The 228,174-nt window shown below is 43.1% G+C and overlaps 7 protein-coding genes across 11 annotated transcripts; 4 read left to right on the forward strand and 3 right to left on the reverse strand.

Annotated features, from left to right (window-relative positions):
* The first annotated feature begins 8,974 nt into the window (after positions 1-8,974).
* LOC111833176 (phospholipid-transporting ATPase IA) lies at positions 8,975-136,598 on the forward strand. Of its 2 annotated transcripts, XM_023791154.2 has the most exons (37): positions 8,975-9,286; positions 32,623-32,737; positions 39,567-39,666; positions 52,239-52,337; positions 57,107-57,152; positions 57,576-57,616; positions 60,755-60,828; positions 63,017-63,086; positions 64,700-64,827; positions 66,089-66,200; positions 66,639-66,804; positions 69,408-69,535; positions 71,090-71,167; positions 71,896-71,984; positions 78,154-78,198; positions 80,405-80,474; positions 84,361-84,466; positions 88,596-88,678; positions 92,137-92,186; positions 93,113-93,182; positions 93,418-93,502; positions 94,900-95,039; positions 96,783-96,921; positions 98,572-98,636; positions 107,002-107,174; positions 109,138-109,321; positions 111,205-111,315; positions 115,137-115,211; positions 116,341-116,463; positions 122,099-122,177; positions 123,749-123,810; positions 123,996-124,052; positions 124,275-124,382; positions 128,361-128,449; positions 128,616-128,708; positions 132,140-132,231; positions 134,052-136,598. In XM_023791154.2, the coding sequence occupies exons 1-37, from the start codon at positions 9,241-9,243 to the stop codon at positions 134,147-134,149; spliced, it is 3,489 nt and encodes a 1,162-aa protein (XP_023646922.1). In that variant the 5' UTR covers positions 8,975-9,240; the 3' UTR covers positions 134,150-136,598. The 2 variants fall into 2 exon arrangements, with proteins under 2 accessions (XP_023646922.1, XP_023646923.1); XM_023791155.2 differs by lacking the exon at positions 78,154-78,198.
* Positions 136,599-136,835: 237 nt separating this feature from the next.
* LOC111833181 (protein shisa-3 homolog) lies at positions 136,836-140,973 on the reverse strand. Of its 2 annotated transcripts, XM_023791162.2 has the most exons (3): positions 140,538-140,599; positions 139,748-140,051; positions 136,836-138,091 (listed from the first exon to the last, which is right to left on the reverse strand). In XM_023791162.2, the coding sequence occupies exons 2-3, from the start codon at positions 140,016-140,018 to the stop codon at positions 137,625-137,627; spliced, it is 738 nt and encodes a 245-aa protein (XP_023646930.1). In that variant the 5' UTR covers positions 140,019-140,051; positions 140,538-140,599; the 3' UTR covers positions 136,836-137,624. The 2 variants fall into 2 exon arrangements, with proteins under 2 accessions (XP_023646930.1, XP_023646929.1); XM_023791161.2 differs by having other exon boundaries at positions 139,748-140,973.
* A 6,493-nt stretch (positions 140,974-147,466) lies between these two features.
* LOC111833167 (BEN domain-containing protein 4-like) lies at positions 147,467-171,448 on the forward strand. The gene is made up of 5 exons (XM_023791141.2): positions 147,467-147,868; positions 163,368-163,946; positions 164,668-164,762; positions 167,441-167,681; positions 168,820-171,448. The coding sequence occupies exons 1-5, from the start codon at positions 147,514-147,516 to the stop codon at positions 169,056-169,058; spliced, it is 1,509 nt and encodes a 502-aa protein (XP_023646909.1). The 5' UTR covers positions 147,467-147,513; the 3' UTR covers positions 169,059-171,448.
* A 237-nt stretch (positions 171,449-171,685) lies between these two features.
* On the forward strand, positions 171,686-175,177 carry pomk (protein O-mannose kinase). The gene is made up of 3 exons (XM_023791145.2): positions 171,686-171,824; positions 172,343-172,623; positions 174,232-175,177. Exons 2-3 carry the CDS (start codon positions 172,357-172,359, stop codon positions 175,003-175,005), a joined length of 1,041 nt encoding a protein of 346 aa, XP_023646913.2. The 5' UTR covers positions 171,686-171,824; positions 172,343-172,356; the 3' UTR covers positions 175,006-175,177.
* A 221-nt stretch (positions 175,178-175,398) lies between these two features.
* gsr (glutathione reductase) lies at positions 175,399-190,035 on the reverse strand. The gene is made up of 14 exons (XM_072707614.1): positions 189,897-190,035; positions 188,863-189,031; positions 187,618-187,644; positions 187,328-187,416; positions 187,025-187,094; positions 181,872-182,019; positions 181,650-181,704; positions 180,411-180,510; positions 179,992-180,078; positions 179,496-179,657; positions 178,519-178,630; positions 176,455-176,586; positions 176,040-176,173; positions 175,399-175,677 (listed from the first exon to the last, which is right to left on the reverse strand). Exons 1-14 carry the CDS (start codon positions 189,908-189,910, stop codon positions 175,528-175,530), a joined length of 1,449 nt encoding a protein of 482 aa, XP_072563715.1. The 5' UTR covers positions 189,911-190,035; the 3' UTR covers positions 175,399-175,527.
* wdr32 (WD repeat domain 32) lies at positions 189,687-203,892 on the forward strand. Of its 3 annotated transcripts, XM_023791142.2 has the most exons (8): positions 189,687-189,744; positions 190,200-190,771; positions 191,033-191,146; positions 192,528-192,725; positions 194,021-194,223; positions 196,917-197,006; positions 198,232-198,377; positions 200,755-203,892. In XM_023791142.2, the coding sequence occupies exons 2-8, from the start codon at positions 190,362-190,364 to the stop codon at positions 201,124-201,126; spliced, it is 1,533 nt and encodes a 510-aa protein (XP_023646910.1). In that variant the 5' UTR covers positions 189,687-189,744; positions 190,200-190,361; the 3' UTR covers positions 201,127-203,892. The 3 variants fall into 3 exon arrangements, with proteins under 3 accessions (XP_023646910.1, XP_072563713.1, XP_072563714.1); XM_072707612.1 differs by lacking the exon at positions 189,687-189,744 and having other exon boundaries at positions 190,040-190,771; XM_072707613.1 differs by lacking the exons at positions 189,687-189,744; positions 196,917-197,006 and having other exon boundaries at positions 190,124-190,771.
* Positions 203,893-205,066: 1,174 nt separating this feature from the next.
* Positions 205,067-219,759, reverse strand: LOC111833171 (metal cation symporter ZIP8). Its single transcript, XM_072707615.1, has 7 exons — positions 219,744-219,759; positions 217,272-217,441; positions 216,606-216,728; positions 216,001-216,165; positions 207,300-207,507; positions 206,631-206,815; positions 205,067-205,816 (listed from the first exon to the last, which is right to left on the reverse strand). The coding sequence occupies exons 2-7, from the start codon at positions 217,389-217,391 to the stop codon at positions 205,667-205,669; spliced, it is 951 nt and encodes a 316-aa protein (XP_072563716.1). The 5' UTR covers positions 217,392-217,441; positions 219,744-219,759; the 3' UTR covers positions 205,067-205,666.
* Positions 219,760-228,174: the final 8,415 nt, after the last annotated feature.

Here is a 228,174-nt window from a genome sequence, read left to right on the forward strand (position 1 = left end):
TCCTTTATTGTCCCTCATGGGGAAATTCTTTTTATGCCTCCCTCAACTTGGTCTTTGTAGAACAAGCTGTCTGTGAAGGGCAGTCACCGGTTGGGGCACCCAGGAAGCTGGGGGTTAAAGGCCTTGCTCAAGGACCTGCAGACATGCTGAGGCTGGGTTTGAACTGGCGACCATCTGATTACAAGCACACAAGCTTAGCCCACTGAGCCACACACTGCCCCATAGATTATATAGGTGTATATTTAATATCATATATAATATAATATATTTAATATATAATATAATATATTTTTGCAAACTGTCATTCCAAGTGTCTCCTGCTTCACCTTATTCTTGTGTGCTGCTGTCTTAGAAACTTTGAGCCTGGAAGCAACCTAATGCTCAGCACAGCCTCTCCCAGCAGAACCACATCATAGCTTAGTGATTAAACCAGGATTTAAAAATGCAGATTTGTTTAAAGTTGTAGAGTGGTCTCTTATTTTTTTCCATGGCTGTATTACTGGATGGCTAGAAGATCACTTCAGTGCTTCAGTTCCAAAAGCTCTCTCTGCTGCGGCACCACAGCCATTTCAGTTACCCATAAATCTTCACCTCCAGCTCAAGTCATTATTATTAATAGTAATATAGACATCTTGCCCTCCATGACGCAGACACACATGCAGGTGAGGGCCAGCTTGGCAGTGAAGGGCAGCCACCCGCAGTGGGGCCCATGGAGCTGAGGGTTAAGGGCCCTAGACATGTGACTGTTCTGCCAAAGCCAGGCTCCAACTAGCGACCCTCTCCTCCCAGGCAAAGATGCTCCAGATTTTACTTAATTAGGTAAATAACTTGATGAGGTATTGATTAGCCAAACAAGGTATGTTAGTGGTCTTGTCAACAAATACATGTGTGTAATGGATGGTTGCTGTAAATACCGGGGCTAAGTTTGAAAATGGCTAAGCTGACACTCTTTGATAGACATAGAATCATTGTTTTACTCCAACATGAAGATCAATTAAACATCCTTTTCTTTGACTGCTTAAGACCTTTGCATAGTACTGCATATGCCAAATAGCAACATACTGTAGGTGGCACGGTGGTTTAGCAGGTAATGTGTTAAACGTTGCTTCAAATATGTGTGTAGAGTTCGCATGTTTGTGTGTGTGTGTGTGTCTTTGTGTGTGTGTGAGCATGGTCCAGGTATACCTTACCTTGTGGAGACCAAATGTCCAGGGTATACCCCTACCTTGTGGAGACCAAATGTCCAGGGTATACCCCTACCTTGTTTCCTATACTGCCTGTGATAGACCACAGGCTCCCTGTCTAATATGCCTCTAAAGAAACAAATATGGGCATTCTGTCCACTAGAGGGCAGACATAACCTACAGAATTAATTGCTTATAGAACTTAAAGACTGCAAGACTGAAGACTGAAACCATGTTGAAAATGCCTGTCGACTAATTTCAGTAGTAAGCTAAACCGTATTTGGTATTGTATACTTTCTTACTGTATCAGACTATTTATAATACTTCCTACAAAAATGTATATTTATAGTGTTCCTGTAAAAGAGAAGGTATATCCTGATTTGTTCCTATTACTGAGACAGGCTCCAGACTCACTATAACCAATGTGTAAGTTTTGCAGAAAATGGATGGATGGATGGATGGATGGATATGTATAATACTATAATGTGTTAAGTTTATTCAGGTGAATAGTTCAGATTCCAAAAGTAAAACTCCAGACCAATATTTTGTTTCAACCAAGTAGTTGAGAACTCTATAATTTTAACTGTTTATATTCAACTGGTTGATTGAAACAAAATATTAGTCTGGACGTTTACTTTCTGGACCTAAACTATCCAGCTCTGTTGTGCCTGGGATACTGTAACAGTACATTGTTTGCTGTTGATTGTACTCTTACAACACTGATTGATTCAGAGCAAGTACATCTTAAACAATGTAAAAGAGAAAGACTTAGTGATACACTCAGAGGCAATGTCGTCAGAGTAAATACAGTGGCAACAAGAGCCTTTATTGGTCAAACGACTGGGCAAATCAGGGCAAAATGTCAAAAGAAAGGGTGTCCGCCCAGACAGCGTTAGTGCTAAGTCTCAAAACACAAAGTCAGAAGTCATAAAATATTAATGCCACTGTATTTAATGATGATAAGGATATACAGGGCTTTCAGTTCCAAACATCTTATGGCATCTTTTCACAGTTTCTGATTCTAGAGAATCTAGAGTTTATATGGTATGCAGGGATCTGTACATGTTGATTTAAGACGGGAAAACATAGAAATGCAGCTTAAGAGGCAGTGGTAAGATCCTTTGACTCAATGAAGCAAATTCCAAGGAGGATTTTTTGGAACTGGGCCTGTGTGGGTAAAATGCATAGGCAGACACACTGAATGAGCGCAGTGGCTATTCATTGTGGGCACGCGCTTTCATCGGCTGCTGTGATGGTGAGAAAATGCAAATAATCTCTGTTTCTTTAGCTCTCACCAACAGCCATTGCTGCATTGAACTGAGTTTCTCTGTGGACTTGAGGGTATCAAAACATAGGTCTGAACTACCCACGACTGACTCACTCACCAGTATAAATCCCTACTTGGTACAGAAATGCAAGGAGTTGAGATCAATAGACAATTTCCAATTGAAAGATCTGAATTTAATCTGAATAAAATTCAGTACGCTATTAGTACTGACTGCTTGACAAAAGTCAAAGCTGTTTGCATTTAGGTCGGAGTTCGCTCAGAGTTAATGATACCCTATGAAATGGATTTCTGAATATGTCTGGCTAACCATTGTGAAATCATATTGTCATGGAGACTACAAAGTGCACAGCAAAATACTATTAAAAATAGATGTTTTCAACTGGATATATTCAAACTTTCTAAAAGGTCCCTGATATGTTACCTCAGTTTTTTACATAAGGTCTCAAAATACAAGAAAAAAGTTTTCAAAAGGTGACAACAGAACCTTTATTTGTGCAATAAATTATTTAAACCCCACAAATTGAGAATGTCAATTAACTACATTATATATTGGAGAAAAATTATTGAGAGTCACATGGACTCATGAACACTTTATGTGGAAAATTGCCATTAGTTAAAAATATCTTTTGACACATTGTTTACTTGTCAGGTCATTGATATTTTTCGCTTATTGGGATATATGCATGAAAGGTGATCTTTTTTCTGCACACTGGTATTTTATGCATGGTATGGTATTTTATACCTTAAAAAGTAATGGATTTACAGAGATATGGTCACATCCATTCCAGATTCAGTTTCCTGGGTTACCTGCTGTAGCCTGCTTATCCTCCATGGTCACTCCTACCTCCTGGTGCATTTTCTCTATAATTGCTAGCACCTCCAGTCTATTTAAGGCTGTCTATTCAAGCTTACTCTGTTCAGTTTTTCTATCTATCTGGCTACCTATCCATCAGTTTTCCAGTCTAGAATGCAGCCACACTTCCTCATCTGTGTACCTCACGGTTAGCAGTGTCGGTCCACAGTGAGTACATGGACACCTGCTGTAGAACAGGCAAAAACTGACACCTGACACAGAGAATGTACATGTTTCGGGGCATATCTGTTCCTGTTAGTGTTTGCTTTCATTGTTTCAGTATCTAATTATTTCTTGTTTCATTGTTTCAGAATCTAATTATTTCTAATATTCCTGAATTATGTCACTGAGTCGTGACACATATTGGGCCATATCCTGATTATTCTGGTAACGCCTATGAGCACACAGACGCGTGACTGTGAAGCATGGAGAAAGGCACCGATTTCTGTACCCTGAGCCGTGTAAACACCCCCTCTATTTTAGGAACTGATGCTTCTGAGGCGTTGATGCCACTCCACACATGCAGAACAGGGGCCTGAGAATGGTAATTCCAGGGGTCCAGGAGCAGGGATGCCAGGGGCCCGGGAGTGGGGATGCCAGGGGCCCTGGAGTGGGATGCCAGGGGCCCAGGAGCGGGGATGCCAGGGTGCTGGGAGCGGGGATGCCAGGGGCCCGGGAGCGGGGATGCCAGGGTCCCGGGAGCAGGGATGCCAGGGGCCCAGGAGTGGGGATGCCAGGGGCCCTGGAGTGGGGATGCAAGGGGCCTGGGAGCAGGATGCCAGGGGCCCAGGAGTGGGGATGCCAGGGGCCGGGAGTGGGGATGCCAGGGGCCGGGAGTGGGGATGCCAGGGGCCCTGGAGTGGGATGCCAGGGGCCCAGGAGCGGGGATGCCAGGGTGCTGGGAGCGGGGATGCCAGGGGCCCGGGAGCGGGGATGCCAGGGTCCCGGGAGCAGGGTTGCCAGGGGCCCAGGAGTGGGGATGCCAGGGGCCGGGAGTGGGGATGCCAGGGGCCCGAGAGCAGGATGCCAGGGCCCCTTTCGGCTGCCTGTAGACTTTCTGCACTTCATGAAAGTAACGCAGTGGGACCAAAGCTTCCAGCAGTCAGTGGTGCATAAAGGTGACATTTAAACAGATGGGGTTTTGGCATGACTTTCGAACTGGAAGTTTTTCGCCCCTGCAGATGTCGATGATCTAACTTCAGCATTCAAACAAACCAGCAGTTTTATTATTATTTTATTAAATATCCCCCAAACTGAACTGCAGCAAGGCAAACGTAAACATATTAGGATGATGGTAGTATTCACGTAAACATGCTTGGTTAGTTGCAGTGGTCACTATCCTTATGCATCCCAGCCCTTCATTATTTTTGCTCACTTCCAACTACAGTCTGAATATATAATCTTCACTATGATTTGAATCTAGTTTGCTTAGGCAAAATGCAATGCAAACACAGAATGTCCGCAGAAGGAGATGTTTGTGAAGCAGCGGTTTATTGAATTTAAGCACATACTCTAGGGCTGGTCAGTGTATAGGCATTACTCAAATTTCATTAATATAGGCCTATTCCAGAAAGATCTGAATACTCTAGCAGCATGATAAATTATAACAATAAAACATGCTGATATTAAAAACAAAGATGCAATACGAAATTTAAGTGGTGTATTATGTTTAGGTATTGTTTGCCCATAAAATAGCTTCTCTTATCTCTTTGTAATACGATCCATGTTACCCATCTAAAACACCACTGTCATAATGAATAAAAAAATTATTGATAATTTTTTTTAAATTACTTTTGGAAAAAAAGAAAAAATAGAAACTGCAGTGCCACAAGACTTAGGGTGTGATTGAGATTCAATGGGTGATTCATTATTTAGACACAATTCTCAGTGAACATAAAAACAGCTACACAGAATCGGACCCAGGAAGCTTCTTCTGCCTGTTGCTAAGCAACCCTGCCATCCCCAGATTTAAAGCCCAGCAGTGGCATAAAAGAATGGTTGAAAAGAATGGAAATATTGGGAAAACACAAATTTCTATTGAACTAACACACACACACAGACAAAAATGTTGGCATTTTTTCCATTAATGTTCCTTGTACCTTGCCAATGACAAAATTTTTCAGAAATGGCTTCCTGTCACACTACAATGAATGCTGCCATTATGTCGTAACCCATGCAGAAGCTTCATACACTAGGTAGGGTGTAGCAACAGGACTGCACTCTCACAGCTACAGTGAAAATAGCTCATTTAGTTTAGCATGTCCAGCTGGTACCTCAGCAGATCAAGATTGGCCCTGTCCATCCCTAAAGGTGATAAATGCTTGTGTCATGCCAAAGTAGCATCCATATAGCGTACTTTACTGGGCTACTGAAAAAGTATTCAATGCTGACAGCTTCTTTAACATTATGGATGGTGGCAAGCATTTGTTTTTTTAATAAGTGCTTGTCCTAATGTTTTTGGACGTCAAAATGCAATTCAGAGGAAGGTTATCACAGTGGGTAATTGACATTTTTGTGTAGGGTTAAATATCTTAAATATATGCCTGCACCTCATCTCAATCTCAAAATTGTAATGTACACCAGCATTAAGATCTTTTTGGAAATATTCCTAAGAGCCACACTAATGCCTCTAAGCTACTTCTGTTCTCTACATATGACCCTTATTAAGGAAATTCGCAAGAACATTTTACACACTGCACTCATGCAGCTCACTCTTCGTACTGAAATCATTTTGTATTGTAATGTACCTTGTCACATGAGAAATTACAAATGGCACATTAGTGCATAATAAATATAGGCGGAGGGTAAGAGTAGTTTAGAGGACTGAGATTTGCTCACTCTGGACTGAATGATGCAATGCGACTCGGTTTTGAGGTTGGCAAAAATGAGACTGCAGTGATGGGACTGGTGATGTGACTCGCAGTGATGGGACCGGTGATGTGACCCGCAGCTGCGGATGTACAGTGAGCGGTACTCTTTGACACATCCCAGGTGTTCTCTGCTGCTGACAAAAGCAGAAGACCCCTCCCCCCCTATTGCCTATCTTTATTCATTTCCTTTCTTTCCTCTGAGGGCTAGACACAGACACTATAGTGAGTTCCTGCATTCTGGTGAGCAGCTATCTTGATGTACCTGATGCGAGCTATGGAATGAACTCATCACCTTATTGCTTATACCCCCACAAATCCACACCTGCTTCTGGCTCATAAACTTGACTCAGAACTAGGGACCTTGGCTTTTTTTCTTCAAATTTTCTTTAGTTTGTGCCTGAGAAATTTGCAAAACTGCACTGAACTCTGACATCTGTACACAAGTGAGCAATTGCCTAAACTCCATCAGTATGTGAACAAGGTTCACAGCCAGTTACAGACACTGTTTAAGAAGGAAAATTATTTGGTTCCCTTGTTTGTTTTGTGTTTTTCAAACTTCTTTCCAAAATACTGAGTGAGGCTTCTTGGAACCTGCATAATACCCCAGTGGCTGCTCTTTGAACCATATTACTACATTCTACTATCCCATGACAGGCAATTGGATCTTATCCATAACCTTCTCGAATATCATTTCTAAGTGTTTGACAAGTGCCAGCTACATCTGAATGCTATTTTTAAAATATACAGTCCCATTAAATCTGAATTTCCTGCCTATATTTCCCAAGTACACACTTTTGACATAGGAGTATGTATGTAACTAGATGGTGGTCAGTAGCTTACTCACATGCGAAAACCAAGCAGTACTCTTCAAATTTTGCTCTATGCCTTTTGAGTATGGACACCACACGATGTACGATACCAGAATATAAAGTAACATTAACAATTTCTTATTCTGTAATAAGAACATTTAAATATCTCAAACGTTTTTGCAGGTACATTGACTAATGCATGCATTGAATAAGGTTTATGGATTGTCTTTGGTCTCGTAAGCTGTCTCTATAACTGATTCAGTGCATAATCAATATTTTCTGTCTTTGAAATACAGTGAGAAACTACAGTAACATTTACTGGTAACTACTTGTCGGGACACAAATATTTTGTTATAACTCGGTTACTACTGAAGTACAACCCAGGAACAAATCATGAACTATAGGTGCTATTTAAGATGAGATAAAAGGTGGATCATGATTGATTAATAAAAACATATGAGATCGATATTTAACTTGTTATTCATTACTTGTTCCTTCAGTAGTTCCTTCAGTGGTTAGCAAAGTTTTACAGAATTATAGATACAGTAACAAGTGTAGTAACTGCTTGAGAAAAAAACATGCGTCACGATTCATTAATGATGAATTCACATGAGATCAGTATCTAAAACTTAGTTTGTGCATGGTTAATACATAATAGTACAATACTATATTTGTGCCCCGAAATGTAAAGTGTTACCGAACCGACTAATACAGACTGGTATATGAAAATACCCGCTATAATCTTTAAAGGAAATATTCTCCAAATCGAATTTACACATTGTTCCTCTTTATCAGAATCAGCTTTATTCGCCAAGTGTGCTGGGGCACACAAGGAATTTGCTTTCGGCCGCTTGAGACTCTTTAGTACACAGACAATAAATGACACTATACAAGAAATAAAATTTGAAATATAAACACATGGGTAACACCGTACAAGTATAGCCTATATATTTAGAGGCCGACCCAGAAAACCGTCGTGTTTGAAATAACGCATCTAAACTTAAGTTCCCCAGAGATAGAAATCAACGTGGATAAACTATTCAAATAGAATGAAATTCAGAATTGCTACTTTTCCAAAGGCACCTGTTGTTAATGAATCAGACTTCACAACAATTAAGTATATTTGCTCATGAGACGTTTTAATATAAGAAGTCGTCGTGTTTTCCTCTTGGTTTAAACTGTTTTAAGAAAAGAAAATCCACCTTGCAACTTAATTTATATCAGGGGAGCAGCTTAATTGTCTTTGAATATTTAATCAGTAGTCTGTAGGTTTCAGTCCAAACGTACTATGAAAAAATACCTTCGTATTATGCTTTATGGATTTAGATGGCATTGCAAGCTTAATTCACATTATTATAATTGACTCAGCAAATTCTGCCTTTAATGGCGTACGTGGTGGCGGCTTGTCTGAGAGCTCCTTCAGTTATTTTACCTTACTTTTTTTCAGGTCACCGTACTTTACAATAGTTTGAAAAAAGGCTTTGGGGACAAAAAGCAAGCGACAAAAAATCGTATAGTAATATGATCTCGGATCATGCAGTAAATGTCATGCTTTTATTATGTCCATAGAAGCTTTCCTGGAATAATTTATAAAATAAAATACATAAAACAGAATCTGAATCTTCGGGTTGTCGCTGATTTAAATAAAGAAACAACAACAATGGTGGTACAAAGCAAAGACCTCACGCCTCACGCAGGTAGTTCAAAATTAAAGGCAAAATGCGGGGAAACAGGAGCCTGTAACGTGCAGCCGCAACACGGGGTGCACAGCACAACTCGGTACTTACTCCCTCTGTTTTAGGGGCAAATTCACTACACTGCAATATTGTACGAAGGCATGTATTTAAATTCCTAATTTCTACCGTGGAGAACATAGACCCTAAGATTTTAGAGGCGCAGGCAGCCCCGGACGATCCCCGGCCTCACCCCCGTTTGGCCGCCGGCTGATGGTACAGGCTGAATTGTAAATAGGCACCGCCAGTAGGATTAGGAGCCCGGATCGCTGGGAGTCCTGCCCTGCTCTGTGGGCTCTGTTCAGCAGGTTCTGCAAGCCAGGCGATGTGACATCGGTTACAGCTATCCTATATATATATATTTCCTCCACCTCGGAAGACAAGCGCAGGCTGATTGCATGTGGGCTTGTTCTGGGACAGGGCGACGGCTGAAAAGAGCGAGAGGGGGATTTAGACAGTGCAACCGCCGCGGCTGACAGGTGCTCGCGTGGAGCGGCGTGGAGATGCCCATCCAAAGGACCGTGTCCGATCTCCGCTCCCGGGCGGAAGGTAAGGCTGCCGGCCGCCGCGTCGCTTTGCATGTGCATGACCAGCAAAGCTGTGCTTTGTTAAGGGCTGGAGCAACAAGCTGCGAGGGGGATCCCTTACTATGAACTTCAGATGCAGTATGGTCAACATGCAGCCTACTGCGCACTTGCTAATATTAACACGGACATAAAATCTTCTTTCTTTATTCATTGCTTATTTAGCATAAGCTGCACGTATGATGGATCCAGCTGAAATTTAGTCAAGGCTCATAACAAAGGGCTCGCTTTGGGTACGGATGGGGGTTGTTTCAGTGCATCAGTGTACCATATCCTTTAAGCTTGCTTAGTTATTAATGTGGGAGAGTCGTCTACTTTTTTTCCACACAATCATATATCTCTCATTAAATAACCATTCCTGGGATGATTTATCGCAGGTGTAGCGCTGGTCCCCCTCAGTCTGCGTCTCTTTTAAGATACTGCTCCGTTGTGAAATGAATATGTCGATGTAAAGATTATAGATTTGCGTCTTCTGTTGAAGGAATGTGCAAAAACAGTGTGTGTATCTATACATGTATGAATGTATGTGTGTGTGTGTGTGTGTGTGTGTGTGTGTGTATATATATTATATATATATATATATATATATATATATATATATATATATATATATATATATATATATATATATATATATATATATATATATAATATAATATAATACACACACATACATACATACATACATACATTGTAAACGTAATTGTAAACGTAGATCATTTGCACGGTGAGAATAAATTCCTAAATTATAGTCAAATTTTTATGACGCCACATGCGGCGTATTTTTTTGAAAAGGACTGGGGGAAAAAAAAATAAAACTTGTGACTGTCCATTAGGTTCTGTCGCATTCAGCAGAGTGATGAATGTGGTCTGCATGTCTTCAACGGCGTAACAGGTTGCACTGCAGGGCTGCCTTTCTGTCCTGCTGTGCGTGACTGTTTAATGTTGACATCTGCTTGCGATGCTGCCAGAGTGACTGTATTGACAGATGTGGCGTGGGGTTAGGGGCAGTTCTGTTATGTGATTTGACTGTGCTTGGGGCAGTAACAGACCTGTGTTCAGTTGCTGCATCTGTCCTCATAAGCACCTAAATTTTCCCATCTGTTGATATATGAGATATATCGGATACATTCTTTCTCCCCAAAGTCCCTTAACATTTTCTGTATTTTGTCTCACATTTTAAAACCTGAACATAGGCTGGACAATTAATCGGATTTTAATTCCAATCATGATTTTGGCTTCCAGTGATTACCAGAACAAAATGTTTGAGAGAAAATTATTATTGTGCCACATTTCATTTAAGCAAAGATGCTCCCATTTTGCCTTATGGTTTCCAACCACTTTTTGTTTCTTAGTTCAAGGAAATCCACTGAAAAAAGGCAAGTTTATTTTGAATGTTTAATGAATGTCAATGAAAGTCAGTGAGTAATCATGCTCCGTAATCGTGATCTCACGATTAATTTTTTTAAGAGATGCTTAATCACTTAAGGTTCTACTTTACTGTGGTAGGTCCATGTATGTCTGCTGACTTCTATTTGCATTTGTAATGATGTCCCATTTGCTTAACGGTTTAACTGGACTTTTCACCTCATTTGCATTGTTATGGCCTGTGGTTTACATTTTACATTTAAATTTATTTAGAAGATTCTTTTATCCATAGCAACATACAAATAAACCATACAGTATATCAGAAGCATAGAGCTGTCAGGAGCCAACTAGAGATAAATGCAAATAGCTTCCAGTGAGCCCCAGTTACAAGTGTAAGTAGTATCAGCAAAATCTGTACATTTCAAACATAATAAGCATCTAATAAGACAATTCAAATCAAACAAGTAGAACACTAAGAGCACTGAGGGGGCACCAGGAGCAGGTAGGGGGTCAGCTATGCTTTCTTAGCACCTCTGTGGTTTTGTGTTGTGTGCATCCCTTCCAGCTCTTCATCAGAGCTACCCAAAGGCTTATGGGAAATACAGGAACTGATCCAGTTTCTTGCAGCTGAGATTCTAGAGGTGGCTGTGGTCTTTACCAGAAAGTCTTGTTTGCCAGGGATATCGCACTACATTGAATTTCTCGTACTAGTTGCGTCATGCACTCTAGCCATGTTTTGGCTGTCCATTACTAGAAGGTCTGTTGTTTTCCATCGAGATTGTCTCAGAAGACAGTGTTAGGCTCCAGTGTTCAGCTGCTAAGAGCACTTGTAGATGCGTAGGCTCAGAGGGGTTCCTCTCTGCCTGTTTTTATCCTGGTACCAGTACTTCTTTCTCTAATTTTGGGGAAACTTCTGGAACAACCAGGAAGGTGGGTCAGGTTTAAGATTAATTCAGGTCAATGTACAGTGGCCTGTACTACGAAGCGGGGTTACTGGCTTATCGGGGTAACTTGTCGGATTTAAGGTACCACAGTTCAAATGGACTTCATATTCGTTCACTTACATTTCGCCCAGACTACCTTAAATCCGATAAGCCAGTAATCCTGCTTCGTAGTACAGGCCCCATGACTAGGTGGGTAAAAAGTATGCATTGGCCCCTCAATTAATGCCCAGTCAATAGTGTTTTGCAGTGGAAGAATGTAGCATATATAACTGTGTTTACCTTCGGGATTTACCAGGAATCTGTGCTGTGGAACCTGGATTGAGACTATGAGCGTAATTTAAGGCAGGCAAATTACAGCTGCTGTTATGTCCTATGCAACGAAAGAGAGAAACATGGATAGTTATAACGTATACTATTATTATTCAGTAGCTCATAGTGAATTAATTCTCACATCTGCTTCCCAAAATGTTATAGAATATAAGAGACTATAATAACCAAACATTTGCATGCTTTGTAGCAAAGGCCCTCAGTGACCATGGTATCACATCCTGTCTGCATAAATATTTTACTGCCCCCCCATTCATAAAGGTAGCTACCTTGAATTGGCCGGGTGTTTCTGTTTACCAAACTTGGGTCGCTGTCTGATTCTTGCTTTCATTTTTCACTTTCCCTTTCCTTCGGAGCAGCAACAGTGCTGCAGGCAGTCAATTTCTCCTGAATCCTGTTTGAATCTCTACTGATGCTGCTTTGGTTCATAACGCAGCCAGTGCACTGATGTTCACCCTACAGTGAGCTGTTGAGATCAGGATTTGCTGGAATTTTCACTGGGACTGTCCTATGTTGATGTGGAATTCACTGGTAGCTGTAGCTGCTTTGTCTGCTCACTGTCTTGGTCAGAGATGGATGCCTGTGAGATGCTCTTCTTACTCAGGCCTGTTATCTCTTTAGGACCCTTATGAAACTTTAATTAGTACCCAATGTGCAGAGATTCATTTAGGCATAAATACCCCACACCGCTGAGCCATTGCAGGCATGGGAATCAGCCATGTTGCAGTTGGCCTTCGTTAGAAGTGGAGCACTGACAGTCTGACACGTTTTCCATTTAAATGGTGACCTCATGCATTCTTTTGCTCATGTTTCAGTTCAGCACTCCCAGTCATTGTAACATATGGACATTGAATTAAATGGTTTAAGGTGCCTTCATTTAGTAGAAGTAATTAGGGCAAACAAATGAACGTTTTTGTTTTGCACACATCTGCTGCTTCTTGACGGTGCCCTCTACTGAGATTTTTACAGATAAATACCTAGAGATGTTAAACTCGGATTATGATGTAGTGGTTGTCTTAATTAAACCAAATTAATTAACGGTGTTTGAACTCTAAAAAAGGTTGCCCACTGCAGCAGTGGGAGCGTGATAAAGGTTCACTCGCGTAGCATCGCCACTTTAGAGCTCATCTTCTAGCGTGATCTGGCTAATGACATTTCCTCTCCACCCAGCTGCAGTATTAGTTTGCTGCTTTATCTCCTGGATCTCTGGCCATATTCTTGAGCTGGCCCTAGTCCTGTCCTGTCCATTCCCCTTCTGTCATATCCTATGTGCATGTATCCATTTGCTTGTTTATTGTAGTTGACATCATTTGGCAGCCACATTCTTTCACATTATTAAAAAGAAATGGTAAAAAACATTCTGGATTTCCAAGATATTTATTCTGTGCATGTATGATGCCATTTCAGTAACGGTAAGCATTGCGTGTATGATGCCATTTCAGTAACGGTAAGCATTGCGTGTATGATGCCATTTCAGTAACGGTAAGCATTGCGTGTATGATGCCATTTCAGTAACGGTAAGCATTGCGTGTATGATGCCATTTCAGTAACGGTAAGCATTGGAAATTGCTGTCGACAGGAGCCTTTTCATGCTCCTCGTTCAGTCATGCACTGGAGTTCAATATTGACGCTTGTGATTGGTTAGCAATCTGTTAGCTGGCTTGTGTGGCACTTGCATAAGCCCTGTACCTATAGCCCCATGGCTACATTTTACCATCTCAGTTTAGATTGGTTATGTACTAGGACTGCACAATTCTGGATAGAATAGGCCTATTAATAATTTTTTCATTATTATCAATCATTATTGGGACACCTGCCTTTACACACATGAATTTTAATGACATCCCATTCTTAATACATAGGCTTTAATATGGAGTTGGCCCACCCTTTGCAGCCATAACGGCTTCAACTCTTCTGGGAAGACAGTCCCTAAGGTTTAGGAGTGTGTTTATGGGAATTTTTGACCATTCTTCCAGGAGAGCATTTGTGAGGTCAGGCACTAATGTGGGACGAGAAGGCCCGGCTCGCAGTCTCTGCTTTAATTCATCCCAAAGGTGTTCTATCGGGTTGAGGTCAGGGCTCTGTGCAGGACAGTTAAGTTCCTCTACACCAGACTCGCTCATCCATGTCCTTATGGACCTTGCTTTGTGCACTGGTGTGCAGTCATGTTGGAACAGGAAGGGGCCATCCCCAAAAAGTTGGGAGCATGAAATTATCCAAAATCGCTTTGAATGCTGCAGCATTAAGAGTTCTTGGTTAGTTCCAACTAAATGGTCCAGCCCAACCACTGAAAAACAACCCCACACCATAGTCCCCCCTCCACCAAACTTTACACCTGGCACAGTGCAGTCAGGCAAATACTGTTCTCCTTGCAACTGCCAAACCCAGACTCGTCCATCAGATTCCCAGACAGAGAAGCGTGATTCGTCACTCCAGAGAACACGTCTCCACTGCTCTAGAGTCCAGCGGCACGTGCTTTACCCCACTGTATCCGAAGTTTTGCATTGTACTTGGTGTTGTACGGCTTGGATGCATCTGCTCGGCCATGGAAACCCATTCCATGAAGTTCTCTATGCACTGTTCTTGAGCTAATCTGAAGGCCACATGAAGTTTGGAGGTCTGTAGCTATTGACTCTGCAGACAGTTGGCGACTTCTGCACACTGTGCCTCAGCATGCGTTGTCCCAGCTCTGTGATTTTTACGTGACCTACCGCTTCGTGGCTGAGTTGCTGCTCTTCCCAATTGCTTCCACTTTGTTATAATACCTAACAGTTGACCGTGGAATATTTAGTAGTGAGGAAATTTCACGAATGTACTTATTGCACAGGTGGCATCCTATCACGGTACCATGCTTCAATTCACTGAGCTCCTGAGAGTGAAACATTTTTTCACAAATGTTCATAGAAGCAGTCTGCATGCCTATGTGCTTGACTTTATACACCTGTGGCTATGGAAGTGATTGGAACACCTGAATCCAATGATTTGGAGGGGTGTCCCAATACTTTTGGCAATATAGTGTATTTCACCCAATAATACTAATAAATAATCGAACAATATGATCAGAACTAAAATAGGACTGTCTTCTCCATGCTGCATTGCAGAAAGGGCGTGCTCCTGGTTTTTAACAAACAACTGAAAGAAATAGTAATTCAAAGTTTTTTTTGTTTTTTTTTTTGCACACATCTACTGCAGTCAAAGTCAAAGACAACTGTGGTTGTCTCTGAAAAATTTCCACTGCTGTAACGCAGTCGTGTCACATGTTAATACAGTTTATGGAGCGTTTGGTTTGATGCAACGGCTCTCCCTGCTACTGCAAACGCTTCAGAATCATTGTCATGTAAGAATGAGATCACGTAGAGTCGAGATCATGATTGGAAAATGATGAGTTGTGGAGCCCTAGTACATGCGCACCTGGCAGGCTTGTAGTAGGAGGATGGGTGGGTGGCCAGTTTGGGTCACCAGGCCTTGAGCTTATCCTGTTTGCCCCCTCTGTTGGCTCTCGGCCTACAGCCTCCATGTGCCCTGGACTCCTGCTTTGATATCTGCTTTGTGGGGTGATTTCAAGGAAATGGGATGGTGCCTGTGGCTCCTGATTTCGGCCAATCGCAGGTGTCAGCCAATCGCAGGTGTCAGCCAATCGCAGGTGTCAGCCAATCGCAGGTGTGTCTGCCTGCGAGAAGGTGGGACTGTCGTGAGAGCAGAGCGGAGATGCATTTTTGCTCTGGGATCTGCCTCTGACACGGTTTCCTGCGGCCACACTTAAGTGCTGTTCCTCAGTCCGTCCTCTCTCATCCTTCGGCTCCCTTCCATCTTTCTCGGGGGGGCCTCAGAAGACGGGGCTCCATAATTGCTGCTGTCCCCTGAGTCCGTGTCAGGGAAATCTGATAAGGCTGCCTGGTGCCTGAGGGGAAGTGGCGGTCACGCTAAACAAAATGGGTCATTATTCCTGCCGTGGGTGGGAATTACCCCCTCCTGTGACTCTCGGGGGTAGCAAGAATGCGTCAGCACACTGCCCTGTACACACACAGCCCCGAGGGTCTATCCTGCTTGGGTGCCTAGTGAGAAAGCCTTAATGCTACGCTAATGGATTACCAGGCTTCAAGTCACCAGAGAGTGATTTCATGCCTCTTATTTCTGTTACCGCCCCTGGCTATTTAGACACATATTTAGAGAAATGTAAAATGTATAGTTACTAGTCAAGCAGTTATTTTATAGTTGTGCTATTTGAATATGTCACAACCGACTTGTTTTCTGTAAATTTTAATGCAATGCTTAGCATATTGCCATAGCCATAGTTTTCTAAATAGAGTAAAGTTTGTGTTTTTACAGGCTTATTTTGGGCTAACCTTTGTGCAGAATATAAACTGTGTGCCTGTGTGCCTTTTTTGGCTGCAATGTCTGTTGTATATGTCAGTGACTCATAGAAACTGATTCATTTATGAATGTTTTATAGCTATCACCTTGTTCATCAATATATTTCCCAGAATGCACTGCAGCCTAGTACAAAGACGTGGACCTCCTTTAATGGATTTGGAAGTCCTTCATTATGGTTCATAACAAATCGTGTGTCATGTACTTATTTTCCTTTGTTTAACGTGTAACATTTTGGTTTGTCGGTCTACCAGCTGCTTATTCGGTATAGGGTCACTACAGGGGGGTCTGGTGCTTTGTCCTCACAAGGGAACACCCTTAATGGGAGATTATTTTTAAGAAATGCATATTAAATGTCACATTCAAATTAGAATTTCCATTTACATTTAAGGATTCAGTGTTGCAGGGACTGCAAACAAGCAAAAAAAAGAGCTACTGACTCATGAGGATACTGTTATACTGATTAAGATACTGATATGAAGATGCTGTTATTTAAATATCTGTCTGGTTCAAAATGTCATATTGAACGGTAACACTTGCACTTGTCTACTTAGGTTTAGAGTTTATATTTCTGTAGTGTATTTTATGCAAATTCTTTGTGCCTTTTGTTCTGTGTAAACTGGAGCCACATCGTATCATCTCTCTGTAAACTTGTATATAGCGGAGATGACAGAAGTTCACTTTGATAATGTAGCTTTTGCGTCTTGTGATATTATGTTAATATCTGCTGCAGAGTGAAGGGTGTGTCATTCTGACCAGTCCTTTATTATTTAATTTCTTATAGGTGTTTGGGGATTTTTAACTGCATAACAAACTAGCCTGTCATAAATCAAGTTAGTAATTTCACGCCCAGTCAGCTGGGAATAAAAGATGGTTCTTTATAATTAGCACTGACCCCTGACCTCTTTGTGGTTGCTACAGTGACTGTGGTACATGCATTTAATTGGCAGATCTAGGCAAATGGCTTGATGACAGGGATGATTAATGGGCTTGGTTGTGTTTTGTGTTACAAGACCTTCAATAGTGATACATTGAGTTATTGGTTCCAGCAGTAATTGATCATGTTAATGAATTTGGCTTTTATTTGAAAATGTTACGTGCATTTTCAAGACCTAGGCCTTTGAGTTGAGGTTTATGTGTGAGAGGAATGAGCGTGTGGATGATTAAGGTTAGGTTGCAGTCACGGGTCAGTAAGGTCGGTCTCTGATGAGAAGCGGACAGGTAATTTTCAAAATTATTTGTGGTATTTATAAACGGTGTCCTTTGCTCCATAAAGCTTGAGATGGAAGGGCAGGTTCAGGGTTCCAGTACCCGGGGTTCGTCCAAGCAGCCCAAAGAGGCTCCGCAGCCTTGGAGAAGCCAGATCTCCTTACACGTGCTCTCTGAAGCTTTAAGGCCTGCTCACATCTGAGTTCTAGTGGGCTTAATTCATTTTCTTTTTTTAATCTTAAGAGTTTTCATTGTAGGAACGTCTGTAATGATTGGCATATCAGTGTTTTTCAACTCAGGAACAGACAACAAGATCAGTGTATACTATGACAGCACGGTATTAGAACATTTTCAAGTATTGCAATGTGATTTTGTTAATAAATATTGGAATATTTATGAAAGAAAAAAAGGAGTTCAACATAAATTTCTCATGAATCCATCTAGGAGTGATTTAAACAGCAAGCATGAAAATGACTATTGTCTCGGAGAACACATACAGCGCTCATGCAGAAGCAGTGGAGGTAAACTTTAAACTGATTTTTAAACATATACTAGATAATCTTGAGAAGAATAATCATTAAAATTGCAAAACTAGGTTTTAAAATCGCAAAGCTAGATTTTTTTTTTAGCAAGACTTAAACTCCATACGCTATAATATCCGTATAATAGCCTGATCTTAATCTAGCTGACTAGCAATGTAAGAATTGGAAGCACATAACATGCGATGTTGGTATTAATATTGCCTATCCAGCCCTATAACATACTACAACCATTTTTTGAATAGAGCACAAAATACCCTGCTTTGCGTTTTGATGTCATTTTATGCCAGTGGAAAACTAACAACTTGAAGTACTGTATTTTGGTGCCTTCTTGAAGTACCAAAAGTACAGTACCTGGTGTGGTGGAAAAGCACCCTTTAGTTGAGCGGTGATTTGGACAGCTTTACAGCGCTGTACGTGCTGTATGTCCTCTGCTCTGTGCACCAGCTTCTTCTGTTACTTCCTGGTCAAACCCTGGGGTGAGGACTGTAGAGCATGTGCAGCGCGCCTATGCCAGTTCATGTCTGATTGGTCAGACTGTTTTGAGTTATGAGGGAAAAAGGGCTGCTTAGCAGAGTATAATAAGTAATGCAGGGCAAAGCCCCCTTGCAGCTTCCTGCGTTTGTGGGGACAGCATGTCTGCATGCAGCACTGACTGCAGAACAGTGTTGCCTGGATTTCTCAAATGATGTTTATTAATACAGAGAATGCAAAGAATGTTTTACGGAGGAGTGTTCTTGCTAACTTGCCTCCCGAGAACAAACTTGGGATGCAATGAATCATGGGATTGTTCTCATTGGCAAGGGTGCAACCGATGCATCCTGGATTTTTGGGGCGGGTCAAGAACAACATCCAGGGATTTTTTTTTTACTGTCCTGCATACTTCTGTTCTTTAGTATTGGCAGTGTACTTTGGCAATGAACGATGACATCAAATGGGAAATGCAAAAACAATTAAAAAATGCAAGAATGGTCAAGTACACATATCTATAAACATCCAATGCCTGTATTGCTCTGGGGTCCTCATGCACTCGTGGCCATCTTCAGCATGCCCGTACAGGACACCTACACATATACCTGCAGCTTCCAATTTATTTCTATTACAAGGTGCTAATGTCTGCTGTGTGACATATGTTGCCTTTTCATCTGAACATGTCTGGAACATTAGCATTAGCATGTCTGGAACATTTTAATCCTTGCATGTTATGTCTGATGTCTGAGGACCCCTGATTAGACATGTCATGACAACAACTTCTGTTGGACAATATATTGTCCCAGAAATAATTGTGATAAATGATTTTATTGGCATTTTAAGAGAATTCTATGCCAATGATATAATGATAGTATAATAGCATAATAATACAAGCACAATGAACTTTTAATTATTCAGACATTGGAATGTCAAAAAAATGTAAATATCCTATATAAATAAAACAATGAAAAAATAGATAAAGGTCATCTTTAATAACGGAGCCTGAAAGTCCATTATATAATTAAACATGTGCACAGGGGTATAGAGTCTCAGATTCATTCCTTTACAGACAATATAGTGGCAACCTAGTTTTGAGGAGGCTCCGCGCAGTAATGCAAACGGACATTGGTTGTTCATTGGCTTTGGGGAAAAAATAACAGGAAGTCAGAAATCGGACCAAAGATTGTGTATAAATACCTTTTCTACCCTCTATGTTCAGAATGATAGCAAAACTGGCTAGTGGATTTGAAGAATGGTTGAGACAGTCTGGAAATACCAGCATTCATATGACTCTTCACCACAGGATTATGACTCCCAGATGGCTACAAACTAAAACAAAATATGCCTGTACCGCAACACCGTACACCCATGTATGTTTTTGCTTCAGTGTTATCATTTTCAGATTTTTTTTAATATATTCTGTTTTATTTTCATGTGAAAATAGATGTGGGTGGTTTCATTAATTGTTATTTAAATGTAATTCTTTTTAGTGGTCACATTTTACTTTAGGGTTTATTAATTTTATTTCTAGGGATGGATGGAAAGTTGGGTTTTTCTGGCTACTACAAAATGTTGCAATGTGGTATTGTCTACCATTTCCATGGTTTACGTTTATTACATGAGGCCCAAAAATATTTAAATCATTACTGTAGCTAAATGATAGGGCTGTTCGATGTCACATCACGATTTATATTCCGCATACACAATAATCACCAGGGCTTTAGATAGCGGGTGTACACATTTGTCCAGACGCCGGCTTTTTTTTACTATAGAGTCATTTACTTTCATCTGCAATTGAGTAAGAAGTTTAGTAGTACACCTGAAGTATTGATTAGAGGCATATTGTGATGCTAAAAAGTTAGTATTCTGTATAAACTCAGTGTATTGTTGTGTTTGAGTGTCAGGCTTTAAACTGCAAAGCCTTAACTACAAAGTACCGCCAAGACACCAACATCTTTTTCCCTTGTCTATCCACAATATCTCCTCCTCTTTTCAAAGATGTCGTGGCTGCTGAGCTGCCCCTTTCTTCACCGCCACTTCAGTGCTTATCGCTTCTATGATTTACCAGATCAGTAGCATGTGGCGCGCTCCGCTAACCAAATTTAATAAATATACTCTGAATTTTATGCTACTTTTGTACTAATAATCTGCTTACCAAATTGTGGTAAACGTTTGTGTGGTACCAAAACCCAGCATCCAGACAAATGTTTATGCCCATTAAATAAAGCCCTGGTGATTCTTGTGCATGCAACATATGATTACGATTAAATAACGATCTGATATTGTGTAGCCCTACTAAATTGTATTTAAAAATGGTAATGGGAAGTATTTAACGTTTGTTTTTATTTTATCTCTATTGCTTTTGGGATCAATATTTATAGCTCTCGGTTAATGCTAGTTATTTTATTTTCGTATCTTATCAGTGTATGGAAACATTTTTGTGTACGATTATAACCCTACCTTGCATACTGTAAGTACATAGTGCATGGTTAATTTCAGTACAATTCTTATTTATTTTTATAATATTAATACTAGACTTCCTAAATGTAACTTTTAAGAGCAGCTTTGCCTAGTACGTTGGCTCTAGAAGTATGAATCTAAAGGACCGGGGGCAGTGTGGCAGCCGTCGTGGTGCACTCGCTTTGACGTGAAGTAGAACTCAGTCCTGAGCCACGTTTATGGCACAGAGAGCAGACTGGAGGGCAGAAGCATCACGACTGGCTAAAATGTTATGACTGGCTAAAACGTTACGACTGGCTAAAATGTTGGTGCCATTTATTCTTATGTAAACATAATTTGCCAATATTGAGGTCAGAAAAAATGATCGTGTGATAAGTCGATAATGTAATTATTGTGAGGGGCCTCTACCCCTGATAAAATGAGTAAAATTAAATCTTCCTGCCAATCTCACTCAGAGCTCCTCTTGGAGGGGAGAGCTGTTATGGCTGGTTTAGCTGCCATTTAAATAATGGGGACCCCCCCCTGTAATATTAATCCCACAAAAAAAGACCAGAAGATTTAAAGATTGCATTTAAAGATGTTCAGTTGGGCTTTATGCACTGCAGGTTCTCTGTGTGACAAATCTGTCTTAAGTCCCTTTTAGATTTGATACTGTGTTGTTTTTTGAATGTTTCTCTTGACGCCGACTTATGGGACTTCGTCATGAAGCATCCAATTAGAAATGCTTTTCTCATGGAGCAACAGGGGCCCCTATAAGCAGCTTTGATCCCGAAACCTTCTGGTCCTCCCTTAGTCCTTAAATACGGCAGAAAAACTCGAGGCATTAGGTGCAGCCCTTCAGGTTAGGCCTTTGTGCCTGAGATCAGAAGGTCGCCAGTTCAAAACCATTGGTCGATGGGGTAGAGTCATATCACCAGCAAGGCCCTTAACACCAAAATAGGTGACCTTGTCTCTTACTCGTATGTCGCTTTGGGTGTGAATATTTAAATCTTAGAATTTACTAAGGAGCATTCCACTAGATGGGACATCCTCGCAAGCCGCTGCTCTCTCCACCATGGCCGCGCAGGCCGCTGCTCTCTCCACCATGGCCGCGCAGGCCGCTGCTCTCTCCACCATGGCCGCGCAGGCCGCTGCTCTCTCCACCATGGCCGCGCAGGCCGCTGCTCTCTCCACCATGGCCGCGCAGGCCGCTGCTCTCTCCACCATGGCCGCGCAGGCCGCTGCTCTCTCCACCATGGCCGCGCAGGCCGCTGCTCTCTCCACCTGTTGCAGCACATGGCTGCTGACTTAGCAGTGATGGCACAGATGGCCGCAGAGGTAGCAAACTGCTGCCATTAATAATGCAAGTCTACCCTTCTAATTTTTTTTGTTGAGGGGTATAAATTAGTCAGAGCGTGCACTTGGCAGCACCAGTTAAGCCTGTTGTTTTTATGAGTTTCTTTGTTTTCTAATGGCCACTGATGTATTAACCCAGGAAAAAGTGATTTCACTGGAAGGCGGGTTCATTCAGCTTAGTGGCCGAGTATCTGTCGTTATTTTAGGGCAGTTTTTCTCAACCTGGTACTCAGGGACCCTCAGACAGTCCATGATTTTGCTCCCTCCCAGCTGTGGAGTGTTTGCCAGAGACTTGGGAGGGAGGGACCGTCTGGGGGTCCCCAAAGACTGGGTTGAGAAACGTTGCTCTACAATAACACGATGGATCAATGGGCGGCACTGCAGCCTTAAACCTTCCAGTTTGGGGGTTGCTTCATGCCCAGGCTCGTTTATGGACTTCAAATGTCTCCCTGCATTTGTATGCTTCCTCTGGGTCTCCTGCTGTCTGTCTGCAGTCCTGAAGCATGGAGTTAGGTGAAGTGATGTCTCTAAGGGTGCCTTTTCACTGCACCAGGTACCGTACTGTTGGTATGGTACTTTCAGTGCTTTCCCTTTTCCATTGTCTTCCGGTCGAGTACCAGTACCAGGGTCCGCGGTCATGGAAAACCTGGAAAAGTTTTGGAATTTTGAAATTTTTTTTCCAGGCCCTGGATAAGTTTTGTAATTCTTGGATAGAGAGGGAAAGTTTTGAAACTAGCCTTGTTCATTTTTGTTTCCCGCTTCGTTCCACAACGCACAGAAATGTACGAGCAGAAGTCAATAGTTAACTACCTTATACAAATACTGTTCTATCTACTTTAGTTTTACAAACTTGTGGGTTTTGGAAAATTTTCTTATGGTACTGGAAAAGTTTTGGAAAAGTCATGGAAATTTATTCTACCAGAATTGGGAGAACCCTGCAGTACCAAAAGTTTCACTACCTAAAGTGCCAAATCAGCTGGGGTACTTTTTTGGTACTTTGGGGTGGGACTTGCAAAAGCTTGGTTATACAAATAGGCTGCAGCTGAAACACAATACAAGCGCAAACTTGGAAAAACTCAGAAGACAATAATAGATAAAGTAAAAAAATAGTAATAATAATGGACGCATGGAGAAATGATGAGACCCAAGCTTAAATTGCAACCTAGTCAGAATAACAGATATAACAAAATCATGTGGGCATGACAAGAAGTAAAAAAAGTATTTTGTATAATATGCTAGGGCAGCATAGTATTGGAAAATTCTAGAATATCGTGATGTGATTTTGTTGTAATAAACATTGGGATATTTATAAAGCAAAAAAGGAGTTCAACATAAATTCCTCACAAACCCGTTTAGGCAATAACAAAAATTATTATGATTGTCTCTGAGAATGCACACAGCACTAATGCAAAAGTGGTAAACTTTTAAACTGATTTTTTTTTAACATAATTGCACATTGTCCAACCCTATAATATACTAGAGCCATTTTTTCAAATTCGGTACAAAATACCCCCTCGCGTTGTGATGTCATTCAGCGCCGGTACCAATTTTTATGCCACTGGGAAACCAGCACATTCAGCTGTACTTCTGATACTTTTGGTACTTCACAGAAGTACAGCATCTGTTGCAGTGGAAAAGCGTCCTAAATTGTGTGTGTGTGTGTGTGTGTGTGTGTGTGTGCGCGCTGCACCGAACCGGCTTTCCCTGCCTTGTCCTTTCTGAGATAGGCCGCTCTCCTGGATAAGCACAATAGATGGCTGGATATTTACGATGATGACATAAATATCTCCTAATGACAGAGAATTTATATAAAGATTACAGTCTTGTTCAGTTCAGCTGAGATATATGTGCACAGCATTACTTCCTGCACATCTAGGGACCTTGTAACCCATGAGGGCTGATGTAACCCCTGTGAGAAGCTCTCCCATTAGGAACTTGGGCACGGCTCATTCATCGTGTGGAGGGGGCCCAAACGGGCGCCATCCTCTCACTAGATGAATAAATAATATATATATACACACACACACACACACACACACACACACACACACACACACACACACACACACACACACACACAGTGGTGGGCACAGCTAACTGAAAAGTTAGCTTCAATAATCACTAGTCTGCTAACTCCTAAGTTTAATTTGATAATTAAACTGATAAACCACTACAAAATTTAATGGAAGCTAATGATAACTGCTAACCACTAACTTTTATTGTAAGAATTTAGCTTCATTTTGGTTTTGGGTTCTGAAACCCTTAAAAACATACTTGGAGATCTGAAATTCTAACACGTATAGCAATTTAGTTCTGCAGGACTTAAATTAAAGTGAATAAGCATATAACAGTTATTGTTGGAGGAGTCCTGTTCTGCAACTGGCCCATGCTGACATTTTGCCCTCCAGTGAAGCCGCTTGGGGACTACAAACATGGCGCCAATTAGGAACAGGAAAGGAGGGTCTCGGCTCTTTATTGGTCTATAGCTCTGTCAATCAGAACCTGCAAACTAAAGGAAAGGGGCCAAAGCAGGATTTCTTGCTTAGCTGGATAACGTGTCGTATTTAAGGTAGCCTGGGCTAAATGTAAGTGAACTAAGATAATATCCATTTGAACTAGGGTACCTGAAATCTGACAAATTATGTGACTATGCAAGAAATTTAGCCCAGATCATCTTAAATACCACAAATTATTGACCAATCATGTCTTGTGCTCACTACAGACTGGAACAAATGTGTGTTATTTTTAGGGTTTACAAACGTTTTTGACTGTAACACTTTACCTGAGAAACTGTTAGCCGATTTACAGTTAGTGGAACTAAATTTAACGGAAGCTGATTGGTCCGTTAAGGATTTTCAAAGTTAGCAGAAATGCTAATCCACTAATGAAAAAGTTATCTTCGCTAATTAGCTAATTAACCCTGCCCACTACTCTATATATGTGTGTGCATCAGGTGAGCAAGATGGGTGATGGAATATGCGAAGACTAACTAATTCCAGCAACTGTACTTCTGCAAAAAGCAAATAAAAAGCATTTTATTGCACATGAAACTGTAGAATTTTCTTTTTCCAAAAAGATACAGTAGTAGAATGTGTAATATTGTTCACTTTGTCCAGTAGAGGGGGTTTGGTTTGAGTGGTGTTGAGGATGTTAGCGATTGGCTAATAAAGGTGTTACAGGAAGTAGCAGGTGATTTTATTTATTCCTTTCCCTCTGGTGGCTTCCCTCAACCTCCTGACTGCCAAACCAGTACAGCACTTCCCAGGCACGCAGACTGGACTTGGCACAGTAAACTTGCATGACCTCCTCCCCTAGTCGTAGTATGACGACTGCGGGTCTTCAGCGATGGGATATTTTTAGCATGAATCGAGGTGGCCTCCATTGCATGCTGCAAAATCAAAGCACTGGAACAGTGCACCATTTTCATAAATTCCTGACCTGTAACTCAAGTTCTTGATCACGATACCAGGCCAGTTGGTCTACATGGTTAAATGGGATGCACTGTGTCACGAACTAAGAATGAAGAACAAGAGTGAAGTTAGAAGCCAGAGCTGTGTATATTCAAAATTCAAGATTGAAGAGGTTTGTCACATGTACAGTTATACATGTACAACATATATGTGTAATGCTGAATCGCATTGGTTTAACTAAATATATGTATATAGCACCCTTGGAGAACTTTTTGGAATTAAGGGCCTATCTTAAGGCCCTAATGGTAATATTATCACTTCACTGGCCTAAGGATTTAAACCAACCACCTTCTGACCACTGATACAGAGTCCTAATCCACAGAGGCATTTACTGTCCTGGGGCCTGTTTCACAAAGCAGGATTTCTTGCTTAGCTGGATAACTTGTCAGATTTAAGGTAGTCTGGGCCAAATGTAAGTGGATGAAAATAAAGTCTATTTAGCCCAGACTACCTTAAATCTGATAAGTTATCCGGTTAAGCAAGAAATCCTGCTTTGTGAAACAGGCCCCTTCTTTGTACTTGAGCTAACTTCAAAAGCAACAAAAATTTGAGGGACTACAATTGAGTCTGTAACTTTTTTTTTATGTAACAGTGCTTTTTTGGTTCTATTGTTTGGGCGATAGTGTAGCAGTCTCGTTTAGCTGGACTTATTTTTGTGTCAAAGTGCTTGCAGTGATTCATAATTCATGGGCATACAGGGGAGGAATTCAAAATTGAAAATAGTCATTGGCAGCTTACTTACTGATTAAGGTATTGTAATGCTGGGCAGTGCTTTTGACAAGGATTCTTAATCTGAAATGGTACTTTGGGTAAAAGTCTCAAATTGGGGAAGATCAACAAAGAAAGAAAGAAAGCTGATTTAAAATACTGAACGTGTAATAATGCATTCACCATCAAGAATTCAGATGGATGACTATTTAATTCCCTTTGTTACTTTAAAATCTATTATCTTCCTGGTCGTGTTTTTACGTTTTAAGCTTGTGTCAATGCAGCATTTTCCTTCAGTAATGACACCCTGTCTTGTGCCTAAACTATTATAAACTATATTCTCTATCAAAGATATTAGCTGCAGCTTATGTCAGGGACATTACGTTTATAATTGAGGTCATGCAAAGAAAATGGTTGCCCAGTTAGTATTTTGGGGTTTATTTTTTTAAAACACCTTTTGTAATTTGCTGGTTTGACTTGGGACTTGCATGCATGACTTTCGTTCTGTGACACTTTAGTCTGTTGAAATGATGACAATGCCTCCTACATCATTCTTTTGATTATATCTCATCCTGCTTGCTGACACTGATTTCCTTCCATGTTTTTAACAGGATGCCATGCTGCTAAGTGGAAATAATCACTTCCTGGAGTATTTTCTAATTCTGACGCATCACCACCTTAGGACTCTGCAACGGTAGAGTGATATATCACTGTGGGTGTTGTGTATCAATTTCTTTTAGTTACATTTTAGCCAATCGCTGAAAAAATATCACAATCAATTCCAATCGTTAATAGTTTGTATGTTTTTGTAGGTGTAGAATAAGAAAAATTGTGTACGTTTTGCATGTAACGTCATTGAGGAATTCTCTCTGGAGCATCTAGTAGTTATATACGTCAGATTTCAGTGCCAGAGTCAGTGTCAGATCATATATGCAAAGTCACTGCAGTGCCTCATGTATAATATTGCTGTAATATTAATATACTGATTGCTTCTCTGCCTGAGCTCTTGGCAACTGCTCATTTATTTCTCAAGGGTTTTTCTGTTTATTTCTTATTTAATTTATACATCGCCTGCATGAAATCCTGTTGTGTATTGGTATTTGGGATACAGGTAGTGCACCAGGAATAGAATAATTCCCTCTGCCCACCATCTCTGTAGTATTTTCTAGTACGTTAGTGTTTCTGTGATATAAAGGTCAGTATAGCCACCATGTTAATATCATGTGGCTCAGTGGCGCTTCGACCTGTAATCTGCAGTCTCAAAACCCCCTGACACAGCTCTAAGCCGTCTGAAATGGTTCCGACCAGACAGGATGCAGGGAACACCCCCCCCCCCCCCATTTTTGTGGTTTACCAGAGCAGTGGACCTTGTAGATTCACTTCCCTGTGTTTTTAACGTGAAAACATGCAGGGAGCCTTTTAGTCCTCTGATGTGAAGGGTGCTGTGCTGTGTGTCTGCAACAGTGATCATGATGTTAGCAAGGAGGCGTGTTTTCCCTGCGAAGCCTGACTGTCTGTCCCCCTCTCTCTCTCTCTCAGCGGAAAGAAGGAAGGGGAGTGTTGTCTATCTAGGTCTGTGAAACGACTCTGCAGACATGGGTATAATTTGACTGTCTGCTCTTAATTTGTCACTAACAGTAAAGCCAAATCCACTGAAAAACTGTGTTAGCCACACTACGGCTGTGCAGTGAGCAGCGGCCACCCAGCCGGGGTTGTGTCCTTCATGACATCGACACAGTGATGGCCAGTTGTGGGGCTTCCATAGGGCAGATGGTCATGTTCCACTGGGAAACCGGAATGAAATGGAACCTTGTGAACATGGAAATGTGACATCAAGGATCAAACAGTGCTCATTAAAGCTGGCTAGTTTTATCTTCGGAGGAGATGCTGCTCAGGGCTACAGGAATTAGCCTGTTTCATGTGTCTTTTTTTATTGGTTGCTCAAAACCTGCAGCTGGTGCATTTCACAAGGTGTGTGTGTGTGTGTGTGACCATCCTGAACTCAAAGTGACCCTCACCTTACCCCTATCTGACCTAGTGGCCCAGCCAAGTTGGAAAGGCATCAGGGACCTCAAACTGTCAGTCTTTGAATAGAAGGTGTATTTTTTGCTACTTGTTACGGACAGAATGCACTCATCACTTTCTATCATGTTACTCCGTGCCTCTTGCTGTTAAAGATATGTGCTCAGCGGGGCTGTTTACCGCCACTCAGACCACACATGTGCGTCTTTTGGCCGCAAACAGTCACTACACTTAGCAGGTGGAGGGCTGCGGAGTGAGCTTTTGTGTAGCGCCTCAAAAACAACAAGACCACCCCATATAAGGTCATTCTGCACCGTCGTTGACGAAAGCATGTGACATATGTGATGTATAGCGTGTCCAGTTTATTTCCTGATCCTGAATTTTTCCCTTTTAGAAATCTTTCCTGTGTTTCAGACTTTTCTAACACTTTCAGTGTCACACACATGATTTCTGATCAAAGAGCAGAGCGATGCGTGAGATTTGGCACATTCGCTGGAGTGCGGCCTATATCATGTGATCCTGCGTAAGTGATTTTATGCTGGTTTGGGTCCGTTTCAAAGATTGTTAAATATGTTGATTGCAATCCTCATTATGTAAGAACAGGCAAACAAGTTAATAGCATTAAATGGCTTGGTAATACTAATATATGAACAAACAAACAGATTGATGTGTTAAAAATGAGTTCTACTATCTTGGTGAATGAAAATCCTTACAGTGTTTATAAAGCATTTTAACATTTCAGCTTACATTTACATTTGGAAAAGTGCTCCCATCATAATGAGCGTTATCCGTTATCATCCTAGTCCAAGCTGACATGGAAAGTGCCTTGTCCCGTTGTCTCCCCTGCTATTCCTCAAGGTGCACTGCCTATATCCGGACCCGGCTAAGGATACGGCCCCTTCTTTGACCTCTGTTTCTGTTGAGGCGCCAGAAGATTGTATTGAGTCATGTTTCCAGTTTATCCTGATAGTGACAGTGACAGGGCCACGGTGTGGGAGAGTAACCTCCGTTCCGGGGGAATAAGGCCTCTGCTGAGTTGGTAATGGCTGATTTAAAAGAACAAAAGAAAAGCTACTGATACTAATGTAAAATAATAAAAGATAAAATAATACTAATGTATTTAACCATCCCATGTGTCATGCAGATATTATGCTGCTGAGGATGACTTGTTTTTTCGTAGGGGGGGACAAATGGGGTAATTGCTGTCACTAGCATGTTTTAAGTTTCTCATCCTGTAAGTTTCAGAAATCTGCGATGGGTGCGTCCAATCACAGAAAGTGGCAAGGTGTCAACCCTCCGTGGAGTGACTGTCACTAACGTCACCTGGTCCGTTGGGGGTGAATCCGCGGCACCTGCAGAACCTACGAGCACGGATTCTCCTGCACCTGCTGCTGCTTGGTTTTCTAGCTGTAACGTTGGCTGAGCCGAACAGATGAAAGTGTTCATTGAACTGGGCCGCAGTCTGAACTAATTTTGCTTAAAATCCACCTGCGAGCGGCCCGGCTTCAGCGGACGCAGTTGTCTGCCTATTTATTATTACTAAGCCTGGCCTTTAATCATTAATGACGGCCATCTTGTGTTCGCTTCTGAGGGCTGACTGATGATGAGAATCTCTGATGGGGGAAAAATGAAAAAGCTCGTAAGTAGTTCTTGCCATTGTTGTCGTGTAATTTTAGCGTTTCAGGTTCTTTGTGACACAGTGGACCAGCCTAGATCTGGGTCATGGGTCAGTACTTCTAATAATCCTATTGTAGCATAGCTGCGATCGGTTCGGGCTTGTAACTTATGGGCCCAGCTGAAGTATCTTTGACTAAGCCGCTTAACGGAAGCCATGCTGAGTGATGGGTTTCTTCAAATGCTAAAAAGATGTAGTGAAGTTGCATTCAAGCACGCCGCTAAAACTATAAAAATCAGCCTGTCCGCACCTGGTGTGGGCCGCCACCTTTATTTCAGTTCCTCGCGCAACAAGAGCAAATTATGGCGTAATCCGCTCGGATAAACCACATGCCAGGTCAGGCATGGATTTTATTGGGGAAGACAGAAAGGAAGAATTTAAGAAAGAATGAATGGCATAATAGAACAAGGGGGTAAAAATCAGGAAGCAGATTGGAGGAGGGCAGTAGTTGGGGATGTTGGGGGGGATGTGGCCCAGAGGCTTAGGGCTCTGCACCTCTGATTGGAAGGTTGCCAGTTCAAACCCTAAGTCAGCAAAGTGATTTCACCATTGAGTTCTTGAGCAAGACCCTTAACCACTAGTTGCTCCAGTCTGTCTGACCCTGTGATCCCCAAAAATAAAAAACAAATAAATAAATAAAGGTACATTGCTTTGGATAAAAACATATGCTAAATAAATACAATGTAAATGAGTGCAGGAAGCTTGACACTGACTGTGTTTCTGCAGTGTGTTCAGAACAGTGTGGTGATGTCCCAAAAGGTGTGCGTCTGCTGTAAGCACAGAACATTAATGATGTCACAGCTCTTTTGCGAAGTTTTCATGTCTTCGAAATGGGTCTTTTGAGGTCTGTTTTTGTTTTTTATTCATTCATCCTTGGCTAACATGGCTTGCCTTTTGACACTGCTGTGTGTGTTATTGGAATCGTACATGTCGGGGGGGGGGCGGGATCGCTATCCCCTGCAGGACTTTCAGGGTGTCATCTTAGGACTAAAGCCCAGTGGTTTCTCCGCCGCACTAGGGGAGGTCAGGCTGGCTGGGCCGCCTACTTTCTGCCTGCCTCCCCACCTCACCTGGGCCTGGGATATGTCGTCATGGTCCCCTATGATCCTCTTTAGGCAGCGATCCCGCCGGACTCGGCCTGCAGGGAGCTGTCTCTGTGGGGATAATCCCTGCCCTCGCAATCCCCTTTCTGCGGATCTGCGAATCCCCGGGGAGCTGGCATGGGATGGTGCTCCCTTCCCCCCCACCCCCCCGCTTACACCCTCCCCCCCACCGCCCCGCTTACACCCTCCCCCCCACCGCCCCGCTTACACCCTCCCCTCTGCCTAGCACTAAACAGACATCCTTATCGCTGTTATTCAGTCCGCTTTGGGCGACTGGAATGAATATGTGGCTTGTCTCTCTTATACCTGAATAGGAGCATGTATTTACTGTGGAGGGTGAGGGTGATGTGTGGCTCTATGCCTGTGATCTGAACATCGCCGGATCGAATCCCATCCTCAGCAGAATAGTCAGAGGTGGATAGTTTAGGTCCATAAAGTACAAATCCAGACCAGCATCTTGTTACTACCAACCAATTGTGACTCACTATGCTCAACTGGTTGGTTAAAACAAAATCTTGGTCTGGATTTTTACTTTCTGTACCTGAACTGTCCACCACTAAGAATACTCACCTTGCTATTTGGTCCTTAAGCTCCAAAAAAATGTTCTGGGGGGAGGGCTGCGTATAAATATGGCTGACTGCCTTCAGACCCCAAACTTCACCTGCATCAGTATGTGTACAGTATGTCTCAAAGGAGAGCAGGATGGGAGACATGAAGACCAAAGATCTTCTGTGTACCTGTACTTGTGCAAATGATTCATGATTTTAATTCATAAGTTTAGTCAACATCTTGGTCTTGAGTGTGGTTCCATTATGGAATTGAATCTGGTGCCATTTTTATTAGTGAAATGGAACCAGTTACGAACTGTATCCAGCTCGAACATGACAGCCATAATGTCACAAACGGGGTGAAGATGATACTAGCTTATTGTCAGGTGACGCTGTAGTGCATCCTGGGTTGACTGTAAATATCTCATTAAATGTTCACATGGAAACTTGAACTGCGTACCGGAGAGGAAAAAAGGCAGGAGGTAGATGCAGGGCGATGGGGGTGGTGTGCCTGAAATTTTAAATGTCACCAGTCACAGAAACCCAAGTCTGCCTCTGTAGTGTTGAATGCAGGGTGGCGAGAATGAAGGGCCGAGATTCCGCAAGCAGATGTTGTTGGTGGAAATTCTGAAGTTCTGTCCTGGCGACACCATTGTTTGGAAACCTATAGATGTAGCTGACAAAGTTTCATTATTTACTGTTGCGCCGTCAGCTGCTATCACTCTCCTCATTGTCCGTGTTCTTCATCCAGGCTATGAGAAGACAGAAGACGCTTCTGAGAAGACCTCTTTGGCTGACCAAGAGGACTCCAGGCTGATCTTCATTAACCAGCCGCAGCTCACCAAGTTCTGCAGCAACCGAGTCAGGTCAGCCTAGGGCCTTAGGCGTGATATTACCCAGTTAAAAGTGACCTGTGTGGCATAGTCACCGAAGACTGATGTAATTGACAACAGCATTCTGGGTTTTTATGTTGTCCCCTTTTTTGAAGAGAACTGCTACCCGTTTAGGTCAAGCCAGGGGGCAGAACTGTTTTGAAAGCAGAGTCCAGCAAATATGTCTGTGTTCATTAACTCTCCATGTCCCTTGTTCATATCTGCATCTTTGAATTGTTGGGTATTTCTGATGCGCATCGGACTGACACTCCCCCCCCCCCCCCCCCGACTCTACCTCCATTTATCCCCATTGACACACAGGTCCAAGTGGGATTTTTTCCCCCTCTCGTTCAAACAGCATTTTCTGTGTCGATACTGTGTCTGTCAAAGGTCTGTCCTTGCTTGAAGTCTACCCATGCCCCATCCATGCGTTGCACAAATTCACTTTGCCCCCCCCCCTGACAGAAGCAATTATCGGTATCAAACTTTAAACAAACTGAAAGATTTCAAATGAGGCTAGTGTAGTTTGATTTATGAAGATTTCCTGTAGCTGGTTATATGGTGGTGTATGATTTCCAGTTTTGATACCCAGTATGACAAATCATTCCACTAAATATGTCGTCTCTACCAGGGTTGGGGCAGTCCCATTTTCTGATTTGGATTGGAATTGATGAATGCATTCTGCAATGGCCCCTAGGTGATTTGCTGGAACAGCAGAGATAGCTTGATAGCTCAAGATGGCGGCACTACAGTAGATCCAGGCATCTTCCTACCTGTTCTGGCCCGATCGTGCTTTTACTTGCTTCTCTGTGCAGTACTATTTGTTTTTCTCACAACAAACACTTTAGCACTCATCACTTAGATCGACTGACGCTCGTAAAATGAGGATTTGCAGTCTACTCACCGAAAATAAACCATGAAACTCGAACCTTGTGCATTATGTTTCGAGGAGCAGGGCAGTTATTATCTATCTTGTTTGCCTCCGTTCCAGTGCCAGATCCTTCACCATTATTTGACACGCTATATTACCTTCCCATCATTACTCTCGGTTGATTTAGGCCTTTGGTAATGAAGGTTTTGTATAGAGTCAGTTAAACCGGTTTAAAACGTTGATGGTAATTGTGTCGTGCGCCCGAATCTAGTCTGTGGGTCCATGTCATTTGAGCTCTGTTTTAGTGGACGCTGTTTATTGCTTTGCGGTGTAAATAGCACTTCCAGGCAAACCCAGACAAGGTTTTGGGCTCATATCAGGCGTATTTAGAGTATGGACAATGCAAGCAGTTCATGAAACTGAACTGAATGCTATGTGTCAAAAGCAAAACCCCTTCTAGGAGATTAGCATGTACTGTTCATGTACTTTCAAATGCAATTCTTTTTTGAAAGCTATTTTCTTTTTCTATTCACATTTACAAGTAAAATGGGTTTTGTAAGCCGGTCAAAATGTAGCATTTTATTTAGTTTTTTCCTTGAACCTGAGAGACGCAGGTTGTTACCCCAGTGCTGTCGAGTGGCTGTAATTACACTACAATCATTTAAGTGCTAACACAGAAAGATGGGGCCCATCTGTGCTGCTATCATTCGAGTCGCACCCTGAGCGACGGCCTGACAGGAAGTGGAAAGCCTGTTCTGGTACGATCTGTCCTCTTGGGCAGCCTAAAAAACATCTGGGACAGTGAGGTTGTCACCTACCAGATTTTTTTGTCACTGAGGTCACATGCCACATGCTGTCATCATGCTAGCACTTTTATAATTTTGCAGCCATTGCACCATGTCTGATTTGATTAGTGGGGATATGTTTTCCGTAGAAAATTTACCTATACAATATAAGCCTTTACTTAGTCACAATGTATTGCATCCCTGTTGTCACATGACTGCTTTGCTCCCTCGCTATTGGCTGGCTATAGTTTTCTGAGGTCAGGTGATCAATATAGAATGATGTATGCACACAGGTCCCCAGATTCCTGCTGTCAGCTCGCTGGGTGACATTCAAAGCTCAGCTTTGACTTAATCCTTCACAGTAACAGGGAGGCTGTCAGTTGCCTGCATATAAAAGCGATTTGCTCCACCTAAAATATGCGCAGTGAAGATTTGTTTTGGCTTCTAGAGCAAGACGTGTTTACACCTAGGGGTTTAAATTATAGCCTTGTAAGGATCTCTGTGCAGCATGCTGATACAATGATAAAGCAGTTCAATTTGACATGGCACAACAAAGGACTCTATTTGTTTTCTGCTAAGATTTGCAACCATGCATTGGCAAACATTGATATGCGTCAATACACACCCTTGGCATGACACCATTATGAATCAATGTATTATTATCAGCAAATGAATTATTACAGATGTACAGTGCTCACAGACAAATTTTAGGAAGCTTGCTTAATTCAGTAAAAATATTGCAAATATTGATTTTATAACTTTTTAAGTTATAAATATAAAAATATTACTTTATTTGTGTACAATTTTATTTGTGAGTGTATGGCAAGAACAAAACTGATTTAGTCAAAAAAATATGACCGTAAAAAAAAGGAAAAGTCGAGTGTAGAAAATATATGTAGATGTGTTAAATGTTACTTTCCAGTGGACTTTCATTTTGGAACCAATAAATTTGCAACATTTTTACAGAATTATGCAAGCGTCCCAAGACTTTCTGTGAGTGCCATGTTTACAAGCTAGATCATGATCATTTAATTGAAAGGGGCCAAGTCCAATGACGTTTATTTGCTGTGTAAGACTGGTTAAGAGAACAGCATAGACGTACGGGTCAGTGCAAGAATCCAGCACGTTACCTTGTAGCTAGAGTGTAGGGTGCCGGCAGGAACCCTGCAGCAGTTGGGGTTAAGGGCTTTGCCCCAGGAACCAACAGTGATGGGATTACGACCCTTCACAGGATACAACCTTCTGGACACAAACATGGGTTCTTAACCTGCTGAGCTACACACCCTCTCACAGCACATTGTGTCTTAGCAGTGAGAACATGCAGTGATAAAAAGGACACTGTGGTCCTCCTGAAGAATACTTTGCTCACCATAAGTTTGTATATCTATGTCCGTACACTTTACTACAGTGTGCTTAATCGGAGTTAGCAGTGAAACTTCATACCCTCAGTACGTAACTTTTTGTGGAGCTGGTAAGTCTTAAAATGTAAGTTTATAATAGTTATGTTTGGGAAACGTTTTACAGTTAACCTGGCTCTGGCAAAACGATAATTTGGAAGCCATGAAATGGGGGCCACATATGGGTTCCAGGCATGAGGTTATGAATCGAGGCTAAGATTCATCTATTCACCATTTCTACTAATTGTGGCATCCTTCAGAGAATCACCAATATAGTACTGAGCTTCTAAGAAGCAGTATCAATTATGAATTTGATAAACATGTGTACATACATTGCTGTGGTACCAGTTCAGGTGCAAACAGTAAACAGGTCCAGATGAATTAGATCTTTTATCTGGCTTGTGAGTGTGACATTTATATGTTTTGAGAAAATAGGGTCAGCCAGTCCCTGCAGCAATTGGAGCCTAAGGGCCTTTCTCCAGGGCCCAATGGTGAAATTATTCTGCTGATGCTGAGATCTTTGGCAATCCAAGGTAAAGACGGCAGGGCTCAGGATAATGCAGGATGCTCCGGCCCGCCTATCAGGCCCAGTCCCTCCTCGCCCCCTGTGCCTCTCCCTCTCACATCACACTGAACGCTTACCTGTGGCCCCCCCGTGCTGCCACGTCTCGTTTCCAGCACGCTGCTGATGTCTCTGTGGTCGTGCCATCACGTAAAGTACATCTGAATAATGGAGGACCCTCCTATCATTCTAATTAAAGATGGGAAGTGATAACGGTGCCCCCTAGCTTTCATTAAGTGCGTCACGGCATAGACGCCGAGGGCTTGTGCAGTGGTGACCACATTAAGGGTTCGAATGACGAATGTGGGCCAGTAGGTCAGCAGGTATAAGTGGGCTGACTGGGAAATGTGGGACCCTGCATAAAGCTGATGTAAACACCCCCCACCCTCACGTGACACTGATGATGATCAACATCCATTAACATTGGTGCCCGACTGTACATCAATGCACAGTTTGCCTGCCTTCTGGAGGAGCAGTGAGTCATTCACTGTGTGTGCCTTTCAGCCAGCCAGGGATACCCCGGGGTGTGCCGTCCCAGCAGGGGACGTGGGGGAGGGATCGCCGCATGCTTGAGTGCTCCGCCGCTGAGTCTTAATGACCAATCCGTGTGTGTCTGTCTGTGTGGGTGTCTGCGTCTGTGTGTCAGAGGTGGAAATTTCAGGCCCAGAAAGTAAAAATCCAGTCCCAAGATTTCGCTTCAACCAAGCAACTGAGTACTCTGTGTCTGTGACTCTTTATGCTCAAATGGTTGGTTGAAACAAAATCTTGGACTGGATTTTTACTTACTGGACCTGAAATTTTGGGAAATGGTGGGTGTGTGTGGGGTCATGTTTACATTACATTTTGGGGACCACATGTCCCCACAATGCGATGATAACCTGTTATTTTGCCCTTGTGGGGTCATTATTTTGGTCCCCCTCTAAAAATGGCAGAAGTCTTAAGTATTTTATTTGGTTACTTATGATTAAGGTTAAGACTGGATACAGATTAAGGTTGTCATTGCTGGGATTACAGTTTTGTCCATAGAAATGAATGGATGGTCCCCACAAAGATCTGAGTACAGGTGCGTGCGTGTGCGTGTGCGTGTGCGTGTGCGTGTGCGTGTGCTCGTGGTCCAGGTATACCTTACCTTGTGGGACCAAATGTCCCCACAATATGATGAATACCTGTTTTTTTACCTTATGGGGACTAGTTTCCTGTATTTTGTTTGGTTACTTATGGTTATAGTTAGGGATGGGTAGGGATTAAGGTTGTCATAGTTAGCATTAGCATTTTTCCTATAGAAATGAATGAGCGGCCCCAAAAAAGATATGATTACACGACTGTAAGTGTGTGTGTGTGTGTGTGTGTGTCTCTCTGTGTCTTCAGATGAAATGGAGGGGCGTGCACATAGTGTTTGGTTGTTGCCCCCCCTTGGTGACGTATGTGTGTGCACACGCATGTGCTCCTTTGCCCGTCCCGCTGTGAATGTGTGCCGTGAGCCAGCCTCCCTTATCTCGCCCTTTGTTCCACGTGATCGCCCTGGGATCACTCTGGCCGGAGCGGATTGGGCAGGTGTTCAGCGTTAGTGGAGAGAGATGTACGTGTTATGTCTTTATAAGCCAGGCCATTATAAATCGAAGGCCACGGATGACAGCCGCTCCCCTCCCACTTCTACAGTACACTGCTCTCTGCCTCTCAGCTCTGCATTCTTATCATTTGTGACTGTAATCCTTTTTGTTCATCCACATATTTTTGTTATCTCCCACCCCCATAAATAGACTGAATGGGATCGTGAAACTGACAGTTTTCTTGGATCTTTCTTGATTCTTGGTTCTGATCTTATTGGACTGAGCCTTAGTTCTGGGGGTGACCACGTAGCTATGGATTCACCTTTTACCCTGTGGCCTCTATTTCTTAGCCAATCAAAGCCATTGGCCCAACCCGATATGTGACTGGAGCTGTCTGATCTGAAGTGATGGGTCCAATGCTTCATTATTTAGTAATAATGTGTTTAACAATCTGGGGCCTTTGTTACTTGATTTTGCACATGTGAGCCAGAACCGTGGCCAATCAAACTGCTGCATATCATTAGCCCCACCCCTTGATCAGTGAAGCAGCAGTGTGGAGATCAGATAGTGGGCGATAGTGAGAAATGATCTCATTACAGGCTGAATAAGCAGGACTTGGTGTCTCGGAGGGAAACTGACACAGACACAGATGCTGCTGACGTCTGCTTGCTTTCTCTTCTTTGATTCCAACATTGATAAGCCTTTTTTTCTATCTAAATACCGTGACTACACTACAAAAAATATTCCAAGTACAATTCACTCTGATAAAGTTATTTAAATAGTGATTTAAACCTTTCTGCAGGTAGGCTATAACAACGTCAATGTGCCCTTTATGGTGAAATATGTATTTTATGGATCGCAACATTTAAGCAATAAATAATTCATTATACACAGAATGCTGTTTATATTTGAGAAAGTTTTTTTGCACTTTCAGTTTCTGCTTTTTCAGTTCGCAATGCATTATGCTGTAATGTTAATGTCATGTTAAATAGGCTGCATATTTTTCCAGAGGAAGTGTGGGTACACGACGGCTTACCCCCTGCCATTGTAAGCAGCAGGTTTACAGTACTGTGCAAAAGTCTTAAACAGCCAAAGCAAATGATGTGTAAATGATCTTTATGTTAAACTATGCTATTATGCCTGTCAAAGTGTGTTAGCTTAGCCATCCCCAAATCTCTGCTGCAATCAAACCCTTATTTCCAGCAACCATGCAGTACACCCATGTATTTTTTGACTAGAGCACTATCACGTATCACATAGCTGATAAATATCTCATTGATTTTTTTAACTAATTAGATTGATTAATTAAGTAAGCTGGTGGTGAAATTGAATAAATGCATGGAACGGCAGAGGTGCCCCTGAGGAGAGGTGTGGGAGCTGAAGCCGTGTTCCTCCAGCCATCCAACTACATAGATATCAGTCACTTTTTGGAGAACAGAAGAAATTTTTACTAGTTTTTATTGTGTTACTCTTTCCTTGCCTGTGTTCTAATTTGTTTTTTTTGTTCTGAGCAACTGTCTACTTACTCTCCAGATAAACAGCTTTAAGCATTTCTTTTGTCTGCCGAAGACTTTTGCTCAGTACTGTATGTTCTGGGCTCTTAGACATGGACTCCTGTCGTATGTATGGGTCTAACAGATTGTCCCCTTCATTTCTAGCACGGCAAAATACAACGTGCTCACATTTTTGCCACGCTTCCTCTACTCCCAGTTCCGGAGGGCAGCCAACTCCTTCTTCCTCTTCATTGCGCTCCTGCAGGTAAGCGCGTACAGCCGGGTCGGCGGCATCCTGTCGTTTGAGGAGGCACTCTGACTGCTGGGCACAGTGGATTACCCACCAACTGCAGTAGCCTTCCTGTATATCTCAGCTGCTGTCATTCGCTGTTTGTGGAAAACTGGCACCATTCCGCTACCAGGTGACCCAGTAATAATAATACTGGAGTAATGTGGGAGGGATTAATCAGCTATGGCATCTCAGCTGCTTTCTACTGCAGAGTAACATTGCTGCAGTAGAAGGTACTGTGGTGATGCTGGTTGCTACCATTGATGTCATATTGGTCCTCCAGTTGGTGCATAGCTCAATAGAGGCCAAACCCACAGCAGAAAAGTTATTAAATTGGATAAGATTAATTGTGAAAAATATGAAAACACAAACAGTTCCTCAAAGCAGAGATGCGTTTCAACTTAAAGCGGTTTGTGGGGTCATTAGGGTGAATACCTTGAGGTCACATGGTCCCAATGGTAAGAATGTATCACAGGTTCAAGAAACGAACATCTTCTGAACCTTTAGCCCCCAAGACTCCACTCTCAACAAATCTGTATTTTCACTTTTATTAACAAAAATGGCTGTTTTAAATATATCCAAGAAATAAAAATATTTATATTAGTGCTGTCAAATGATTAAAATTTTTAATCAGATTAATCACAGGGTTCCTGTGGATTAATTTTGATTAATCATGAGTAAATATCATTCATTTTTAATCTATATTAATCACATTTAATTTTGCATGAGCAAACAGACTCAAGAAAAAAGGGAATATATATGCACTTAACATGTTTATTGAACATCTTGAACATGAGTCGGATGCATTCCATCTGCCACAGAAGTGCAATACCATGGACCCATATCAAAAAGCAAGATTTTTTGCTTAGTCGGACAACTTGTCGAATTTAAGGTACCTCAGTTTTAATGGTGTTTATCTTCGTTCGCTTACAATTAGCATGAACTACCGTAAATCCGACAAATAATCCAACTAATCATGAAGACCAATTCTAGCCCGGTTAATTGCCATTGTTAGCAATATCAGTTGATAACACATTACGTGCGGTGCTTTACATATAAAACTCCGCAGCAACACATCCACAGATAAGTTGGACGGTATAACGTGTGCGACCGATTTAATGAGCCACAAATGAGAAGTAGTGCTTAAACAGTATAAGACTACAACTTTCCCTTCTGTTGATAAAGGGCGCAGCCATCTTGGATTCTGAACTCGGGATCCTCTGTGCTGCTCTGAGATGTCCGAGAAACGGGAGCGCATGTAGTCACTTCCGGCTTCAAAACTCCGGAATCCGACTCGGAATACAAGTTCCGAGGGGAAATGGAACGCACTAAAACTACCCGAAATGGGTTGACAGAGACATTTCAGTGATTTTGAATCATTCTGCGCTGCAGATGGGTTAATTGCGTTAAAAATTTTAACCAGATTAATCATGATCATGGATTAATCCGCGTTAACCAGTTAATTTTGACAGCCCTAATTTATATACATTTAACCCTCTGGAGTCTGAGGCCTCTCAGCTACTTTTGAGGTAGTCTGACATGCCTCGGCAATTTTAAATATTTCACTTATCTACAAAACATTTATCCCAAGCATATACTTATCAAAAACCTATTGTCAGAGGTGCTGAGAAATTGTAAAAAAATCACATTATAAACGTTTCTAGCCATTCGAGCTCTGAGGCATTAAGGGGTAAGGTACACAGGTAAATTAGACAATGAAATTTCAAATGGTTTGATTACTAAAGTGTTGGAACTTTTAGAGTGACACTATATTTTTCAAGTCAGAGTCAGAGACCTACACAATGAACATTGATGAGATAGGTGTCACCACACCTGTAATAGCTTGCATACTGTCAATGGGCCATCAGTCTGGAATGTCACTGTCACTGCCCCCCATACTCATCAGCCTGGGATGTCACTGTCACTGCCCCCCATACTCATCAGCCTGGGATGTCACTGTCACTGCCCCCCACACCCATCAGCCTGGGATGTCACTGTCACTGCCCCCCACACCCATCAGCCTGGGATGTCACTGTCACTGCCCCCCACACCCATCAGCCTGGGATGTCACTGTCACTGCCCCCCACACCCATCAGTCTGGAAAGGTAGTGTGAACTTTAAGAGAAGAAGAGACAAGAGTAGCCTTTATACAGTTTCTAACATGCAACAGATTAAACGTTGATGAATATAAACTGCAATCACATGATATTACTGGAATAATACATGAATAATAGAACAATAAATTGTCAGTCCTGATCAGGATGCCAAGCTTCAAAACAGTCTTTGTCTGGTTGAAGACAAACGTGCACGTTGCATTCTTTGCACTTCCAAGGGGTTTTTGTATGTATAATAATAATTGTAGTGCCGGTAACATGGCTCCGCATAGCAGAGCCTATTAGCATGTCTGACATGCTTGCCTGCCGTGTACACAGCCTGTTTGTATTTGCCGTAAATTCTTTGGTTTAGATAAGTGTGTTTACCTGTGTGTGCCCCGATCTGTGCAGGTTACTCACGTGTTTCCGTGTTCTGTGTAAGTAGTGATCATGTGTGTACCATACAGTCCAGTGTCAGACCTTGTGTGTCTCCGCTATATGCGATGGGGATATGGTTATTTGTGTGCGGCCCCTTCATGAGCTATGATAAATATGCACGTCTAGTCACCAGACACAGAGGATGCCTCATAGACACATTATGGCGTCGTACCATGTTCAGCGATGCATCTCGGTTCTGCATTACCACAGATGACCGTTGCATAACTGGAAAAGAAATGGAACCTATAATCAAAGTAAAAATGGTAGATTACCTGGATTCAAATAACATTCTGAGGCATAGCCAACATTGATTTAGGAGAGGAAAGATCCTGTTTAACTAATTTACTTGAGCTCTTTGAGGAAGCTACAAGAGAAATTAATCACAAAAAGGCCTACGATGTGATCTACTTAGATTTCCAGAAGGCCTTTGATGTTGTCCCCCACAAATGGCTTGCTAAAGCTCAAAGCTGCAGGGATTTTAGGAACTGTAGCAGCTTGGATCGAAAACTGGTTAACAGACAGGAAGCAGTGAGTAGTTATTAGAGGCACAATGTCACGTGGGCCTGCATTCATAGTGGGGTACCGCAGGGTTCAATTTTAGGACCACTATTGTTCCTAATTTACATTAATTACATTGACACCAATACATACAGTAAACTGGTTAAATTTGCAGATGACACCAAGGTGGGTGGTGTATCAGATACTGATCTAGCAGCACAGAGGCTACAATGGGATCTTGATTTAATTAGTGACTGGGCTGAAACCTGGCGGATGAAATTTAACACAGATAAATGTAAGGTAATTCATGCAGGGAGCAGAAATATAAAGTACAGATATTTTATGGGTTCCACTGAAATAAAGATAGCTGATTACGAGAAAGATCTCGGTGTGTATGTTGATGCTTCCATGTCCCACTCTCGCCAGTGTGGGGAAGCAATAAAAAAGGCAAACAGAATGTTGGGTTATATCTCTAGGTATGTGAAGTTTAAGTCAAGGGAGGTGATGCTACGATTATATAATTCCTCGGTAAGACCCCACCTAGAATATTGTGTGCAGGTTTGGTCACCATACCTTAAGAAGGACATTGCTGCCTTGGAAAGGGTGCAACGTAGAGCTACGAGAATGATTCCTGGTCTTAGAGGAATGTCTTATGAGGAGAGGTTAGCTGAGCTGAATCTGTTCAGCCTTGAGCAAAGAAGACTAAGGGGGGACATGATCCAGGTCTATAAGATTCTAACGGGTCTGGATGCTGTTCAGCCAAATAGTTACTTTAATATTAGTTCAAATACAAGAAACCGTGGCCATAGGTGGAGATTTTAACACTCTGGGGTCGGCGAACCTGCCGGCGGGATCTGACAGAAATTTCGCCAAACCGTTTCAATAACTCTGCGAGTTTTTGTCATATACACATTTAAAGAACACCCTCAGAAACCTTGGACGGTCTACTTTTCAAATATATAGAGATAGAAACTAAATATATTTGTACAGCTTCGTGATACGAATAGAAAGAACAAGAGTGATTGACTTAAGCGTCTGCGTCTCGAAGCAGCTCTGATCGCCCACCGACAGTTAGTATTGGGTAAAGAAATATGTGAATATGCCCATTGTGTTTGAAATTACCCAGACATGTGCTCTTGTTTGTGTTTACACTGATGGGCTACAATATAGCACACGGATACGTCTCTACTGCTGAAGCTTTGCGCCAGTGTTGCCACTTTCAGCAGCGAATCTCATACCTGTGTTCATGGCTCAGTGGGCTAAGCCTGTATGCCTGTAATTATACGGTCGCCAGTTCATCCATCCATTTTCCAACCTGCTTATCCTACTGGGTCACGGGGGGGTCCGGAGCCTATCCCGGAAGCAATGGGCACGAGGCAGGGAACAATCCTGGACGGGGGGCCAGCCTATAGCAGGGCACACTCACACACCATTCACTCACACCTATGGGCAATTTAGTAACTCCAAATAGCCTCAGCATGTCTTAGGAAACCAGAGTGCCCAGAGGAAACCCCACGATGACACGGGGAGAACATGCAAACTCCATACACATGTAATTCAGGCATAGACTGGAACCCAGGTCCCAGAGGTGTGAGGCAACAGTGCTAACCACTGCACCACCATGTCGCCCCCGGTTGCCATTTCAAACCCAGCCTATTTAGAATGTGAATAGCGATCTTCAGCTGAGAGTGGTACTACACGCCCCCGATGCAGGTAAAACAAAGAAAGGTGACGCGGTTTGCTTTTTTGCCAATTTAACCTAATTTTAAAAACTTTAATACTTCCGACAATGGAAGTTTTGAAAAGAAGACAGATTATGGATTTAGTCAGTGTTTTTTTTCATGATTCTACATAATGATTTCAGTGACATATAAACTGAAATACACGAGAAAGATACGCGGTCGACGATGCCCTCGTCCCCAGAGCGTTAATAATAGTGAATTATTTTATTTCCGTTAACTCTGCATAGGCACTCATCATATTTATATGGTCACAATTTTTTATTTTTCATTCCATCTACCAATAAACTGTGAAAAGGATTTTATTGTTGCTACTTTTCTTGCGTTTCAAACTGCCTTTCCAAAGTGATGGGTGTGGGGTGCAGTGACATTCCAGACTGATGGGCCATTGACAGCATGCAAACTACTACAGGCGTGGGGACACCTATCCAATCAATATTCATTGTGCAGGACACTGACTTTGAGAAAAAGAGTGTCACTCTAAAGTTCTAACGCTTTAGTAATCAAACGACATACAATTTCAGAATGTCTCTTTCACCTATGTGTAACCAACCCCTGTGTCTATAAGCTTCAGAGCTCAAAAGTCTTACCTAGAAATGTCTATAATGTGATTTTTTACAATTTCTCAGCATGTCAGAAAATAGGTTTTTGAAAAGTATGTTTAAAGTTGATTTTAACAAAAAATATAATAACATTCTAAGTGGTCTCAGATTATTGGTGCTGAGTTTGTGCTGAATAAAAGCACATGTAACATCCATCCATCCATCCATTTACTTCCGCTTATCCGAGGTCGGGTCGCGGGGGCAGCAGTCTCAGCAGGGAAACCCAGACTTCCCTCTCCCCGGCCACTTCCTCCAGCTCCTCTGGGGGGATCCCGAGGCGTTCCCAGGCCAGCCGAGAGACATAGTCCCTCCAGCGTGTCCTGGGTCTTCCCCGGGACCTCCTCCCAGTGGGACATGCCTGGAACACCTCACCAGGGAGGCGTCCAGGAGGCATCCTAAGCAGATGCCCGAGCCACCTCATCTGGCTCCTCTCAATGCGGAGGAGCAGCGGCTCTACTCCGAGTCCCTCTCGAATGACCGAGCTCCTCCCCCTATCTCTAAGGGAGAGCCCAGCCACCCTGCGGAGGAAACTCATTTCGGCCGCTTGCACTCGCGATCTCGTTCTTTCGGTCACTACCCACAGCTCGTGACCATAGGTGAGGGTAGGAACGTAGATCGACTGGTAAATCGAGAGCTTTGCCTTTTGGCTCAGCTCCTTCTTCACCACGACAGACCGATGCAGCGCCCGCATCACTGCTGATGCCGCACCGATCCGCCTGTCGATCTCCCGCTCCATCCTTCCCTCACTCATGAACAAGACCCCGAGATACTCAAACTCCTCCACTTGGGGAAGGACCTCCTCCCCGACCTGGAGAGAGCACTCCACCCTTTTCCGGCTGAGGACCATGGTCTCGGATTTGGAGGTGCTGATTTTCATTCCAGCCGCTTCACACTCGGCTGAGGCCAACAGAACCACATCATCTGCAAAAAGCAGAGACCTAATCCTGAGGTCACCAAACCGGACACCCTCAACGCCCTGGCTGCACCTAGAAATTCTGTCCATAAAGGTTATGAGCAGAATCGGTGATAAAGGGCAGCTCTGGCGGAGTCCAACCCTCACCGGGAACGAGTCCGACTTACTGCCGGCAATGTGGACCAAGCTCTGACACCGATCGTACAGGGACCGAACAGCCCTTATAAGGCAGTCTGGCACCCCGTACTCCCGGAGCCCTCCCCACAGGACTCCCCGAGGGACGCGGTCGAATGCCTTCTCCAAGTCCACAAAGCACATGTAGACTGGTTGGGCAAACTCCCACGCACCCTCCAGGACCCTGCCGCGAGTATAGAGCTGGTCCACTGTTCCACGGCCAGGACAAAAACCACACTGCTCCTCCTGAATCCGAGGTTCGACTACACGACGGACCCTCCTCTCCAGCACCCCCGAATAGACCTTACCAGGGAGGCTGAGGAGTGTGATCCCCCTATAGTTGGAACACACCCTCCAGTCTCCCTTCTTAAAGATGGGGACCACCACCCCGGTCTGCCAATCCAGAGGCACCGCCCCCAATGTCCACGCAATGCCGCAGATGCGTGTCAATCAAGACAGCCCCGCAACATCCAGAGCCTTGAGGAACTCCGGGCGGATCTCATCCACCCCCGGGGCCCGGCCACCAAGGAGCTTTTTAACCACCTCAGCAACCTCTGCCCCAGAGATAGGTAAGTCCACCCCCAAGTCCCCAGACTCTGCTTCCTCATTGGAAGGCGTGTCGGTGGGATTGAGGAGGTCTTCGAAGTATTCCTTCCACCGACCCACAACGTCCCGAGCTGAGGTCAGCAGTGCACCATCCCCACCATAAACAGTGTTGATGCTGCACTGCTTTCCCGCCCTGAGACGCCGGATGGAGGACCAGAATCTCCTCGAAGCCGTCCGGAAGTCATTCTCCATGGCCTCGCCAAACTCCTCCCATACCCGAGTTTTTGCCTCAGCGACCGCCGAAGCCGCGTTCCGCTTAGCCTGCCGGTACTCATCAGCTGCTTCCGGAGTCCCACAGCCCAAAAAGGCCCGATAGGACTCCTTCTTCAGCTTGACGGCATCCCTCACCACCGGTGTCCACCAGCGGGTTCGGGGATTGCCGCCACGACAAGCACCGACCACCTTACGGCCACAGCTCCGGTCAGCCGCCTCCACAATGGAGGCGCGGAACATGGCCCATTCGGACTCGACGTCCCCCGCCTCCCCCGGAACATGGGAGAAGTTCTGCCGGAGGTAGGAGTTGAAACTCCCTCTGACTGGGGATTCCGCCAGACGTTCCCAACAGACCCTCACTATACGCTTGGGCCTGCCAGGCCTGGCCAGCCTCCTCTCCAACCAGCAGAGCCAACCCACCACCAGGTAGTGATCAGTTGACAGCTCCGCCCCTCTCTTCACCCGAGTGTCCAAGACATGTGGCCGCAAGTCCGATGACACGACTACAAGGTCGATCATTGAACTGCGGCCTAGGGTGTCCTGGTGCCAAGTGCACATATGAACACCCTTATGCCTGAACATGGTGTTCATTATGGACAATCCGTGACGAGCACAGAAGTCCAACAACAGAACATCACTCGGGTTCAAATCGGGGGGGGCGTTCCTCCCAATCAATGGACGGCCTGGCCAGCTTCCTCTCCAACCAGCAGAGCCAACCCACCACCAGGTAGTGATCAGTTGACAGCTCCGCCCCTCTCTTCACCCGAGTGTCCAAGACATGCGGCCGCAAGTCCGATGACACGACTACAAGGTCGATCATTGAACTGCGGCCTAGGGTGTCCTGGTGCCAAGTGCACATATGAACACCCTTATGCCTGAACATGGTGTTCATTATGGACAATCCGTGACGAGCACAGAAGTCCAACAACAGAACACCACTCGGGTTCAAATCGGGGGGGCCGTTCCTCCCAATCACCCCACTCCAGGTCTCACTGTCATTGCCCACGTGGGCATTGAAGTCCTCCAGCAGAACAAGAGAGTCCCGGGGGGGAGTGCTCTCCAACACCCCTTCCAAGGACTCCAAAAAGGGTGGGTATTCTGAACTGCCGTTTGGCGCATAAGCGCAAACAACAGTCAGGACCCGTCCCCCCACTCGAAGGCGAATGGAGGCTACCCTCTCGTCTACTGCGGTAAACCCCAATGTACAGGCGCCCAGCCAGGGAGCAATAAGTATGCCCACCCCAGCTCGGCGCCTCTCCCCGTGAGCAACTCCAGAGTGGAAGAGTCCAACCCCCTTCGAGGAGACTGGTTCCAGAGCCCAAGCCGTGCGTCGAGGCGAGCCCAACTATATCTAGTCGGAACCTCGCAGCCTCGCGCACCAACTCAGGCTCCTTCCCCACCAGAGAGGTGACATTCCATGTCCCTAGAGCTAGCTTTTGCAGCCGAGGATCGGACCGCCAAGGTCCCCGCCTTTGGCCACTGCCCAGCTCACAACGCACCCGACCCCTATGACCCCTCCTACAGGTGGTGAGCCCATTGGAGGAAGCACATGTAACACTTTGGGATAAATGTTTTTTTATTTTAGGTGAAATATTTTTAAATGTCAAAGCATGTCAGGCTACCCCGAAAGTGGCTGAGAGGCCTCAGACTCTAGAGGGTTCAACTGGATTTCAGGAAGCACTTCTTTACACAGCGTGTAGTTAGAATATGGAATAGTCTTCCTGCTAGTGTAGCGCAAGCTAAAACCCTGGGTTCCTTTAAATCAGAGCTAGATAAGATTTTAACAACTCTGAGCTATTAGTTAAGTTCTCCTCAAACGAGTTTGATGGGCCGAATGGCCTCCTCTCGTTTGTAAATTTCTTATGTTCTTAAGTGTGCGCGTATGACGGCAATGAGCGGAGAGGATCAATCCTGCTAATGTTGTGGAGAGACATGCCGGCATCATGGTGTGGGGAGCCATAGGGTATGACTTCAGGTCATCTCTGTTAGTGATTCTGGGGACCCTGACGGCACAGCGCTACGTTAGTGACGTCCTACGTCTGTGTGTCTTACCGCTACTGAGACAGCACCCTGGTACAATCTTTCAACAAGACAACATCCATCCACACACAGCACGTGTGGCTACGAACTGCCTGCGTCATGTTGAGGTCCTCCCATGGCCAGCCAGGTCCCCCGATCGTTCACCAATTGAACATGTGTGGGATCAGCTCAGACGCCAACTGAGACCCAGTGCCAATCTGCAGGATCTCAAGGGCCATTATAATTATAATCGTTGTGAAACAGTCACATGATTTTTCTCCACATGCAAATTAATTTCATTTCCACTTCTCTGTCTGGGTGCTCAACTTTTTTTGTCACTGAGTATATTTATAAAGACAAGTTTTTACAGTTGCGATAAAAATTCGAAAAAAAGTGACATTTTGTAATTTACAAAGTTACTGCTTAGGCAAATTCGCAGTTATCCATGAATTGAAGTGACGTATTTTTACCACATTACCTCAGTGAAAACTCTCTAACATCACAAAATAAAATGTTGCAGCTCCTCAGAACCCAGACGTGCTGTTGTTTATGGGTGTTTTCACGAGTTTATCATATCATTATCATATGAATAGCGCTATTTGGAAATGGGTGGGCGATCAGCGCTGCTCCGACACTCCGACACTGGAGTCAGTCGCTCTTGTTCTTTTTATTCTCCTTACAAAGCTCTAAAAATACATTTAGTTTCTACTAGGGGTGTAAATCACAGCTTTCCTCGCGATACGATACAATATCGATTCCTTAAGCCAACGGTTCGATTTTTTTTTTGATACCTCAGAAATTCCCTCAATATGATACGATACGATACGATACGATATGATACGATTCGATTCATTTCGATACTGGGGATAGTAGTCGAAATTATGAAATTTCACGCAATCCTTTACATTTCAATGAATTTAAAAAAGGCAAATATAATTATCATTTAATCATATTTTATTGGGAACTGTAAACAAAATCTAGTGTAGTCAAGTATGTCCCATAAATCAAGCAAAAAATAATAATAAGGTAAAAATAAAAACTTTGGATGGATGAGGATTAACATGGTGAATAACTTTTATTTTGAATAAAGTCTTCTCCAGATAAATACAAAAGTGTAACAAAAAGTATAAAAGTATGCCCATAACCCCCCCCCCCCCCCCCGGATTTCCGTCTGCCTGATCCAGATTCTTCGTTCCCTGCTCGCTCGCCCTATGCTGGGATACAACAATTACAAGTAAAATAAAGTGCAATAAAGTCAAATAAAAAACACTGCATGGACAGACATGTAGAATGAGGGAGATCAACAGACTGACAGACTGACTTCTGCAGTGAAACAAGTATGTCAGTGTTCTTCATTGAGAGTTTTTTTATTTTTTATTTTTTTAAAGGAAAAATTAAATGGTCAACGTGTTCAGGAGATTGTGTCCTCTGAGCATAGTGTCCTATGTCACCTGCCGTACTAAACACACGCTCTGAAGGTACGCTAGCTTGCGAGCTACTTATAAATGACCAAGTCAAAATGATCTACCTACTATAAAAATGCAAAACATATATTTATGTATAAAATATTGAGTATTCTTTAATATTTATTATTATTATTATAAATTTCCCTTTGGGATGAATAAAGTATTTTTGAATTGAACTGAGATTTTAGTTCCTTCACCTTTCTCTTTCTCAGCTCGCTTTTCGGAGGGAAGTTAATGTCGTAGTTTTTATGAAATCTGAAAATGCCGCTCCACATTTCCCTTCTTCGGAATAGCAACGGTAGACTGACAGATCAGGCAAACGCACTTCGAATATGACATGGTGGAAAAAAAACAGTCCTCCTCCCATTCCGTATGGAAGTGGCAGGTTTTTGACGACTTACTTGGTCCAGCTCCCCCATTCATTTTTATACCCTTTCTTAAGTTTAGTAGAAATAAATTGGAGGCTAACTAGGGGACTCGGTAGCTTGCAGCAGCTGGTGTGTTTGAACGCGTCATCCATCCTCTATTTTTTATTCCATACGATCTACACACACTACCTTTGCAATCGACCAGTAGGTTGCGATCGACATATTGGGCGTAGACCATGTATACGTCGGAGTGGATCATGAAAACAATACTGGAACAGGCGAGAAAATAAATACGCATGTTTCGATATTTATGCGGTCACATCGATGCATCGGATCGTTTGCTGTTGAATCGATAAATCGATACAAATCGAATGTATTGTTACACCCCTAGTTTCTACCAATATTTATATGAAAAGCAGACCATTCAAGGTTTCTGGGGGTGTTTTTTAAACGTTTCAATGACAAAAACTAGCAGAGTTTTCAAAATGGTTTTGCAAAATTTCTGTTTTATACTGTGGCATAGCCAATTCCAGAGGGTTAAATACATTAGAATTGGAAAATAGATATTTTTACTTAAAATTTGATAAATAGTAATGTATTCTTCAAAACTAAAACAGAAGGTTTAAAAGTATTTAATTAGTAATAAGTATTCAATTACTTCTTTAGTTTGTCTCTTTTGGATTACCATGTTGTTGTTTTTTTGGGAGAGATTGATCTTGCAGGCAACTCTGACAGAAAAAACGATACAGCACAAATGTGTAGGTTCAGGGGGCAATCAGGTGAACTCCCCAGGTATACACCTGAACACCAATCCCTCCATCATTCGAACTGTGGCGACTGCTTTACTCACAAAAACCCTTCAGACTGATCTTTTTTTCCCTCTGAAAAGTAGTTTGAGGAGCCATCACCTAGTCACATGCAAATATCTCAAGCATCCTGAAGAGAGCTGTGCACTGCTGAATCATAAACAGGATGACAGTCCGGATACATATGCAGCTTTTTCTTTCAGCAGCTGCGCACAGATTTGCATTTTCAGACTCTTAGGTTCTGCCGTGCAGCATGACCAATCATCCACACTCGCTTTCAAGGGGTGTCCCAGTGCGCAGAAGAGTGGTACCCTAACATAACATGATGTGTCCTGGGTGGAGTGGCCGTGAGATTTGATACTTCCTGCCCTCCTGGTGTGCTGTCAGCGGACACTTTGGTGATGAAGCCACACGTTTGTGTTGTCACAGACCATTGGCTATTTAATATCCAGGCCTCGCTGGATGCCCTGATGCAGTTGGCACTAACTGGAGGATTAGTGCACCATTCAGTGTAGACAGTCATTCAGTGCGGCTAACCACCAAGTATGGGGTAAGTCCCAAAGAGCCTGTGTTTTATAGCCTTGTACTGATGCTTTTTCGTCTTCCCTCATAGCAAATCCCAGATGTGTCCCCAACTGGCCGTTGGACCACCCTGGTGCCCCTCCTTTTCATACTAGTGGTGGCAGCCGTCAAGGAGGTCATTGAAGACCTGGTAAGGTGCAATCTACCTTTTTGTTGTCCAGAAGTGTTCTGGTAATGTATAGATGTGTTAGAGGTGGAGCCGGAAAAGCCCTTTTTGTCACATGCAACTGGAAGATGTTTTCCCAGCTCAGGTGTCATGTGTTTATTGATGTCTAGCATTACCCTTGGCCTAATCCAATCCAAGCTTACTTGATTTCAGGCTGCTCTTTAACTTGAGCTTTGCTTCTGCAGTGTCCAGCATCAGTCATCCTTGGGAAAGTCTTGCGATACAGAAAGTCGCTATAACACATGACCGGTTCTGTCAGTCTCGTGTCCCCAGCCAGTTTTTTGGTTTATTTGTGGAAGATGGATGAGTTGCATCGCCCCACCAAAAGTGCTTGTCCGTCATGCAAACTTGTAAGGCCGGTGTGACAGGCGGTGAGAAAACTGAGTGACAGATTTTCAGTCTGCCCAGAGTGTCAATGCAGGGGTCGTCATGTGAGAATGGAGCACGGGTTCAACGGGGAGCTTCTCAGCAGTGTACACGAAGCCAGTGGACCCAACAGCCATTGGTGGATGTGGTCACATGACTGCTGGAGGATAGGGACACAGCGACGCAAATTCAGATACACTCATACCACTTAGTAATGCTTATACTTTTTATTTGAACCAACAGGGGCTTCATCCAGTTTTGGTCAAAGTTTGTACAGTTCTATCATATGGTATCTTTGAATGTGATGTATGGCTCAGCAGATTAGGACTCTACCTGTGGTTGGAAGGTCGGCATTTTGAATCTCATAGTCGGCAGGACAGGTGCATCGCTGGGCCGTTGAGGAAGTCGCTCATCCCCCTGAAAATTTGTCTCACGCCAAACTTTATCACCTGTACATGTGTATGTGTATGTCTCAAAGGAGAGTAAGAGAAGATATGTCACAAGAAACATTCCAATGTGTACTAACCTCTTCACATTCATCAATCTGACATTTTCGCGAGTTGGTGGTTCAGTTACACAGGAATATTTGAGGAGCTTGTCGAAACATTACAGAAACTCACAGATGAAGCATAAGCCAAAGACAATACTGAAAATTATTTGAATTACATAAAATCATATAATATATAAATATTACTGATACATAGTATTTGTTAGTGTAAGTGTGTCCTTTCTTAGCTTGGGTACGCCATCCATTTCGGCAAGGAGCCACACTCACATTAGCTGTCTTTGTGACGTGGAATCTCGCATTTCTCGCAGTAACCTTTAGACTTTTCACTGCGTTTATTTTAATAATGAGTCTAAAATGTATTGCTTTCATTGCGTACAGTAGAACTTTCTACATACAGGCACATAATTTAAGTGGTTTGTATATTGTATAAAAAGGTCTAGATAAGAAATGACTAAGTAATTTAACATACAAAGTGTACTACAGTACAATCCTGTTCACAAACTTTTAGTAAATAGACTTGTGTTATCATTCGTGCTAGCCATTTGTTTTGAGTAGAGCTTAGGGACCAAGGTATTCACAAATTTTCAGATTAACCCATATACTTGTGCAAATGGCAAATACAGCATCATTTCATTTCAAAAGGATTATTGTTACCTAAATATAACTAGTATTAATATCCAAATACTTAAGGAGGGTTCCCACTTTTTATAATACTTACAAAACAAAAAAATCCTGCCTTCATAAGCTCAAGTCAAAAAGATGGATGAATATGGTGATAGACTCACATCTGTCCCCTCACTGCACTGAGGCAATGTGCTCTGCACATGCCAGGAGGAGAGTTTCTCATCTTTCAGGTTCTTTTGCGTTACTGCTGTCGCTCTTAAGCAGCGTCCTTCATCCACGAGGTTTGTGATTCGTTGCCGTGGTGAAGGTCAGCAGCAGGTCAGCGCGCACGTAAACACGCCATCCTGTCTGCTGGTGCCTGATGGGTTATGGCGGACATAGTGGTGCCGACTCGGTGTCTGGTAACCAGCACCATCAGGGCTACAGAAAGTACATCTAAGGTGGCTTCGGTTAATGGAAATCATAAGTAGACTCCATCGTCATTGAACAAGCCACTGATTTTTGCAGGTGGAAGCCTTTAATGCAGGTATCCTGAAACTCACTTATCTGTCCGTGTCCCATAGTGCTTTTACAGAAGGCATAGGCAAGCGAAGAGGTTTCAGGGAGTTTGCGATAACAAAGGATGTGCAATGCCTTGTGGGTCGGAAAAGAATGGATACGCGAGGTCAGTTAATCAGTATGATTCCCCCCGCCACTTCTCGCTCGTACAGAAGAGAGGGGGTTCATTTAACTTCCAGGCCTGGGAGAATAACATAATAGTTCTTGAAATTTCAGAAATCCTTACATCCCCCCCACCCCCTGCCTTGCAGAGAAGATGGGCCGCCACATGTTGCCAGCGTTTCATCACTGATACAGGGGGGGTTCACACTCTGCCAAGGAGTTTGGTGGCTGTGTGTGTTTTTACGCAATCTGAGGAGGGGACTGGGGTGGATGGGTGGGTTTCCGTGGCAACGTGTGACTAGAAGCAAGCAGGGAAGCTGCTGCTGGGATGGCATGTTGGCAGGGTTCCTCTTTACTGGGCCCAGTGTCTATGGACCGAAGGCCCAGGCCAGGTCCCTGCTGGGATGCCTCTCTGTCCCAGGCACCAGCTCCAGTGGCCCCAGTGCTCATTGCACTGATGGAAGAAATAAGGCTTCTGAACCCTTAGTGAGTCGGATTTCTTGTCAGATTCTTGGTGTGCCGTCCCTCGCTTGCCGGTTTAATTCACCTCCCTTTGGATAATTTATCATTTCCTGTTGAGTTAAACCGGACATTGATTGACGACCCACTGTAATCCTAGCTACAGCAGGTTATCACACCATGATTCTCCTCCTGTTTTCCCCCAGCTTTCACTTGTTATGATTAAGGCCTTTAGCAGCATGTTAGCCTTTCTGTCTCGGGCCCAGATAGCAGCACATTAGCCGCTCTGCTCCAAGCCCTGTTAGCAGCACGCTAGCAGCTCTGCCCCAAGCCCGGTTAGTGGCACGTTAGCCGCTCTGCCCCAAGCCCGGTTAGCGGCATGTTAGCGACTCTACCCCAAGCCCGGTTAGCGGCACGTTAGCCACTCTGCCACAAGCCCTGTTAGCAACATGTTAGCCACTCTGCTCCAAGCCCTGTTAGCGGCACATTTGCTGCTCTGTCCCAGGCAAGCTGTAAGAATGGCTCATATTGTCCGTGACCTGCAAGAGGGCACGGTGCCACTCCTGTGACTTGCTGCATAGGACTAGGGGTGTGGACACATCTCGATGGCATGGTACGTGCCTCTTATGAATTAGCTATGTAGCGTGGCCAGTCAACAGGCTGCACCCGAGGCAGACAAGCGGAGAGGCAGTCATATGCTCCCTGTACCGCAGGTGCGTGGCTATATTAAATGGAGATGAGAAACCTCGCTTGCTTGGTCATTAATTACTACTGCATTTTTAGCATCGCTTTCATTTTAATGCCCTTTATAAAAGTGTGTCTGTGTGTGTAAGCATACCACGTGTCCTCATTTGACGGCAGCGCCCCAAAACTGGGTATGAGCATTTGTAGTTTTTCATATCTGACTTTTTTAGACATGAATGAAGAATGGACTTTCAGTTTATTTCAGGTTGTTTGCAGAAGGTACAATGATTTTAGTGACCTTTTTCTTGTGCTGCATTTATATCGATTTTTTCCTGCTAGCATACACCATGCTGGTTTTTTATTTTCATTTTCTTTGGTGTGACTTCTGGTCCTGTTTTCTGATGGACTGTCCAGTTTATTGCACTGATTTCATGAAAGGAATAATAGTCTGTTTTTGTCTAACTTTGATAATAAGCCTGTCTCAGCTCACATTTTCAGTTTTTGCACATAAAAATGCTTGACCTTATCCACAGAAAGCAAAATGCAGTGGAGTTCCTTCTTTCCAAGCAGAGATATTGTTGGATCTACCTTTTCAGGGGCCCTAGACAGGGGGAATTTTGCGGATTGGAGGGGGGCAGCATCTACATCAGTAGACTTTACTGGGGCCCCTTCCTCCTGATCAGACCCTAGGTAGGTGCCTGGTTTACCCAGACCCCACCCTGGGTAGAGAAGACAAAATGTCTACATCAGATTCTCAGTTAAAACGTCACCCATTTGCTTAGTTCAGGTACTGCACACCCTTTAGTATTTTCTTACCGTATTTACTTGTTATTGAGTATTTTGCTTTACACTATATTTTACTGTAATCATATTAACTGGGCACCTCACTTTAATTTCCACAATTTCTGTCATTGATTGTGGGATTTTGTTCCGAACCTTTTGAAAAGTTTTTCAAGCTTTATTTTGGCACCTACTTTTTTTGTGGGCTTTTTTGAGATAATTGAGGGTGAAATTGACTAATATTTTTGTTTGAACTGAAATGAAAAATCTTTGAGTTTTTTTTAGTAGTAGGAGCAAGGCATAGGTTTGCAAAAGAGTAAGAATTGCATTTCTGGACAGAGAAACGGTAGGTTGAGTCTGAAATGGTTTGTGCCACTTTATACAGTTTCCTCCAGTGAATGTGCTTACCTGCTGGTAATTACTATACTTAATTACTTGTCTGTATTGTTTTTTTAAGCTTGCCTTGCCACCATCTGGCTTCTTTTTTGTACCCAACTTTTCCTCTGGCCGCCTTTCCAGTCTGGCTCGCATCCAGCTTGCGTACCAGTTTCTCACGCCAGTCGGGGTGTAGATCTCACACTGACTGGACATGCTTTGGCTGGGGAATGTGATTATTGTCGATTTTACATTAATGTTTTTTCTGTTTCCCCAGAAACGTCACAAGGCAGACAGTGTCGTGAACAAGAAGGAAACCCAAGGTAAAACTGCTCCGGTTCACATTTATGCACTGCGGGCAGGTGGCATGGTGGCTGGCACTGTTGCTTCCCACCTCGAAGACTATGAGAAGGATATAGCACCACTGTGCCATCCATGAATTGTATTTCTGAAGCTGACAATAAAAGATAGATTGATTTGGGCATTCAAAGTATGTTTACCTTAAGTGCCGTACCAGAGAGCAAAAAACCTTTCCTGCAATGTTCATGGTATTATATTTTATTATTTCTGTTGTTTTTTTTATTAATGTAAATGCTAACTAATTATAACTAATTGGCTAACCATGCTAATTATTATACATTTATATGACAGTGTGTTTTGTTAGCAATTAAGGGAAGTTAATCTTATAATCTAATTGTATGCATTTGGTAATGGGTGTTTTGTGCCCTTCTCTCTTCTTCCTGAAGTGCTAAGAAATGGAGCCTGGGAAATAGTACACTGGGAAAAGGTATGCAGTCAAGTTTACGCTTTTTTTGGGGGGGGTGGTGGGACTGGTGGGATATCCACCATAAATCCATCTGTAGGCCATTTCATAGCCATGCAGTAATGACATGCCTTTTCATAGGCAGTCAGTCCTCTCATGTCCGCATGAATACAGCAAAGATGAAGCAGGTGACCACAAGTGAAGCACTGCTTCACAAAAAAAGAAATGAAAGGAATTGTAATATTCATATCATATCACATGAAATGTGTTGTTAATGCCAATAATCCCAACAACCATGTGAAACTCAAAAAGTATGTAGATTGAAAAAATGTCTGACAGAGTATTGAGCAAAATAGCACCTTAGCTTGATAATAGGAACTTCAGTGAAGCAAGACGTGTTGTGCCTCTGTAAGCTAGTAGACTTCAATGTGTTTCTCATCATCTTCTGTTTGGTTTTCGATTGGATAGTTATGGAATTTGAAACATTCTTCAAACCCGCCCAGTGAAGCAGTGCTCCATCTAGTGATCTAGTAAAATGTTTAGGGCTATAGTGTCATGCATATTTTAATATTTACTATAATATTTATAGAAGTGGCGGGGTCAGCCTTGAGTTTGCTTCAGTAAGCAGCTGCCATTTGGCGTATTTATTTCTTGTTATTTTTTTATCCCACAATACGCCTTAAGGTCCCGCATATTTGAAATTCATTACATTACCCTCAACATGTCATGCAAACACGCGCACTCCCCATCCTGAGTCACCCCAAGGCACTTTACATGGATGTGTTGTGATGCTTTCCTGCATCATTTGTACAGAATAATACAAAAACAGGGAAAAGGGAAGGAAGAAAGATGACAATGGTGGAGAGGAACCAAAGACTCTCAAGTAGGGAGAGAAAAATCAGTGACAAAGTTCGCACTGTGGCTTCCTGTTGGTGATGTTGCAGGCATGAAATGATTAACCTTGCGAGTGATGCAGAAGCGTTAATTATGAGGTGCGAAGCCCGCTCTCGAGACACTGCCTATTCTTAGCCTGACAGCCCCGTCGAGCCTCGTAAGGGGGGCCGGACCTGACAAGGTGTTCGAGAGGGGTGTCTGCACAGACACTCATCACCGTAAGCTAAGCTGCGGCTAACAGCAGACAGCTGTTCATAGCTATTCATAGAGCTATGCAATTTAGTACCTTATTTGTGTCAAAATATTAGCATTTATTAATGTAAAATATAAATGTATATAATGATTCATACCAATTCTATGATAGACAGCTTTCCAGCCTTTTCACAGTAGTTTAAATAGATCCAGCATCAGCTATTTTTTAAGCTGTTCTGTGGCTGAAAAGCAGAATTAGATTTTTAACCTCACTAATACTGAGTGATCTCTGTGAGCTCTTGTTACAATTCTACTTGAATACGCAGCATTGTTTTTGATCTGTGGCTGTCCCCAGAATGTGTCTGGGACAAAGGTTTTACAGCTTATGATAAGAGCTGGACTGCTGGGTATTAGACTGTTGGTCTCGATAGCACATGAAGATCCCCACTGCTACTGGCCAATTTTCATTTCTCAGCCACGGGTCAGTAAAAAGGACCAATTCTGTGGTTTGATGTTCAGGATATACAGTGTGTGATTGCATGATGTCACCCTGTAATATTAATGCAGCTTTTTTTGTACAGTCATGCGCCGCGTGACAAGGTTTCAGTTAACAGTGGACCACATGTACGATGATGGTCCCATGAGATTAGAATGGAGGTGAACAATTTCTTTCACCTAGTGATGTCATAGCCATTACCCACGTGTTTGTGGTGATGCTGGTGTAAACAAACCTACTGCACTGCCAGGCATATAAACAACTATGCTACTGGTTTGTGTATTAATTATATCATACTTTTTATTGATATTTTAGAGTGAACTCTTTCTACTTACTATCTAGAACAGCTTACTGTAGCCTACCCTATACCATCGGGGTTTGTGTAAGTACACCCTGTGATATTCACACAGCAACACATTCCTCAGAATGTGTCCCCATCGTAGCATAGCACATGACTCTACATGTTTCAGTCGTCTAGCTCTAATGAAGCAAAACATTCCAGTTTCACAACAGAAATGCTCGTTTCGGGAACCCAGTCCTACTAACCAGTAACTAGCTTGCTTCTTTTGCAGGTTGTGGTGGGAGATTTAATTAGAGTTAATGGCAAGGAGTACATACCTGCTGACGCAATCCTGCTGTCGTCCAGGTAGACGGGGAGCTCCCGAGAGTGAGAGCCCCTTCCAAAAGAGTCAGGCTTTTATGGGCTCAAACACAGGCTGTATTACTGGCCTCTGGAGGTGGAAGCCGACATCCCTCTCCACCTTCCCACCAGCCTCCTGAGTGTGTGACAGGCCAAGCAGGGCAAAAATCCTTTCAGATACCTTTCTAAATTATTTGTATTTCCTAGAGCTTTGCAGAATTGACTCCAGTATTCGTTTTCTGACTCAATTTTGGAAATATCTGCAAAAACAAATATCTGTTTCTATAATAGACTTTATACCTGAGTGACTTTTGCATTCTCTGTCCTGTTACTTCATTGAAAGTGCAACGGCCTTAGAGCTAAAATGACTTTGGGAGGATGGTTTTGATAGGTGGTTTTATGATAGGTGGTTTTTCTCCTGATTTCTTTATTTCTGTTTTTAAAATCTGTAGTCCAGTCAGGTCATTTACTGTGGAAATGTCTTCTGCTACCTGACTAAAAGCCACATTTCGTCTCTGTCACAAACCTATCCTGTGGGAGCAGAACACTTAGAGATGCTCTGGTCTTCCTCTTATGAAATGGATTTCTAGTACTTGTAGTACATAAGGACCTTTATTTTTCTGTAGTTTTAAACATGACCGTTTGGTATGTTGGACATGTAGTAGAATGTGTTTTAAATGTTGGAAGAGGAGCCTTGCAGTCAAACACATGCTGAAGGCCGTAGCATTTACCCCTGTAGTATGTGAAGTTCATGACCTGACATGACTGGGTTTTGAAAACGGAGCCTTGATGTTTGCAGTGTTGTCTGTAGTTCACTTTCCTCAGTAGAATGAATTTCTGATTCTCTCTGTCATCTCATCTGCATGTTCTGTCTCTTTTCCTCAACCTTCCTTCTTCCACCCCTCCTCCTCTGCTCTGCTGGCGGTGCCTGGTGACATAGGTGACAGTTGGGGAGATAGTAAAGGCCACCAACGGGGACCATCTTCCGGCAGACCTCGTCATTCTCTCATCCAGGTCAGGAGCTCCACAGCTGGAGCAGTTTTTTTCTCATATGTTCACGAAAGCCAACTGGTCAACCTGAGGCGAGGCCGCCATTCATGGCAAAAAGATCTTATCATTTTACTTCAGCAGTATATGTTTTTGCACATCATGTTTACTTCTTTGGTAGTTAGTGTGAGAGAGCTGCTATTTTTTATGAATTTTCCACACAGGAAAAACAACGTCAGTTTTACTCACTTTTTAAAAACAAATCTAAAATGGATTTTAAAATGGGAATTTAATCTAAAATGAATGTTTTTTTCACAAGCAGTAAGCAGAGAAATACTCATATTTTGTACCACATAGCATCTTCACAGAAAGCACTGTCTGAGCTAGCATGGCTAATGGTGCCCATTCATAACGAGGGCTGTGTAGAATACAAAGAAGCCCTCGTGATTGCATCCTGAAAGATGAATGCGGGTATTTACAGGATCATTGTTTGATCCTCTTCGAAAAGGCTGCATTTCTTCAGCCTCCTTGTCAGTGCCAGGCACGGATAGTGTGTGCCCCTCACCGATGAGTCACGGGAGCCAGACCCCTACTTCGGTCTAACAGCGAGAAGATTTCTCATTGATGCTTGGGGCCAGAGGAGAAACAGGAGGAAACACAGACTGATGAAATGGATGAGAGGAAAACAAATGAGACCCAAAAGCAGTGCTAGGCCGGAGGCGACCCAGAGCTGTGGTTCGGTCACACAGAGCGACCCACCACATTACTAATAACTGGTTAACCCAGAACACACTGTGACGTCTCCTTATGATATAAAGATAGCAGAGGTCCTATTCCTTTCTATTCTGAATCACTGGATTATATAAAGATTATACCATTTATGCACGACACAAACACTGAAAAAATACTAATAGAAATATTAAAAAGACAGCAGTTGAACGAATAGAACTGGAATATAAATTTGGATTAGCAGACAGGTGGTAGTTAGCACGCCGGTTTTACGTTTCAAATGTTCCATCCATGAGATGCATCATTGGTCACAGGGGTAAATTGACATCATAAACCCTCTTCATGACTTTTTGGACTGTCCTGTTTGTCTTGGGCAGCTCCCTTTTGTAGGTCACCTTTATTGATGAGCATGTGCGCTGCTCTTATGTTCTGCTGCTCTTATGTTCTGCTGCTCTTATGTTCTGCTGCTCTTATGTTCTGCTGCTGTCATCCATGCTCGGCTTGTGCAGGGAAATGCGCTTCATTGGCTTGAGGGCAGTAGGCTGAGGTGCTGCAGGCTGTAACAGTCTTTGTATCAGTATGAGAAGGCTGCCACACACACACACACACACACACTCTCTCCCCCAGCCTCTCCAGGCTGTGCTGCACAACAGCTTGCCACCTATAGCACTGATATCATGCTCGTCAGCATTTCTGTGCATTTCCATTGTTAAGGACAGCTAAAAGGATCAGAAGCAGAAGTAGTGATGGTGTGACTCTGGTGTGACTGCACTCCAGAGTTAAGGTGGAACTTAAGATGGAGTGAACTGGCCAGAATTTGAACAATTGAATCACTGCAGATTCCATTGATGCTTAGTTGTCTTGGATTATGGTTGTTGGAACCGCAGTTAAGTTTTATAAAATGAATTGAAAGAGCTGAGTGTTAGGTTTACTTTTAGCTGTCCTTGTAGTATCACTATCCATCAACTTTCTTGAGAAGATCAAATTACTCAAGCCAAGTTAAGTATTTTAATTTTAAATTTTCAGTACACATTTTTAAATATTTGATTTCGACAGTAATGGTGGCGATGTTCTAAAGCCGTGGTTGTCAGATGGTGAAGCCTCAGGAGTCGCGTATTTCCTTGGTCATGAAATCACAACCCAAATTTAAGAATCACATAGAAATGGTGAAGTAAAAGTAAATGCAGCACAATGTCTTTGTGCACTGTTAAAAACATAAAACAAACAAAATAGTCCAACATGAGAAAAAAAATTCTAAATCATTTTATTTAACCACGCTACCCAATGGAAATGCTCCTGTTTTGCATCACAACCCACCAGGTGAGAAACAGTGTTCTGAAGTAGCTTTTTGGTGAAGATCTGAAGAGAGTTGATGTGATATCAGCTGCCTGAGTTATGCATGCACCTTTGTGTGTGTGTGTGTGGATGGGTATGTTCCCTACTCTGGTCCTAGTGTGGGGCTGCCTGACTGTCTTCTGATCCTCAGTGAGCCACAAGACATGTGCTACATTGAAACCTCCAACCTCGATGGAGAAACCAACCTTAAAATCAGGCAGGTGGGTCACTGTTTAATGCACAGTTATTTCCAGGTCCTGTTGTGTAACAAAAACAGCTGATGATTTGTAGTAGCTTAATGATACAGTGTGAGGTTTTTAATGGTGCTGGACCAGAACAACATCAGTAATAGTAAGGACATGCCTTTATTAGCAAGGGTATAACTTTGGGTTGAACACTGGGGGTGGGGTTTGAGGTCTCCCCCCATTTTGGGTGGTCCAGGGGGTTGTAATGGTCGGTTTTGATTACTGGGGGTATTACAACCCCCCATCCCCCACATCATTTATTTCCATGTTTATTAGTATTGGTTTTGTTAAGATGTACAGTGCAGTTCTGCACCATTTAGGAATTCTGGTGGAGAACGGGACAAATACATTGAAAAATTAGGATAAAGGTGAAATTTCAATTACCTCCAGCCCATCCAAGTCTTATATGGGCATAGTAAGGGATGCACTTAAGTAAATTACATTAAATGTAGTAAGTTAAGTAAATTAAATGGGGAAAAATGTCTTATTCATGTCAAGAGTCTGTTTCTGCTTATTTTAATCGATTTCATTAAGGGAGGAAAATGCCACATCAATCTATGACTGGAAGAATCATTGTTTGCATTTATTAGTAATTAAAAAACAATGGGCATTGGAAATTCAAACCTGGCCCCAATAATATTTTCCCTGATTGGAAACAAAATACTTAAAAATGTCTTTAGACCTGCTGTGGCTTGGGTCTTGGTTATAGTGCAAGGTGCACATCCAATTCAGAGAACAGTCCTGCGTGTGAGTGACTCTGGTCACTTGGGCTGGTAACCGGAGCTTTGTAGGGTCTCTGTACAATGGGCTCATTGATCCAAAGCACTTTACGAGATAATGGTGGACTCCAATGAGGCCGCCGCTTGAAAAAGCATCTGCTACCTTTGTTTTCTGGTACTATAGGCCGAGGCCACTCGCTATTGCAAATAAATCATGGCTTTCATGGTAGCACTTTACTTGAAGCTCTCATCTATAATGCACTATAGATGCCGTCATAATGGACTATAATGATCAGTATAAGAATTAATAAACCTTTACAGTGTCTTCTATTGACAGTCATAATGCATTACAGTGTTGATTATAATACTTCATAAGCTCTATAATGTACTATGGATACCTTCATAATGCACTATAATGATCAGTATAAGAATTAAGGATGCTTTGTACTGCATTATGAAGGCATCTGTAGTGCATTATAGATGGAAGCTCCATAAAACATTCATAATGCATAATAAACATGGCAATAATGTGTTATACCTTTTTATAAACATTGATAGCAGTTTTATAATGCTCTATGAATGCATAATAATGTGTTCATAGAATATTATAGATATGGCTTTCAAAGAAATTGTTACCACTTTAATTGTGACTTACTATTCCTTTTTTCTTTGTACTACTAAGTATTAATAAAGAATGCATAAGGATTTGAAAATATGCTGCAGTTTGATGCAAGAAAAGGCTGGATGCACGCCACCAGGCAAAACACAGAGTCTGATTTCCACGACCCGGTGAAGGACGTGGTCCAAGTTCTGTTTCTTGTTGGCGATGTGACATCTGTGATCACTGTTTTACATATCGGCTCTCCTCAGGGCCTGCATATTACGGCAGACATCAAAGACATTGCCAGCCTGACCCGGCTTACCGGCCGAATGGAGTGCGAGAGCCCCAACCGGCATCTCTATGACTTTGTGGGGAACATCCGGCTCGAGGGCTTCAGGTGAGCTGATGGTTTGGACTCCTCACTTAAGCCAAGCAAAATGTTTCGGTCTTTAGTTTGATTTATGGAGTTGTGGGCTAAGAAGTATAGACCATTGCTTAGGAATCTCAGTTGATGGGGTCTTGAATGAAAAACACTAGCGGTCTGTGTTAGTGCTGGCTTTGATGTCACGGACCTGGCCTGGTCGACCTGCATCCTCAGCATTCTACACTAGTGAGCAGGCTGAGTTGAGTTTCCCTGTTGAAGCTAATTTTATCACCCTTTGGGAGGTTTGCTTTTTCTAGAATCTTAAATGAATGTACCGCCGCTTCGTTTTTTCCTTTCTTGTTTACTTTTCTGACCTAATTAGACATGGAGTAGGTTTTCAGAGCTATGATTCATGCAGGCACCCTGGCATTTCATGCAACTTTATCTGTGCTTTTCACAAACGCTTGCTGATGACAGCGAAAGCGCTGCAGTTCTGGCCTTTGTCAGGGAGCAGTACAGTGCAGAACAGGGCAATCATTTCTGCATGCTTGTCTACCCTGCATTTTTGGCCGTGTGATTTTATTTGATGTCATTTTGTTGAACTATTAAGAATGTGTCGGCAAAATTTCCAGGCACAGGAGGGCCCATATTTCCCAGAAGGCATGTCAGATCTTCCAGACATGCTATGATCACCAGACCACGCACATTTCTGTAATCAAAAGGAAATTTGGAAGTGCATTGTTTGCCTTGCCTGTGTCCTGATATCTTTATTCAAAAGTCTGTTATGCTGCCTCACCCTTTCAAAATTGGTCACATTAACTGCTGAGTCCACTTCTGATTTGTCATTACATGGTAATCAAGCTAATGTGTTTCACTGGGAATTTGCTGAGTGAGATATAGCATGAAATATTCATATTGGTAAAGGACGTATCCCACCAGACTGAGACATAGAAGAGAGAGTCTGTGTGGACCTAGTGAGCGAGGCAAGCAGATGTGGAAAATACAGTAGAAATACTCCAGGCTTTACTGTAGTATTAACTCTCCCCCATACGCTTCTATCTGGTGTCTGTTGTAAGGTTGATAGTGGTACTCAAGTTGGTGGCATATTTCTGGTGTTTTATTGATGGTCCACAATTACTCGTTACAGTAATAATATTAATTAACACAGATTCATCCATGCACTGTAAATGTGAGGTATTAATGTGCTTGTAATGAGATGAGGATTCAGCACACTGGCTAGCTCCTCCAGTGCCTGGATCCGCAGGAGAAGGAGCTGTATGTATTCTGATTTCAGCACCGTGCCTCTGGGACCAGACCAAATTCTGCTGAGAGGGGCCCAGTTAAGGAACACGCAATGGGTGCATGGCATCGTGGTCTACACCGGCCATGACACCAAGCTCATGCAGGTAAGTCTCTCCTCCGCCGCAAATCAGGCCATAAGGAGGTCCTAGTACTGATCTGTCCCCAGGGAGATGCAGGCTGGTGAAAATAGTCTGGAGTAAACTGGAAGCCCGGGTGTATTTATGACTGTATTGAAATACAAATATTTTTGGTCCTTTGCAGCCTTTTGTTTTTTTTTCTGTCAGTGATGATAAAAATACCCAGTTTATAACTATTGAATTTTATACAATATGTAGCTGTAAGAACAGTTTTGTCTAGTGCGATGTACAAGTGTATTGTGCATTGTATTTTATTTTACACATTTAGAAAGGGTTAAACATCCAGATTCAATGAAGACCTTTTCCGTCACAGTAATCATTCCTCATTTGCATTCGACATTTGAGGTAGACAAAATTAAGCTAAATAATTAAAGATCCTTTTTCTCTCCTCCTTTTCCCTCCCAGAATTCCACCCGGCCTCCCCTAAAGCTGTCCAACGTGGAGCGTATCACCAACTTCCAGATCCTGGTGCTCTTCGGTTGCCTGCTGGCCATCTCTCTCATCTGCTCCATCGGACAGACCATCTGGAAGGGTAGCCATGGCAACGGCGTCTGGTACATGGACCTCAGCTGTAAGACCCGCCTCGCTCTGTCCCCGCGTCCTCTTCTCTCGCTTTCTGGTGGCTGCCTACTCATTTTCTGATCCCATTGTCGTTGTTGTGGCCTCTGTTTATGTTGCCGTGGTAACATTATTACATATTTAAACGCCACAAGCGATTGAACTTCTAGGGTGTCTGTGTTTTCCTAATGATATGTGCGACCTCGGTGAAATGGTTGACAAAACATCACTATCTTTTAAATTTTTTCTGCTAATGCTTTTGTCTGGCTTGTTTTTCTTTGTTGTATCTAACAGCTCCAGGTAACAACCATTTCAAAGCATCAGCCAACTGTGACCTGCCCCCCCCCTCCCTTTAACTAGCCCCCCATCTGCACCTCTGACTTGCTAAGCAAATGAAGGCACTTATTGGGTTGGCACACATTGTGAGGAGAGGAGAGCGAGGGAGGCACATCAGGACCGTTAAAAAGCCCCCCCCCCCCCCCCAGCTGTCATGCTGTTCTTCCTGTTTGTTCTCTAACATATTTCCCTCCTACACCTTGCTGATGGCTAAACTCTTTGCAAACCCCAGCCTAATGCCCTGCAGCCGCAAGCCAGCGCACGTGTCTCTCAGAGGGATGTGCTGCTGGTCTGTTGCCTCCCCAACAGATACTGACATTTCCTGAGTTTTTTTTTTTTTTTTTTTTTTTAATGCTAAGAATATACCCAGAATGAGCTGCATGAAATTCATCTTGCTGTTTGCCAGGGGTCAAGCAAATGAATTCAAAGCCAGACTGAGGCCTTTGACTCTGTTGACTATTTTTTTTTTATTATGTCGCGCTTATTTCGACTCTATGAGATCAATAGAGCTGGATTAGGAAGAGAAAAGATCTTTACAGTGCTGAAGCGATGTTTGCAAAACGTTTACCATCTCAAAATAGCCATTACCTTCCTCCCAGTCGGTCCGTAGTGGAGTGATATTCCGTGTCGGATTGATTGTGGCTTGTTTTCTGACCTACAACGTACACCTGGCATGCCTCTGCGGCCTCACGTACCACCCTGCAACAAATCCTCAGCGTCAGATGCAGGTCCGCAGCTTCCTGGGGTGCCACTAGCGCCCAGAAGTCACTTCAGCCAGACGGGGATGGAGTAGATTGCAGTGTTTCCCAATCCGATCCTCGGCTACCCGCAGACAGTCCATGTTTTTAGCAGATATGTGGGCAGAGAGCTGGGAGGGAACAAAAACACGGACCGTCTGTGGGTCCCCAAGGATCGGCTCGGGAAACACTGGATTAGAGTCATAAGTCAGCTCTTCATCTTCAGCGTGACTGTATCTTTAACAGGGGGCACTTTTATCGCACGTTTTCCCTTTGTGTTTTTATAGTGTTTTTCCCTGGCTGTGTGGTTATTTTATTAGTTTTGCAGATCACCTTGCGCAGGATGCTTGGATTGTTGGCTTGCCGTTAGGGGGTACTTAGAAACCCCAGCACTTCCGGAAGAAAAAGCAGGGATATGCAACCTCAGTTCAGTAGCTAACTTCCCAGGCATGGGGCCATTATGCTGGCGGGCATATCAGCACTGAGAATTAGTCACGATTCAAGAGAGGATGTGACAATTCAGATTTATGGTGAATGTGCATTAGCCAATACAGGAATGTTTATTTACGCCCTGTCGATATCCTCGTGCCCAGAGACCTTACGAATGGGATTCTTCCCCCATTCCTTTCAGACAACCTTTCATCATTCCCGTTGGCGTAGTTGGCAGCTCGCCCACTCCGACTGTGTACTGTGTGCCCACCGTCAGCGTACCACACGGTGTGGCACCAGTCTCTTAGCATTAGCCTAGCAAAGATTTCTTATGCGTTTTTTTTTCCTGTATTATTTTTGTTTTCTGAGGCTCTAGGGTGCAACGATGCTCTACCAGGGCAAAGAGGATTAAATCAACAACGTGTAAGAGGTTGAATCGTGCCTCAGACCAAATCTCCCACCAGTCTTGGCGACTTGCAACATTTTGGCAACGTTCTTGTGAAATTGCAACCATGAGTTTGTACCCTCTGCCGCACAGCATTGTGGGAACGTCAGGCCCCTCTGCCGCACAGCATTGTGGGAACATCGTGCCCCTCTGCCGCATAGCATTGTGGGAACATCGTGCACACTATAGGGTTCCAGCTGCTAGCGGCCCCCTGCCCTCTGGCTACCCGTTTCGTAGGTCTTCTCCTCCATTTCTTTGTAGTGTCTTTGAAATGTTCCATCGTCATGCTCTGTGTCATCTGTTCTTCCTTCTGCACCTTCACAATCTTGACCAGTTTAGTAATGGGAGGAGTTCTAGCCCTAGGCGCTCGGGGTTCAGCGATTTCACTCTGGGAGGAGTACTCAGGTAATTTAATTAACTCCAGTCTTTTCCATGCGGGCTTCTTGATGCAGTGAGATCCCGTTATTTATCACATTGGTCCCAGAGGGATTGGGGACTGTCGTTGGCATTTCCGCCTGCTGTGGCATTCACTGCATGAATTGGGATTGCCGTGTTCTTCCTGGTCCTGGTTCAGCACTGTGACAGTGGGTGTAGTTTGGGGCTTGTGGGAGATGGAAGTGTAGCTGCGTGAAGGTCATCCTCACCGCTGACGCTTCTCTTTCCATGCAGTCGGCGGTGCTGCCAACTTTGGCCTCAATTTCCTCACCTTCATCATCCTCTTCAACAACCTGATCCCCATCAGTTTGCTCGTCACCCTAGAAGTGATCAAGTTTATCCAGGCCTATTTCATCAACTGGGTGCGTAGACCGGCTTTGTACACTTGGTATGAACTGGATGCTGCACATTTACAAAGGCATTTAGACCACCAACACATCTGGCCTGTAACATAAAACCAGACTGAAAGTTGTCATTGTTGTGTTTTAATGGAATTGTGAAATTCAGAAATTTTCACAGATTTTTATAATTGCAGCCTTAGATATTGAAAACCCATATACCTCTTGTGTTTTTCCAAGAGAAGTACACTGATTAGTTTCCACTGCCAGATCAAATCACTAATGTAGCCGCACTACTCGCTGGTAAACATTAACATTTCAACATTTCTAATTGTGGTACAGCATTAAGCTGGATGAATAAGCTTAAATGAACCCATGGGGAATTCCTTGCTAATTTCTTTGTCATAACACAAATTACGTCTATCCGCATCTTTATGCACTCCTGACTGCGACGGGACGCTGTTTATCCGTGTCTCCCAATTACCCCAAAGAAGCCGCTCCTCTTGTTCAGTCCCAAGTGCATCGTGGGTAACTAATTGAATTGTGCTATTCTAGTTGCATATATGCACGTTGCAACGATTTATGCGTTGTCGAATCTGCTGGTGAAACAGCTCTGAGTCGCAGGAACTGCGAGCTTCCGTCCAAATCACAGAGTCAGGCCTATGACTCAGGGGAAAGAGGGGCAACAGCGGGATGGGGGGCCACTGCCAGTACCCACACCCCAGCTCCATCCCCAACCCCCCCCCCCACACACACACACACTGCGGAACATTCTGGAAATAGACTCCGCGCTGTCTGCCTGCAGGGACAAAGTGACTAGGCGGCAGCAAGAGACGTGACCAATGCGCCCACGCTGCATGTTGGAATAAAAATAGCCACGCCCCCCCCACCCCCACCACCACCTCAGGCCTCTCCGTGTCGTCCCCCCCCCCCCCCACACCTCTTGTCTCACGCCTGTCAGCAGCGTCATGCTCCTTTGTCGTATTCTTACCTCATTTACATCTAGATGCCTCTTTAACCTCACCTTCAGCTCAGCTGCATCAAAGATGTGTCCCGGAAAAGCTTATCTGCCCCCACCCCTCCACCCCCCGGCCAGATGGTTTTATTCAAAGTGATTCTCCGCTTAAACGGCTCGGTGTTTCGCCAAAGCTTGTTCATGCTGATGTGTTAGCGAATGCCTCGACAGAAAAGACCGCTTCTGATATCAGTCACGTTCCTCAACCTTCATATCCCCCCGCCCTGATCACCCTGTACTGTACATTACAGTGGGTGGGTAGCTAAGAACTTTACCTCTTGCCGTAAACTGCAGATAATGTGCTGTAACCATGCTGGACACAGTGATGCTTTCCATGAGTTTAATCAATCACTAGTGACCGTGCATCACTATATGCTTTGTAATGCACATTGGATTTTTGTCTCATATTACACAGACATCCGCTTGGTGTCACAAACCCTGTCTCACATCAATGTGTGTAATTTAGCCATTTTTTACACAGAAGGCAGAAAACACCCCTGTGTATGTTATAAGAGATTTAGACTTCAGTAATGGGTGTGCGTGTCTTGGTTTCTGGTCGGCAGGATATGGACATGCACTACGAAGTTACTGACACGCCCGCAATGGCTCGAACCTCCAACCTTAATGAAGAACTAGGGCAGGTAAGATGTTTTCCTTTTCATCAAGCAGTCACAGCGATTGCCTGCCACTTAGTCTCGCTGTTTTCTTTTATATTTCTGACTTAATTGTTGGGGGCACTAGCAGGAGTTGATGCCTAGAAGCCTTACTGCAGTGAGTGGTGAAAAAGCGCAGTAGCGGACGGGATTTCGTAATTGTTCTCGGGGGGGGGGGGGGGGGAGGATCCTGGACTCTTCTGCGCTGTGTTCCTTACTGCAGCTTGTAATGCAGACAGTTCCCAGGTTAAGGATGTCTGACTTATGGACAGCTTTTACTTACAGATGGACTGCCATAAAGCCTTATATAATGCAAATGTTAGTTAAATATAATGATTCGTAATAACAAACACACGCACTACTTTGTGACGCTCATGAAAAAATTGTGCAACTTTAGCGCTTCGTCAGTTCGGGGCACAGTACTGTACTGTATTTTTATTATTCATGGATTATTATTACTCTTATATACTGTATTATTATTGCTCAGATTTATCTACAAATTTGACTTAAATACAGAGTTGGGGAACGGATCTCGTGTGTAACTTGCGGACTGCCTGTCTCTTATGGAAAGTTTTGTGTTGCGTAACCCTTTAAGAATTCATCAACAATTGCCATGATTTTGCCTTTTGAGTAATCTCTTTTCCCAAAATTACAAAAACATTTTGGAAAGACGGGGAGTGATAAAGTCTGACAAAGCAGTGTTCTTTACCTTTCAGGTGAAATACATCTTCTCAGACAAAACTGGGACATTGACGTGCAACGTTATGCAGTTCAAGAAGTGCACTGTCGCGGGCATCGCCTATGGGTGAGCAGTACTACATACACGTGCACTTTCAATACTCTGTCTGTCTGTCTGTCGATTACAGCTGCACAATGTGCGATGTTAAAATCAACAATAAATGTCAGGCACATGCAATTGTCATCTTGCAAGGACTGTGATAGTCAGCTGGGTTGACCATCAATAAATTACACTAAAACATTTTTACTCGGTCACAGGAAACAACACTTACCAAGCTTTGCAATTTTAATGATTGTTCCCTTTCAAGATTATCTAGTATATGTTACAAAATCCGTCTAAAGTTTACTGCCGCTGATTTTGCACGAGCTCTGCATGTGCTATCCAGGCCAATCATAATCATTCTCGTCCTTGCTGTTGTAGAACGTGTGGCACATTTGTCAGAATTTTAAACACAAAATTGTTAAAGGAAGAGAAGAAAAGTCAACAAGAACTGGTCACTAAAAGTCATTCAGCATCTGTTGCAAGGAAATATTTTGGATTCCATATGGATAATACGTGCTGAACAAAAAGCAAGTGATTTGTCGGCACTGCTCACTGCAACACCAGTAACTTATGTGACAGACTGCTGTTTTAATATTTACTGCAAAATTTTGAAATATCACAATGTGAATTTTTTCCAGTATTGTGTCTGTCTATCTGTTTTCCTGTCTGTATGTCCATCTGTGTATCTGTCTGTCTGTCTATCTCCATCCCAGTCACCAGAGTAATTGTGCACACCCCATTAAGTCGTCCCCACAAGCTGGGTGGGGGGTGATATTTTGGTTTGCAAAATCGTGAGGAGCAGCAGTATAACCTATAGCATGTTCTTTGTTGTAATAGTGTAATGAATTTCCCCATATTGTTGCTGGTTGTCCTCTCCCTCTTTTTTTGTTTCTCCAGCTTCTCTAGACACTCTGATCTTTGCCTTCATAACATGCCCAGAATGAGCTTGCTTCAGTATCATTATTATTTGTGGTTGAATGGAACTTCAGGCATGACTTGATAAAGGATTCATTGTTTGTTTCTCCATGATTCCCACAGTATTCCTGAAAGTCTTCACCACTACCTAATGTGTCCTGTTTCTCCATCATCCTGCTTTCACACCCATCAAGAGTCACTGGGAATAATTATTTTGAACTATTTTTCTATTTCTATTTCTAATTTTTTTGACATATATCATCAGGGCTTTTAAAGATTTTTTCATAGGTCTTTATGTTTTTATATATGTTTAAATGTATTTTGTATAGACAGAATATAGATATAATATGCGTACAGGGTAATTTGAGATACTGTAAGGCCTCCAAATAAGAACCATTGTTGTAGATGTTTATATGAGCTTTTTGTTAATCTATCCCATTTGTATTGGAAACATTTCCTTATAAATTGAATGCTGGAGAAAGGAAGCATGGTTTATGATATATAAATGATCTCAATTAATATTGTATAGAGCAGAGGATATTGTGATAGCTAATATGTAGGGTGAGAAGATAATCCATGTATGTCATGGAAGATACTTTGAGCTACTTCAGGTTTTACAAGCTACTTTAAAACTGAAAGGATCCTGTGTTTGGCGAAACAGTTCAGTTCTTCTTGTGCTTTTACTGGTTTGTTTCCTTGATTGAAAGACTCATCCAGCAGTTTCACATTAACATTAGTGACACATGCATGATTACGTGAGACTGACCAATCAGCACCCAGCAAGAACTCAGTGCAATGAAATTCAGGTCCTTTTAATTGAAATGGTAGTTCACAAAACCTGTCCTAGCTCAGTGTCCTCCCTGACATGGATTATCTGATCACCTTATAATATTAAATAGTTGTATGTATAATTTCTGATAGTCGTCCCACCTGCACCGTCTCCTGGCCTCCCCCAGACCTGGGACAGCCACCCCAATTGCCCCCCCCGAGAAGGCAGGCCTGCTTGGACTGTTGTGGTTTTTCCTTCCCTGCCAAATCAGAAGTCAGAAGCCACTCGTGTCTATCCAAACTCAGTCTTTATTGCAACAATGAGGTTACAACCAAGGCTGGACACTTACAAGTGTGTCCAATACTGTTTTACACCAATTTTTATACAAGTACTTATCATTTAACAATATCTCGTCACTTGAGCATCATCATTCCTTCAACCATTCACAATCATTGTTTTCTCCCTTGATCCACGCCCCTCGATGTTTGTCCATCATTTCTTTTACTATTTGATCCCTCCGCCGAACATAATTGTGGCGCCACCATCTCTACTTGGTTTTTTAAAGATACTCAGCTGTGTACTTCTGGTGAACTCAGACAAATCCTGTCCCTTCGGTAGCAAACCTTGGCAGCCTCAGCTTGTTGCAGATTGTTTGATTAGAGGGTTGATAATATATTTGTCCTTCAACGTAGTGATAAGCTGCAACACTAATTAAGGGGGATACTCATGCAACCAGGGGTAACATAAAATAGCTAACAGAGACTTGGAGGCTAACATAAGGTGCAGATACATACTCAGTTGATTACATTGTGTTGATTACATTATGATGATTGATTACATTGTAATGATTACATAATGAGTATTTGGCATGCTTTTTGATAATATCATAGTGAGTATGCTCTACGTTGTATAGTGCTATATAATATTCCATAGGACATTACAGAATCTGTTGACTATCAGGAAAAACTGTCCGTGATCCTCAACGGTCATAAAATCCACCAGTCCTCATTCGGCAGCAAAATCTGACAGCAGGCTGATCGGTAATGCTTTTAGCGGAGTGTGGCTAACCAGCTCAGCAGGTTGTTGATAACACTGGCTGACATGTGGATCGCTGTCTCCATTTGAATCGCCCATCTGTCCTACCGCACCCTCAGTGATGCATTTTGTTCCATGAGCACTGGGACCTTCTGAGAAATGGCTCTAATTTAGTGTCATTGATCCTAATGGATGCTCCTGCTAACTGCACTTTACATCTTAATAAAAGAAAGAGCATCTCACTTTTTTGTTTCCTTATTAATATTGCAGTGTGAAGTATTTTTTTTTAGAACTGCCAATCGCAGTCGCACATTTTTTGTATTTGAAATTCCTCCTTTCTGCATTGTTTTTAAATATAGATTTTATTCAGTAATTCAGTGAATGGACCCCATTTTACCAGATGTTCAGTCTAGCTGCCGGCTCAGTGTACGTGTTCCTGAAAACAGCCCCTGCACTGTACACTGCCTTACAGACAGACACAAATACAGTAATTTGATACGCTATAGACAGAGCGGCTTGTGGACATTCCGGGACCATGTCGAATGGCCGGATGTCTGAACGGCCTCCTGTACCTCAGCCCAGACCACACACCATGGTTCCTGTTCCCAGATTCTTCCTTTCCCCAGACCCTAGACCTGTTTTGTTTCACTGTACTTCCCGTATGTTGTTCCTCTCTTCCGATTAGTTCAGCATTTCTCAACCAAGTCCTTAGAGACCCCCGGCAGTCCATGTTTTGCCTCCTCCCAGCTGCCAGCACACCTGAATCAAACAATGAAGACCAGCAGATACCTGGTACAGGTGAGCTGGGCGGGAGCAGAGGCGCCGGCTGCCCGGGGGGCCCCGAGGACTGGATTGAGAAATGCTGTGTTGCACTGAACTGGGGGCCAGTATGACATTATTGCAGCGGTTTCTCTGTCCTTGTCTGCGCTGTAGACGCGTTCGTCTGTTTTTGCTGGTGCTCTGCAGTCGCCGGGTGAGTCTTCATGTCGCCGGAATGAAGGAATCTGGAGCCCTGATATTTTAAACAGAGGCATGAACCCGATGCGAGTTCCACTGGGCCTTTAATAATAGGGGCCCGGAAGGAAAGCAGGGGGTGGCTGTAATTCCATAAGCCGCCTCATTTGCATGTATATTAATCGTCAAAAGGCTCAGCAATGCATCTATGTTGCCATACAGATTAGTGGCTGGTGTAGAGGAAGCAAAAGCCAGCGGAGCCGCTGCGAACGTGGACGTGCGGCGCTGTGCATGCAGAGGCATCTCGGTGGGCGGACAGGGGACGGTTTCGCCCTCAGGGATGCAGCTTGTGCTCATCACACGGAGGCGTCTGATAAGGGGGAGGTGATGCATTCGGTACCATTTTTATGGCTTTTTCAGGGGTCAGATGGGGACACACTCATGCTAGTTAACAGGAAGTTATCGTTACCGTTGTTGTTGGGTGTTAAACCGTAACCAAATAGAAATGATCTGTGCAGGAAAAGTGGTGTGACAGGGAGGTGCCTGTTTCTCTCTCTCTCTCTCTCTCGCTCTCTCTCTCTCTCTCTTCCTTGGGCTTCACCAGTTTGATCCTGTGTAGAAATGGTTTCAGACTGAGGTGACAACATACCCTTGCGGCATTCTTGAGTCTTGATTACCGTCACACTGTGTTCTTATGCTGGTGTTTGCGTATCCTGATGAGGATGTTTCTGCAGTACATCAGAATTAGTCTTTGTTCTCTTCATTCTCATACAGTATTTCAAATTCCCACGTTTTTTTTTATTTATTTTTAGTTTTGGGTCAGATTTGGCCTCTCCCCTAGATCTCTCTTTAAAGTGCTGTTTATTCTGACAGCTCTAATTCAGTGTAAGTCGGTAGCGTCACATGCTCGGATTTCCCCCCCTGCCGGCCTCCCCAAAGCCGTGTGGGTTTCATTAACACCACAATCAGACATCAGCCACACTGTGATGGCCTCATCCTTTCTGTTCCCTGAATGAAAACCCCAGAGCTTTGCTTGCACATGATCAGGGTCTTTCTCTGGTTTCTCCAGAGGCTCACTGGTCTTTATGGTTTGACAGGCTTCTGGATTTCTGAACAGCTGTAATTCACTGCCAAAAAATACTATTTCTTTAGGACTAAATATCTAGTGTATGCTATCTAACACTTCTCTTGAAACCAGCCAATAGAATCTTGAGAATCGATTCTCAAATTTCGATCTATAGATATTTAGTAGAAGCAGTCAGGGTTTTGAAAGAGGATAATTGTTTGAGATAATAGTCGGGCTTGTGGGTTGCCAAGTATTACCTGTAGAAATGCTCACACAGTGGAGGATGACTGAGTGTGTTACAGAGTGAGGACTTTACAGCCAGACCCATGGATGATTTATCATCAGATAACGATGCTTAAACATTTTCTGTTTGCACCTACTAGGGCTGCAAAGGCCCATGAGGATCAGCACTGCTTACCCTTCATGTCCATGGCAGAGGCTTTGCTATAAAGCACTGCATTGTGGGAAATGTGGGCCTGGATGCACATGCCCCTTTACTGTAAAGCACTGCATTGTGGGAAACGTAGGCCTGGATGCACATGCCCCTTTACTGTAAAGCACTGCATTTTGGGAAACGTGGGCCTGGATGCACATGCCCCTTTACTGTAAAGCACTGCATTGTGGGAACCGTGGGCCTGGATGCACATGCCCCTTTACTGTAAAGCACTGTATTGTGGGAAACGTGGGCCTGGATGCACATGCCCCTTTACTGTAAAGCACTGCATTATGGGAAACATGGGCCTGGATGTACATAGCTGGATCGCCTAGTGGACTTTACAGTCATTCTATTAATCATTTATTGTAGGGACCAAAAAATATATATACAGGTAGCTATAATTATAACCATTAATGGTTTAGCAACCTACAAGTCCCAAGTCAAATGAAATGCACTTTATATATTAAAATTATTAAATTTAATTAAACTCAGATCAGGTTTTCTGGATAGTCTTACTGTCAGCTTGATGTACGATGAGACCATCTTCTGTATCACCAAAAAGAGAATTTTCCAATGGTCAGCCCGGACCGTGCTTCACAGAACTACTCTCTCTACCTGCGTGTGAAAATCTCTCCCTCCCAGTCCCTCAGACTTTCTGTTCAGCTCTCTGTCCTAACATGGAGAAACATTGCTGTTGTTGCTGTTGTCCCTTGTGTGGTGGCCTCTTCTTGACCGTTGGCTGGCTGTACTCATCTCTCCCCATGTATTCTGTTCCACCAGCCCTAACCCTTGGTCTGATGTCTGCAGGCCATGTCCGCACTCTTTTCAAGAACCTTCTGTGTCTTTGCTAAACACACTTGTCCTCGTGTTCTGCTTGGAACTCAGATGAATTCTGTCATTAAAGTTCAACAGGAGAGTTCCGCAGTGGTTTGTCTCGTCGTACGAACACGCGCTTGCATGCTTTTGATTCCCCCCATCATCTTCTGTCCCCTCTCCCCCCTCTCTATGCTCCTGGAAGCCACCACTTTGACCCTGAAGATTACAGCTCCATGGATGATGACTGGTAAGGCCTCCCTGCCTGCTGTGCTTTCTGCCTCTTCTTCTCCGTGAGGCGTATTGGGGGGTCAGGGTGGTTTGTGGGCGACACCTTCCTATGCTCTCGCTCGTCCGCCTTAGAAGAAGCCGGTGCGTGATGGTTTCTGTCTGCATCCACTCTAAACTCAGCACAAGTTTCTTTATTGCTGGTGCGGATAAGAACTTCCCCGCATTCTGCCATCTGGCTGAATGTTTTGGCTGGTGAGGTTTCTCAGGGGAGATGCTAAGAGGTACATTAAGAGAGGAAAGGCCCATAACTGCGCCTGTAGGCCTCAGTGAACATCAAGCAAGGTAGATAGAGTCATAGCTCAGCAGACACTGTACTTACCATCATAGAGGCCCCCTGGAAGATCGTGGGCTGCTGTGGCATTAGACAGCATGGGGGTCCCATGAACAGGACTGGTAAGGAAAGGCTTCTTGAGGTGCTGGACCCCTGGAGAAAGCAGTAAGGTTTGCTTTCAGGGTGAGAGGTTGGAAGTTAAGAATCAGAGCTGCGTTAAGCTTATTATCAGCAGCTACTTCTTAAAGTTCCAATGATACCTTCATTTTGTTCATTAAATTACTGTATAAATAACTGTATCACATTACAGTTATTATTTTTTCGCATCACATTGCTGTGAGAATGTTCTTCACCATGCTTTCAGGCAAGAAGGTTTTCAATACCAAAAAGTTATTCAAATAATCAGATGTTCAGTATCCTGGGCATTACAGACGCAAAAATAATTAGGGTAAAAGTCACTGACACCAATTAGTACGTTAAAGAGTTTAAGTTTAGCAGATATATAGCTGGGTCATGTAATATTTTATATGTGACCTTAATATTGTATGACAGGAATTGTGAATAATTTCTAGTGGATGAAATGGTAAAAACTGCGATTGAAAATTTATCGTTACAATGTCATGATGCTTCTGGAGTTAACGCACAATGACCAGGGATAACCTCAGGAACATGGCTGCCTAGAATGGAGACACCTATAGCCTCGAGAGAGAGAGAATCAGGAAGAGGTGCATCAGCTGTCGTGGACGTTACATTATCACTTGAAATTGGGTGTGAGTGTGGTCTCATATGCTACCCTGAAGCAAGCCTACAATTTCATTACTGTAAACTTTTTATTTAGCAGAAGCTAAATTTGAGAAACAGTGTCAGCCAGTTAAAGGCCTTGATTAAAGGTCCAATAGTGACATCGCTCTGCCAGCCATTTGAGGATCTGAACCAGTGACCTTCTGATCAGAGGCACGGCACCCTAACCCTAAGCACACCATGCCCTTCATGAGCCACATAGCAAACTTATCTTGAGGATCATGGCAAATGTGAAGGCTGTGAAGAGAAAGGAGCAGGCAGTAATAGTTACAGCAGGCAGTAGTTTATGTACAATTGAGTGTAAGAAGTTGATGGTGCATTTTAATGAACTTCCCTGACACATTTAATGTGGTACATGACATAGAGCCTTGCTTTATCGTCTCTCTGTGCTGTTATGGACTTGCAGTCTTCTTAGGCCTCATGTAGCGGGATGCAAGCCCCAGTTGGGCTTCTTTTCCGCTGTGTGGCCTGTGGAAACTACCAGATGAAGACCGTTAGCACGCGGCCCTGTAACTGTAGCCTCCTTTTCATCATGGATCTTACGCCACTGAGAGGTCGTCCATCTGCCAGGGAATTCCTGCAGGGGTGAAAGTAAATGTTAAGCTCATAAAGATTTCACCATTAATCAGGCCCGTGCTATCTGTGACTCTGCCTTGGTCGTCATGTCTTTTGGGAACCTCGTCCCACCCTTGAAGTGGGTGTACTGTACTTCAGCTTAACGGTACTAACCGTGCAGCACTTGGCTTATGTAAAAAGCATGTTGTCGTGCACGAAGGCCCTTGTTCATCGCTCCGCCTCTGTTTTCTGCTGACACACCGTGCTCCCGCCTCAGCCGTGACTTAACATAATCTTCTGTTACATAAGGCTCCTTCTATTTTGGGCTTATGTGGGTATGCTTGGATTACCCTATCTTCAGATATGGCATCGGAGGGCGGGAGGGGGGAAGCGGCGTAATTCGCGGCAGAGCATACTCGCGGACGCTGCTGCTGACCCCGCCCACTTCTCGAGGGGGTTTCCCTCCATATGTTTGTGTTTTTCCTCTCTGCAAGCCAGCCAAAAGCCAAGTGCGTCTGTCTGTCTCTCTCTCTCCCAGGCACACCATGTTAACTGAAGAAGCAGGATTCAGTGACCCCAGCCTCCTAGAGAATCTGCAGAGCAACCACGTAAGTACCCATTTGGTTGCATCCAGCCATGCGTTGAGCAGCACTGACCTCACAGTCAGCCTCGCTCACAGTGCCCTGTGGATCGCCTCCCCCTATGCCACGTGAGAAAATTAGCAGTGAGGGAACAAACACTTTTGTATGGGTAATGTGTGACATGGTGTGAAAATGGCCCTGTTTAGCCAAGTTGTTTGACCAGATCAATGGATTTTCATCCTACGTCTGTATGCTCCTGTTTGAAACACTCCCTGCTGGCCTGTATTCATCATTACTAGTGTCGTGAATGTAAGGAATATAACGTGGTGATTAATCGGACAGCTTTGTCAACGTGGCCCAGGACGCTGTGGACTTATCGAGGAGAGTGGTACCCATTGCATCTGGCAATGGCCGACCAGGTCTGCGAATCGCCGGTGATGAGCGCTGCTGTTAGTCGAATGAAAACAGAACTCAAGGGTCCCCCCCCCCCCCCCACACACAGATTTAGATTACTGTTTATCAGGTGGAATAAATGGGCAGCAGTATTTCATCCCTGTAAATCCGAGTGCCTAACAGGCTGTGCAGGCCGTCGCACCCCCCCACAGAGCAATGGACCCTGTGGCAGTAAATCATACTGATTGGCCAGTTTAAACCTAAGTGCCGCCTGTCACCCAATGATGCGAAGGAAGGAGTTATCAGTCGCCACGGCAACACGTGCCACTGAGCCGGCCACATGGACGTGCGCGGATGCCTGCGATTGGCCAAGCATGAAGGCAGTCCGAGAGCCGCTGCTGTAGGGGTCCTTTTTCGCTGCCTTCAGCCCCTAATTGAGTAACAAGGATTGATTACCAATGCAGTAGCTTGTGTTGTACTAGTAAAACTATTTCTACACGATGTTCAGGGGTTTTAAGGTAAGCAAGCTTCAAAAAGTGGCCTGGAGTAAGAAATGGTGGATTTAGCCTGGATTAAACCAGGGTTTCTCAACCCGGTCCTCGGGGACCACCAGACGGTCCATGTTTTTGCTCTCTCCCAATTCCCTGCCAATTGGGAGAGAGCAAAAACGTGGACCGTCTGGTGGTCCCCGAGGACCGGGTTGAGAAACCCTGGATTAAACCATACTTTTTACTTCAAAAAAACTTGAATGCAAGTTCACCCATAAAATGGCATCTTGTGCGTTTTTCATTTGCACCTGGGTCTCTCCTGCCTCCTTTGGCCGCTGCTTACGGTTCAGCCGTCATTTATCGCGAACCCTAATGAACATGTTTCTCTGCCACATTCACAGCTTTTGAAAATCCACAGGCAGGACAGCAGCCTTCAGTCTTTAATGCCCCAAATACTTAAGCTGAAGTTTTTGGTCACCGAACGGTGTTCTTACACAACCCCGGCGTTTTTAGCGGTTGGGTCCAATTAGAATGTTCTAGAAGGCTGACGCCATGATGCTGGGTCCTTAGATCTCGACTGGCCCGCTCCAGCCAAGTCAAGCCATCTCATCAGTACAGCTTCATTAAAATTCTGCTCTACAGAGCAACAGTTGCCCCTGGCATCCAGCTGATGTCTCTCTAAGCATTTCTGGAGAAGGCAGTGATTTCATTGTCTTTCCATTTAAAACCAGCACTAAGGAGCATGAGGCTGACCTGCCGAGGCTGAAAGTTTAAGACAAGCAGAAAATAAAGCTTGCCAGTGTCAGAATCCGCCCTCCTCCCCCCAAAGCCCCTGGATACACCCCCAGCCTCTCCAGGGCTCCCCGTGTTCTGGAGAAAGGCTATTGCTCATTAGAGCAACAGGACATTTCTCACAAGTGATGACCAGCAGGGTCCTAAAGGGCCCAAGGGAGATCTAGGTGTAGCAGGCTGTTCTGGGCCTTTCAAACCCCCCCACCCCCCAGCAGTGGAACCATGCCAGCTTTATTCTGCAGCAGGACGCAGTATATACAAATAGTCAGTGCTCTGGCCCCATCTCTCACACAGACGCACGCACACTCCGAATCGCACATGCTCACGTTGAAAGGCAGGCCATCATACTCTTGCAGACGCTCACTGACGGACTGCAGGCCTGACTCGTTCGCAGGTACACGCGCTCGTGCTCGCTGACGGCCAGATTCCCAGTCCCTCACGGACACAGGCACAGCCGCTCTCCCACACCGCACCTTTGATATCGTGAAAGCTCTTTGCTCTACACACCTTTGCAGCAGCACTTCCTAACACTACAGACACAGTGACCTCTTTCTGCTCGTTAGACCGCTGTCTTAAACAGGAAGGCCTTCTTAGTACAAGCAGAAATGGGCTTCTGCCTGATTCCCACACTTGGGCCTTTCACTGTCATGTGAAGGTGGGGGGGGGGCCCTGATTGAGAGGCCCAGGCCATTTTTTTTCCTCCCTCTCTGATGTTTCTGAGGAAATATTGACTCTCCTCCACAATAGGGCCTAATTTTGGGGTCTCTTATTGATACAAATGGATTTTTTCCCTGACCACAGCCAATAGCTTCTGTTTGGCTGTTGAGTGGGAGACACCCCCCTGTGGGGGGAGATGGCCTCACGACAGCTGGCGAGCAAGTGTGCATTAGAAATGCAGCTCTCCCACAATGCACCCCTCTGTTTCTGAAGAGCAGGTCCAGAGGAGAAACCAGTGTATTTGGCTGATTAGATTTTCAAATAAAGTGACAACCATGAAGCTAGATATAGTAGAGTATACTGGGAACCAGTCAGTTAGCAACGTAAGACAGCCAGGAATTTGTCAGTAATTCAGACTTATCAATACAAGATTTTTTTTTTTTTTTAAAAGGAGAAATTTTTGTCCATCAACATAGAAAATAATTAAATATAAAAAGGATGTCAGTATAAACAATAGAATATCAGTAATAAAATAAACATAAAAATTAAAAATGGATGATAAAAAAATAAATTAAAACATTCCCTGTATATCTATGCTGTCCTGTCCTGTTAATATTTGTGTAGTTGAATCAGGTTTGGCTGCTGTTTTTTTGTGTTTTTTTGTTTGTTTGTTTGTTTTTGGGTTTTTTTTTGGGGCAGCCAGGGGTGCATTGGATAAATTGACAATCCAAGGAATGAAACTGCTGTTGCGCCCTTCAAACACTTCACCTAAATTGCGTTGGCAGTGTGAAAGACCATGGAAAACATACTACAAAGGAGCCTTTACTCTGATAGACCAGCAATGCGTTGTGATGGATCAGAGACTGGATCTCCGATGTCTCCCTGCTGAATGCACTTCCAGCTCCTCCAAATTTCCTTTCCTGTCATCTGAAATTTTCTGGAGGCATTGGAGGGGGGTGTCGGCTTTTGAAACGTTTATATTTAATTTCCTGCATTATTAATCGACAAAAGCCTGGACAGATCTTGTTACATCTGGGTGTTATATGAAATAGTACTAATTCTGTTTGGGTGTGAGATTTCATTGCAGATATTCCTTGTTTATGTGAATTTTAAAGTTTGAACTGGAATGGTCGGTGTAAAAGGTCACGCCCCTTAGCATGTGGCTGTGGTCCAGCTCTTAGCTCCACCCCCTTCAGCTCGAGGGACAGTAACTCCCACGTGTCAAATTATCTGGGCAATGAGCCGAGGAAAAGGTGTATGAGAGAAACACCATTGATTGTAGGTGGTGCCTGAGCCGGTGTGTTGTTTTCTCATTTTGTGTCCATACCATTTATCATAACTAATGGATAATACTGCATTAGCTACACCCATAGCACACATAGGTCTGGCCAACGTCTCGCGACCTACACAAGGTACATCTAAACAATTTAATACTCAAGTCATTCGCTAATTAGCAAGACATCTATGCAAGGTTACTTTGGATCTGCAGCAATTATGACCTGTTTGCGATCTTCCCACAATGTTTTGAAATGTAATTGCATGGTGCGTAAATTTACTTTGTGTCTGTACGTGTGTGTGCTCAGCCCACGGCCCCCGTCATCCTGGAGTTCATGACCATGATGGCCTTGTGTCACACAGCCGTCCCTGAGAGGTCAGGTGACACTATCATCTACCAGGCAGCTTCTCCAGGTAAAAGCCGACTCTGCCTGTCACCCTGGAGTTCTTGTCCAAACAGATCACTCTCTGTTACTGCGGTACCTGTCTGCTACGCTCTGTTACTGCGGTACCTGTCTGCTACGCTCTGTTACTGCGGTACCTGTCTGCTACGCTCGGTTACTGCGGTACCTGTCTGCTACGCTCTGTTACTGCGGTACCTGTCTGCTACGCTCGGTTACTGCGGTACCTGTCTGCTACGCTCTGTTACTGCGGTACCTGTCTGCTACGCTCTGTTACTGCGGTACCTGTCTGCTACGCTCTGTTACTGCGGTACCTGTCTGCTACGCTCTGTTACTGCGGTACCTGTCTGCTACGCTCTGTTACTGCGGTACCTGTCTGCTACGCTCGGTTACTGCGGTACCTGTCTGCTACGCTCGGTTACTGCGGTACCTGTGCTGCGCTCTGTTACTGCGGTACCTGTCTGCTACGCTCGGTTACCGCGGTACCTGTCTTCTACTCTCTGTTACTGCGGTACCTGTCTGCTACTCTGTTACTGCGGTACCTGTCTGCTACGCTCGGTTACTGCGGTACCTGTCTGCTGCACTCTGTTCCTGCGGTACCTGTCTGCTATGCTCGGTTACTGTGGTACCTGTCTGCTGCACTCTGTTTCCACTTAACCATCTCTGACTATGTTTTTATTCAGATCTTTTTTTCTGTACCGTTTATTTCTTGCCATTTTATTATTGTTTTTAATCCCTGTGTTTTACTGCATGTGTGTTAAATGGATTTAAGTTTTCAGCTGTCGCATGTCTCGCCCAGGACACTGTCAGCTTAAACGGCGGAAGTTGGCCTAATTGAAGCATTATTCACCCCTTTCGGAACTCTGGATTGCACGGATCCTTTAATACATCACAATTTAAAAGTAACTTATCAGGCAGAATTTTAAAATGGGTAAGGATAGTGTGTCAAATGACTGACAAAATCCAATTTGAATTCTGATTTGGATTGCCGTGACTGTATAAGCCTTCCTATTCATAATTCAAAGCAATTAATGCTTTTTTCAGGTAGTAATGAGCATGTTTGCTTTAGACCAATAAAGTAGTCATCAGAGGGAGGAATAATTATGACGTCACTCCCATTTAATTAATTTAAACATTGGAGATTAGATTGTTTCCATTCTACTGCACCAAATATACAGAGACATTAGTTACAACAGTATTCTAATGTCTGTGACTGCAAATATCAAATGCCTGTCCATTCAGGAGAACAGGACCTGAGTAGCTCAATCCCAGTACAAAGTGTCCCAGACAAGTGTTCAGCAAGCTGCTGAGAACATGCAGACCAGAGGTCACTAACAGGCGGACCGCGGTCCGGGTCCGGACCCAGAAGCTGTCCCATACGGACACGGACCGACAGCCAAAACATTTAGTTATTATTTAAAACCTGACGGGGCGCTTTTATTTTAACAGGCGCAGCGTTTGTAGTCTTTTCGGTAGTGGTTTAGCAGTAGAACCGCCGTTTCCCACGCCAATGAACGTCGAACGCCTTTGACCGCCAAGCAAGACGTATAGATCGGCGTATGCAGCCTTTGTCTGCGCTAATGTGCCTTTCGTGTTAATAGCAGCAGCGAAGCTAACACCCGCAAACAAAAAGCGTAATGTTCCTAACAGTGTGGCTGCGCTCTCCTGAAATCGTAAAGCTGGAAAGTTTTCAAATACAATATATACACGTTGGATAAATAGACGTAGTTTATCGTTGATTTCATGTTCGTTGAAGTTTCTGCATTTTAACATATGTATAAAGTAATGTTATCTGTTATATAAATATACTCATGTGAAACAAAAAATGTACGTTTTCAGGGTTGCCAAATCTCAAGCATCTGGCATGACACTCACGCTTTCAGACTCATGCTGGAAATCTTACGGCAAATCTATATTATTCCATTATAAAACCTAAAATTAACTACGTCAAAGGTGTATTTACACGGTTAAATACAAAAGCAGACTATTTACAAGGTAAGAACTGTTACATGTGTGCAGACATCTCGAATTGTAAATCTCACTCCAGCCAGCTGGCCGAAGTTCTATGTCACGTGACAATAAATATTGTCAAAACGTTTTTGAATTGTACTGAATTAATTTGATTGACAGTCAGGTACTGATTACATACAATGTTGATGCAACTAATAGGCTACTTAAATATATATCATACTATTAAATAGTTAGACATTATGATCTTCCGGACCTTTGCTTCAAGAATTTTTCTCTAACTGGACCTCTATAAATTTTAGTTGAATACTCCTGATGTAGACGCTAAGCAAGTATAGCTGAGCTACATGAAAACTATATATAAAGTTACACAACAGAAGTAACTACAATAAAGTGGTCATTTAAAATGTAATATCCCAGGTTTTTCAAATATTTTTTTATTATGTACATATTCAATATCACGTTTTTTTCTCATTCATTTGTCCTGACTGGTTTCAAAAACTGATGAAATGGTTGGTGGCTCAGTGAGCTAAGCCTCTGTACCTACAGTATGATCAGAAGGTCGCTGGTTTGAGTCCAGCCTCGGTACGTCTGCAGATCCTTGAGCGAGGCCCTTAACCCCCAGCTCCCTGGGTGCTGCTATGGGTGGCTGCCCTTCATGGCCAGCTTGCTGTCGCCTACAGAGAGCAAGTTGCAGGAGGTATAAAGTGAATTTCCCCATGGGAACCAAAAAATCATTGTTAATATTATTAAACTGCTGCAACAGGGGTACCAGCTCTAAAAATTGTGAATAAGTAGACAAATTAAGAGGCTCAAGAAGGCAAAGAGGACAACAGCTTCAAACTACAAAGTACGCATTTGAATATGTATGATTTTTCAGTCATTTCTGTTAATTTCATTACATTATCCAGGTATGCTGTCACCATAGCTCAGACTTGATGAACAGTGATTAACTGAAAATGGATTTTCCATGAATAGAGTTCGTTTTGGGCAGGTTGTGGGTGTAACACCAGCACAAGGTTCATGATTTGATTGATTAAATATGTGTCAATCTGGGGAGATGTAGCGCTTGTCAGAGCTACCGAGTTACTTCAATGAATACACAACTTCACTATATAAAAGCTACTCGACACACAATGCTATGACCTCACTACTGGCAAAAGCAGTTAAATTAATAGCCTTGCTATTCTTAGCAACGCTACTGCCCAACACTATCTGCGCACAACTGTTTAGGAAACATCTGCCGCATTGGCACTATAAATACTAGAAATATGGTAGCTTGCAAAGCAGATTTGCAATATAATGCAAAACGTTTTTAGCATCTTTGTTAACCTATGCTTGTTTTTGTGGTGCCCGGTAGCACGTGATCACTAGTACACCATATAGTCGTCTCACATAAATGACGGTGGTCGCATAAGAAAATAATGGGGCTGAAAATTTCCTATGGCATAGTGACATCGTAGCCGTCGTAACGTCTTAGTGCAACGCATTACTCGCGTGTTGTGGTGACTCTGGTGTAAACAAACCTACTGCGCTGCCAGTTGTATAAATGTATAGCACATACAGTTATGTACATATGTATATAATACTTGATAATGATAAAAGTTATGTCCCTGGTGTATGTATTTACTACACTGTACTTTATCATTATTTAGGCTATAACATATAGTAGGCTATGTGTAGTAGTCTGTGCCATCTAAGTTTGTGCAAGAACACTTTATAATGTTTGCACAACCTCGAAAACGCCTAACGACGCATTTCTCAGAATGTATCCCCATCGTTAAGCGATGCATTACTGTACTTCTACAGTTAGTATATCATCCAGCAGCATAGTGCTTTGCTGAGAATGCACATAGGCGTTGTACTCTTGTATAGATTCATTCATTTCTTATTTGCTTAATTTATACATCTAGACATTTACATAATAACCTCATGCTAAAACATCAGTGCCACTTGTAGGATTTGAACCTTCCAATGATTCCTTTTCTTTCTCTCCAGGCCCAAACTTTTTCTGCTTTGATATAAAAATTATTTAGCTATTAAGCTATTCGGCTTTGGGTAAAATGATTATTAGCTTGTTAAGTCATACATGGAAACATTTGAGTGTTTTAGTGAGTAAACAGTCACATGGTGTGTTGGTAAATGCTCCATTTTTTCCTCCTGTTTGCGGATAGACGAGGGGGCATTAGTGAGGGCCGCACGGAACCTGGGCTTCGTGTTCACTGGCAGAACTCCGGACTCCGTCATCATTGAATCTGTGAGTACTGGCCCCGCCTCCCATCTGGCTCCTCCCCCACATCCTCTTCCAGTCACATGGTTAAATCCTTTTTACAAGCTGTCTACACAGTTTGCAGATGAACTAATCAGAATATGGCTCAGTGGAAGTGTAAATCAGCTACAGGGCAGAGAACCTCAGATATGTGCCTGTTTTTTCTAGTGTTTCCCTGTTATTGGTTGTTTTTGCCTTTTTGTGACAATTATGCAGTGATATTTACCTTAAAACTCCACCCTTCCACACCCCACTGCTGTTTTGTACTAACTGGTCTTTCCAAAATGTGTGTTTATTTGAAAAAGTAGTAAAATAAATTCTCAGCCTTAGTTTTGGAGCAGTTAAAATGCTTAATATTTAGCCTGTGCAAGAGTTTTTCAGTCTTCCTTAAACCAGGGACCCCAAAATAAGAAATATACTCACCAAGCTGGTTTCAGAGGCTATGTGCAAAACATCTGGCCTAAAAAATAATAGTGTCCTTCTCTTAAAAGATCCCTCTCAAGGAGAACATGACTATGAAATGAACATAGATTTTTGCCTTCAGTCAACATTCATGAAAATGAACTGGTTACAATAATGAAGAAAACAGCCAAAATTGCTAGATACCCATTCTGTTACGTACAGTTATGTGAAACATATTAAGTACCATTATACCACATTAACAGGCTATTTGCAAAAAAACACATTCTTAAAAATAGCAATCTTGACTTAACTTGCTAGCACATAATAATTTAGCTACTTCTGTACATGCTAGCTATTTGGACGTCATAGCATGAGGATATGTTTATCTCAGTTTGGAGGTTTATTGTGTTAAATTTACATTGACGAGAATGCACATGGGCTTAATTTACCACGCATGGCACTTTAATATGCACTGGATCCCACGTGAGCGGGTCGCATGGTTCAGAAGGCAGATTGGAATCTCAGACAGGCCTATCTCCCAGCTACAGGGAACCCCTCCGCGCTTCCCTAAAAGACGCCAGCATGATCCAGCAATCATCAGCTTCAAATTATGCGCAATTGAATTATGGGACAGAAGGTTCTCTGATTATTTATACTTCAGACACGAGGGCTGCTCTCTGCTTTGTGCCTGTACTTATCTGGGATACTGGCAGAGTGGTCTGACAGATAGATTAAAGAAGAATCCTGTAATGTCCACCTTTTAATCCTTTCCCTGCCGAGCTTTGGGATTTAAGGACATATTTCTTCTTAAAACTACTTAATAAAAACATCCATGTCATTGTTGGGATTAAGGTTTTTCCCATAGAAATGAATGGACGCTTCTTCAGTGAACATCTGCACCTGTTGGATATGTTGCGTTCGGGGACCCACAGGAGGACTGTGTCAAGAACATCAGGGTTTCATCGGATAATGGTTTAGGGACTAAAAGGAAAGCTGTCATTTGTTTTTCACTGTCACCTAATTATGACCTTCAGGTTCATTTCCAGGTTGACAGCCTTCATCAGTTGGAGTGCTGGTCCTGCATACTGATGGGGGAGTGATTCTTTGCTCACCATCCAGTTTGGCCCCTATGTAAAAGATACCGGCAGACTCACTCACTGCTAATCATTATACCCCCACAACCCAGTACTGTAAACTTCCTCATATCTTCTCAGTTGCTGAGTTTAAATATAGAATAGTGAGACTTTCCTTTTCACCTATCCAGTTTTGTGCTCCGTGAGACATACATACAGGTGAGAAGAAGCCCAGGGGTCAGAGCACAGGGTCATCCAGCGGACAGAGCCCCTGGAGCTTGGGGTTAAGGTCCTTGCTCACAGGTCCAATGTTGGCATCACTATGCCAGCCATGGGATTTGATCCGGCAACCTTCTTATCACTGATATAAATACCAACCCAGTGATGTTTACCTTCTGTGTCTGAATTTTTATGCTGTTGATAGGCAGGACTGTGTTTTGATAAGGGTACCGGAGGTCACTCGCCTTGGGGTCAGAGGTTCGAAGCCCTGCATAGCTACATCCAGCCTCTCAGTCATTCCCCTATTGACTGTGCTGTCATTCCCATTGATAAACCAGTAGCAGACAATAGTTCTCTGGCAGATACAGTGTTCGCATATGGCTCCTGACAAGCTGTGTATAGAGATTTGGCCAACGTGTGTGTTGAAGCATCGGCCTGCCTTTGAAAGATGTCGCCGTCCTCCTCCATGGTCTCAACAGGCCTCTGAGGTTAAGGACATTGCCTCCGGCAATGCTTCCTCCCTCAGGGCGTCCCACGCAAGGCAGCTACAGTTAGCCATGCTACTGTCACTACCAGTGCTGCCACCTACTGGCAGTCCCACTGACAGCTGTTTGCAGTCAAGCCTCAAGACGGTATCTCATTTATCAGGAAAAATGTGTTCCCCTCATCCATCTAAATATCATTTTGTTTATCTTTTATTGTAGTTTTGAAGGAAAACCAGGAATAGTTTTTGGTTGACCATGCCTAATTTGCTCAAAGATGCAGTGGAGGACAATATGTCACCTATTATAAAAAAAAAAGGGTATTTCCATTTATAAAAACACAGAAGTCAGCCAGTGTGCAGGTTTTAACTGTACCCAGTAACTTATTTTCCCAATATAACTTATTTAGTCTTCTATATTTAGTCTAGTACTGAGGTCCTCTTAAAGACCGTTGGGTTTGCACACTGTGGACAGCCAGAACCAGGACTGTAAGCTGCTAATAGAGAACCTGTACAAACATGCAGAATTACATCTGCATGTTTGCTACAGGACCAATATATTTATCTTGCATTTCCTAGATCGTGTTTTATTTAAGCCTTGCAAATTAATTTTGAACTTATATTGCCTCTTTACAGCCCCATGATTAATATCACTACAGGCTGATTAATATCACTACAACTGAAGCACTGAGTCTATGCAGTACAGTACTCTATGCTGCATTTATGGTCACCCCAGTGTGTAATTAAGTCTCCTATATTGTCAGTATGATTTGTAATTCCTCTGATTATGAGAATTAAAGGGGATGGAATCATACTCATGCAGCAGGAATGATGGGTAATGTTCTTTCTGTACCTGCAGTGGATGTAACTGGCATCCAGGGTAGGCTCCCCACCCCCGCGTTTCTATACCCTGCATAGAACAAAAGGGTATAAAAAATGGATGGATGGATAAGAAGATTTCACTGTGGCACTAATTTTAGAGCAATATATGCATAAAGAATAAACGATCCATTTTGTCCCATTACTGCCCTCCAGTGGTCAACTCATAAATGTTGACATTTTGGTGGTTAGATCTGAGGTTTCACTCCTCCATATAAAATAGTTCATGTGGGCAGCAGAAATATTCTTTTATGTAAAAAAGAATGTGAAACATGCATATTGCAGCAGCCCAAATTTCTACAACTCATTTTCTGCTTCGTTTACTGCCGTTTTGCTCAGCTCAGAATTTTAAACATTGTTTGTTTTGAATGTTTTCACTCTTTCCTCCATAGCTTGGTGAAGAAGAAAAATACGAGCTGTTAAATGTCCTGGAGTTTACAAGGTACTTGATGTTTTTGTTTTATTTTGTTCAGTAAATACTTTGCTTCCTGTAGCATAACCCTGTTTGTGGGGCAGCCTGCTTGATTAACCCACAGCAGGAATTGCTGTCATCTGTTGTCAGCTTATCTCCTTCACCTTGTTTATTTATCGGTTCAATGAGGTTAACTGTCAGTGTCAGTAATATCTTCTTCTGCAGTTTCCAGAACCTCATTTTCCCTGTAGCTTTATAAAATCTGTTTTTTGTTGTTTCCAGATGTATAAGCCAGCATTATCAGTTGTGGTTTTGTTTTGCTTAGACACTGAACATTGACAAGCTGAGTGAACACATTTAAGGCCTTGACCGTAGGATCCTGGTACTGCAGGCAATAACAGTAACAAATTCCGAGGATCATCTGATATCTTTGAATATATAAAACCATCTAAATGCGCCGTGCTGTTCCGTATACATTTCCTGTCTTTTGTTCTGTCCTACTGTGTTTCCGTTCTCAGTTTCCATTCTCCACTGTAATAAGCAGCTTAATGGTGGCTTAATGAGTTTTTCCTTTGTACCATTAGCTTAATCCCAGGAAATCAGTTTAAATGGATTTCTGCTTTCTCACTGGATCCAGTTTTTTTAGCTGATGCATATCACTTAAACTGACTTTAATGAACTAAAACTATTTTTTTTCCTGATCGAATTCAGATTCTTGTCATTGTCACTGGTTCCTAAACCACAGTGTTGCCTTCTGTTGTGCATTTGTTTTGCGGCACAATTAAGTCAACCTGGGATTAATTTAGCTACTTTACATTTAGGAATGTATCATTAAATTTGATAAGCAGAATCCAAACTGTTAAGGAATTACAAATTTGCAATGAATGAAGATGTGTAAGAAGGTACCTTAATAGTAGTCTGGCTCAATATGCTACTTGTTGCTTGGTCTCTCATAGCAACCGGAAGAGGATGTCTGTCATCATGCGGACCCCATCTGGAAAGATACGGCTGTACTGCAAGGGGGCTGTGAGTCAGCCTTTTTTTAACTTGGCTATGCACCAGACGACCGTAATCTCTGGGGTCCTTAAGAAGACCACACTAACAAGCATACAGCTCTCACCTCACGCATAAATACTGTCGGCCTTTTATAAATTTGCATGTTGCAAACTGCAGATTCACAAGTATGTAATTTAGCTGCTGGAGGTGCAGTTAGCAGGGGGGTCACTTAGAGAAGGAGAGCCCCCTAACATCTCTTTGGCAGGACACGGTCATCTACGAGCGGCTGGCAGAGAGCTCCAGGTACAAGGAGATCACGCTCAAGCACCTGGAGCAGTTTGCCACAGAGGGTAGGAGCTGTGCTCGCCCTTCCCTGCACATTTACCTGAATTTATAGGGACTCCTAGCCTTGTATTCCTGCAGACTCGCATGTACCAGTCAAAAGTCAAGACTCACCTACCCACAGAAATGTTCTCTACAGTTTGGAATAAAGACCTCAAAACTGTAATGTAATGTCTAAAGAATTATACACTGGCTAAAAAATATTACACACAAAAAAAATGTCTGGTGGGGGTAGGTTGGTACTCGATAGGCTGCCATTTCAAATCCTTGGGTTGGCAGAGTGATCCCACCACTGGGCCCCTGACCAAGGCCCTTAACCCCAATCGCTCCAGACACTGGCTGACCCTACTGTCTCCTCTACCTCAGTTCCATGAGGTGGCCTCCTGGGATGCTTTTCCAGCTGTCCTGCAGGAGCTCCCACATATATGCTGAGCTCTCACTGCACATACTGAGCTCTCACTGCACATGCTGACCTCTCACTGCACATGCTGACCTCTCACTGCCTTCTGTATTTAGGTCATGTGATGTAATACTGTCACTCACCTTTTGTACGTGTCTTGGCGTGTCCAAAACTTTTGACCGGTACTTCATGCTAATGTGCATTCACTGATATTTGGACTAACACCCGCAGCCACACACTTCCATAGGTTTTGGCTTTTAGACTGACAACCTCAAACACACACTGTTACATGGATTCTCACATAAACATAAATGAACTGAAACCTCTAAGTCCTTTCATACACAGAACTGTTCCCTGTTTTTACATATTTCCCTTATAATTAACTGGAAAACTGGCTTTATTCTTTACTTTGCAGGGTTTTATCATATGAAAGCTCCCTTTATTTGTCCGATTACTGGAAGGCAGTTGTTCAACCCTGAAAAGGTTATTTGCTCAGTGAACATCTGCGTAATGTTGCTATGGTTACTGTGACATAGTTACCACATTGCAAACTTGTTCACTGCCACCCATAGACTGTGTAAGTTAATGCAGCTTCTAGCATCAGCTGTTAGGAGAGTTTAGCACGATTGTTTTTGGATTGCCTGTATTGCCAATATTGTCAAACTTGCTGAATCTGATTGGACATTATCAAGCGTCATGTGACCCACCCCACTTCATGGCACCTGGACCATTGCAATTGTGATTGGAGTTTGTTTGAATGTTTAAAGCCAGTTACAATTGAACTGGACATTTTATTATTATTACAATAAATGATTCATAGCTAATGGTAGCTGACAGATAAAGAGAGCCAGCCCAGTATAACCAGTAAAAATGAAAAAATAAGCAAATGGGAATTTCAGTTAAAGGTAAGACACTTTGCAAACATCCCAAGCACAGATTCCCGTTGGTACATCATTGGAACCGATTTAGGGGGCGGCATGTGGCTCAGTGTTTCTCTCCCCGCAGGTCTGCGGACACTGTGCTACGCGGTAGCCGACATCTCCCCGGCAACATACCGCGAGTGGCTGGAGGTGTACCAGCGCGCCTCGACTGCCCTGAACAATCGGGCCCTGAAGCTGGAGGAGAGCTACGAGCTCATCGAGAAGGTGGGACCCGGCAGTGTCACTCACGTCGCCGTGGGTCACTCATTACGTCGCTGCTACTGTTGGGCTTACGTCATTAGCAGCATCACCGCTAAACGGACTGCTAATACCATCCGAGATATACATTTAGTTTATTTAGCAGATGCTTTAGATATAGCTGTTAGCATGACTTATGTTAGCATTATGTTACTATTAGGTTTGTTCTGTCCCTGCTGGGGCTACATTACTGTGTAATAACTGAAAAAGAAAAAAAATATTTATATGTTTCAATATATTGGTTTTGTAATACTATGACAGAATACTTAAGTTCATCATAAATGACATTTAAGTCCCTTTTCAGAACTGGCAAGTATACAAAAAACCTTTTGAACATACATCACAGTTTATTATTTAATCTTACAGAACAGCATACATCACCATTTTTATTTTATAGCTATAAAAATAATTTATGTATTTAATTAATCGATTCATTGTGTGGGTTCTGCTGCCCCTTCAGTCCATTTTACACCTCAAATAAATGATGTGGGAAATTTTGTTTGTCCGTTTGCTCATTTATTTTTGCTTCCGAACAATCAGTTGGCCTTTTTTTACCCCCTGGATATCCATCACTCATACTGCAGCTGGTGATGTTGGGAGGCCTCGTTAAGTGGACAGGCAATCCCCAACTTTCAGACAACTCGTACTTAAAACCCGACTGTCATAAAGACTATTATATAAAATTCGTGTTAAATACAGTGGTTCATAATAAGGAAATTCGGGTTAAATACAGTGGTTCATAATAAGGAAATTTGGGTTAAATACAGTGGTTCATAATAAGGAAATTTGGGTTAAATACAGTGGTACGCAGGAATGCACTGCTTTTTGTCGCTCATAAAAACATTGTGTGGCCTTAGCGGTTTGCCAGCTTGGGTGCAGTACAGTACAGTATTATTTTTATTATTCATGGATTATTATTGCTATTGTTCTGTACTTTACTGTACTGTACTGTTATTATTTTTCCAACTTACCTAGAAATTCGACTTAAAGCCAGACTTAAGAAACGGATCTCATTCGTAACCTGGAGACGACCTGTAGTTTGCCTTATTAACAGCAGAGGGCCCAGTCAGGGGCCAAAGGCGGGATGGCAGCAGGGGCCTGCGGAGCTGACTGCTTGATCCTCCATGCTGATAATACAATGACACATTCGCAGTGGGACAGGGTTAGTGATACCCATCCCCACCACTAGGGGGTAATCTATTGCCATCATAAAGTGAATGCTCTGTAAATTCTGCATTCATTGGTGATTTTGTATGTATTTAGTGCCTTAACACTCATGGGGAGCAGTCTGAAGCAGGCGTAGTGGGCGTTGGTGGACGTGTTTTACTACATGTGCGGCATGTAGGAAGAAGCAAAACAAACCGACTGCGCTGCCGCTATAGAGGTTCAGTTAGATGTGTGATATCGTATCTTAATTTATACAGTATATCTGACTTCTCCCTTATAATGAATGAGATTTGTTCACATTGTCATCCATGACATTGTTTTAAGCGGTTTTAAAGCAATATTACCTTGGATCACATAGATAATGAGTAATAATTGGCAACTAGGTGCAGCAACAAATCAACAAACCGGATAGTTTGCCTTTCATTTCCCAAACAAGGTGGGGGACGAATGGACCCCAGAGTTCTCGTACTGTGTCTGTCCTGACCCCCCCCCCCCCCCACCCTCATTCCCCTGGCATTGAACACCACCTTCACGTTTGCGTAGAACCTGCAACTGCTGGGTGCCACAGCCATTGAGGACAAGCTGCAGGACAAGGTCCCCGAGACCATCGAGACCCTCATGAAAGCTGACATCAAGATCTGGATCCTGACCGGGGACAAACAGGAGACAGCCATCAACATCGGTAGGGCACGCACCGAAACATGGTGAATGTTTACCCTGCTACTGTGCCACCTCCCTCAGTAGAGTCCCCATGGCCAGTCTGCTGTGTCGGTCCCTGCAGCCACACCTGTAGGAGGGTTTGGCTGGCGCTCTGTTGAGGTCGTAAGAACTATACAGCAAATCCTAGTCACCCCCATGTGTATGAGGCCCCGCTGTTTGGGGTTTGAGAGAGTCATTGTAGAAGTTTATATGAATATTGTTGATGGCATTCAGGTCAGCTTGTATAAGGGGAGAGAAATGGGAAGCCTTTCAGGGGGCCAGCCACTAGGGGGAGCCCATGAGTATTTCAATGTGGATTGTCGTAGATTTGCTTTAGATAGGACCCATTTGGTAGAATCTTTCAGGGGACTGGCCACTAGGGGGAGTCCATGAATATGTCAGTGTGGATAGTGGTAGCTTTGGTTTGGTGGGGGCCCAATCAGGAAAATCTTTCTTGGGTTCTTTGTGCCACTCTAATTCCCCCAGGGCTTGTTGGGCTGTTGTCCTTGGCGTCCAGATAACGGATGCTGCTTGACCCTGCCTAACCAAACCCCAGTGAAGTTGCCCTTCTTGGCAACCCCAACTTTAAATTCTCCCTCTTTACAGCCGACTGGTGATCCCTTTAGTAGGAAAATGGGCACCTGCCATAGCTTAGAAGTACTAGGGCGATTGCCCCACTTATTGGCCAAACTGGCGTGATTCCATTTGACTTAAATGGTCAGAAAGGTAGCGTGAATCTGTACCTCTGGCAGAAATATGTAGGTAAAGCAAGGGGCTGTTTTATAGGTCATTATTTATATTTTATTTAAATACCCGCAATACATGAAAACAGCCTGCGGGGCCCACAGTTATAATTTTATGGACTGAAGGTGGCGCCATTTATGCAAGGTGCAGGCTCAGCCTCTTAATGTTTTACAGTATCTGCCTTTTAGCCCTAAATCCCTTTAGGGCCATTTTGTGAAAAGCCCTGTGATTTCTGGGTTCGGCCAATTGGGTCCCAGGGGAGCTGAGGAACTAAATTGCCGTCTCCCGCCAGAAATGGGACCCTGTGATTCAGGGTTTTTCGTTGCAGATTTGCTGCATTTCTTATGTCTTCTGAGCACATTCCACACGTCTGGATCGAGTACATGTTTCTTTTCTTGTTTTTTCCTTCTCAAAGTTCCCAGAACAGCACGACAGGGGAATGGAAACCAGACCGGAAAGTCTCTTATTGGGATCATTTGTCACATGCAATTTTCAATGTTGTCATTATGGTGGATTCATTGCTTTCAGGTTGCCAAATAATCTCAGGTCCACATAAGTCGCTTTGGTGCTTTAGTAAGACATTCAATGCTGGTCATCTAGCTGTAATTATATAGATTTAGCCAGTGGCGCTCTGAAACACTACACCCTCAAGACAAAGCTCACAGCTGTGCGGTTTAGATGTGTAATTCCTGAGGCTGGGTTTGTCTTTTAGAGATTCACCATGGCCTGTCATGCATATTTAGGAGACAACATGCTTGGATTTGAAGCCTCTACTGCTCTGCCAAGGCCTGCCCTTGTGCGTGCGTGTGTGCGTGGACGTTTGTTTGTGCGTGTCTTTCACCATGACATCTGATCACAGGCTCATCTGCTGTTTGTTCCCCGTCCGCAGGACACTCGTGCAAACTGCTGACGAAGAACATGGGCCTCATGGTGATCAACGAGGGTACCCTGGACGTAAGTGTGATGCCCGAGCCAGTTGAGGACAGTCTTCCGTGTGTTCACCATCACACCGAAGGACCTCCAAGTCATCTGTATCAGCTGTGAGAACAATTTCTGAGTCACTTCAAGGGCAGATCAGCTCTAGCGCACAGATGCGAGATAAAAATAAAGAGAACTGAAACTGGCAGTCACTTGAGTGACCCCCCCCCCATCGAAAGCAGACCTGCAAAACTGACTCACTATAAAAGGCATGACAGATATTATGATGGTGCTGTGGAAATCACCACGCTGATCTTCACTATATCCTCATCGTCCTATTGCAAAATCCTCTTTAAGGCAGAACTGCTGCATCCTTGCAGAAATATTTTTATGTTCCTTTCATGGCTAGTTTTTGTCTAGTAGGTGTTACGGCTGCCGAGTGATGGCTCATTTAAATGAGTGTCTTAATTATTAGGTTAAGTGAGAAAAAGGCTGGGCATTGAGAGCTGACCTAAGGGAGAGAGCAGGCCTGGGGAGCTGACCTAAGGGAGAGGGTGGGCCTGGGGAGCTGACCTAAGGGAGAGGGTGGGCTTGGGGAGCTGACCTAATGGAGAGGGTGAGTCTGGGGAGATGACCTAAGGGAGAGAGTGGGCCTGGGGAGATGACCTAAGGGAGAGAGTGGGCCTGGGGAGCTGACCTAAGGGAGAGGGTGGGCCTGGGGAGATGACCTAAGGGAGAGAGTGGGCCTGGGGAGATGACCTACAGTAAGGGAGAGAGTGGGCCTGGGGAGATGACCTACAGTAAGGGAGAGAGTGGGCCTGGGGAGATGACCTACAGTAAGGGAGAGAGTGGGCCTGGGGAGCTGACCTAAGGGAGAGGGTGGGCCTGGGGAGCTGACCTAAGGGAGAGGGTGGGCCTGGGGAGCTGACCTAAGGGAGAGGGAGGGCCTGGGGAGCTGACCTAAGGGAGAGGGTGGGCCTGGGGAGCTGACCTAAGGGAGAGAGTGGGCCTGGGGAGCTGACCTAAGGGAGAGGGTGCCTTTCATGCTTTCAGAATAATCCCACCCCCTCCCCCCCACCCCGTTTTTTTTGGGTTTTGTCATCGCGCCAAACTTGTACGGCTAAAATTCCTTTCAAATTGAAATGAGAGCCGCGCTTAAACAGTGTCTTGTGCAGGCCGGACTGATTAGTATTATGATTTATTTGAGTTGCGACATCGGGGGTCTGAGGGGAAACCCGAGCGGAGTTCTCTCCAGGCCAGCTCTCCCTCATCTTCACTCCTCCTTTGTTTTTTTCCGCCCATCTTTCCTGCGTCCGTTCGTTCGCTCACACGCTCTTCCCTCTCTGCTGGCGTCCTCTCTTTCTTGAGACACCTCTTTGTCTCAGTCAACAATGGCCCAGATAGTTACTTTTCATTTTTAAGATTTTCTGAGCACATTTGGGCATGCAGTTAAAGTGTAAATTAGAGGGATATGTGAAATATTCATTTGTACTTGGAGCAGAAATATTAGTACTGCAATGGGTGAGAGACTTGGTTCAAGGGAAAGTTGAAACCATCGAGAATATTTGCAGGAAATCAGTCGTGTTAAAACATTCCGTCTCCTTCCTGTTGCATCCTTCCTTCTGCTCAGAGGTGGCACTGGCGTGGTCGGGGAGTGGTCCAGAGTCACGGGTGTGATGATGGACTCTGAATTCAGCTATCTTGTCTGTAGCAATAACACTCACACTGGATCAGATATACCTCACTAATGGATGCTGTCTTGTGAATTTGGGGCCAAGGGCAGCAGGAAGTCAGCAGACCGAGAGCAGGGTAGAAAGATGGAGAGGGGCTGAAGGGAAGTGGGGGTGGGGGCAGGAAAACATGAGGCATGGAGGTGGGGTTGCTGTTTTCCTGCTATTAGGAGCAATTAATTGATGTAGTGCAAGAGAGACAGAGCGACTGCCAACAACAACATGGTATGGGGAGGGGTGTGTGTCTGTGTGTGTGTGTGTGTGTGTGTGTGGGGGGGGGGGGGGGGGGGGGGGGGGGTTTGCATAGATCAGATTTGAGGACCAAATTGTCCCTAAAGTGTAGTAAAACCTGAAATTTCCCTACTTTTGGGGACATCTTTTGAGGTCCCCATTTGGATAACCTCAGTTTTATAAAAATCTGTGAATGCAATCAAAAAAGTAAAAATGCCAAAAGTCTTGTACAGTGGTACCTCAGTTCTTGAACTCATTAGAACTCGAATTTCTTAAAAGTAGAACCAACAAGTTCTAAAAAAAATTACCTAGAACTCGATCTGAATCTCAGAAGTCAAACCATGAACACCCACCTAAGATAACTTGTACACGCAGGGAAATTAGTCTCGCGGAACATCTCTCAGCGGAAAGAAAGGGTAACGCTTCAGTCTCAGCCTCGCATTCACTGCGATAGCATCGTGCATGTTTACACTAGCTGAATACATATATTTAGACAGTAAAAATACATTTAGACAATGATAGACAGTAACAGTAATTATTAAATAATAAAATACATTTAAAAACAAAGATTTCTTATTAATTTAATATTAATAATAAGCCATTAATACATTTAACTATAATAATATTGTTGTGCCGAGCGGGGACGGAACGGAGACAAAGGCGCAGACGTCAGGGTATCGGGGAATACGGGGTTTAATTGCAGGTAAGGCAGGCAAAAAGTAGACGGACAATACAATGACCGGGCTGGGGAAACAAACTGAAACGCGGACGAAATACAGAGGACTAATGAAAACAACCAGAAACAGCTGATCACACGGGGTTAACGAGGGGGCGTGGCACACGGAAGGAGCGGACGATCAGGGCAGGACACATTGTTTTTTTTAACTTTACACATTGTTTGGATACATTTATTTTCTTACTTTACAAATTACTGTTTTGATAAATGTGCTTAGATGTGTTTAGTACAGTATATGGTCGTCTTGTTTTATTCGGTTCATTTTGTGTTTAAATGCTAAAAAAAAAAAAAAAATAATAATAATTTTTGGGCCGGGAACCAATTAATTGGTTTTTCATTATTTCTTATGCGGAAAATTTGATCACAACTCGAACCTTTTAGGATTTGATCCGGAGTTCTGAACGGATTAAATTCGAGTTTTGAGGTACCACTGTATTTGGGTTGTTACTTATGGTTAAGGTCAGGGATGGGTAGGAGTTAAGGATGTCGTGATTGGGATTAGGGTTTTTCCCATAGAAATGAATGGACGGTCCCCATTTAGATAGGAAGACCAACTTGTCTGTGTGTTTGTGTGTGTGTGTGTGTGGGGGGTGGGGGGGGGTGGGGGGCGGCATTGGGTGCCTTATAGACAGTAACAGTAATTATTAAATAATAAAATACATTTAAAAACAAAGATTTCTTATTAATTTAATATTAATAATAAGCCATTAATACATTTAACTATAATAATATTGTTGTTATCCCCTTTGATAGCTGTCGTTCACCTTACCTAGGCCACGCCACCCCTTTGATGGCTGTTGTTCACCTTACCTAGGCCACGCCACCCCTTTGGTTTCTGCTTCGCTTCCCCTTCTCCTTCAGGAGTTAATACCCCATATATGCTCAGCAGTTATTAATTTGTGATTTTCTGGAAGTTTCTAAAATGTCTTTCTAAACACCTCCTTCTACCTTCTGAAGCCATGCAATCATATAAGCAACAATCTGGTCTTAATCTTTATATCTGAAATTCTATTATTAATGGTGATTAGTGTTTTTTTTTTTTGGGGGGGGGGGGTGGTACTTGTTGATTAATATCTTGAAGCGACCCTATTCACTGCTCAATCCAAAAACTTCTGGGGAAACCAGGCCAAGCTGGGTCTGCGGCAGGTGTTGGCAAATTTCCCATCCTCTCGTGGTGTGCGACTCAAGGCCCCGGAATGTTCTTCCTTCTGGCAGGGAAAGTGGAGGGTGCTGTTGTGTTAGAAGATGGGTTTCAGTCTCCAGACCCCATTTCCCTGAAATAGTAGCCGGGACTCGTATCTGACCTCGGCAGCCTTTAACACGCAGCCACACCGGTGGGAAGGTGAGGGACCCTGGTGCGTCTGCATCTACATCAAAAGCCAGTGCTTTGCTCTGAAAGTTACACCCGCTTCTCATTGCTTCTTTGCAAATGAGTCCTGGATGAATGAATGAATATGAAAGCTGTATTTCAAATAGGCTCTCAGTCATGTTTATTTTACTCTGGCATTCTGGGTGGTTTGTTTGTCCAATGAAGTAGTTGCTGATTGGCCCTTTGTATTGTTTGCATTTATATGACACTTTTATCTTGAGCGATTTACATTAGAGGGAACAATTGCAATTTTAAAGCGTGCTCTCTAGGATGTGCATCCTCAACGCTCGCATTGTTAGCACAATGCTCTGATTTTTGAGCTACATTGTGACGAATGTCTGCCTTAGTTTTTCTAATTATTAGTATTATTATTTTTTAGCCATTTGATATTGTGCAGGTGTTGGAGCACACAGGCAGGGCTCTCATTGGCTGGCGTTTACAGCTCCCTTCTCCCATGTTTGCCGTCAGACACCTGCGTTATGTCAGACAGCACTGAGATCCAGCCAGGCGGTTTCGGTTTAAGCAAATAGCACAAGAACAAAGACGCCTGTCCTTACAGTGGACATGAAGCACAGTCTGGGCACAACAGACACAGATTTCTTTTTTTTTTTTTACAAAGCTTTTTGCGGTTTATTGAGCTTGCTTAGGCAAGCTGTTTTCTTTATTTTTTCAGTCTTTATTTCTTTGGTTTGTGTGTGTGTGTGTGGGTCATGTACGTATTACATTGTGGGGCCCAAATGTCCAAAAGACTTGTTATTTTGACCTTGTGGGGACCACAGTTTCGATCAGTGCAAAAGGAAGCTCAATTTTATAGAAATCTGTGACTGCAATCAAAAAACTAAAAATGCCAAAAGTGGTGCATTTTCTTAGGCTACTTTTGGTTTAGGTGAGGGCTGGGTAGGGTTAGGGTGTCATTGCCACTATTAGAGTTTTCCCCTTAGAAATGAATGGAGAGACCCCACAAACATACGAATGTGTGTGTGTGTATGTGTGCTCAGCCTTGAATTACAGAAATGGGAGCTTCCCATATAGAAGTGGAACATGGCCTTTCTCTCCATCTTTCTTTAAGCTACTCAGAAAATTGGAAACAGAAAGGGGTTAGCTGAAATGCAGTTGTCATTCGAGTGGCCCGAATGTCATTTTGATCGGAGTGTCCCCTCACTGCCTCAACTGGAATGTTTTTGTCTACAAGTCGAAGAGGTCCCGTTTCCTTGTAAACCCACGCGTCTGTAACATTAAACGACTGTGTCGGTCTTCTCTGTGGCATTCAGTAGGGGAGTATCCTCTAATCCGGATCAGGAACGATACTGACAGCTCACTCATGGGAGCTGCTTGTGATCTGCAGATATTCTGTGACCTTAAGTAGAATTATGTGTTTTTCTTGTGCCATTCTTCTAACTTTGATCTACTAGTAACCATTTCTGCTGCTTGGAAGTGAAATATAGTGATGCTTTAGATTGAAGTGCTTATGAAGACAGAAAGTACAGGTGGTGAAAGTAGGACTTGAATGACAGAAGTTTTTAACTCATAACCTGAACTGATTGTTGCCTTCTTGTGGTCGACAAAAACAGTATATCTGTTGGCCATTATCCAAGAGTGAGTGAATGACTGAGTGAGTGACAATGTAGTCTTAAAGTAATGTCATTTTCAGATGACACATTTCTGATTGTGTGTGTGTGTGTGTGTGTATGCAGCTGTATGGGGTGCTATTTTGTCCAAATCATGGGGCCCAACCCATCGATCATTCATACAAATATTGCTATCTTGTAGAAATTTATGATACAATATTTCTTCAAAATGAGTCATCGCTGATTAAAATCTTCCCCTATTAATCAGGAGGTGGATGTATTCCAGGTTTTCCACTGAAGCCTTTCAGCTTCCTGCCAGCGCCGCTTCAGCTGGGAGAAAAGGAATTAAATTAAAGCCACACACTCACATTGGTGCTGAAAAAGTCATCTTTGATCAAATAGTACTGAGGAATAGAAAATCTAAGCTGTTATTTTAAACACGCAGTATTGATATTCAGCATTTGTTTTACAGACAGATCAGTAATGAGGACCAGCGCATAATCATTTGAAATGTCAGTGATTTATCCATCAATCCTCTGTAATTGCTTATCCAATATAGGACTCCAATAAGCCTGGATGCCATCGAGGGAAGGTAGGGAATAAAGCAGAGGGCGTCCAGGATGAGGTGCCAGTCCGTTGTAGGGTTGAGCCTGGATGCCATCCAGGAAATGTAGGGAGTAAAGCAGAAGGGCGTCCAGGATGAGGTTCCAGTCCGTCGCAGAGATGAGCCTGGATGCCATCCAGGAAGTGTAGGGAATAAAGCAGAAGGGCGTCCAGGATGAGGTTCCAGTCCGTCGCAGAGATGAGCCTGGATGCCATCCAGGAAGTGTAGGGAATAAAGCAGAGGGCATTCAGAATGAGGTGCCGGTTCGTTGCAGGGATGAGTCTGGATGCCATCCAGGGAAGGTAGGGAATAAAGCAGAGGGCGTCCAGGATGAGGTGCCGGATCGTTGCAGGGATGAGCCTGGATGCCATTCAGGAAGTGTAGGGAATAAAGCAGAGGGCGTCCAGGATGAGGTGCCGGTCCGTTACAGGGATGAGCCTGGATGCCATTCAGGAAGTGTAGGGAATAAAGCAGAGGGCTTCCAGGATGAGGTGCCGGTTCGTTGCAGGGATGAGCCTGGATGCCATCCAGGGAAGGTAGGGAATAAAGCAGAGGGCGTCCAGGATGAGGTGCCGGATCGTTGCAGGGATGAGCCTGGATGCCATCCAGGAAGTGTAGGGAATAAAGCAGAGGGCGTCCAGGATGAGGTGCCGGTCCGTTACAGGGATGAGCCTGGATGCCATTCAGGAAGTGTAGGGAGTAAAGCAGAGGGCGTCCAGGATGAGGTGCCGGTCCGTTACAGGCATGAGCCTGGATGCCATCCAGGAAGTGTAGGGAGTAAAGCAGAGGGCGTCCAGGATGAGGTGCCGGTCCGTTACAGGCATGAGCCTGGATGCCATCCAGGAAGTGTAGGGAGTAAAGCAGAGGGCGTCCAGGATGAGGTGCCGGTTCGTTGCAGGCATGAGCCTGGATGCCATCCAGGAAGTGTAGGGAATAAAGCAGAGGGCGTCCAGGATGAGGTGCCGGTCCGTTACAGGGATGAGCCTGGATGCCATTCAGGAAGTGTAGGGAGTAAAGCAGAGGGCGTCCAGGATGAGGTGCCGGTCCGTTACAGGCATGAGCCTGGATGCCATCCAGGAAGTGTAGGGAGTAAAACAGAGGGCGTCCAGGATGAGGTGCCGGTCCGTTACAGGCATGAGCCTGGATGCCATCCAGGAAGTGTAGGGAGTAAAGCAGAGGGCGTCCAGGATGAGGTGCCGGTCCGTTACAGGGATGAGCCTGGATGCCATTCAGGAAGTGTAGGGAATAAAGCAGAGGGTGTCCAGGATGAGATGCCGGTCCGTTGCAGGGATGAGCCTGGATGCCATTCAGGAAGTGTAGGGAATAAAGCAGAGGGCGTCCAGGATGAGGTGCCGGTCCGTTACAGGGATGAGCCTGGATGCCATTCAGGAAGTGTAGGGAATAAAGCAGAGGGCGTCCAGGATGAGGTGCCGGTTCGTTGCAGGGATGAGCCTGGATGCCATCCAGGGAAGGTAGGGAATAAAGCAGAGGGCGTCCAGGATGAGGTGCCGGTCCGTTACAGGGATGAGCCTGGATGCCATTCAGGAAGTGTAGGGAATAAAGCAGAGGGCGTCCAGGATGAGGTGCCGGTTCGTTGCAGGGATGAGCCTGGATGCCATCCAGGGAAGGTAGGGAATAAAGCAGAGGGCGTCCAGGATGAGGTGCTGGTCCGTCGCAGGGATGAGCCTGGAGGCAGTCTCATTGGGTGCTTTTTAATTAGTAACACATTTGCAACAACATAAAACACCAAACATTTGTGTTTAGTATCCTTTTGGGAGCCAGTGACTATAATTGCAATTAATAGCAAAATGACAAAAACAGAATAAAAAGAAAAAATCTTTGTGGAAGATGTAAAAGCAATAAATTAGCAGCATTTTTCCAGAATTAATAAAGCATCCCAAGACTTTCTGTGAGCACTGTATGTGTGTGTTGTACAGGAACTGCACAGATCCAGTGAATAACATGCTGTTTTGTGCTCCTTTGAGGAAAAAGTGTGAAACTCTAAGCACTGCTCTGCAGAGGCTTGAAATTCTACTGACTGAAGTGATTTTCAAGGAGAATGTTTTTCCCTTCCCTGTGCTTTTGCATAGTATTATTGTCACTGCAGTACTGTAGAGTATAAGACTTGCTCCCCCCCCCCACATGCTTCCCGCCCGGCCGCAGGGCACCAGGGAGGCCCTGAGCCGCCACTGCAGCATGCTGGGAGACGCCCTGCGCAAGGAGAACGACTTCGCCCTCATCATCGACGGCAAGACCTTGAAGTACGCGCTGACCTTCGGGGTGCGCCAGTACTTCCTGGACCTGGCGCTGTCCTGCAAGGCGGTCATCTGCTGCAGGTGATCTCAGGGGCAATTCTAGGATTTTTCTAGGAGGTGGGGAGGCATAAGAGGGGCCATAATTCATACAGAATCATTAACCAATCATATCATTTGAATGGGTGAGTGGCGAGGAGGGGGCACTTCAGGGGCCAATCAGCTTCTGGATCAGGGCTGAACACGCCTGGCCTGACCTACCCAGACCTACATGTATCTTATGTTTGCCTTGTAATCAGGTTCAGAATGGCAGTCTGGTTAAGTTCCCTTCCCCCATTCATTTCATGCATTATATGTTCTGGTCCCATTTCGCATTACTAGCAGATAAATGCGCCCATTCAGTGCCTCCGCTTCTCGGTTACGGCACGGAGCGCCTCAGCAGCGTGGCGAGAGCCAGACGCCCCCCGAGATTCTGATTGGTGCTGACAAGTCTGAGGTGCCCCAGCGATCCCCAGGACTCCAGGGTGGTCACATGTGACCAAATTACAAATCCCCCCCACCCCAGAGTAAGACACAATTCTCATCACCATAATGAAACATACCCCCCCCACTGCCTTTTGCTCTGGACGCTGTCCAGTCTGACCCATCAAAACACGTTTCCTGGACAGAGGTGGATTTCCAGCCTACCGTGTTTGATTTATGATAAACCTTCCATATTGATACTGCAGAATAATCGCCGATGTTGTGTAATCTTCCTCAATGGCTATATAAACATTAGAGGCCTGACAGGCAACATCATTCTGCTGTCATCATCTTTCTGTCTTTTGGATGAATCTGATGTCTTCTGTACCACATGCGCATGCACACACACACACACACACACACACATACATACACACACACACATACATCATCATTTTTAGTCTTTGTGGGAAACAAAGGATTGGTTACTTACAATTTAAAAACATGTCACTCAAAAACCTCCAAAGCCTCTATACCTCTATACTGCATACCACCTCAGAAGGTATTACGCTCTCCACGTACCGCCTCAGAAAGAATTACGCTCTCCGCGTGCCAACATTCAGAAAGAATTACGCTCTCCGCGTACCAACATCCAGAAAGAATTACGCTCTCCGCGTACCAACATCCAGAAAGTATTACGCTCTCCGCGTACCAACATCCAGAAAGTATTACGCTCTCCGCGTATCAACATTCAGAAAGTGTTACGCTCTCCGCGTACCAACATCCAGAAAGTATTACACTCTCCGCGTACCAACATCCAGAAAGAATTACACTTTCCGCGTACCAACATCCAGAAAGAATTACGCTCTCCGCGTACCAACATCCAGAAACAATTGCGCTCTCCGCGTACCAACATTCAGAAAGAATTACGCTCTCCGCGTACCAACATTCAGAAAGTATTACGCTCTCCGCGTACCAACATTCAGAAAGTATTACGCTCTCCGCGTACCAACATTCAGAAAGAATTACGCTCTCCGCGTGCCAACATTCAGAAAGAATTACGCTCTCCACGTGCCACCATTTCCACATTGTGCCTGACTGATACCGGGTAAGAGCTTCTGTTATGTTCACTGCACATGGTTTATCGTTTGACACTTTCTGCATACTCGTATTTGCTGCACATTTGGTTGTTGCAGGGGTGTTGCTTCTGGTGGAAATTTCATCATATCCTTTCTTATGTTTAGTTTTTAGATGCTTAATTACATTAATAGCATTATATGAGCCTGATTTGGTACCTCTTGATATTTTAGGACAGCGCAGTTTGCAGTCTGCAGTCTGCAGTGCTTAGGATTTCATTGTTAACTCCGAAGCGCCTCCACATCACATATATTACTCCATTGATTTTGCTCGTTAATGATATAGATACGTCATTACCTGGTACCATAGCCATATCGGCTCATTGTCATGACCTCAAATATGAAGACATGAGCATATTGATACTAATACCTCCCTCCAGGATGGTGTTTCTGTTAAGTTACTTTGTTTCTGATCTATAACAGCCTGCTTTTACACTTCTCCCCCACAGGGTGTCGCCGCTTCAGAAGTCTGAGGTGGTGGAGATGGTGAAGAAGCAGGTGCGGGTGATAACGCTGGCCATCGGGGATGGTGCCAACGACGTGGGCATGATACAGACGGCCCACGTGGGCGTGGGAATCTCGGGCAACGAGGGCCTGCAGGCAGCTAACTCCTCTGATTACTCCATCGCTCAGGTGGGCAGCGAGGGATCCCCTCCATATGCGGCAGCTGGTGCAGCTCGATAACTGCCCACTTGTGTGTTATTATAGCAGCACATTCCGTGGAGCTGTAGGACCAGAGCACTCTGACAGCAGGCGGTGATTTGATCCTTCCATCTATCAGGGATTCCTGAATGGGCCTGATTCTGCTAAATCTATGCAAATCGTTAAAATATGGACAAAACTTTTAGCTGGCTTCAAGGCATTTAACATTTATTAAATGCAATTGCCGTAATTTTGCGTGCATACTTACGTCAGTTTGCATTCAGACTTAACTAATTCCTTACATTCTTCTCATCGGTGCTGCTGACTGAAGTTTGTGGGAATCTTAAAGTGCTTTTGCATGTAATGTCTGTTTTTCTGGGCTCCATTAAGACTTTCCTTGAGCCCACGGATAAGTGATTTGAGTGTGTGCTTCCCCGAGACTGCGGCATTGGGTTCTGTCCCTCGCTGTTCTCCGTAACCTCCGAGTGGTTCATTCGGCCCTTTGCAGGACCTTCCACACCCCCGTCGCTTACCTCATGCAGTGGCTTATCTCAGTGGGCTTCTCCTCACCAAATCAGTTCCCCATATTAGCCTGATCCTAAGCGACTTGAAGCTCTTTCCCTCCATTGCAGAGTGTATTCATTTCACTGGCCCGCAGCAGGGGCCCCCTGGGTCAGCCCACACTGATTTCCTCCTCAGCCAAGTCATAGACCCCAGTAGGATTCATCCCAAAATTCCATCCAACTCAATGAACAGTTACGCTTCTAGCTTAGTGAAGAACCAGGCCTGTGCAGTGAATCTTCATTGCAGCTGCTCCACAATAAATCATCCTATTTACTCTCCTCTGTGTGGCCACCTTGTACCGAGCCTTATTGACGCATCTGTGCCAGTATTGAAGGTACTGGTAGCTTGAGGCCTCTCCTGGGCTAGCAGACAGTAGCCCAAGGAAGGCCCATCCCCCCCGATTTCCCAGAGGCCCAGCAGATGTATAGTATGGGTGTTGGCTGAAGGGCTGCCGTTAGCAGCTCCCCCCTGGATCAGCATCAAACGAGGGACAGAACTTCATGTGTGAGCAAGAGAAAATGTTATCTGGGAAGGGAGCGAGCACCAGCAGATTGATTTTGCCATCATCTTTAAACCATCCTAGGGTACACTAAATCACCTCCTAAGTCTTAAAAACCTAGTTATTTTCTTCACTTTCTTTATTCTTTTTGTTTCTTAAAATGATTTCACATTCGCTGGACTTTCTGTGTACAGCTTAATGCGGAAAGCCAATATAAATGGATCCTCATGTAACATTTTAGTGAATTTTCACTTCAAGCATTTTGTTTGGGACAAAAAACCTTTTTATCGGTGGGAAGGATTTGTTCTGTGATGTTATTATACCAATAGCCTTCACAAACACCTTGTATCCATTTGAACCTTTCATATGTGATGAATTTCAATATGTTTCCACCTAAAACTCATTTTGCATTTGGTTTTAGAACATTATTTCAGTTTAAGAAGCATGTACAAGGTTATTAAAATATATCTTGTTTCTGTACTTTGACTTTTTTGGTTAGGCCTGTATCAGCAATACGACACCCTCCTGTTCCGGGCACTGCTTATCTCTCCTTAAGAGTTGCTGGAATTCCTGGTATCGTTGTCATAATGTATTAATTAGCTCAAGACCCAGGCAGTTCATCCATTGAAGTTGGGGAGTGATATCTTTTATTCAATATTTCCCTTTAAAGTTAGCAAGGGTATTTGCTTATCTGAATCCATGCTTTTGCTCTGTTTTGATATGATTATCTCATGCAAAGTAACTTTATTCTTTCGGATTCCTTTGACCCCCCCCCCACCCCCACCCACCCCTTACTCTTCCTGCTTTATAGTTCAAGTACCTGAAGAATCTTCTTCTAGTTCATGGGGCCTGGAACTACAATCGGGTTGCCAAGTGTATCCTGTACTGCTTCTACAAGAACATCGTCCTCTACATCATCGAGGTAGGACATCCATGAGCACCCGGCTCAAGCGCCACAATCTGACACTCTAATCCTAATTAGTGATATGTAATTACCCTCATTCTTTAATGGGGGTTTAAAAGCTTTTAAATGGGACCTGAACCCTCAACAAGTGGACTATGTGTGCTTCTGGGGGGTCGAAGGGAAGTTATGGAGCCTGCTTACCAATGTTACATTTATGATCGGGACAAATTTCATTTCACTGCATGTTGTACCTGTACATCTGTGCATGTGACAAATAAAGTAACCTTGAACCTTGATGAAGCGCGTTTCAAGACACACAAAGCGCTTTGCAGAACCAATGGGGAGCCTCTTCAGTCAGCACCTCTGTGTAGAACCCACCTGGACGATAAGATGGCAGCCATTCTGCACCAGTCCCCTCACCACACAGTAGCTAAGGTGGTAAAGCGGCTGAAGAGAATTCACCAATTAGACTGGAAGCGGAACACTGGGTGTAGAGTTGTGTCAGGAAAACCTTGACTAATTTTTCTGAAATTAAATGCCTGAAGCTTATCTAGTTGCTGTTAATAACAGAATGCATATTCTAGGAGTGGGAGTAATTTTTTCTTCATTGTTCCATTTTACTAGAATGAACAATGAGGTGATTTAACAGACCTGGGTATTAAAGAAGCAGATGGGCCTCTGCTTTTTGAAATATCTTCATCTGGGTCAAATGCTACACTGAGCTCTCTGCAGCAGACAACAGAAGAGAACCGTTGCCAGTGTAACCTTTCAGCAGCTCTGCAGAGACTAAGGAAGACACACACACATGCACGCACATGTAGGGTATACATATCCTTATGGGGACCACTCATTCATTTCAATGGGAAAAATGTTAACGCTAACTATGACAACCTTAACCCCTACCCAGCCCTAACCATAATTAACCTAACAAAATACAAGAGTTTTTGCATTTTTAGTTTTTTCATAGCAGTCACCGATTTTTATAAAATAGAGTTAAAAAAAAAAAAAAACGGATATTTATCACGTTATGGGGACATTATGTCCCCATAAGGATAGGTAAACCCGCTCGCACACACACACACACACACACACAAATCCTAGAAATATCAGAGGAGTAGTTGCATAACTGGATGCCAAACGTCAAGCCAGCAGACATAAACATGTAAGCTTTTGAAGTCTTTGTATCCTCTTGTGTGAATTTTTCCTTGCTTATTTAGTTTCTCCGCTGATTAGAAATCAGCCGTAACCCCTGACCCCCCTGAAGCCTTTACGCAAGTCTCAACTCTTCAAACAGGTGGCAGCTTTAGAAGTTCAACACGACTGCCAGCTGTTCTCCCCTCCATGCATGCTATCTACATCTTCATGGGTTTGACAAGTACTATTGGCTGAAACCCCTCACAGAACGCTGCCCTATTGTTAAGTAAAGGCCTTAATGACATGTTGGGCGGTAATCCAGCTAATCTTTGAATGCTCCATACTGCCTGTAATCATGTGGACTTCAAGAAGTTAGAACAGAATAGCCACTCAAAAGCACTCATGCTCTGTTGCTCCTAATGTGTTTCTGGAGAGCAAAGCCCTCCTCTCAGATCGGGCTGTACAGCTAAGCTACACTAGGCTGTAGTGTCTCAGGGCTTGACATTCCAGTTAAATCAGAGAAGTAACCATCTTGGACTGCGTGATTACCAAGTGTTGCCTGCTTTTCTGTGGTTTCACACATCAGGCTGTTTTGTGATTATAGCCACTACTGTTCAGGCTCACCATGCGTCCTCTTTTTCTCCAGACATGTCCTCTTTTTGTGGTCTTAAAAATGGCTGAAATGTCTAGGATTCCGCTTTGTTTCATTTGCTTTCTACAGCCAGAATGCTTTCTGTGTCAATATTTGCATTGCTGTGATGCCTCTCTTTGCATCATGCCCCCAGTGGCCTCTTTTTGCACAGCAAAATATGACACTAAAGTCATGCCCCAAAATGTTTGGAATTTATTGGCTGTTCAGGTAGAGGTGGGTGGAAACAAGGTTTTGCAGGGGAGGAGATAGCCAATGGTAAAACCCTTTGGGTAAATAAACACCTTTGCCACTTGTTTCAATAATAGCACTCTGGCCTTGTCCTAATAGGTCTTACTCCGGTCCGAATGAACATAACACGACAAACTCAGCTGCTTTTAATTAGCAGAGCAATTTTAAAAACGGCCAACATAAAGAAACATGAACAGAGAGGAAGACTGAAGTCCTTTATTAAACTGCATACAGCTGCATTTTACCACAAAGCACCTGAAAGGTCCAAGAAAGGATGATGTATCAAACATGGACCTGGTGTAAATATGCCGACAAGTGGAAACTTTACCGCTTTACTGCTGCAAGAACCAGTGTAGCTAAAGATGATTCCGGGACCCTCTGAAATATCACTCATTTGGCCAAACTTGAATTCCAGCCACTCCTCTTGCCTTTTAAAATGTCCTGGTGCTCGTGCACTTTGGGCTGAAGCCTATTCCCTGTAGCATATTTCATGGCCCAACACTGATTTTAGGAACAATATACCTTTTCGGTGATATTCATTTAGTTTTTAGTAGTGGTGGTTTTTAATATACGATGAAAAACCAGTGTAACATCAGAGTGTGACATTTAAGGACTGTAAAAGGAGTTTCTCACATCTCTCCAGTCCTCTAGCAATAATAAATCTTAGATGGGGGGGGGTCATTGCAAACCAAACCACATTTCCCTGCCACAAGGTCAAAACAACAGGTTTGTTTCACATTGTGGGGACATTTGGTATTTCATTTGGGCTCCACAATGTAATATATACAGAATCCACAGACATATAGATACACACACACACACACACACACACACACACACACACACACACACACACACACACACACACACACACACACACACACACACACACACACATGGTATCATTTGGTCTGATATACATATAGACATCCACACACACTATTGTGTCATGTTTACAAGATGGCTGAATTTCTACACAGATAATATTATTAACCTTGGTGTAGCATGCTAACAAAAATCCCATTGCATATGGTTTAAATGTGGCAGCTCATTTTGCTGTCCTTTCATCAAAGCTATTGCACTTTTTTCGGTGTGGACGATCCAGAGGGCTCTGATCCACGACGTTCCCCGAAGCGGAGTGCGATACCTCATTGCTCACAGTTTGTGCATTTGAACAGTCATAGAGTCGAGCCAAGGAAGTCTAGAGCGAGACAGGCTGTTTGATGAATCATGTGTTCTAATCCTCGAGTCGACTCGTAGACGATGTTACGGCATGGATCAGAAGTCTTCTACAACCGTATTTTCTGTGTCATCATGTAGCACTGTCCTGTCCAATCCACTCAGACTCTGCTTTTATGGAAGGTTAGGTTGACCTGCACATCATCAGTATCTTTTAGCTTCTCATGGATGTCTTTCTTCGCATATCATTCTAAGTAATATTTGTGGTGCCACGTGGTGCTTTCTGAAGTTTATCAGAAAGGATGTCAAGTCTGTCACTCCCCCTCCCTCCCCTGTTAACCGGGATCGACATTGTTCAGGAAAGCTGGAAGTGACGCGTCTGTGCACTGTGCCGGCTGCCTCTCACTGCGCCCTCCTGACATATGTGTTGTCACATAAAGAGAAGGCTTGGCGGTTTGCTTGTGCCTCAGGAGGATGAGCTAATCGTGACCGAGTGAAGGTCCGGGTGCTAATGTGCCTGATTATCATCGCCCCCCCCCCCATCACAAGCCATCAGTGAAGGAAAACAGGCGCTCCTGTATGATAGTGCTGATGCTCCTGTCGTTCCAGCTCCCTACTCACGTCCAAATCGCTTTCTCCCCCCCAGATCTGGTTTGCCTTCGTCAATGGCTTCTCGGGTCAGATCCTGTTTGAGCGTTGGTGCATTGGCCTTTACAATGTGGTGAGTCCCTCATACACCAGCGGGCTGACGTGTCCCCTTGGTGACTCTACTTAATGACTATTGTAACTTAGCAAATAATTACTAGTTGTCATTGCCAAATGTCATATTTTAGTACCTAGTGAGCTCATGGAAATATGGATGGTTTTTCAGAAGTTCACTCATCTAACATGTTTTCTGCTAAGAAGAATGCCTTCATTGTCAAGCGAAAAATAATATTCAGTCATCACATGTCCCTTCAGCAAAGCGTGACCCATTTATCTGGCATCTCTGGAGCAGGAGGGGGTTCTACAAAGTTTCGAAGTTAGCTGGGTTAACTTAAGCTAGAAATGATGATTGTCCAATAAGAGTTTAGGTAAGGAGAATTCCTATTGGACAATTATGACTTCAAGCTTAAGGCAACCCAGCTAACTGAGAAATCCTGCTTTGTTGAACATCTCCCCCCCCCCAGTTGGGGTTAAGGGCCCGATGGTGATATGATTACTCTTCCAGCCATGGGATCAGACCCAGCAACCTTCCGGATAGAGCAGGGGTGGCCTATCTTATCCACAATGGGCCAGTGTGTATGCGGGTTTTTGTGATAACCTGTGGGTCAGCTGTTCAAACCCAGGTGTGAGGACTCTTCAGCCAATCAGTCCTCTAATTAGTAATCAAATTAGGGAGTTGCAGCAAAAACCTGCATACACAGCAGCACTTTCTGGATAAGATTGGCCACCCCTGGGTCAGAGGTCTAATCTGTAGAGCCACACACCACCTGAAAATGGAAATGCCGAGTATCGAACCCAGGGTTTCCTACATGCCAAAGCACTTGTTCTACCACTGAGCTACATACCCTGATGTTGCTGGAAACCGGAGGTAAAACGCCAGTGTAGTACCACCACTGTAAAAAAGATACATGTAGGCAGCATATTTGATTCCAATATTTTTCATGATCTCAAATGAAATGTGTTCTAGTGAGAATGTAACATTCTCTTCTGTCTGTTTCTTGACCACTTATCCTGGCCAGGGGTTGCCTGTTCTAGGCAGCAGGGTGGGGACACATTGGATAAACAGAAGATAACAGCGGCCTGCGCTGTCAGGGTGGGGTGAATGGTGACATTGCGAGGCCTCTGATCCGTTGTTTCCCCGGCAGCTCTTCACCGCCCTTCCCCCCCTGACTCTGGGCATATTCGAGCGCTGCTGCCAGAAGGAGAACATGCTGAAGTACCCCGAGCTTTACAAGACCTCCCAGAATGCCATGGGCTTCAACACCAAGGTAACAGCTGGCTGAACAGAGGGGTCCAGGTCAACTGTTCTCTTCTTCTGGGCTAGATGTTCAAATTCCTGTAAAGCCTGTATAGATTCCCACAGAGAACCACAGTCTGTCGCATTTCAGCTATTACACTGCATCTCTCCATGTCTCTGTCTTAGTTCAAATCATTATAGCTCAGTGATGGATTATTGGACTGACTACATCCTTAACAAACTTGGAAACAATCACACAAGCCAGTTAATCAGAATCAGAATCAGCCTTTATTCGCCAAGTGTGCTGGGGCACACAAGGAATTTGTTCCGGCAGCTTGAGACTCTCTCGTACATAGAGACACTATACAAGCTATACAACAATAAATGACACTATACAACAATAAATGACACTATACAAACAAACAATAAATAACACTGTACAAAAAATTACAAGTATGAAACATATAAATATTATATACAAGCCCACGTGGGTAACATTGTACATTATTAAGGTACGACGTAGAGTGTAGACAGGGGGCAGGTGACAGCTTAGCTGTTTATGAGGGTGATGGCCTGAGGGAAGAACTGCTCCTATGTCTACTGGTTTTTGTGTACAGAGCTCTATAGCGCCTGCCAGAGGGGAGGAGCTGGAAGAGATTATGTCCTGGGTGTGACGGATCTGAAATGATTTTAACTGCACGTTTCCTAGTCCTTGAGCAGTACAAGTCCTGGATGGAGTGCAGGGGGGCACCGATGATCTTTTCTGCTGTCCGTACAGCTCGCTGCAGTCTGTTCCTATCCTGCTTAGTGGCTGCTCCATACCAGACTGTGATGGAGGAGCAGAGGACAGACTCAATGACTGCAGTGTAGAATTGGATCAGCAGCTCCTGTGAGAGACTGTACTTCCTCAGTTGTCTCAGGAAGTACATCCTCTGCTGGGCCTTTTTGAGGATGGAGGAGATGTTGGACTCCCACTTCAGGTCCTGGGAAATGGTGGTACCCAGGAACTTGAAGAGCTCCACAGTAGACACCGGGCTGTCTGATATGGTGAGGGGGAGCAGTGTTGACGGATGTCTCCTGAAGTCCACTGTCATCTCCACAGTCTTGAGCGTGTTAAGCTCCAGGTTGTGCTGACTGCACCAGAGTACCAGCCACTCAACTTCCTGCCGGAATGCAGACTCATCACCATCCTGAATGAGTCCAATGATGGTGGTGTCGTCTGCAAACTTCAGGAGTTTTACAGCTGAGTTCCTGGAGGTGCAGTCATTGGTGTAGAGGGAGAAGAGCAGTGGGGAGAGGACACATCCTTGAGGGGCACCAATACTGAGGGACCGTGTTTCAGAAGTGATCTCCCCCAGCCTTACTTGCTGCTTCCTGTCTGTCAGGAAGCTAGTGATCCACTGACAGGTAGCTGATGACACGTTGAGCTGGGAGAGTTTGGAGGAGAGGAGATTAGGCACAATGGTGTTGAAAGCAGAACTGAAGTCCACAAACAGGATCCTGGCATAAGTTCCTGGCCGGTCAAGATGTTGCAGGATATAATGCAGCCCCATATTAACTGCATCATCCACCGACCTGTTTGCCCGATAGGCAAACTGCAGGGGGTCCAGCTGGTGTCCTGTAATGTCCTTCAGATGAGCTAAAACCAGGCGTTCAAAGGATTTCATGACCACAGACGTCAAGGCGACAGGTCTGTAGTCATTCAGTCCTGTGATGGTGGGTTTCTTGGTAACCGGGATAATGGTGGAGCGTTTGAAGCAGGAGGGAACTTCACACAACTTCAGAGATCTATTGAAGATACGGGTGAAGATGGGAGCCAGCTGATCAGCACAGGTTTTGAGGCAGGAGGGGGATACACCATCCGGGCCCGGGGTCTTCTTGATCTTCTGTTTCTGGAACAGCCAGCTCACTTCCGCTTTGTGTATTCTGAGTTCCAGGGGGGAGAGAGGTGTGATGGAGGTCGTTGACTCTGGGCTGGGGAGGGTGAGGGATATTCCAATATTATTATATATTATTATAATCATCTAATATTGATAGTAGCAAGCAAAATAATGACATCTAAAATGATGATATTTTTCCATTTCTCCACTGAAAATGTCATCCCTCTGCTGATTGCATGTTGCAGTGGATGAGATGACTGTCCTCGCTGCACAGACAGGTTTGCCTGTGGCAGCCAGTCTGTATCACTCACAAACTGACTGTCAAAAATAAAGGAGGAGGTTGCTTTCAGTCTCATATGCACAACAACAAAACATTATTAGCTAAATGAGAACTTGATAGGCCAGCATTTCAACTGCCTCATCTTCCTCTCCCCTTGGAATTGTCTTCAGTGATGGATATTGAGGCATTGAGGTTTGTATATCACCAAAAAACAGAGGAAGGCCATTATGATACTGAAATACTATGACACTCTGCCAGGTCAAATCAGGTTTTCAACCACAATAAAGGTCAGGTGTAGAACAAATGGATAAAAACTGCGAAAGTTTATTACAAATACTATGGTGGAAAATTTAGTTGGATCAAATCTAACTATCAATTCCTCTGCTGGTAGCTTATTCACTGTCTTCAGAACTTCATAGCCCTTTTTTGTCACTTGAGTCCATCTGTATTGTGTGTTCAGACGGCTGTCGGTGTGACTTACAGCTTCTGACAGTGAAGAGAGTGAGCTGTGTGAAATTGCTCTGCCATTCCCATGATGCCCATCAGAACATCTGACTTTTAATTGTATCTTTGGGACTTCTGAGTAACAGTAAACTGGTACGGCCAGCGTCTCTGACCTGTGGAAAGTGGATCACCTAGCGTTTCACTCTGGCAGTGATTTCAGCCATAATCACTCTTCAGTTCGCTGTCTCAGTCAGAGGAGACCAATAGCAGCCGGGGAAGGTCTCTGACCAATCGAAAATGGCTTCTGTCTCTGGATTGTTAATCGGCCTGCAGTGAAGAATAATTTTTCCTATTAGTTTTATCATTTGCATTTTTCAGCATGAGGAGCCAGTGGCTAAGAAGCGAAGAGGATTTGCTTTCATGTGAGACCTCGACTGCTTGATGACTTTCCAGAGCTTCTTCACCTGGATTTTTTTCTCTCCTGATTTTGTACAGGGCAGCAGTGTCTGAGCTGGGAGTCTGTTTCTGCTTATTTTCGAGGCTTTACGCTTATGAGAAGCAGCCTAATTCCCGCAGCAGCTTTGTCATAAAGGTCAGCATTGTGATGATCTGCAAGCCCCCAGTTTGGAAGGTGGATCAGAAGCTCACAGAATCACAGAGAAGACAGGAAACCAGGAGTGTGGAAATTAGCCCCTCCCTCTGCCGTTAAACTTTCACTACCTGTGTACTTCACTTTCTCCGTCAAGAATAGGAAGCGGAGACGTAATGTGTCTGAAAGGGGGAGAGGCGTTCATCGGGACAAACCTACAAGCTCCCTTATATTTTAAGGCTATAACTTTCACACTTGCCCTACAATGCCAGTCACATCTCTGTTAGAAGCAGAACATTGTTGGGTTAACCCCTTATTATCCAGTGTATGTCCTTCAACTCTTCACTTTCTCACTTTAATCTGCTAAAGTACTGCACAAATTCAGAAATCTAATTAACATAAATCCTCTGAGCACCATACGCTGGTTTCTTTTTGACATGATTATGGGGATTTCTTTGGCCTGCATTTTTCTGCTGGATATGGTCTTATTTAAATCTCTTAGCATTGCTGCAGCTGGACTTCATAGCCGTAAGAAATGTTTGCAGCTGCCTTGTGTTTCTGAACAGTGTGCTGTGCAGCTGTGGAAAAGAAAATCACAGGTTGGATTATTTACGTTACATCACCTTTATCTGCCGTTTTTGGCCAGGTTCCCTCATAATGTAAATTTGGGATTTTACCAATGATATAGAAACTCATCCAAAGTACACACAGGATCACCGTATTTCCCAAGCCTTTTCCAGTCTCAGTACTTCTACCCATAAACGTTGAACTGTATAATCTGTGTTACTGTTGCTTATTAATGCAGTGAGACCTCGAACATTCACGAGGTTCGGTTCCAGAACCCGTCGCGAATGATTTGCGGATGTTTGATAGTCATTAAAAATGGTAATATGTGCTTATTTGTGTAGTTTAAACTCTAAATATGACTGCTGTCATGCTCCCAAAACACTTCAATTTCATTTAAAAGTTAGCTTAATACATTACCTTTAAAAAAACAAATGTTTGATGTAAAAATAGAGTACAGTATCGCCTAATGGATATGTCACACTAGCACATTTACAGTACAGTATACTAATGTTACCCCTACTAATTCATAGAACACGGCATTGGCTGCCGTTTTCTTTTGCATTCACAGTAAGGTAAAACAAGTAAACGAACGGGACTGTAAACTTATTGACAGAAGTCATATACATAACAAAGGTACAATTCAGTAAAATACGTAAAGGAAAAATGTACTGTACATACAAGATACAGGAATTCAGTCAAATAAAAATTACGTAAAGATCGACGTACAGAAATAAGTTGTAAAAATACGATGTGTGCGGTAACCATAAAAAAGAGAGAACAAAAATACACACATTAAAAATATTTAATAAACAGTAGTATGGGTACTCACAAATGATGAATATTGATTTAAGATAATGACGATTATGATTGCTGTGTAGTACAGTGAAAATGACTGCATGGTGTGCATGAGGAGTTACAGCTCCTAGCTCAGTCTCCCTCTTCAGGTGGGGGTTCATGGTAGCGTTTGGGTCTGAATTTACGTTAATGTGTACTTACTGTTTCAAAGTAGTAAATTAACTATTTTCTAATATTTATGTAACCATTAGTGTTCCAAAGGGAATAAACTTTGCGAATGGGATTCGTGTCTTGTAAAGATACAGTACAGTATGTATTATGGAACGTTTCCATAAGAAAGCCACATTTTTAAGGGATTTTTTAACTGATTTATACTGTATGTCTTGAACTTTCCCCAAAAACACAGTAGAATCTTTAACTAAATTTTTCTTACCAATTTTACACTTAAAAGCATGAAAACTTACTATAAATTACTATGAAAAATGAACAAACACTTCTGTAGGGTTTTTCAAAGATTTGCGAAAAAATCGAGGATGCAAATAAGTTTGGTTCCAATTAAATTTTCGTGGATCTGTGATTTCGCGAATCACGAAATACAAATGCACAAGGGCTGACTATATTTTACTTTAATGTTAAAACACTTTAATGTTAATATTTTAATGTTGATATTAATCAAATTTTTTCATGATTATTGACTGTATGCTCATGAGCTTCTACTGTTACTGAAGCAAACCAGCAACTCCAGATTGCCCTCCGTAACCCACATGTTTTCCCAGTGATTGACCCTCGCATGCCCCAGCTCAGGAAAACACACGCTAGAGACCCATGCATGTGGTGCAGTCCCAAAAGCATCGGCAGCATAAGGCATCAGTCATTAGATGCACAGTGTGTGGCTCTGTGGGTTAGGACAGTGTGTCTGTGACCAAATGGTCCCTGATTCAATCCCATGGTCGGCAAAGTGGGTTCATTCTTGTGCCCATAAACAAGGCCCTTATATCCTGTTGATCCAGGGACTGGTTGACCCCCTACTCTCTCAATTGTATGGCGTTTTGGATAAAAGTGTCCCATAAATAAATCAAAATGTAAATAACTGTCTCTCTCATCCTGCCAGGTGTTTTGGGCTCACTGTCTGAATGGTCTCTTCCACTCAGTCATCCTCTTCTGGTTTCCTCTGCAAGCATTCCGCCATGGTAACGCCATCCTTGTGTCTATTTGTGTGTACACGTTATCCTGATGTCGGGATATTTCAGGCCCGGGCTGGGAATTTTGTGTGGTATTAAAATAATATGTACGTGTTGTGTACTAGGAGCAGAGGACAACCCCCAATAGGTTGGGCTGTTTGCAATTGTGGGACGCCTCAGTCTGTGATTGACTGGCTGTTTAAACCTCCTCATATTGGTCAGAGACCACATGACAAAGCCTTATTGGACGTGACTGACAACATGAACAAACTCTGCTTCATTTTGGGATGCCTCTTATACATTAGAGTAGATGTATTCTGGAACTAATATTGGGAACACTAACTAACATTGGAAAAACATTAGACAAACATAGTATGACATCTGCAGCACAAGAAATGTATTTTACTTATACCCGAAACTACATGTTAAATGTCAGCATACATGCAGCCAGTATGTTCTTCAGTGCCAAGAGAAGATGTGATGATTTTATCACAATGGGTTTCCAGAAACATGGCTGCTGTCATTTTTACCCTAAAACTCTTTGGCAGACCAGTATGACAATTTCAGACTCCATAAAAAAAGAGGGGTTTAATACTGTTGGTTATACTTGTTCATGGTTTAACTGGGAACAGCTCCAAGTATCTCTCTTACACAGCTGACTGCACTAAACAGACATTTTAAAATGGTGAGCACATTAAACAGATGTTTCAAAATGGTGAGTTTCAAGACATGTGGAATTGAAACAATTTAACAGTCTTCCCCCACTAACTGAAAAGTATTAGTCTACAGCTGTCAAAACCATGGCTGTTTTAAAAAGGTTTCAGTACAAGGAAACAATTAAGGAGAGTAAAAATAAGTAATTTACTGAAATATCAGACAATATTACAAATTAAACATGTCATTAATCACTGATTCATGTTTTTGTCTTTTATTATTGTACTATTGCACTAGGAATGTAGACATAAAGGGTTTTACATGTCTGAAATATTCAAAAACATTAAGCTCCACTCTCCTGCCACGGTCCAAAGACGAGTGGTTAGGTTAGCCGGTATCTCTCAATTGGCCACAGAGTATGACTGTCTGTGTGCCCTGCGATTGACTGCCATCCCATACAGGGCATAGGCTGCAAAGTATCGGGTTTTGGGCCAGCTATGGGTCAGTCTTTTTTATGTGCAGCTTTGGGCTTGGGTTAGTTTTTTTTACACAATTTGTTTTTTAAATGTGCAAATTGCTTTTTGCACTTGCTTGGCCCATTGCTCGTTTCCGTTCTCACAATGACTATCTAACAAGCATGCGACTAGCAATGAAAGTGATACGGCAATAGCTCGCAAATGTCTCCTTATGCATGTATGACTAATACTCCCACTATTTCAGGATAAGGTCAGGTTCAAGTTTTAGATCTGCTAGTACTATTCAGGCTGGGTCGGGTTCGCTCTGAAGGTCTTGGGTACAGGCCAGACTTGGGCTTTAATTTGGGCCCCTACAGAACTCTACTGCAGGCGCCCCCTATGACCCTATCCAGTTAGAAGATGGATGGAAGGATGGACCTTTATAGTGCTAAATTTGTATTTCTTTGGTAGATACGGTGTTTGGGAGTGGAAGGACAGCAGACTATCTTCTCCTGGGGAACATGGTCTACACGGTGAGTCTTTGGGCATGCACACTTCATCTGATCCATTAAGGAAACAGAGTATTGTGCCAAGAAGGTTGAAATTTACTTCTTTTTGTTTTGCTGCGTTTTCAGTGGAGTAATGTATCAGTATTTTCTCCTATGCTGGACATAACCTCATAATCATCATTCAGTTGATCTTAATGTTTCTCCTCTAGTTTGTGGTTATAACAGTTTGTCTGAAAGCTGGACTGGAAACCTCATCTTGGACTATGGTATGTATGTTCCCCTCCTGTTAGGTTTAGCTTTGCAAAATACAAAAAAAATTGCGGTTATCAGCCTTTTCTCTGAAGCTTGACTGTAATACAGATACTTTAGTCATATGTTGTTAATATGAGATACAGTGAAATTCTGCAGACGTGGATGATGGTAATGTTGTTGGCCTTCTAAAAGCTTTATGCATTTTAAGGACAATTGTGTTGACTTGTTCCCTGCAGTTCAGCCACATCGCCATCTGGGGCAGTATTGGACTGTGGATAGTGTTCTTTGGCATATACTCCTCCCTGTGGCCCTTTATACCCTTGGCCCCAGACATGTCTGGAGAGGTAGGAGGGGGGGGTAAACGTGGCATCTGGGGGATTTCTGGGTACCTACAGGACACATTGGGGAAGTGCTCACTGCATATTAAACTGCGTCAAGGGTCCAGTGAACAAAGCATATAGGCAGGGAGGGGGGATAGCCACTGGGTCCAGTGAACAAAGCATATAGGCAGGGATGGGAGATAGCCACTGGGTCCAGTGAACAAAGCATATAGGCAGGGAGGGGGGATAGCCACTGGGTCCAGTGAACAAAGCATATAGGCAGGGAGGGGGGATAGCCACTGGGTCCAGTGAACAAAGCATATAGATACTTTGCAAACTCCATCTATTTCTCAGTTAACAAAGTTAAACAACCGGATGTATTTCTTAATAAAAAATACTGTTGCTAAGACTTACATCTTACTCTCTTGTTCCCGGTGTCTAACCAATATGTCACCTGCCTGGTTATGCCAGACTTTTAGTGGATTATTTTCATAATGTTAGAGAGGAAGTGAAGTGTTTCGATCAGTTCCTGAAAAGTGGAATTATGCATGAAGAGAAACACAACGTTTCTCTATACAATACAGGCACATTCCACTACCCACAGAAACACAAGTCCAGTAGAAGGTCTCTCTGGATTAATAAATACTTAAGAAAATCGAACCAACTCTATTTTGCCCTGGATACTTGGAGACTAGCAAATTTTGTTGTTTTTTTTATATATATATAACCTTTCAGAAAGCTAAAAGAACACAAGATTCATTAAGACTTTTTCAACAGAAAAATTTCTAATATGACATTTGCGTCCTGCTTTGTGTAAATGTGGAGTTTTGGAAAAACCTTCACTGAGGAAACGTCAAAGCCAATACCCCGACTACCAAACGCCCATGAACCTTTGTGAGCATGTAGAAGAAAGATTATCTGACTCAATGAGGGTATTACAAGGCTGCTATTAGAGGAATTACAGTGTTCCCTTTGAGTAATGAGGCACCGTAAGGTACTGTCAGTCTTGTCAGAGGAAATGAAACAAAGGTCTTTTCTTACGATTTTGTTTTATCCTGGACTGATGCTTTTGTTTTGTCATTGGTAGCGTTGAGCTTCCTCCCCCCCAGGACTGATTTGAATTAGCTACCCCACAGGGCAGTTTACTGTATCGACATGCAAGCTGAAATTCAGCTTCAATTTTCTTCCCGTACATGACAATAACAAGCACATTTGTCAGGTGTTCACCTGTGAAATACAGGAGGACAGTTTCTAATTGGCATGGCTGTTAAAAAAGATTCAACAGAGGATGGTTCCGTGAAAAGATGAAGTCCGGCTGGTGGGCAGATCTCCATCTCTGCTAATGTTGGTGAACCTTGGGATCTGCTACACACCTGCAGGAAATTATGCTGGAGGATTTTAAGAAAATTCATGCCATTTCTTACACTGAAGTCCCCTGGGTATAAAACACCTCAGTTTGCCACTGTTGTTAAACCACAGCTGTAAATCAAAGTCAAAATAGCCTCCAGAGGAAAGGCAACAAATGCAGCTTTGCAAGACCAGGGGAAGACAGGGCGCCTGGCAGGGGGAGCCTGGGCAGGGGGCGCCGCTATTTTAGGTGTTGCACTTCTGGATGTGAGATAGTGGTATAGGATGATGAGAAATTACACAGGATTCCAGGCTTTGTAACTACTACCAGTCCAGCTGTATCCCATTAAACTATAAACCGCTGCATTTAGTTCGATGTAATCGCTACCTCAGAGTCACCTTCAACTTATAAAATTTTAATACTCACCATCACTGTAGAAAGCCTTAGAGACCAGGGATGGAAGAGCCTTCTGCTTGACCTTCCTATAGGGGTGCCTAGTTGTGTCCAAGAGCAAACGTTCAGGGATGGAACATTGTGGTGATCATGTGTCGGTTCTGGAACAGATCATGGACTACTTATATGCAAGATCCAAGTTGAACTGAAAATGGACAAAAAAGTCATCTGACCCTCTAGAATTTGTGTGCCAAATTCAAAGAAATCATTCAGCAGGGCAGTAGAAGAAAACCGGTCAAAATGTCAGAGATGTGGATGACAGGTAGCACATTAGAACTGCAGAACAGGAGCCAAAATCAGGAGAAATAATCATATTTTGAAAGCACTGGATCACAGATTATGGACAGCAACCAGCAGGGTGAAGCCCCATAGTGAAGCGAAAAACAGGAGATCACAACTAATGAGAAGACAATTAGTGAGGTATGATGGAAATGGAGATCATACTGGCCCTGAAGAAGAACATTATGAAAAAAAAAGTTATGGGTATAGATGAAATTCCTCTAGAAATATTGTAGGCAGTTGAAGAAGAATCAAAGTTTTGACCAATTAATGCAAAACAAATTTGGAAAACAGTTCACTGGCCTACAGATTGTAAAACATTTGTTTTCATAACACATGCCAGTAATATTATGCTACGGGTCATACAGCAAAGCCTTTGACTCTATTGACAATGTCAAAATATAGAATTTTCAGTGAAAATAGGTATGCTGTATATACAGTATATGAATGAGTAGGCCAGCTCAGTAATTTGCAACACAGGATGTAGCTGGTTTTCTCGTGTTTTGAAGTCATGCCGGCCAAAGCAAACACGGGGAGGAGGTGAGCTGCAGGGTCAGTCGCGTCAGAGGCTTTCCCTCTGACATCGAGATGGCTGTTACTTCCTTGGCTCGCAGTTAATGGTGGGGTTCATTCCCTGAAAAAGTAGTATGCTTTGTAAAAGGATGCTGGGAAAGTAAGAAATATTGTCGTCTTTTTTTTTTTTTTTTTCTGATAATAGGTGATTTTTCTTGTGAAAAATTGCAGCACAGATCATCAAGTGACTGTACAAGTGCATGTGTGTGTTTTTGAATGCCACTTAATAATAGCAGCGCCTCTTGGATGGTCTTCACAATACCTTGTTTCCTCATTTAATTCACTTATGGGTCAATACAAGCACAGTGGGTGCAAATTCCATATGGAATCACTGGGAGTATCCTTATTCCTTAAAAGGAGTACTGTACTGCTTGAAGGTGTGAATGATATGTGGTTCACCCCTTTAGGGGTCTGTGTACAGAAGGGAAAGTGTTCAGGTCACATTTTAGTCGAGTAGTCATGTCGTTGTTGGGCCTATAGCAAAGGGCTTGACCCCAGCTACTCTAGGGACACTAGCTGACTTGCATTTGGCTGTGCTGTACAATATAGATGAAGAAAAGCTTGGAAATGCTTTAATATTCTGGATTGTTACAAGTACAAGTGCTAATAAATTAAGCACAATTTCAGCAAAACGTAATACAGAATATATGTGGTGAACTTCAGAGGTTTAATTTAGACGAATAGTTGTCTTCTGACAATTCTGCAGTTATTAAAATGGAAATAACAAGTGTGTTAACTTTGCGATCCGTTTATATAATGAAAAGTGTCATTTTACTGAGCCATTAATTAAAAAAGATCAGTCTTTTAAACCCAGTGGATATTTCACAGCTAGCATACATTTGGATTTTCAAGCAATTGCTCTTGATGAGGGTTACAGTGACCTAAGAGGTCACCCCAAACCTCTCTCTACCACAGACCGAGTATGTTTGAGGGATTTCCAGGTCAGCTGGAAGGCATAATCCCCATGTAGTATATCCCTCTGAAATCCGGTTGAAAGTGATGTAATAAATGATAGTTTTTATAGATCATTAAGTGTAACATGAGGAATTAACAGTTCAATTTACGCAGCCGCTAAATCTCAGCTGGAATGAAAAGCATCACCACAAACAGCACTGAGAAGCACCACGTCTCTCAGATGGCATGCACGGTGCCAGTGGACCATTTTCTCCATACCTTGTCTTTGTACCTGCATGGGGCTGAAGCACACATCTGCTTTGGGGCTTCACGCACCCCATGGCTGTTCTTATTCGCATATTGGTGGCTGGGCTATTGGCAGGTATTGTGATGCCTCTTTGTCTGAGCTTCCTGTCCCTTCCAGTTGGATTGAAGCATGTGTCCTTACCTTGCAGGCACATATGATGTTCAGTTCAGGGGTGTTCTGGACCGGCCTTCTCTTCATTCCTGTTACCTCGCTCGTCTTTGACCTGGCCTACAAAGTGTGAGTCCCATCCCTGTCATTAATGTCTAACTGCATGAGTGCTGACCTCAAGGTGCAGTGTCACTGTCCTCGTTTTGTCACTGCATCTGGGCTACAGTTTTTGAACTGGAATTTGTTCATGATATATTATTCATTGATAAGTTGTCTTTTTTCTGATGTGCCTCAGGTTCAAGAAGTCCTGCTTCAAGACCTTGGTTGATGAAGTTCAAGAGCTGGAGGCCAGGTCTGAAGATCCCGGGGCTGTAGTTCATGGGAAGAGGTATACCTCTCTCCACCCTTTTTGCCTTTATTTTTCCTAATTCTTTGCATGTACATTTAAATCATCTCTAAATATCTTTAAATAAATCGTTTACCTCCTTAGTCATGCTGGGAAACTTCTCCCTGTTGTGGGTCTTTTTATAAATTAGTACAATGGTACCTCAGAACTCGAATTTAATACGTTCAGAACTCTGGATCGAATCCTAAAAAGTTCGAGTTCTGATTGAATTTTCCCCATAAGAAATAATGGAAAACCAATTAATTGGTTCCCGGTCCCAAAAAATTACACCTAAATATGTTTTTTTTTTTTAGCATTTTAACACAAAATGAACCGGATAAAACAAGAAAAGCATATACTGTACTAAACACATCTAAGCACATTTATCAAAACAGTCATTTGTAAAATAATAAAATAAATATATCCAAGTAATGTGTAAAGTTAAACAAAACAATGTGTCCTGCCCCGATCGTCCGCTCCTTCCGTGTGCCACGCCCCCTTGTTAACCTCATGTGGAATCCCCGTGTGATCAGCTGTTTCTGGCTGTTTCTCTGTATTTTGTCCGAGTTTCAGTTTGTTTCCCCAGTCCGGTCATTGTATTATCCATCTGCGTTTTGCCTGCCTTACCTGTAATTAAACCCCGTATTCCCCGATACCCTGACGTCTGCGCCTTTGTCTCCGTTCTGTCCCCACTCGGCACAACAATATTATTATAATTAAACATATTAATGGTTTATTATTAATATTAAATTAATAAGAAATCTTTGTTTTTAAATGTATTTTATTATATCATAATAATTACTGTTACTGTCTATCATTGTCTAAATGTATTTTTACTGTCTAAATATATGTATTCAGCTAGTGCAAACATGCACAATGCTATCACAGCGAATGCAAGGCTGAGACTGGAGCATTACCCTTTGTCTCCGCTGAGAGACGTGCCGCGTGACTTTCCCCCTGCGTACAAGTTATCTTAGGTCGGCATTCACGGTTTGACTTCTGAGATTCAGATCGAGTTCTAGCTAATGTTTTTTCGAACTGGTTGGTTCGACTTTTAAGAAATTCGAGTTCTAATGAGTTCGAGAACTGAGGTACCACTGTATCTCATTTTTCTGACACGTAATCTAGCTTTTTAAGAACCTTTGAGGTTCTGCAATGTTACAAGACACCATCATCAAACAAAATATGGAGAATCTTGTAGAGCAACATGAAGGATTTAGGGGGTAATTGTATAGTGTCTGTGTCTTGGTTAAGATTCACAAGATGCACCAGATAATTGCAGATGTGACACATGTGAGCTACTGTCCATGAGTTTATTGAGGTTTGCTTTTGTAATGGGGCAGTGTGTAACTCTGGGGTTTATGACTCTGTGCCTCTAACTGGAAAGTTGTTGGTTCAAATCCTCTGGCTGCCAGAATGATTTCACCATTGGGCCCTTGAGCAAGGCCCTTAACCCCAATTGTTTTAGGGACCTGTGACTCTCACTTGTATGGACAAAACCATCAGCTAAATATGTGCATGTACTGTAAATGTACCCCAGCATGAACAGTGATTGTGGTCTGCAGGGTTCTGTTGCGGGAACCCCATACAAACACTCTTTTCATGCTTGACCAGTTTTGTGAAGCTTGGGGGTGGAACCCGGACTTCCTCTGGCTGTCATTGGCATGAGGATAATTGCATGACGAATGGCAGCCTGTTGGTTTTGGCAGAAGTTGGATAGGCTTTAATGCAGTCGTGAGACCAGTCCCTCTCCACTGTGACACTGTGAGGTCAAGATCACCCATGATTAATGGACACACCGTGTAATTTAGCCTTAAAGATTAATGGCCACCCTGACCCCATGTTCGATGGGCGGAAACGTATAAACCCTTGTATGTTGTTGTTGTCACATTTCTTCAAGTGCACTCCCTTCAAACCGCTAACTTTCCCGATTCTCTCCCCCTGGTTTATTTGCTTCTCTAAGTTCTTATTTGGTTGTGAGACATTATTTGCACATTCTTCTGAATAATCGCTTTCACCTGGGTTCCATGATGCCCAGAGTAACCACAAAGGTTAAGTGTGAAAGTCCTATGGCATAAACCTGTCAGAGTTTATGGCACCAGATGATAATTCAAATAAATAAATAAAATAAATTACTTGGTTTTATAGCTTCTGGGCACACATCCACATGGTGCCTCATTTTATAGATTCTAACAATTCAGTCATCCTATTTCCTTTTATTAATGTACCTACTGTACAAGTGATGAAGTGTCATTGAGTTGACCATTTCCCCCTTATTGAAGCTCTGCTTGAATAAGACTCAAACATGCACACTTGCATTAGCACTTAGTTTAATTCGGCTCACAAGGCTTGTCTTGGTACATGGATTTCAGGTTACAGTACAAGAAGAGGAGGAGATTCTTCAAAGCCATTGTCACATGATGGACCAGATCTATTTCTTGACTTTATGTGCTTAACGTTCTGCCTTTTCAGTTGTTCACTGGATGTGTGTTGCTAATATCACCCCGCTTTGTTTCCCTTGGTGAAACACCAGAAATGTTAAGGTCTTACCCCTTAGAGCCTTGTGTTTGGACATGGATACAAATGCGAGAGCTGCCATTGCAAGTGTGAGCCGTTTGATTCCATCAACACAAATTAAAATGTCAGGCAGGCTCGCTGCCAAAGCCCTACTAGGGGAGTCTTGTTGTACGTAGTGCTGAGTGAGGCTTTTTGTTTGGTTTATCAAACGTCATGCCCAACATCCACAGCCATTTATAGGTCAAGGTGAAGATTTACGGGGTCTCTTATGCGTCATACACTAAAAATCTCGTTTTGTAGCCTAATAATGAGTGGCTACCAAAACCAGATTTGCTTTTCTGATGTGGTGGAGCTAAAGTTTTGAATAGCTGGGCAGGAAACTGTGATTGGGCTGGAAAGTCTTTAGGGTCCTGAAAATCGGGAAGCGTTTTCTTACCGGTGTTCACAGGTTCTGGTGTTTTTTCCTTTTTTTACCTATTTTTATGCTTGGCAGAGACTCTCTAAGACGTGCTACAGGGACAAACAGCATCAGTCTGTAAGGGAATGTTTACTTTGAAAATTGGCGGCATGTCCATAGTAAACAGCTCTCAGACAGTACATAGAGCATTGTAACAGTTCAGGCATACAGCACAGTACCACAGCAGCATACACATGACACGCTCATCAGTGGCTTCAAGAGTATTCATCATCTTTTTGTTTTTGATTATTTTGATATTTTGCTTGCTTTTTTAGAGTACTTTAAAAGGGTTTAAAAGATAGCAGCCAATGTTTATAGTGCAAAGAAGCTGAAGCTGGAGGCGGGATCAGTGATGGATTCTCATGATTGGTTCCCTCCCTACCATGCTGAGGGAGGGCCAGGTTTGATTGGCAGGTGAGAACATGAGTGCCCCTTTCTGTTTGTGCATGTCGATTTTCAGCTTGACGGAGAGGGCCCAGCTCCTGAAGAACGTCTTTAAGAAGAACACGGTCACCATGTACAGCTCAGAGTCCATGCAGCAGAATCTGCTCCGTAAGTTCACGCGTTCACATTCAGACACATGCATCACAGATCTTCAAAGGGAATATTGATATGACTGATTTCTTCACTTTTGACCATATCACTATTGAAGTGTGATGGTGAATGAGGTGTAACAAAATGAAACTAACCCTTTTAATGCCCATTGAACGCCCCCCCCCCTCCCCACACACACACACACATTTGTATTCATATATTTGTGGGGACTCTCCATTCATTTCTATGGGAAAAACCCTAATCTCTACAATGACAACCTTATCCTACCCAGCCCTAAGTAACCAAATAAAACACAAGACTTTTGACATTTTTTGTCTTTTTAATTGCAGTCACAGATTTTTATCAAATTGAGTTTCCCCTTCTGGGGACCGAAAAGATGGTCCCCACAACATCAAAATAACAGGTTTTTAATCACATTGTGGGATCATTTGGTCCCCACAATACAAAATATATACGACCTGCACGCACACACACACGTAACTAGCTCAGGTATTCTTCGACCACCCCATGGTACTTTGAGGACTCACAGACACACCCACGGTTGTACGAAGTTGAACGCGGGGTAGATCCAGAAGTAGACAATCAATCCATACACATTACGCTTCAGCCGCTGGTCAGTCTGCCAGTGTGGTGCCTTGTGCCTTTGGATGATATTTGACTGGTTAGCCATTTGCCGAGCCTGCCAGCCCCTAACAGAAGCACACAAAGGCAGTGCCACTTCACCCCCATGTAAAAATGTATTAAGATGTTCCCCCCCTCTTACCAGCCTGTTAAACATCATTCCCACAATGCACTTCCCCCAATAGCCGCCCTCACACGCCAAGTCACTCGACATGTGAAGGTGAGTTGGGAGTCAAGGGGTCAGTACCTCTGAGTGTTGGGTGCAGAAGGGAGGCCATCGCCTCCAGGTCTAGAATGCCAGCGGATGACCACGGAAACAGCCGAAATGAAAAAGTATGTTCATTTTGTTCAGCTGATTCAATCGCAAAGAGATTTGGCCGCATGTCCAACAGTGTTGGCCAAATCATTGCAAAACTTTGCTTTGTCTGTTTTCATGTCGGCATCTCCAGTGTTTCCTGGCCACCGTGGTGTTTCTAGGTCGCGTGCAGGTCTCTCCTTAATCGGCAAAGGCATCATCCGTGTGTTTTTCCCCCGTAGCTTGTGTTTTTTTGTGTGTTTGCAGTGCATTTGTTTTGTGGCCAATGCCCACGTTTTGTTCTTGTCAAAAACCACAGGGTGTACTTGGAAAATTGGGAACTGGGAATTTGAGTTGGACCTGCTGGGTCCAGCTGGCAGGTTTTGAATGAGGTCCTGCATTCCGATGCTGAGAATAAAATAACCATCATGATATACAAAAACTGATGTAATCAGTCACCTATAATTAAAATTATAATGAGTCAGCCAGCCAATCAATCAAGTACATTTAACATGGTGCATTCAAACAACGAGATGACCAGCAAGACCTTGGCAGTAATAATGGGGAAAAAACTAGCAAATCTAGAAAAACTAATAAATGAGCCCTTCATCAGACGTAATAGAATAGTACTCTGAAATGTAGCGTGCAAATGCATTTGCAGATCATACATATATAATAATTGTGAATATATGAGCATGAAATATATTAACAGTCCGCATTTCGGACTGTTTATTGATGGTTTATTCATGGAATTGCATCATCATTTTAGAGTGACAGGCAGAGAGCAGGTTGGTGAATCGTGTGCTTTCATATCTCTGCAGGGCTCTTTGCCGTGGCACGAGCCTCTCACTGCTTCTCCCTGCCATCATGTGCGCTAACTCTTGTCATACCCTCGCCTCAGATGGCTACGCCTTCTCCCAAGATGAGAACGGAGTGGTCTCCCAGTCAGAGGTCATCCGGGCATATGACACCACCAAGCGGAGGCCGGACGAGTGGTGAGGCCCGGCCCCGAACCCCCAGCTGAGCTCCTAGCCCCTCCTTCCCCCGAGCCGCAGCGATGGCGTCGCGTGGCGTGGGAAAGGACTGATGAGACTGACAAGGCAAAGGCCGGGAGCGACTCCCTTTGCCGTTTTTAGCGGGAGAGAAGACGGGAGACAGATCTATGGAGCAGGGAAGGAATTTGAGTAACAAAGACTTCAACGTTCATGTGTTTTAGGTGTGTTTCAAGCAGGCACAAGCACTGCATTCATGTTCAGTGGTATGAATTTCTCTCTACGGGGCAGACAGAAGAGGGAAGATGTTTTATTTCAAGCTGTTGGCTCTGGTTGGGAGGAGGGGTGAAGGGTGGGGGGTTCTTACTGAATGGAGCCAAACAGCTTGTCTTAATTTACAGTATCGTAAGAGCGAGTCCATGATTACAGCTCCGTATTTCCACGAGCGTCTGGCTGAGGTTCCTCATTAGGCATCGGCACGTTAATCTGCGCCACAGGTGCAGGAAATCCACACCCCTTCCGGCGAGAGACAGCGGCCACCCAGCGCAAGCTGAGAGCCGTGAGCGGAGAGCACCTCAGTGTTTGTTGCCAAAGAGTCACCGATGTGATCGACCTCTGTGCTCCAATCTGTGGATGAAATACCAAGACGTTCCCCTTGTTCCGGCTGGCATATTCTCACCCTCCGGCCCAGGAGGATTTTGCAGGATGTGTGTGTAGATAAGGATATGCCAGTCCGTTTGCGTCTGAATTCACAAGATCTGTAACAGCTATGGTGTATGCCAAGGCCTCATTATATATACATTGAAGCCTTCACCTTGTGGTCATTTTTAATTTGGGAAACTGGTTGTTTTTAGACCTGTTTATAAACACATAGATAGTCACGCATATATGATATTTTATTTTAAAGGTCGTTGTCACCACACTTGTGGATCAGCGTGTTCTAGAGCATAAGCTGTACCTTCCATTTACTCAGACGTGGTGTTAATGATCTGCGCCTTAAAGAACGTTGGAGATCTCAGCACTAAACTCGGAGGGCACTCGCAAAATTAAGAGAAAATTAACAGAATTCAAAGGCATTGCATTCGATAGCGGGGGAGAGAGATGTCGCCTGAGTTTTGAATCTGCGTTGTCATGTTAGCTCTTCGAATAGAGTTTATCCCTTGAAACAGAAGTGCCATTAAGCTTTGGAGGGGGAAGAGTGGAAATACCAGGTCACTGGCAGTGTACTTCTCTCTAGTTCTTTTGTGTATCCATATTTTTATATTGTTAAAAAATACATCACACAAGCATGCTTTATATATTTTTTCCAATCCAGACCTAATTTTAACATGCTTTGAAAAACTTGTGAAAATTTTTGTGTGTCGTTCCTGTATTGTTGTTGTTTTGAAGTTACTACTCTTATTTTTTTTTATTATTATTATTATTAATGTTATTACTGCTCTTGCTGCTTAGGTTTAAGTTCTGTCTGTGAGGTCGTCCTTCTCTCCCTATGGGAGAATAGTCATTGTACTTTTTGTGTGTGTGTGTGTGCGTGTGCGTGCGTGTGTGTTCCTGCAGGGGGGCGCCATTGCGTCGAGCCCATTCTGTTTATCGTGAGCGCTGGTTGCGCAAGTGCCATTCGAAGTGTATTGCCGACGTACAGCATGATGCTATGTGTGAAAGCAAGAGACTGTGTGCCGCCAGTTTGCATGAACCCCCCCCCCCCCCCCCCGCATGGCCTGTCGTACAGCCCCTGCGCTGTTGAGTTCCATCTCATTACGCTGCCACTGGACACAAGTCTGTCAGCCTGGCAACTCAGCTGCGTTCCCATACCTTCCTATCGGCTTGTGTTGCTGGTTGACTGTAATCGTGGTTACATGTAGTGGTCAATAGCATGTTTTAACTTTCAACAGTGTTTCTCCAGAGGGACACCTTTGACAAGTCGTCTGTTAGCGGGATTCATGCTGGCTTCCTCCCAGACAGTAAACTGCATGTCTGGTAGAATCTCCTGTGTGAACAACACCTTGATGCTCAGCCTGGAAAATCAATCTGCCGATGATACACGGATTGATTTATCCCTTCATGGGTGTCCGTGTTTACACCTACTGTCCAAATTCCACGCACCTTTTTTGAATCTTGTTCATCTTATTTGAGGGAGAAGCATGAACTTGGCTTGGGGGCTTTGATATTGGAGGGGGGGGGTTGACATCCACTTTCCAGAATGTTCTGTCTGTGGAATCAGTGGCTGCATGAATGGAAAGTGTTGTTCAGTTCAGTGTTAATGGTACTTTGTTTCTATTTCAGGAATTTAACACTTGAAATGCACTTTTTCGAATGTGTTTTTTTCCTTTGTTTTTATTTGTCCTGACTTATTTTACTTGCGTTGTGATTCTACTGCATGTTAACAGCTGCAACTTTTAAATGTTATGTCTTTTACTGCCATGAAGGACAATGGAAATAAAATTTACAAAATAAGAGTGTTTGAATTTTCTGTTTGCCTTCTCCATCTTTGTTATTCAAAGCAAGCAGAAAGAATTTTGCTCATGTTAAAAACTATTGCAATTCTTTCACATGGGTGTTATTGCTAAATATTACAAATTCCACCCAATCTACACAGGACGTGCATGTACATTTTTTTGACCTTAGCAGAATTTGATTTCTCCCACTATTCTGACCTGAGATATATTTATTCAAAACGTTATAAGTGTGACAAGTTATTTTCTGTTGAACTTTACTGTATTGTCCAAGTCTGTTATTATACACACACACTGAATATGACAAGAGATTTAACAAATACAAGATGACGAATTCTTGCTGCGCTACTCAAATGAAAACTTCTACGTCTCCAAATTTAAGTCTTCAAAATAGTAAAACTGATGGTGAAGAAGAGACAGGGAACTAATTTAAACTAATTTACCAACAGCGTTTTTTGGTTTGATCGATCAGGTGGCTCTTCCCTTTTGAATGAAATGGCCAGCATTGTAAAGATGCCACACCCGCCACACAGACCACTGTCAGCCTTTCTCTTTATAATGGCTTCTGACTCTGAATATCAGTTGTCATTTTTCCCCCTCAAGATCTGACACTTAAGCACCTGCAACTTTTCACGCAGTGTTTTGTAATAACTGCAGTGGATATCGGGGGGAAATGGGCTACAAACCCAGTTAAGAAGAACATTTTTAAAAGTGCATATGTTTATTAAAAAGAAAGAGAGACCCCAGACAATGGAATGCACCTTCCCAGTTTTACCGGCTACATGGGACAGGGGGCTGCCTGCTGTCCCAGCTCGGCCTCTGCTCAGTCCTCCATCACAGATATTCCCTTATTCCCAGATAGCCTCCACTGCAGTGTCTCCATCTGTGCCACCATGTCCTTCTGTCTGCTAACAACACAGATGCAGAATAATTACAGAATTGGCTTCTGTCTGCACCTATTAGTCAGTAAATGTGGCCTTTTCATTTTCATAGGGGAGTGTGATTCCGTGGTGTAGACAGGACTCCAGTTCAACTTTGGCTGAAGTCTGCAAAGGCTCTTCCCCTGGAAAGAGGATCCGGAGGGATGGGCAGTGAGAAGCAGGGCTGGGAGAGGAGCAGGCCGGGGTGGTGCTGTTGGAGCTGTAAAGCGGGTTTCGTCAGGTCATCCTGGCTGCAGAGCGAGAAGCTGTAGGCGAGCGGAGGAAGCAGGCTGGATGTAGGTGTAGCTGAATGACCGGAGCTTCCACCTCCAGTGGAGCTGGAGCCGGTGGTGATGGTGCTGGACTGGCGTGAGGGGGGCCGCGGGGTGGGGGAGGTCACCGTGAGGATCATGGGAATGGTCTCCGCCTGGCAGCCGGAGAGGGAGTAGCAGCCGGACGCCTGGGTCGGGCGCTTGGGCCGTAGGCAGGTACAGCAGTAGACGGCAACCAGAGAGCCCAGCACCACGAAAGCCACAAACATGGAGCCCACCACCAGGAAGGGCATGTAGATCGGCTCTGTGGCACAAACAATGGAGATTAAAGTCCATTAGAATTAGATGCTGTCTTCCCTGGGCAGCTATGTCTCCCCCTCCCCCACCCAAATCCCTACTCCTCCCACACACCTCAACCTCTACAATCTGCACCCCCCCCCCCCCCCCCCCCACACACACACACACACAAACTCCCCACAAATCCAAATAATGTTTATTAAAAGCCCAACTTTGTGTGACTTGTCTCAATGTAATCAAGTTCACCTGCTGTGTCTGTCTGCCCATCTCTTTGCTCTGTGCTGTTTAAACTTTGATGCAATTTGTCTCAAAACTTGACCAATTCCAGATCTTAGCCCATACAATGTGCCTACATATTTTGAAAAAGATCTGTAAATACTTTTTGAGTTACTGCACTAATGAGATGTGTGTGCAGTGGCGGACTGGTCCCCTGTATTCCCGTCCTAGTCAATGTGGCTCCCTAGGCAGGCATCACTGCTAGCGCCCCCCCTCCCCCCCCCCCGTCTGTGAAGTCGCTGCCCCTCAGAAGGTGCCAGCCCAGGCGCTCGCCTGTGTCACTGATAGGATTGACTGGCCCTGACTGATCCAAATATTCCCTGTTTAGGGGACAACCGAACTCTCCCAGAAAACAACTCACTGATGCATGAACATAAACAGTGTCGATCTGTTGTGGCAAATATGTTACGCAAACTGCTATTGCCATTTCTCATGTAGACTGGCTCTGTACCATAACAAGCATAGATTGCTTTTGTCATATAATGTGAAAATTGTCTCCTTAACACACCGAGGTTTGGGATAGAGCTTAATTTAATTCTGTAATCTAAGTGAAAAATTCTAGCCTGTATATTTGCTCTGAATGATAATGCTTAAAAATTGCCTCTATTTGTGTAAGATAAACCGCATTTATTATATATATAAGAAATATATGGGAAAAGTATATGGAGAAAGGACACACTTATTGGTGCTCATATTGTAACTTTAAATAATACAATTTACATTCTTTAAATGCAACGCTTCCAGCCAATATTTCCAGCTCTATTTCCTATAAATTATACAAATAACACTGGAATGTGAACAAAAATGTCACTTGTTTTTGTTGCGATAACAGAAATACCACAGTTCTTTAGTGTGGTTTAAAACCACTCTCATCACGCCATATTTTCCAAGGAGTAAGTTTGCATTACAGTTTTTCTGGAGGTTAACGAAATGGAAAGTATCCTTATGAGAATAAAAATCATCATAATTCCAGCATGTTGTTTAAAATTAAGTGTTAACATATTATTATTTTTTAATTATTACTGTATTACCTAAGTGAATGTGTGACATAATTGCGCGTGTTTATTAACATGTTCGACGTGAAAGGATACACTATTAATTCGATTTGCCCAAATTAAATGAGATAGATAGATAGATAGAAGATAGATAGATAGATAGATAGATAGATAGATAGATAGATAGATAGATAGATAGATAGAATTCTTACAAGGAGAATGTAAAACGGAATTTAAAGAATGTTTCATATTAAAACATTTTACTTTATCATTGCTCTTGTTGCATTAAAAAAAACTTTGGGCTATTTTTACAAGTTTCTTTTTGTATATGCTCTTTAAATACTGCATGTTCTGGAATTAATGCGAGCCACCTGCAGAAAACAGCTACTTACGCGCCACCAACTCTGGGCTCTCCAGCCTCCGGTCGTTGGTGCAGCCGCCCTGGTCCAGCCTAGCGTGCGCGGCCGCGCAGCAGTACCGCAGCGAGCAGGAGCCGCAACACACAGCCGCGTCCCGGGCGTCGAAACCCTCTGGGCACTGGAAGCCTTCGTGGTAGTTCCCGTTCCCATCCAGCCAGCCGTGACAGTATTCCCCCTGCGCATCGGATATCCACAAGTGCACCACGAATTGCCCGAGCATCAGGAAATGCATAAGGCGCCTCATCCCGAAATGTGCGATCGCTCTTTCTCTTTTTTTCTGCAAAATAAAACAATTCCGTTCTTTTACTGTCTTTGGGAAGAATCCATAGCATTAGAAAGGGAGGTAATAAGGAGAGAAGTTGTCTCGTGGTATTCAAGTAGTTCAAAAGAGTCTGGGACGAGGCATGTTAAGGAATAGGCTATGTTTTTTTCCCACGAGAATGGTTCATTAATTTTGGCTAGTTATGCTTTTACTACTTTCAAGCTAATTTACCATAAGCGACCGTAATAAACAAATAAACAATAAGAATAATCATAACTAACTACGCCTAATGTATCGCTGTTCGGTAGTTTTCTCACGGTAGACCTAAGGGACCGTTTCAGAGAATTGATTTTCCGCACGATTTATCGTAACTCGGATATGCAGGGAAATTTGACTCTCCCATCTGTATCCGAAAAAAGGCTATAGCGATCTAATTGTTGCTGTCATTCAGTTTTCCAAATACACATTGCTTGTTTTGAACACATAAATTTAAGCTATGACCTCGGCATCCTATCCAAGTGGTAGCCCCATATCCCCAGTATATTCCTCCTGGAACGCTGGGCATGCTCTCCACTTCTTTGACACAGACACTACGTTTTGTACCTGTGACCGAGGCGCGCCACCTCCGACTGGACGACGTGCGCGTTCCCGGCCAGCATCCAAGAACAGTGTCCGCTTTGTTGTGCACATTTATTCAATCAATCAAGTCCTCATTAACTATCTATCAAGTTACTTACTACGCTACATCACACACTATTACGGCCTATCTGTCGGTTAATATTAATTTGTACTTTATTTTTGCATATTATCCTGTATTTTTGCTCACTTTTTATACCCTTTGCACGTGCACACTCATATTCGTTATATACCTCATACCTTTATTAAGACATTTTGAAGATACAACTAATGGTAAAATTAAAACTTATTCTACTAATTGCATTAGAGATGCGCTGTTTGATAGATTCCCCCGGTCCCCCCTTCCTGTGGGGCGACCTGAGCTCATCCCACCCCCGCCCCCCTTCCCCATCTCGTACTTCCTAGCTCACAAACTAGAAACTAGCTTAATTGATCTGTACAGTGACATATCACTGACGTGATGTGCAAATGAGCGAAAGAAAAAACGATCGCGCAAATGTGACAATTTGTGTGTGTGTGCGTGCGTGCGCCCTGTGCCGTCCCCGGCTAGATGGCGCCCTGTTCGGCTGCCCATGTCGCCCATACCTAAATCCATCAGTGCTTGTAGGACTGTATTTCAACATAGCGAAGGCAATTCCTTGCCACAATAATTTCCCTCGAGATAAAAAAAATAAGTTTTATCCTATCTTATTGACTTCTTTTGAGTATAACTGTATACACAAGGTATTCTTTTTCCCTACATTTATTTATACAGGGTTTGTATTGTAGTCAATAAACACAAAAACACCACTTTTCCGACAGGACAGATTTAAATTTAATTTCATTTTAAATGCTTTGCTTGCGGAAATAAATTTTTGGAGAATCACACGCAACTTGTGATTTAAGCGCTACAGCGCTGTACCGCCCTCTAGCGGTTGTTATTATTACTTGACTTGGATTCACGGATCAAAATCAGAACGAGAATTAGGTATATTAGCCAAGTATATTCACACACACCGGGAATTTGTCAGTGGCTCTACATACAGTTGATACATAGTTGATAGAAAACAATGGTCACGCAAAATTTGGTTGATATATACAAAGTGCATGTGTTTTAGTTAATGTATAGAAAGTGCAGGAGTGCATGTTGCTGCAAGGAATGCTTACATTAATTCAATATGTACAAAACAATGCAATAAGTACAATCAATTATTTACGACAATGTGGTACTTCATAGGTATGTGGGGTAACAGTGTCACTGAGTTGAGCCAACTGGGTCAGTTGTTCATATGAGCAGTGGTGGGCACTGCTAACTGAAAATGTAGCTTCGATAACCGTAAATCCTCTAACTCCAAAAATCTAGTTTGATAAAGCTAGACTGATAAACCACTAAAAAATTTAGCGGAAGCTAATGGTAACTACTATCTTTTATTATATGAATTTAGCTTCGGTTTGGTTTTTGGCTTAAAAATATACCTAGTGAGCTAAGTTTTTAACCTGTTTAAGACTTAAGTCCCATCTGTTGGGCAAGAGTGACTACATGGGGATATTTAAGACTTACTTAATTGGGTATCATTGGATTCTGTGGAGTCTCTGGAAGAAATACACATAGAAATGTGTTCTCTATGATATTCTGTGAGATATAAGCGTTTTGGTAAGAGGAACCCTATTTCACATCTAGCCCCTGCTGACATTTTGCCCTCAGTGAACCTACTTGGGAACTACAAACATGGCGCATTTTAACCGGAACTAAGAAGGAGGGTCTCAGCTCTCTATTGTCTACTGTTCTGTCAATCAGAATCCAGAAAATACAACCCGGGGCTAACTAGGATAGCTTAAATCGAACAATGTACCCAGCTATGCAAGAAATCCAGCTTTATGATTCAGGTCCCTGTTCTGTGCTTAGTTCAAGGTATCCAGTTTAAATTAACTCTATCTTTCTTCACTTATGTCTAGCCCAAGCTACCCTAAATCCGACAAGTTATCGACCAATCATGTCTTGTGTTTACTCGTAGTCAGCAAGCAGCGTACCAAATAGACCAGGAGTATTCAACTAAAATTTATAGAGGTCCAGTTAGAGAAAAATTCTTGAAGCAAAGGTCCGGAAGATCATAATGTCTAACTATTTAATAGTATGATATATATTTAAGTAGCCTATTAGTTGCATCAACATTGTATGTAATCAGTACCTGACTGTCAATCAAATTAATTCAGTACAATTCAAAAACGTTTTGACAATATTTATTGTCACGTGACATAGAACTTCGGCCAGCTGGCTGGAGTGAGATTTACAATTCGAGATGTCTGCACACATGTAACAGTTCTTACCTTGTAAATAGTCTGCTTTTGTATTTAACCGTGTAAATACACCTTTGACGTAGTTAATTTTAGGTTTTATAATGGAATAATATAGATTTGCCGTAAGATTTCCAGCATGAGTCTGAAAGCGTGAGTGTCATGCCAGATGCTTGAGATTTGGCAACCCTGAAAACGTACATTTTTTGTTTCACATGAGTATATTTATATAACAGATAACATTACTTTATACATATGTTAAAATGCAGAAACTTCAACGAACATGAAATCAACGATAAACTACGTCTATTTATCCAACGTGTATATTTTGTATTTGAAAACTTTCCAGCTTTACGATTTCAGGAGAGCGCAGCCACACTGTTAGGAACATTACGCTTTTTGTTTGCGGGTGTTAGCTTCGCTGCTGCTATTAACACGAAAGGCACATTAGCGCAGACAAAGGCTGCATACGCCGAACTATACGTCTTGCTTGGCGGTCAAAGGCGTTCGACGTTCATTGGCGTGGGAAACGGCGGTTCTACTGCTAAACCTCTACCGAAAAGACTCCAAACGCTGCGCCTGTTAAAATAAAAGCGCCCCGTCAGGTTTTAAATAATAACTAAATGTTTTGGCTGTCGGTCCGTGTCCGTATGGGACAGCTTCTGGGTCCGGACCCGGACCGCGGTCCGCCTGTTAGTGACCTCTGAAATAGACTGTTGCAGACATGCTTACAACAGACAGGAAGAAATATGTATGGTTTTAGAGTTTGCAAACATTTTTGACTGTTAAACTTTATTTACTTTACCTACGAAAAGATGTTAATGGATTTACAGCTAGCAGAACTAAATTTAGCTGAAGCTAAATTAACTGATCTGCTAAAGTCAGCAGAAACACTAATCCTAATTCGACTAAAGTTTGCCTCCAGCACCGAGTACATTCTAAGGAGATGTCAGCAGCGGCAATATCTCCTAAAGAAGCTCAACACCTTAGGGGTCAACAAGGTCATACTCAGAACTTTCTACTACTCCTTCATTGAGAGTGTAGGATCACACATGCACATATCACAGGGCATAAATTCCAGGTGGCTTGAGACATAGCCGAGCCTGGTACGAGAGGCACCAAAGGGGGGTTACACACATAAACACACACACACAGATAACCAGGGAGGCTAGCACTCCAACTTTTATTGCCCTCGACTTGGCACACAACCCCCTCCCCATACACTCTGCCTGACATATCACTCACCCAACAGACGAACACCCTAAAGGAAATTTCATTTAAGTTTGGCTTTTGTATACCCTGTATATTGATTTACTCACGACTACTAGTCTCAATATACAGATAGGTTATGTTTGTATGTGTCCTTAGACAATCTTAGTGTTTTGTGTGCCACCCTTATAACCATGTTCACGGAGTATCACCTATTTTACCCCTTTACACTTGAACACATATAAATTTAAATAAATAGATAGGTATAGCTACCATTGTATATATGTTCTCATGGTATACCAGAAGAATCTGGCTAGGAATAAATGCATGTCTTTTACACAACTTCAGCCTCCGTCATTGAGTACTCACACTAAGTCCCTGCCTCTGTGCGATCTTGCTACACGCTCTGAACCTCAAACTCGCCTGAAACATCGCGAAACTCTCTCTCATCGGCAGTGAGGGGAGCTTCGCTACCAATCGTTTCCATTACCTGGTGATGCAGCTCGCTGGACGAGCCTTCTAACCCAGGTTACTAAGCGATACTGGTAATTAGTGAATCCCATTTAAGTCTCACATTAACAGACTCACAGGGATACCACAATTGAGTTTGGAGGAGCCGACCATTCGGCATAACGATTGGTTAATAATCAGCATTAAATAATAATTAATTAAACTTTAATTAATTTCAAACATTTTGGTGGAGATATTAAAAATTACCTGAGCTAATAATTCCTACAAGAGTGTCCTCTGTTTTTCCATCGTCTGCTGGTATCACTCCACCAGCCTACAGCACAGTGAAAGTCTGCTCTATGATCATCAGACTCCCGGTCAGAGCAGTTTCATCCCTGAGTGAGCAGCAAACTCTAAGAACAGCGTGTAGGATTCTCCAGGACCCCTCCCATGCTCTGTTCCCGGAGATTGAGTGGTTCCCCTCAGGACGACGGCTCCGCTGTCCCGACTGCAGGACACAGAGGAGGAGAGCGACCTTTGTTCCCAGGGCTGTTCAGCAGTGTTCGCACACTGACGCAGTGTTATTAGCTAAAATCTTGTTGTTCAGCCTTTAACAGTAGCTCCTCTTAGCGCCTCTGATTTCCTTTGTCAGGGTTCCTCGTGTGACTGAACAAGGTTTTGTTGAACTAGGACTGCATGATATTGGAAAATTTCAGACATTGCGATGTGACTATTGTTTTGCAATAAATACTGTGATATTTATAAAGAAAAAATAGTTCAAAAGAAATAAATTTCCCACAAACCTGTCTGAGTGATCTGCACAGGAAGGATGAAAATGATTGGTTCGCAGAGCGCATGCCGAGCTCATGAAAAAGCAGCAGCGGTAAACTTTCAATGGATAATAATTATTAAAATAATAAAGTTTTGTGTTCTAGGACAGGAAAAAAATGCTTTAGTGAAATTTGACCACCACCCCAGCTGAACTGTATTTACTGCAAAAAATACTATGTAATGCAGTATAATGTCCAGACATTATGAAGTCAAGTCTATAACACATTTAAAAATAACAATTGTTTAACCCAAGTGCTGTATAAAAAAAATTAAAACTAACAAGACATTCTCTGAAGGTGTGAAAAAGCCTGATCTGATCCCAGCTGATTATCACGGCCCTTGCATTGTGAGAACTCTATATTCATAATATGTGATTTTACTTCTGTAGGCCACTTCCTTAGCTTGCAGGAGCCGCCTCAGATTTGCTGTTCATTGTTTTCTGTATATTATAGAATACAAATAAATGCCCTGGATTAAAATAGCACAATAATTAATGATTCAATGTGTAATCATTCCCATTGAGTTGATGTCAATTCCTGGTGACTATATAGTTGACATTTCTCCAAAATGCCCAGTCTTTTATCTGGGTTCTCAAGCTTCTCAGTAGCATGTTATTTGCTGTAATGATTCAGTCCATCAGTCACGCCCCACCCCTCCTGCTCTTTCTCTCTAACATGGCTTAACAAGCCACACCTGGTCCTCCTTTAGTCTTCCCTCTCATTCCTGCCCTCTCATCAATCACTACTAGCTGCCTCCTGTTTGCTCCTTTGTAGATCCTGTGTAAATGTGCTCCCCAGTCCTGGGTTCCCTAGTTCTGACATTGCCTGGTACCATCCTCCTTTTTGCTGCTCACTTCTTTTGCCCTCAATTCTTACATGAACTGAGCGTTCCCATAATTTCACCTATAATAAGATTCGTTCTGGTCATTTGTGCTTCAAGTGAAAGTCCAGGCTTTGTCCAAAAACACTAGCATCTTTAAATGTTATTTTACTCCTTTACAGCCTTAATCAGAATTTACATTTTGTTTATTTAGCAGATGTCTTTGTCTATTTTGGAGTTAGGGGCCTGGATCCAGGGGGGTCCAATTACACGGAGCAAGAGTCACCCACAGAGTAACAAATGTGATCACATGACTATTGAACACGCTTGTCCTTGTGCTTTTCAGCATTTATGAAGGATTTCTACAACCAGCTTTGAAAACTTGTTGGATTTTATCACTTTACGAAGGAGCCTGGCTGTGTTTTTATTAAAAATAATGGAAAATCAAGATTATCACTACAGACAATTTAGGTCTGTTACATTAGATTCGTTAAATATTTCTTTCGTTTTATTCAAAGTGCAAAGTGTTTAAATAATACAACGTAACAGTCTGGATGCTATTCCAAAGTCATAACATACGATACACACTTTCCTATATTTAGAAATTAGCATTCCATCTTGTTGCTACATTTACACTAATAATTGGTCCTCCTGGCATAAACATTCAGCTTCTCCCGGTTATTTAATAACGAATCAAATGCAGCGCTGTAAAGCCAACAGGTGGTTAACAAGCAGGTGGCAGTTAGCTGTATTATTCATCTGCTGAACAAAGGAAACACACGCCTCTTTCATTATGTTCTTCGCCATCGACGTGGATAGTGAGCACTTGCTCCACATGGTTTCAAACATTATTGCATATTTTATGCAAATTATTATATAAACCGTTCATCCGCGACACAATATTTAGGTTACACACGTTCTCAAGTCCACACATTTTAAATCGTGCATCAGTATTAATTAATAATGCCACGCCACACGTCAGATCACAACTACAGACCCCCCTGTTCCCCCCTTCTACACCCGCTGATGTACCAGTATATGTCCTGCCCGTATCCCATGCCGGCTGTCACGATGAGCACGGGCATTAAATGGCGCTTGCTTCTGGGGATTGGTCCGGTGCCTTGTCAGTAAAGTCATCGCCCCCAGAGTGCCGAGGACATACAGACACAGATATCGCTACAGGGGAAGGGGAAGGGAAGGGGGCAAGGCGACACACAGCGACACTCGGAGGGAGACGCGACAGACGGCACAGAGTGACATGCAAGCAGCCGACGAGGAAGCCTGCATCCCTAAGAGCAGCAGGTACAGGAGCCCCTACGGCGTCCTCAAGCCCTTCCCAGACAAGCGGGCGCTGGGGAAGACGCCGTTTGACAGATCCACCATGGTGGAGGTGCCGCCTACGGCGATTCAGTATCCCCAGCCTTTGAGCTACTACCATCATCACCAGCACCGAGTGCATCCCGATCACCCGCAGCCTGTCGAGCGTCGCCAACCGCAGGGGCGTCCTCACCACGGGTCGGCCGCATCAGCGGGTCATCACGCCCCCAGGCACCCGGCAGGTAGCGCCGCAGTATGGCAGGAGTCCACGGACGGCCACCGAGGGTTAAGTGCAGGTGATTCCGCCGCCAGTCGCCCGACCTGGACTACTTGTATCGACCTGCATGTTTATTTCACTTTACCAATGAGTTTGAAATTTGTGTGTTCTTGTTTATCGATTTGAATATAATATGCTGAATAGAATATGATCAAGCGTATGTACTTATTTTGTCTTGGTAGGCTGCGGAAATTTTATTACAAAAGCAGACGCACTTTATCCAATAGCAATTATTATGTCTGAAATGACAAATAGGCCTACGGTTAAAAATGTTTTTCATTTCTGCAAAAATAAATCGACATGGGTGACTTGTTTACCTTATGTAAGTTTTTCCAAGTATGTAAAAATACTACACCTAACTGACTATATTAACTGCATGTAAGTTTGTTGGTATCTTTTTCAATGAAGTATAGTGATGTCCAGCCCTTTATAAAACTTATAATGCCTAAGTGGGCTAGTGTAACCAAAGCAGTGTTTGGCACTTAGTTCCTTATCATTTACGTAATAGGTGCTCTCACCCAGATGACCGACTCAAGAAAGACCTTTAAAAACAGGGACTCAGTCCAGCGCAGGAAATCCACAAGTACCTTAAAACAGAAATAAATCCACATCTTTAAGGTCATTGTGATTAATTTTACAGGGCAAAACTTCAAAATGATTGAATCTACAGACAGTATCAACAGAGAAACACTCCACTTGCCTTGCATTCCACTTCTAGACAGTACCGTTACACATTTTGGGCCCCATGAAAGCTTATCATATTTGGCCCCCAACTTGAATCAATCCAGTTATGTTCCAAACTCTTTAGGGCCCCTGTCAGTCAGGGAACTGTCCTAACACCCCCCTGTTACAGTGGCCCTTGTTTTATGTTGCCCATAATGGTGATCATGGTGAGACTTTACAATGGATAACCGCCAATTCACTGTACGGCTCGGGTATGGCTGACATACTTTACAAAGGAAAACCGCCAATTCTAAATGAATCTTTATTGTCATCATACAAAATATGATGTTATTGGATGCAGTACCTTCAGTGCAAAATTGGAATAATTAAATAAATAAATAATAAAAGTGTTTAAATACATAAATAAAATTCAGCACTATAACACTATGACATACAGGGTGGGCTGGGCCTGCTTGGTGCCTGGTCACGGTACAGCTCGGGTATGGCTGACATACTTTACAATGGAAAACTGCCAATTCATGGTACGGCTCAGGTATGGCTCGGTTCTGGGTGGCAGTGGAAAAGTGTTAAGGCAGACTCCCCTTCCCCCTCACCCCCCCCCCCCCCCACCAAATTTCAAACATATTTAATCAATTTATATATATTAAAAACATTTCAGTGGCACAAGGTAGGTAACACTCTACTTGAGGGGGCACTAATACTTAATAGTAACTCAGTTACTACTGAAGTATAAATCATGAACAAATATAGTAGCAATCAAAGATGTCATGATTCATTAATGATGAACAAACATGAGAAGTATTTCACTTGTTATTCATTATTTGTTCCTTCTGTTGTTCCTTAGTAGTTCTCACAGGTTTGCAGAATTAGTCACAAATATAATAACTGGGATAAAAGACATCATGATTCATTAATGATGAATTAACATGAGATCAGTATGTAACTAAGTCTTAGTTTATGGTTAATTAATACACAAGTAATAGTGTACAAATACTATATTATTTGTATCCAGTCAATTATTACTGGTTGCTAACCAGATAGCTCACTATTACACAATAAAAGTAATAAAGTATTTAAACTAGTGTAATTAACTGTAATGTTGTGGAATGCAACCAAAGGTATTTTTTCTGATGTTTTACACTCTGTTTTTACACTGGTTTTTTACACTCACACTGTTTTGCGCCCCCTAACCGGATGGCTCCTGAGGTGATCGTCTATGTCCATACAGGGTGGGCTGGGCCTGCTTGGCGCTTGGTCACTTTTGGAGTTACTTTAGTATATTACGTGTCTGTATATAATATATCATCATTTCTCTTCTTTGATTGCATTTATTTATTTCCCATTTTTATCCAGAGCTACTTAGCACACTTACAGTGCTGCTCCTAAATTCAACTGGGTATTTTTATTGAAGCTGATTGGTTGTGCACTTTCTCTCAAGTACAATGGCAGAACCTTTCTGATACTTGATATGTTGGGGCTCAAATTCAGGTTTTTATCTCCTTCTGTTACATACCAGCTTGTGTGATGCTTATGTGATAATAGGTGGTGTGTGGCTCAGTGACCTAAGTCCTAGTGCCTGTGTTTGGAAGGTTACTGGTTTGAGCCTCAACAGAATAGTCACATGTCCTTGGGCTCTTGAGCAAATCACAGGTACTGTGGGTGGCTGATCCCTCGCTGTGATCCCCAAGCTTGCTCTCACCTGTATGTGTGCATGTGAGAGTTGGATGGGGTCGGCAAAAAGACGATTTCCCCATGGGGATCCATAAAGTATCATTACATTTACATTTACTTTTACATTTACATCATTTAGCAGATGCTCTTTTCCAGAGCGACTTACAATCAGTGCTTTGTAGTCCATGAGTGTTCCTCGATCTATAAGCTAAAATCAACAACTGTCTTTAAGAATAAGTTACTGCTAAGTATGTTGTATTAAAAACCCTGTTAGGAAAAAACAGTGCACAGGCAAATATTGTTAGTGGATTTTTTTTATCATTTAACTGGAGAGAGTGGACAGTAAGGGGGTATTAGTCTCCCAGGTACTCCTTGAAGAGGTGAGTCTTCAGACGACGTTTTAAGACAACAAGGGACTCGGCCGTTCTTATGGCAAGAGGAAGTTCGTTCCACCAGTGAGGAGCCATTGCAAAAAGTCTTGATCCATGCCATCCTCTTTTAAGTGTTGGTGGTTCGAGACAAGCAGCGCTTGATGCTCTGAGAGGACGAGAAGTGACACGATTCTTGACCAGTGTTGCCAAGTAAGGAGGAGCTGTTCCAGTCTTGGCTTTAAAGGCAAGTGTTAGGGATTAGAACCTGTCATAGGGAGTCAGTGCAGGTTCCGTAGAAGAGGTGTGATGAGCGAGAATCTAGAAACATTAAAGATGAGTCTCGCAACTGGATCAGTTGAAGTGACCTTGTTGCCTTTAGTGAAAGACCAGCCATAAGGAAATTGCAGTAGTCCAACTTGGAGATGACCAAGGGTTGAACGAGTAACTGAGTAGCATCTGTCATGAGAAAGGAATGAATTCTTCTAATGTTGTAGGGAAGGTATCTGCAGGAACCTGGACAGGTTGCTAATGTGTGACAAGAATGACAATTCGTCATCCAGAATTCTTACTGACTTCTTAAGTGGTGGAATTAGTACAGGATTGTTTTTTTGCTCAGTTTGTTAATACTCCTACCAGGGGAGAAGCCCTTCTTGATCTCGTTTTTTGTAATAACCAGGATAGGATTGGAAAATTAGAGGTTTTAGACCCATTGTACGGTAGTGATCATAACATGGTTAAATTCGAGGTTAATTTTAGTGTCCAAAGAGCAAAGTCTAAATTAAAAGTATACAATGTTATAGGGGTGTGCAAAGCAGCCGGTATTTGTATCTGTATTTGTATTTGTTGAGGGGGGAAAAGTATTTGTATTTGTATTCGTATTCGAGTAAAATTCAAAATAGGCGTAAAAATCCAGTTTTTTTGCGTTGCACTTCTAATTTACGCTATAGTGTAAGTATTCTTTAATTATATCCATTATTATAATTATGGATATGCAGTAGACAGAGTAACTTAAACGTACCATATAACTCCTACAAGTGAATACAATTCGACACAACTACACAAGCATTGTTTTAACCTTTTTAACCAAACGTTAACGTTACTCTGTCAACAGCCTATTGTCTAAATTACCGAGCTAACAGAGCTACGTAAACAGAGCGAACATGAGAGCACCTGATTGCAGACGTCAATAATGCAGCGTAATGGAATAATCTCCCGATCAAACTCTGCTTCCCGAAAGTTATAAACTGCCTCCGGAACCCAGTTAAGGTACAAAAATCTATTCAACAAAAATAGTGATACAGTTAAGTCTTTTTTCGCTCAGCCGAGCCTTCTGTGTTACTGTGTGGAGCAGCCTTTGTCAGTCACCTCTTTTACAACCCCCCCCCCCCCCCCCCCCCGACTCCTGAACTCACTCACTCACTCACTCACTCACTCACTCATCCGGGCATGCACTGCGGTCTCAAGAGGAAACGCAGCTTTTTGATATAAAGTTTTTCTTGTTCCCGAATACAAATATTTTTTTAAGTATTTGTTCGAAATAAGTATTCGTAAAAAACACATTATTTGTGCCTTTCCGAATACTGTATTCGGGTTCGGCTCCACCCCTACAATGTTAGGAAGGCTAACTTTAATGGTATGAGACGGAAATTAGAAACTGTAAACTGGACAGAGTTAAATAGCAAAACAGTTGAAGAGGCATGGGAATTTTTCAAAAGCACATTGTTGCAAGTGCAAGATGACTTCATACCTGTTTCCAGCAAAACTAAATCTAGGAAACGACAACCAAGGTGGTTTACTAAGGAAATTAAGAATAAAGTCAGGAGGAAAAGGGCTCTGTTCCACAACTGGAAAATAACTAATGATTTCAAAATCAAGCAGGAGTATCTAAGTCTACAGGCAGAGTTAAAAAATGACATTAGGCTATCAAAGAGGGATGTAGAAAGAAAAATTGCATTGGAGGCTAAGCATTACAGTAAAAGTTTCTTCCAATATTTTAACTCCAAGAGAGCACTAAAAGCTGAAATCACTAATTTGCAGGATAGTAAGGGCCTTATAATTGATAACGAAATTGATATGGTAAGCGAGTTTAATGATTATTTTTCAAGGGTGTTCACAATAGAGAACACAAGTAACTTACCACCAATTAATACGAATACAGCATCGTCTATGACCAATATATGTATAACTGAGGTTGATGTGATACTAAGCCTAGCAAAACTCAAAATAAATAAATCGCAGGGGCCTGATGGCATCTTACCTTTAGTCTTGAAAGAGATGAGGGATATTATTAGCCAACCTTTGACTTTAATATTCCAGAAATCGTTATCTGCGGGTGTGGTACCATCAGATTGGAAGCATGCTAATATAACACCCATATTCAAAAAAGGGGATAGAAGTAATCCAACAAACTATAGGCCAATCAGTTTAACTAGCATTACTGGAAAAATAATGGAAGCTATAATTCAAGTGAAAATGGTAGATTACCTAGATGCAAATAACATTATAAAGGATAGCCAACATGGATTTAGGAGAGGTAGATCCTGCTTAACGAATCTGCTTGAGTTCTTTGAGGAAGCTACAAGTGAAATTGATCACAAAAAGGCCTATGATGTGATTTACTTAGATTTCCAGAAAGCCTTTGATGTTGTCCCCCACAAACGGCTCTTGTTAAAGCTTAAAGCTGCAGGAATTTTAGGAACTGTGGCAGCTTGGATCAAAAACTGGCTAACTGATAGGAAGCAGCGAGTAGTTATTAGAGGCACTATGTCACAGTGGGCCTTCGTTTATAGTGGGGTACCGCAGGGTTCAATTTTAGGACCACTATTGTTCCTAATTTGCATTAATGATATTGACACGAATACATACAGTAAACTGGTTAAATTTGCAGACGACACTAAGGTGGGCGGGGTAGCAGATACTAATCTAGCAGCAGAGAGGCTTCAACGGGATCTGGATTTAATTAGCGAATGGGCTGATACTTGGCAGATGAAATTTAACACAGATAAATGTAAGGTAATCCATGCAGGGAGCAGAAATATACAGTACAGATATTTTATGGGTTCCACTGAAATAAAGGTAGCTGATTACGAGAAAGATCTCGGTATGTATGTTGATGCTTCCATGTCCCACACTCGCCAGTGTGGGGAAGCAATAAAAAAGGCCAACAGAATGTTGGGTTATATCTCTAGGTGTGTGGAGTTTAAGTCAAGGAAGGTGATGTTACACTTATATAATTCCTTGGTAAGACCCCACCTAGAATACTGTGTGCAGGTTTGGTCACCATACCTCAAGAAGGACATTGCTGCCTTAGAAAAGGTGCAACGAAGAGCTACGAGAATGATTCCTGGTCTTAGAGGAATGTCTTATGAGGAGAGGTTAGCGGAACTGAATCTGTTCAGCCTTGAGCAAAGGAGACTAAGGGGGGATATGATTCAGGTCTATAAGATTCTAACGGGTCTGGATGCTGTTCAGCCAAATGACTATTTCAATATTAGTCTAAATACTAGAACTCGTGGCCATAAGTGGAAATTAGCGGGAGAACATTTTAAAACAAATTTGAGGAAGCACTTCTTTATACAGCGTGTAGTCAGAGTATGGAATAGTCTTCCTGCTATTGTAGTGGAAGCTAAAACCATGGGTTCCTTTAAATCAGAGCTAGATAAGATTTTAACAACTCTGAGCTATTAGCTAAGTTCTCCCCAAACGAGCTTGATGGGCCGAATGGCCTCCTCTCGTTTGTAAATTTCTTATGTTCTTATGTTCTTATGTACTGTTTTTGAGGGGACAATAAGAGAGTTTTCAAAGGAAATGGCAAGGTGAAGAATCGATGATGAATTGTCTTTGATGGACAGCATTATCATTAATAAGCAGTTAAATCCTATGTCTGTGTTAGAGAGGTACAGTCTAAGTGGGAAGCTCTGACTGTGCAAGCTTATCTGAGGCATAGGCACGACTGATGCCTGGATATGTGTGTGTGTATATAAGAGGGAATAGGATCAGTGTATCTCTGAGGATGTTGGTACTTTGCTGTACCTGAGTTCAGTGACAGTGTTTTTTTCTGTGTGATGTTAGTGTTTGTTGGAGCTGGTTTGTTTATCTCTGAACACGTTATCATGTAGTTGAATGTTGTGTTTCTGTTTATGTGCATGTGCGCATGCGTGTTCTGTGTCATGCTCACTCCTGTCCTGTCCACATCTCACTCCTTCAGTGTGCTTCTTAGCAACAATCCTGAAGACCCATTTCAAACCATATCTCCAACCGTCACCCCCCCATTTAGTTCCATAATTTCCTCTCACAGCTCCCATCTCACATGCATTACAAACGACGTCCTCGGCTGCAACAGGCAGGGTGCGCCCATGCATTTTTATTTCTCCTGTAACAATCGCGGCATGTTTTCTGCAGTGTGAGGTCGTGTTTAGGAGCCAGCGAGGGGTAGCGCTTGCAAAGACTTGTTGACCTGGTAGATGTTATCTTGGCAGCAGTCTAGAAGGAGGTTTACCGAGCAACCATGTGATTGGGTTGATTAAAATGGGTCTTCCTCAGCAAAAGACTTCCTCCCCCAAAAGAGTGAAAACCCAGTCATGCCACATTTCTTCAGGTAGGCTTGATTCCTCACGTGCATTACAGTGCAGTCTCATCTTGTAACCAGGTTCAGAACGGCTTGTGCCCATGGCAGACTGAGTCGATTTGTATGGGCCTAAAAATGAATCCTGCAATGTTTTCGGAGTCTTTATGCTGATGTGGTACAGCCCTTACTGGATGCTTCGAATGGTGTTTCCGCCGGCCGGTAATCATTCAAGCACTGGCTGATGTGGTTACAGTATCTTCAAAGGCTTCTACCCTCCATTTATCTGGCCCTAATTAATTATGAGACATTGCGGATTATTGCTGATTATTGCTGATTATTGCTGATTATTGCAGTTACCTTACCTGCATCTGGGACGGCTTCCCTTGGATTCCTTTTAATACAACCAAGGGGTTTGCACGTTGAAGAGCAGTTGTGCTTACAGATAGTTTTGGGTTTAAATTGCTAGAGTTCACAAGTATAATGCTTTATTATGAATGTTTGCTTTGATTATGTTACTATACTAATGTCAAATCCAGCAGACAGAAGTGTGAGGCTGGGGTTAATGATGTTCTGAGTAGAAGATTGCAGGCTTAAGTCCTCAGACTGATTTTTCCAATAAGTATCCGGGTATGGTGATTGAAGTGTTTATTTCTGAGTTGTTATTGTTGAGGTAATCATATGTTATACATAAAATGCATACGCTTGTGTAGACATAGCAGCTTTGAGCAAAACTAATTTTAATTATGTTTTTGAAAAGGTAATTTCCAAGGGCTGGGGTCCCCAGAGGCTTGACAAAGACTGATGGGGAATTTCCCTTAATGGAGCTGAAAAGGTTGTATCTTTGTTGAGTAAGTCCACTGTTACGCACCGCAAGGCATGTTATGCTTTTAGTCGGTTAAAGGTGTGTGAGTGTTGCCTCAAGTTAGGAATGATACAGTGGGCTTCTGTTCAGCTGTTAGGGTAGTCAGTGCTGCTTGGATTAATGCCATTGTGGAAATGGTTCGCATTGCCAGCAGTAAGACAGACTTGTTCCCAGTGGGTGTTGGACTCTACCAGGGCTGCCTTGTGTTACCAATACTGTTCATAACTTTTATGGAGAGGATTTCTAGGCATAGCCAAGGGGTGGTGGAGGCCTCAGGATCGCATCTCTGCTTTTTGCAGATGATGTGGTCCTGTTGGCGTCATTGACCTGCTGCATGCACTGGGGTGGTTTGCAGGTGAATGTGAGGCAGTCAGGATGAGGATCAGCACCTCCAAGTCTGAGGCCATGGTTTTCGACTGGAAAAAGGTGACTTGTCCTCTCCTGGTGGGGGATGAGTTGCTGCCTCAAGCACAGAAGTTTAAGTATCTCGGGGTCTTGTTCAAAAGTGAGGGAAGAAGGGAGCTGGAGATCAGCAAATGGATCGATGCAATGTCCACAGTAATGCAGACTCTGTACCATTCTGTCGTGGTAAAGAGGGAGCTGAGCCAAAAGGTGAAGCTTTCCATTTACCAGTAAATCTACATTCCTACCATCACCTATGGTCACGAGCTATGGGTAGTGACCGAAAGAACGAGATTGCGGATACAAGTGGCCGAAATTAATTTCCTCTGCAGGGTGTCGGAACTCAGTCTTGGTATTCCCCCAGTGGAACTGGAGGAGGTGGCTGGTGAGAGGTAGGTCTGGGCGTCCCTGCGTAGACTGCTGGCCCTATGACACGATCCCAGATAAGTAGCAGATAATGGATGGATGGATGCCATTATGGAAACTATTAGAGAGTATGTAAAACCAGATAGCAGACACATATATTCACCAACCATCACTCCTACATTCAGTCAGAAGGGACACCAACCATCGCTCCTACATTCAGTCAGAAGGGACACCAACCATCACTCCTACATTCAGTCAGAAGGGACACCAACCATCACTCCTACATTCAGTCAGAAGGGACACCAAGCAACACTCCTACATTCAGTCGGAAGGGACACCAACCATCACTCCTACATTCAGTCGGAAGGGACACCAACCATCACTCCTACATTCAGTCAGAAGGGACACCAACCAACACTCCTACATTCAGTCAGAAGGGACACCAACCATCACTCCTACATTCAGTCAGAAGGGACACCAACCATCACTCCTACATTCAGTCAGAAGGGACACCAACCATCACTCCTACATTCAGTCGGAAGGGACACCAACCAACACTCCTACATTCAGTCAGAAGGGACACCAACCAACACTCCTACATTCAGTCAGAAGGGACACCAACCATCACTCCTACATTCAGTCAGAAGGGACACCAACCATCACTCCTACATTCAGTCAGAAGGGACACCAACCAACACTCCTACATTCAGTCAGAAGGGACACCAACAATCACTCCTACATTCAGTCAGAAGGGACACCAACCAACACTCCTACATTCAGTCAGAAGGGACACCAACCATCACTCCTACATTCAGTCAGAAGGGACACCAACCATCACTCCTACATCCAGTCGGAAGGGACACCAACCAACACTCCTACATTCAGTCAGAAGGGACACCAACCATCACTCCTACATTCAGTCGGAAGGGACACCAAGCAACACTCCTACATTCAGTCAGAAGGGACACCAACCATCACTCCTATATTCAGTCGGAAGGGACACCAACCATCACTCCTACATTCAGTCAGAAGGGACACCAACCAACACTCATACATTCAGTCAGAAGGGACAGCTTGAGTATGTGTATGTGCATGGCTGTATTGGGTGGTTATTGTAAATACTGTCATGACTGAGTAAATTAGCCATTGGAATTTTAATTGGAATAGCGTTGTTGGGTATTCACATCGGGGTGCAAATACCCTCTGCCTTGTATATACAACTGTATGCAAATACCCTCTGCCTGGCATGTACACCTGTGTGCAAATACCCTCTGCCTGGCATGTACACCTGTGTGCAAATAGCATCTGCCTTAAACAAAGGGCCATTTAAAGGAATCTCAAAAGAGTCCCCATCAGATGTAGCACAGCACACAAACTCCGTTGTCCTTGCAGCATTTCATGAGCATTTCTTGATCCTCTGGTTCGACATGTGTACCATGTAGATCTCCAAAACCTATTACTGTAGCATGCAGACAGGAACTGCGGGAGATGGGTCATTGCTGGGACCCCGGAGGCCTGCAGATGTCTATCACAGATGCCAGCTATCCTACAAAGCCATCACTTCATCGTCAGGGTAGGGTAAATATTTGTCAGGACTGAGTCTGCCGGTATACCAGTCCGAAAAAGTCAGATTTCAGACTTTTGCAGAGTTGTATAAGCTTTCCATTTAGTTGGATTTTGTAGTGAATTGGTTGTAGTTTTATTAGTTACTTTTACCCACTGACATTGGATATCCCACTGTAGGCATATTTCAGGGAGGACACTCCAAGCACTAAATGAATGTAAGAGGTTGAATTTTCTGACATCATTCGTGGGTGTCAGGGAGCTGCTGTCATTTTATAGGAGACTCTGAACTTCCGGAGGTGGGATTTCTGGGCCGTACACGTGCTGCACATCAGGTGAGGGGCCCAGAGTGAGTTTTCAGGTCATCATGCTCTTAGTAGCACTACAGCTATTCAAACGTTCGCTCATTTGTGGTGAGGGAAAAAACATATGAACCTGCCAACCAGTAGTTCCCTTTGAAGTGTCTGATAATTCCTTCGGTCCTCCCATCAGGCTCTCGTCTGATTCAGTGAGACACTAATGCTGTCTTTACTTTGGTGTACAGATGCATTATCCATGCCGGCGGGGGGCCGGATATGAGGTCCCTGCGCTCTGACTGCTTTATCAGCATGTATGGCCTTAAAGCATGGCTTCATTTCACTTCAAAGGAAAGATGAGAATGGAGGTGATGTGATAGTCGCATAATGTGCTACATGGATAATAGTGCATTACCTCCCAGAAAGAGATCTATTTATGCAAACAAATACACAAAATCATCATTTTGATTCTTTTGCATTTGTACAAAGGGGTGAAGAATAACACAAATCCATGAATTACAACACTTACAGTCATCCATCCCTCCATTTTTTTGCCCATTTATTAAACACATTCATAACATCAAAACATTAAACTCCTGAGTAAATTTTTAATATACGATCCAGCAGTTTATGCTCAAGTTGATTATAGGGTCTTAGGCTGATGTTGTTGAAGGGTCCAGCACCTTTTGTAATAAAATTATTAATGAATATATATTCAATAATTATGTGCTAAACTAATGAGGGAGGGCAGTGTTGAACAGAGACTGGTATACATGCCTCAATTTGGTCACCCAGCTAGACAGTGAGGAAGGAGCGCTATAGTACTCACAAATAATATGGCACAGGGGCATGTAATTAGGGACCTATAAATTCCATTGCTGTTCAGCTGAGGGATGTCATTGGCGATTCCGTACAGGAGAATCAGTGGACTGAGAAAGCAAAGTTGGGTGGTAGAAAAATTATAAATCAACCTTTCTAATAACTCTAGTTAAGCCACTTAAAAAAAACTCCAGACTTCTCAGTTGGTGAGCAAAGTTATCTCTTTTATTCAAGGAATCCAGCAAAGCGTTCCATCACACTCTGGCACCAGGTACCCCGAGCACAAAAAGCAACCAGCTGATAAACCATAACTCCCAATTCTCTATAAAGACTTCTAAGTCCTAATTGGTCATAAACCACCAACAAACCAAGCTGAAACGTATAACTAACACAATTCTCCTGCTCTATTGATTCTCCTTGGTAGCAGGGTAAATCCACCCATTTTGCTCAGTTTCTCAAAACATGTCTCAACCGCTAGACTCCTACTTCAGATATGGATATAGATATTGATTCACTGTAAATACATGGTTAACATATGATTAATGTGATAGCTACTTTACATTTGTACTACCACATACTACGTATGCTCTAGTTTGACGTCTTCATAACTACATCTCTCTGCGCACCAGTTGGGGCAGCTTCGAATCCCTTCCTGCAGATGGTTACCCCCCCCCCCCCCCCCTCTCTCTCTGCTGCCCGTCTCTCCCAGATCTGCTGACTGACTACATGCAGGCTACCATGAGACAAGGATACACAGTATTCAAAACAATCTCTTCTTGCCTAAGGCCTAAGACATAACAGACTCAATATGCCTCCCCTCCAGGGCCTACCAATGTCAAATTTACTTTCCACAACCCGGCTCAGGGCAAGCAGTCATAAGATGAATAGATGTTTCATGGGACCACACAAGTGTTTTGTATTGTAAGGCAACAACAGTTTAGTTTCAACCAATCAGTTGAGTAAACAGTCACAGTCAATATTGCTGGGCAGTATACCAGTTCATCTGGTTTACCGGTTTTAATTTCCAATATGGTATGAATTTTTCATATACTGCCATACTACAGAATAGCTTAAACAACAGCTATAATGCTTGAATAGGCAGGAAATTATACAATATTGTTTGCTGTTAGAAGATCGCTGTAGATCACTGTGCTGAGTGTATTGAGAGGGTTTACCCTTAGTAAATGTGCATACTGTACCCTTCTTACTAATGGTTATAACGTTATAATACAACAATTCTCCATATATAACTGTTCAGCATTGTAATATTTATAGCTACTGCTTCAGTCTGTGCCTGAAAATTTAGATTAAGTGTAATATAATTAGGTAAAACAAAATCCATAAAATTATCGATTTATCTTGGTAATAATTAAGCAAACATGTTGTTACTAAGCTAAATATATGGCAATAATAAATGAAACATGTCTGTATGGAGATTAATGTACGGTTATAATCAATGAAACATGTTTCTATCTACCCAAATACATACTATTAATCTAATAAAATATGCCGGTGAAAGAATTCTTATTCCTAAACGTATTGCTTGCTGCAGTGGTACTGGTCAACTTAAAAAAAAAAATACCATGATATACTGTGAACCTGCCAGAATTTACAAAAATACCACAACAGATTTTTGGTCATACTGCCCAACATTAACAATCACACAGTATTCCGCTTGTTGGTTAAAACTGGGTCTGGATTTTAACTTCCTGGACCTGATCTTTCCACCAGTGTAAGCCAAGCACCAAAAAAGGAAAACAGTGAAATTAGAAAAACTACTGGTTTGGCTCCAAGCTGCATGATCTCTGAGAGACTTTGACCTTTGCAGCATTTCAGTATAGTTTGTAACGCTGTTATAATAGCAGAAATCCTATTAAGATCTCAAAAAATGATCCAGAGTAATGAGCAGGAAATTACGCACATAGTGTAGCTAATTTGTCAGCTTGAACAAATAGATCTTGCAATGATAAAAACTGACAGACCATATACAGTCCCCTAATCATCAGCATCGCCTTCATTTTACTAGGTCTATGAACTCTTACACACAACCCTACATTTAGCTAGTCCCTTCATATTCATATTAAGGTTCTGCTACTCGCTAACGATTTTCTCACTGCGCCATAGTTGTGATGTGGTTTGCAGATAGCTGCTGCGAACTGTGAACCAGCCACTGCCTGCAGCCATTTTATTAGCATTGTGTGAATGATGGTGTCAGACACAATCTTATGCCTTGTGATACTTTGTTGAAACACCATCTTTAACAAATGCTGCATAAATTAGCTGATTTTAAAATTAAAAGAAAAACAAATGAATAAATGTTTTTTTATTCATACTTCAGTCTGATATATAGTATCCTGTAGACTAACCACATTGAACTTCACAGATGGCCTCTCTGTGTTTAAAATGAGCTTAGGTTTTATCCAAGGTGACCTCACAAGTAGTCAGGGGTCTAAGTTTATTGAGAGACAAACTAACAAAATAAAAGAAAATTCTGAGAGTCCCACCAGGCAAACTCTAGTGTCTCCATCTCCTTAGGTTTTCTCCATTCTGGATACATCATGCCTCTCACATGATATGAAGCTCTCACCCAATCACATTAATGTACATTAACGCTTTAGCCAATCAGAAATGGGAAAACCCTACATGGACAACATGTGTCCCCTTCCTGGTACAAAATAGATGTTTACAGACCTCGTTGACTCTACTTAACCCAAACTTTAGCCACACTCAAGGATGAGGAATTATAAGCTAATTATAAACTAGGATAAGGAGCACATAGCTCACAACAAAAGGTTGCAGTAACCTTTTAAGGATTTGGGTTCAAATTCAAAGCAAATTCTAATTTTATTTGTCACATGCATCATCATACATAGTACAACCTGCAGTGAAATGCTTATTGCAACTGCTCCAATTAAATATTGCTAGAAAAAAACTGTATAAAAAGCATGAAGGACATTAGGTAAAGTACTTAGCCACCACTTTAAACATATAACCATCGTTCTTTTTTGTGATTTCCACATGATTTCACTTCAAGATGTGCTCCCTATCTTGTGGTCTAAATATAATGAATAATGGTTAATCACAGTGAAAAGCCAAATCAGTATTAAAACCCCAAATCATAATTGAATAGCCATCAGATTATTGATATAAAATACAAGTGTTTACCCATTTATGCAATTCCTTCAGGTCCTTTCTCAAGGGTACAACAGCAAGATCCTGCAGTCTCTCACTTCAGACTTAGACCTTAGGCTTTTCAACATACGTCTAACTGCAATCTGGAAAAGGAGCCTGTTGTCCATTTCTTCGCCATGATGCACACATATAAGATCATTTTCAGTGGTAAGCCGATTTGACCATGGAAGCAGATAATTTTAATTGCGTTACAGTATTTAAGAAGCAATATGTCACTGACACAACTGGCAAAACCAGTCTGTTTTGCCGTCATTGACGACAAAAAATGCATGTTTATGAAGATTTGTCTTTTTCACAGTGTGGATTCATTTGAAAGCCCCATTTAATTTTATGAAATGGTGCTCAGATGTACTGAAAGCGCTTCAGCTCTGTGGAGACAGGAAGCCGTTACACAATCATTTTCTGTCAGATAGCCCGCGACAGAGACCATGAACGGAAACCTCAAAGCAGCTGTGGATTTGTTTAATCATTTTCTTTTTTTAAAAGACATGCTTCATGGTGCATAACTTTCCATTTTACTTCTTATGTAAGGAAATGTCTTGTTCTTGGTGTGGGGGGAAGGGAGGTAAATAATGAGCACTGACACAAAGAGACCTCTGAATGAGCCCAGGTAGGCTGCTTGTTTCAGCAGCTATACCTTTGGCAGAGGCTCATGGGAGTGGAATCCTGGGCAGGCAGTGATGCATGTTGGGAGCCATTGTCTAATTGGTCCATCTGTGCCTCAGAGAACCAGCTCATCCTGGACGCCTTTGCACAGCAATGCAGTCGAGTGCTCAGTCTCCTCAACCACAACAGCAAGTTCCTGGAACCACGTCCTCCATTTCCTCCACCTGCGACGTCCTACATCAAGCAGGAAGATGGCTGGAACACAGGGGTGGAAAAGCCCGCGGACCCCTGCCAGCCGGGGAGGATGGGGCTGAGGGATGTGAAAGGCACCGGCGTGGGGCAGGAGGTGGAGGCTCTGCATTTCAGCAGGAAGCAGCAGCAGATGTGCACCTTCCTGCACGCCTTCACAGAGTCCCTGCAGAGCCACATTACAGCAGGGGGCGCCAGCTTTCCTAAGGCCTACAGGGAATGCTGCCGCCCCTCCAACCCCCAGGCCATCTCCATCTCCCCCCCGCACACCCTGGGGGGTTGGGCTTCCCCCTCGCCCTCCGAATCCCACGGACACCCCTCATCCACCCTCCCTGAGGAAGAGGAAGATGAAGAAGCCTGCTGCCCTCGCTGCCTGGAGCTAGAGCAGGAGGTGCTGTGTCTGCAACAGGAGAATGAGGAACTGAGGAGAAAGCTGGACAGTGCACCAGGTAGCGCCTCCTAATGTCTCGGATGTATTATTGCATTATATTCAGCTATTAGTAGTGTTGAAAGAAATGAGGCTTCAAAGCATATAGTGGGTAACTGGTAGAGTTGCAACCCTCTTCTCCCTGGTTACCGATTATGCTGGTTATGGTTATGGTTGTGGACTGCCCTTTGCTCAGGCCCAGAGACTTAACTTGGCTCTAATTTTAGGCAAACCCAAGGATGTTGTAGTGCAAATTATGATAAGGAATTAAATTTAACAGCAGAAAGGTTGCAATGACCCTTTAAGCACACTGCAACTTACAGTGTCAGACAAAAGGGCACAGCTCTGCCACCATCGTTATCCCAAGGTACAAACAACATTAATGCACTGCCAATGGTATAAAACTGTTCCTCAGAGTCCATTTCGGTTCCATATTAAATCATTAAGAAATCCCCAAGTCACAGTTGCCTAGTCCTCAGATTATTGATTTATTCTGAAGCCTTATATCTGCTATTGTTGTATCTCATTGATGGATTTGAACCTATCAGGAAGCAGAGTAGGTGTGGCTGACAGAATTAATGGTGATCCTTTTTGACCAGCTACCTATGGTCAGGATTCTTCATTCCTTTTAATAATCTGTGCTGTTTCAAAGGCAATTTCGCTCTAACTGCAGTGGCTCTATTGGACCGGATGGGAGTTTTTTCAGATTCTTCTAATTGTCTCGTCTTCATCTGTCTTGGCAGTTCCATGTCAAACAGTTCTTGATTTCTTCAAGAGTGTCCTACAGTACCATAATCAGTTTAAACACCTGGCACCCCCAGAGGATCAACTGACAGAGGTAAGAGGACTCACATACCACCCCACCTAACCCCCACCCTACCGCCCCCCCCCCCCCCCCCCCCCAGCTTTAGTTTAGCTGCAGTCCCATACTGCAACACTCCATCAATTCACACCCTGTTGCCCAGTGAATGAAACCAATAAAAAAACACTCAGGTCAAAAACCACAGGAAGCAGAACTGCCGCTAACTGGCTGCTTTTTGTTTTTCGCACCATTCTGTGTAAACTCTAGACACTATCGTGTGTGAAAATCCCAGGAGATAAGCAATTTCTGAAATACTCACACCACCGTGTTTGGCACCAAGCACCATAGCAACATTTTTACTCCATTCTGATGCCTGATTTGTGCACCCAGAGGAGACTGTAAACGGCTCTGGGTTTGTATCCTTAATTGCTCCATTACCGGCTAATTTTAAAAAGGAAATGATGCTATGGTGAGCTATTCTCTGCAGTTTGTCATCTGTGTTTCATGTGGCGTTTATGTAAATGAATGGAAACCTATACTGATCAGTTATATAAAATGTATGGTTTATGCAAATAACATAAACTAGTAACCACAGTGGGTTGACAAAATAGTTGACCCTCTAGAGAAGTTTTAAATTTCTTGTAATATTTTTCTTTGAAAATGCATCTTTAGTTTCATACTGTTACGTACAAATAATGGGCTCTTGGACAATACATTTTCACAAAAAAATCCTAGAAAATCAAACATATGCAACAACAATAAAGAACATATCAGTGAAATCTGCTGTTGAATAAGTATTCGACCTTTAATAGCTTGCAGACTGTATTAATGTTAACAATGCAATGAGGTAAATGAAAACAGGTGTAAACAATCAATCAGTTTATCCTCTAGCTTGTTGACTGGTCCATAAGTGATTATTTAGGCCAGTTCTTAGGAACATACAACTGAGAAACCAGTACAAGTGGCTTATTTGGTGAAACCTCAAAAACTTGACTTGAGAAGCACTGTGTTTAATGTGTTTAAAAATGCTAATGGTGCCCAGAAGACTGCCAAGCTCCTTAGCCTCATCCTGCATTCGATTATCTCTCTCCGAGTCGGAACTCGGATGAAAACGTCACGAAAAACATCACTTCCCTTCAGAAACACGCCTCTTTTATGATGTTGATGTCGGACAGAATTTTGTTGTCCGAGTTTCCCCTGTAATGTCATTTCAACATGGCAGCTTACACAGTCAACAGTAATTCTATTTTATAAATATTTAAAAATGTTTATTTTACAAAGACGTTTGTCTGGTGGATGGAAGGGACTGCCAATGATCTGCCAAACAGCATACCTACCATCACGCATGGTGGGGGAGCGTCATGCTTTGGGGCCGCTTCTCTAGGCCAGGCACTGTGTCCCTTGTCCGTATTGAATACAGAATGGATAGTAAGAAGTATATCCAGATTTTGGAAGAAAACCTTCAAATGACAGCCATCAAATTGGGACTTGGACGACGTTACCACTTTCAGCAGGACAATGACCCGAAACACTGCGCAAAAGTAACCAAAGCATGGTTTGACAAAAAGAAGATCCAGGTTTTGCAGTGGCCTAGCCAGAGCCCGGATCTGACTCTGATTGAAAATTTGTGGCATGATCTCAAAATTGCGATTCCTTACAAAACGTATTTACATTTCGTTTTCACCCCATTCTAAAAATAGAGTTTATTGAAATTTATTACAGATTTTAATGAAACAGATTTCATTGAAGCTTGAAGAAAAATGACTTTGACAGGAGTTTACATACAGGAGAGCCATGAACTCCTATCTCATTCAGCACTGCAGGTTCTGGTGCAGGACAGCTTGACTTTCTGAATCTTGAGATGTCGGGGTTTTCAGCCAGCGCCTCAATAGTCACCCATCAGAAGAGGAAGTGGCAAGTCGTGCTTCAGCGGCAAAACTTTGGGGCTGTGATGGATGGGGTTTGGGGGGCGGTCACAGCCACAGTGTCACATACCCAGACTTTCTCACGATATCCCCCGTGTTGACGCCTTGCAGCCAAAGCATGCCTTTGCAGTGGATTTTCATAATGCAGATACAGTAGAAACAGCCTCGCAGACCAGGCCGACCCCGCAGAGGCTGTCACAGCTGCTTGTTTCACTCGTTTTTTAAAGACGTGCAGAAAAGAGCACGGAGCCACTCGTCCTCCAGACAGCATGAAGCTGTACTAATAGCATGAACCGCAGCCTCGCTTGTCGATAAAGGATTAGCATGAAAACCAGATTAGCTCTTCATTCCAAACCCAGAGGAGTGGCAGGCATACAAATGGTACATCACAGCCTAAGGATTAATCACGCATCCCTGATGCTGAGGTGGCAGATTCCAGTCCCCAGACACCTTAATCCTGGACACTCTGAGCGATTTCTTTTTTTTAAATGAGCCCCAGGTTTGTAGCTGAAACTCAGGATGTGACTGATGAGTTTCTAAACATCTGCACCAGCAGAAGCCTTTAGTAAAGTGCAGAAAATGGGGGTTGAAAACTGTAAAAGCGTAAAAAGATTAATGTGTTGAAATTATAACAAGTTAATGATTTAAATAATAGGACAGTGGATTTGCTCTCCAGGAGGATATGAGAGATGAGCACATTCATTTAGCTCATGGTTCTTGTGTCACCATCTGTGTTGTCATTGTCTTTATCACCATGGCAACTCCGGCATTCCATCCTCTCTCCCCTAGGGCAGCAAGCAGCTCCTGGGGAACTACCCAGTCTTCATCACCAGCAAGCAGTGGGACGAGGCCGTCAACTCCTCCAAGAAGGACGGGCGCCGGCTGCTGCGCCACCTGATCCGCTTCGTCTTCACCACCGACGAGCTCAAGTACTCGTGCGGCCTGGGCAAGCGCAAGCGCTCAGTGCAGACGGGAGAGGCCGGACCAGAGAGGCGGCCGCTCAACCCCGTCAAAGTGACCTGCCTGCGAGGTACTGATCCATGGTCTGTCTCTTATGGTGTACTGTCTGCTTTGGGGCTCGGATATGGTCTGTCCAGGGGCACCACATAAAGTCACATTCTATATGGTCTATGTTCAGGTATCTCGCATCCAGGGAACCACACAAGATAATATCATACATGTTCCCCTGTTCCATGGTACATTGTCCTGTGCTACGCTGGGGAGCTCTCAGTTATGGTCTAACTAGAACAGTGTTTCCTGGTCCTCAGAGACTCACAGAGGGTCCACATTTTTGTCCCCTCTCTGCTCCCTGGTCCAGCAGACCAGAGAAATTTACATATTAACTTCAGATACAGCCCATCCAAAGCACAACACATAGTCATACATCATATGCATAATTATAAATGTATGGCCAGACGTTCACCTCCAAAGCAGTTATAGTAACTGTAGTGTAGTACATGCTGAGCATAAGTAAAGAGTGAATCTGTTAAACTGTGTGCTCATTTCTGCTAGCACGTCTGTGAGAATCGCCATGTTTGCCTGAAACACCAGCAAAATTAGCATTCGCTTGCGTAAATCTGCACTACAAATTCATTCCGTTTAGTTGTTCTATAGCACTTTTTTATGTAGGAGGTTGGAAATTATCATGAATGCATCAGTACATCACAATGTGTCAATACTTCTAATAATGGATAATGTATAGAATGTGCCCTTTTCCTTTAGATAAGCCATACAGAGAACATCTGTACCTTCTTGCATTTCGACCAATCAGATGGTGGCAACGCAACCAGCTCAGTTTGGTCAAACTATCATGTCAGCATGGTTACGGCTCGAGTGCGGCTCGGATCTCCGTGGCACTGGAAAAGTGCCATAGACACCTGAATGTTAGTAGAGGTGTTGTCTTGCGGTTGACTCGGCAAGGTGTCCCCTGATATAATCTTCAGACTTCCCACAGCCCTGCATGGGATACAAATAAGTTTAAAATTGATAGATATTAAAATATTTTGTTAATAAATTTATTGTTTATCTGAGGCCAAATGATATGGTCTTGATTTACATGGAAAGCACATTCTTGGTACTCCAATGGTTTTGCCCTTCTATTGGAGTGATGCCTGGATTGGCTGCGTCTGACTGAACTGGGGTCCACTGTGTCCCCTCTTCCATCACAGAGTTCATCCGAATGCACTGTGCCTCGAACCTGGACTGGTGGATGCCATCAGAGGAGCAGATCAACAAAGTGTTCAGCGACGCGGTGGGGCACGCACGACAGGGGCGGGCAGTGGGCACCTTCCTGGGCAGCGGCGGCGGGGTGGGCAGCACCGAGAACGGCGGCGCCTACTTGGAGAGCGCAGATGGACTCCTGACACAAGACGAGCCCTACCTCCGCGGGGGCTCTGACGGGGACTGAGTGCTGCCAGACGGTCCAGAGGATGCTTATTGTCAGTGTATATCTTGTCCCTCGGTGTCACCCAGGATTTAATGTTTTTAAGACCCCCCCCCCCCAAGTATTAAATTATGGATTTTTAGTCTGGATTCCTGGGAAACACCCAGGTTCAAAATGGTTGAGGAGATCTTTGATGCTGAAGGTGGAAGGGGTGTTTGAGTGCTGTGGTGCACGTTTTGGAGTATGGAAGAACGTTGTTGACCAGTTCACAGAAGTGCTTCAGGGTTATTGTGTGGTAGTGGACAGTCGGACCCTGAGGAGCTCTTATCCTAATCACACGTCCCCCAAGTCTCTGTAGCATCAACATTTTCCACTTACTGCTGGGACTGTGATAGTCGAGGTTTCCAGACATACAAAGACAAACATGGAGGGGGTCACATGCTCATTTCCTAAAGAAAAATTTTAAAGAAAAGCAACTGTAGAATCCATTGCCAGGGGAAGGTCAGTTAATGAAGCTTTCCAGCTAATCCACCATCATAACTGAAGATTACAGGGATCCTTATCTGTAAAGTACGTAAATTGAATTGCCTTTAATAAATAATAGGGTTTTTTGGAAAAAACAAAAACAAAAAAAAACTTGCGGTAGCTTTTATATCATTTACATCAAACCACCTGGGTAAATGAAGTAAGGGGTGGACTTTTCTGTTGCCAAAAAATGGCAACGTGATAGGCGGCTATTAGTGAAATTTTATTTGTCATGGAAAGGGCTGCCATTGGGAAACATAACCTTCATTAAAAACCACAATTACTTCTTTTTCAGCATCATGACATGATCAATGATATCTGCTCTGAGGCCTTCTAGAGCTTGAGATCCCACTCAATTCTTTATTTATCATTAAGATGATTTTTCATCAAATGAGGGAATAGTTTTTTCTGTCAACAGTCATTTAATGGCATATGTTGGCATTTTGACTCTCACCTTGCTAGCTGTATTTCTGACTGTTACCTTGAGAATTAGCTATGGCCTCACTCCCAGGAAGGGGCCACAGGACAGCAGTGGTTCTCAAACTATGGTGCCCTCTAGTGGTCCGTGTAAGATGTCAGTGTATTTAAGCATCGGTGATAATGGTAGTGCGCAGCCAGTGAGTGTTCTAGCTTGTAGGGTAACCCCCCCACACCACCAACAGAAAAATGTGTGTTTATCTTCTGCCCCTCACCCCCTCTCCCCCCAAAAAAACACTATACAGAATCAACTGTCATCATTATTAAGAAATTCTCACATTATTAAGAAATTCTCTGTGCTGTTTGATAGATTCCCCCGGTCCCCCCACCCCAGGGTTCCTGTGGGGCAACCTGAGGTCCCCCACCGCCCATCTCGTACTTTTCAGTGATAGCCTGCCTAGTTCACAAACTACAATCAGGGCGCCCACTCCGGCAAGCTTAATTTACCCACATGGTGATGTGATGTGACTGACATGAAGTGCAAATGAGTGATAGTACTGTGACACCCCCTCGAGACCCCCGCCTAACGCTGAGGTGAAAAAAGTTAGAGAACCACTGCCATGCAATACAGCATTTTTATATTATCATGGTACACATAATTATTTGTTGTCAACTCTAACATAGTTTACATTTTATAAAAATGATCTTGGCTTCTTTATCTTTCCTCAGACCTGGTTGCTTCTTGAAAGAGAAGCCTCACGTTTCGGGTCGCCATGGGTTCTGGATATTTCTAGAATGTTGACAAGGCCATTTTATTACTGTATGCTATGTGGTTGATTGTGGTGAGGATAGTATTGCCTTACAGTGAAACATTTCTGCACCCTCATTAACTGTGAGTTTCAGACTCTGAGAAGGAGATTTCCTTCTGGGCTGTTACAGTCATCTACCATTCTGCCTTTTTAGGAGAAATTTAATTGCCTTTGTTTTTGAATTCTTAGATCTGAATTATTTTTATATATATGTATTTTAACCGAATGGTTTCCCCTTTACTTGAAGCCTTTGAAAACAAAAATGAAAATGACTTTCTATGATTGTTGTGTTTGTACTGGATGTGGGCCAATGTTTCCTCAAACTCTTCGCCCAAAGGGTAAAACTGCCATGGTAACTTGGGCCCAATATTATTGTGATGCTTTCTATTTACCATGTTTGTGAATATGTATTGTTATTTAAACCAAGATTTTATATTTCAGCTGACTGTTCGTGTAAACACTGTGAAGTTATTCAATTTTTTTGTTGAATTTGTATTTGTTTTTTTTAGAACTACTTGAAAATAATTTAATTACATGATTCATCCTGCTGAAACTGAGTCCTTTAACGACTGTCATTAATAAATCATGACACTGTTGTGGCCAATCAAATAATTTGCACATCATGTACATTGTTAATGCACAAAAACTGAGATGCAATTCAAGTAAAAGCATAATCCGTAGCACTGAAAGTAGTACGGTTCTTTTAGGACCACTCCAAATGAGTTTTATTACGGGTGTTAGGAAAGGTATACAATAGGTTCCCGTGGCATTTCTTTGCGTGCCTCTTAAAACGCTTCACTCGGTCAACATCGGTGTATGGAAAAATGCATGCATGTTGTATAATGACCAGTAGATGGCGGTAGATAATATTTAAGTACTTGTTGCTAAGAACGCAACAATGGTCCATTTATTCTATGGTAACCGACAGTGGTTCCGGGTCAAATGTGACTCTCAGGCGTCCGCTGTATCTTGCAAATATAACTTTACCACCAAAACAAGTAAAGAAGGTTGTACAGTTTCATAAAGCACGGGTGTGAAGGTAAGAATCTGCTTATGGAAAAATAGGGCACAGCATAACTATGACCTTTTACTGTAGTATTATAAAGTATTTTGAGAATAATTCGCGAATAAGATAAATGGATAGAGATCCCAGATTTGCAGTTCTCAACTGGTCAGCTGGAATTGGTCAGACAGCTGGAATACCGGTTAGACATGGAGTAAGTATTCTGCACAGATTTTAGTAAGTCCCGTTTTTAGAATGGATGTTACGTGTCAAATATTCCTATGGTTGTAGGTAATATAGTGAATATCCCACTTTAATGTAATCTTCTTTCACAGACGGAAGAGTATTATTATTTCGGTTAGAAATCTCCCGTACAGTACTCTCATAGTAATCCACCCCAGGGCCCATTTTGATCGGAATTTCTGTATATTAACTGTTTCATACCTGCCTCCTAGCCCTGTAATGATGTCTCTCGTTACTGAAATGCTTCAGTTGTGTAACTGTAATGAATGCAAGGTATGTAGGTGTTTGACATGTATTCTGTGGATATACAGGCAAAGATGCCACCATGACAAAGGGCATCAGCAGTACCAGCCGCAGCTTGCCCATCGTACTGGTGTGCCTGGGGGCCCTGCTGTTTGCCAATTTCCTCATCTACCTGTACATAGACTTCTTAAACCAGAGCAGCGGACCCCATGCATTTCCACATGGCGCCTGCCCACCTGGCCAATTTAAGATGGGCATTATGAAGAACTGCTCCCCCTGGCTGCAGTGCCCGGAAGTGCGTCGGGAGGTGCGCAAGCTGAAGATGATTGGCCAGGGGGCTGTCAAGCAGGTCGGACTCATCCTGTAGCGCGGAATTATAATGTGTCAGGCGGGAAACGGCTTGTGAGCAGTGGTTTACACCTTATTTATAGTTTATACCATGAAATAATTTCCTTCAGGGATCTCTAAGGTTTTTCAGATTCTGATTTGTATAAATCACATGAGAGTACAGTGGTACCTCAGTTCTTGAACTCATTAAAACTCTAATTTCTTTAAAGTCGAACCAACCAGTTCGAAAAAAAATTACCTAGAGCTCGATCTAAATCTCAGAAGTCAAACCGTGAAAGTTACGCAGCACGTCTCTCAGCAGAAACAAAGGGTAACGCTTCAGTCTCAGCCTCGCATTCGCTGTGGTAGCATCTTGCATGTTTACACTAGCTGAATACATATATTTAGACAGTAAAAGACATTTAGACAATGATAGACAGTAACAGTAATTATTGTTATATAATAAAATAAATAAAAAAATAAAGATTTCTTATTATTTTAATATTAATAATAAACCATTAATACATTTAATTCTAATATTGTCGTGCCCAGCGGGGACGGAACGGAGACAAAGGCGCAGACATCAGGGTATCGGGGAATACGGGGGTTTAATTACAGGTAAGGCAGGCAAAACGCAGACGGACAATACAATAACCGGACTGGGGAAACAAACTGAAACGCGGACTAAATACAGAGGGCTAATGACAACAACCAGAAACAGCTGATCACACTGGGATTCCACACTGGGTTAACAAGGGGGTGTGGCACACGGAAGTAGCGGACAATCGGGGCAGGACACGTTGTTTGGATACATGTATTTTCTTACTTTAAAAATGACTGTTTTGATAAATGTGCTTAGATGTGTATAGTGCAGTATATGCTTTTCTTGTTTTATACGGTTCATTTTGTCTTTAAATGCTAAAAAAAACATATTTCAATGTAATTTTTTTGGGGCCGGGAACCAATTAATTGGTTTCCCATTATTTCTTATGGGGAAAAGTCGATCAGAACTCAAACTTTTTAGGATTCGATCCGGAGTTCTGAACGGATAAATTTCAAGTTCTGAGGTACCACTGTATTTGCTAATGTGTGTAGGTCTTTGTTAAAATTAAAATGTAAAGGCAGCTTTCTTCCGAAGACTCGTGCTCATCCAGGTTCATTATTCAGTGGCTGTAAACAGCTAAATTTCTTTTCACAAGTCCTGTTTCACAAATGTTTCACCCGTCATCTAAAGCCCTGGTGATGATTGTGCATGCGCCATATAATCACGATTATATCGTGACTTGATTGTGACAGCCCTACTTACGAACAACTTGTACTTATGAACTGACTATTATATTAAACATTTAAATACAATGGCTACTAGCAATCAACGCATGCATGACTTTGTGACGCTCATGAAAACATTGCATGGCTTCAGCAGTTTGTCGGCTCAAGGTACCATACCGCATGTACTTTATACACTAATAATAAATTATGTGCAGTATTATTTTTCTGACTTGCCTATAAATCTGACTTAAAGACAGACTTAGGCACTAGATCTCATTCATAACCTGGGGGCATCCTGTACTACATTTCTTTGGAAATCTGGTATTTTCTGCCCAGTGACAAGCTTATTTTTCCATTACAGGTCTATCTGTCAGAATGGAAGGGCCACAAGGTAGCGCTGTCCCAGCTGTCAAACCAAGAGTACCGTGAAGACTTCCTGCATGGCCTGACCATGCTAAAAGCCCTGCAGGGACCGCATGTGGTGCTGTTAGTGGGCTTCTGCCCAGAAGACCACAACTTTGTCACTGAGTATCAGCCTTTGGGTTCCTTGCTTAACCTGAATGCAGTGCTGGGCCAGAAGAAGTACCAGGTCATGGACACCTGGCAGACGCGGCTGCGCCTGGCCCTGGACTACGTCTCTGTGCTGCGCTTCCTTCACAGCAGCCCTGTGGGCACCCGCGTCATGTGCGACTCCAGCAGCCTGGAGAAAACACTCTCCCAGTTTCTGCTCACCACTGACTTCCACCTGGTGGCCAATGACCTGGATGCGCTTCCGGAGGTTGACCGGCAGCGCGGCGTGCTGGTGAAGTGCGGCCGCCGGGAGCTGGGCGGCGACTTTGTGGCCCCTGAGCAGCTGTGGCCCCACACCGAGGTCCAGCTCTTCTCCGACGAGCTCATGCCCAGCTACGATGAGAAGACCGACGTGTGGAAGATCCCCGATGTGGCGCGATTCCTGCTGGGAAAGGTGCCAGGAGCCGACGTGGCCCATTTCCAGCTCTTCGAGATCCACAGCCGATGCAAACAGGAGGATCCAACCCAACGGCCCTCTGCTAGAGACGTTCTAGGAGTTTATAAGATGGTCTACAGCAGCATGATGAAGGACAATGCTAAACCTGGCTCTCGAGACATGCTGTGACCCCTCACTGGCAGGACTTTTAATAAATATACTGTATCACTCCGTCTCAGTGGAAATTGCTCTTTGCAGGACTCAGTGCACTGGATGTTTCTAACCATATACATTCTTAAAGTTGGCAGTAAACACTGATACAGGACATATGTGTTAGAATTAAAACTCTTTTTTTACTGGGTGTCAGTGTTGCTCTTGAAATTCATTTACTGATATTGCAATAATGACCACTTCAATCTGGGCAGAACATTAGTTAAGTCAACGGTTAGATGAAATATAGCATCGATTTTCCAGTAATTTGGAATGATAGTGAATTCAGATTTGGATCAGCAGAATATAGTGCCAGTTTGAGCTGTACTGTTACCATAGATCTGAATTGCTGTAAAAGACAGGAAGCACATAAAACTGTAACTTCAAGTTTAATCAGTAATGAAAACATGATGCAGCTGGTATGTGGGAAAGCCAGTCATTCATCCACTTTGGTCAAAAGGTACACTGGCTCCCCAGGGATGGTGAGAGGTGGGTGGAGGGCTAGCGCATGGTGACCAGCTCCTCCGCAGAGGTGGGGTGGATGGCCACGGTCCTGTCAAAGTCGGCCTTGGTGGCACCCATCTGCACCGCCACCGCGAAACCCTGCAGCATCTCGTCACAGCCTGGGCCCTGCATGTGAAGCCCCACCACCTGCGTGTCACGTGGGAAGGGCACAGAGGTCAGTTCTGAACCGTGACATTTTTAAAGGGTTAGTGTGTGCAGTAAGCCTAGCCTAGTCTGACCTAATTTACATTTACTTCACCGGCAGATACTTTTGTCCAAAGTGACAAAATTGTGGATCACGAAGCAAGGTTAGCCTGTCCCTAAACTCACTGGGGTTAAGGGTCAATGGTGATATGATCACTGCCCACCACGAGATCTGAACCAGTGACCTTCCATCATGGGCAGAATGAGTCAAACCCCATATTAGTGAGGCAGAACATGCACCATCTCCTTAGAATAGCCAAGAAACTAGGGCATACAGGATGCAGTGTACAGTGCAGGCCTCTCACCTTCTCCTCCCTGCCCACACACACCAGCTTCATGACACACTGAGACTTCCGTGCTGTCATGGCGTAGTACATGGGAGTGAACGCAGTTGTGTATATCTTTACGTTCTCCTTCCCGTGAGCCTTAATGGCCTCCGCTGCAAGACACAAGTCATGTGATACCCTGTAGGCTGAAGGCTGTTGTGTTAAATGCTCGTATTGCCAATGCAGATCTTTCCGCCAGATGCTATTTTTTTAATAACTGTTTATACACTTAACCATTTGCAGCCTGCAACTTATGGAAGGTAATGCTAACATAAGCATGCTAAGCACCTCCACATTCAGAAGCCCATATCCATTTCTGTTAAATGCAATCACTGTAATGCACATCTAATGTAATTACTAGAGTGGGTGTCGCTAAAACGATGAAGCAACTCACCTTCGGTGAGGCCGACGGTGCCGATGGGCGGGTGACTAAACACAACCGTGGGTATGTTACGGTACTCCAGCTTCGAATCCTGTTTGCCCTCAAAGAGCCGGTGAGCCAATTTCCTACCTGCAGCAATGGCAACTGCCAGGCAGGGAAAGAAAACATTAACTGCCAGCTGTGATCTAGTTCTGCATTTCGGCTTACATGCTTGTACTGACCATAACAAACAGAAGAACAGGAGCGAAGGGCAGGCTGTGGGCACAGCGGGAAGATTTTTGACCTGACAGACAAGGTTTAAAAATTCTTGGAATTTTAAAATATAATCTCAGAAGATCTAATTGTAGGAAAATGTGAAAAACGTTTTTTTTTTTTTTTTTTTGCAAAAACCCTAAAGTTTGCACTCCGGCTGCCTCACCATTAACTATATGTCTCCATGTTTTTTTTTTTTTTTATTTTGCTTTATTTCTACCTGCATTTTTTTGTCTGTTGACTTTTGTCTGCCTTGATTGTATGTTTATGCCGAGACACATGAATAAATTCCTCATACTTTTCATACTTGGTGAATAAAAGGATTTTGCAGGATTGTCTATTATGAGAAGAGTAAATTTTGTAGTGGGTCCCCCTGTTGTGATCGGCTCCAGGGGCGGGTGGCCCTCTGCCCCCCCCACCTCCTCCGCTATTGCGTATGGCATATGTAAATATTTTTAATTCAACTTTGCAGTAGGCTTTGGTGGTGTGTAATTTTATACCATCATGCCATCTAACTATTTCACCCCAGTATATGGTATATGACAGTATTTAATTAATAAATAAATAAATAAATAAAAAATCTTGTAGATCACTGTAAGCTCCGGAATCAAGGATAGCCTATACGTGCTCATCGGTGTGAAAGTGAAAGAAGTAGACAAGTCCTTGCTGAACAGTTAAAATGTTCAGCCTTTGTTACTGACAGCACTGTCACTGCCAGATCTGCGTATGGCACGCATGCTCCAACAGCATACGCTGCGCATGGCACGCATGCTCCAACAGCATACGCTGCGCATGGCACGCATGATCCAACAGCATACGCTGCGTATGGCACGCATGATCCAACAGCATACGCTGCGTATGGCACGCATGCTCCAACAGCATACGCTGCGCATGGCACGCATGCTCCAACAGCATACGCTGCGCATGGCACGCATGCTCCAACAGCATACGCTGCGTATGGCACGCATGCTCCAACCGCATACGCTGCGCATGGCACGCATGCTCCAACAGCATACGCTGCGCATGGCACGCATGCTCCAACAGCATACGCTGCGCATGGCACGCATGCTCCAACAGCATACGCTACATATGGCACGCATGCTCCAACAGCATACGCTACATATGGCACGCATGCTCCAACAGCATACGCTGCGCATGGCACGCATGCTCCAACCGCATACGCTGCGCATGGCACGCATGCTCCAACAGCATACGCTGCGTATGGCACGCATGATCCAACAGCATACGCTGCGTATGGCACGCATGCTCCAACAGCATACGCTACATATGGCACGCATGCTCCAACAGCATACGCTACATATGGCACGCATGCTCCAACAGCATACGCTACATATGGCACACATGCTCCAACTGCATGGACCGCATTTTGTTTTTGTGTCATTAAGCCACGCATGCGCGTTATTCTTTGACTTATCTTTTTTTTGCAGAAGCGAGGCTCCAAGTCACCACTAACGTAGCCCCCATATAGCATCTCCATCTCAGTGTCATAGAAAGGAGAGCGTCTGTTTTTCATGGTATATAAAATAATACCTTTGGGATTCTAAATACTAGGGTATACCATAGTACCATCATACTGCCCGAGCCTATTTGGAACATTGTGCTGCACAGAGCTCTCATTTCAACATCACTGAGTACTTCAAGATAAACCACAACAGGAATTTGAGCAAGGCTAAGTTAATTCAGGACAAAACATCAGTATAAGCAAAGGCAGACTTCTGCATTTTTAATATCTTGGCATGATGACACACCTCCACACTTCCCACACGGTCTGGTGTAGGTGGACCCCCCCCTCGTCCCACGTACCAGGAGTCAGCAGGGCCTTGCCACAGACGTCCCCCAGCGCATAGATGCCCGGTCGGCTGGTGTTCTGGAACTCATCCGCCACAATGTGCTTCCTCTGGTCCTGTTTCACGCCCTGGGGTAGGAGGAGCGGGGGTGAATCTATCAGTAATAAACAACAATGTGGGAGAGGTAATACATCATCAGAAATGAGCATGGGGAGCGATGTGTAAGGAGCACACATGCCTACTATAATGTGGGGAGGTAATACATCATCAGAAATGAGCGTGGGGAGCGATGTGTAAGGAGCACACATGCCTACTATAATAATGTCCATCAGTACCAAACTGAAGCACAATAACAGCAGTGGTTTGCAAAGACATCTACCGTGTTTCCATGGCAAAGTAACTGTATGCAGCACTGGAGGAACCAGGAGGCACAACAACTGCTTTAAACTGCTTTCAATCCAGGCTTTCAGCAGGGACTTCTGTCAATTTTTCCATCACTCAGTATAGGATCACAGTAAAGCTGCAGCAAGCCTTAGGGCAGGTGGCCCCCCGGCCGCCAAAGGAATCATTATGGGCAATTTACAGACACCAGTTCTCCTAACAGCAAAGTGTTTGGACCATGGGAGGAAATACATAAAGAAGCACAGTGAATCGTCCTGTTTCAAGAATATTGTTGCTTAGAACAAGATAAATAAAATAAATAAATAATGGCACTTTACTGATCCCATGAGGGAAAGTTCTCTTTTCATCTACCCCATCTTGCCCTTCATGGCACACAGACACACATGCAGTGGGGCCCATGGAGTTGGGGGTTAAGGGCCTCGCTCAAGGGCCCACAGACGAGGTGGCTATTCTGCCAAAGTTGTGTGATACAAAGGTAGTTTAATCATGTTCATGGTGTGATATTTATGAGACTAACTGCTCTTCCTTGGGCCTCATGCTGCATCATTCTGGATCCCAGAAACATTCCTGTTTGTTCACTGTGGTCCTTACCAACTTCTCCAGGTTGAGCCCCTCAATGTTCGGCTCACGGCCAATGGCCCACAGCAGACAGTCCACCTCAGAGATGGTGCTCGTTTTCTCTTCATTCTTCTCTAGGTCTTTAGTGACCAGTGTGACCTCCAGTCCAGTCGCCGTCTTTTTCACTGATCTTACCTGGGCATTGAGAAATGTTTCTTCATACTGAGAATCATTACCCTAATATACATACTATAATAATAAACAAAACAAAGTCAAGTATTGTTCAAAAGGCATTTGTGTGGGACTGACATAACAGCTTTATACTATTTCACTCCAATTGTCAACTATTTTCCTCTCTTTCTAGTCAAAGGGCTTAGTGCTTTAGGGGCTGACCTTGATTTCAGAATAACAAGATTAAGAAATACAAGGTTTTTTTTACTATCAAGGTCTTTTTACTAACAAAGCTGAAAAAGTCCCAGCCAGGGTTTACACAATAATGAGATTTACACAATAATGAAATCGGCATTACCTGAGAGTACTTCCACAATTCAATGCCGGAATTTTGTAATTCTTTGGTGCAATTGGAGCTAATCAAGGAATCGAAGTTCCTTAATACCTAGAAAAAAGGTGGGGATTAGCTTACTACCAGAAATCAGTAGTACTATATGGTTTCTTAATTTAGTATAATGTAATACTAATGTACCTGGCTGGAAATAATGTAAAAATAATAATGTAAAATTGACAACAGTAAATGGTGTTTTCCTAAATCAACATGAGTGGGTAATAGCATATCATCACATCACAGCACCTAGTTTCAGGAGATGTTGTTGACGACAGGCGTATCATTAATGCTGGTGTCTTAATCTAGCAGGTAATTATGCTACTGAAACACTTCTGAACCACCCTTGCTGGGCAAATCATGTGTTCATACAAGTCAGCCAAGCTCACCTCGCTGTGCCGAATGATGAGGGAGGTCTTGGACCCCAACGTGGAGAGAATGCCAGCCATCTCCACTGCAATGTAGCCTGCCCCCACAATGACGCTGCGGCTTTAACAGGGACGCACATACATTTTGAAGACTGACTGAGATGGCAGGTATATACCTGTTCCTCAACACACCACAATAATGACTATGTTAAAAAAAATCTCCCACTCCTCCGCTGAGTAACAGTATGACTTAGGGGGATAGCTCCCACCCCTCCGCTGAGTAACAGTATGACTTAGGGGGATAGCTCCCACTCCTCCGCTGAGTAACAATATGACTTAGGGGGATAGCTTCCACTCCTCCGCTGAGTAACAATATGACTTAGGAGGATAGCTTCCACTCCTCCGCTGAGTAACAGTATGACTTAGGGGGATAGCTCCCACCCCTCCGCTGAGTAACAGTATGACTTAGGGGGATAGCTCCCACTCCTCCGCTGAGTAACAATATGACTTAGGAGGATAGCTTCCACTCCTCCGCTGAGTAACAATATGACTTAGGAGGATAGCTTCCACTCCTCCGCTGAGTAACAGTATGACTTAGGGGGATAGCTCCCACCCCTCCGCTGAGTAACAGTATGACTTAGGGGGATAGCTCCCACTTCTCCGCTGAGTAACAATATGACTTAGGAGGATAGCTTCCACTCCTCCGCTGAGTAACAGTATGACTTAGGGGGATAGCTCCCACTCCTCCGCTGAGTAACAGTATGACTTAGGGGGATAGCTCCCACCCCTACGCTGAGTAACAGTATGACTTAGGGGGATAGCTCCCACTCCTCCGCTGAGTAACAGTATGACTTAGGGGGATAGCTCCCACTCCTCCACTGAGTAACAATATGACTTAGGAGGATAGCTCCCACCCCTACGCTGAGTAACAGTATGACTTAGGGGGATAGCTCCCACCCCTCCACTGAGTAACAATATGACTTAGGAGGATAGCTCCCACTCCTCCGCTGAGTAACAGTATGACTTAGGGGGATAGCTCCCACCCCTACGCTGAGTAACAATATGACTTAGGAGGATAGCTCCCACTCCTCCGCTGAGTAACAGTATGACTTAGGGGGATAGCTCCCACTCCTCTGCTGAGTAACAGTATGACTTAGGGGGATAGCTCCCACCCCTTTTCATTTAAAATAAGGAGACCCTGGCTGGAAATAAGCTCTGAGGCACCAAAGACAGGAAGACGTAGTGGAAACGCGAGCTTACTTGGGCAGAGACTCAAGTTCGAAAAAGCCATCGCTGGTGATACCAAGGTTTGCTCCTGTATATATATATAAAAAAAAAAAACTTACAGTAAGGGATTCAGTGACAATGTGTTTGTTAAACCTGTTTTAGGACAACAAATGTCAGTTCAAAAGTACTCATTCAATAGCTGCCCTGATGAGTAAGAGATGGGAACTTGATGGGAGATTGAACTAGAGTTCTCACCTGGGACCTCGCTGTCACTGACGATTGAAGGGCGCCCCCCAGTGGCAATAAGAATGTGAGGCGCTGTGTAACGTTTCCCATTCACCATTACTGTGGGCTCGGCGTCATTGGTGAACACCGCGTGGCCATGGATGCTCTCTATCTTAGCCTGCAGGACACCAGTACATTTTTACTGAGCACAATAATAAAACCCTTTATAGAATAACCTGCAACATGATCTGGTAAAAACATTATCTACTGTGCCTCTGTGTGGACCTCACCTCCTTTTCTCATTATGGTTTAATTACACCTAAAGGAATATTAATTAATGCTACAACAGTTTCTGCTTACAAATTACTGTTAAAAGACAGACATAACAGATTTCAGTTTTTACTATTTTCCAGCTCTCAATTAACTAAAAAGCTCAGGTCTGAAACAGGTAACTCTAAATTAATTGCATTGGAACAATTAATATAATTAAATGCTTAAACTGAATGAAAAACTCAGTAAATGGAATTCCAAACAGAGTTGGAAATCGTTGGTTTAATACGTTTCAGTACTATAATTCAGTTTTAGCTCAACTGTTACAGGTTAATATAGAACTTCATATGCTCCTAATGTCTGGTAAATCATCATTCTCAATGGCAAAATCAAATGTAATACTGTCTATATGAGGGACGATACGGTAGCTTAGAGCAGTGTTTCCCAACCCAGTCCTTCGGGAATACTGGACAGTCCATGTTTTTGCTTCCTCTCAGCTCCCAGCACACCTGTATCAGGTATTCGGAGTTCCTGATTGGCTGGGAGCTGGGAGGGAGCAAACACGTGGACAGTCAAGGGTTATGCACTCGTTTCTATAAAGGTCTTCAATCTATTTCCTTCTGTTTTGGTCATCTTATCCATATTGAATAATCTGCATTGTTTCTTTCTCCTACAAATAAGAAATCTATGGGCCATAACCTTACAAACCTCAAAAGTTCTTAATCTTGAATACCCCTCCACTGTAACAGTATGACTTAGGGGGATAGCGCCCACCCCTCCACTGTAACAGTATGACTTAGGGGGATAGCTCCCACCCCTCCGCTGAGTAACAGTGTGACTTAGGGGGATAGCTCCCACCCCTCCGCTGAGTAACAGTGTGACTTAGGGGGATAGCGCCCACCCCTCCACTGTAACAGTATGACTTAGGGGGATAGCTCCCACCCCTCCACTGTAACAGTATAACTTAGGGGGATAGCGCCCACCCCTCCACTGTAACAGTATGACTTAGGGGGATAGCTCCCACCCCTCCGCTGAGTAACAGTGTGACTTAGGGGGATAGCACCCACCACTCCACTGAGTAACAGTGTTATTTAGGGGGATAGCTCCCACCCCTCCGCTGAGTAACAGTGTGACTTAGGGGGATAGAAGAGCATCTGGCTCTTCTGTAAATGAACTTGAGATGGTGCAATTAGTACAAGATTGTTTTTTTACTCAGTTTGTTAATACACCTACCAGGGGAGAAGCCCTTCTTGATCTTGTTTTCTCTAATAACCAGGATAGGATTGGAAAATTAGAGGTTTTAGACCCATTGTACGGTAGTGATCATAACATGGTTAAATTTGAGGTTAATTTCAGTGTCCGAAGAGCAAAGTCGAAATTAAAAGTATACAATGTTAGGAAGGCTAACTTTAATGGTATGAGACAGAATTTAGAAACTGTAAACTGGACAGAGTTAAATAGCAAAACAGTTGAAGAGGCATGGGAATTTTTTAAAAGCACATTGTTGCAAGTGCAAGAGGACTTCATACCTGTTTCCAGCAAAACTAAATCTAGGAAATGACAACCAAGGTGGTTTACTAAGGAAATTAAGAATAAAGTCAGGAGGAAAAGGGCTCTGTTCCACAATTGGAAAATAACTAATGATTTCAAAATTAAGCAGGAGTATCTAAGTCTACAGGCAGAGTTAAAAAATAACATTAGGCTATCCAAGAGGGATGTAGAAAGAAAAATTGCATTGGAGGCTAAGGATGACAGTAAAGGTTTCTTCCAATATTTTAACTCCAAGAGAGCTCTAAAAGCTGAAATCACTAATTTGCAGGATAGTAAGGGCCTTATAATTGATAACGAAATTGATATAGTAAATGAGTTTAATGATTATTTTTCACGGGTGTTCACAGTAGAGAACACAAGTAACTTACCACCAATTAATACAAATACAGCATCGTCTATGACCAATATATGTATAACTGAGGTTGATGTGATACTAAGCCTAGCTAAACTAAAAATAAATAAATCGCAGGGGCCTGATGGCATCTTACCTATAGTCTTAAAAGAGATGAGGGATATTATTAGCCAACCTTTAACTTTAATATTCCAGAAATCATTATCTGCAGGTGGGGTACCATCAGATTGGAAGCATGCTAATATAACACCCATATTCAAAAAAGGGGATAGAAGTAATCCAGCAAACTATAGGCCAATCAGTTTAACTAGCATTACTGGAAAAATAATGGAAGCTATAATTCAAGTGAAAATGGTAGATTACCTAGATGCAAATAACATTATAAAGGATAGCCAACATGGATTTAGGAGAGGTAGATCCTGCTTAACGAATCTACTTGAGTTCTTTGAGGAAGCTACAAGTGAAATTGATCACAAAAAGGCCTATGATGTGATTTACTTAGATTTCCAGAAGGCCTCTGATGTTGTCCCCCACAAACGGCTCTTGCTAAAGCTTAAAGCTGCAGGGATTTTAGGAACTGTGGCAGCTTGGATCGAAAACTGGCTAACTGACAGGAAGCAGTGAGTAGTTATTAGAGGCACAATGTCACAGTGGGCCTCCGTTCATATTGGGGTACCGCAGGGTTCAATTTTAGGACCACTATTGTTCCTAATTTACATTAATGATATTGACACAAATACATACAGTAAATTGGTTAAATTTGCAGACGACACCAAGGTGGGCGGTGCAGCAGATACTGATCTAGCAGCAGAGAGGCTTCAAAGGGATCTGGATTTAATTAGCGAATGGGCTGATACTTGGCAGATGAAATTTAACACAGATAAATGTAAGGTAATCCATGCAGGGAGCAGAAATATAAAGTACAGATATTTTATGGGTTCCACTGAAATAAAGGTAGCTGATTACGAGAAAGATCTCGGTATGTATGTTGATGCTTCCATGTCCCACTCTCGCCAGTGTGGGGAAGCAATAAAAAAGGCCAACAGAATGTTGGGTTATATCTCTAGGTGTGTGGAGTTTAAGTCAAGGGAGGTGATGTTACACTTATATAATTCCTTGGTAAGACCCCACCTAGAATACTGTGTGCAGGTTTGGTCACCATACCTCAAGAAGGACATTGCTGCCTTAGAAAAGGTGCAACGAAGAGCTACGAGAATGATTCCTGGTCTTAGAGGAATGTCTTATGAGGAGAGGTTAGCGAAACTGAATCTGTTTAGCCTTGAGCAAAGGAGACTAAGGGAGGATATGATTCATTCTAACGGGTCTGGATGCTGTTCAGCCAAATGACTGTTTCAATATTAGTCTAAATACTAGAACTTGTGGCCATAAGTGGAAATTAGCGGGAGAACATTTTAAAACAAATTTGAGGAAGCACTTCTTTACACAGCGTGTAGTTAGAGTATGGAATAGTCTTCCTGCTAGTGTAGCGGAAGCTAAAATCATGGGTTCCTTTAAATCAGAGCTCGATAAGATTTTAACAACTCTGAGCTATTAGTTAAGTTCTCCCCAAACGAGCTTGATGGGCCGAATGGCCTCCTTTCGTTTGTAAATTTCTTATGTTCTTATGTTCCCCGAGGACTGGGTTGGGAAACACTGGCTTAGAAAATATTATACTTGTGCTATGGAAATTAATTTTGGTTATGTGACATATGACATATACTCCATCTGTTCTGAACTGTTAGGGAGACTGCAAAGCATAAACACTCATAGAATCAGTGGACCAATGGACACCAACATTCAGTCAGAAGGGACACCAACCAACACTCCTGCATTCAGCCAGAAGGGACACCAACCATCACTCCTACATTCAGTCAGAAGGGACGCCAAGCAACACTCCTACATTCAGTCAGAAGTGATACCAAGCATCACTCCTACATTCAGCCGGAAGGGACACCAAGCAACACTCCTACATTCAGTCGGAAGTGACACCAACCATCACTCCTACATTCAGCTGGAAGGGACACCAACCATCACTCCTACATTCAGCTCGAAGGGACACCAAGCAACACTCCTACATTCAGTCGGAAGTGACACCAACCATCACTCCTACATTCAGTCGGAAGGGACACCAAACAACATTCCTACATTCAGTCGGAAGGGACACCAACCAACACTCCTACATTCAGTCGGAAGTGACACCAACCATCACTCCTACATTCAGTCGGAAGTGACACCAACCATCACTCCTACATTCAGTCGGAAGTGACACCAACCATCACTCCTACATTCAGTTGGAAGGGACACCAACCAACACTCCTGCATTCAGCCGGAAGGGACACCAACCATCACTCCTACATTCAGTCGGAAGGGACACCAAGCAACACTCCTACATTCAGTCAGAAGGGACACCAACAATCACTCCTACATTCAGTCAGAAGTGACACCAAGCAACACTCCTACATTCAGTCAGAAGGGACACCAACAATCACTCCTACATTCAGTCAGAAGTGACACCAAGCAACACTCCTACATTCAGTCAGAAGTGACACCAACCATCACTCCTACATTCAGTCGGAAGGGACACCAACCAACACTCCTACATTCAGTCGGAAGGGACACCAACCAACACCCCTACATTCAGTCGGAAGGGACACCAAGCAACACTCCTACATTCAGCCGGAAGGGACACCAACCATCACTCCTACATTCAGTCAGAAGGGACACCAAGCAACACTCCTACATTCAGTCGGAAGTGACACCAACCATCACTCCTACATTCAGTCAGAAGGGACACCAACCATCACTCCTACATTCGATCGGAAGGGACACCAAGCAACACTCCTACATTCGGTCGGAAGGGACACCAACCAACACTCCTACATTCAGTCAGAAGGGACACCAACCAACACTTCTACATTGTATTTTTTCTGAGACACATTTCCAAGACTGGGGCTTCAAATCCCACCTCTGCTTTGAAGACTACAAAGGACACATAAGAACTTGGACGTACCCTATCAAGATTACTCTGGTAGATGTTATTCAGTCTCTTTACATAGGCATCCCTTTTACTCTTGATGGTCCTGTATGAAAATAAACACACCTGGTTAATGTAAACAGTAGCATATGTATTTGGAAGATTCCCAACTCCACACTGCCTCCATTCCCTTCTTAAACTCACTGTGTATGTTTCCCAAGTAACAAGCTTTAGAAACTTTTTAGAAGAATCAATTGGTCTCTGAATTAGATAGTTTGGGGCAGTGGAATACTGTTTCCTACTAATTAATCTGCCTTATAGGGTACTTGAAATACTTACTGCCAATTGAACTTGGTGTGACTTCCCTCGAAGCCGTAGTCCTCATGATCGTGAAGATACTCTGCATGCACCGCTGTGTTCCACATCACCTAACACACACACACATGCATGCAGATTCACGGTGATGCCACCCTCAAACCTGCAATACATTGACTCAATACAAAAAGCACCACTGATATCGCACAAAAAGGAGTGGTAACTTAATGATGTATGGCTGCGTATGTAAATACAAGTATAGTCATAAGTACTCTACAATCACAATGATGTTTAATTGTATCGGAAAACCTCACCTTTTTAGGGACACACCCAACATTGACCTGAAAAAGTACAATAAAAGGTGTTAAACAGTCTTAAAATGACTGTGCTATTTATTCAAGGTGATTTATCGTTATCTAATTTGATTACCTTGAGTACAGTTCACATGTACAATAGACCGGAATCTGCAAAGCATTGACACTACTTATATTCTGGCAATGCCTGCTGTAACTTGTCCGACCCTGTAACCATTATGGCAGTTACATCTATGTTCTATAAGCTGAAATAAGAATTATGGGTTTCTAGTATTCAGAATTATATGGCTGAAAACTGGCCAGTGAACTTACAACAATACTGGAGTCTTGACCTTACATTTCAATATTCAGTTTGCAATATTTCAGTAGCATACTGTACACAGAGTGTTATTATTAATTTATTGGCAAATTTATATATTAGGACCATTATTATCACCTCAAAATATGCATATTTAATAGAAAAGTGACCTGTTCTGCCAACCGCACCATTTATTTGATATATTAACAATATTACATTGACAACACAAAGTTGGATACTATTAATAATATTTAAATATATTAATTCATATTTTATAATGAATATTTTTACACTGTACAGCAGAATACATTACCATTCAGAGTTTCTAAACACAGGTTCTGTTCATTAAACTTCCAAGTGAGTCAAACTGAGACCTTGTTTTAAAGACAAGGGTGTTACTTTTTATAAGCACATAAGGCAAAGCCAATATACCTCAAGACACCTGTGGAAATGCATAATATTTATTCATTTAAAAGAACTGTGCCTTCAGTATTTAATTATCAAAGCAAATATGAAATTTATGTTCGATTTCGTATTTCACTCGTAAAAAAATAGCATGTAAATGCAGTAATGCTGCTTTGGTAAAACCTTGCTTTTCATGTACATACAAGCCACTTGGAAACATAAAATATGTTACTTCTCAAACAATGGGTCTACATTCAGCATTGCATATGATTGGACAGTCATGCCCTCTTCACTTAGGAAATGACTTAACAAGGATCATCAGAGCTGGAAGTTCCTGTTTAGCATTAAAAAGCGGATTTAGTGCAGAATGAATAGGGGAAAAACGCATCACACTTTAACCTAACCTTCAACAGGCGCTGCACTTTCTCCTACACATGAAAATAAGAATCTGCAAAATTTAGATGTGTCTGACCGGGGGAAATAAAACTTCCTAGGGAAGTAAAACTATGCATAAAGTGTTCATGAGCGACGGATATACTCACGCAGGTACCCCCGAGTTTTTTACCCTCGATCACGGCGGTTTTGGCTCCGAGCTCCGCGGCTCTCCTGGCACCGGCCAGCCCCCCAGATCCACCGCCGATGACCAGGAAGTCAAAGCGGGTAACAGCCGAAATGGATGCCATGGTACGACCCAGCAGAAGCACTTTGTATCTGTGGCACAATGAAATGGGTATCGGTGATAGGAAAGCGCCCCCGCAAGTCTGCGATCAGCCCAGATGAGTGCTGAAATAACATAAGGAATGGTGCTTAAATAAACACAAAAAGGGGGTGGGACATTAGCTAGACACCACACGGAAAAGGCTTCATGCTTAGTCATGATAAATTGCAAAAAAAAAAAAAAGAAAAGAAACGATATATTTAATATAAAATACAGATCTGTAACTTATATAAAACTATTCATATATAAAAGTGATCCATGTATTACTAAAATCTTGAAACATTTGTTTACTGAATCAAGGGATTCTATGGAGCAAGACCAAATATACATTATTCACCCATGTCAGTTTTAAAAGTTTTTATGATGCGGAACGCGATGTAGAACTGCATAAATGTTTTTACCAAATAAATAATACACATATGCTTTTCAGTGTCATCTAATTCAATAATACACTTCATTCTGAAAAAGATTAATAGTGAAATAGAAGAGATATTTGATTAATATAAAATGCAGAAATATGTGAAATATAGACGTTTTGAGTTGGACTGGGCATCTAATTGAAGAACAGCCGTGTTAATATAGGTGTTCCGTGTGTCGACGTTCAGGCAGAAGCATCACGATTGTAATTACAGAATACAGCACACTAGTTTTAGTTCTGCAACTAGATCTCTCGATCGTGATCTACAGTCATTACATCATTATCACAGTTAATATCAAATATTGTATTACTCTTTCGTTAATACTAATAACTATTAATTATATACCGCATACAACATATGTCGAGATTTTAATTTTAGTTTTGATTAAACTTTATTTCATTTTACTTTATATTACGGACAGAACCATATATTACCTTACCGAAACAAAGTCATAGTTATATTTTCTTTAAACTTCAGAAAACTTTGGAAATATAACAGTTGTTGTTGGTTTAAAAGATTACGGCACCAAACCGAATCGCCGCCTTTAATCAAGGCATTATTTCAATTACAGTACTACTGCAGTTTAAATTTAAATTTCTGTTACAAATTTCCGAGTGGATGTAGGCGGTTCTGGTCGTCAAGGTGGCCGCCTGCACGCCGGGACTGTTTTGACAGCTGCACGGCGAAAGGGAAGCGGAAACTCGTCACTTTGTAACCGGAGTTTGTGCATCTTTTCTTCCAGCGCCGGCTTGCGTGTGGCTACCGCACAATGCGAGCGAACCGAGGTCCGACCGCCGCTCATCCGCACTAGGACGCCGATGGGCCTGCGGGGGGCGAACGGCACAAGGCAACTGCGATCGAGAGCAGCCCAGGGCCGGAGCGCAGCGGCGGGCGGGTCGCCACCATGAGCTCGGACCGCCAGAGCGACGGCGAAGACGCCGACGAGGCTCAGGTGGACGGGCCGAGCGGCGGGGAGTCCGAGGAGGGCCGCGACGGGGACGGGGACGATCAGCGGGAGCCATTACCAGCTCCGCGACGCAGACACGGGGCGCCCGATAGCCGCACCGCCTTTAGTTCCACGGCAAAGGCTTACGATGCGCAGCTCGTCGGGGGATCGGGGAGCGGCATCGGGTGCAGCGTTTTCCAGTGGCTACGGAAGAGGACGCTGGGGAGAGGACTTCATGTAGACCCCGCTCGGGATAACTTCAGGACCATGACCAGCTTGTACTGCTCGATGAGCCCAGCCACGGACTCCGTTAACCTGAGCACCCAGACACACGGGGCCGTGTTTAATTTGGAGTACTCGCCCGATGGGTAAGAGCGGCTGCCGTCTGCATGTGCCCCATTCACTGCGGTCCAGGGTATCCCAGCAATGCACATGCTGCAGCTGCCTTGTTTGCAGTCATGAATGTAGACTACTGCTGTATGCATGCACTCCTACTCTGAAATTCCAGTTCATAAAATACTCGTTCACTTTAAACGTGGATCCAATTATTGTCCATTGGGTACTGCTTGCCTCATCCGAAACGGTGACCCCCCCCCCCTCGCCCGCCTGTCTTTGTCCCCTACGGTCAGATCCGTGTTGACGGTCGCCTGCGAGCAAACGGAGGTTCTTCTCTTCGACCCGGTGTCCTCCAGGCACATCAAGACGCTGGTGGAGGCCCACGAAGACTGTGTCAACAACATTAGGTCAGTGTGAGCGCCACTAGACTTCACCTTGGCCTGTTAGCCACAGCCTCATCAAACCTCAGCTTGGCTTCCATTTTTCTTTGTTTTTTTAGTGTAACAATAAGCACTTAAGGCTTTTGGTTAACGGTAATATTTAGAATGACTAAACATAAGCAGTTAATTAGGATACAGCTGATTGTTATTCCATGTCCTGTTAGCTGTTTAACTGGCTCCAGTTTATTTGTCAGTCAGGTGTCGGATGAATACGGTTAATGTGTTTTGTAAAGTGGGGAGGTATTCCTCTCTGTGCTAAGATGGATTTTTCTGCTGACTGCTCTGAGGGGCGGTTTTTGTATGTGTGCATTTTTAGGTGGTGGTTTGCAGGCTCCTGTTTTCATTAGTGTAAACCCCCCAATTCCTCACATTGATTGGTGACAGTTATGCCCCATAGTTACACGTCACCTGGTAGCAGTCAGGTGGCACTACAGACAGGTGCCAAACAGTAGTTTGAACTGTAGCTCGTCTGCATTTTCTGGGTAAGCAGCTTTCTGAGCAGAGCCGACTGACTCTGCAGCATATGGTTTAGCCACCTGATCTCTGAAATGACAAACATGGCTCATAAACATGCAGCGTCTCCATTCCAGTTTAGTCTCTTAAGGTTTGCAAGATGCAAAAGTTATTTTCATTGTTTTACGAGATTACGTTGCATTCACAAATAATATGAAGTAAAGAATATATCTATTTATTTATTGGGCAGCATGTGGCTCAATGTGTTCGGGTGTTACCCTGTGATGGGAAGTTCATTGGTTCAAATCCCATGGTTGACAGAGTGAGTTCATCATTGGGCCTCTGAGAAAGGAACAGCTCGCCTTTAAAAGCCTGTGATTGTCTGACCTGTTTTCTCAAGAAACGCTTTCACTTTGGATGGAAGCATCTGCTTAAATAAAGAAAATGTTTATATCTTTATATTGTGTGTGTGTGTGTGTGTGTGTGTGACACCCCTCCAAATCATCGAATTCAGGTGTTACAATCACGTCCATAGCCACAGGTGTATAAAGTCAAGCACATAGACATGCAGACTGCTTCTACAAATATTTGCAAAAGAATGGGTAATTATCAGCGCAGTGAAGTGGTAGGCCGTGTAAAAATCAGAGCTGGGACAACGCATGCTGTGGCACAGTGTGCAGAAGTCGCCAACTGTCTGCAGAGTCAATAGCTACAGAGAGAGGAGGTAAACAATATATAAAAATAACTGTAATAGACTTCAAAGTAAACAATATTTACAAGTAAGCTCCAGATGCTCATGACTGCATAGGACAAGCAGGTATAGAAGATGGATGGATGGATGGAGTGAAGTAGCTTATTTCCTCCTCCTCATGTCATTAACGCCTCTGCATGCCAGGTTTCTTGACAACAGGCTGTTTGCCACCTGTTCTGACGACACCACCATTGCATTATGGGATCTGCGGAAGCTGAACAGCAAGGTGTGCTCCCTGCATGGCCACGCCAGCTGGGTGAAGAACATAGAGTACGACACCAACACACGCCTCCTGGTCACCTCTGGCTTCGACGGCAACGTCATCACCTGGGACACTAACAGGTGCGTATGGGGCTGCTCCTCCAGTCCCCCAGCTATTAATGCGTTCTTCTTTAATAATGAAAATGCTGCTGAGGTTATCCATCTTGTATCCAGTTTGTGACCTCAGCACCGTGTTTGATCGTCATGAGTGGTGATCCAGTCCATTTATTTAAATGTCCACACTCTTGCTAACTTATTTTTAGCCTTCAACACAAAACAAAAACATTAGCGTCTTCAAACATGGGTGCCTTTGGAGATCTTTCAGACATGGGTGCCTTTGGAGATCTTTCAGACATGGGTGCCTTTGGAGATCTTTCAGACATGGGTGCCTTTGGAGATCTTTCAGACATGGGTGCCTTTGGAGATCTTTCAGACATGGGTGCCTTTGGAGATCTTTCAGACATGGGTGCCTTTGGAGATCTTTCAGACATGGGTGCCTTTGGAGATCTTTCAGACATGGGTGCCTTTGGAGATCTTTCAGACAGGGGTGCCTTTGGAGATCTTTCAGACATGGGTGCCTTTGGAGATCTTTCAGACATGGGTGCCTTTGGAGATCTTTCAGACATGGGTGCCTTTGGAGATCTTTCAGACATGGGTGCCTTTGGAGATCTTTCAGACATGGGTGCCTTTGGAGATCTTTCAGACAGGGGTGCCTTTGGAGATCTTTCAGACATGGGTGCCTTTGGAGATCTTTCAGACATGGGTGCCTTTGGAGATCTTTCAGACATGGGTGCCTTTGGAGATCTTTCAGACATGGGTGCCTTTGGAGATCTTTCAGACATGGGTGCCTTTGGAGATCTTTCAGACATGGGTGCCTTTGGAGATCTTTCAGACATGGGTGCCTTTGGAGATCTTTCAGACATGGGTGCCTTTGGAGATCTTTCAGACATGGGTGCCTTTGGAGATCTTTCAGACATGGGTGCCTTTGGAGATCTTTCAGACATGGGTGCCTTTGGAGATCTTTCAGACATGGGTGCCTTTGGAGATCTTTCAGACATGGGTGCCTTTGGAGATCTTTCAGACAGGGGTGCCTTTGGAGATCTTTCAGACAGGGGTGCCTTTGGAGATCTTTCAGACATGGGTGCCTTTGGAGATCTTTCAGACATGGGTGCCTTTGGAGATCTTTCAGACATGGGTGCCTTTGGAGATCTTTCAGACATGGGTGCGTTTGGAGATCTTCATCAATCAAAGAACATCTCAGGTCACAGAATGTGTCTAGTTTCATTTCAGTTATTTCAATAAAAAGATCTAGCATGGTCTTGCATGCTAAGTCATGAATCTTCCCCGGTGTCTCGGCTCTCTGTCCCCCCCCCCAGATTTACGGAGGACGGCTGCCCCCATAAGAAGTTCTTCCACACACGCTACCTGATGAGGATGCGCTTGACGCCGGACTGCTCCAAGATGCTCATCTCCACTTCCTCAGGCTACCTGCTTATCCTGCATGATCTGGACCTGACGCAGTCGCTGGAAGTGGGCAGCTACCGCATCCTCCGCACCCGGCGGCCCCCACTCAGCTCTGGTGAGAACGGCTGTCCAACCCGCTAGCGCCTCCTGGAGGTGATGCTCTGTTTATGTCTGTTCATCCTCTTTTCTCTTAAAAAATAGTCTAACTTCTTTAGTTAAATTTTAATTTTGAGGCCAGCTGGGATAATTGGCAGCCCGATAATTAGTCAGTTTTGCGCAGTGTAGGGGTGTCAAACTCGCATATTGCTGTAATATCAGCAGTTAGCCTGTTGGCTGCAGTTATATGTGAAAACTTTGGTCGTCCCATTCAAAGTATGTTTAAATAACTTTTAGCATGCAGAACTTCGACTGCTGCTTTGTATAAATGTAAAGTATTTGGCAAATTAGTTATTTATATTTTTGTTTGTTTAAAAAGGACATAAGTAAATCACGAATATGATACGGGGAAAATTTTAGGTCACTGTAAGCTATTCCTTGGTAACACCTCTTTTGGCAAATGTAAAGTGTAAAATATTTGCTATATATGGTCGTACTTTTTATTAATTTGATTCATATATGGATCTTTTTGATAGGGGCCAAGCAACATTAGTATAGGGATGCTGGGTGTTTTCTGCATTGTATTTGTGGGAATGAAAAACAAGAAGGAAGAGAGAAAAATTACTAGCAGGCTGACTTCAGAACATGACCTTAAAATTTACTCACTAAATATGTTAAAATACAAACTCATTGCTTATTAGTAAAAAAAAAAATCTGTGTGTGTGTGTGTGTGTGTGCAAATATACAGTGAAATGGACACACCTACCCATAGAAAGGTTTACTCTAACTATTTTTCTAAATTTTAGAATAATTTTGAAGACATCAAAAACGTATATGGGGATTATGCACTGACCCAGAAAAGTATTTAAAAAGTGTTGAGGGTGGGGACAGCTCTGTGGGCTGGGACAAGAAGTTTGCTGGCATGATCCCACCACTGGGCCCCTGACCAAGGCCCTTAACCCCAATCGCTCCAGGCACTGGCTGACCCTACTGTCTCCTCTACCTCAGTTCCATGAGGTGGCCTCCTGGGATGCTTTTCCAGCTGTCCTGCAGGAGCTCCCACATATATGCTGAGCTCTCACTGCACATGCTGACCTCTCACTGCACATACTGAGCTCTCACTGCACATACTGAGCTCTCACTGCACATACTGAGCTCTCACTGCACATACTGAGCTCTCACTGCACATGCTGACCTCTCACTGCCCGCTTCTCTTTCACACTCTGCTCTCACAAGCTCCTCCACTACCATTTCTGCTGGCTTTAGGTGACCAGGTGACCAGCTCATGTGATGCAACATTCTGTCGGTCTCCTTTGTTCCTTTTTGCCGGCTTGCTGTGTCCAAACTTTTCACTGGTTCTGTGTGTGTATAAAATAACATTTTTAATCAGTGGCTCCACATGGCAAATCTCACTTTGATATGGTCTATTTATGTGGTGTACAGTTTGATGTACAGTCAGATGACTTTGATTAATGAGAAATTTTCATCCAAATGTTTGTTTGAACTTGGGGGGAACACTGCTTGTGCAAATATATCTTTGCAAAGTACTTCTTTTGGCTGCCCTGGAGACATTTAGATGTCTTTTCGAAGGCATTTATAGAAAAATTGGCAATTGTCGTTCAGTATCTGTGGAACTTTAGTGAAGAATCCTGTGTGAAATCAACTGGCCAGTAGCTTAAACCCTAAAGACCGAGGCTGACCTCTGACACAACAGAGAGGAGCAGACCTCTGGAGAGGTACATGCATTTAACATATCAGGCATATTAATAAATTGCATGAGATTTATACAAACTGTAATTGAGATTGTATTGAGGACAGCTAAAGAGTGGGTTAGAACTGTAAAAACCATAACTACTAACATTAACTTGCAATGTTGTACTTTGGTTGGACTTGCCCAACCTTTCAAACTCCCTTTCTTCAAGGCGAGAAACAGAGTTACCTCTTTCAGATCATCTAACAATACATTTTATGACATGCAGATATGAATGGTATTTGTGTTATGTCATCAAAAAGTTTTTCGAGGTCAGCATTTTGTCATTGGTGGCCGTACAAGTAGTTAATATGTATGGGATGTTTTAAGCTGGATACAGTTTCACTATAAATGTTTTAATCCTGTGTTTGCTTACATTTCTATTTGTAACCATTATAGTATGGAGATTGTATGGCTTGCATTGTTAACATTAAGTGTAGACAAATGCCTTTGAGATTTATCGCAGTGTTTGTGCGTCACTTTTGAGACGTAGCATCTCAATCTTTATGCTTTATTAATGCTTTATTTTGCAGCAAACCAGGTTCTTATTTAAAATCTTGGTTACTTTTCTTTTTTCTCTCCCTTATCGCTGCATTTATGTTTTGTTGGGGCATTTTTACCATGTTAATTATGCAAGGATCTGTTTCTTCAGACTGTTGAAATTAAACAATTTCAGTGTTTGTACGATTTCAGGAAAAGGAAGTTTTGGGTCTCCATACAAGCTTCCCGTTTTTATATTTAAAATACTTCCTTATTATGATGGCGATATGTGGTTGTGACAGATACTTGTGTAATATTCCAGCTGATATGGGGAGTCTTGAGCAATACCTGCCTAAGTAGTGATCATTCTTTGGATTTCCTCCCTGAAAGATTATATTTCTGAGCATTTTAAAGACATTTTTTGCTCAATTTCCCAAGTCTCACCCGTGACGGGAAATAGTTTTTCTCCCCCTACACTCTAGATGGCGCCACATCCGGCTCCAGGTCATCAGGAAGCCTTCGCCAAGGGAATGACTCCAGCAAGAGCCACCCTCAGGCCTCTCAGAGAGAAGGTGGGGGAATTCCTGGCTTCTTGTGTCTTGTTCTTAAGGACTGGAAATTGCCATGAAGATGGGCTTAAATCTTTTCTGAGTCATGTAGAACAGCTTTGCGTCTGTAATACACCAAGACTCCACACTGACTATAGAGCTTTATAGATTGTGATGAGGGGTAGTGGGTGGCAAGGTGATGCACTGGGTAGCATAGCCTCATGTCTCCAGGGCTGGGCCTTTGATCCCCACACCTGGGTAACTGGAGTTGCTGTGTGACAGTTGTTCCCCAGTTTACCCCTTTAGTCTTTATGCCTAGGTGGTGTCTCTAAATAGCCGATAGTGTGAGTTTGTGTCCTGTAATGGGCGTTCTTCCTGTCCAGGGTGTCTCCTGTCTTATGGCCTATATGAAGCTCTACTGATAAGGTTTTTTTTCTAGGATGGATGGTTGGAATTGACTTAATTCCAATTTTGGAGAAAAATAATGGGCCAAACATTGACATTTTGTTCTATTTTAACATGTGAATTATTAGGAATTAGTAAGGGAAAAAAAAAAATACATTTTGAATTAACATTTGCCATTGTCAGCATTATGGTGGTCTCCTTTGTTTCAAAATATGTGTCAGAAATGAAAATGAGAAGTGTGACTATGATTTATGTAACGGATGTGAAAAATGCCTGGTTTCACGGTGGACCACAGCTGGTTTTGTTTACAGGTGGGGTTTCACCACAGACACCTGGTGGTGTAGCTTCACGGAGCTGCACAGAGTGCTTTCAAAATAGTTCTGTGGTGGAGGAACAGTCTGGTTTTGTGGTTTCATCATATACTGTGCTAGGAGAGGTTTATAGTAGGCCTTAATTAAAGTGTTTATAAGCTAGTCAGAGGCCAGAACTAATATGACTATTTTATAAGAATCCACAGTTCTTAAGCCTTACTCCAGCTTTGTATAAAGTAAGCTGGGGCCTCTGGAACCATGAAGCACTCCCAGTCCATGTCGTGCAATAGGTAAATTTCACCACCGGCATCTCCCCTCTCAGCAAACTTCACTGCCTAATGTTGTTTTGTCTTGGATGGTACCTGTATTACCAGTATGGTACCAGAAGGTGTTTTAGTTTCTTGCAGGAGCACAGCTACTAAATGTCATTTTTCATTTTCTTTGAGTACAATGGGCTATTAAATGGTGCACGATGCTGGTTTTGATGAACCGCAGCTGACGTGGGTGGTCTTCATGGTGCCCGTCTCCCTTAGGTGCATCGCCGAGGAACAGCTTGGAGGTCCTGACCCCAGAGATCCCCGGAGAGCGGGACAGAGGAAACTGCATCACCTCCTTGCAGCTGCACCCCAAGGGCTGGGCCACACTGCTCCGCTGCTCCAGCAACATGGATGATCAGGAGGTAGGTGATGCCCGTGCTCTCAAGGGTGACAAACTGTTATGGAGTCATTTTCCTGTCTTGGCATTTTTCAGTTTCACGTCGCATTGCAGAAGTCACATGAGGGTAGATTTGGATACGGGTAATCTGGTTGGCCCCTGTATTAAGTAGCTGTGCTCTAACTTGGCCGGGAATTGTGTTGCTGAGAATGGGGTAATAGGATGTATTAGATGAATACTGATGTGTCTAATTGTCCCCAGTTTTAGAAATTGACACCACTCTTTATTCAGATATATTCAAATTAGCATCGTAGCTTTTCAGAATGAAGGCACCAGTTTTCACCAGTGCGGCTCGTGTTTCCACTGGTCTCAAAAAAGAATGGAACTGAAATGTTACATAGGCAGAAGCGAGAGTGAAGTACAGAGGTGTAATGCTTTGCTTTTATTGTTTTTGCTTTTTTTAATATGATGGAGTCTTAGGGCCACGCTGAGGGGGAAAAAATCTGAGGAGTCATAATATCACAGGAATAATCGTAGGATAATTACAAGGGAAAAAAACAGAATTTTATGACAAAAATATCACGATAGTTTGAAAATAAAGTAATTTAAGCTACATGTTATTTTAGAGGGAAGATATTATTAGAGCACCCAGCCATCTGTGACACTGAAGAATGCAATCTTGTGAAGTTATAGTTTAGTATAGGATTCACATAATAAAACACTTTGTCTTTTGGTGCATCAGCACTACATTGTCATATATGGAAGAGTATTAGGGTCAATGAAGCAAATGATCAAATATTTTGAGATTAAAGTCGCAAGTAAAACAGTAAGAACCTGTCAGCTGAGAAGAACCTGAGAGATCCATAGGAGGTGGAACATCTTGCATGTCAACACCATGCAGATGCCTCATATTCAGCTGCTGTCTGGCTTCATTCCACATGGCATGAAAGCTCACGCCTGCTAGGACATGAATTCTCAAACTTTTCAGCCCTTGACCCCAAAATAACAGGTCCAGAGACACACCACCCCTGCTAGGTTTACATTGACGGTCTCCAGCCTTTATTATAGTGCAAGGTACCGAGTCGACGGTGGATTTGGCCGACCAGGACTGCACAGTCGACTGGTTTCACTTAAGGTTAAGATGGGGAGGAAAGAGATTTTTTTTCACGCTTTTTTTATAGCCTTACTTTGCAAATCATCTCACAACCCTACACTTTGGTAACTGCTCTGCTAGGAGAAGCCATCCATAGAATTCAGCTTGTACCTCAGCACTTCCTACTTTAATCTCGAAAGTTTATTTCAACTTTTATCTCAGAAATTCTGAGTTTGTCAGAATATTAGCTGCCTCCCGTAGATCAGTATTTTATTATTTTTGACCTACACTGGCCCTACTACAATATCATACAAGCAGCATTAATAATTCATGGTGAAATATTTCAAGATGGCGAGTAATTTAACATTTTTGATTATTTTTTTTTTAACCATTGATTTGACATACATGTAACCTAATTAGCATTAACCAGAAGAATGCTTTATATGCTGTTAATATTAATGTTAGTATGGGAATTAGTACAATTATTTTTTGTTATGCAGATTCTGTAGTTAATCAGAAGGGCACGATAGCCAGTTTTGTTTCCACTGATGTTATGGTTCCAAGTTTTGAAACCAGCTTTTTTGTAGCGCTGAGATGGAGCCATTTCTTCTGGCCTTGGGGCAGTTTTTTTTTTTTGCTGTGGAAACACACACAACCAGTTCCAAACTGGGCAAAAGCCCTGTATCACATTGGTGGAAATGGGGTATAGGTGTAACATTTACTGTATTTGTTTGTAAACGATCATGTACAATGAACGTGTCTCAGAATTAGTGTCTGTTTTCTCCCCCCCCCCATTTTAAATGGCTTGATTCTTGCAATCAGCTGGGCTGTTTCTTAACTCATCCGTCAGTTTTTACATTGGTTGCAGGATCAGACGTCTATTTTTTAGAAGAGTTGAATTTTCTGTGTTGTGCTGGCAGTGAATGTCAAACCTATTTGATGTTTTCAGATATGAATGATATGACTTTGTAAGATTTTAGTTAACAGACCATCTTTGCTGGGATGAGGTTTGGTCAATCTGACACCAGTATTTCACAATCGCATCATTCATACTGCTTCAGTTGTACTGTCTGTTTTCCTTTTTCTTCTTTCCCCTATACTTGGACACATTCTCTGACGTCACCCTGTACGCCTAATTTACCTTACAAAGTGCCTGACCACACTCGCACCAACTTAATATGGCCTTGTAAGTTTTATAAAAACTTCAGTACTGACACAAACATTGCGGTTTGTTCTAGTGACAACTTCCGAAATATAAAACACCACAAATTACTGCCAGCTAACCTCCCCTTGCCTGACCTTTCTGCAGTGGACATGCGTGTACGAGTTCCAGGAGGGGGCGCCGTCGCGGCCGCCCGTGTCCCCTCGCTGTTCGCTGCGACTCACCCACTACATCGAGGAAGCCAATGTGGGCCGAGGCTACATCAAGGAGCTGTGCTTCAGCCCGGATGGCCGCCTCATCTGCTCGCCCTACGGATACGGCGTGCGTCTGCTGGCCTTCGACGGCAGCTGCGGCGAGCTGGCTGACTGCCTGCCGGCCGAGACCAGCCGGCTGCTGGAGGTGCGCTCCATCTACTCCCATAGCGACGTGGTGCTCACCACCAAATTCTCCCCCACGCATTGCCAGCTGGCTTCAGGTTGCCTCAGCGGACGCGTGTCACTCTACCAGCCCAAGTTCTAGGGCTCAGACCCACGGACCATGAGGGACGCCCACAGGCGGCTCGTGAGTGCATTATGAGTCCTATCAGCAGGAGGGATGAACTACGATTTCTTTTTAAAATGTTCTGACTCTGAGTTCAGGCAGCACGTACAGAACACCTATGCCATAAACCAGAGGGGTTTGGGAGTTTGTTTTAGTAGTTTGTTTCATTTACACTGTCTTAATGCATCCTGGAAACTAAAGAGAGGCACCGACTGCACTCCATGCCATAAATAAATTAGGGTGGGAAAAACAAAACAAGGGAGGTCATGACCTGACCGGAGACCACATGACCTGACCGGAGATCACACCCCCACGTTACAGGTAATTGCTAATGGCTAATGTGGGGATACGAAATTGAAGAATACAAATGGCTCCCCCAGGGCCCTCCACATGCTTTGTTCTCTGCTTTATCCACGCTGCCCGCTGCTGTTCCAGCGCGACGATGCTGCTTCACTGCTTTTAAGCTTTGGGGATTCGTCTGCAGGAGTCTTGTTTTTTCTGCTGCAAAATTATATGTTGTGAGTTTTTCACCTTTTTACATTTTATATGGTTTCCTCAATTTGTTTCATTTCATGTGTAATGACCCTAAAACTAGTTTTTCAACACTCTTATTAATCCCCCATGGAACCAACGCACATGTTAAAAAATAACACTTAATCACTATAAACGTTGTATATACGTCTGTAGTCTTGTTTTCACTGGATTTTTAAAAATCTACACATGACTTCTATTGCTATATGTAGAAGTCGTGTGAAGTTGTTATGGCTATAACATTTTATTTTTTATTTTAAACTACGGGATATCGTTAAGAATTTTGGAATTTTTTTTGGTCCTTGTCCTTGACAGTATCTTCTGGTCACTTCTCTCTCACCAAGTGCTCTGGGCCTTTTAGCACATTAAGCTTCCAATGTCTCAGTGGCAGTAATGTCTGCCTCAACAACATGCAATGCTATGCTCAATATTGCGCTAACCTTTAATTTTTTACAGTCCAGGATGCCTGCCTTTTCTGTAAACCATACTATGCTCACAGCTCTTTGATTGTCAACTGAGAATGAGAATGAAAGCCACTGGACTTTATGCCTCTGATGATGAGACATGGGAATATCACTGGTTATCCTTCCTGTGGTATCAACACTATGGCATCATAGCATTTAATGTGAATAATAACTGCAGTTTGGAAAAAAAAAACATTAGTGTCTTGGGAGAAGCTCTCTAACTTAGTGTGAACCAGACAGTGGTTGTGATATTACGGATGGTCTGACTGGGCCTGATACCACCCTACAACAAACAGAACCCCATCCCCCCACCCCAGATGAAGATTTAAAACCTTTCTAGAATTTCTTGGATCTTTTGCTTCAAATAAACCTTGTAAACTGACCATCTTCTGGCCTGCTGCAGGGAACAGTGTACACTACAATCTGTTTTAACACCGTTAAAGATGTGTCATGGCAATGCTTAATCCGTACACCATGTTGTTTCTAGTCATTTCTGTCTTCACCGTAGCTCTTTCATTGTCACACATTTTGTCGCCATGGATTCGGAGTGTAGTTTTCGACCTTAGAGCATCTGCTGGGTTTTGGCTTTCAGTCGGTTGGGGGTGAGTGGGGACTGAGTTAATGAGCTGCATCCAGCCCATTTTAGCATCTCCTGACTGCTTTGATAAATGATTGTTCTTGGTTCACCCTGAACAGGTGCAGGTAATGCATGTATTTTCTCTGCAGATCAGTTTTGCTGTCAATATATCCAGTTACATTCTGTTTTCATTGTAGTCACTGACAATATTAATCCCTCTACTTTCTCAAACTTTGTTTTGGTTTGTGTTTTTTTTTGTGTAATTCATATTAAAGCAAATAACCAGATCTTTGCCAAAACTTCAGATGGTAATTTGTGTTGCATGCCAGCATAATATTGTGGTGCCCTCGGGGGTTGGTGATGCGTTTCAAATGCCTGCCTTTGCAGTGGGGGTGGGGTGTAACCATAAAGGTTTCAGAAGTAGGTCGACAATCTCAGAAGCATTACTCAGATCAACCCTTTGGGTGAGAAATGTGTAGTGTTACCCATGTTATGGCAATCCTGACGTAAGAGCAGTTCCCGGGTGCCTGAGGCTAAGCCCTTCACTAAGCAACTTAGTAGAGTTGCTATAATTTTATTTCATAATGCAGTTTCTCTCAATCCGGTCCTCGGGGACTCCAAGACAGTCCATGTTTTTACTGGGGGGGGCAAGAAACACTGTTATAATATATTTCTGTTGAAGGAACTTTTTTTTTGCCTTTTTTTTCGGAAAATATATTGTTTATAAGTTGGGTATGTTTCTATCCACTTCACCATGGTCCACTTTGTGTTTTTCTTCCATTTAAATGTATTAGTGACTTGATCTAACATTGTGTATGGTTAGAAAATGTACTGCTTATCAGAGCGCTTCTACACAAATAGACAGAAGCAAGTAGCATTTGATTTGCACACCTTTGTTTCCTTTGGGTAATGTGACTTTTTTAGTTAAAATGTAAAGATTTGCTTTTTTTTAAACTTGGTTATTGCTTTGTAAATGGGTGCACTTTTCAATTCAATGTAGTTGTACCTGAAAACACTGAGGTAAATCCTTATGAAACTTATTTTTATTATGCTTAAAGTTGCCTGTTTCTATTTAGTAATTAAAGTCAAGCTTGGTAAGTAAGCTTCCTTCTCAAATTAATAACAATAATAAAATGCCTCTGGACGTTTTAATGGAATAAAAGCTCCAAAATATACCGGTGTCTTTGTATGTCTGTATAAAGTGCATACAATTTCTGTTTACCAAAGTAACATGGCACAGGTACTAGTAGGGCTCGTGAAAGTCACTCCTATTGGAGTTTTAGGATACAAAAAAAACAGCAGAAAAATAAAGCAGAGATCTGACGTGAGGCAGGCTATATATGAACCGCTATGTTGGTTTGAATAGCTGTGTTCTGCCCAATACAAATTCCAAATAAGATTCCACCATCCATAATTATTGCTGAAATATCACTTTGTTTAGTGGGAATTCAAAATACAGCCATTGCGTAGTAATGTTATTACAAGGGTTTTATTAAGGTTATTACATCCATGTGCAGTTTTTTTTCTCACACTTTGAAACTGGTCATCTATTGGCTACAGGCAGGGGTGGGTTTTATTTCTGGGGCCCCCACTATTTCTGTCTTTATAGCTGCATGCTCATCAGGCCTTTCATTGTTTGTGGTGAAGAAACACAGGCATTTTTTTTCGTTAAAGACTTTGATTTCCTTCCCTTTCATGGCGCTGCTGAGACATGATTGCTTCATGCTTGCATATAACCTCAACATTAGCTAGTCAATAGAGTCAGAAGATCGTAGCTAGCTATCTGAATAGCAGAACATGCTTCTGTGTCTCGAAAAATAAGGAGCACGTTAACTCTGCATTGACTTTATGGCCAATAGGGGGCACCCAAACCTCAAGTGAGTGGTGGGAACCAAATGAAGGCGTCATCTTAAAAAGAGAAGTGGACACCCAGTGAATGGGGTACTGGTTTGTAAATAGTTTTGAAGTTTGTTAGGCTTGGTAGAAGTATTTTCCAATACTGTTTTTATCTGTTGCATTCTGTTAGTAAGTTTCAATCTGATATACTTTTTAGGATATATTTGGTTATATACTTCATTAATAATTACAAATGACTATCTGATACTGACCTGTAAATAGCAGTGCTCGCCTACAGAGAGCAAGTTGGGGGAGATGTAAAGCGAATTTCCTGAGAGGGATCAATAAAGTATCTGTTATTATAGCCATTAATTTGCCTAAACATATTTTGGACAGCAGGAGGAAACCCATGAAAAATTCACTAGGAATCGACCCTCCTGTAAAGGAGAGAGAAATAATCTGCTTTGGCCAATGATTGTTACTGAATGAGGAATAAAGTCAGACAGACCAGTCAAAGGTCTGCGTGCTTTCATTTTCATCCGATTTCTCCCACCAGCTGTGTTGCTCCATGGGTTAAATGATAGTAGCACCTCAGATGATAAGATCCTGGTGTAGAGGAACAGCCATTTTAAAGGCAGAGTAAACATACTATAAAGAAACGTACATGTCATGTTATACATGATTTGCATATTCTACGTGAACAAATTTGAAATACAGTCATAGTTTAAAACTCCAATAATGCTGAAAATCAAGAATTCATGGTTCGTCACCACTGCTTGCCCTCCTTACCGTAAGGAAAAAAACATTGTTTGTCAACCAATGCAGAAGTTGTTTCAACATAAATCAGATGTTTGCATAGGGAGCAGTAGAAGGAAGAACGTCAGGCCTTGGAGGTAGTGTAAGCACTGTCATGTCACTTAAGGCAGTTTGGGGTTTGATTTGAGTTCTGCACACCGGCAATCAGAACTTGGCAAGTCTTTAGGCACAGCTCACAGCAGTGGGCTGGCGTTTGATAGGAGGGGCTGGGAAACCCTCCCCGTAATACCCTGTAGCAGCAGCGTGGGGGTGCTCTGTGCTGCCACAGGCTGAGTGGGGGCTGCAGCGAGGCCCCCTACCCCAGGCTGATATCCCCAGCAAACATGGTGATGAGCAGGATGATGGAGAAGCCGCTGAGCAGGCCGACGTTCTGGATCAGGAAGAACAGCAAGGCGTTGCTGGTGGAACCCTCCTGCTCCTTCAGGATGCTGTTCATCTCGGGGAACTGAGCCAAAGAGAAGCTTTCTTTAGGGGAAGCAGCTTATTTCTGAGGGCACACCCTATACAGGATGCCAGCTCTTAGAAAGACACTAACGTGCTATGAGCAATTTATATGGGGGGCAGTGTGTGTCTCTGTGCCTGTGATCGGCAGGTCGCCAATTTGAGTCCTTGAGCGAGGCCCTTAACCCCCAGCTCCCTGGGTGCTGCTATGGGTGACTGCCCTTCATGGCCAGCTTGCTCTCGCCTACAGAGAACAAGTTGGGGGAGGTGTAAAGAGAATTTCCTGAGAGGGATCAATAAAGTATCAGTTATTATAGCCATCAATTTGCCTAAACATATTTTGGACAGCAGGAGGAAACCCATGCAAAATTCACTAGGAATCGAACATTTTGGATATGTGCATCCATGGTTATATCCACTTATCTTACTTGGCGCTGGCTTCTAGTTTGGCGGCCACAGTGATTTCAGCACGTCTGATGACCTATTTTAACCTTTTTAATTCTTAATCTCAAGTTTTACGGTGCTGTATCCCCAGGTCAGATTCATGTGTACTTTGTACATTTGGTAATGAAAACTGATTCTGAGCAACCATTGAGTATTATTTTAGCTCCTTATTTTGTTGTCTATTGCCAAAATTATGACCTAATGGTTTAAATGTACATATCAATAAAATTCTTCCTGCTTTACTGTTATGAGAAGTCTTTGTGATTCCACTCGTATGATAATGACAAATTGTGATTATCAGGTACCTTTGAGGGCAGCCATAACCTCATAGCAATTTAGCTATATTTTGCTGCCTAGCATGATGTAACACCCACCATATCGGCCAGTGAGATGTAGAGAAACATGCCCCCGGCGACGGCGAAGATGACGTTGGGGGCGAAGCTGCCGCCCACCAAGACCCCCAGCACCAGGCCCACATAGCAGGACATTGCTGACAACATGTTGAAGAAGACGGCCTGGGGGATACTCATGCCTGCATTCAGCAGGATCACAAAGTCACCTGTAGGGTGAGCAAGAGCCATCAACTCGCCAAGCTTTCAACAAACGTCAATCAATCCAGATGTATTTTCATTCTGCTCCACCCACGTTTCCCATTGGTCAAAACATGACCGACCTGCTTTATTAGAAGAAAACATCAGTCACTTCCAACATGTGCAACCTCCAGAGTCGCTTCATTTCCTCAGCCAAAAAATGTATACATTGTAGAAATATTCTTCATAAACAGCACAGCTGAATAATAGGGGTCTCTGCCAAAATGGGACCTCAGTTAACCTTTTTGAATATTATTTAACAGTTTTAAACCACCCTGGTTGACAACTGCACTATTGTAGAGAACAGTGTGTGGCCTCTGACCATGTTAATGTGCCTCTGCTGGGGTAGATTTCTCTGAGACTGAGCCTTTGTTGGGCCCAGCATCTCTCAGGTATGTTTTCATGTCTGCTTTTGATAGGATAAGGTGAACGTAAGAGTGAGCCGTGTCTCACCCAGCTCATGCGGGAACTCCTCACAGATAATGGCGATGGAGCTGCTGAAGCCAGTGAGCACAGACACAGTAAACGATGCTCCAATGACCAGGCCGTCGATGAAGTTGTGTATCGCATCGCTCAGCGAGATCATCCACGCCACTGTCTTAATTTTGTGCATGGGCGGGCCTCGCAGCCAGCAGCAGTGGCCGTTGGACACCTGCACCTCCTGGGAGTGAAATTTAGAGAAATTAGGGTCACTGTCAGAGGTGGTCAGAAAGAACCTCGGGTCACTATCAGAGAAGGTCATGAAGAACTTCATATCACTATCAGAGGTGGTCAGGAAGAACCTCGGGTCACTATCAGAGAATGTCAGGAAGAACTTCATGCCACTAACAAAGCTAAAACAGAGAACAGGGGTGCCAGAATTATTAGCGTAGCAAAGTACAAGATTAAAAAGAAAGAAACAGCCATTTAAATGCATCCACACGGATAGTTTGGTAATTCACCTTAGAATGTTCTTGAACTGTACGTGGAGGGAAAGCGTAGAACCCAGAGGAAACCCCAAAATGCAGGAAGAACTCCACTCACATAGAGCCATGGTGGAGACGCAAACCACTGCACCACAGTGCCACCCCTTTTAAATACAAACTACACTCAGTGACAAAAAAGTAAAGCACCCAGATGGAGTGGTGTAAATGAAATGAATCTGCACATGTTGTTCATGTGACTGTATCGCAATAAGTATGATATCAGATCAAACGGACAACAGAGTTAGCAGTATGGGCACACTGCTGATCCCATGTCAGTAGGGTGAGGCACCCCTCGGGCCTGGATGCATGTGGCAATATGGTGCAGAAGGGAGTCGTACAGTCGTTGTATCCTCTCCTGTGGCAAGTCGGCCTACAGCTGTTGTAACTGGCCCTTGAGATCCTGCAGATTGGCACTGGATCTGAATTGACGTTCGAGCTGATCCCACAGATGTTCAATTAGGGAAAGATCGGGGGACCTGGCTGGCCATGGGAGGACCTCAACATGATGCAGGCAGTCCGTAGACACATGTGCCATCTGTGGATGGGTGTTGTCTTATTGAAAGATTGTACCAGGGTGCTGTCTCAGAAGGGGAAAGACATACGGACGCAGGATGTCACTGACGTAGCGCTGTGCCGTCAGGGTCCCCAGAATCACTAACAGAGATGACCTGAAGTCATAGCCTATGGCTCCCCACACCATGATGCCGGTGTGTCTCTCCACAACATTGGCAGGATTGGTCCTGTCCCCTTGGTGCCACCATACGCTCACATGACAGTCATCCATGGTAATGCAGAACCAGGATTCAACATGGAACGATGCCACTCATCATCAGTCCAAGCCTACCGTTTACCACTTCAAACCAAGCTGTCTCTGTGTTGGTATTAACAGCAGCCTACGCATGGGACAGTGAACCTGTAGTCCGACTGATGCCAGTCGTCAAGACACAATGTGGGATGACATGGGGTGTTGTAGAGAGTCCAATACCTGTGTCTGGATGGCAGGCACAGATGTCATGGAGTTCTGTAATGCTTGACACTCAATACAATTATCCTCCCTTGGTGTGGTATGTCTTGGGCGATCGGAACCTTTTTGAATAACGTATGTGGTTCCAACATTGGGCTACTGTGACATCTGCATGCCCCACATGCTAGGCAATTGCATGATACGACCACCCAACCTCATGCAAACTCACAATGTGACTCCTATCAAATTCCGTGAAGTGCTGGTGATGCTGTCTAATGCACCTATGAGGCATCCTCTGTGTCTGGTGACCATACGTGCCAGCTCCTTCCAAATCGAATCATTTACACACCCATCGCTGGTCTGCACGGGTGCCAAATTACATTCAAATCAGACCATTACTTCTGGGTGCTTAACTTTTTTTGTCACTGAGTATATTAAAAACTGCTCATTAGATCACAGAGTTTAGGTACTGCAACATCGATACATGTCTCTAGATTTAATTAAGTTTTCTCACAGCTGAGGCAACAGCTGCTGAGATATAGGATAAAACGAACCTCCCCCTTGATCTTTACTGGTAAAGGTTATAGACTTGGAAAGATTTCAGCTGCCCAGCTTTCAAGCCAATTTTCTGCCACAAATTGGAGTACTCCGTAATTAAATGGCTTTATCAACCTCTGAACACTCCTGTCTAACTCATTGACTTAGCTGTTAGATTTAGCCCATATATATTTATATTCACATATATATTCATATATATATATATATATATATATATATATATATCCATCCATCCATTTTCTCCCGCTTATCCGAGGTCGGGTCGCGGGGGCAGCAGTCTCAGCAGGGAAACCCAGACTTCCCTCTCCCCGGCCACTTCCTCCAGCTCCTCTGGGGGAATCCCGAGGCGTTCCCAGGCCAGCCGAGAGACATAGTCTCTCCAGCGTGTCCTGGGTCTTCCCCGGGGCCTCCTCCCAGTGGGACATGCCCGGAACACCTCACCAGGGAGGCGCCCAGGAGGCATCCTAATCAGATGCCCGAGCCACCTCATCTGACTCCTCTCAATGCGGAGGAGCAGCGGCTCTACTCTGAGTCCCTCCCGAATGACCGAGCTCCTCACCCTATCTCTAAGGGAGAGCCCAGCCACCCTGCGGAGGAAACTCATTTCGGCCGCTTGCACTCGCGATCTCGTTCTTTCGGTCACTACCCACAGCTCGTGACCATAGGTGAGGGTAGGAACGTAGATCGACTGGTAAATCGAGAGCTTCGCCTTTTGGCTCAGCTCCTTCTTCACCATGACAGACCGATGCAGCGCCCGCATCACTGCGGACGCCGCACCGATCCGCCTGTCGACCTCCCGCTCCATCGTCCCCCCACTCGTGAACAAGACCCCGAGATACTTAAACTCCTCCACTTGGGGAAGGATCCCATCCCCGACCCGGAGAGAGCATTCTACCCTTTTCCGGCTGAGGACCATGGTCTCGGATTTGGAGGTGCTGATTCTCATCCCAGCCGCTTCACACTCGGCTGCGAACTGTCCCAGCGAGAGCCGAAGGTCAAGGTCTGATGAGGCCAACAGGACCACATCATCTGCAAAAAGCAGAGACCTAATCCTGAGGTCACCAAACCGGACACCCTCAACGCCCTGGCTGCGCCTAGAAATTCTGTCCATAAAAGTTATGAACAGAATCGGACTCGATCTGAATCTCAGAAGTCGAACTGTGAACGCCAACCTAAGATGACTTGTAGGGGAATGAGTCATGCGGCACGTCTCTCAGCAGAAACAAAGGGTAAGGCTTCAGTCTCAGCCTCGCATTCGCTGTGATAGCATCGTTTGTTGGTGATAGTGCTTTTTCATTGAAAATATCAATATACTTTATATCATTTTGGTAGCCATTGCACATTGTTTGGATACATTTATTTTCTTACTTTACAAATTTGTCACGCCCGGCTCGTACGATCCTCCTGTGTGCCACGCCCCCCTCGTAAACCTCGTGTGAAATCCCAATGTCATCAGCTGTTTCTCGTTATTTCCAATTAGTCATGTGTATTTAAGTCCACGTTCAAGTACACTTCCCCAGTCCTATCATTGAAGTCTACTCTGTGTTATGCCTGGTTTGCTAGCAATAAATCCTGTGTTCTTGGATTTCTGTCTGCCTGACCCTGATTCCGCGCTCCCTGCTCGCTCGTACTGCGCGCGGTTTGACAAAATTACTGTTTTGATAAATGTGCTTAGATGTGTTCAGTATATGCTCTTCTTGTTTTATCTGCTTCATTTTGTGTTTAAATGCTAAAAAAACATATTTAGGTATAATTTTTTTGGGACCGGGAACCAATTAATATGGTTTTCCATTATTCCTTATGGAGAATCGAACCCGAGTTCTGAACGGATTAAGTTCGAGTTAGTTCTGAGGTACCACTGTGTGTGTGTGTGTGTGTGTGTGTGTGTGTATATATATATATATATATATACACTCACCTAAAGGATTATTAGGAACACCATACTAATATGGTGTTTGACCCCCTTTCGCATTCAGAACTGCCTTAATTCTACGTGGCATTGATTCAACAAGGTGCTGAAAGCATTCTTTAGAAATGTTGGCCCATATTGATAAGATAGCATCTTGCAGTTGATGGAGATTTGTGGGATGCACATCCAGGGCACGAAGCTCCCGTTCCACCACATCCCAAAGATGCTCTATTGGGTTGAGATCTGGTGACTGTGGGAGCCATTTTAGTACAGTGAACTCATTGTCATGTTCAAGAAACCATTTTGAAATGATTCGAGCTTTGTGACATGGTGCATTATCCTGCTGGAAGTAGCCATCAGAGGATGGGTACATGGTGGTCATAAAGGGATGGACATGGTCAGAAACAATGCTCAGGTAGGCCGTGGCATTTAAACGATGCCCAATTGGCACTAAGGGGCCTAAAGTGTGCCAAGAAAACATCCCCCACACCATTACACCACCACCAGCAGCCTGCACAGTGGTAACAAGGCATGATAGATCCATGTTCTCATTCTGTTTACGCCAAATTCTGACTTGATTTGAATGTCTCAACAGAAATCGAGACTCATCAGACCAGGCAACATTTTTCCAGTCTTCAACTGTCCAATTTTGGTGAGCTCGTGCAAATTGTAGCCTCTTTTTCCTATTTGTAGTGGAGATGAGTGGTACCCGGTGGGGTCTCCTGCTGTTGTAGCCCATCCGCCTCAAGGTTGTGCGTGTGCTGCATACCTCGGTTGTAACGAGTGGTAAGTTGCTCTTCTATCAGCTTGAATCAGTCGGCCCATTCTCCTCTGACCTCTAGCATCAACAAGGCATTTTCGCCCACAGGACTGCCGCATACTGGATGTTTTTCCCTTTGCACACCTTTCTTTGTAAACCCTAGAAATGGTTGTGCGTGAAAATCCCAGTAACTGAGCAGATTGTGAAATACTCAGACTGGCCCGTCTGGCAACAACAACCATGCCACGCTCAAAATTGCTTAAATCACCTTTCTTTCCCATTCTGACATTCAGTTTGGAGTTCAGGAGATTGTCTTGACCAGGACCACACCCCTAAATGCATTGAAGCAACTGCCATGTGATTGGTTGATTAGATAACTGCATTAATGAGAAATTGAACAGGTGTTCCTAATAATCCTTTAGGTGAGTGTATATATTACAGTTTAACAGAGGTGGATAGTTCAGGTCCAGAAAATAAAAATCCATACCAAGATTTTGTTTCAACCAACCAGTATAATACCAGTAAAACAAACCAGTATAATGTGAGTCTTTATAGTCAGCTGGTCTGGATCTTTACTTTCTGGACCTGAACTATCCACCTCTGCATTTTAAAATAATCAATTACACTTTCGCATAGCAGCTAATAGCAGATACAGTCCTGGCTATTTGGGCCTGAAAGAGGTCATATTACATATATACTAAAACAAAAACATTGCATCAAAATTGTACCATGTTACTACTGGTTGTCAACATGAATTTTTTTCCACCTAAAAAATGTACTGTAACTTCAAAACAGGTCTGACACAAAGAAACTTTTCAAATGCGCCTTTTGTTGATTAGGAAATCTTTGTTAAGTGTGTGAATCATATGTAATTTCTGCCCACTGTTGCCTACCTTTTGTCAGTCATATGATATTTATGTCTTTTATGGTCTTTCCTCTTTTTCGTATTAATCCATTTTTAAATGACAGAGTAAAGTGTTTTCAGGCCAGGTGTGCGTGCATATATTTTAAAATATGCTTTTATATTAATAACTAAATTATGAATGTACTTTAAGTGGAGAAAAAGCTTTGGTTTAAGCAAGGATTTATTTATTTAATTGTCCAATATGCTTTATGCGCTCTTGTCATGTAATCAAATGCATATTTGCAAACTTCCCTGTAGAAAATAGACATGATTGTAGTCTAGGAAAATTTCAGAAACTGCACTTGATTCTGAACCAACACCCCCCTACAGTGGGGTAGAAAAAAAAAGCAAAACTGGTAAGCAGAGAGAACAGTGACAATTATCTGGAATATGGATTCATGTTCCTGTTGATTAACATGCCCTGGGATAATTACCGGTAACCCTTTACTTGAGGGAATTTAGTGACTCAGTTACTACTCAAGTTACTACTACACAAATCATGAACAAATATAGTGACTGCATGAAATACATGAACCGTTATGATTGATTAATGATTAACAAATAAGGGATCAGCACATAAATAACACTTAGTTTCTGGTTAATTAATGCATTAACTAAGAGTGTACTGCTACATAATTTTTCCCCCCTCAAGTAAAGTGTTACCTAATTACCCTGTGAGAAGTGCACCATGGCAGCAACGAGGTTGGGAAACACTGTTATAGGTAAAAGTGAAATGCTATCCAGGAGATTTATGAAGCATCCATGCTCTGGTGTTCCACATGACAGCAATCAAATCATGTAGCATTCCTGTTTCTTACTCTAAAAAGTGTATATTCCCACACCAACACACATATGGGGTTAAACGTGCCATGGTCATTACAGTGGATTCCCCCTGGGTGCACCTGACCTTGAGCGCCATCCCTAATGGCATAATGACTGTTCCCACTGACTGATGGGTGATTATTACTCCTGAGAGTAGCCAGCTGATGGGCTTGATTATCCGGCCACTTGCTGACAGATACCTGGCTGAGCTGGAAGAACGGCATTTCAGCTCTGCTTGGCCGCTTTGGTGATCCCTGGAGAATTTTGCTACTGAACAACAGCTACTGAACAAACCCTGATGATGTCCTGTTCAGGTGGAGGAGCCAGGGAAATCCTAGCTGAATCTGACATAGTTGTAATGTATCACAAATAATAGTAATAATAATAATAGTAAACATAACAGTGTAGTAAATGTAATTTTTCATGTTTCAATATGAAATTGTAAAATATGATCTGGCACTGTTTTTCTATATCAGATGCGACAGAGATTACACCACTTCCTTATCTGCACAGTATCCAGTGCACTTGACCGCTGCTCCAAATGAATGCTGCCATTGTACACTCAGTCCAGCTGCCCCTCCGGAGCACGGATACGTAAGTCACATGACACTGGATCAGTTATCCAGGCCTCTCCCATCGCTCTCTGCTCCATTGGCAGTGGTAAAGATCACAAATTTCAGGAAAGTTAAGAAATGCTTGCTTAAAACTACAGATAGCACAATATAATTTTTCTGCTCTGATCCCAATAATAAAATTTTGAGTATCTGCCGATACCAATCTGATACTTTTGCCCCTTTATCAACCACTAAGCATTAAATGAGATATTTATATAAACAAATTTCAGTTAACATGGCAAACTATCTGCACTTAGTGTTGTAGCAGCATTGTTTGAGTTTGCTACGAATAAGAAAATATTAAGCCATTTGACTCAAACAAAAGCCATGCCACTACACTACAGGATGAAGAAGTCTGCTTTTTTGTTATATTCAGTAACAGCTTTAGCAAAAATGAACAGTAATATTCCTTAAAGTGCTAATTGTGCAGTCAGTTGTCAAATTAAATATAATAAAAGGAATCAATCATAAAAATAGCAGTGTAAACCCCAACTAACCATTTCTAGTCAAAAAGTACACACAAGTCTCCGTTAAAAAAGATTTGTCACAATGGAGCACAGATAAAACTTTTTAGTAAGTAAGCAAACTTTTGACAGAATACAAGTCTAAAGACGTCACATATTAACACCAGCCTTACATACATTGCACCCTGCTGTCTTGCTTTTTGTCTTCCTTCAGCGTAAAGTGCAGTAACTGTATTCCCACACAGCCGACATGACAGCTCTGACGCACATGCACTGCTGAACATCTAGCCATCACATGATCCTCAGTTCTGTTTACAGTATGCTGCGCTAACTCTTCCAGAATTTTTGGGCTATACCTATCTCTGACCTAAAATTGGATCAGTTTCATACCCCCCACTTCCTGATATCCAATCCAGAATCGGCCCGAGTGGGTATCAGATTGGTGCCCTCTCTACTTAAAACTACTCTTGAGGCGGTAAACTCAAAGCTCTTTTCTTAAATCCCCTGAAACATCATGAAGAATTTATATTCTGTGTCCAGCTGTAAGGTGATTATACTGTCAATTTCCTCCAAGATGAACAAGTACCATATCCTTGGGCAACACCTCAACCACCTCAACTCCTTAACAGCAGTTTATCTAGCACATTTGTGGTATCATATACTGTCATTAAGAGACTTTAATTTTGTTCAGCCTCAGAGAACATTCCCAGGCCAGTGAGGGTGAGCACATGTGTAACATCTCTATAACTAACACCAGAAGATGCCAGTCTTCAAAGGGAATGATCTGGGAACAAAAAACGGATTATTACGCAAACTAACCTATGAGGTACTATCTGCCTATATTTAGCCCAAAGTATCTGTTACATAAATAAATAAACGTAAATATAACCCGCTACTCATAATAGGTCAGGTTTCTTTTAGTTCTCACCTATCTGGTCATCAGGTGGTTCAGTGGTTAAAGAGCCTACCTGAGAACAGAAGGGTTCCTGGTTGATCTTCCACTGTTGCTCTGCTCTAGCACCAGCTATACACCTTGTGGCTGCCTCAGTATTAATTTACTTATTCTTCTCTGTGTGATAAAGGTAGCTATGAGCTTCCTTGCGCTTGAGTCTGCAGCTTCTAACCGAGTCTGCGCGTATTTGTTTATTTTGTGGGGAAACCTGTCCTGTGAAATAGGCCACGGTGGAGCGCCACCTGCTGGGCGGGAGCATCGGAGATGATGCTGGCTCTGCTGCTGGCCAGGCTGTCAATGCTGACGGCGCTGCAGACGACGGACACCTCGCCCCTGGCTGTCACATCCACTTTCGGCAAGGGGGTCGCTGGGGTTTGTTGCGTAGTGCCAAAGTGGCTTTGACCATGCTAGCGGGGGGAGGGAGAACATTGAGAGGAGGGTGACCTCCAACTATCCCACACACAAAGTAAATAAACAAAACTAAACAAACTATTTATGCTTTATTTCACGAGCTGGGAGCCCCTATTCTATAGGATTACTAAAAGTAGGTAATTTTCCCACATTGGCTCTCCACAGAAACAGCACTTTTTAAAATAAACTCCACAATCTTCCATGAAAACAAAATTGAACACAACAACAAAAGAACATCAGAGTGTTACGGTCCAAATCCTTTGACTGTGCAACACTTGATCATGACCCTTTTTTAAATAACTTGTTTGAAAAACAGATGGATGACATTTAATGCCATTTAATGTGGCATTAAATGTCAATAAACAAATCCATCTTCCAAGCACTTACTCAGTACAGGGTTCTGGGATCAATTAGTTCATTACAGGTGCTTACATACCTCTTGATTGGTTTTTAGGACCAACTTTAGCATTCTCTCAGTGATGAAAAGTAGATAGAATCCTCCAAATATGCCAATGGCTTTGAGAATGTAGTCATCAGCTTTGGGGTCAAACCCTAGGGCCTGTTAGGTTAAAGGTAAAGTGCCTGTTAGCATTTTAATAATAAAACCAACCTTTGAAGATTATAATCAATTGATCTACAATATCTTTCTACTTAAGCAATTTCTGTTTATTCTTATAAAAAATAATAATCATGCACATGCAAGCAATATCCTGAGACAAAGCTGGGACACAATGAATCATGGGATTGTTCTCATTACGGGGGATGCAACTGATGCATCCTTGATATTTTGGCCAGGTAAGAATGACGTCCGGGGATTTTTACCGTCTTTCATACTTCTGATCTTGAATATTGGAACTGTACTTCAGCAATGGAAGATGATGCCAAACAGGTACACGACAACACAAGAAGGGTTAAGTACGCATATGGATAAATACCCCCAGTCTTATTTTACTTAAAAGAATGACAATTTGTTGGCATTCTCCCCAGGTTCCTTTCACTATCAGCCATTTTTGGAGACTGCCGCATGACATTCTGCTTCTGTATAGGATGGAATATAAAGAGCACATTGTCTGTCCCCAGCCATTGCCCTGTCTTCTGGCACCTCAGGGATGAGCTGCAGCACTGCATTGGAGAACAGCGTCCCGATGGCCAGGCCCATGAAGTAGGTGAGCAGCTTAGGGAAGCAGGGCTTTGCGGTGAAGGGGGTGAGCAATAAGCCCATCAGGGAGGACAGGTTGATGACAGTCACTGCCAGGAAAGCATAGCCCCACACTGCGGATAGGAGAAGATGCAGAAAGGAGCCACAGTGAGTCCCAGCAGCTCAGAAACCAGGCCAGGCTCTGCAGCTCCATGGTGGTAACCAGTAGAAAACGGCATATTCCTTATAAAGCTCATTTGTCTCATGGTAAAATCAAGGATTCTTGGAATAGTTATCCAGCTGGTGGTCCGTAACTGAGACCCAAAATTTCATTTATTTATTTGTTTGTTTGTTTGCAGTTTGTTAAAATTATAATTTGCAGAATATAGCATTTATTTACAAATGTTTAAACAAGTAATTAATTTTCTTCTTTTTTTGGCAAAAATAAGCAAATCTGTTTCAGCTGAGATGATTCTGTCCTGCTCTCACAGCTCATTGGTCACCAGTATCGACTGGCCAGCCTGCATTCCAGGAAGTCACTGTGAATCCCAGGAAGTCACCGTGAATCCCAGGAAGTCACTGTGAATCCCAGAGCATGCATACAACGCTAAAGTTAAACTCTAGTTATCAGGAAAGAGAAGAGAAATCTCCATGTATTTATTAATGCTAGTGTTTGTCCTTACTGCATCTGCAAAGTGATGAAAATGAATTGGTTGCTTCTAATTCTATATCTAACGTTAACATTATGGCAGCTGCACAGTGCTGAACTGCTCTGGGTTGGAGGCCCAGTATGGCAGGCTGACACGAAGTATCAGTTTGTAAACATCCCAGTGAATAAAGCACATTGTCCAAATTCCAATAACAGACAGATACTTGCAGTGAAATCTTAATGGTCATAAATAAAATAGTACAACATGTAAAGTATTGTACTACCATCAGTTTTACGAAATGCACCTGATAAACTTTTAGCATTTCATCCTGTCCTAGAATACTTGGAAAGTCTTTATATGCTATCAGTAGGGGTCGGTCCTGCACAACATTACATCATCTGATAAGAGTATGACTTCTGGCAACTACTGGAAAAGGCAACCACACGACTCATAGCATTTTCTCAATGACCTAGTACTGGTCAAAACTGCTTATCTTTGTGTTCATTGTTTTTGTTCGTGTCTGACATTGTATTAATTATACTCAGATATCTGCCTTCCACAGTGATAAAAACAGTACCTAATGCACGCATAACAATATGTCTTACCCTGTCTTGCTGTGAGTCTTATTTTCCCAACAGACAGGAATTTTTTTAATAAAACAAAAACATGCTGATTATGCACCTATTACTCAAGGCTTAATAGGGCCCTATTAGAACATTTATGTTTTATTATTTATGTGTTCAGCCCTTTTTTTGTATAATATATACAGCGAATATATTTGCTAGCAAATGGTCTATAGAGAATGCATACAAGTAGGCCTAACTATCCAAATAATAGAAAGTAGTAAGGAATAGAACTGGAGAAAGGTGTTGATTGTGCTTCACAAAGAGCATTAGATATGGAAAATATCAGACCTGTGCAGGGGGCGGCAGCTGGGGGTGCATCAGCACCGGGCTCTTTGGCCTGAATGATTGACAGTACCCCCCCCCCCCCTTTCAATGTTAGAAGTACCACTTTTGGATAACCCATAATCACACAAAATCTCCCCCCAACCAACAAAATGTACTAGTCTGCCACAGACCCCAGTTTGAGCACCTGTGCCTTAAGAAGTCTGCGCATGTCACTGGTGAATTTGCCATAAGGTCAACAAGAAAGCTTGGAATAAAGTGCATAAATCCACTTTATTTATGCACTTGTTAAAGTGCATAAATCCATATACAGTGATCCCCCGCTATATTGCGGTTCAGCTAATCAGCCCCCGCAAAATTCTGCAAAGAAACCACCAAGAGCCCTACCGGGAAGTAGGGCTGCACGATATATAATTTCAGCATCGTCATTGCGATGTAGGCACTTGCAATAGTCACATCGCAGAATGTGCGATGTTAAGTAACGCAAATTAAATTAAGCGGCGTGGACAACGCTTTTGGTGTTTTTGCTGAACTAACAAATGTCACACTGTTCTTATTCTTAAACAATCCACAAAAGTCTGTCTAATATAATTTAGATCAATTTAAAGGTTTTTGGATACGGAGCCGACACGCAACTTTGCACGGGCAGCTAACAAACATGTCGATCACAGAACGAACCGCCAAGCACAAACATTCTAACCATTTAACCCAGCATTATTTTGTCACTCATGTTAACTCTCATATGCGATAAGCTTCCATAGTTGAATGCTCATGCTCTGTTTAGTGCTGATTAAGTTATCATTACCATTATATTTGGGCTAAATCAGGTCAATCTTTCTAGAATGATTAATTATACCAATACAGCAGCGGTCACTAACCGGTGGACTGCGCCGGACCCGGTGTTCCGGGCAATTCGGTTCCCCTATGTTTCCCCTGTCTATCAGGGAATAATGTTTCTCCTAATATTTAGGCAAATATGTATGTGAGATGTCTGAAAATCACTCAGGTACATTATTACATGTGAATACAGTAGATGGTCACGCATAATATAGTCTTATATAAGCAATACTATACCGTTTTCATCAAGAAATATCTCTATCCAGCGAATTAAATACTTTCATTTCTTATCTGTAAAAACAAAAAACATCGAAAAGGCATGTGATGTTTTAAAATATATGGCTTGTTTACCTCAAGGGCTTCTTAAAAATACATAAAAACAACAGCGAAACCGTGTACAAATCAGCGCGCGACAGGGGAAACAGGGAAACTGAATTGCCCGGAACACCTGACCCAGAAGCTGTCCCATACGGACCTGGACCGATAGCCCTTTGTCTTAGTGATGGGATTTATGGCTCTTTGAGGGGATCCGGATCTTGGCGATCCGTTCCTTTCAAAGAGCCGTTCAAAAGAACGGCTCTTTTGGCTCTTTTTAAATATTTAGTCAGTTTTAAGAAGCCAGCTTGGGGGCATCTCAGTTTATCCTGGAAATAATCACTGGGAGGAATGATGAGGTGAGATTTGTAGTCAAATAATTAAAACTCAGATATCACACACCAATATCTGAGTTTGAATTATTCTGAAATATTGATTATTACCTCATTTGTCATGTGTGGACTATATTCCATAGGGTTGCACAACATCCCTTTGCTTAGACAGTGACATCACTATTTTGGATTTACCTTTAGTACAAAGTGTGTGTATGTGTAAAGCTACGTTGACTTATGTTATTCATACAATACCTACTCACAAATAAACATTAAAAACAAAGCCGGCTGCAATGAATTTCTGTGCAAAACAGCTTTTACTACAAACACTTCCACACAATGTGGAAGTGAAGGATGCGTGCACAACTATCATCATGCTGTTAGGCAGTAGCACCCCTGCGCTGGGTGCGCCCCTCCCCCTATAACTGTTCTGTCTCGCGGAGGAGCTGAATAACAACAACTCACATTCATGACGAATCTAATATGGAATTATGTGGATATCCATATTAGATCGTTTTTAGTGAAATAAAAGCCCTCCAGAAAAGAAGGGAAAAGTCCTGTAACTTACTTTAAAACAAAACATGTTCCTTAAAACGGTGGACAGAGCTACAGACCCCCTTGTAACACCCTTACCCAGTTAGCTAGCAGTTAATGACGACCACTACTTGTGCAGTTCATAAAAGGACAGGAGGTAATGTTTGTCGCGCTGTTGCACAAACAGCACGCTCATTTATTTCAATGCATTTGTTGTTATAGACTATAGTGTGCGCTGTACACACTATTTACTGTTTTGTTGCAGTCTGCACCTTCCAATTAATTTGCCTGCTTCTCCTCCAGCTCCGCACCACCCAGCCTGCAGAAAATGCGCGCGCACTTTGCGAGCTCGTACCCGGCTCGTAACGAGCGCGCTATGCCCTCAAGGGCGAGCATTGGTTAATGGAAGTCATGTGACTGATGCAAGCCAGATCCTTTTATTTAGCAAAATTGAGAATAGTTACATTTTATTGTTGAGGGGCAAAGACAGGGCTCCATACGCACATACACATTAAAAAAAAAAAAAAAAAACAACAACAACAACAACAAAAAAACCCAAGAAAAGGGCACTTGAGGCATCCTAGAGGAAAGGGGCGGGTGCTCAAGCACCCTCCGCCCCCCCCTCTGCACGTGCCTGATTAGTGTTAATTACAGCAGCAAAGCGACCGAAAAGCCGTAATGTTCCTAACAGAGTGACTGCTTAATAATAGCAGCGAAGCGAACACACGCAACCAAAAATCCGTAATGTTCCTAAGAGAGTGGCTGGTCTGTCCTGAAATCATATAGCTGAAAAGTTTTCAAATACAGTATGTATTATATAACATGTTGGATAAATAGACATAGTTTATTGGTGATTTCATGTTCATGGAAGTTTCCGCTTTTTAACATATGTATAAAGTAATATTATCTGTTATATAGATCAACTCAGGTGAAACAAAAATTGTACGTTTTCAGCATCTGGCACGCCACTCATGATTTCAGACTTGCGCAGGAAATCTTACGGCAAATCTATATTATTTCATTATAAACCTAAAATGAGCTACGTCAAAAGTGTGTTTACGTCGTTAAATACAAAAGCATACTAATTTACAAGGTAAGAACTGTTACATGTGTGTGCAGACATCTCGAATTTAATTGCACTGAATTAATTTGATTTGACAGTCAGGTACTGATTACATGCAATGTTGATACAACTGATATGCTACTTAAATATACATCACACTAAATAGTTAGACATTATGATCTTCCAGACCTTTGCTTCAAGAAATTTTCTCTAACTGGACCTCTTTAAATTTTAGTTGAATACCCCTGCAATAGAGCTATTGAACTAATTAGAATTTTTAAAATCCCAATATCGCAATATATATCGCAGAAAGAATAAATATTGCAATGTGATTTATTCCCAATATCGTGCAGCCCTACCAGGAAGTATTAACCTAGTCCTCAACAAATCTACAGGCTGAAGTGTGTTTCCTATCATGTAAGATTCTGACAGCTATGGTGCCATGTACATTTTCTGATTCATGTTCCTCCATAGGAAAAAAATATAACCATCTTCAATGGTAATTCTGGAGCCTGTATCACCAAGCAGGATGTCCTGCATAGCAGGATAATTTGCTGGATTTAAGGTGCCCCAGATTGAATGGACTTTATTTTTGTTCACTTACATTTAGCCCAGACTACCTTAAATATGACAAGTTACCTGACTAAGCAAGAAATCCTGCTTTGTGATACGGGCCGCTGGTGATCAGATTCAAACCAAAATAATCAGCTATGAGGACTCTGGAAAAACAGTTTAGATTACCGCCATAATAACATATGCATTTGAAGAATCTATCCTACAGCTGCAGCTCATGGCAGCCAGACACACCATTAAGACACTTCAGGTTGGTGTTCACTTCAATTTGGTGATTTACTGCACATTTGTCTTTTAGTTGAAAAGAAGCGCTCCGTCCTAAGAATGAGACTGGCTCTCACCTTTGTAGTCCACACGCTTGTGTGGGACAGAGTCGGGGCAAGCAGACAGCACCCCCTGGTGAAGGAGAGCCGGGCAGATGTGCTGCAGATGTTCCACACTCAGCTCAGTGTGGTTGATAAGATCATATTGGGACAAAACCTCTGTGGCTGAAAGACACTGTTGTCCAATGAAACAAACCACAGGTCAGTGTACAGCAGTTGGCCTTTTACCCACCATGCCTGCCATGTTGTAGGAAGTCCATTGACATGCTCTTTAATGTTTGCTATACATGGTGAGATGTGAGATCAGATGTAATAAGCCTTTTGCAGATAAACAAATGTATTTTGTATCAACACCCTGCACCCTATAATGTAAACTAGAAAGAACAAGAACTTTGAACCAAAAAATAATCTTTGTCCATTATACTTTTAGTATTCAGTCACTAACATTTCCCATTTTGACAAATCTACCATTTACATTATCCAGCCAGCCATTTTCTGCACCCATTTGTCCTATTCAGGGTTGCAGGGGGTCCGGAGTCTATCCTGGAGGCTACGGGCGCAAGACAGGGAACAACCCAGATTGGGGTGCCAACCCATTGCAGGGCAAAATTAACTTATAAATGTTTAAATTTTACATTATGCAAATGTAGAGCCCATGCCATCCATAGCGTACGCGAGCGTTGTGCCTTGTGCTAAATGACGAACTCTGACCAGTATAGGTGTTAGTGGTTATAAGAGGGATGGATGATATATACCAGCAATGTTATTAAAATCACAATCATACTCCTTTACTAATTGTAAAAGTGTAGTAAATTGAGGAATGTCTTATTCCTGATTAGCCTACTTACACAACTCATGAGATATTTTATCCATATATGATGTAGAACTTCTAATCATTAAAACACATAAACCACAAGTAAACCATTTTACATGTAAACCATTAAATAACCATGTGTAGTAATATATAATAGATGTGCAAGCAAGTATCAGTTCATTTTAACTACAAAAAAGGCAGCAAGATTTCTGACGTTTTCATTGAAGTGCAGCTCTTATACAGAAGTTAATTATGCTTTTTGATGTCATCACAGGCATATCCTTTAGTCAAAGCATTGAAGACAATGTGTGGATCTAGTCAAATATGATATTCTTTATTGTACTACAGACTAACATATAAAGGGTACTTGTTGCTGGAAACGCTCACACCTCTATGTTCAGTTTAATGGTTTGAGATTTTGAAATTTGAATACTTTATTACTTTGAAATGATAAATCAGTTGAGACAGGATATTTTGTTAATCAGTACTAGTTTTATTTCTATCAATGACGCATCCATTCCCGTGATCCGGAATGCACCTGGTTTATCTCTAAAACGTCAGTGAAAAAAGGAATTAAAATACCGAGTTAAAACCTACAGGCTGTCTACTGTTTATTTGCCTTGTGAATGTGCCACTTTCAAAGAAATGAATACTTCACATACCTTTGAATTTACCAGGGAGTTTTGGTCATCCTTCAGGTCGTAAGTTCCTCTTCCCTTTTTCATTAATCCCAAGATATTCTCCAGACTTTCAACTGAAAACGTGTCATTTTGACCATAGAAACGAATAATGTCCTCTAAAAATGTTGGCCTTGCTTCAGCATCGGGCATTACAATGAACCCAAGAGCGATGTAATGAATAAAAACGGTTGAAATGCTGTGATCGTAGTTATTCATTCTTTTTTATCTTGAAACGGAGCACCTCGCCCCCTCCGTTGCAGAAGAAACCCTACTCTGTATCCGAAGGCACTGTTAATGTTACGTAGGTGAAATCCTGCAAAAGGTAAAGTATATCAACCCAGTAAACCTTACTCTTTTCGTGACTGCGCAATTTCTGTTTCTGTAGTATAAAAAATTACAGTAGGTTACCGGCTCGAATATACTCGGTGATATACCATTGTGATATACCAGATTACAGTTCAAAGATTAAAATATTTTGGAATTAAAAAAAAGGTAACTTCATATGGGATTATTTTTGCCTTGGCCTGCCCTGAAAACAAATTATTTCCTCTAAATAAAACGAATATTTAGTTTTAAACATGTGATGTTATTGTAGATTTATACAGAAACTCTGAACAACTCCAGAAAAAACACCTCTTCTTGAGCATCCAGGAAGCAGTTGTTCTGGTAGCAGAAGATGTATAAATTGAACTGAACCAGCTGTTAAATATAACAAGCTTCGTGTGGTGGCTGTCCGTGTTCCGGTTAGGTTCAAAATCATTCAGAGATCTGCATTTGACCCTAATAGTTTTGCAGGTAATATGCATACAGCAGGGAAAGTAGCTGAACAAACACGCCTCCAAAAGGGTTCTGATGTCCGGTGAAAGGTGCGGCTCACCTTCTTTCAGCACTGTCCAATAGGGAGGAAGGAGCGATCCGGGGGCGTGTCCCAGCTGCGCAGGCGACTATCACCTTCTATGGAGTTGTGAAGAGTTATTTTGCCACTTTTGCACTTATTATTCATGTATTTTGAATGCAAAAGGCACCTTATTTTTCATAAAATGAATGTTGATTTGTTATACATGTTTATTAAAAACAAGTTTTGTAATTACCAATAGTTCCGGACCTTTGTCATTGATGAAAATTCAGATTTGGACCTTTGAATGTAGACTTTGAGAACCCCTGGTATAAAGTAAGCATACTAGTGATACCAATATCGGTGACAGTGGGTGGCGTGATGGTTCAGTGGGTTAAGGGCTTCAACCCTGACTGCTTTGTGTGTGTGCAGTTCATGTTCCTCCTGTGTTGTGCGGTGTTTTAAAGCAGCGATATCCCCACTATACAGACTGTCCCTGACTTATGACAGACAGATCGTACGTCGAAATGGACGTATTTCTTAATGGGATAATCGCGCTTTTTACTAATCGACTTTTAGGTGCGTGAATGAGACAGGGGGCGCGTGTGAGGCTGGGATGCTCCAGTACAGACGGTACAGTACGTTCCCGCGCTATTATCATACGCATTCGGTAGTGTAGCATACCGCCGTCCTATGTCTTGTCACATACTTGCTTTATTAAAAAAAACTTAGCTTGTATGTAGGAGTCGTCGTAAGTCGCTTAGTAAGTGGGGGACAGTCTGTATTTGGCTACTGTTATGAGGTGGCGGTTACTGTGAAATACAACAGTTAACACCAGACATAACAGGATCCTTGTCAGACCAGACAGATTTTTCAGGTTCAGGTTTCAGATTTTATTGTCACGTGTTCCGCTGAGGAGAAGAGTAACCAATAAGCAGGGAGAAAAAAACTTTGGGGGTAGAATGTCGACTGGCTCCCTAACCAGAACATGATGCCAGAACACTTGGGGTTCATACGGGTGAAAGACCATTGGTTTTCTTTGAAGTAGCCATTGATGTTTTGTTCAGCATCTTTTGGATGATGTTGTCAGAACAGTGACTGAACACTACCAAGGAGATTCTGCATGCATGCATAATGTTTTAAGGTTAAGGAACTTTTGGAAGTATCTGGTAGGACAGAAAGTTAAATCACAATTTCTCACTGATCCAAACTTTATTTAGATAGCATAGATCTAACTCTACTTACAGGTAGAATGGTGATACGCATGGGGAGTTTTAGAAGTTGGATTTTTCGAAGGGATGTGATATTGCCCTTTGATATATACAGGAAACCGCATTGACTACAATCTGAGTGCAACTGTCTCGTTACAAATCAAACAGAATGGCTTCGTGCTGGATTGGGGCAAAATGAACGCATACCTCTCTGTCCAATCATCTTTGAAAACTCTATTTTTTTCGTCAACTTTTCTTTTCCTGGACAATGACATCCTCCACACCCATTCAAACGCTTACTGCGGTGAAGTGTCGCGTTGCGCGGCTCGCGCCCGATTACGTCAAAAGTATATACACTCACTGGATGTCATGGCAACTGAATCACGGAGGAAAACTTTAAATATCTCGCCTTCGCTTTAATTTCGGACCATCTCCAAAAAGACATAAAACACTAAACAAATGATTCTGATATGCGTTTATCAAAGTAGGAAATCCAGACTTTTAATCCCTTAAATTACTGCTGTTGAAATACGAAATGGTGGCGGGTCCGGATTGAACTCCCTCCGGGTCCGGATACGGACCGGAGTCCGGATTTTGAGAAGTGTTGTCCTAGACTATCAGTCAGAAGAGGGCAGAGTGAAAACCGATTTGAATATTCAGGGATTTAAAGATGCGGCCCCTTTCCATGGGATGTCGATGGCTATTTGTGCTACCTATTACTTCTTGGAGTAAATGACTAGCTCTCTTTTCAGGAACTTAATTTCTTTCCTGTGGGCCGTTTTGATTGTCATTGGTGTATGGCTCATGTGGAGCGAGTGGGGGAGGAAAGGTGTTCTTCAGCAGATAGCACACTACAAACTTTACTGTATAAGCTTGGAGCCAATTCCAAAGCACTTAGCGGTAAGTACACAGCTGCAGGCACAGCAGTCAGTTATTTTAACATGTTGAATGTAGCTTATATAAAAGGCTGACCTGTCTAAGCACAGTAACTACTACTTGGTATCTGTACTTTCTCTATGGAACTACAGAACAGGGAACCAGTGCCTGACTAGCTCAGTCAGTAGAGTATGAGACTCTAAATCTCAGGGTTGTGGGTTTGAGCCCCATGTTGGGCAATAGTTCTTCCCCCAACTTCATACTTTAGAAAAATGCATGCATGTGCACAGAAGTCAACCATTACACACACACACACACACACACATATTTTTTTATTTTTATTTATTTATATATTTTTGGGTGGCAGTGGTGGCCTAATGGTTAGGGAAGCACACTTGTAATTGAAAGATTGCTAGTTTGAATCCCTGACCAGCAGAGATGGATTTTATTGACTTTAACTTTACATCCATCAAATGGATATGAATTATGTCCCCACAGTCCTGACCAGTTTAAATAGTTAGATGGATGAAATTACCATGCAGAATCATACTAATCCAAAACAAGACAAACCAAATTTATAGGACTATTTATCATTGTCTCTGCAGATAAGCTAATTATCTTCAAACTGGTTCAAAATAACCATTATTTGACCTGTCAAAAGGGTGTCCCACTCCCATGTGCAGAAAGCCATCAAACAACAAAATGAATTCACAACTACTAATGAAAAACCTCAAAAATAAGCTCCACAGGGAGAATACAGACAGACAAAACTCCCATATTCATCTTTTTGACACATCAAAAAGACCATCAACCCATAAGGCAACCAACCAAGGTAAGTCCCAGAGGTGAGTACATGGTACACAATTTTCATTATACCCTTGTATAATGACAATAAAGTTTCTGATTTCTGATGGTT

The sequence above is a fragment of the Paramormyrops kingsleyae genome, chromosome 25 (assembly GCF_048594095.1).
Source record: "Paramormyrops kingsleyae isolate MSU_618 chromosome 25, PKINGS_0.4, whole genome shotgun sequence".
Taxonomy (NCBI): domain Eukaryota; kingdom Metazoa; phylum Chordata; class Actinopteri; order Osteoglossiformes; family Mormyridae; genus Paramormyrops; species Paramormyrops kingsleyae.

Coding starts and splice junctions, on each gene's coding strand:
- wdr32 (XM_023791142.2), top strand. CDS start 190,362: ATGAGCTCGGACCGCCAGAGCGACGGCGAAGACGCCGACGAGGCTCAG. Junction 191,147..192,527: donor GACTGTGTCAACAACATTAG/GTCAGTGTGAGC, acceptor TCTGCATGCCAG/GTTTCTTGACAACAGGCTGT. Junction 194,224..196,916: donor GCGGCCCCCACTCAGCTCTG/GTGAGAACGGCT, acceptor CCTACACTCTAG/ATGGCGCCACATCCGGCTCC.
- LOC111833167 (XM_023791141.2), top strand. CDS start 147,514: ATGCAAGCAGCCGACGAGGAAGCCTGCATCCCTAAGAGCAGCAGGTAC. Junction 147,869..163,367: donor CCACCGAGGGTTAAGTGCAG/GTGATTCCGCCG, acceptor TCTGTGCCTCAG/AGAACCAGCTCATCCTGGAC. Junction 167,682..168,819: donor CAAAGTGACCTGCCTGCGAG/GTACTGATCCAT, acceptor CTTCCATCACAG/AGTTCATCCGAATGCACTGT.
- LOC111833181 (XM_023791161.2), bottom strand. CDS start 140,018: ATGAGGCGCCTTATGCATTTCCTGATGCTCGGGCAATTCGTGGTGCAC. Junction 138,092..139,747: donor GAGCCCAGAGTTGGTGGCGC/GTAAGTAGCTGT, acceptor TTTGTGCCACAG/AGCCGATCTACATGCCCTTC.
- LOC111833171 (XM_072707615.1), bottom strand. CDS start 217,391: ATGGGCTTATTGCTCACCCCCTTCACCGCAAAGCCCTGCTTCCCTAAG. Junction 216,729..217,271: donor TGCTGCAGCTCATCCCTGAG/GTGCCAGAAGAC, acceptor TTAACCTAACAG/GCCCTAGGGTTTGACCCCAA. Junction 207,508..216,000: donor CCGATGCTCCCGCCCAGCAG/GTGGCGCTCCAC, acceptor TTTCACTCCCAG/GAGGTGCAGGTGTCCAACGG.
- LOC111833176 (XM_023791154.2), top strand. CDS start 9,241: ATGCCCATCCAAAGGACCGTGTCCGATCTCCGCTCCCGGGCGGAAG. Junction 80,475..84,360: donor AGAATCTGCAGAGCAACCAC/GTAAGTACCCAT, acceptor GTGTGTGCTCAG/CCCACGGCCCCCGTCATCCT. Junction 93,183..93,417: donor GGCTGTACTGCAAGGGGGCT/GTGAGTCAGCCT, acceptor TCTCTTTGGCAG/GACACGGTCATCTACGAGCG.
- gsr (XM_072707614.1), bottom strand. Junction 187,095..187,327: donor CACACCAAGTTCAATTGGCA/GTAAGTATTTCA, acceptor ATTTTCATACAG/GACCATCAAGAGTAAAAGGG. Junction 176,174..176,454: donor CACCGTCGGCCTCACCGAAG/GTGAGTTGCTTC, acceptor TGTGTCTTGCAG/CGGAGGCCATTAAGGCTCAC.
- pomk (XM_023791145.2), top strand. CDS start 172,357: ATGACAAAGGGCATCAGCAGTACCAGCCGCAGCTTGCCCATCGTACTG. Junction 172,624..174,231: donor GCCAGGGGGCTGTCAAGCAG/GTCGGACTCATC, acceptor TTTCCATTACAG/GTCTATCTGTCAGAATGGAA.